The sequence below is a fragment of the Numenius arquata genome, chromosome 1 (assembly GCF_964106895.1).
Source record: "Numenius arquata chromosome 1, bNumArq3.hap1.1, whole genome shotgun sequence".
Lineage (NCBI taxonomy): Eukaryota > Metazoa > Chordata > Aves > Charadriiformes > Scolopacidae > Numenius > Numenius arquata.
This window is the reverse complement of record NC_133576.1, coordinates 65946849-66235206: the sequence shown is the minus strand read 5'-3', so window position 1 is coordinate 66235206 and position 288358 is coordinate 65946849. Positions and strand designations below refer to the sequence as shown.

The 288358-nt window shown below is 40.9% G+C and overlaps 9 protein-coding genes across 10 annotated transcripts; 4 read left to right on the top strand and 5 right to left on the bottom strand.

The window, feature by feature from the left end:
- Positions 1 to 5087: 5087 nt before the first annotated feature.
- Positions 5088 to 25244, bottom strand: CRLF2 (cytokine receptor like factor 2). Its single transcript, XM_074156925.1, is given in 9 exon segments — positions 5088 to 5360; positions 6554 to 6638; positions 7692 to 7806; positions 10559 to 10721; positions 11457 to 11596; positions 13198 to 13370; positions 14096 to 14207; positions 20701 to 20796; positions 25184 to 25244. Coding segments are annotated over 9 exon segments (1218 nt in total).
- A 28881-nt stretch (positions 25245 to 54125) lies between these two features.
- Positions 54126 to 74995, bottom strand: LOC141471643 (interleukin-5 receptor subunit alpha-like). The gene is made up of 10 exons (XM_074158260.1): positions 74893 to 74995; positions 73992 to 74146; positions 73710 to 73857; positions 73027 to 73135; positions 72754 to 72941; positions 68309 to 68445; positions 64114 to 64258; positions 60280 to 60367; positions 57396 to 57486; positions 54126 to 54248 (listed from the first exon to the last, which is right to left on the bottom strand). Exons 1-10 carry the CDS (start codon positions 74993 to 74995, stop codon positions 54126 to 54128), a joined length of 1287 nt encoding a protein of 428 aa, XP_074014361.1.
- Positions 74996 to 96126: 21131 nt separating this feature from the next.
- LOC141469867 (granulocyte-macrophage colony-stimulating factor receptor subunit alpha-like) lies at positions 96127 to 110986 on the top strand. The gene is made up of 9 exons (XM_074155650.1): positions 96127 to 96273; positions 101263 to 101392; positions 101485 to 101660; positions 102332 to 102471; positions 105290 to 105328; positions 106247 to 106385; positions 106946 to 107033; positions 107600 to 107681; positions 108921 to 110986. The coding sequence occupies exons 2-9, from the start codon at positions 101265 to 101267 to the stop codon at positions 108987 to 108989; spliced, it is 861 nt and encodes a 286-aa protein (XP_074011751.1). The 5' UTR covers positions 96127 to 96273; positions 101263 to 101264; the 3' UTR covers positions 108990 to 110986.
- Positions 110987 to 117286: 6300 nt separating this feature from the next.
- LOC141465815 (granulocyte-macrophage colony-stimulating factor receptor subunit alpha-like) lies at positions 117287 to 130337 on the top strand. The gene is made up of 7 exons (XM_074149469.1): positions 117287 to 117371; positions 123464 to 123593; positions 123686 to 123861; positions 125216 to 125355; positions 127582 to 127652; positions 129006 to 129087; positions 130263 to 130337. Exons 1-7 carry the CDS (start codon positions 117287 to 117289, stop codon positions 130335 to 130337), a joined length of 759 nt encoding a protein of 252 aa, XP_074005570.1.
- A 13709-nt stretch (positions 130338 to 144046) lies between these two features.
- On the top strand, positions 144047 to 159008 carry LOC141472360 (granulocyte-macrophage colony-stimulating factor receptor subunit alpha-like). The gene is made up of 11 exons (XM_074159369.1): positions 144047 to 144134; positions 144305 to 144441; positions 145454 to 145571; positions 147250 to 147379; positions 147472 to 147641; positions 148786 to 148922; positions 151192 to 151230; positions 152185 to 152314; positions 152940 to 153033; positions 154735 to 154816; positions 158145 to 159008. The coding sequence occupies exons 1-11, from the start codon at positions 144047 to 144049 to the stop codon at positions 158211 to 158213; spliced, it is 1194 nt and encodes a 397-aa protein (XP_074015470.1). The 3' UTR covers positions 158214 to 159008.
- Positions 159009 to 159246: 238 nt separating this feature from the next.
- SLC25A6 (solute carrier family 25 member 6) lies at positions 159247 to 164842 on the bottom strand. The gene is made up of 4 exons (XM_074159382.1): positions 164683 to 164842; positions 163068 to 163554; positions 162112 to 162252; positions 159247 to 161613 (listed from the first exon to the last, which is right to left on the bottom strand). Exons 1-4 carry the CDS (start codon positions 164791 to 164793, stop codon positions 161456 to 161458), a joined length of 897 nt encoding a protein of 298 aa, XP_074015483.1. The 5' UTR covers positions 164794 to 164842; the 3' UTR covers positions 159247 to 161455.
- Positions 164843 to 169042: 4200 nt separating this feature from the next.
- Positions 169043 to 195797, bottom strand: ASMTL (acetylserotonin O-methyltransferase like). Of its 2 annotated transcripts, none has more exons than XM_074146260.1 (13): positions 195469 to 195797; positions 193794 to 193925; positions 192147 to 192194; positions 191502 to 191566; positions 189444 to 189505; positions 187244 to 187352; positions 184313 to 184739; positions 181918 to 182080; positions 179064 to 179248; positions 177237 to 177366; positions 175953 to 176096; positions 175335 to 175457; positions 169043 to 169735 (listed from the first exon to the last, which is right to left on the bottom strand). In XM_074146260.1, exons 1-13 carry the CDS (start codon positions 195559 to 195561, stop codon positions 169521 to 169523), a joined length of 1896 nt encoding a protein of 631 aa, XP_074002361.1. In that variant the 5' UTR covers positions 195562 to 195797; the 3' UTR covers positions 169043 to 169520. The 2 variants fall into 2 exon arrangements, with proteins under 2 accessions (XP_074002361.1, XP_074002353.1); XM_074146252.1 differs by lacking the exon at positions 169043 to 169735 and adding an exon at positions 173709 to 174325 and having other exon boundaries at positions 195469 to 195609.
- Positions 195798 to 210559: 14762 nt separating this feature from the next.
- On the bottom strand, positions 210560 to 212742 carry P2RY8 (P2Y receptor family member 8). The gene has a single exon (XM_074156796.1). The coding sequence runs from the start codon at positions 212740 to 212742 to the stop codon at positions 211669 to 211671; it is 1074 nt and encodes a 357-aa protein (XP_074012897.1). The 3' UTR covers positions 210560 to 211668.
- Positions 212743 to 278706: 65964 nt separating this feature from the next.
- AKAP17A (A-kinase anchoring protein 17A) lies at positions 278707 to 287460 on the top strand. The gene is made up of 5 exons (XM_074149557.1): positions 278707 to 278873; positions 279203 to 280475; positions 282580 to 282728; positions 283836 to 284076; positions 285545 to 287460. The coding sequence occupies exons 2-5, from the start codon at positions 279714 to 279716 to the stop codon at positions 286475 to 286477; spliced, it is 2085 nt and encodes a 694-aa protein (XP_074005658.1). The 5' UTR covers positions 278707 to 278873; positions 279203 to 279713; the 3' UTR covers positions 286478 to 287460.
- Positions 287461 to 288358: the final 898 nt, after the last annotated feature.

The following is a 288358-nucleotide window of genomic DNA, read 5'->3' as shown; positions in this document are numbered from 1 at the left end:
GTAACATTTTCAGTCTGCCTACATATATACGAAGACATTTTTTTAAATATGTTGCATATTGTTTCTTTCTCACTCTTATCCTCTAAGGCTTGGAAACCAATAGCTCCAGTCACAGAGCAAGTAGATGTGAATCCTATCACTAATCCCAAGCATTTTGATCTGAGGAAGAAATGGTGTTATTTCCCTAGGAAAGAAGCACAGGCTCCTTAGTCTCTCCACCCTGTGATAAAGCATCCCTTGTGGGGCTGTGGGGCATGGAGGAAAGCTGGGCACTGCCTCTGCCTGCTCCACATCCAGGTGAGGAGGAGAGAGGAACCCCAAACAGCTGCAGCTTCTCGTGTTGCAAGTTGTGGGCTCCTCTCCAAGCTTGCCGTGTGGCAAGGTGGATGTACGCAGGGACCAGATATTGCTCAGAGTAAACATGCAGCTGCTATTTTCCTTCTACAAAACTTTGTGCCAGCAGTTGCCAGGAAGAAACTGAGCAGGAGCAAGCCCTGCAGGTGACACTAATCCAGCTCACAAATCATAAGGGTTATGAGAAATCTCCAGGAAAGGATGAGTTATTATTACATTTCTTCTCTTACTGCATACCGCTCTTTCGGCCACTGGATTAGTTGGTGATAGATGACTACTTAGATACTCAGTGACAAGAGGTCAATTAGGGCCATGTTTTCTTTTCCCACAAAAAATGCTGACGATTCGCCCCTGGTTTGACAAGTTTAGACCCGCGTGGCTTTTAAAAAAAAATATGATTGTATCTAGTCCAGTCTTTCAAGCATTCAGTGAGTGTGCCCCTCCATTTTCATCTTTGCAGTTCACATTGTTTTCAGGAAAGGGCAAAGCAAAATAAACTATGTTTGCATGGCTGAGTTCAGGGACTGTAAAAATCTAAGCCACACAGAAAAAAAGCAAGGACAATTTTGAAAGTTTTTATGAATACACTGTAAGAAGATTCTAGGTTCATTGCAAAAGAAACACCATTTTCTGCTCAAAATTATGCGTTTGACAATAGTGCAAAACATTTCCAAATAAATTGAAAAACACTAATGTAATTAAAAAAAAAAAAACAAAAAACAAAAAACAAAAAAACCAAGCAACAACAACAAAAAAAAAGAAAGCAGAAGTTGCAAGACTGGCTTCAATAAGTCCTGTTACTTGTTTAAAAACAACCTTGTGATTTCCTCCTATTTTTCCTCTTACTGAAAATCAGACATCAAAAGCAAAGCAAACAGCATAGATGTTGAATCTATCAATGTAAATTGGCTCAGCTGGTATAGCTAGCACACAAATTGCACGAGGAATAAATATACGGTCTGTTTGTTCTGCTGTTGAGAAAATACCGTTCAATTAGTCTGGACTACCATATGATACACAGTTTCTCCCTTTCTGTGGGATATAATTAGGAACAAGATGTAGCATCTGAGGGACTCAGGCCTTTGAAGAACATGACAAATTTTGAATAAATAAGACGGAAGATGTGAAAGTTACCCTGTATCCTTCTTCTCACTGTGGGGAGTTGAACAGGCCCTTTCCTGTCTGGCCATTTAATTTGCTCATTTGTAGCTAGGCTTGCATGAATCACTGCAACCCTGCTCTGAGAGACAGGTTGCGCAGCTGTGTGACCATCTGGGAAACGAGAGGAGAGGAGAGGAGAGGAGAGGAGAGGAGAGGAGAGGAGAGGAGAGGAGAGGAGAGGAGAGGAGAGGAGAGGAGAGGAGAGGAGAGGAGAGGAGAGGAGAGGAGAGGAGAGGAGAGGAGAGAGAAGAAAAAGAGATGACAAAATGACGGAAAATGGCAGATGAGTGATTAGAGAAGCCTCACATTACTCTCTTTCCAACTTGACTCTGTGACAGTAGTTGAAAGCAGCAAGCCAGCCTGTTATTCTTTTCAGTAAACCGTGTGGAGCAATGGCTCTTGGATTTTGCTACAAAGCTGCCCAGCACTCTCATGCAAAACGAGCATTAGGCCAACAGGGAAAGACAGGTGAGAAAGCTTGATTTTAGTAATGTAAAGAAAACCCCTTTTTTTGAACAGCAAGGTAATATGCATCATTTTGCTACAGTCTTAGAAGGTCAAGAGTTTTGTTGGAGGCAGCTGCCTCTCCTGAATGGCTTGGGACCAAAGTGATGCCCTTGCAAGTCTATAACCTACATAAGCTAAAGATATTATCTCAGTCAATATGTCATAAAGGAGAAACCAATCCTGATACAAAGATCTGGTGACTGATTATACAGCATAACTGAAAGGAAACTGTGTTCTCAAACTTATCTGGCTTGCTTATACTATTCTCCGAAGTACCAGATCCATCCAAACCCTCTTAGATTTGGTGTAGAAAGCATACAATCATATTTTCATAAAGACATTTTGTTCCACCCTTCAGACACATTTAATCTGGGTCCAGCTTCTCTGATCGTCTCATTGAGTTTTCACTGAGCAGCAGTTCAGCTCGAAGCTCTGTGTGCCCAGGAGCACTGGCTCCCAAATCTTCATGCCAGGAGCTGGGGCAGAGGGTGCCACGGGCACCCGGCATCCTTCCTGGGGAAGCGGTGCCCGCTGTGGCTGAGGGCTATGAGTGTCTACACCTCATCAGAGACAGGCTATGGCAGGTGCCAGGAGAGCAGAGCTCAGGGACATGCTCGGGTTCCCCCAGTACCCTCAACACCCACAAGCAATCAGTGTTGCTAATTTGATATATGTCTTGCTGTGCCGTGTTTGATATTTGGGGGAGGACCTTTCCTGTTGCTTAAATCCTGTTCTTCATCATTCTGTAGACATTTTTCCAGAGTTCTCCAGGAATTGAAGGGGTTTTTTTTTTTTTGGAAATATGCTTTGGTTTGCATGTCAATAATTCCCTATGTTTTGTTTTCTTCATAAGGGGATGTTTTTAAAATAAATATTTGAGATATTTAGGTGGTTTATTTGTTTTACTTCTAGTTTGTTATAAACAATGTGAATATGGTTGTATACATACACAAAAAGAACCTTCATGTCTATAAAATATAATACAAGATATTGTACTTTGCACTAAGAACTTAAATGACTATAACATTTCAGTTCAGGAACGCTGCTTAAATAGTACACTTTAACATGACTTTCTTCTTCCCCCCACCTCCCAGTAGCATTTCATGAAAATATAGGAAAAGATTTGAATCAGACAGAAAAGTATTTGCTCAACAGAAGGTGGTTTAATTAAGGTATCTGTCTAGCTCTGTAGACAACCATATAAATGAGTGGTTCAAACATGAAGTAACTAAGCAATACATTCTGAGATTTAGTTCCCACTTTATTGTTTGAATCATTACTGGAACAACTTATGTGTTGTAAGCCACTGTAACTTCTCTGGTTCTCATGTAATAATGGCAATTTATATCAGCTGAGACGATCTGAGATAGATTCTGCTCATCAAATTACACGTAGCTTGCATTAGTTTAAAATCCACTACACTACGGTGCTATTGAAACTTCCATGGTGATTTTTATAAAAAAATTCCAGAAATATGGGGTGTACAAAAGGCCCCCAAAAACTTGCACACATCTGTTTTAGATAGAAAAAGGCAGAAATGTCTTCAAGATTATGGGAAATCTTTTCTTAGCATGTTAATCTTGTTAAAGAACAATCAAATACGATGTAAGGTCAAGAAAAACTTGGAAAATGCGGCTGAACTTCCAGTTAAGTTTCCCAGTTATTGGCCAGAAAATTTCTGGATTTTTCCTTATACAGCAAACTGGGTCACTTAGAAACAGATTTTGAGACCTAATGATTCATATTACTGTTTACTGTTCCCAATGGGATCTGGAATTGAATTTTTTTAAACACTGAATTAAAAATATTTTACTAATCACTCCAATTTTTTGATACGTGCCATTTCCAAATTACACTATAAATTAGTCAATGAAAGTACAGAATGACAAAGCTTAGTCAACTGATTAAGTCATTTAATGACTGACTGACATCCAGGTAAATAACTGAAGCTAATTCAACATATAATCACAGTATACCTACAAGACTTTACCCATATTATAGATGTTTTTAGCACTTAAACTTTTTTTACAAAATTTGCTTTCAAATAGCAAATAACCTAAGTGATACAGGGAAACTCACAGAATAGTCAAGATTTTATTTCTGAGATCTAATTGCATAGTATATTGCATATTAAATTTAAAATAAAACATATTTTAGAAGATTATATGTTTAGAAAACATTAGAACATAATTTGAGAACAAGAGGCTGGTCTATGCAACATGAATAAGAAGTCCTAATTTGCTGATTGCACTAAAACCAGTTTAAAATAAATGCAACTGAGTTAAACAAAATACTGTTCAAAATGGACCCCAGCTTTCTAGAAGAAGTTGCTTAGTCATACAAAGACTATAAGATACTGAGGACCTGACCTCAGAGGAGGCCCATGAAGCCCTGCTCTTCTGGAGGAAGCTGCCTACACAGCATTACCTGCAGGATAAAAAGTGACTCAATGCTGTACATCCTCACTCTTCTGTTCTTAGACATGGGGTTTATTCTTTCTTTTATAAAGCCTTTGATGTGTGCCATGCAGTACAAAGTTTCACACTGGGAGAAGCAACTTACAAAAGCAAATCTTCGACTCTTTTAAAGAGGGATTGCAAAACAGTATCCTATCACTGTGAAAATGAGGAGTATATGGCCTGGTCTTTGTGAGACAAAGATCATAAGCAGAAAAATCCCTTTATTTTCTCTCTTCATTTGGGAAGAATAGCAGTGTAGTTTTCACCCCTCTACATACTCCATAAGGGCAAGGACTGAGTCTCAGCTCTGTGAACATGTATTTCATGGAGAAGCTCTTATTCTCTCCTGTCCATAGCAGGAAAAGGAGGCTCAGTTTAGTCTTAGAGATAAACCCCAATCAGAGCAACAAATCCTAACTCTATTAATTATCAGGTGGTTATTTCAAACACTGAGTCTGCCCAAGTCATCTGTGCTGGGAAAGAACAGATCTGAAATCAGTTAACACAGCCTAGTGTCTTCCTTGATGTGAGTCTACTCATGACAAACTTTTCTATTCAGCCACTCCTCTAAACTCATCAGGATTTTTTTATGTAATTATGCAGATTTTATAACATCACATACATGTCATCATTCATTAAAATCTGGAAGCCAGCAAAAGAAGCTATAGTGTTGGATGTTGGCATCAAGCAGGCAATCTGAGCTGCTTTGGGGTCATTATTTTCCGCTGCTCTTGAAAAACTGAAGATCTTTTCTTGAGGCCCCTGTTTGTCACTATTCTTCTCATCTTCTTGCTGGCTTTCTGCCTCAATGATGCACTCTGGCTCTTCATATTCTAGTTTGGTTTGTACCACTGCATGATCAGTTTTGTCTATCCATTCCTAGGAAAATGAAAATGTTGATATTGGCAGGGACTGAGACGTCAATCAAAACAAACCTGGCTGTAGAGACACTGATTTTCCTTTAGTAATGGCATCTTTCCAGGATAAGCCACAACAAAGATGAAATGGAAGCAATATAGACAAGCAGGACATAAGATAGCAGGATGGAAGAAAGGCAGGATGGCAGGAAAGCAGACAGGATTCCACAAATGCATACAAACTCCTACTGATTATCGAGACCACATTATATACATCTTTGTATTTAATCAGGGCCTTTAGAAAACCTTGGATGTATAAAATAGCCGGTGTTCCCTCTTTGACAGATTCATGCATTCTTTAACCGAAGCACTGACTTGATCTAAATTGAGACTGATTTTACATGGAGATTTATAAAATGTAGCATTTCTGTATTAAAGCTTCAGTATTCATTTGCATTTATATCTTTCTTCTTCAGTGTAAAGCTATTTTGTATATAGATAGATTTCAGATTGTCACTGAAACATTATTACTACTCTTTGATATTTTCATTGGATTTGAAAATGTAAATATATGACCTGTCTCCACTCAGAGGAAACTTAGTAGTAATTAAGATAAAGCCAGCCTAACTAATACAGAAAAATACACCTCATGTGTGATGTCATGAACTCAAGAAGCAGTAAGAAAACAAAAGCAAAAACTGTGGTCTATCCATTTCACAGCCATTTCATGTCTAAAAGTTTAGCGACCATATACCTCTGTGGCTAAGACAAGGTGCTTTCTACTGTGACTGATGCCTCCAAAGGCATGAGTGCTATCACTGGCTCAGCACTAAGTCTCACAGCACTTCACAAACATCAAGGGTAAGGTCAGGTTGAAGCAAGCTCCCTGAACTATCGTGTACAGTAATGGATGCAAACAACACAATGGCATCTTACTGGATATTGTGCAGCTGGACACCCTTAAGTTCTTCTCCAGCATTTTCTCTTTCTATAGCAAGTGTCTTTTCACAGTGCCAAAGCAGCACTAGACTGATTGTATGAGCTCTGGTATTTGCCCTGTGGATCCTCCTGGTGGTGTTGCACGAGGGTAAGAGCTTTTCTCTTGGGTCAGAGAGCGCTTGTGGTAATGTCTGTGTAGAGCAAGTATCAGTAGCTACTCTCAAATTATTCTCAACACTTTAGAGTTTGCAGCCTTGGTAGGAAGGGAACGTTTACCTGAAAGTTTCCATTATGATCATTGAAGAGATCAGCAAATATGTATTTTGGATCTGGTACAGGAGGCATGACTGACTTCTGAAGCCTGCAGAGAGGAAAGAAAAATACAAATGGATGTTTTGTTATAGTGTACTCATTCATACAAAAATCTACTTCAGCACAGTTCTGTAGCCATGAATATATTTTACATGTCAGTACTCTAGGCTTGATTACTTTTAAATGTGTTCTAAAGGCAAAAAGCAGCTATAACAATATGATAACGCTACCAGGATAAGAGTGATTTTTCTGCTGGATTTTCAACCAATCCTATCCAAGCAAAATCTATACAAACTTCCAGCTAGTCAGCAAATGCCATTCTGCTCCATACAGTAGTCAGAGCTTTACATTCCCTGGCCACATTCCCCTAGACAGGGAAGATGGTGCAGCAGCCAGCTCTATTGGCTGACTTAGTAAACACAAACGTAAACTTGAAACTTAGCAGTATAGGATAAAAATTGCAGTTTATGCTCTAAAAACATTATCAGAGTCCCATATACTTTCAGCTCTAAAAATACTGCATTTTTTGGCTTTTTTTTTTTTTCCACGAAAAGCCCCAAATTTGGGGCCTTTGCAGGTTTCAGTTGGTATTTGATGGTTTGTGTTTGGTTTTTTGGTGTTTTTTTTTTAAATTGTGGATTCTAAACATGAACAGAGTCATTCAACTGCAAATCCAAATATTGATATAGTGTTATTTCACTTGTTATTTCAAGCTTACTTCAGCCTACTGCAAACAGAAATTGAGTCTAATCAAAGTTGCACAAAAGATTATCAGTTCAGAAGAAATATCCAAAATAATTGATTTCGCAGGATTTAACTAGTTTTCTGAAAAGAATAAGAAGAAATTAAGTGGAAGAGACAGAATTTTACCCTGAAACTTTGTCTTTTACCAGAATTTTTCTGGTTTTGAAAATGAAAGGCTTTGGTGTTTGTAAAGCCAGGATGCATTATTACACAAACAGTAATTAAGCTACTGACTTCTACATCTTCATGATGACTTCACCCATGAGATAAGAATTATGAGTGCTAAGAGACTTCTTCCTGAATGATGGCTCTATTTTCATGACGATTATTTAGTAATAACCAATAAAACTATATTTACCTCTGCCATTTACACAGAAGAATCGAGAGGATAAGCATCATTAGAAGTACTGCCAGCAAACAACTTAAAACTATTACTGTGTTTGAGTGAGATTTTGTATCATCATCACATGAATCTAGGAATAACCACAAAAAAGTATGTGAAAAAAATATTTTTTGCTTTAACAGTAAATATTCTTAATCACATTAGAACGCTGACTTTTCTTTAAAAAACAAAAAACAAAAAACAAAACAAACAAACAAAAAAAAAACAAAAAACCAAAAAAACACCAAAACTTTTTAAGAACTTTTATTTCTCTAAATTGACCTGGTACAGGACAAAGGAGCAGGCTTACAGGCAAAGAGTAGAGGTGTCATGAATGAATCGAATATTTCTTCTCATCTTCATTGTCATTGCATTGACAGTGATACAGCAACTTTGTGCTAAGATCTATATTGCATATACCTACCTACAAACACCAAAGCTGCACGTGCAACTTTACAAGTAGCCTAAATATCTTATTTCCCAAGATGGAGCAAACAAACAAACAAACAACATCTCCCCCATCTCAGCAAACAAAAAGCCAGCAAACCACAAGTGCTGATACCCAGAAAGTAACTAGTGGCAGGATATCATCTAACACGCAGGTATATAAAACGAATGCATTTGTGCATTTTTCCACATTCTCAGCGTTCTTCCTGAAGCTTTTGTAATGCCACCTGAAAACTCTTCCTACTACTATTGGGCTTCTGGTTTCCACATAAGTACTATAAAAACTTGTTATGGTTTGAGAGAACCCATAACAATCTATTGTCGTTAGACAATTATTCTATCACCCGATGACCCCTCCCCACCTGGAAAGTGGAATCAGGGAACACAAAGAAACACAAGGGTTGAAATATAAATAGATTTAATAGACTAAGGCTAAATAATTAGCAATATTTAACTAATTATTATATATTATTATTATAAAAATTATAATATATATAATTATTAATTAACTAATAATAATTAACTAAAGAACCAGTATTAATCCCGATACTGATATAAGATATACAGGAATTATACTCAGCTAGTCATATCAGCAGGAAGCTGTGCAGTCCCAGCAGTGGACAGCAAGTGTGGGACACTGCCAGTGCAATGGCTTCAGGAGGAAGGGAAGGCCTCAGGGGTCTGGCACCGGGGCACAGACTTGTCTGGACCGCCGCCATCAAGGGAGAGAGCGAGCTATGCAGCAAACTTCTAATTTATATTGAATGTGACATTCATGGTATGAAATAATCCTGTTGGCCAGCTTGGGTCAAATGCCCAGGCCTTGCTCCTCCTTGTCCCTGCACCTGGCAAGGCTCAAAAACACTGAGACCTTGAATCCCACAGAGCCTAGCTGGCTTTAAAGTCAATATTTTCATGAATTCAGACGCTAGAGTCTTCTAAAAGTGCAATTTTCCCCAGCATTAGAAGAAAAGTTAGTCCTGTGTCTCTCAGCCCAGGACAAAACTAAATGATTTTTCACACAGGAGCAAATGTCCAGCCTGTTCCACCTGCCTGCTTTGTTCAGCTTGCCAGAAAGCCACAAGAAAAGTTGTGATCCCCAAGTAAGATATTCAGAATTTATGAAATTTCTTGAGCACAGCTTTGTTCATGGCTTCCTCTGATGTTAGATATGGGGTCAATAACAACTCATTGAAGTCCTGAAGTGAAGTGCTTGCCACAGTGAAGGGGCTGTACCAATGTCACTTCTGATCCAGGGGCACCCAGGGCAACTGAACCAGTAATCTGTCTCCTCTGTGCTTTCCTTCCTTGCAGTTACCTGCTGGAAGCCTCTGGTCAAATGGTCCAGACAGGGCTGTTATCTGCTCACCTCTCAGTGGTGCACAGGGAGACATTGTCCTCTGTGTTTTCTTTAGAGCATTTGTCAGTCACACCTGAGGATATGCTTGCAGGTTCACAATTTGCATGCTGGAAGAGGCTTCTCTGGAGGTCAGCACTGTGGCTACTACTAGTGCACAGGCTACAAATAGCTATGTTCCAGGGTTTCATCCCAGCTTTTTGTATATCGATTTTTTTTCAGGTGAGCTAATAGCTCATTGCATTTTAGAGAACTCGGATCTGGGTACACTGGACACCTGGGTGTCTCGTAGTTCTGATAAAGACTAGTGAGTGGCATTGTGTGCTTAGTTGATATGATACGAATGTGTTGGGATGGTGTACAGTCTTTTCTTTACTACAGCAAATCTGTTTGGTTTTAGTTTTGTTTTTTTTTAATTTTGATAACCCGTAGAAATATTGTTTCCATCAAAGATCTAGTCAAAGTCAATCGCACTCAGTTAAATGTGTCTGCCTGGTGGGAAAACAGTGCTGATACTGACTTTGTTTCCATTTCATCTCTTTTCCCCCACCCTCCCTGTTTTGATCAATCCAGCACATATAAGCATCAGACTGCTGTAACCTCTAGTCCTGTAGTTCAGCTGGATGTATTTTCAAAATAAACTACCTTCAAAAATGGGGTATCAAAGACTTTCTTAAGGCTCAAGGTTGATGTCCATCTATCATATATGTCACCCTCCTACCCCTCTACCCTCACCCCCACCACTACACACACACACACATCACACAGCTGTCATTGGTGGATCCTAGAGATATTGTAACACAAATAATAAGGACACTCTTAACTTTGCTGATTATGGGATAAATTGATAGTGTTATGTGTCATCAGGAACAAAGTGAACAGGAGTTAAACGTGGACAATTATACATCCACGTGAACTTTCTTTGATAACAGAAGGTGGAACACAACACCACAACATTAATTTGCTGCATGTTCCCAGCCTCTTTTGCAGTCACCCCTTCCCCGTTTGCACTTAGACAATACACGAATGTTGTTGTTACCTAATAATTTGCCATTCCTCCAAAATGTTTCTGCTTCCCAGTCACTGCTGTAATTAACTACATTGCAGTAGGGTACTAGCCTCTTCAGTCTGACCCGAAAAGAATAGCATTTCCTTGGATCAAAGCCTTGGTCTCCAACACTGCAACACTTAGAAGTTCTGGACTGAGAAAGAGGTATATCATTGTTAATTCTGGTGTTCAAGACAGTGCTTCAGAATGCCATACTCTGTCATGGTCACAATTAGGATTAAGGGATAAGCCAACCTAAAAACTCAGAACTGAATTGTAACTTCTCTGAATTTCAAGAAGTTTCAATTCTGTTTCTTGACTGGCTCTTCACTATTCATAGCTATTCCTCATTGATATTGAGTGAAGGTCACAACAATAATTACAAAATACACCATGTTACAGTTGTATATTTACAATATGAAAAGACACCTCGAGCCACAAAATAATTATTACAAGTTATATTTGAGACTCGAAAGGTTTAAATCAATGAAATAATATTCAGAAATACTTAACAGCTAAGTTTAGAATAAATAAAAATCCCATGTCATCTTTTTTCTTTCATTCTATTTCACCTTTTTTCTTCTTTTTTCTCTCTCAACTACTCTGCTTTCTGCTTTTGTTTTCCAAAACTCCTCTGTTCTGAATATATGACCTTTCCATTAGATTTTCCTCAGCTCTTTGCATGGCAACTAGATATAACTCAAAAAGTAAATGGTTTCTGGCATGACAGGGATCCACAGTCCTAAAAATCTGTTTTCTGCTACCAGATGAATATGAAGTTATAGGAAGGGAGAACAATTTGAATTTGAAAACAACCCTATTTTACATTATATGGAAATGTTACTTCCAGCTCCTTCCAATGTTGATAAAAAATGGCATGTCAACTCACTTGCCAGTCTTTGTCAAACTTGCTTTTGTATTGAAGCTCAAGAATCAAGCACTTCACAGCTCTCTCTGGTTTATTACAGCTTACAGTAACAGTGTCTGCTTTCCAGAAGAAGGTCACATTTACTGGTCGATTTGGCTTTACTAAGAAGAAAAGCAACAAATTATGCTATAGTCTCTTAAAAAGGAGTACTTTGCAGTTAAAATTGTTGTTATTTCTTCCTTATCTCAATGTTTCTCAGAGTAATAAGTGAAGAAAGTGGCCTTGCTTCTTGAAGGACACACTTCTGTAGCTGACCTCCCTGTTAAACATCAAAATTGAGCTTGACACCATGACACTGCTCACCATTCGAAGTGCTACATTCAAAAGTAGATACTATTTCATGTCAGAAAACTATTGCAAGTAATTAAGGAAGGGCTCTACTCTCCCCACACTCCCCACAATGGAAAGAGGCTTCTTCATTGGAAAGGGACTGACAAATTCAGTCCCATAAAACCTACAAGATACAGTTGTGCAGCTGCTGGAGGCTATGTGGGATATGATGGGGTATCTGAAAAAGGCACTGGGTGCCTACCCATGCACAACTGAATCTACCCCTCATTGCTTTCAGATAGTCTGAAGAGCACACCATGGTTTGATCTATGTAGCTGGTTAGTCTTCAGTGGGAGATAAAAGGCTGAGAAGAGTGTTCCCTGCTTTCTCAATCTTTCTAGTTGTCTTATCATGAAATGTATGGCTTGTATTATGAAAATTCCACTTTCCTAACTTAAAGATTTAAATCTGATCCTTGATACTTATGCTTTGTTACCTAACTCTTTTGAAATTCATTTTACTATCTGTGAGTGTTTAATAGCCAAAATGCAAGGATCAGACTGCAGATTTCCATAATTTACCAGATATTGGTAAAACTATGAGATACAAAAGTGTTCTCAAAGTTTGATACCTTGACAGGTTGTTGTTTAATCCCCTTTGCTAAAACATTATTAATAAATGCTAATAATGTATTTGGAATATATATATATATTCAGAAAATTCCACGTTTTATGATTTCTGTGTGATTTTTATGAGAAAAAAATCCTTCAACTTTAAATGCTGAAACTATGTGCAATTCCAGAAGATTTTAATAAACTAATCTCACACTAGATGTGAAATATGTATTTGGGGGCAAAAGGGATTTAATAAAACAGGAATATTGTCACTTTACTAGTAGGAGGATGTCTCTTTCACACTATCAGACTGTACCAGAGCCACTCAACTAATTTCTATTGACATCCAATGATGGTTTTATGACAGCCTCTTGGATAAGCAGTTTGCTGCCTCACATCCCATGGAAGATTGCAAAAAATAGAAGGTTAAAAATACAAGAAAGATCACACAGCCAACACTAAGATGAGAAATTACCAACTTTTATTTGTTTTCCTGATGTGGATACTGAGCAGGCCTGCACTAGACTAAGCACGTCCACATACTTTAGCATTTTCATTCTGATTTTGAAACTGTGTTTTGAGACAAATCTGGCTGCCCCATGTAATCTCACTTAGCTGCAGCTGCACACAGGCCAGGGCAACAACTGATGACAGCAAGGGATGAAAATCAACATGAAATAACTATAGTTTGGTTCTGGCACACATACTAATAACATTTTATAGACCAATATAACTGATTTCTTCTCAAAGTAAAGAACAACTAAAGAATCAGTGAACTCTCTAGGCCTATCAAAGTAGCTGTGATTTTATGTACTTACTATAAAAATCAGATTTTAGTGTTTTAGAAAAAAGCTCTTCACTTCCATTGCTGTTCCTGATAGAGACGGCAAGGGTGGGTCCTTCTGTCTTAAAGAGACATCCAGAATTATAATCATGATCCAATAAATAGGTGGGACATGGCTTCCAAACTTTGCTCTTGCCTTCATCAAATCTATAAATGAAATAATAGTGGTGAATGGAACACTCTTACCTGTTAACACAAGTTCATTCCTTTCTTTCTTTTTTTTTTTTTCTTTTTCTTTTTCAATTGATCTTACCATATGTATGGAATTTCTTGAAGTGGCACATTTCATAGTGGTGTGAGGGAATTTATTACCCAAACCTCATCGACTTTCCAGCCCTGGGTTTTTGACACAGTCTGAAATTATCAAGTTTCCTTCATGGTGCTGGTGTTTTCTAATAAGAGAATGACTTGCTTAAACAGATGTTTTCATGAACCTCTTTCCAAGATTGTACTGCTAAAAGTTCTTTTACGTATACCAGTCAGAGAGAAAAGGGAAGATCAAGTGCTATGACTGTCCTTAACCAAAACATTAAATATCTGTTAGTCATTAATGACATCAGTTAATAAGGAAAATATACACTCATGTGAAAAAAGGTCTTTCAATGGTGTAATTAACATTAAGCTTTGGCACAACGACAGAAAAGGGACAAATCTTTCATATAATGTTTGTTGTGACTGACTGTTCAGCAGGTTTTCTGATTTGCACAGTTCTGTAGCAGCTTGTGAATATAAACAGGTTTCATGCTAGATGATTAACAAATGTTAAAAGCATTTTCAGGTACAGTTCACAGAAGACTCAAATAGACTTAGATATTTCAGCCTCCCAAAGTAAATCCTTTAAGAAGAGAAGAATAGGCATTGTCAATACTTACGTATAAGAAAACGACACATTCTTGCCGGGAAATAGTTCTGTTGCTGTCCATGTGACCTGCATCTTCTCATTATTGAAATTGATTATTGTGGTGTTGATGGCATCTCTCCCACCTGCCCAGGACATTGACAGAGAATATAATTTCAGCAGTAAGTATGAAAAACATCCCTTGACATTGGTAGGCAATCAGTATTTCAAAGATATGTATGCAATAGACTCAGGTGATCATAAAATAAGAAGACGTAAGAATATCTAAAATGCAAGGAAACAGAGTAAAATAACTTAGAGAGGTTGAAATTGGAATGTCAAAATAGCAAAAAGAAAGCATGCACAGCAACACCAGAGAGCACGGCACTGTCCCTGGACCAAAAGACACAGACTGGTTGTGTATGCAGTGCATAGGGCTTATACCATGAGGCCAGCTCTCCCCCATAATACCTGCTAAGGTTTTCCTGCTTATGAAAACTATTTGGGAAGTAATGCCACATGGACCCTGTGTGTAAACTGTCAAAAGTTTACTGTAAGAAACAAGGGACTGACACCACAGGTTAAGATCAGGCCAAGACCCATAGGAACTCAGAGTAGATGGGCACAATTAGGTGTACTGCATATTTGATCTATGCAGTTCTGGTCAATTCCACCTCACAGACAAGAAATATAATTTAATGTCCTCTGACTGCATGCAGATTTTATTTCCCCTTCTGACCTCCTCCTTGTTATAACTCTTACTAGGGACAAAGGTATTTTAATTCTCCGTCCGTCATGATTCCACAACCAGACATTGAAGATAAAGCTGACATTGAAAGATGCAAAATTTAAGAAAGCAGAAGGATTAAAAATCCATTCTATATCAAGGAGAAGGACAAATTATTTATTTTTCGTTCTGTAAGATGTGAAATTATATTTACTTGAATGAACAAAGAGGAAGAAAATGTATCTTGAATATCAGCAAGAAACCACTTGAGGATAAAATTTGCAGATTGCTGTTTCCAGACATGAAGTCTCTACCACTAAAAACTTCTGCTGGAATATTCCTGTCTAGCAGGACAATAGAGGATTTTAGCTTTGATTGCCCTCTACATTTTATGGAACTCTGGACTTCTGAAGGGGTTTAGAATGGAAAAATTTTAAAAAATTTCTTATGAGCTTTTTATCACAAACAGAAATCCTGAATGTTCATGGGAATCAGACCTAACTATTCTCATGGTTGCTATCTTTTGCTCCATAATCAACGCTAAGAACGTGAGAAAGGCATGTGGGTTGAAGTAGCTTTTTTGCCTATTTTCATGCCTGTATCTCAGCTTGTAGGCGTTTCATTACTTCTGTAATTAGAGATAATCAAAACACTTTTGCATAGATGTAATTGTGTTGTAGCATGTTGTTTTGTCAAAATAATTCAAGAGACACTGGGTAGATGTAGCTGCAGGTCCCTCTTATGTGATTCATGGGGCTCTGGTAAAAAAGATTCTGCTCTTACTCCAGAGAAGGACTTGAAACTAACTCCTCCATCTCCTAACTGACGCCTACAGGCTTGTTCTGTATTCTTTTCCAAAACTGAAAATCTCATGTGTTTTTCTGAAGAATAGAGAAGTCAGTACTATTACACAGTGAAGTAAAATCATAACTTCAAAACCTCAAAAGCTATCATAAAAAGAAATTTATCCAGGCAGTTCTACCTCTGTTACAGGAGACTACCTAGCCCTTGTTTCCTAACTCCTGAAGCCCTTTGTAAGATCCCTCAGCAGGTCTAAGAGGTGATCTTGTCTTTAACTAAAGCCACTAAGAAACATGATGGCAAAGTGCCTAACAGTGGATCCTTGGTCTGCAATTGCACTAAAACATTTTAATTTTTATGGACTAAATTCTCACATGGTTGTGCTGTGCAGTCTATTATGCTTAGTGTAACGGAAATCCATATGACTATTTGGACTTTGATTTTCTATAAAGATAGTTAAATGTATATTTAATGCATATTTGAGTGCATAATTACATGTTCTACATCTTTAAAAAAAATTAAATTTATAAAAAAGAATATAAATGCTAGTGAATGGAGAATACTGTACTGTCCTGATGTCATTTTTATGGGTATAGAATGAATCCTTTCAATTCCCTTTAGAAGCAACAAAATATGTATTTTCCACTTTTTGATAATTAGACTGATTGCAGATATTTTTGCTTTGAGAAAGAACTGCTAATGTCCATGCTTCAATTACGAAAATAAAAACAGGAAGAGTACTTGCTGTCTTAATCACATATTTTCAAGGATAATAAATTTCAAAATTAAGTTACAATGCTGTTTCTGTGTGGACAATAGTTTGGCACAATGACAGTTGGCAAAATGCCATTTGTAGGACATTCTTTTTGAATTGATTTTTAAGTCAAACATGAAGGAAATTCCTCAGTTTATTCTCAGAAGGTGGCTTAGCATCTCTGCAGAGAGCTGTGCATGCGCATCTTCCAGAGCTTGACAAAAAGATTTCAAAGAGGATACGTGTTAAGCAGAGAGGCAAACAGTCTCGACAGCAGGACATAACAAGAGTGGGTATCCTATCCTGAGAGTTCTATATTGGGTGTAGACAACTAATCCAGGCTGTGCCAAGACCTTTACCAGAGGAAGAGTGCCAGCTCAAAACACTCAATTGAACTTGGGCACCTGGGCAGTCCCATTGAAAAACATAGCAGTGATTTTTCCATTATTTGGAGGGTGAACTCAACACCCAGCATTTATCCCATTGCTCTCCAGCTGTGAGGTTGCAGCAGTTGGCCCAGGATGTGAAAGATCTGTTTGCATTGACTTCTAGTATTAAACAAATGGTGCAGGTTGGGTTTACCTATAAGACTGGACTCAGATTGCTCAGTACCATAGAGCTGGGCAGCATAAATAACTTTTTTCTTTTTTAAAAAACTATTTTTATAGGGAAATTGGTGGAATTAACACAGATAGCACTGGTTGATAAATTGTGAGAGAGAGCACAAATTTACCCATACAAATTTCTTGTATGCAACTGAAAAAAACTGTCATGCCAGTATTTTGATTGAATTTGTCTTTCACATAGATGATGCGTGCTTGGGAAGCTCCTCGAATCTGTGACTCTGTATCTCACAACCCTGGCATTGCCAGCAGAGAAATAAAAGACCAAGATAGTAAATATTTTGGTAAAGTAAGAACCCATCCTTCCCTCTCTGTAGAGAACAATTCTTGAAATCCTTTTTCAGGCTGCCATGTTTTTCCTTAATTCCAATGTGCAAGAAGGACACCAGCATCAAGACCCTGAATCCCATAAAGTTCCTTTAATGGGGTGTTTGATCTTTTCAAGCTTGCAGTGGTTTAGTCAAGATGTGGTTGGCTCTAGAGATGGATAATAAAGAAATCAGACAGACCACATGGGATTAACGCACAATAAGGAGCAGGCACTAAGTAAAACCGGAGAGTATGATCTGACTGGCCTGTTTGGAAGGCAACAGAAACCACCAATTCGTTCTGATCCTTGGACGACACTCATTACTCTCGATTTTTCAGTTATACTGTGATAGCTCTATGCTACTAATTAGAGGCTGCAATTCTGAGTTGCACACTACCTCTTAGGTTTGGCAATGCATTTTTTTTTTTGGATGACGGAGAAGAGTATCAGTTTGGCTCCAATTCTGCAGTGATTTATGGGTGGACTTAACTTTGCACACTCTGAGTAGTCCACTTGACTTCAGCAGGATTACTCAGAGAGCATTAACTTAACAACACATATAAATCTTTCTAGGATCAGATCCTTTTTCTGCAGAAAACCTACATATTATAAATTGGAACTCTGTGATTTTAACATTTAAATATAAACTCTAGCAACTGCAGTTATTTATGTACTAAAATGGAAGGTAATACATTATTAAATGCTTAAAAAATAAATAGGACCATTTAATAGAAATGGAATAGAAATTGTAATAAACTATCTGGTGATATATACATATTCTTTCCTGTGCTCTACTTTTTAAGAACTTCATAAGAAATCAGTCTTAACATAATTAACTAGCCATGTAGGACAGAAAAGCCTTTACCAATCTTTTATATTAACGACTGTACTTCGAGAGCTCTGGTCAGGGCAATTTTCTATTGTGCTTTCTAATTTAATGAGTTTTGTAGCCTTTTTGAATGTGGTATGTGTTGCATTTTATGTACGTGTTCAGTAAACATTTGCACGCATCTTTTCAAATTATAGCATATATATATTGTGAAATTCACACTTTAACATGAAAAGATGCACAGCCTAAGTGAGGTTTTATAAATTTGGTTCCTCTGAAGATCTGTACAGGTTATCTGAAATATGGTACTTCCTTCTGATGATCTTTCTTTTGCCTTTAACTGAAAAGATGTTTCATTTCCTTTTTTTTTAAGTACCTGTACTTCTGGAGGCAGAATCATTCCTATCTTTTGTTAATAGAAAGAGATTGAGAGAAAGAGAGAAAGAGAATAAAGGGGACCATTTCTCTCCCTTTCTTTATGATGGAACTTTTATGAATCCTCCTGTAACACCACGGATCTTTCTCAGCTAATGTGCCAGCTTTTCCACAGTAATTGTAATTATTTAAAGCATTCTTCTCTTCATGATCCTAGAGGCACGCAACAGAGCAAAGTAATAATTTTTTTTTTATTCTTTATATTATGATAATGAGTAGATGGAAAGGTCAAAAATATTATGAAGAGGTAGTCCCTGGGCTAAGAGGGGCAGCAACTTCCTGTCTGAGGATGGTCTGCTGGTCTAGCTAGGTACGCAGTATGTTGCAGTGCGGTAGGACACATACCAGTGCTCTGGAGCATGAGCTTCAGAGAGAATTATCCAAGTCTACAGGGGCTCCACACAAGACTTTAGCCTCACAGGCACTGCTGGGCACCTAGCTCTTCTCAGGTCAGAGAAGAGTGGAAAGTACCGCTAAGCTGTGTGGAGAAATTACTTTTACAGGGGGAAAAAAAAGAAATTTCCTTGAGCAATAAATTATGCAGGCACAACCATGAGCAAGAATATGAGCAAGTACATTCCACCTCCAAGCTACTTTTCAAAGTTTGTCACTGAGAAGAAATACTATTGAAGGGGAACATTGTAAAAAGGTTGAAGGTCATGGAACAGATTAAAAAAAAAAAAAGAAAAAGGAGAGGCAGAATGTCAATCTGCAAAGATAACAGAATGGAACATGCATGTACTGGAACAGTTGCAACCTCATTGAAGCATAACAAAGAAGAAAAACCACTTTTGATTTCCTTACACTGGTGAAACCTGATAAGTAACCACATGTTGAACTTCCACATATTGCAGCACAATGTATAGAAACCACTGGAGAGCAAGACCCAGATCTGAGCCTACACTCTTTAGATACCCTTAATAATACTTACCTATGAGAATAGTTTCATTTCATTAATAGGAACACATGTAGGCGAAAGTGCAGATCCGTGAGCACAAGACTACTGAATTGAATGCACAGAACAGAGACTGGAAACAAAATTTTTTTTCATGAAAAGGAATGGGACAACAAGAGAGAGTTTTTTTATAAACATTTTGAGGCAAAGCACGATCCTTATAGCATAATTCTAATAACCCACCAAACTGTGGTTTTTTTCAGATCACCAACCATTGCTAGGCATCACCACACTGTGCATCAAAGAAACACCACAAATGTAATTTTCCACTTCAGTTCTACAAAGTCATCCCATCAGCACAGCACAGCTATAGGTGTTGCCATTTCAGGAGAGGTAAGAGTCATGTTCTGTAACAGGAGGGCTAGTGACTCTCAGAAACAATTAGCACTGGACAATCAGCTGGTGCTGTATTGCCTGAAAACAGTACTTGCCGTACACACAACAGAACAGAGAGATGATTTATAGGTTGATAAGATGAGGGTGTAACTTTATAGCATTTCTTTCCCCTTATAAAATTAATGACAAAGAACTTGTGATAAATTAGCAAGAGTGAAAATTACATTAGTGCTCTATGTGTTTGGCTTTGTGTTTCATTTCTGTAAGAATCCATTTATCTTTGGCAAGCTATAAGTAATGTCAGTACACACAAACTCATGAAATAGAGATGTTCTTATATTTAGGTAGCCAAATAACCAGTCTTTAATGTCTTTATTAATTTTGCTCTTTAATAGTATTTTTTACCTTGATGCTTTCTCAGGCACAAGATATTGCTGGATATTTTCATTTTGTTCGTTCTTCTGGAGTACTAAGTGCTGAAGCCTTACCTGGAATCTGTTTTATCCATCTTTGTTCAATGTGAAGGCCTGTCTTTTTCAGATGCAACATACTCTGGTAGAACCTATGCCTTAGTAAGTAGCCCTGCTTAAAGAATTGAGCATTTCTCTTTTTGACAGTAGACACAAGCTTACCAAGTTCTACCTTGATTTTTAAATAGAAAACTGTCGTAGAAATCTCTTCTTATCTCCATCATAATTTTTTTTTTAAAAAATCCACTTTCATCTCTGCTGGATATCAATTTCTGTTTGTTTGATTCTTTTCACCAAAAAAAGTGTTGAATATTGTAACACATGAGGTAAAGTATGCACAGAAATATTACTAGTTAATGTGTCAATTTCTTAAATAAATATCTGCGGATTTGAACTTACCAGGAGATTGTGACTGAGAAGCCACCAGATTGCCCAGTATGAAGATCATTAAACATGCTTGAAAGATGAGTCTCATGGTTGGAATGATACAACAGGCTGTGAAGAGATGAGTAATCATAATCTCTGGACTTTACCGTTTGATCACTTTATACCAGAGGCTGGAGGGAACTGGAGGAAATGACTACAGGAAATAAAAAATTGACATATCTCTAGCTATAAACAAATCAGAAGTGCAGGATTCCAGAATGCACACCTTCTGCATACTATGTTAAAAAAAATAAATAAATAATTTCTCAGAATAGGAGTATCTCTCTTGTCTGCACTTTTCTTTATCTTTTCAAATCTGTATCAGAGGTGCCCACAGCACTGATCCAAACAAGGCCAGGTAGCTGTGCATAGTTGTGACCACATCATATCACGGATGAAGACACCAATCCCAAGGTGCCCAATGACCTGAGGGTAGGAGAGGTGCAAACAGTCCGTCCTCCCACTCACAAAGCAGGAGCTGTTGTTGATAGGAGATGTTTATACTGCCACTCCACATGCCTGCTGCACCTCAGCATTTTATATAGAAAGTGTTTTGCCTGACATTAAACATATTTTAGAAATAGTAGAGATTAAAATCTTGTAATGATCAAAATTATGATGTCTAAAGAAACCTATTATCAATAGATTTATATTATATATAATTATATATATTATAATTATTATATATATTATAATAATAATATAATAAATCTATAATAAATATATAATAATAAATATCTATATAAATATATATAATAATATATATTTTATATATATATTATTATAAACTGGGCTTTGGCTGTTTCCATGCAGTAGTGCAACAAACCGGAGCAGTGAAGCAGTGGGATGAAGCAGTTGGTGCTGAGGATCTAACAGCCAAACAGTGTGCATGGGGACAGAAGGAAGTCTTCACTATACTAGCAACAGTTCAGCCCCATGGGCTGAATGCCTGCTAGCAGTCAGAGTCTGCTAAATGCCCTCCTGAAGCCCAGCTTCTGGGCTAGGGTCACCCAAGAGGATCCCAGTGCTCCACTGTGTGACCAAAAACATGATGATGATTGTGAGATTCACTTCACAAGCATGGTCCTCATCTGAACTGAAAAGTCAGTGTGGCCCCAGCCTGTCGCCCCTCTCCAGCAAGAGCTCAGGAAGACAGCCCAGACCTCTCTTCCCTGGGCTCGCTGGCTGCTCCCTTGATGTCCTAGTAAAGGTTTACTGTTTACTTTTCTAGGGACATGTGAAACAGGCAAGTACACCAACTTACTTCGAATCCACTCTCTCCCCTTATTAAGCATCACACAAGATAAACTACTCCATGAAATCAACAGGTAAAAATATAAACAGTAGACCTCAATTCCTATCTGTGTTTCCTAGATAGTCTCAAGCTTTTTCTCTGCTTGCATCAGAAAAAGCATAGGAACCTTCTTCTCATGCAGGGGCATACTTGGGCAGATGAACAACTCAGTCATGCTGCATGCAAAGTAGCCTGGTCACACATACCATATGGTTTTCTGGAGACCCTGTCCCCTAGATGCCTTGTTGCTTCAAGTTTCTCAAGTAGGGAGAGTGGAAGCTTGTTTGTTCTATGTGGTACTAGATATGGAACTGGATTGTGGCTAGGAATACATCCAGAAGTTCTGCCGTGATTTCTGTTTAAGCTTGTTTTCATTCCTCTCAGAGCCTTCCCTAATGTGTTCACTGTCCTTTTTAACCCAACAGTACTGTTGGTCAGATGAGACCCTTACTAGCTTTATCACATCGTCAAAGTCTCCAGCCAGGTGATGTGGTACCAGTTTTGATCTTGTTTTCTTGGGTTGGCTGTTTTCACTGGCTTATCCATTGCATGTCCCAGGAAGACCTGTTCAAATCCTAGTGACTCTTGGAAACCCCAGCATGAAAGCCTGAAACACGTACAGTACTCTGATAACTGTCTAGCCCTTCTTTGATCAAGTTCCTTCAGGGAGGCATTAATTCCTGAAATTAAAATAACAAGCAGCACAGAACTGAAATACTAAACTAGGTCGTAGGTGATAGCTAATGGAAAGCTGAAATCGCTCACGGTTTCCACAGTCTGCATTGCAGAAGCCAGTGTGACAAACAAATGAAGGCAGAGCCAAAATTCTCTTGTTGTCCAGGACAGGGCAACTCCCACATGTCCCCATTTGAGTTAAAAACACATTTCGCTTCCAGAACATATGTCTTGTCTTCACTAGAGTGTGATGGAGATGAATTTGTCCCTGTCTGCTTATTATACAGGTAAAACACACTGGAGACTGCAGACCTCCTAAGACAGTTCATTCTTTGGAGGAAAGAGGTGTGGGGAGAAAACATGCAAAGAAAAGGTATCTAAAATACCTTCTGGCTTATAATTATTCTGATTTTGAGACACTACATCAAAACCAAGATATAATTCTCAAGTGACTGCAGTGCATTTTCATTGACTGTTTCCTCCTACCAGATATTTTGGTACCTCAAGTAATTGTCCCTCCCACCAGCCCCTACTTCCTTTTAGAATACTGAGGGCCTCTTGAAGCCAAACAAAATTACTCCTTTTACTACTTCTGAAACTAAACCTAGAGCTGAGGCCCCAGGGTAATATAAAACAACAATGACTGGGACAAACAAACTGCTTGCACAAACCTGATGCACTGTCTAGCTACTTTTGCTGCTGCTGAGAGAAGTGTATCAGATTTGACATCTGAGGGACGTAGGGCCTAGGAACCTCCCACCTCCCCCCATGCAAGCACACACTAGCCCAACCACTTGGCTTAGGTTCTGCCTGCTGGAAGCCAACTCTGATTACCTGATTTGATTTTTTCAAATATGCAAGATCACAGTCCATGAACTGAAAAGCAACTTGTGAGCCACGGGGTCTGTTCTCCCCCAGGTCTTTTCCTGCCTCCCTGCAGGAGTGTAATTGATTAACTTGCCCACATCCTCTGGGTCATTTGTCCCATGAGGACAAGGACAGAGCGTTGCCACAGTGTGCCCCCTCTTCCAGGCTAACACACAGTGCAGTGTTGGCATGTTTGGCCTGAGAAAACAAGATCCATCGTAGTATTGCAAATTCACGCAGAAACAAGGAAAGCAAAGAGTGAGGGTGAATGGAAAACTAGCAGTCAGGGCTTGTGATTTTGACTGCCAGTAGAGACAACTGTTAACAGGAGACCCAGAGAATGAGGATGCTGCAAGTGAAGCAAATAAATCAAAAGAAGCACTTTTGACTTCATTTTGCACTTTGGATCAAACCACACAAACAGCCCTTGGCCCTCTGCCACCTCCTCCACCCATGACAGCAGCCCTCAGAGGTGGCTTCACTTACCAGCTGCAACCTTCAGTAGCCTTACTGACTTTCATCAGCTTCCTTCCTCTCTTTTTATTCCCCTTCTTATTTCATCAGTGGTGTAAAACAAAGTCTTTGATCACCACACAGTTCAGCAAAGCAATTTGTCTTAGTTTATTTCTTCCTTCATCTAGAACCTAAACAAACAACAGCCTGTGTGTAACTTCCATTTAATGTTATTCACTTACTCATGGCCTTGGTAACAGACTCCACAAAAAGTCCCCAAAATAGCAGAGATTATCTCTTTTTTTCAGTGATGATCCCTTGTAATTTTTAGCATTAACAAGTAGTGATTTCAGTGTGCTTTGAGTGGGTGGGATAAAGGGAACAACGACCCATTTATAGAAAATAGTGAGTCCCATCACTCCATGACAAATCACCTTAGTCAACTTGAGTCAGTACAGCCCGTTGTTCTGACAGGAGAACCTGATTCCCTTTTGTAATATGCTGCAAAGTGCATGTGTAAAGACTTCCACTGTACTTTTTGGACTTCTGCCCATGGAGAAAGCTTAGAGGATTAATCCTCAAGGGTCTCTGGCATTTGCAAAATTTGTGCAATCATGCCAAAATTCGTGCAATCATGCCATGACACCTGTTGGTCTTTCCTCATATCACCATGGCTTGGCCTGTCCCAGCCTTCTTTATGAATGGCAGAAAAGCAATGGAGGGAAAAAAACAAGCAAAGATGGAAGAAGGTCTCCATGGATGAGCAAGAAGCTCCTATCTGAACTCAGACATGAAAGGATGTGTACAAGAGGTGAAGAGGTGGAAACAGGAGCAGATGACCTAGGAGCATAAAACTGTTCTTTGGTCTAACCACCTGCTCTTTTCTAACCAGGGTTAGAAAAGTCTAGGCCAACCTGGAGTTGAGTTTGTTAAGGGATGTGAAGGGCAACAAGAAGGGATCCTCAATTACATAAACAGTAAAAGACTAAGGAAAACATGGGAAAACATAGTTAGACTATGAAAAACATGTAGAATGAAGCAGGGGACTTAGTGATAAATGACACAGAAAATGCTGAGGTACTCAATACCTTCTTTGCTTCAGTCTTTACTAGGAAGACCAGCCTTCAGAAATCCCAGGCCCCTGAGACCAGAAAGCAAAGAGCTTACCCTTAGCAGACAAGGACTAGGTTAGTGAGCACTTTAACAAAGCAGACATATGTAAATCCATTTGGCTTCACAGGATGCATCCATGAGTGCTGACAGAGCTGGCAGATGGGAGAAATTCTTGAGAAGTGGAAGAAAACAAGCATCGCTCCTATCTTCAAAAAGGGAAAGAAAGAGGATTGGGAAACTACAGGCTGATCAGCCTCATCTCAATCCCTGGGAAAGTAATGGAGCAACTAATCCTGGAAACCATTTCCAAATACACAAAATCGTGCTCAGCCAACTTGATAGCATTCTAAAACAAGGCGACTGTCTTGGTAGATGGGGGGAAAGCCGTGGATACTGTTTACTTTGACTGTAGTAAGGCCTTTGACATTGTCTCCCACAATGTCCTCATAGACAAGTTTACAAAGTACAGGTTAGATAAGAGTTGAGTTGTATTGAAAACCAGCTGAACTATCAGGCCCAGAATGTTGTGATTCACGGCACAAAGTCCAGTTCGAGGCCAGCAACTGGTGGTGTACCCCAGGGGTTGATACTACGGCCAATGCAGATTAATATCTTCATTACTGACCTGGATGCTGGGACAAAGTGCACCCTTGGCCAATTCGCAGATGATAGAAAAGCTGTGAGAAGTGGCTGTTACACCACATGATTGTGCAGTTTTTCAGAGGGACCTCAACAGGCTGGAGGGCTGGGCAGAGAGGAACCTCATGAAACTCATGAAGAGGAAATGCAAAGTCCTGTAACATGGGAGATATAATGCTGGGCTCCAGTACATGCTGAAGGCTGGAAGGCAGCTCTGCAGAAAAGGACATTGGTGTCCCAATGTATAACAAGACGAACATGAGTCTGCAACTCACTGTAGCAGCAAAGTAGGTCAACAGCCTCCTGGGCTGCATTAGGCAAAGTACTGCCAGCAAGTTGAGGGATGTGAGTCTTCCTCTCCACTCAGACCTGGTGAGACCCTTCTGGAGGGCTGGGTCCAGTGCTGGGCTCCTCAGTACAAGAAAGATGTAGAGTCGGTCCAGTGAAAGGCCATAAAGATAATTAGGAGACCAGAGCACCTTTTATGGAGGAGAGGCTGACAGGCTGGGCAGGGCTCAGGAGGATCTTATCCATGTGTATAAATAGTTGAAGGGAGTAAAGACGATGGAGCCAGACTTTTCTCAGTGATGCCTATTGACAGGACAAGAGGCAATGGGCAGGAATTAAAGAAATGAAATTCAATCTGAACACAGGAAAGCACTTTTTACTCTTGAGGGTGTCTGAGCACTGGCACAGGTTGCCCAGGCAGGCTGCAGAGTCTCCATCCATGGAGATATTCAAAACCCAAGCATACACTGTCCTGGGCAACTGGCTCTGTTTGACCCTGCTTGAACAGGGGGATTGGACTAAATGGTTTTGACAGCTACCTTCCAACCTCAACTGTTCTGTGGTGTTGTGGAAACACAGGAAATGTCATACCACTTTTCATTTACACATCTGAAGTATTGGAGTACTGGTACCTCCTTATCTCCCATTTTCCAAGAATGTGGTAAAGTTAGAAAAGAGAGAGAAGAACTGCAAAGTCAACCAGAAACAGGGAGCAATATTTGTAGGAAGGAAAAATGGAGAGAATGGTGCTTTGCAACTTGGAGAAAAGAAGAGTGGAGAATTGATAAAGGTCTAGAAGTTCATGAATAATGAGATGGAAACTAAGGAATGACTGTCTGCCTTACCTCATAACATGGGAATTCCTGACTTAATAAATGAGGTTACGAGGGAGTCATCAAGATTAGAACAAACATCAAATGACACTATTTCTGATAATATATTCTCAAATAGTGGAGTGTGCTCCATAGTGAGCAAGTTGCAGCTTGGCAGCCGATACTAAATTTTTGGTAGGTCTAAGAATGCTGATGCAGCCAACACCAGCAAGCATGAAATAAGAGACAATAAACAGTGGGTGAAAGAGAAAAGAGAGAGAAATATCACTTGTTTGTTCACAAGAAATGGAATCTGACATGAACAGAAGAGGCATGCTCTGGAACCTGAGATTTTAATCACTATGGGTAAGAAAGGGGAACAAATTGCATAAAATTGGACTTATTAGTATATTTTAATATCAGATTTGTATTAAAAGATCTGACTTCTTAGTGCACAAAAAACCAGTCAGTTTTATCGCATAAATCCTGGACTGCCAACGTGGGAATATTCAGTGTCTAAAGCTCAACAAACATTCACATATTTCTTTCTCTGGATGGATCTGCAACAGTTACATCCAAGCAATGTGTATAGAGAGTCAAATTAAAATCTGACTCTTTTAAATTGGCAAGCTGATTTGTCTGTTGCAGGAACTTGCTCTGAAGTAGGAAAGTAGGGGTTGTTCTAGATGAAGCAACGATTATCTTGTGTTTGTGCAAGAAAATTACCTTTCTAGCTTTAAAATGCAAGTAAGCTTAATTACAGATCCCATACATGATTGCACTACAGACTTTTATCACTAAAGAGGGCTGAAAGTTTCCTGCTGTTTTGCACTTGTTTGCATGTTATCATTACAATCTGCCCATCAATACTTATTTTCTGAACTTACTGGAAACTCTGAGCTTTCATTCATTCTCAGGCATTGCCTGTTAGCTAGTAGTAGTCACAATAAGGAAGCATTCAAAACTGAGCTCACCAAAAATACTGCAGAGAGCACTGTGTACAAGCCTGATCTGCAGTCATTTGTACCAGTGCCGTTCTCATTCAGCACTGTTGCATACCTGCCTGGTATTCAGCTGCCACCAGCAACAATACCTGTGTAACATTCAACCAGACTCCATATGTACTGCACCAGTAGGTAAAGCTGTCTCACACAAAGATATTTCAGAAGGTCATTATTAGAGCTGCAAGGTGAAGTATCCCAAAGTCAGAATAAAGAGTGATGTATAAGCTAAACTCTTTATTCAAGTCCTTTTGTCTGCACACTGCATACAACTTAACCACAGAGAGATGAGTCCAGACAGCAGAAAGAAGCTGCTTTTTGAATGGATCACACCTGGATCATGAAGGAGTCTTTTATGTGTAGGACCCTGCTTGATGTGCTAAAGAATATGGAAGGTATATGCTGAATGAATCCGGGTCCTACAAAAATAAAGAGGGTAACCTGATAAGAATAGTCACATGCTGTGGAGGACATTTGTCTACACACTAGAAGTTCTTAACTTTGATAAGGTCTGTTAACAGCTCCCATTTCAAGTCTTGCCTAAAAGAATAAGCATGCTTGGCCATTGCAAAAAAAGAAATGTATCAGATGAAAAATTTCAATGTCAGCAATTAAAAACTTAGTCGTTATAGAAGGGAAGGAAGGGAAGGGAAGGGAAGGGAAGGGAAGGGAAGGGAAGGGAAGGGAAGGGAAGGGAAGGGAAGGGAAGGGAAGGGAAGGGAAGGGAAGGGAAGGGAAGGGAAGGGAAGGGAAGGGAAGGGAAGGGAAGGGAAGGGAAGGGAAGGGAAGGGAAGGGAAGGGAAGGGAAGGGAAGGGAAGGGAAGGGAAGGGAAGGGAAGGGAAGGGAAGGGGAGATTTCAGTTGGAAGGGACCTACAGTGATCATCTAGCCCAGCTGCCTGACCACTTCAGGGCTGACCAGAAGGTAAAGCATATTGTTAAGGTCATTGTCCAAACCGCTTTTAAACATTGACAGATTTAGTGCATCAATCACCTCTCTAGGAAGCCTGTTCCAGTGTTTGACCACCCTCTCTGTAAAGAATGTTTCACAATGTCAAGTGTGAACCTCCAAAGAAAAAAAATTAAAAGAAAAAATAAATTATTTGGCTGAAGCTAACCACCTTCTAAAAAAAATCATACACAAGCAAGCACCCAACATAACATAAAAAATAGAAATGAACAGTTCAAGTTATAAAATACTGAAACATTACAAGCAAAATAAAACACTTTTAATGGGTAATATACAACAATTTGCCTATTAGAAGGCATTACCTATGTCATTTAGAAAAAGTCTTTTCATTATTCCAGTCAATAATGCATGTTTAATTTTTCACCGTACTGTTTTGTTACATTTCATCCTTGTCATGTGTATCCTTAAAAACACTTGTAATAAGCACTACAGTTTTTTTCACAGTATTATGCTTTTATTTTCTGTGGAAGAGAATAATAGAATTATAAATTCAAGAATGCAATTGAACCCATTTCTCTTTTTGGGACATCCTCAATTTTTGGAGTATTTTTCATCAAATGGACACCTGACAGTCAGTTACAGTTCTATTCTCTTTCTCTTTTCCTATCTACTTATGTTAACATCATGTGTGGTATCCTTTAACTACAAGTCAAAATATTGCCTTAGTCCAACATCTAAACTGAACTGATGGCAAAGTAAATTTTACCATATGATCTATAAAACAATCTATAGAAGATAGTAGAATAATTATGTAGAGGTGTATTTGTGATGAACGTTTGACTGCATAATCCTTAAGATTATGTAAAATTAAGATCCTTAAGATTTTAATAATATATATTAATAATAATAATTAATAAGATAATGCAAATACGTAATAACAGCATTACAGTCCTGTAATGCTAGGAAAGATTTCAGGCGAAAAATAATTTCTGAGGCTTTCAGTTACTCTTCTTTGAAGAAGATTGCTTCTTCCATCTCCCATAATTGAATAGTTTGAACTATTTTGAAAATTCCAATCCTCTGACACATTCTTTTCCAAAATACCCAGAACAGCTTCCCTTGCTCTTTCCTGGTAAAAGGCAGAGCTCCTCTCATCCTGGAACAATCTTGCATTGCAGTCAAGAGGCTTTATTTCTGTTTCCTAACAGGGTAAAGGAGCTGAGAGGAATGCAACCTGAACTGGTGGTCAACACATATATATGGCACAAAGGTCCAACTTATTAAAAAATGGATAACCAATAATAGGTAGAAAATTATGATGCATGGGAGAGGAGAAGAAACCTAAATAATATGCTGCAATGTGGAAGAAAAAATGTTTTACTAAAGTAAGTATATTATTCTCTCTCTGCACCTTCCCCACATTTAAAAACAAAATGAAACACAGCACCAACCCCCCCCCCCAAAAAAAAAAACGGAGGAGAAAATAAGCATCCTCAAACTAGCCAACAGTATTTCCACTGCTAAAAATAAGGAGCAAGTAACGGAGCTAATACAAAACCAGTAATCTTTCCTTCTCCCACTGAACAGCTGTCTCACTTCTCCCCAAGTCCTCACTTGCTGCATGCAGTAGTCAGGAAACTGTGCCAGGAATACATCAGGGCATTATTTAATCTTTCAGAGTTTGAACTATTTTGGAATACATTTAACAACACTTGCAGGGCAAAGTGGTGAAACACCTCTTAGAAAGTATAGGATGAACAGAGAAGACCTGGGGGGATCAAACAACAATTTCAAGATTGGTTCATAGCCTGTTCTGTGGGTTACTGACTGGGGATACACTACTGAGATCCTGCCCTGCCTTTCAAATCATGAGAGAAATAGCATTTTTTCTGAAAATAAACTTTGATGTCCCACACATGAAGAAACTGTGCATTGACTGTATTGCAGAGGTTCATAACTATCGCTGTCACAGTTTCAGCTTCTGGAGCCCATAATGGCATTTGGTTCTCGTTTAGCCAACTTGTGTGAAAATTAACTTTAATGGAAGGTAAGATGTTAGCAAGGATAAGGGAGGAAAAGAATAAGATTTTGTGTTGATTTGCTTATGTGTTCGTAGAGAATAGATAATCGTCCCCAATGGTGATAGGGTGATGTGTGAGGAATGAGCCTGCTAGGAAAGTGGGCAAGTGGATTTTTCCTCCAATATGCAGATGGTCACTAGGGCATGGAGAAGATAGGCACCAGATGAGCATAGGATAGGTGCTGATTTCATGTTGGGTGTTCTCATAAGGCACTGCAGGCCCCTGTGCATACTAGTGAGACCTAAATGGGTGGGAAACTCCATGAAAAGCACTCTGGAATTTCCAGCTGGCTTCCCTCCCCCTCCTCCCTCCACTGCTGCAGACATTGATGGGGAGGAGATAAGGACAAAGGTTAAGAGCTCTTCCGGAGAAGCATCTGCACATGCAGTTGTATAGGAGATACTGAAACTAAGATAACAATATTAAGAATGATTTTTTTCCATACTACTTTTAACTTCTTATGAATGCAGTAGTTTTCAGGCGTTATGACAAAATGCAGTTGTTGCATTTTTCTGTTGCCAAGTACCAAATTTGACGCTCTGAGTCAAATTAGATTCATGAAATAGATCTGTTTTGTTTTGCTGTTTGCAGTTGCCTGTGTTTTTCATTAGAAAAAGTCAAGTGATATATGTTTCCTGATGCGTCTTCTATGGCTGCAGTAGTGCAAGCTCCAGCAATAGCAAAAGCAGTGCTTATAACCTTCCAGCTAGCAGCTCATTTCAAGAAATTGGGCTCCAGTTACAACATGCACTGACTTTCCTTGAAAAAAAACAAACCCCACCAGATTTCAGCTATTGCTGATATGAAATGTTATTGGTGTTTCAGGAGTTTGCCAGTGGAGGGTGTGTTGAAACAGGCTAAATGCTTTCCACACTTATTGTCTGTGCTCAACTGTTAACAGCAAACTTTTGTGGTATCTATAACTAAACCTATTTTTTAAAAAAATAGTCAACTGATCAGTGGGAAATAATGATAGACTGAGTAGTCAGTAATCTCAGGATGTACTGAGATGACTGCAGATTTTTATCTTTGGAAAGCATTTTAATCCTTGTCTCAGGTATTTCTTTTGCAAGATGCAAGTACCACAATCATTTCATTCATCAGGCAGTTTATTGTATTGGGTTTTATCCTTTTTTAGATAAGATTAACTCTTCAGAATAATAGAGTGTCCAAAAATTACAACATACTATTTCATTCTTCTGAAACTACTGAGCAAGGACTTCTACGAACATAGGATTTTATATTCAGAAGTGGAACTGATCTCTGTTGGTACTTTCTTTTGGAGAATTTTTGTTTGTTTTCTCAAATCACTACATTTCTTTTTCCACATAGAGTTTGACTGAGAATCAGCATTTTTCACCTTAACATGCCTAAATTCAATCACAGAAAGATCTGCAAAGCTGGTACTTGGAATTGAGCCCTGCGGACTTGTGATGCACTGAGCAGTTCATTCTAGTTTTCATAACAGATTAAATGTCTCATGAACCAACTGAACTCACTAGTCCTGAAAACTCCCACATTCCACCACTGTTGTTGAGACTGTCCTAAAAATATTCCAGACTGCAATTATTGTTTGAATATATTTTAGTGCTCTCAAGTTTAAATCTTGCACAAAATCTGATAGCATCAGAGATATGTGGAACAATTTTCCCTTGGCCTTGAAGTCAGGTACTGAGTTAATTTAAATTGACATTAAAATCAACAAGAATTTAGGTCAGTTACAGGGCAGTGCAGGAATTGGAATACGAGAGCAGAGGACCATGAAGGGGAAGCAGAATCTGTAGGGAACAGAATCTCCTTATATTGATGTTGCTACCCAGAGAAAAATGCACCTTGGTCACAGTGGTGAATTTGCACCCCACACCGATTCAAGGAAATACGAACAGATCTTTTCATGCAAATAGCACCTGCGCTGCACTAGTAGAATTTGCTGCAGATAGCAACAGTCCTCAGTTTTCCAGGACTTGGAACACTACTGACTTTTGCTAGAGTATGAGCTTTGAGAAGAGGAATTGAATCATACTTAAATTTTGGAGGACTCTGAGGAAAACTATAGATTAGCTATAAAAGTTAATGTGTTTATCAGGAAAGAGTTCACTCTGAAGATTGTTATCTGCAACGAGCAGCAAACAGGGAACAGAGAGCCCTGATCTCACAGGCTAGGAAGGCACCTACAGCACGTCACTTGAAAAGAGACATAAAGAAAACTTTCAAGTTTTGTGCTTGCTCTAGGAAGATCATATTGTTTATTTTCTTCACTTCTTATAATTCTTTTACAAGCATCAGCTACTTTGAATGTATCCTCCAGAACAGACATAATTCCACTTTAACTTGCCTTTAACGAAGGGTAATTTTGATCTGACTAACAGAAAGCAGTTTTCATGCAAGCCTGCTGTGATTCTTAAAACGAGCACATGAGGCACTTTAGCAAGTGCCCAGCTCTGAAGCGTTGCTTGAGGCTATCCAAGGAGGAGCAGAGGCTCCTCTATAGGAGCAAGCTGTCGTCAGAGGTGCCACTGCAGGGATCAAGAGAAATGGTGTCTTCCAATGATGAGCAATAGCCAGGCAAACCTCCAGCATTTGGCAAGCTAAATGGAAGCAGGTTTGGATTCTGAAGTGTCTCAAAGGAGTTTTAATAAATAGAGCGCTCCTGAAAATTTGGTTTACAAGCCAGCCAGGTTGGATCTAAACTAACTGAAATATCAAGAGTAAGATTTGTTAATTTTCACAAAAGAAACATGTACATTGAACACTTTTTATAACTTACTCCAAGAAATTTTGTCCCCCGTATGTTAAAAATGAGATGTTCTAAGGCATCCCAAACTGCACACACATCTTTCCACATTGTGTCAGGGACAAGGCAGTTTTTTGATTATGAACACTCAAAATAAAGTTTTTTGTGTCTTGCAGTCAGCACAAGATGAAGGACAAGCCAATGGTATCATCTGGCTTTAGCCTGTGTTCCTGCCCAGCCTGTTTCTTGAGGTTTTAGATTTGCTCTTCCACAGGTATTTGTCTCTCTGCAGTAATAAGCGTGAGCAAAGAAGCGTGCCAGATGTCCTAAATGCATGAAAATAAGGGTAGGGTGTGAGAATTAAAGCTTTCTTCTGTTTTTTCCACCTGATGTTATTGACATGGTACATCAGAAAAGAAACTTCCAGAGTGTCAGCAGCAGCCAGAGGGCATGGCTGGCCATTTCTTCCTTCACAGTGAAACCACTCCATGTTTTGCCACCTTCCACATCAGCAGCTTCTTTTGGTTATAGGTCAGCATTGTGACCTATAACCTTCATTTGACTCCTGCAAAAGGAGACGGAGCACGCACATGATCAGCAGCCCTAAAACCAACTGTACCACTTTTAATACTAGAATAATATATTCTGGACTCTGAGTCAGATTGTGCTGTCAGAGTACCTGGGTGCCCAAGTGAGAATCAACTGGGATAAAAAATAAATATTCTTTAAATATATAAGGCATATTAAATGAACTGTCATTTGCACTTGAGATCAAAGAGTAGAAACTAGAGTTTCCCAGACACTAAAGTGGCAGTTTTGTTCAGAAAAATAAAGGATGCAGTTAGTAAAACCAGATAAAATTCAATAAAAATAATTCAAATGTGCTCCATAATAGAAGTTAGAGAAGCAAGAAGAACATGCCTTTATATTTCAAAGTTTTCTCTGCTCCTCCTTTTAAGTCTTACCTTTCTACACTATTCACATTTGTAAAGTAAGTCTGTAATGCTATTGATATTATTCTTTCCATCTTTTCTGTCTGCAGAGTTGATACATTTTCTTGGTTTCTTCCTATTTAGTTGCAGTCCCAGATCACAGTGCTCCAGTATTCACTTTGGAACTTAATGAACACACAAGAAAATCAAGCTTAAGGCTTTAATTAATGGTCTTCAAGAGACCATTTAATGGGATGGAATGCAGGAATTTAAAGCTATAAAGGTGTCTAGACTGGGACAACAACTGTTCAGTATGAACATGCAGCTGCATCTGACTCCTCCAGCCATGCATAACCCTGAAGATCATATAATTAAGATGTGAATCCTATGTTAGTAAATATATATTCTACTGTAAATTGGCTTTTCTTTTTGAGGTGATAGGAGAGTTCATACTGATGTTTTTAGCCAGCTTCCTAAAACCTATGACTAGAACTTGCTGTCATAATAAACTGTAAGACACCATACTTCATACTTTCAGCATTGTAGTTCATCCTGACCTCCTACGTATGGCAATAGAAAGCTCCATTTTTGAGGGCAACCACCTGTTTGGTGTGGAACAGCTTCAGCACAGAGCAGAATGGAAGTCAGCGGCTGACAGAGCAAATCACTCTCTATAAACGTATCGCTGTTGGAAATAAAACATGCCAAAGTGGTGGCAGCTGCCACATCGCGCTCTGCAGCTTTGTAACAAGCAAGGGGGAAAGAAGGTGCATTATATGTTACTCTAATTGCAAGGATCTTTAATTCTATCCTGGTGTTTTTACGCTCTTGAGCATGTGTGTGTGCGCACGTGCACACACATGCACACTTCTGTATGTATAGGTTTTATATAGATAGATACGTAACTATATGCATATTCATATTCTATAACAAATTATTGCTATACATACATATGAACATATATGCACTCAGTGTTTTACGCTGGGATGAATCAGACATGTCATTCATATTTCTGGATCTAATGAAGTCATATTTTAAAAGTGATTTCACACCCCTCAAAATATTGCTTAATCAATGCCCTCTACTGTCCTAGGAGACATGTAAGAACTCGCAGAGCAGGTGAAGTTTCTGTCTACGCAGGGGTGCCATCAGATGATTGACTCCATAAATTAAGCATCACAGATTGAGACTAAATTGAAATACATTTTTTCTTAGGTTTAACCAGGTGGTTAGCGCTAGCTGCAAGTGTTCTGACTTACTGACTGTGCCAGTAAGTCCTCTCAGGGAGGTCCCAGGGAGGCACCTCAGGACCCCGTCCAGTGTGGGGCCAGGAGCAGCTCTGGGGTGGCAAGAGCTCCAGCTCCGCACTGATGCTTCGACCAGCGTCTTCCACAGGAGGACACAGCCATTTGAATACACATCTTCGAGTGTGAGAACAGGCACAAACTATGTGGGAGTAAAGTCCTGAACAGACTTTTTCTGAAAAAAATAGCATCTACTTAATACTCTGCTGTCACTAGTTAAGATGTTGGACTAATGAGTAGCAGCTTCATGGATCTCAAGCAAGGATGCTCCAGGGAATACAGGGAAATAAAATGGCTTTGAATGCCTGAGTAACTGAAAAGTTGAAAACTGACTAAATTTAAAAACTGATCATTTAAGTTCATGCAGAGCTGAGAAGTGTGATACAGCCAGGTGTAGGCATTGAAAAAGCTGAATCAGCTCCAGCTCTCCCATCCTAGAAACACCAGCAAGGTTACAGTTACCTGCGTTTCACCTTGTTAAAATACTCTAATGCTCTGCTTTCTCCCTGTATTACATTCCACCGTGAAAAATGGAGCATAGTTTCCTTTAACTCCAATCAATTAATTCCATCAATAAGGGATTTAGTCTTTTTTTTTTGTAATTTGTTAATTTAATACATTTTTTAAATTAGCAAGCAAATTTCATACAAAAAACATTATTAAACTTATATCTATTCAAATTATTAAAGTATTTAAATCATCAACTGTAAAGCTTTCAGAAGTGAAAATTACAATTTCTCCAAAGTTCCAATTTCATTAAATGAATAATTAAATTATAATTGCAATAACATATTCAATTGTTTTTTTAGTCAAAAAATAGCAATAAGAATGTCAAGAGTTGGAAAGGCCAAATACCTAGTCATGTATAATATCAACTATGTTTAGAGAAAATTTTTCAGAAGGTAGCCATACCTGGATGGAAATGCTTCAGCTTTTGCTTATTGAAAATGTTAGTCCCCTTTGAACATACATGGAAGAACGCAAGCACCATTTAGGTGACGCGGGCAGGCACAGGAGCTCTATCCCTCTCATGGAACTAGTTGTTCACAATCTTCTACAGAGCTGATTACAGGACAGTGAGCTAAGCAAAGTAAAAATAAATAATTAAACACAAGTAAATGTGAAAAACGAAGAAGCGCACTGTGGAAGTAAAATATTTTTAAAGAGAGGAAAAGATTATTGATTGAGAAACTTATGTTGTGTCTCTGTTTTGCGTTTGGGTTTCAAATGTCTTCCAAAATGCACTCATGATTTCATGCATAATCAGTGTGACATGAAATTACAGTGACTGCTGATGCAAATGAGGTAATTGTGCATGCCAATTATGTGTTACATGCCTGTTGCATTGTTTGAATAAGCAATTACTGAATTTATAGAGACAAGCATGTTAACTAGGAATGCATATTAGGCACATAATTACCACCACTTAATTCAGAAAATCAGGCAAAGCAGAATTTAGCTGGGGGAATGGTTATGAATCTTGGCATTTTTCCTAGGCATAAAATTCTAGTTTCATTATATGAATTTCTTGCATTTATACCAGCTTATGCCCCAAAGTGATTTAGAAAATTAAATAAGCTCAGTAAAATCAGGCACGTGCCTAGCTAAGCATATAAATGGTCATTCTGATTACTTTGGCACTCCTCAAGTTTTCTGTGCAAATCTCGAGGAAGCAGAGTTATCTGTGGAGACCTCTTAATTTTCTACTGAACTTTTGTTGCTCCACTGTCAGATTAAGCAGTCCCACGTGCTGTAGGGCAGGGGAGGGAGTAAAGAGCCAACACACTGAAACCAAAATTTTAGCCAGAGCGATGGCTGATGCTTTCTACCTTTGGATGCTTGGTGGCCTTAGACTAACAGGTTGCATTTTCATGCCCAGTCTGAGGTGTGCTGTCAGCTGGTGCCACGACACTACCCACTCAGTGGTGGTAGCTACTGGATCATCCAGAGTCTCTCGGAGTGCTTTGACCAATGGCTGGTCTGGATGGACTCATCAGTGATTACTAATTCTCAAAATGGCATGCCTATATAAAACCTCAATTCTGTTATTGCATTTGCTGCAAATGAAGCCATAATATGCATTTGTCAACTTGAAAAAAAAACAAAGCTTGTATTTAATTGCTCCTGGTAGTGGCTGTGTCTGTAGTCCCAATGTGAATTAGGTATCGACAATTCTTCAACAGAGATGTCAACATACAGAGAAGACTCAGATCAACATATTTTATATACATTTATATATTATTTATGAATAGATCATACTTTATAAGACAGTTATTTTATAATTGTTTCAAATGATAAACTAGATATCTTATAGACATTTATAACCATTCCAAGTGGTAAAATCAATAATTCAGTACTCTTTAAAGAATTCTCAAATGAAGATCACAGAACTGGTAAAATATCTTTTCCAGACTCAATCTCACAAATTTGTTTTTTCCCACTGAGGATGTATCATTCCTTTCAATTGAACTGCTTGCATGTGTAAGGCTATGAGGGTGTGTAAGTCATGAGGGTAAGTCATGTATTTAGAAAATTGCCTGGAGGTCCTGATTATAGCTGAATTATTTGGGCTATTAGAAGTTTACAATTTTAATGTTTGTAAAACCAAGAGAATGTATTAGCAAAAACTAACTTCCTAGAATAACCAACAAGGTGTAAGGATTTGGGATCCGTCCTTTAGCCCCCACGGAAAACTCAGCAGAGAGGGCCTGAAGTATGTCACCTAAGCTGTCCTCTTTTCTGCCCCAGGTGTTGACAGCAGTTGCTCTAGAGTTTCAGCACTTGAGTTTCATGTTATGTAATTATATTTGGAATGCTGGTGGGCTCCCAAAGTTGTGGAAACAATCTAGTTCTCTCTTTAAAAACAAAACAAAGCAAAGCAAAACAAAACAAAACCCTCAAAACACTCCGCCTTCCGCTCTTCTTTCCCTTCCTCTCCCCTCCTCTATCCCCAAAGGAAAACACACTGGGTCTGATTAACTCAAATCCTAATTTCATCTCTATGCAAAGTCAAGGAAACAAGGAGTCACGCAGGCTTACCATGATTTCAGAAAAGAGTAGTTATCTATTTTGAGTTTCTTTATCGGTCAACCTGTTTTATTCATTCAAGTTCATATTTGACATCAGTTCCCTCTCTTTATGACAGGATTTAAGACTTTAACACTTCCTTCTGTGATACATCTCTTTTCACTACAGCTTTCTAATAAGCGTACTTACATTAAACCCATAGCAATTGCTTGCAGGCTCTGTGCAGCCTTGGGATTGCTGTGTCCTCTTCAGACTTGTAAAAGGTTTGTGTGCTTAAAAGCTTCTCTGTGTTTTTTCCAGATCCATGACTTGCCTTCATAAAAGACAATGTCTTTCCTGACAGACCTTCTGTCATTGCATATTCCTGTATAGATCTAACGATACATTTTTAATGTTGAAAGATTCTATTAAAAATGGTGATATGACAGAAATATTTTTTTCCATAGGTAACTACCATTTTTTCTTATTTTTCTTGTAGAAAAATGACAAATGAAATCTAAAAATGTGGGTTTTTTTCTTTTTTTGACAACATTTTGCATTGGTGTGTTTTTCACAAAGACAGTATTGTTTTAAATGTGAAAGATCAGATTTCAGGTAAATCTTCTGAACACGTGTAAATTGTCACTCTGGTAAGTCAATATACCGTTTTTGGTTTTGTCATTTGGCAACTTTTCCAGACTGGGTTTTGGATAGAGAGGTTCCAGCATCTACATTTACCCAGAAGTGCTGCCTTCATAAAAATATGCAAGGATTATATGTAAACATCTGCCTTTTTCTTGATTAAGATCTCTGGTTAGTGTTGTCTATTTGTTGTCATATATTTTAATTTGTTTTAAATTGTTAAAAAGTACTATTTCAAGTTATAGGGAAAGTAGCAAAAATGGAAATGCTTAGTGAAACTTTTTTCAGTGTCTTGAGGTTTCACTAACCTCAGGCTTCTCTTTTACACACTACTGGTTGATGCAGAATTATGTTGATTCATGTCAGTCTTGTGGTGTTTTACAACTTCTTTCATCTGTTCTCAAGTGAACCCATGTAAAAGTTTATGAACATAAAATTGCAAAGGAAAGTTAACTTCACTCATTCAGTCTTTCTTTTGGTTTGAGTTTTGAACAAAAAAATCCCTAACCAACTGTAATCTGAACTATTTGTTTGCTTCCATCGATGACAGCAAAATTCAACTTTATCAGAAGAAAAATGTGATGAAAATTCAACGCCAGAATTTTTTTCTTATACACATTTTTTCTTTCCATTGTCATAAAAAGTGGTAGCAATCCTACTTTTTTTTTTTTTAAGTTTAAAGAATTCAATATGGTTTTATGCCATGTGTTTTATACCTATTGTTTTAATTATTTCTCTTTTTTAAATATACTTCATTTAATAAGATTTCATTTCTTGGTTTTCTTTCTCATGTTGATTAGAAGGGAATTTCTAGTGTAATGGAAACTCCTCACATCTACCTGTAATGCCTTAATAAGAAGTCCCAACACATGTTCATCTATCTGAAATTTTGGGATGTCCCTGAGAGTGATGCTGTCTCAATACTCAACAGACATTGCTGGACGCTTTGTGAGAGCCTGTTATCCTGCCTGCCATTAGCTTAGTCCAGTATACCAGAATGGGATATAATGGTCTGGGGAAAGCTTAAGCTCTTTGCAACTGTGGAAGTCTTTGTAGTGGCAAAGAAAGCAGGGAGACAAATGATACTCCCTTGCACTGACCAAATGGCTGCCCATCATACAATGAGCTAAAGATGTTTATGCTCCCTCAGGCCCAAATTTACCTGTATTTCTGGAAAATTGTATCAGAATCTCAAATTTCAGAAGGTAGTTGTTCTGTTACTGTTATTTGTGCCCCAAGTAGTACTTGCTACTGCTTTAAAGCAGGTCTTGAGGGGAGAACTGCTTATGTGTGGAGGGGAGACTTAAAAGACTTATTTATATCCTCTGTAGATGATGTTCCTATACTACAGGGGACAACGAGGCAGTTCTAGACTCTGGAGATCTAGTAATCCTCTGCCCTCAGGAAAGAGGATTTTGCATCAGGGAATGTGCCTCACGTTGTTCCTTTTTTGCTATCTGAGCTATTAATAAAAAAAAAAATTTCGCATGCCTTTTAACAACTAATTACACTGATTTCCTGTATCTAGAAGGGCAATCATATAAAAATACTCTAAAAGAGGACTGTATGGTCAAAGCAGTGTGATATCTTAGGTCAACTGTGTCTAGGTAGAGGTTAGATCTGTGTCTATATTTTTACAAATATATGTTATTTTGGGGCTGGGGAAGGGGAATCTTCAGTAAGGTCATCTTCTTGCTTTGTTACCATGTGATTCAGCTGCAGCTATTACTGACTGCTGAGAGGACTCTTCAGTATAAGACTAATTGGAAGTGAGGTATGCACAAGATAATATTCTTAAATAGGTAAAACTGCTTAAAGATAGAAGGGGAAAACCAGCCTCTAGAGACATCACCAGCAGCTTTGATTTTCTCTTGACAGTCCCCATTTTGTTTTCTCTGTGAGTTGTTTTAAAAAGGAAGCAGGGGCCCTTCTCAGAATTGCAGTAAATGTAATTGAATTTCAAATGTTGTTTTCAAACAAACAAACCATAGAAAAGTTGAGGATGGGGAAATATAAGCAAAGTTTTCTGAAATGCTGTTGTACAGGCAAACACGTGTTTTGAGTTAAGTTAAGCTCATTTCTGGTAACAGTATTAACTTTGTGATGGCCATGGCCAGCAGGCATATGGGGAATGGAGGGTGGCAGTTTTTATCAAATTAGATCTAAAAGGGGAAGAATGTGTATTTAGGTTCTTTTTTTTCTTAGCGTTTTTTAGAAGGTAATCTGGAAAGGGCAAGTAGAAGCTGGGAGGGCTCATAGATCATACTGTTTTGGGGCTGGAAAGGAGGAGTCTGCTTTTGTTAAAGAACATCTTTTCAAGACGATATTTTCTCTTTATTTCAGTTTGAAATATGGTAATTATGGAAAATCATACTAAAATTCGTATCTGCTTTCCCTGAAAATTTTCTCCTTTGACTCAGTGTTCGTGTATGACAGAACCCCAGTGCATATGAAAGTAAGCAGAGTAGTTTTTATGCTACGTTGACATTTCATAGCTAGATAGTTATATTCCATGGTTTTTTTTTTTTCTGAACTCCATTCAGCTACAGAGAATTTCAACAATCCAGGGATAACTGCAGTGAAATAATGTTTGAACCAAGCCCTTTCCCAGTCTCAGTTACATCCTTACAATAGAAGGTGTTTCAGTGATACGGAGTAGTCATAAAAACTAGTCTTGGAGAGATGAAGTAAAAATGGCTTCCTGGGACCATACACTCAGAAAAGGCTGGTATGCCACACCTCTATCAAATTGCATTACTGATGAAAAGCACTTCTAAAGGGAACAAATTCTATCTTTAAGTGATTTGGAAGCAATAAATACAAGCTTCCCACCTCCACTGCTCCTCCTTTGGGCTGCCTCTCTCCCACATAAACCCATATATGTTGTTTTAACTGAATAGCTTTCAGAACAGAAGCTTCCTCGGTTCACTTCTGTGACAAGAGGACTAAACTGGAACACCTTCACTCATAGCTAAGGAAAGGTCAGCCTGAATGCTCAGTGCCTTGTATCACATGCATTGATTCACCACTCTTCTGCATGAGTGTAAAACAACGCTTACAAACAATTAGCAGAATGCCTCAGTTCTATCTTGCTTTGCTGCCTTTCAGTGCAAGCCTGTGAAGTGCAAGTTTTCAGTTTTTCACCCCCGTTATCAGTCATCAACCATGAAACTATGAAAGATGAGATTTTCCTCACTCTTTCACTGAGGGAAGTAGCCCATCTTATGCTGTAAGGGGAGTTGCGGGCTGGCAGCGGTGCCAGCGGAGCCAGAGCAGGCTGCAGCCCGTCTCTCACCATGGGAAGCAAATTAAGTGTCAATCATGCTCACACTCTGTTCCAGTTCTGTGTTGAAATGCAAAATTAAATTGAGAATGAATAAATTCAGATTGATAGTGTTGACAAACTGCACAAACGGCAAAAGTGACTAGTAATTTCTGCTGAAGTCAATGTCACATTAAGCAAGAGAAACAAAGTTTAGTGACACATAACACACAGTAGTTTCAGGGAAAAACAAACAGATCAAGATAGTCCTTTTTTCTTTTTTCTCTTATCTCCAATTTCATTATCTCCTTTATCAAGCAGCAAAGCAGAGATAGCAGAACACACTGAGCAAGTTTTGTTTTGAGCAAAATGGATTCTCTCTGCTCCACATGAGTGCTCAGGCAGCTTCTTTGGACAAACATTTTTCTTTCCAAGGAGGGAGGAAGAAGATGGAGGAGGGAGTCAAAACATGAAACATACCCACCATTTGTAGATGAGACACTTCTGCATGTCACGTATCCTCATGCAGAGATGGGAGCTGCCATAGCCAGTGCTGTGCCTGCACCCACAACCCAGCAGTAATAGCCTTGCCAGTATGGCCATTAAAAAGGGCCCCCAGAAGGTCATGTTCCCCTGCACAAAATCAGGGGTGGCTGTTCTTTAAGACATTGTTACTGTGCCAGAATATATTCTAATCTTGTTCACCATGTTTAGGAACTTTCTATAGCCTTTTAGTGAACAGATTCCACGAAGAAGATATGGGCCACATCGACTCATACCCTATCAAAGGTGATGAGCTTATCTACACTTCAAAGACTACATATTTTCTTCCTCTTGACAAGAGGTGCACAAGAAAGAAAAGGCAGGAGTTCGGCTCTAGACCTCCTCCGTATTCCCTCCCAGGGAGGGCATGGCTTCATCTCCCAAAAGCCCACTTCTCCCCAGGCAGACAAGGCAGCACCTCATCCTCTCTGTATCCAGTCTGGAGGACTCCATGCCAAAGATGAGGTCACAGGGCAGGTGAAGGGGGGACCTGGCAATGTCAACCCAACCACTCCTCCAGCTGGCATGCCATGAGAGGTCAAGGGAAGGACGCAAGAAGGGGGCAAGCGTAGCGTGCAGCCTTCCCCCGTCTGGCTGTCTGTAACTCAGGGGCTTCCCGAGTCACAGCAGTGTGCTTAATAGTTCTTGATGAATCAAAGATTGCTGTATGAGGTTTTTTTAATCACAGTTTGACCCGATGTTGACCATCAACATCCACATCTTGGCAAAGATTTTTACAGCATAACAATGCATGTTGTTGGAAGAGGTGTATCTGATTTTTTTAATTTATAGCCAGTTTTTTAGTTTATAGCCTGTATAACCATCCTTCCTCTTAACTACCTCTCTTCCAGACTGAAAGAACCTATTCCCTTCTCAGGTGCAAGCTATTTCACACCTTTTACCATTGTTGTCTTTCACTTTATAGATTTATTGTATTCTTTTTAGGTTGGACAGCCAGACCCGCATACAGTTTTTGAGCCACTGATACAGCCTGAATTTTTACATCATTATAGTATTTTCTGGTTTGTTGTTTATTACCTTCTTAGTAATTCCAAACATTTTTGAAACAAATAGATAGAAAACACACCCACATGCTGCATAGGAAAAACCTAGATAGACCATCAGTTTGTCTTGACAGGATGTTTGTGTTATGATCCAACAGACCAAATTGCTGCTTTATATCAAGTATCATCTAGCTTCGGCAAAAAAATTAAACACAACAGAAACAAAACAAAACCCCAGAAGACAAACCCCAGCCAGTCAACCAAAACTAGTATCTTTTAATCTTGTCTCCGGTGTGATTTTTGTAATATTAAAATAGCGTTTGTTTCAGGAGCTTCAACTTTGTTATTAAATAGTTCCTGCTTGCACAATTGTATGGGCTTTTTAAGCCATGGAAAATATATCTTCACCCTGATGTGATACTCAGGTGGTGTCTACCTCTCCTTCCTTCTATGGATGACTCTGGACTCTGAAATCAGTCTCTACCTTGCTGTGCTGAACAGCCAGGCTTTGTGCAAGAATCGTACGCACTTCCCAGTGTTTCAATGGAATAAAGAAATTGCATGTACTCAGTGAGAACTTTGTTATTAATTTATTTGGGAGCAATGTTGGTGTATCCTCATAAAATTTACGTGATAGCTTGATTTGCATTCACCAGAAGTGCAAAAATTATATTTTCATGACAGAGAGCACTAAACACATCTTTAGGATGTATGCAACCACAGCAGTGAGTTGTATGCTTTTAAAATCAGATATTTAATAAAAATATGTTATTTCCAAACAGCTCAGTGCTTATGCCACTTGGATTCTTTGACATATAATTGTAAAACAATTAATTTTTTTCAGAGAGCTCTTTCACTCAGCTTCACTTAAGAAAACATCTTCTTTTACAGAGGAAAAAATTTCAGCATTTTGAGTATGTGAATTCTTTTATTCCTTATTGATTACAAAAATAAAATTTAGCCTTCAATGTTATATTAAGTATGAAACACACCAATCACTTCATTTGCTGAATGCAAAATGAATGCATGGTATATTAGTATTTTGCTAATTTCACTTTTCATAGTAGTAGTGTATCTTCAAGAACTTTGAGCCTGATTTATTAGGTAAAGGAGGTTGGACTGATCATGCTGTGTGTGTATACGGACCTATGTCTCTCAGTCACCTCTTCTTTTTTCCTTTGAATCCAGCTAACCAGCTTCATCCAGAGTTTGACTGAAGGTAAAAGACTGATAAATATTCAGTGTTCACAAACATTAAAGAAGTAGTCATCAAGGGAAAGGGTAGAGTCTGTGTCAGGCCAATTCATTCAACCTTCATAGCCGTGAAAGCATTCCCATAGGCAAAGGATGTAGAGTTCTTTTATTACAGTGCTCATTTGTTTTACTTCAGCAGTAAAACACCAAATTCAGCCTCATATAGAGAGTTTGGAACAAAAGACCCACATGATAATTTAGAAGGATATAATTTTTTGCATATGGCTGTATCTCACAGATCAAATCAGCTTAGCATCACATGCTTCATGTTCTGAGCTCCAATTCCAAGTGAGGCAAAGACAGTACTTGTGACACCAGGTCAATCTTAGGCTTCAAGAAGATAACAAGCCCAAAATTCATCCCACTTTTCTGAACTGACTTTAAATGGAGCCATAAACGGCTATTTCAAGCAATCAGAGGGACTATTTTGGTGAGAGTTATCAGTCTTGCTTCTGCTCAAAAGAAGAATTATGAAAATGACAGAACTTTCAAATTAGCAGGTGTATATGGTCAAGACAGGGCACCTTCTGATGACAGGTCTGAGGACACAGGGCACCTGAGAGCCATTATCTCATTCAGCACTACACTACTTTCCCCCATCTTTTCATTTTCTACCTTTTAACTATGTTTTCTATTTGTGCTTCTACGTCTTTGATTTAGCTAATGTTTTTCCCTTATTTCCTTTCAACTAACTTTATGTGCTGAACTACAACTCTTGCAGTAAGAGGGAGAGTATGAGGGAGCTCTTGCAAACCTAGGGGGAAAAGCAGAAGGAAACGGACATCCTCAGGGGGAATGAACCATCCTTTGGAGGTGTCTGTCTTCTTCCATTGGCTACAGAAGGGTTCTGGTTTTCTAACTGAAGCACCTCACTTAAGTGGGATGAATCTGCGTATAGGTGTTTGCATATTGCTGCTCACAAGGCAGCCTTTGTCTTGGTAGAAGGCTTGCCATACAAATATGTCTAGTTTTTTATTGATTTGAGGGGCTGTCATGGCCATCATGATGATGTGCAGGTGCAAAACTACCCTGAAGTAAAGGGAACAAGGAAAGATAGCCAAGTGATCACAGCAGGAAGACAGGTACATAGATGAGGAACTAATTCACTGCTGTTTCTTCCCATCACCAGGAAAAAAAGTACTAAAACCCTGATGTGAGATCAAACAAACTAAAGAATATAAAAAAGACCCAAATGCAGTGATCATCTAGACATCAAAGGGACTGGTTCTCCAGTCCCCTCGCCTTCTGCAGTGACCTATGCTCAGGCAGGATGAGTGGAGAGTGGGTGGAAATGCAACTGCTCTCACAGGGTAGCCCTGCACATGGCTTTATTCCACCTCACAAAGTACAGAGCAGTGAATAATCCAGCTCTGTTCTTTCAGCCTTATGCCGTTACCTGCATTCTCTGGCAACATGTCCTCAGCGGTCCTTCATCTGGTGGACTGACATGTGAAGCGAGCTGCACTAACCCAACCTTTGGTATCCCAGGATCAGATAGTCGAGAGCAGCATAAGCCTAGCGTCCTAGGATCTCACAGGCTTGATGAAAAAAGATTGTATATTGTGGGGTTAGCATGTCATAAAAAACATTTCTCCTCAGAATCTCATGGCAGAGATGCAGAAATTTTAAATATATATGTAAAAGAGTACAGATCAGAATTGTAGAATACATTTCTTCATACACTCTGGAGTAAGTTTCCATCTGAGCTACACAGTGGCATTGTCTTAAAAGCATTGAGTGTTTAAAATCATACACATGTATGGTTTCTGGAAAGAAAGATAGTCTGAACTTGTTTCAAGAATAGGTAACAGATTTTTTGAGGAGTATTGAGACTTCTGAATCAAAATGTAGCTGAAGAGAATAATAAAACACTCTGTAACTACACAGCCAAATTTCAGACACTGGTTAGATGACCCAGAGAATGTTTGTGCCCTGACATCTAGTGGAGCTGTGAGCATTTGAGCCAGGTCCATGATGCAATCGAAAGGGAAAGCTGGGTGCCCAAGTCACACATTGGAGAGGCAGCAGGATGCCACCCTACATATCCATGCTGGGAGCTCAGTCAGGACATATTAGTTTGGGTCTCAAGGCAGTATGCCTGCGGTTAAGCAGCAGTGCTTAAACAAACAGTTCCTCTTGTATATCATTTTTCTACAGACAGCTCAGGTATATCTGCAGCTCTTGTGGTACCAGATCACTAAAAAACAGTGCCACAAAACTGAAGATCAGCAGTGCCTCTTTGCTGGAGAACTGGCAAAAGGAGCAAACTAAGCTCTGTTGTCAACACAAGCATTTTGCTTAAATGGCCCTCAGTTGTCACAACAGTTTGGCTGCAGGCAAAAGTTTCTGTATGCCAATGATGCTCTGTGGGGAGCAACCTCCGAGGGTCAGAAAAACAAGAGGAGTCCATAACTTCATGAAATGCAGTAGCATGACCCCTTGCCCAAGTGTCCTAACTTAGCTAGGAGGAAATGCAGAAAAGAAGAGCGCTGCTTGAACTCCTGTTTTTCAACCTAGCTGATGGGTGCCCTTTCTTTAGAAACATAAGTTTTTTACAAATGCTCTGAAAGCTGGAGTAGCATGCATGGTTCACCAGAGGAATTTACCAGTCACCAGTACCATTAGACAAGAAATTAAGAAGGATTTTACAGAGACAGTGTGAATACTCACTGCAGTGTGTGCTTTACAAAAGAGTTGTCTCCCCACTCCCTGGCTCTGGGATCTCTGTGGCTGCTGAGCAGGCCTGTGAAATAATTGCTGCAACTGGCGCTGGCATTACTGCAGCTGTTATTTAACGTGTACATCATTGTACATTCTCCCTTTAAAAGTTTTTGTTGCCAAAGGCAAATGTACTATGGCTTGAGAGTTTGCTTTTGTGAGGTGAATGACTGACACCTAGTGTTTAAAATCTATTCACGTGGAAAAAGGGATACATTTGCTGAGAAGAGCTTCCGGTTGTTTCAAAGTACCACCCCATCAGCAATGCTCCAAGTAGAGGGCTAAGGTGTCCTAGAACAGTAGCATTATCACAGTATTGGGTTACTAAATCAATAATCACCATGGCCTGATAATCACCATGTTTTCACTAACTTAGTGAAAGCCTGAAGTGTGCTGCCTCTACCCCAAACCTCCCTGTGCCACTACAACTAACCCATACCTCTACAGCTGGGAGGGAAGTGACTATCCAGTGGGGTGGCCCTGGCATCCCTGTGCTCCCACAAAACCTGGCAGTGCCCCAGTTTCTACTGCTGGGAAAGTGGTTTCCTCACCACTTTTAGAAGTCCATGTGCCAAGGAATATGGCAGGAGATGAACAACATAAATTCCCCAAACATGTTATCTTAAAGCTTCATAATTTCAAATGAAATAACTAGCAGACTAACAACTGCTCACCAGCCACAGCCTTTTCCTTTAACATACACTGTCTTCAATCTAAAGGAATCCAAATTATATGCTACATATGGGACAGGTATTCTGTTATTTTATTCTTTATTGGTTTTCATGAAGGAATAAATTGACAGAGATGTAAGGATGCAAATAATTTACAGTTTTTATATAACCCTGAATACCTCATATTTCACAGACTCTTCAGTCAAGTAGAGCAGGTTTACAATGCATCAAAGCTGACTACATTCACAATATAATGAATATATGTTACTGTAAAATCTCCTTAGCCTGCTGAAAGTGGGCACAATTTTGCTTGTGTGTCCATCTCTTTCTATTGTTGCCAGATGTTCAAACAGTCCATGGTATATGCATCACTATTTCTTTTTATTAAATGTCCGAAAGGGATCAGGGATAAAGCTTTCCCATCCTGTGTGTTTCAAATAAAACATTTTGTTCTATAATCCCCCCCCTGTGATTCAAGATGCTACTGAAATTATGTAAGTGGATAAAGACCCTCTCCATACTATCACTGGAAGTCCAGGCTAATAAAGTTTCCCCACCTTAACACAGTGAAGATGAACTGGGTGACTTTATGAAGCCACCCAGTTCTGAGGTTTTCTGGGTTTAGATGTTGGCTGAGCAGCACGCTTTTCTTATCTCCTGAAGACAGAGGTCTTACACTTGGTTTCAACATTAGCAGTGAACTAGTCTCTTACTTGGGAAACACATGATGCCTCAGCAGTTCCTCCAACTGCTCTAAAAATATGGCTGTAGTTGATCAGTTGAAAGGCTGACCTAGACCAGTGGTCCATTTTCTCTCTAATAGTGCCAATAGCAGGTGACCAGGGGAGAAAGTAAAAAGAGGGCAGATGTATTCTCCCTGTGTCTTGCAATTTATGGGTGGGGGACCACATGAGACAGAAGACCTGACTTTGTATCTAGCAAGTCTTCGATAGATATTTTTTCATGCTTTAGTTCAGTTTGTTTCTGAACCCATGTACACTTTCAACAAGCAAGCAGCTCTATAGTTTAAAAACTGGAAAAAGGCTTCCCTGCATAGTAGCCTTTTGCACACAATGAAGGATGAAATACCTGTTAGCTATTGTGTTCTAGAATATTTACATAATCATTGCATTTCTCATTTTCTCCATTGGTCAAAAAAACAAGTGACAGTCAGAAGGCAAAACAAGCTTTAAAGTACAATTATTTTTCATCTGTATGAATGCAAAGTGGCAGCTTCCTGGATCCAAACTAATTTTGTGAGGTAATGAAAACATAATATTGCTCTATGGTCTGGAACACTAATTCTTTCATTCTTTCTTTTTTAAGGTCTTGCTTTGCCTAGATATTATGCATGCATTTTTTTTATGCTTACATGTTTTGGATTTACTGCAGATAGATAAGTGTGACTGTGTTTTTTTAGAGGCTGTTACAAACTTAGAGGATGATAACAGGAAAGCTGAGTAAAACCATAGTAGTTTTGACTCAAAGGTGTCGACTGCTTTGCTGGGTCTATATCACTTCAAATGTTTTCCTGAACTAAATACCAAGATCATATTCTCTAACTATTTGTCCAATGGTTAAGGGTAATGGTTAAGAATAAAATTGTGAACTCAGAGTTCGGCCTAAATACTGTGTCCCAAGATTTTCTGCCCTTGATCTTGATCAAGGCTGTTTCTGATCAAAACTGCTGTTGCTGACTTAATAATGTTGGTCTGAAACATGATGAGGTATGAACTGTGACTTCTTTAACTGTGTTGGAAAAATTCCCAAAAGCAAAGGCTATGCCTTCCAAGCCATTCTTTGGCTGAAGTATCTCCTTTCACCTGGGTAGGGAGAGCCGGAATAACTAGGTCAAGAAAAGCATGTTTTGCCAATGTAGGCATCTGAGCTCCGTCTGATCATTTAGGGTCTGACAAGAAAGAGATGGGCATCTCCAGAGGGGATAGTCATCCTGTCTTGGACACCTGTTCTAGATTGAAATGACACGTTTTCTGGAGGTCTTATCTCAGTATATATCCCAGGGCCCTGGCCAGCTCTGTTTGATTAGACACCGAACTTTGAGAAGGCCAAGATGGAAGATCCACAGAGATGGATCCTGTGCCTAATGAAGGTCAGGTCTTCATGGTAGAGAGGAAGGTGGACTTCTTTAATTATCATAGTGCAGTTAAAGCAGCAGACCTGCCTTGAATTAAAGCAGTTTGAAAACGTCAGGAATGTTTCTCATTAAAAGCAGGTTGGTTGTACAGTAGGTGGCAGCAATGGACAACCTGACCGGCTTTTGTGCAGAGTCCCAAGTCTGAGGGTTGCTCTGCTGATACCCTTCATCCTCTTGCAATTATCCTCCTTTAAAAGCAAAGGGAAGGGGCTGTTGTGCCTTCAAAAGCTACAGTAAGGCACACCTGATATCTACATAGCCACTGATGTTCAGAAAGTTCAGAAAGTCAAAATCACAGACGTTGGATAATACTCCTAGCCCTGTGTCCCTGTGTGCTATACGTACTTGGAATTGAAAGCATAAAAATAGCTAAGTCATGATATACCACAGGGCTTTATGATCCAGACAAAGGGGTTTGGGCTCCAGAGCCCTCTGCATACGTGTAAGTGGAGAGGAAGAGCAATCTCTCTATGTGCAATGTGCTGCCTAGTGTCTCATCAGGTTGTGCCACTTGAATACCAGAAGGTGAAATCTTGTTCACAGGAGCTTCATTCACAGGCAAGGCAAAGGCAAGCACTTCATTTACAGGAGCAAGCCAGATAAGCTTAGTAAGATTTTGTATATAGTTAAATGTTTATTGCCATACTGAGGGTTGCACAGTTTTGCTTTCAGATATTTATATTTCATCATGCATATATTGCACATTAATCCCCTATTGCAGTACAAATCTAGGATAGGTTTAGAATAATATTCTTATTTTAAGGAAAAATTATACTATTTTGCAAACAAATTGGACAAGTTTTTCTCATAAAGGTCCAGATACTGATTTTTTTTTATTTAAAAATGTGCACTTTAGGATTAATTTTCCATACAATTGATACTATAATATTTCTTTTTATATTGTGTGTCTCTGGAGTTTGCCATGTGCATATGGGCAAATTGTGTTTATTGACAGAAACTGAGGCCTCTTGTAAGAAAAGCAATTTTGATGTAAAAGAATTCTTCTATTTTCAGGTGAAATAGTAAGATTACTTTTATCTATAGGTTCTCTGTCTTATTTTAAATCCTGGCACTGGTTGTCAGCTTCGAGTGATGCAAGCCAAAACTATATGAAATATATGTATATCAAATATGTTTTAAGGAACAATACAATATTCACTGTGGCCTGACTTCTCTATAAGAAGTCTGGATTCCAGATGTGTTTGGCAAATGTATGGTACTTCCCTACTCAACTTAGCTTACATATGTTCTGATTCTTTCATTATATCAGTTCTATATCCTCACCAAGAAAGGAATATGTAAGTTCATGACACTTGTTTTCTAAATACCTCCTCTAATGATTTTTAACTGAAACAGTAATTCTTCCCCTCCTTCCCGAGAAAACATGCCTGGACCATGGCTGATGGGAGAAACTGCCTTGTCTACACACAAAGACAGTAACTGACCATTCAGGAGAAAAATGAGTATGTTGATTGCGGGTTTTCCCATCTGCACTCAAGACAGAGAAGGAGACCTTACAGGAGTTGTCATTACTGAAACTTGATTCAGCACCTGACATCTTCCCCCTGAGGATTTGCATAGGCATCAGGCTGACATGCATGGCGGGGGGGAAGAGCACTGATGTTCAAAAGTAAGGTCGTCCTTACCTTCTGTAAAAAATTCAACGCAACAGGAAAGGTAACACTACCTAGTAAAGTTGATTGCTTTTTCCTGAGGTCATGAACTTGATCCTATGGCAAACGAAGTCAATGGTAGTCCTTTTATTCTTCAGGCTTTTCCAGCTTGGGCTCTTGAGATGTTACCAGCCATTCTTAGCATTAAAGGGAAAGAGTGCAGTCTTCACCACTGTGGTGAGGGAGAGATTTTACCGAAAAAAAGCATATTCAGGTGAATCAAAACTCAGCATAGAAGTGTATCTTATAAAATGAATGTTTCAAAAAAGCACAAACAGAAGTTTTATATTGTCCCCTACAATAATACAAAATATGTTATTTCAAGTGTAATCAAATACTTACTGCAATAAATATTATTTTGAACATGAAAAAATTTTACCAGAAATGAAAGCAAGAATTTTTTAGGTAGTTTCCAAGCCTTCCATAAAATTAGGTCCGTCATTTAGTCTACAGAGTCTACAGAACAGTCTAAAAAAAGTCTACAGAAATATCTTCCTTGCAAAATCAAGGCCCTATAATCTTTCTTCTGTAGTCAAATAAATGCTATCTCAACTAAGAGTTAAGATAGTCTGCTCTGGTTGTGTACCTCAAAATGAACTGTTATGACTCACCATCTCATGGAAATGGAAAGAAAATTTTCTTCAAAAGGACAGGAAAAAATAAATAGTAATAGTTCGTCAGTTCTGAACTTTAACTTCTCTGAGTTACACTTATTTAAACAATCACAATACAGCCAAAACCTTTGTTTTCTTTAACTTGTCTAAAGTTTTCTCCTTTTACTAACTTCAAAGGAATAAGTCCATTGCATGAAAAGACCTTACATCTTCACACCTCACTCTTCCTTAAGGTTGCTGTCTGCTTACACAATGCAGTGCCTCAGAAAATGATATATTTTTATAGCTTTAGAGAAATCCTGTGATCTTCTGCTGCCATTTCCAGAAACATTCATTGCTTCCACCATTCCTCATAACCAGTCAGACGTTGAATAGCTACTATGAGATTTGTATGAACAGCCAGTCTTCAAAGACATTAATTATCAGACAGTACTTGGAAGCTATTGCACCATTACAAAACACTAACTCTAATTCCATTTAACCTGAGCGGACCTAAATATTAGATCATATTGTCTGAGGTGCTGTAATTTTACTCAGCTGAAGATCAGTAGTTGTGAGTGGCAAACTGCAAGGTACTGCTTTGCCTTTGTGATCCAAAGCTCATTTTAAGAGTTGCACAATGTCAGAGTTCAAAATACTTCAAATTATTGGGCTCAGACAAACTCCAGTATCAACTGTTCTTAGATCTGCCTGAATGTTGTCCACCTCATAGAAAGGTAGCTCTTGCGTGTAGATTAAAAAAAGTGCATCCTCCCTACAGGTCTTCAAATCCAGATTCCTTCAAATATTTCTGTTGTTGAATGTTCTTGTTTCCATTCTCTTCTGGTATTCCCATAGTAACCTCTGAGTGCATCTCCACTTGCATTGACATTTGTTTCTGTTGAATAAAAGTAACATTATGTACAACATTTGCATTCAATGGTATTGCAAATTCTGGATATTGTTACAAACATTACTTATTTGGTGAATCTGAAATTAGTACAAATTATTTACTTTGTCATGGTAAATGGAATACAGAGGTCATATGAGTTACTCTCTCAAATGAAAAGTTGTTCACAGGCAAATTTTCTTATTTGTTCTGAACCTTAATTTTGTTGCTTGTCACCCTCCAGGCTGATATAACTACGTACCTAAGGTTTATGTCAAAGACACAGTCTAGCTTTCAGGGGTTACATTTATTTGTGGGATAAACCAGATTATCCCAGCACCTAGTCTTCTTAACTCTTACAGTGTGTCTGAAGCCAATGTCTTTGCTTTTTTAGGTGTCAGCAATAATTGACATACTGATATGTTCCATATGTTTTATTCAATTTATCTTTCCTAGAAGTGCCGTTGACATTCATCTCAGCCACCTGTTGTAATCATTGAGATGCTAATTACACAGCTATGCTAAGGTCTTCTGTCAAAGGTATATTCAGTGTTTGTAACAGGTTAGGGAGAGATATGTCTTCTTTCTCTGTTAGTGATATTAAATATATTTTTTGTGGTGATCATTGCTGTGATTTTTTTTTAAATTTATATATTGAATACAAAGACCTCGTAAACAGCAAGGTATGCAGTTGTAGGTTGGAGGGAGATGCAGAATATAAGTTGATAGTGATGATTTTATCTTTACTTTCTGTCAGTCTATATGTGGTGGCCATAAGGAGTATTATTAGTTAATTTGCACACCACTGATGGTGAAAAGAACACCAAAGGATTTTTGCCCAGAAAAGGCAGTAAATATGGCACCTTTTGGGTCTAATTTGGTCAAATAATTTTGGCCAGAAGTGTCATAGAAATGACTTTGAATCTTGAGAATAAGAGACTTGGCTTCAATCCAGTTCTGGAGCTGTTGAGCTTTTCTTTTCTGGAAGGATAACTGTAAAGAAGAGGAGCACAGACTGCTCTTGGGACCCTGCCTAAGGCTTGTGGAATAAATTCCAGGTGCAAGTTCAAAACACTTCAATCTTCCTTTTTATAATATAATTATACAGCATATGCATGTCAGTTTTTCCATAAATTTGCCTTTGAGAAGATAAAACAAAAAACCCCAGCCCACTCCTCTTGCCTCACAATTCAAGTTGTGATTCATGAATTGAGGTGGTCCATGCTTTCTGTCAGAGTTTGCAATCATGTAGCTATATTCATACAAAACCCCAAATACAATATGGGAAGGCATATATTTTATCCCTGGGAGAGAAGATGGCATAACAGCTCACATTGGCAATTGTTACATTGCTGAACGCATGCCTAGAAGAGATTTGATGTTGCAGTGTAAGTACAGTAATAAAGTAGGACAGAGGAAAATTAATAGAAATGCTGCAGAGGCTCTGAACAAACGTTTTGAGTACATAGGATGGAGAAAATCCTCATTACAGTTTTCTATTTCAATGATGTTTCCACCCCCAAAAAAATGGAGTTTGAGTACACCTCCACCTTATAGAATCATAGAATCCTCTGGGCTGGAAGGGACCTTCAAAGGTCATCTAGTCCGACCTCCCCGCGGTCAGTGGGGACACCCCCAACTAGACCAGGTTGCCCAGGGCCTCGTCGAGCTTCACCTTGAATATCTCAAGGGAAGGGGCCTCAACCACCTCCCTTGGCAACCTATTCCAGTGTTCCACCACACTCATGGTAAAGAACTTATTCCTAATGTCTAATCTGAATCTGTTTTTTTCCAGTTTAAAGCCATTACCCCTTGTTCTGTCATTGCCGGCCTTTGCAAACAGACTGTCTCCAGCCTTCCTGTAGGCCCCCTTCAGGTACTGGAAGGCTGCTATGAGGTCTCCCCGGAGCCTCCTCTTCTCCAGGCTGAACAACCCCAGCTCCCTCAGTCTGTCCTCGTAGCAGAGGTGCTCCAACCCCCTGATCATTTTCGTGGCCCTCCTCTGGACCCACTCCATCAGGTCCATGTCCTTCTTATATTGAGGGCTCCAGACCTGCACACAGTACTCCAGGTGAGGTCTCACCAGAGCAGTGTAAAGTGGCAGAATCACCTCTCTGGATCTGCTGGCAACACATCTCTTGATGCAGCCCAGGATGCGATTGGCCTTCTAGGCTGCAAGTGCGCACTGCCTGCTAACGTCCAGCTTCTCGTCCATCAGCACCCCCAAGTCCCTTTCCTCAGGGCTGCTTTCTAACCTTTCCTCAGAGCTGCTTTCTAATGTGTTTTCTAATGTGTTCTCATAATGTGTTCCAGAAGAACCAGCACAGAGGCAATCTTACCAATCTTACCATGACTCCTGGAGCACATCTTCACCAGAATTGTAGGGATCTAGAGCGCTGCCTGACTAGAGCATTTTTTCCTCTAACTCACACAATGACAAACAGCAATAAGAAGCATTGAATGTACCAGTCAATGTGCTCCATTAATGATAGCTACACAAACACTGCAAATATTTATGTTCTGTTTTGCTCAATTGAATAAAGACTTGCAATTTGCCATGAGATAAGCTAGCATCTGAATTTACAGCACATCATCTCTTCCAAAGTAAACACCTCTGTACAGGGTATCCTGCTGCATCCTCCAGCAGGTGCACAACTGGGGTAGTTTATGTTTGTGCATTGTGGATCTTCCTCTTATTTGGCATAAGAATGGAGAATTATTTTATTATATTATTTAAGAATGGAGAATTATCATTAAAGACATTTACAACAACATAACCTATGACTTGCAGATCTCCACAAAAACTTTCCTTTTGGTGACTTGCCCACATATATACATATAAAATCCCATAACTGACTATTCTGCAGGGAGTCAGGGTGATCGCTCCTTAAAACCCATTGAGTGTGGATACGCTGAAACACTTTTTGAGATAATACTACCCTGAGGATTTTCTCCATCCTGTCTACTGAGATCATTGTCTTGCAATCTCCACAAGCTTTCTCTTCTCTTTTGGCTTCAATACAAATACTCTCCATACTTTTTTCCCAGTTTGTCTTAAAACTGACCTGCTGCTCCAAATATAATATGTACCATTCCGATCACAAGTAGTATCTTACGTGTCAACGTAGAGAAAGAAAAAAGACAGACACACTCTACCTGGTGGCGAGTCTCATCTGCAGCTAACCAAGTTTTGATATTATCTGACGGATGTGGAACAGGCATGGTTATAACTTCCAGGCATCTATACCTACAAGAGAGTAATACAGACACGCAACTCTTAAATGTCTACAGGAACAGATCATTCAATAATGCTTTGTAATGCATATGCTAATTAGAATCATAGAATCATCTAGGTTGGAAAAGACCCTTGGGATCACCGAGTCCAACCATCTACGCTACTCTACAAAGTTCTTCCCTACACCATATCCCACAACACCACATCTAAGCGACTCTTAAACTCATCCAAGGATGGTGACTCAACCACCTCCCTGGGCAGCCTGTTCCAGTGTCTGACCACTCTTTCTGTGAAGAATTTTTTCCTAATGTCCAGTCTAAACCTACCCTATTGCAGCTTGAAGCCATTCCCTCTTGTTCTATCACTATTTGCTTGTGAGAAGAGACCAGCACCAACCTCTCTCAAGTAGTTATAGAGAGTGGTGAGGTCACCCCTTAGTCTCCTCTTCCTCAAACTAAACAGTCCCAGCTCCCTCAATCGTTCTTCGTACAATTTATTCTCCAGGCCCTTCACCAGCTTTGTTGCCCTCCTCTGTACCCGCTCCAGCACCTCGATATCTCTCTTGTATTGAGGTGCCCAAAACTGGACACAATACTCCAGGTGTGGCCTCACCAGCGCTGAGTACAGGGGGACAATCACCTCCCTACTTCTGCTGGTCACACTATTTCTAATACAAGCCAGGATGCCATTGGCTTTCTTGGCCACCTGGGCACACTGCCGGCTCATATTCAGCCACTTGTCAATTAGAACCCCCAAGTCCTTTTCCGCCAGGCAACTTTCCAGCCACACTTCCCCAAGCCTGTACCGATGCATGGGGTTGTTGTGGCCCAAGTGCAGGACCTGGCACTTGGTCTTGTTGAAGCTCATACTATTAATGTTGGCCCATCAATCCAACCTGTCTAAGTCTCTCTGTAAAGCCTCCCTGTCCTCATGCAGATCAAGACTCACGCTTAACTTGGTGTCATCTGCGAACTTACAGATGATACACTCTATGTCATTATCAAGATCGTCAATGAAGATGTTAAACAGAAATGGTCCCAACACTGAGCCCCGGGGAACACCACTTGTGACCGGCCGCCAGCTGGATTTAACTCCATTGAGCACCACTCTTTGGGACCGTCCAGCCAGCCAGTGCTTGATCCAGAAGATCGTATGCTCGCCCAGGCCATGTGCAGCTAGTTTTTCCACTAGAATTCTATGGGGAACAGTGTTGAATGCTTTTTGAAAGTCCAGATAGATAATATCCACAGCCTTTCCCTCATCCAATAATTGGGTCATCTTGTCATAGAAGGAGATCAGGTTCGTCTGGCAGGACCTGCCTTTCATAAACCCATGCTGACTAGGCCTGATCCCCTGGTTGCCCATTATATGGTTTGTGATGGCACTCAAGATGACCTGCTCCATGACCTTCCCTGGTATCGAGGTCAGGCTGACACATCTACAGTTTCCTGAATCTTCCTTTTTGCCTTTCTTGTAGATGGGTGTTACATTTGCCACCCTCCAGTCCATTGGGACCTCCCCAGTTAGCCATGACTTCATATAAATAATGGAAAGTGGTTTGGCAAACACATCTGCCAACTCTTTCAGCACTCTTGGGTGTAGCCCATCCGGTCCCATGGACTTGTGTGCATCCAAACGGCGTAGCAGATCACTGATCTCTTCCTCTTTAATTGTGATGCCCTCATTCTGCTTCCCCTCCCTGTCTCCTAGCTTATGAGGATGGGTGTCCAGGGAACAGCTAGTTCCACTGCTAAAGACTGAGGCAAAGTAGGTGTTGAGCACCTCAGCCTTTTCCTTGTCCTTGGTGACTATGTTTCCCTCTGCATTAGACAGGCATCTACCATTTCTAAAGCCATTCTACCCTTTTTTGTTTCACTGCAGACATTTTTCTCAGCATTTTTCCCAGCTCTTCTTCAGCCTGACTGGTTTTTAGTGGGCAGAACTGAATTGCTCTCTTGAGGCCAGTCACTTCTCATTCTTTGACCAGAATATTGTTTTATGTTTAGATGCAGATGGTTTTCAACTACACGCTTTGTTTGCCTTGAGTCTTTGTTTACTGAAAGAAGATAGAGCACATGATAACTTCTTTAATCTTAATCGAGAATCATATTTAGTCATTAATTAAATAATTCTATCCTGAACAATTTTTTTTTTTTCAGTTCAAGAAAGCCCTCTCAGGCATGTTGATAGGAAAACTATGTAGCCAGGCAGAAAAATAGTGACATGAATGCAGTTGGCTGCATTAAATATTGGTGGGTGTAGAACCACTACTACTTGCTGTACTAATAGTACAGCAAAAGAAATTCCTTCCGTTAGGTTGACTTTAGCTTTTATTTACTTCTTGTAAACTGTCCAGCTTAGAGTAAAAGACTGCTCTTGGTAATACCCACAGATTATGAAAAAAAATAGGTCAATGTGTCAAATGCAATTCATTCTTGGCACGATTAACATCGGTGGCCCTGAATGCAGAACCTACAAAAGCATGGGGCAAAGTCACACTGAGGGTGGAGATGCAGCAGTCAAAGGTGAAAAAAATGTCATTTATAGTGGCAGAGAAACAGCTGAGAATAGGGTGTGACACTGGAGCTCCAGAGACTGTGATAGGAGCTGTGAGATGGCACTCTTTTGTTAGAGCAATAGTTGGAAATGCACAATGAACTGCTTCTTGTAAACATAACTTGTCTGAGAAGATCTGTCTTTGACTTTAATCCATCGTGTTGTTTGCTTACTCTCACCTCCACCTCTCTTCTTCCCTGACCTCTGTTCCACCAGAAATTTATGCTACCTTCCAGAAATGTACATTACCTTCTACAAACATATATCATCAAACCTCCAAGCAGAACCAGGAAGCAAAACAGCGTGAGGCTTAGCAGCATGACATCCACAGTTTTTTCTTAAAAAGAAAAGGGAAAGGCAGTGTTAATAATGTGGGAAAAGGTACTTCATAAATGGATGAATTAGATATTAACTCATAAATATTGCACTATTCCTGAACTGCTACAGATTTAAAGAAACATTTCCTGGAGCTTTTTTAGGGGAAACAGGGGCTTCTGATTTCAGCACTGTTCCTTCCTCTTCCTTTTAGCCCTCAGCCTTGCTGGTGCCTCAATCCAGCACTTTCCCTGGCTCCAGTACACTCCATCCCCTCCTTTCCCTGGATTTCTGCCTTCACATGCTGGGCATGGCCTGTCCTGCCACTGGATACTTCCATCCGGCTTTGATTCCTCTGGATATCAACCCCTCTGTCCATCTGCTATTGACACATCTCTGCTGCCCCAGCTGCTTCTGGATTCTTGCTGTTGCCACCTCCCATCTCTATGTACCATGAACACCCTGCCACTGCCTCCTCACCCCTTCACAGCTGTAACTGTTTTAAGGCAAAATGAAAATAAAAGCTTTTTGTCAAACAAAATATTCTTTTTGACTCAGGAAGAGACATTTGGTTTTCATTATATTTACCTTTTTTATCTCTGTTAGGCATAGTCCTAAAGAAATGCCAGCAAACATTCTGAAATATGTATTTATAGTGTATATAGTATTTGTACTGTTCTATACCTTGCATTCCTTCCTCCAAAATACCCTAAATACCAAAATAGTCTTTGACTGACTCAAAAATGTATTTTTTGGCATTTTTTTTTGGTTGTTTAATGCCTAGCTTTAGAACCACAACTAGTTTGGAGAGCTTTGAACTAAGTACTTTGAAGAAAAACAGGAACAGCTCTTAAAATATTAATAGTCCGAGGCCAGTTAAACAATAGTTTTAGGACTAATCTAGATCAAATTCAAAAAAATAAAAGAATTGAACAGGCGTTCATAGTTTGAACCTATCTGCAGTTTAAACCAAGGATATTATGAATTTCCACAAATTTGATGTGAAATCAAGAAAAAACTTACAAACCTCTGAGTAGAACTGTGCATAAGAATATCTACTTGAAGAAGAACTGAGAATTGAGAAGAACTAATGTTCTACTAAAATAAGAAGCTATTCTTTATTCACTTTAGGATGAAAAGGGAGTTTTTCCCATCCTGTCTTTTGAGATGAGGGCTCAGAAAACATATTCTGAACAATACCTGGACTATGCAGTAGAAATTCTTCTGTTTGAGGTAATTGTTCTGCATCATTCCACTAACCCCATATCACGTACACACCCGAGAGAAGAGGAAGCAGTGGTCTTTACATCAGCCAAACCACAAAGAGGTTTGCTTCTCTTGCTTTCTTACCTCATGCATTTTGGAAAGGAGGAAGAAAAAGAAGCACATATATTCTTTTAGGTAGACCATTTTACAGTGGGTTTTTTTTCACATGCAAATGCTCAAACTTAGCCACAGATAACACCACTTTGAAACGAAAACAAGTGGCTAGGTTTGCAAAAATGCAGAACACCTCTGATTTACTACTAACTTCAAAGCGATCTGTGAATGCTCAGCAGCTGTAAAAATTAGACCAATTATTTCAGGTTTCTATATATGAAAAAAGCTGATCAAACATTTCTTTTTCAGCAGAAAGTTTCTATACTAAATAGCTCAGTTCAGTTTAAATTGTGGTTATTTTTCAAGGCCATATGCTAATTCCAATGGAAAATGAATGTGTTTCCCACGAGAAAATTAACAAATTCTTTTCATGTCAAAGGAACATTTCAGAACAAATATTTTAGTTATGTTTTGAATTATGTTATTTCATTTTGATGTTTCAGCTTTTTAAAATGGAGGCTGAAATGCCTCTTTAAAATGCATTCTTAAAGAAATGTAGCACATTTCCTAGATGAAGCATTGGAATGTCATGTAGAAGCAAACAAAAAGCAGGTCATTGCATGCTCCTTCAAGGCTTTCAGCAGAATATGTGACGCATTCCAAAATAAAAAAAAAAAAGAATGGATGTTTTTCCTTTCAAGTTACTCCACAGAAAGATTCATTTTTTTCAGTTCACTGTGTCTATAAAATTAGGTACATGACTTTCATCAAGTTGCAATGAGTGATATTACTAATAACAGGGTTTTTTTAATCTAGGCAATATTAGAACACTGTCCACTTATGTATGTTCCCAAAGTAAAACGGGCAGAAAACTTTCTTCAGGCATCAAAAGAGCTGTTTAAAGAGGTTTATCTGAACATATGAGCCCTCAATGTAATATACTCATAGATTCTTTTTATAAAAGACCACAAATCCTCTCCAAGTACAGGCAGTAAGAAGGGAAATTGCCACATCACATGAACTCGTGCATATGTGCAGCGTGCTCCAGGGGAAAATCAACGTGCTGCACTGAACGCATGCAGATATTATAGCTTGTATGCAATGGCGGTCCTGTCTACCATAAACTTTTCTGAAGCATAGGAAACATGCTGTGATTGTTCAGCCTCAACAACAGCTGCAGCGGAAGCTGGGAAAGCAGTGGTGTTGAAAACCGTTGACCGAAGAGTTGCAGCTGCTGAGAGGAAGGATGGTAGGCTGGAACTAGGATGGGTGACTGTTCAACTCCATTTCCTTCTTCTGGTGAGGGGCTGGAAGGGACTGATTAAATCTACATTCCCCCACCAGGGAAAGGCCTTCTAATTTTCCCTCCCTCCACGGCTACACATCAGCTGTGTCTGACCTGACACGAGGGAGACCCCTCTGCTGGCCATGCTACAGTCCTAGGCTCTCTCTGTTTTCAGTGAGAAGAAAGAAGCATCTCCAAAGGGCAATTCAAGTCTCTGATGGCCTGAAACGTGTTCTCTCCTTCACCACAGTGAGTGTGTGGAGCAACTAGGTTTCTCTCGCCAAGCATTTAATGAGTGAGATGTTTTTGAAATGAAATGAATGAGTCTGGGCCCAGAAAGGTGGCAGCCGAGAGATACCAACAGACCAGTGGGATGTGGTGAGGCATCTGACAAAGTAGGCAGGCAATATCCTATAAACCCTATAACTGAATTTACACTCAATCCATTGCAAATATAATTTCTGGCCTTGTATTTCCTGTGTCTTCAGAAAAATATGTACTTGAATCTCAGTAGATCGAAAAGACACATACCAAAATACAGTCTTTTGCATTAAATAAAGATATTTACCTTTTTTTGTTTTATTACCAATAGTATTGCACTTGTTTTTGCATGTCAATGTAGAGACAAGTCTATGCACCAGTTTCTCTCCATAAATATAGCATCATTCCATTATACTATTAAATGGATGCACTCCTAAATGTGCCAGAGCACATATATTTAAATGAGAGCTAAACCATTTCCTACCTCTGTCAGATAGGAAATTATTCCCTTGTTGTAGTAAAAGAAATGTTAGACTTAGTCCTTAAGGACTATGTGACGATGAATTTGTAGAGATGCTTGGGCTGTCCACTGCAGGGCAGGCAGGAGAGTGTTGTGAGCTTTTCAGCTGCTGACCATTACTATTTTCTAAAGGCTGTCAAGAGTCAGATGTAATTTACCTACTGCCTTAGTACCAAGGAAGTACAACTCTAGACCAAGGACTGTCTTTCCCTACAGCACCTAGAACTGTGTGAGCCTGGTGTGTCCATGGACCTCTAGGTACTATTACGGTGGGATAATACAGTAAGGATATAAAACAGGTGCAATAATGAAGTAGATACGTTGAATGGTAATAACATATCTTATGATAACAGTTATGAATAGTAAATACATGATAACTTACCATTGTGAATAAACACTGGTTCACTCCATTCACTCCAAATCTTGTTTCTTATGCATACCTCTTTCTTTACCCTCACTTGTACTGCACATTTTTTTGCTGGTTTATGAAATGGAGACTCATATTTCTCTGCAGTGACATCTACAATCTATCAAGATAGGTTTAGGGGGTTATTTTAGGTGATTTCACATTGCAGTTCAAACACCTATAAATCCAGGGATGTCAAATACTATTATTTACATCTAACCTAGTAGGAAGAGATTTTCAGAACAAGCGTTTTTGTCCAGACACAATCTTTTACCTGGTATGTGTTAAAACTCAGGACTGAAAAGGAAGGAGAGCCTAGGACTGATAAGATGGAAGGAGGTATCCACTATAGTAGGACAGTAAGATTTTGAAAACACTGATTCTGCTTTCATTTCTTATCACATCAAGAGTAGGATGAGTACAGTAACTATGGAACTTCAAGTTTCAAGGTTGTGGTATGGGTAGTGCACTATACTTGCTTGGCTGGTAAAATAAAATCCTGCATTTTTCAGCTGACTGGTTGTGAGGGATGTCCACTATTTTAGTGACTATCTCAAAACGTGTTTAATTGTGCCTGTAAAAGAAAGTATGTCACTTCAAAAGATGAAGCCAACACAAGGAGTGTCAGAGTTTAAATCATTCATCCCTTTTGAAAACTGAAGCAAAGTAGAAAGCAGGAGAGGAAACTCCTGCTTCTAAAAATTAAAATAGTGTTACGATGTTGAAAAGACGTATAAAGTATGCATCTTGGACACAGCGGGGCCCAGAATCTTTGCATCTTTGGTGAATCTATAGTATATAGATTAGTACTATAAAGCCAACTTTAAGAAAAGGTGACCTCCTGCTCTTCTCATACTGACTGGTGCAGTGTGGGTTTGACCCTGTGTACCATGACATTTTTTTCTGTTTCTTCACACCATTTAAGACCTTTCCAGACCCGGTGGCAAAAATAGGTCAAAAAGTTCACATGCTAAGTTTTTCAAAACTAAGTAAAAAAGTGGGAATGCTCTTGGGCTTTCAAAAGCATGCTGAAGTGACTATGAGGGTTAAGTGCTAACCAAATGCTGTGCCTGAAAATTTCTTCCTAAGGAGCAAATAAAAGGCTTATGTCATCATAGAAAATTTCCAAAGCTCAGGACTGAAAGATTTTTTGTAAAATTACGTACTTGCAATTACTGCAGGAACTTGCAGTCACATCTACCCACAGCATTCATGGAAGTTGTTTATCTAATCCACTGTTGGTAACTCTATACAGAGCCATCCTCAAACGGCCTCAGAAACCTGTTCCCATGCTTGGCTTTCCTTGGAATTAGGACACTTTTCCTAACTTTTAGCCTATGTTTTCCTTGCTTCAAATGAAGCCAGTCACTTTTTATCCTACTCACAAGTTGTCATGGGTAAGTATGATCCTTATGCTCTTTTATTTACCAGAAGATTAACACAAGTTACACTCCTTTACTCTAGACCACGACCCTCAGTCTTCGATTCTTAGAGCACGTTTTCACAGTTTATGTTCATTTTAATAATTCACATTTATGTTCTCTAAACTTTTTTTCAGCATATTTATATTTTGTGGTGGTACCCAATGCACAGTTTGAAACTTCAGGCAAAATTCAATAACTAGAAGGGCAAATTGGTCACAATCCACATCTTACATGTGACATGTCTGTCATATATACTTGAATAATATTTGACCTTTGTGTAATAACATGGAAAGATTGACTCAGTTTGTGGTTCAGCGTAATCCACAGACCTTTTTTGTTCTGTATTGCTGCCTACACATGAATTCCTTATTTTGTGTTTGCACATTTAACCTGTACTTCTCAGTCATAGGATTTTCCTTATTACTGAATTTTGGCTTGTTGATTTCAGACTTACCCAACATTTCTAATTCTCGTCTTGTTTCCCACAGTACATGCCAGCCCTTCCTAGGTTCCTGTCACCTACACACTCAACTCCCTATTTTCAAGCTTTATCAATCTGCATCACAGTGTTGTTTGTGCTCATAAGTATTCAGCAAGTCATCTCTTCAGGTATTCAGAAGAAATAAATATAGACTCATATATTTTAATCATTATACTCTTACCTGTTCTTTAACAAACATCTACAAACCTACTCAGAGACACCCTAATACCTCAACTCATTAAGTCTCTGTGAAAGTAATTAAGACCTTGTTTTGACCAGGAAACAGAACCTCGAGCTTGCTCCATTCTTCTCCCTCCTGTGTCTCCTGTAATACTGCTGCAGTTTTCTTCCTTAATTTTGCACAGATCCCCTCCTCTTTTTTGATCCTTGGCTAGGTAACCACAGTTTTAGTCATTACTAACTGAAAATGATTCTCCTCAAATCTACCTTAAAGTCCCCTCATTTATCTCATGCCCTCATATGTCTTTTTTTTGGTTGCTATTGCAGCTGCCTCTCTCCTGTATTCCCAAACCATCCTATCTGTGGAAAAAAAGGAGCCATGATTTTCCACTGCTGTGTTTATTCACTTCCATGCCCAAATGACTTTGTTTTGCTTTGCTTTCCTCTCCTATGTTTATATCCTGCAGATATGTACAAAGTAGAGAAGCAATTGTATAAGTCAAGGAAAATGAAAGAGGTTTATTCTATTTAAGTAAGGATGCTGAGATATTTCACGTATTTGACATTTCCTTCCAAGAGAATGGAAGGTGTTAGGAAGCTGGAAACCAGGCTTGTGATGGCCACACGGAGACTGTGGATTGCAGGATCTCCCTGCTCACCTTGGGCACATCCTAGCCCTGCAGTGGGAAGGGACCCCTTACCCAGCTCTTCACGCTGCCTCCGCCCTTGTTCTGAGTCTTGAAACAGGAAAGAAAACTGTGTGCATGGGCAGGAAGGGATCAGACACATGGTCCAGCATGTGTCTGAACAGGATACCAAGGATCCAGCACGAACCTCCCTTGCTCCCTCTGCTTGCAGCCTTTGGTGATTAGGAGTTTTGTGAATGGACAGAGACAAGCCTCAAGATGTCTCTGGCAGGGGTTTTGAAGTACTAGACTTGGGGATGGTTAAGGGGATGATAACTATTGGCAGAAGTGGGCTAGAAGGAGGCTACCCATTTTTCTTCTGGAAAAACCCAAAGAGAACTGGGAAGCTTTAGCATGTCCACGTACAGACCTGACCTCCTTTTCCACATGCTGCAATGAGGGAATGCGGGAAGAGCCAGCCCTATTCTGGAAACTACCTATCAGTGTTAGTGCTGCACCTGAATCAATAAACTCTGCTGTAATTTATGAAGATAACATTATGTGATCAATAACGTGTCTACCTCACTGCACTTTTCTGCTGTGTCTAACAAAGTGTGCATGCATATCAATTTAGTCATGCACTCTCTCAGTCTTAAATTGTCTCTTAAATGTTTGCAGTCAGCTTAGATAAGACTTTTATTGTTAGAGTACTGTGTGCTGACTGAGATGTCTGTTAGCTAAGTTTTGAGTTCTTTAAGAAACACACAACATCAAAGGCAGCTTGAATGAAAACACCAAAGATTCAGAAAATTCACATTCCAATACACATTTGAATTTCATACCTATCGTATTCTGAATTAAGTTTTCTGCACGAAAACTTCCAAGCACTTATTTCCAGGTAATTTAAAAATGCCACCTAGTAATACCAAGTGGCATTTAGTCACCATAAACTATAACACTGTTCTATTTCTTACTGGTAAGACTAAGAGAAGCTTCTGATACATCATGGAAGATTTTAAAATATATAATATATATATAATATATAATGTGTGCAAACAACAGAGGTGATTCTTTAATGATGTATATAGAAATAACAATAATGCAATTTTTTTCTTAAAAACATTGTCAAAATAGCTGCTAAATTTTTCTTCTTATCAATACTCCTTTTTCTATAACAAAAAAGTCATTAATCATGTGATGCTAATGTACAATTCAAATTCAAGATGAAAAGAAAAAACAACAACCAGTCCACCTGAATGCAAGCATGACTGAAAAACTGCATTAAATGTGTTGATTTTCCATTTTTGACCAGAAAGACAAGAAAAGTTGGATTCTTCATGAAAGACTTTGAGATTTCTTTAAAGTTTGTTTGAGTTTTAATTCTGTTACATTCAAGGGATGCCTAGTTTTTATGAAAGTTATGTTATGCAGACTGAATGTATTACCAGAAGCCTGGTTACCTTACGATCTGTTATTTTCACTTGATAAAAAAAGCACTTGCTCCTTGCAGAACCAATAGTAGGCGGGGGTTTCCAGTGAATTTTAATACTTCTGTTTTCAAGGGAAACAGAGACGTTGATCGGCGGGTTCAGTTTCTCTGAAAAAAGAGCACAGAGAGAGCTTCTGTACCTCTTGCTCTTTCTCATATTTATGCTGATGCAAAGCAAACAGTGCGTTAGTCCCTAAAATACACTGCTGACTAGTTTTGGAGACTGTCACACCCAAAGAAGGCATTCAGTGAGTGACACGTTTTCTTTAAAAGTGCTGCTCACTAACTGGCATCCATTTCTCTCTCAAAATAAAGCAAGCAAGGTCTTTTTTTTGTGTATCTTTTCAGGGAAGGTAGCAAGGGTGGGTAGGAGGAGCAAGCCCTTTGAGTTCACCCTTCAGAGTCTGGGTGGGTGTTGAAGAGACCTTCAAGCTGCTACAGGCTCCCTGCCATGTCAGGTTATTTCCACTGTGTCTCGTGAGATACCTCAAGTCTGCCCATGAGCCTGGTAGTGTAACTTGGAAGGAAATGGAACTTCATTTAAGTTGAACCCTTCACTGAAGGGTTACTGACAGAGTACTAATTCCTGGAAGGTCTTACACAATATATGAGGTTTTCTACACACCCATTAGAAATCTTTCTGTCTCTTTTGTAAATGAGCCAGTAAACACTTGCTACAGGGGAAGCAAGATGTGCCTAAGAGATGTAAACAAACAAACAAACAAAAAATTTTCCTCCCACCACAGTGCTTCAGTTGCAAAGTGCAAGGCGTGTGATGTTTTTTTTTCAGGGAGGGATGGGGTACAGGGTTGGAAGCAAGAGACATTTAAGTTCCCAGGATTTTAACATTTTGTTTAGATAAGCAAGTCTACAGCTGCTTTCTAGCATGATGACTGTTAGGGCACTGGTCCTAGGTGTGTCTTGGAGTACTCAAGCAGCCTAAGCCCTCTCTAGCTGCTGTTGCATTGTTATGAAGGGAGGGGCTGCAGCTGGAGTTTTCCGAAAAAGCCCTCCCAGCAGAGGAAGAAGTGCACGGCAAGTCTCTGTGGACAGGGACAGTGAGGTCTGGGGCTGATATGGCTGCAATATGGTGTTGGAGAAAACACAGAAAGAGAGACAGAGAGGGTGAGTGACAACGTTACTGGTCCATGAACCTGTTCTGCTTGCTCTAACATCTGTGGCTGCATGATTGTGTGTCTCTCCACAGGTGTGTATGTCACACTGGGGTTTCCTTTCTGGCTTTTCTTATTCCTTTCCTTCCTTGTGAAGTCCCTTTGAGTAACAATCCCATAAATTTAGCAAAAATATTTCTCCCAGCGCTCTCTTGGGCTTGTAAAATTGTCTGCCTGTCCCCAAAGCTGTTGGAAGTGACCAACACCTACCTTTGAGGGTGGAGGCAGACCATGAGCCATGAAAGGGGAGGAGAGCAAGCATTTGCTTATTTTTGTTTAGTGTCTGTAATAGGAAAGATGTATTTTTCACCTCTGAAATACTACTCAGAGCATTTCACCCTTCTTTGAGTACACCAAGAGTAGAAAATTTTTTTTCACCCTTTTGTTACCTGTCATTCGCAAATTTCTTCACACACACCCCCCGCAGCCAGCCAGGGCTGCCTGCAGCACAGGGCACATATGGGTCCTGTTTTGTCAGACTGTACATCAGGTTACTGGAGGGAAGCTTGGATTGCAGGGGCTGGTAACTCACAGCAAGACAGTGGACCTCCAGGACTGTGAAAGGGCTAGGCTGGCTAAAGCTCAGCTGGAGGCTTTCTTTATAAGAGGGGAAGCACAGATATGAATAAGCCTTTTTGATGCCTCTTAACCAGAAAGGTACAACCCCCTTCTCAGGAGGGAGAAGGCAACCCTAGTAATGTTGGAGCCTTGTAAGAGTAATTCCACTACTTATAATGTGAACAATGTTCTTTGTTGGTGACATGGACAGTGGGACAGAGTGCACCCACAACAAGTTTGCCGATGACACCAGGCTGTGTGGTGTGGTTGACACACTGGAGGGAAGGGATGCCATCCAGAGGGACCTGGACAGGCTTGAGAGGTGGTCCCGTTTGAACCTCATGAAGTTCAACCAAGCCAAGTGCAGGGTCCTGCACCTGGGACGTGGCAATCCCAGGCACAAATACAGGTTGGGCGGAGAATGGCTGGAGAGCAACCCTGAGGAGAAGGATTTGGGGGTATTGGTGAATAAGAAGCTGGACATGAGCCAGCAACATGCACTGGCAGCCCAGAAAGCCAACCGCATCCTGGGTTGTATCAAAAGAAGCGCGGCCAGCAGGTCAAGGGAGGTGATTCTACCTGTCTACTCTGCTCTGGTGAGACACCCCCTGGAGTACTGAGTACAGCTCTTGGACCCCCAATATAAAAAGGACATGGAGCTGTTGGAGTGAGTCCAGAAGAGGGCCATGAAGATGATCAGAGGTCTGGAGCACCTCTTACCAGGCTGAGAGAGTTGGGGTTGTTCAGCATGGAGAAGAAAGGCTCCGGGGAAACCTTATTGTGGCCTTTCAGTACTTAAAGGGGGCCTACAGGAAAGATGGGGAGGGACTCTTTATGAGGGAGTGTAGTGATAGGATGAGGGGTAACGGTTTTAAATTGAAAGAGGGGAGATTTAGATTTGATATTAGAAAGAAATTCTTTCCTGTGAGGGTGGTGAGACACTGGAACAGGTTGTCCAGAGAAGCTGTGGATGCCCCATCCCTGGAAGTGTTCAAGACCAGGCTGGATGGAGCTTTGAGCAACCTGGTCTAGTGGGAGGTGTCCCTGCCCATGGCAGGGGGGTTGGAACTTGATGGTCTTTAAGGTCCCTTCCAACTCTAACCATTCTATGATTCTATGAATATTCCCTGCAAGCTCACTTAGATTTTACTGGGCCCTAGCAAGGCTTGGCAATAGATTTTAGAGGCAAGGCGTGCTAACAGGGTTTGTGTTTGGTGCTGAGACAGGAGGGGAAGCTGTTGGCTGAACCAGCTGTGACTGGCATGCACCCTTCTAAATACTAAAGATGGCTAAGGCGAGAAGGGAAGAAGAGCAGTGAGGAAATGCTGGCAGTCTGGCCTCTGCAAAGAGAAGGCAGTGGCTGCTGGGAGTAGGAAGAAGGAGATCGAGTGGATGGAGGGAGAAGCAGGAAAGGGGAAGGGACATCCTGTTTCCTTGAACTTATCCTCCCACTCGTTGCTTCCCATCCCAGACCTTTGCTCCTCGGGAAGGCCTTGGGTGGGAAGGTTGCCCCAGGAGTAGCAGAGGTGTGGGAGAAGACATGAAACTGCCAAGGTGAGGCTGAGTGAACACTCAGGAAGTTGTCAGGCAAATTAGAGTAGTTCAGGCATCACCTCTGAACATTACGTGAAATCTTTTGCTGCTGTGTGAAACATTTCATCCTAAGACTGGATGTATTATGGCAGCTCTCTGTCCTGGAGTGTGCAGGTGGGATTACACCCAGGCAGCCAGCCTGGAAGTGAGCATCCTCCCAGTCAGCTATGAAAACACCTAATACAGTCTTCCTGCAGATTAGTTCCACAACCACCCCCCTTTTATTTTTTTTTTGTCTTTTCAGGAAAATCTGATTTTCTTGAAAATGTTTTATTTTGCTAAAACAGAATGTCTTGCTTATAACTGGCTCTGACTGCAGTGTAAATCTTTGGGCAAAGCCAATAATTCCAATAACAGAACAGAATAAATGAGATCTAACTCAGAATAAATATTGATAGTTTTGAATTACTGTTTTTTGCTATTCCTTGATTTATGACTGATTCCCATGTTACAGGTCCGGAATATGATCAATATGTCGATAATTTAAAAGGTATTTGAATCTGCAATCTGTACTAGAACTCAGGTGAATTTCTTACCCATGAGATTAATTAACTTTCCAGAGAAGTAAGGAAAAGTAATTTTATATGACCATTCAAAACTGGTGATAATTAAAAGTAACCGTCAAAGTACTTTTAACTGAAAAAATGGTATCATAAATAAACAGAAATGTTAGTAAAGTTTGAGAACATTCATATTCTAAATTCAGTTATGAATAAGATGTGTCTATTTATGTTCATTTTTAAATCACATTTTCTTCAGCACTATAAAAGAAAAAGGAAAGAACAGGAAAGAGAAAAACTGGAGAAAAGAAGAGTATAATGCTTTTCAAATTGCATTTTCTCACACTATCTTATCAATTTTTTGTAATACCAGTTATAGATAAACAATGATATTACATCAGAGAAAAAAATAAAAACCTTTGAGCAATAATCCATTTTGTTTAATCTTTGTGAAAAATTCTCGGAGACATGAATGCATAAAAATTTAGAATTAATATTCTGACTGTTTCACACTTCCCTCTTTCCTTTCTTTGCTTTCCGGACCAATGAAATAATAACCAATAAATGAACAGGTAATAATAGACAATACTTACCTATTGTCTGAGGTGTAAATGCTTTGTAATAAGACAGCCCTCCTGAATTATGTCTCAGATCTCTTACAGTTATGTTTAAATTGATTTTTCTTGATGGTTGGAAATATATTTCTTTCATATGGCATCCAATATTTTTCTTCCTTGCATTTTTTATATATTGCTGGCATTCAAAATCTTTTCCTACATGTCTGTGAGAAGGAAATAGGAGCCTTGTAAATCAAGGACTTACATACAAAAGTATGGTTTCATACTTATTTTGCACAAGACCATTACCTGTATGAAAAAAAGATCTGGATATCTTCAGGAGCTTCTGCTTTAATATGCCAGGTGCAATTGAAAAAAGAAATATTATATATGATGCATGAAAGATTCTGAATATATACTGCAACACAGAAAGGGGGAAAAAGAGTGAATAATATTTATTTTCATGGATTTTTTGATAACAACATGATGGCCTTTACAAATCCATTCTGTGTGCTTATTTCTAGAAGTGTGAATAAGTGGTAGGTGAGAACAAGTGTATCTTTTGGCTTTTTGGACAATGGCTACTGAGAGGCACATCTGCCACTACCACCAAAAGCCTTACTAACCCCCTTAAAGGACAAAATGTCCAGAACAGTAGTTGGAAAGCTCTACTCTTTTAAGATTTCCTGAAACCAGGTGATACAGAAGGCAATCTTCAAGAGACATTAGTTGCTAGGGAAAATGGAGAGAGTAATTGGGTGGTTCTGACATCTTGCTTAGCACAGCTGGAGTTTTCTGAATCTAAACATGTCTAATAAAGGAAATAATTCTGCAATATTCCAAGGTGTTATGTGTCATCTTCTTAACAATTCTGTGCCAAAAAAAAAGTATCATATGATAAAAATGAGCTTTCAGAAGTCTTATGTCTTTAAGTAAGACAGAACATTATCATGAACGCTTGGATATCTTAACAACATGTAAAAATAGCTAACCTGGAGGTGCCTTGTAAGTAAATTCTGTCCAGCCACTCTCCTTAATTACATCTTCTGTTTCTTTTGCAAAAAGTTGTGTTTTAACTTTAGCATTAAAACCAGAATGTAACTCAAGAGGTATTACCTTTTTCTTCTCGTGCAGTCTTTCCTAAGAGAAGAAAGAAGGAATTGCACGATGGTAGATGGTACTAAGTATTGAAAGGGAAATTATGCAAATTCATCTGCTGAATGACGTAATACCTGATTTCACTTTAAACTATGTGTTACCATTGAATAACTTACTTTCCTTTCATGAGTGGTATTGAAGAATTTATAACTCAAAATATACTTCACAGTGTACTTCTCAGTTTCTTCTTTTGTCAGGTTATTGTTCCAGGACAAGATAAGTCTTGACTCATGCTTGGTAATCCACAGAACATTATGTGGCCCAAGATTATCTGCAATTACAGTGAAATTACATAGAGGAAGAGAAGGCCCACCACTGTGTATACAACAGACTTGGCTCTCAGTAAGGCTTGCATACCTAGGAGCAGGTGGTTGCTGAGCTCTGTTGGATATGACTGAATTTAGCAGTGAGATTCATGTTCACCTATCTGCAGCTCTCAAAATGCTGGGATATTCACTTTTATTTGTCTTGGACGCCTCTGCTAGCACAGGTCCCTATTTCTGTCTATGAGCTGTAGAAAGTACCTTGACAATAAGTTCAGGTTAGATAGCAGGGGGCTGGAGCACCTCTCCTGTGGGTACAGGCTGTAAGAGTTGGGGCTGTTCTGCCTGGAGAAGAGAGACCTTATTGAGGCCTTTCAGTACTTAAAGGGGGCTTGTAAGAAAGATGAGGACAGACTTTTTAGCAGGCCTGTTGTAATAAGACAAGGGGTAATGGCTTTAAACTAAAAGAGGGAAGATTTAGACCAGAAATAAGGAAGATTTTTTTTTATGCTGTCGGTGGTGAAACACTGGCACAGGTTGCCCAGAGAGGTCATAGATGCCCCATCCCTGGAAACATTCAAGGTCAGGTTGGACGGGGCTCTGAGCAACCTGATCTAGTTGAAGATGTCCCGGCTCATTGCAGGGGAGTTGGACTAGATGACCTTTAAAGGTCACTTACAACCCAAACTATTCTATGATTCTATGATCTGGGATGGCTAGCATAGGATGAACTGTTAAGAAATATTTTACTTACCCACTGCATCTGGTTGTCCACTTGCCAGGCTTGTGGAAAATAGTGTCTTATGCTGGAAAAAACTTACTATCAGCATGACAGGAGCAACTGTAATACGTGCCATAGCAAATGCTTTGGGCCACAGATCTGCAGAACTTGAGACTCTTTAGTTCCAAGTTCAGTTGAAAAAGGACTTAGAACATGATGTTTTCATTTTGCATCTGTGAAATAATACAAAACATCCACTTAACCACTTAAGTGTTGTCTGAAGTATAAGAAATAAATACGAAATGACATATGTTTAATGGGCCTTGTTGATCAGTGCCTTCTATTCCCAGGATGTTTGTATCTAAGCACACTCTTTAACTGGGTGCCCGGGCCAAAGAGAACAGATATGCCATGCTGCCAGCTGGTTTTGAATGGCAGTGCTGCTTAGATTGCAAGGCAAGACCACAGATATGACACTACTGATCCTCAAACCTAGACAACAGAAATGACGCTACAGACACTGAAAGCAGACTGTTTGGGTTGGAGCCACCTGACTTAACTTTGACTAGATACAAAACCAGCAGCCGTAACTGTTATGAGTTATCCGGCCTCTAGTGGCAGTACAGCAACAGTCACTTCTAGGTGTGATTCATGTTACCTGGTTTAGATATCTGCTTTAGGAGGGTACAAACTGTAACTATGTGAGGAGAGCTGAATCTTGCCATTTGCAGAAGTGACTATCAGCAAGTGCATATCAGGTGTTTGCTAAGATTCTGTGCTGGTCAAAGTTGGTTTTAGAAAGATGTGATTGCTGTTTGATGGCTGAGTATTCATTCAATGATTGCTTTAATGTAAAACAACCTCTGAAACCTTACCAGTTCTTCACAGAATTAATACATCTCTGTGTTTGAGGTCTTTCACTCACAAACTAACTGATTTATCTTGACTCTGATTGTTTTCCATACTAAAATTCTCATACATGCTCTATGTTCTCCATGGATCAGCAAAAGGACCCCTAGAGCCATATCAAGATATTCACAATACATTGACTGACAAGAGGCATTTGTCATTTAAAGGAAAATGTGTGAATGTTCAGCATATCCAAAAGTCTGCAATGAGGTTACCTGGAAAAAAACATATACACGTACACTTTCATTTATAATGCTATTTTTGGTATAATGCAGTGAACAAGAGCTCATTTAATGAATGTTGTCATTGTTTATGAAGTACTATGAAAAATCATAACAAGATGCTTTCAGGCAGGGATTCCTCCACCTGGTTCATTCTGGTACTGATCTCAGCTGTAGCAGCAGCAGCAGCTGTAGTATGTGTGCCACATCACAGTGACTAAATTCTGCTTAGTGTGCCCAGGAAAAGAGTCACTTCTAGTTGCCTGGAGAGGGAAGGAGTGAGCTGTTCTCACTCTTGCTTCTCGTTAATGGTGCTCCTGGAATGGTAGGGTGTGTGGCAAAAGTCAGCGAAAACATTAAATGAAAACAAGGATTTTTCAAGGGTTTATAATTCAACATGCAGTGGCTGTAAAGGGCTCGTACATTCTCATGAGATGGAACAATCAAAAATATTACTAGGAACATGGATATACTTTATTTAAATTTGGAGAAAGGGAAGAAAATGAGGATGGAAAACACTAAGTATGTTAAAATATTTGTGGCTGTTAGTAACGCGACTACTTTTGTGGAAAACGCAAGTCAAAAGGGGACCTGAAACAAGAAAAGGAACGAAATAAATCTTAAAGTAGCAACAACTTTTGGTGCTAGAAATGAAAATAGAAATTATCTATGAGGTAATACAGATGCATTCAGTCAGAGAAAGGAAACATAGAGGCAGAGAAGCAAGAATTTTAAAGTAAGTCTGAATAAACATAGGAAAAAAACAACTGGCTTGAGTCAAAAAAGACATTTCAGGAGAGATCGCTGTTTCCTGGAGGTGACGTCTTCCTAGGAGTACCTTTCATACAGCACTGAAAGACACTTCACCACTCAGTGTGCGATGAAGTCCTGCACCCTGCTGCCACAGGTACTGCCATGACAGACAGTGTCAGCAGGTTGAGAATAGGACTAGACAAATTAGTAGAAAGCAGATCTATGAAAAGTTATTTAAAAATCTTAGAGATGGATGTACCCTCTAACAACCCTAATTCAGCAGCTGTAGATGCTGGGGGAATACTTGGAGAATGGGATGCAGGGGGTGGCCAAAGTTGTGGATGATATCTAAGTAGCACCTCCTATTGCCGCTGCTGCAGACAGAACAGCAGATGGACCCCTGGGCTGACCCCATAGGGTATATCTTCTGTCTATATGCAATGAATTGGTCCACAGAAAACAGCAAATTGAAAGCATGGCAACATGAGGACGCCCAAGGTGAACAGGAGGGAATGAAAAGCCATCCATACATAAAAGGCTTTTGATCCACGACTTGTCAGAGAATGCTTATTTCCATTTATGCCAGCATACGTGAGCAGAAAGACAGGAGATTTCTTCTCAAACATGTGTAGACAGGACTGAGTGTTTCTAATCCTATGCTACAAAGAGCTTTATGTTATCATATGGTGCTGAAGTTCACTCTATGAAGCCCAAACTGAAATTCACTGCCTGACAAACTCCTTTAAAAAAGGGTCTCTAGTCCTTTTGTTTCCGGAGAAATGCACACTAACCAAATATACTTACAGACAGGCCAGTTAATCTAATGGGATAGAAATTATCTCAATAATCTAAATAAAATAAATTGCTTTCCAAACAGTGCATGGACAAAAAATACTTTTTTTTTGTAGGAAAATATTCTTAATATTTAACAACAGTACTACACTTACATTTTACTTTTTTTTGGTCTTTTGTTTATCCTCTTGCTTTCATTGCTGAGCTTCAACTACAGCCAATGCCGCTTGTTTGCTGCCCAGCAATGTCTGGTTTAATGGGTTGCTGGAGTACGAGAAAGGGGAGGTAACATAAGGGGAGCTGCCAGCCCATACACCACGGCAGCTGCAGAGATTGTAAGGGTCTTCTGCAAAACCCACCTGGTGAATTTGAGAAGTAGACAGTCAGGGCAAGAAAATGAAAGCAACGAAACCAATCTTCACAAAACTTAGAATAGTTACTTAGAGTGTGGGGAAAATGAACCATTTAATTTCAAAAATTCAAGAGACCTGGGAGTTTCCTGAAGTGTAGATCTGTTCACTATCCATGTGTCTGAATAAAGGCATTTTTCAAAAGTTTGTGGGACTGATTATTATATCTTCCTAAATACAAAAGTTAACGTTTTAAGAAACAGCATTTTTAAAATATTTCCTTTGAAAAAAAAAATTGTCCAAAAAGACAATTTAAAGTGCTCTTGAAAAATATGTTTTGCCTCATTTAAAGAGTAAATTCAGACATTAAGCAATGAAACTTTTCAGATGTGGCTCTAATGTACAGTCTTAACAAAGGGAAATCGCTACCTAAAACTTACACTTCATTTAAGACTGTTGATTCATATTTTTCAAAGCTCCCATATTTGATAGTAGACAATGTTGAAATTGATAAAGGAATAATGAAATAAACAATATAGGTCAAAGACATTTTAAAGGGTTGGGTATCTGGAGAGTCAAAACAACAGTGCTATTTACATTCTTTTTTCAAAACTTACCTTCTAAATGCGTGTTAAATCCTGGATACCTATGCATATTTGGGTTGAGAAGCAGGAGAGGTCAGCACTGGAGAATGTCTTGGTTTAAAACTATAATAAGAAATTGATTCAAGAGACTTCCGTTTTCGCAAGTCACCCCCACAGAAAAACCAGTTTCCATTGCCACTTCCCACTATGGGATGAAAGCACACCTCTGAGTAGGCAAATACTAACTGGAGCCTTACCCAAGTTCTTTGAAATACCTTGAAAGAGGTGCACCTCTGAATTACTAACTCAGTGGTCACAGCTGTTACTATTTTTCCTCTTTGCACATGAAAGAGAATGATTTCAAAACTTTTTATGTACTGTAATGAGCTTGTATCTTTTAAGGAAAAGTGAGATTATAGAAGAAATTAAATCACATAGTGCAAGTGGTGGCTATGAAATTAAAACCTCAGAAGATGATACTCTACTTGCTATTTTTTCTGGTTTTTCAGTGGCTAATAAGCATCTTTCACTGCACACCAATTTAAAAAAAAACAAACAAACACAAACTAGACAGATAACCAAAAATCCCAGCACTAATGGAGGAAAAAGAACAAATAAATCTTGCATGTTGAACAAGGTATTACTGTCTGCTTTACTCTCCATATCTGAAGTTTTGCCCAGCCTAGCCTCTAAAATTGTCCTACTTTTGCCTGTTTACTTTGTAAATGGGTTAAGTTTGCAGTTATCACATATACAATTGCAAGCCATACTGGCATGTTATGAGTGGCGTTCTGGTGGGTTTGACTGCCTTGATAATAAGTGGGTTTGAAATCAATTTACCACTTTATCCATACAAGCTGATATTTTGCATTCCAGCTTTCCACCTTAAGATGAATTTAGAGGGGGAATAATGGATAAAATTGTTAATTTTTTTTTTTCTGGGAATGTGGTTTGGAACAGATATGCCTCTTCATTCATGCTAAAAAGTATATTTACTGAGAATCTGAACCCAGTTTTTGGTGCAAAAATAAACCTAAGGTGTTAAGAATGCACCATTTACTGCCTTCAAAAAATTCCAAATTTGGTCAAGCTATTATCCTCTTAAAAGTCTCATTTCACAAGCACTGCTACAAAGGGCTAAAGAGATCAAGGAATATATTTTCTTTCCTTTACTAACTGGTGCTCTCCCCTCCAAAGCACAGAAACTGGCTCTTGTGCTTTGCTTGTCTCCATCTTTAGCTACTGGGCATACAGCAGAGAAACAGTGACAAAGGAAGGATCCCACATATCCCACTCACTTTGTTGGCTTGGTAGGTGAAGTGGTAGAGACCTAAAGATCTTTGCTTTCATCCCAGGCAGAGGTTGTTACAGTTAAGTATAGAAATATTTTTATTCTTTCAGTATGTATGTTAAAAATATATGTTAAAAACCCCAGCCAAACAAAACAACCAAACAAAAAACCCAGCCAGATATATCATACACAAGCCCAATGGAATGTTTCAGCTTCTTACTACCGAAGCCTCAAATACTGCTGCTTTGTGTCTTGTCCATGTGCCTCCTTCCTTTAATAACATATATTTTTTGCTGTGATTACTTTGACTGCTTTATACTCAGATTTCCCTTATACATAGCTTCTATAAGTAAAACTTGGGTTTAGATTAGAAAATAATGTATTTAGATCCATGTGTTATTTTATTTTTAGCACTAGATAATGGAATTATACAATGTAAGACCAAACCCACAACCTTTACCTCTGTTTTGAAGTTTATCAGACATGATCTTAAGGTGGGTGTGTACAAAAAACCCCATACTTTTCTAACTATGGACTAGATGAAGGGAGGCAAATGATTCTTGAGAACTTTGACTATATTTAGAAGTACATTGTATTTAAGTGAGAAGAGTGTGACTTAGAATCTCAAATTCAATGGTAATCGTAGCAAACCTGACCATAGGCCCAGTACTTAATTTTTTAAGATGTAGAAAACTTATTTTCCCATAGTTTCTCCTGCTTATTAGCAAAATATGTAAATCTTATCTGGTTTAAGTGTGGTTTGTACATTAAATTGATGGTAGCACATTAGTAATTGCATCATGTTTCTTCCAGTTCTCTTATATCAATAAAATACTACCATTGCTGAATTCAGATAAAAGCCATTCATTATCTAGTGGCATGTTTTCTGGAGTTTTCCCTTAATTTAAAATAATTAAAGATGAAAAGGAAGAAAGCTACACCTCAGGGATTATTTTTTTCTTATAAATTTCCACACATTGTTAATTTATTCAGAAAAGCAAGAATGGTAGGAATTTAAAACCTTTTTCCATCCTTAGCAGACTCTCACACTGAACTGAATAATAGTTCCAGTTCATCAAAGTGCTGCATTGGAACAGCATATGGATTTGGGCTGATTAAAATGGCATGTCATATAATTAAGAATATCCATGAAGCCAATGCACTGTGCAGTACTTCACCCAGGGTTTAGTTGCCTGTAAAAAGAAATGACTGCTAACCATCCATAAAGCCAGTGCTCTAAGCAAACCTCAGGACTTAGCAGCCGTTTCTTTCGTAGTCATCTGAACCCCAAGTTGAGCTAGTTCCAGTAAAGTCCCATGTGTGTGACTAAAGGACATGGGTTTTTCCTTCTAACATTCCCTCGAAGCCTAATTTGTTGTGTTAGCACCACTAGTGTTTGTAATCATGTGATGGGGACATTTGGGGTGCTCTTTAGTTTTACCTTTGTTTACATCAAGAGAGCAAGAGGGGAAATCTTATCTTTGGCTTTGCACTGATGTGAAAACGAAGTTTCAGATATTTGGTCTATTGAAAATGAAATGTTTCGCTGCAAAGTGATAGTGAGGGAGTCTTGAAGGGTATCAGTAAGGTAAAAGGAGTGTCCTGAAAGTGATACGTGCTTGTTAGCAGAAGGGGTTTTTGACATCATAGTTTTCTACTGCAATGACTAATTTACCACCATTTGGGTCTCTTAATCCTGTTTTGAAGCTGATCTCATGTTTCTGTTTCACACAATGGGGATGGCAGCTGTCCATGTGGCCTTCTACTCTGCATCTGCAGTCTCAAAATGTAATATTTTTTTTTGTGGATTATGTTTGTAACACTTTTCAAACTAGATAGATGCCTATGTACATATACCAATACAAGGCTTGCCAGAGAAAGTAATTTCTTGGAGAAGATGCCCCTTTACTTCCAAAAATTTTCAGCTACAGCAAATAGCCATCTCTTCACAATGAAAGTAAACTTCAGATACAATCTCTCTGTTCTGGTTTCTCTGCTTTTCTACATCTGCAGAGGTTAATGTCAATTACAGTCAAATCCAACATGCAGAGATTTATGAGACAGCAATATGCAGGTTTGGGGTATGCTGCAGGGTACACTGACTTTGCATCAGGAGTGGGAATGAGCCCGGTAAAGCAGTGCAGTATCATATAGACACGCTTGTTCTCAGGTAATCAGGAGGAATCCATGAAAGGTTTGAATTAAAAAGGTAGTGGTGATAATATTGTGATTACAAATCCATTACACTAAATCAGACCCATTATACACCTACTGTAGGATATGCACTACTTTTAATGGGGGAGAGAAAGGAGAGGAAAAGATGGGAAAAAACAAAGCTCTAATCATTTCCGAGTGCACAACTGAGGCATGGAGAGATTGTACCACTTTTCCAAATCACACCAGAAATAGATGAAATAGCTAGGAATTTTTACTAATCTGAAATTTCCATTTTAAACTTTGTCAATACGTAGAAAAATTCAGAACACTGATCCGGAGCTGGTATCTCATTATGCATACAAATTCCTCTGGGGTAGTGGGGAGATCAGTGATAAATCACAACAATTGTGGTGACAAGCAGCCTAAGAGAGTAAGGCTTGAAAAAACTACTTATCTTTTACCTTGAAAACAGTAGATATGCATCCTGAATATTTCTAGGAAGAAAGCCTGCTGTGTTATAAAAGATAAGCTGTATTTCATAACCATTATCCTTCTTTCAAGGGAACTGGTAAAACATAGCCTAACATGGGGAAAATTCCTAAACACTTAAGAGCATATATATTGGCATCTGATTGCTATTTCATGCAAATATTCCATCATACATTCAAGACTGACAACAGAATACTTAACATATATATTTTATCACCTACAAACTTGTGGAATCAAATAAGAGACTAACATTGTATGTTGACATGTTAGCTTTTATGTTTAGTTCTTAGAGTCAGTTTGAATCATCTGATGGCTGTTGTGCCTCAACCAGCAACTCTGCATGGTCACAGGTGTGCGATGTGCCTGTTTCTGTGTTGGAACTACTGAGATCCGTGTATAGTATTGGATACCTCAAGGAGGAGCAGAGACCTCAATGCCTTTAATTCTGTTTATCACTCTGCATTCCCAATTAACAGGATGAAACTGAGCTACTAATCCACCCCATTAGTCTAGAGTATCTTCGTGCTAGACCTGTTCTCCATTCCTGCAGGACTATAGCATCTACTGGGAGTACACAGTGTATGGACAGAGAACGAATGAGGGAACAGACCCTGCTGGGAGAAGGCAGGTGGGGAAGGTGTTAAGATATGTGCTCATTTTCTTTTCTCAGTCCACGCTCTGCGGATTGAATTAATCCTAGTTTAGGACTAGGATTCAGAGACCTGCAAACAAGGAGTTAGTTGTCCAAGTTTCCATCACAGCTAATGGAGATCTAGTTAAAGTAATGAGTGAACTACAGAGAGAGAGAAGGGGGTTGGTGAGGGGAAGACTCATCTCCCCTTCAGGTAGACCCATACCTGATAAATCAAACTGTAAGATGTATTGATTAGGTCTCTGCTCATTACAACTGAATTTCAGACACCTAAAATTGTTACAGATGCAATACCTGCTCCCCCGATTCGATAAAACCTTTAAAAATTGGTGGATAGGAAAAAGCAATGGACTGAATAAAACCCGTTTTTTTTCTTTCCATATCTTTAATGGAGCACTGTTGATTTCTCTCCATGCTCCTTCTATACAATTCATTTAAGAAGGTCTTTCAGAATGGTTCATTCTAAGCAGAAAACATTTCAGGTGCTCAAGAACAATCCTTATCCTTATAACATCTTTAAACTTCAAGTCTTACTTTTCAGTCTTCCACCATTTAAGAACTAGGACTGGCTCCGACATTGATTCACAAATCATTATTAAAAGACTGTTTCTTATCTAGATTACTGAAGATTTTATAAAGTGCTGCCTTCTGCATCCTCCATCTGATTCTTTCAACTCATAGAGCAGTATCGATAAGGAGTCTTTTAGGGCTACCATAGAGCACTCTTTCCCAAGCCGAGAAAGACGACATATATGTGCAGATGATGTGCTCAGTGAAGACAAGCGTATTTGTGTCCTTTACACAATTAAATCTGGAGGGGAAAAATGTCTATCCGCCTGCTACAGCCATCATTTTTGGAAGAACTTGCTCGCCCTTGTGACACTCCTCCCCTACCAAACTCTTGTTGCTTAAGATCACAATAGTGAAGAGCAGCATTTACCACTCAGTTGAAAGAAAATTGACTCATTGCCAAACAGCCCGATGATATAAAATTCACTAGAGACAGGCAGAGGGAAAATGTCTATTCATCTGTGAAGCGCAAGTAAATAAACAACTTGTGAAACAGCTTTTGCTAATCTCAGTTCCAAAACTTGTCAACCTCTTTACAATTGAATTGTGTAACAAAATCATTGTCATTGGTCACTTCACCTAGAGAGATTTTTAAAAATTCATTCTGTATTAGAGAAAGATATGTTTCTAGGCACTCTGCTCAGCATTCTGAAATACTGGACAACATTGATAATTGTGCTTGTTCAGACTTCTATCTCCTTATTACTAATTTGGAGCTTATCAACAAAAATTCTTCCATTGTGTTCTTGTGGTCTCTCAGTCTCCTATCAGTGAGAATACACTGAACAAAAAAATCACACTGAAAGACATTGAGCTGCATCTGTTTGTCATGACACTTCTGAAACATTGCCCTAGCTCAGCTTGGAGCAACCATTACACACGCTCTTTGAAACAACTCTATTCTCACCCAAAAGACTTGACTTATCTACAGGCACTGTTAGTTGTCATTGGTAAAAAAAATAATCAGGAAATATTTTGATAAAATCTTAAAATGTTAGACATTTTTACAAATGTGTTTTATTCTAAATTTTAGGAATTTTTGTAAGAAAAGCCTTCTGAAATTCACAACTTTGCCTGAAAATACTTTGAGAGTTCAGAAGTTTTTTGTAGTTTCCCAGTGAACAGTGCTTGATTTTTGTGACAAAATAACACATTTTTCGCTTGAGGATTACTGAATAGAAAATGAAGGAGGTGGAGGAGAAACTGATGTTAAAATCCATCAGTCAGAGGAGGGCTGATGTAGCACAGCCTTGACTTCCTTGACAAATGAGGAGGTAAAGGTTTCTGCCTCTGGGAAGAATTTGAGAGAAGGGAATGAACCTTATCTGAAGTTTAAAAAAGGAATGAAGTTAGGACCTACCTTTGAGAGAGATTCACAGCTGTTGCAGTCCATCCATGATTCACATCTTCAGTCCCACAAGAAGGGCACATGCTTTTATGATGGACAAGATGAGAGGACACAGCCCTCTACGGTGTTATTTCCAACTGCAAAGCTTAGGTAATTCCCCATTTAGCACACTGGAGACTCCCAACAAGACATGCTTCTCATTCTGAGGCAATTTCTCAAAGCTGTAGCTTCCACTATGGGTTAAGCTTGCCAAACATTTCCAAATCCTCTCCTCTGCTCAGTCCAATGTTACTTGCCCTTTTCCCACTGATCAGCTTGCTTACTTCCTTCCCTGTGTGCAACCAGATCAGCTAACTAGTAAATCAGTCAGATCCCTGTTCAGTCCTAGGTGCCACTTCCTTTTCCAACCCTTACTAGTACACTTGATCACACAAGCAGTACCAGCTCTCTTGACGAAAGAGGACTCAAAGTTTGCACAGCTGAGTTGGGGTCCTCATCACTCTGTTAAACTGCTCTGTGCATTAGGCTGAGTCATGTTCATTTAAGCCACTTCCATTTTGTTTTATCCAACAAGTGTATGTGGCTAAATGTTTTTCTTCCTTTTTAGTAGTTGTTCCCGAGGTTAACAAAGATTTATTTCTAAAGAATCATCGTAAGTGTTCCAATAGCTAGAAAAACCTAAAGGGAAGATAAAGTAAAAACTGTGGAAACATGACAGAGCTAGCTAATTTGCAGTAGGTAACCTCACCACTGAAACTACCAGTACCAGTATCGGCGGAGGACCTATTTGTGGCACTGTGCAAAGATCTATCTCTACCTCAGGAGGGTAAGAGTCATCTGCCATTACTTAGGTATCTGGCAAAGTTTGGGCTCATAACCTTGGGTTCTTCTCACAGAGAATAAGGATTAATGAACTTGTCACAGAATCAGAATCACTGCATCTGGACTGCATCCAGGCGGGTCTTGAAAATCTCCAGAGAAGGGGACTCCACGACCTCCCTGGGCAGCCTGTTCCAGTGCTCTGTCACCCTCACCATAAAGAAGTTCTTCCTCATATTTGAATGGAACTTCCCATGTTCCAGCTTGTGCCTGTTGCCCCTCACCTGTTACTGGGAACCACTGAAAAGAGTCCAGCTCCATCCTCCCTCAAAACACCCTTTAGATACTTATAAGCATTAGTAAGGTCTCCCCTCAGCCTTCTCTTCTCCAGGCTAAAGAGTCCCAGCTCTCTCAGCCTTTCCTCATAAGGGAGATGCTCCAATCCCTTAATCGTTAAGGGAGGTAAAGGAATGTAAAGTGGAGTGAGGTGGAGCCTGGGCAGGGGAGAGGGGAGGCAGGTGTTGTTTTAATGTTTGTCTTCTTGTTTCTCACTGCCCATACCTGTTTTAATTGGCAATAAATGAAAGTTAATTTTCCCCAAGTCAAGTCTGTTTTGACCATGGTAGTAACTGATAAGCAATCTCCCTGTCCTTATCTCAACCCATGACCTCTCATTCCTGGATTTTTTCCTATTTTCTCCTCCTGTCACACTAAGGAGGGTGAATGATCAAACAACTGGATGGGAGTTTGCTGGTTAGCCAAAGGTAACCCACCACAGTATTGCAGCAAAATATGACTTTTAACTGATTTAGACCACATAGTGCTACAGAAGCAGATGATGTTTGCAGCTGGCATACATTTACCTTATCTCACTGAGAGTTACCAATACCTGCAGGAGAAATTCCTGAAGAGGTGCTTTTCTTCCAAACCTAGCCCTTCTGCTGATCATCTCCTGTTAGATCAGAATTATGGCCACGTGGCTGGGTTTTTGACATGTCCTCTTTGAACAGAAAGATTAGCCAAACCAAGAAAAATCTGTGATCAACAAGCCTGGACGGATGGCTGGACTCAAAGTGTTGCGGTCAACAGCTCAATGTCCAAGTGGAAGCCAGTGATGAGTGGTTTTTTTCAGGGGTTGGTACTAGGACCAGTACAGTTTAATGTCTTTGTTGCAGACATGGACAGTGAGATAGAGTGCACCCACAACAAGTTTGCTGATGACACCAGGCTGTGTGGCGAGGTCGACCCTCTGGAGGGAAGGGATGCTGTCCAGAGGGACCTGGACAGGCTTGAGAGATGGTCCCGTGCAAACCGCATGAATTTCAACCAAGCCAAGTGCAGGGTCCTACACCTGGGATGTGGCAATCCCAGGCACAAATACAGGTTGGGTAGAGAATGGCTGGAGAGCAGCCCTGAGGAGAAGGATTTGGGAGTGCTCATGGATGAGAAGCTCAACAGGAGCTGGCAGTGCGCACTGGCAGCCCAGAAAGCCACCCACATTCTGGGCTGCATCAAAAGAAACGTGGCCAGCAGGTTGAGGGAGGTGATTCCACACCTCTACTCTGCACTCGTGAGACCCCACCTGGAGTACTGAGTACAGCTCTGGAGTCCTCAGCACAGGAAGGACATGGACCTGTTGGAACGGGTCCAGCGGAGGGCCACAAAAATGATCAGAGGGCTGGAGCACCTTTCCTATGAAGACAGGCTGAGGGAGTGGGGATTGTTCAGCCTGGAGAAGAGAAGGCTCCGGGGAGACCTTATAAAGGCCTTCCAGTACCTGAAGGGGGCCTACAGGAGAGACGGGGAGGGGTTTATCAGAGAATGTAGTGATAGGACAAGGGGTAACGTTTTTAAATTGAAAGAGGGGAGATTTAGATATGATATTAGAAAGAAATTCTTTCCTGTGAGGGTGGTGAGACACTGGAACAGGTTGTCCAGAGAAGCTGTGGATGCCCCATCCCTGGAAGTGTTCAAGACCAGGCTGGATGGGGCTTTGAGCAACCTGGTCTAGTGGGAGGTGTCCCTGCCCATGGCAGGGGTCGTTGGAAGTTGATGATCTCTAAGCTCCCTTCCAACTCTAACCATTCTATGATTCTATGATACTCAACCTAGTCTAGACTGGAAACGACTGAAGAACCTGAGCACAATTCTCTGTGAGTCAGAACATAACAGTGCATGGGAAAGAAATGAATGTCCTTACATTGCTGCTTTACAACCACAGTTTCAGACCAATGCATATCACCTTTCCGGGAATAATCAGAAGACTGTTATTGCAATTTAAAAGGCAACGGAATTCTGAAATAAAGAAATGTCTTTTCAGTGGAGATATTTATATCTGCACAAATCAGGTTCAGTTATCATTATTGTCAATGAAAATAAATACACGCTGACAAAACAACATTCCCCTCAGCCCAGTCATTTTCATCCAGAAAGTATCCATTTCTCTTCACAGAGTCTGAAGTGAGCACAGAGTCATGTAACCAAAGTACAGATGACTACAATATGCAGTTTTAATCTACAGTTCAGAAATTAATCCCATCCTTGAAGTCCTGTTTAACATTTACTGTATGGAGCCATAATGTATAAAATTACTGTAAACAAAAGCATAATTTAGTCTGGTCAGTCAACCAGCCTGCAAATTCAGTATTGATCTGCTCCTTCTCAGTATATAAAGAGAATATATTGTTAACAGAACTTATGTTTTGGTAAAAAGGTTTAAGGGCTTTAAATCTTGCAAAAACAAACGAGGGAAAAAAAAGAAAACAGGAGAGAAGGGGAAGGGGAGGGGAAAGGGAAGGGGAAGGGGGGAGGGAAAGGGGAAGGGGAAGGGGGGAGGGAAAGGGGAAGGGGAAGGGGGGAGGGAAAGGGGAAGGGGGGAGGGAAAGGGGAAGGGGGGAGGGAAAGGGGAAGGGGGGAGGGGAAGGGGGGAGGGGAAGGGGGGAGGGGAAGGGGGGAGGGGAAGGGGGGAGGGGAAGGGGGGAGGGGAAGGGGAAGGGGGGAGGGGAAGGGGAAGGGGAAGGGGAAGGGGAAGGGGAAGGGGAAGGGGAAGGGGAAGGGGAGGGGGAAGGGGAAGGGGAGGGGGAAGGGGAAGGGGAGGGGGAAGGGGAAGGGGAGGGGGAAGGGGAAGGGGAAGGGGAAGGGGAAGGGGAAGGGGAAGGGGAAGGGGAGGGGGAAGGGGAGGGGGAAGGGGAGGGGGAAGGGGAGGGGGAGGGGGAGGGGGGAAGGGAGGGGGAGAGGGAGGGGGAGAGGGAGAGGGAGAGGGAGAGGGAGAGGGAGAAGGGAAGGGAAGGGAAGGGAAGGGAAGGGAAGGGAAGGGAAGGGGAGGGGAGGGAAGGGGAGGGGAGGGGAGGGGAGGGGAGGGGAGGGGAGGGGAGGGGAGGGGAGGGGAGGGGTGGGGTGGGGTGGGGTGGGGTGCTGGCAAAAATTCTCTCTCCATCTTTCTTATAAGCCCCTTTTATGTACTGAAAGGTCACAATAAGGTCTCCTCTGACCCTGCTCTTCTCCAGACTGAACAACCCCAACTCTCTCAGACTTTCTTGAGAGGACAGGTGTCCAGCTCTCTGATAATTCTTGTGGCCCCCATGTAGACCTCCACACTCTAACAGGTCCATGTCTTTCCTGTGCTGGGCACCCCAGAGCTGGATGCAGAAGTCTAGTTCTAGTCTCACCAGAGCAGAGTAGAGGGAGAGAATCACCTCCCTCAACCTGCTGGCCATGCTGCTTTTGATGCAACCCAGGATGCGATTGACTTTCTGTGCTGTAAGCATACATTGCTAGCTCATGTCCCATTTTTCGCCCCCCATTATCCTTAAGTTCCTCTCTGCAGGGCTGCTTTCAATCCATTCATCTCCTAGTCTGTGCTGATCCTGGGAATTGCCCTGACACAGATGCAAGACCTAGTACTTGGCCTTGATAAACTTCATGGGGTTCAAGTGGGCCCACTGCTCAAGCCTGGCAAAGTCCCTCTAGATGGCATCCCTTTCCTCTAGTGAATCAACTGCCCCACTCCGCTTGGTGCCATCTGCAAACTTGTTGAGTGTGCATTCAATCCCACTATCTATGCCGTTGATGAAGATATCAAATAATATTGGTCCCAGTACAGACCCTTGAGGGACACCACTCATTACTGGTTCCAATTGGACAGCGGGCCATTGACTTCTGTAAGTCTTTGGATGCACTCATCCAGGCAATTCCATAGCCATGTAACAGTCTGTCAAACTGATATCTCTCCTATCTAGAGGCAGGAATGTTGTGGGGGATCGTATCAAAGGCCTTACAAAAGGGATTTACATAGGGATGATCTGAAACTCTGAGTTTGGAATGTGTGGGCAGAAATGCCCGGCACATATAAATGCATGTCTTAGAGTTTAATGCATGGAGTGGCCAAATGATGCTATTTACAGAAAAATTTGCACCTTTTCTTTCTGAAATTAGGATATGCTTTGTCAGTATTTGGGGGGGGGGGGGGGGGAAGAATTAAAGCAGAGCAAACAGACACAAATTTAGACACAGTGTGTCTAAATAAGGGATGACTGAGTCCAATCAAGAAGGGAAATTAAGCCCTCTGAAAACTGCATGTGGCCTTCATCTTGTATGCAGGCAGCATCTTGCTGCTTTCCAGGCTGAGTAATTAGTCTTTGTTTCTGTTACTTGGGAAGATTCTCAAAGTGGCCACATGATGGTAGCCTAGGATCAGAGAGAAGCAAGCTAAATCATGAAAGTAAAGGAAATAGGATGAAAAGTTGCTTCTTGTAAACTGAAATCAAGACAAATGTCAAGAGCAGTCACTGCCACACAGTGAGCAGCTTCCAAGCAGTGTAATATCCACGGTAGGGCTATACAATGTACCTACTGGATAGCCCTATACAGATATATGGTAAGTGTCTGGAGTGCTGCACTGTTATGGACAAATTTATATCTAGCAAACTTCTTTTTACATTTCTTTTACCATATGAGGTCAGTATATCATCAGATGCAGTTGCCTGCAATTTTCTCTTTTCTTCTAAAGTGCAAAACAGAAAGAGTAAAACGCTTTGTTGCTGTTTAGCCCCAGCTGGCAACTAAGCTGCTCTCTCACTTGTCAGTGCGATGGGGGAGACAATTGGAAGAGTAAAAGTGAGAAAACTTGTGCGTTCAGATAAAGACAGTTTAATAAGTAAAGCAAAACATGAAATTCATTCACTGCTTCCCATCAGCTGGCAGGTGTTCAGCTGTCTCAAGAAAAGTAGGGCTCCATCATGCATAACAGTCACTTGGGAAGACAAAACACCATAACTCCTAATTTCATCCCCTTCCTTCTTCTTCCTCCAGCTTTATATACTGAGAGTGACATCATATAGCATGGAATAACCCTTTGGTCAGTTGGGGTCAGGTGTCCCAGCTGTGTCTCCTCCCAACTTTTTGTGTACTCCCAGCCCACTTTCTGGCGGGGAAGTGAGAAGAGCAGAAAAGGCCTTGACTGCTCTGCAACAATCAAAACCATTAGTGTATTAACAACATCACTCTCACCTCAAATCCAAAACACAACACTACACCAGCTGCCAGCAAGAAAGTCAATTCCATCCCAGCCAAAACCAGGAAAAGTTTAGACAAATCTCCTTGCTACAGCCTCAGAGTGTCTTATTCATTAGAAAAACAAATAGCTTTGACCATATGCCACAAATAAAGGAAAAAGAGGGGTTGGGAAAAAATCAGCCCATTCTGTAGTTTTAGGAGACCTGGTGGTATTTGCAGATCTGAAAAAAATTTAGCCAATAGATTGTTAGCCCTGTATCTCAGAAGGCCATAAACTCTGCTTGTGAAATTTGAAGCATAGCTTGGTCGTGAAACAAAGATGAAGACAATGGTTGTGTTCCACAGAAAATGTCACTGGCCTTGAAGCCAGCTTGGGGCTCAGGCAATTCTACTACATGGACATGTGTAAAAAAAAATAATTAAAAAAAAAAAGCAAAAACTAGTTCTAAGCCATATCCAAATTGCTAATATCATTTGCTTTCTGCTTCAGCTACCTTCCACCTTTTAAGGTGAGAAATTTAAAACAGATTAAGCCAGAGAAATGAAAATAAAAATAAATTAAATTCTTTTTTGATTATCAACTTCTTCTTGATTATAACAGTGATGTTCTTTCTTAGCATTAGCCATGAAGAAGATTAAATGCAAATCTTTGAATTCTTATGTTTTAAATTAAAGGTTACAAAGGTAGTCATATAAAATTTGTACAATTAGTCTGGTTTTAAGAAGAATCCAGATTGACCCAAGAAGTCTGTGGTAAAACATGCTGGTCTAGTAAACGGTGCTTTTAGACTACTCTGGCATGCAACTCCCCTCCCTTTAATTAAGCAAACCAAATCATCCTTAAGACTGCACAGCAGCTAAGTGGAACTTCATCTTCAAGTTGACTGGTTTGGTGAAAACAACCATGTCTAGGTCAAATACTGATTATGAGACTCTGAATGACAAGACTGGGATGCCTATGTAGTATCCCAAGTCCTCTGCAGAGGTGATCTTGGGCATTTTGTGAATTTTTATTAAGTCATGCTTTCCATATAGTTAGTTAAATTGCCTGTACTGAAATTGATAGTATATTGTTTACCCTGTATAAATATTGAAGGCTTTAACTTTTCCAATATGTATGAAAAATTTTTATAATTAAGAAAATTCACTTAACAATAAATTAAGAATTTTATAGAATCATTGAATAATAGAATAGTTTGGGTTGGAAGGGACCTTAAAAGGTCATCTAGTCCATCCTCTCCTCCAATGAGCAGGGACATCTTCAACTAGATCAGGTTGCTCAGAGCCCCATCCAACCTGACCTGGAATGTTTCTGGGGATGGGGCATTTACTACCTCCCTGGGCAACCTGTTCAGTGTTTCACCACCCTCATTGTAAAATATTGTAAAACAGCCCAGTTTCCTGTGTCCTCATTTACTGTAACAGTTACATCATGATCCAGCTTCTTCAGTGCTGGGACTCAGGGTACCAAGAATAATTCTGTTCTGAGAATCTTCAGGGTACAGTTTCAAGAATTACAGAAGCTGAGTAGACACAATAGTCTCAGCACTATTTTTATTCTCTAGCAGGACTCTTTCAATTCCTCTACAGATAAGCAATCAGAGCAACTAAGTTTTTCTTCTCTCCCTATTCCTGTTTTATGAAAACAATAATTGTACTGAATAAATGCGTTATCCCATAATTCACAAGGTCTCTCAACCTCCCAGATATTTCCAAAATACAATTTGACAAAATAAACTTTTGGCTTAATTGTGGACTTCTCCTATTTACCTGCTGTTTGTGGGCATGCTTGATGCAAGTATTCTTTTAAGAACTATAAACAACCACATAATAAAGCTTTTCTCAGATCAGTGACACTATCATTCCACATGCTCTGGCATGTGTGCACTTCAGCCCCTCCCTTGCTTCAGCAACGTGTTCTCCTGCTGAAGGGTCTTCGATAAGAAGCAGCATCAGTCAGGTTTCACAGAGTTTGGAAGACTAAGCAAATTCAATGGGCAGTGGAAGCGCACATTTTAAAACCTTTTCTCTACTTAAGAGCTTGCCAAGGATAGATTTCTCCCATTTCATTTGGAAATTACTTGCAAGCCTAAGTAGAGCTTGAAAACTAGTTCTTCACTGAAGTAAACAAATAGCACAGCACCCACAGAAAGTTCTCTGAGAGGCAGACAGGCACAACCAATTCTGCATGCTGAGCTCCAGGTGTAAATCACAGGTGAGTGTGTCCTAAGCCTTTCCTCAGTTTGTGGGAGAAACATGAGTAATATGAAACATACCTGTAGTAGCTGCATCCATCAAGAAAGAGTGTTGTTCTGTGGGCCCTTGCAGAGGTTTTGGGAGAAGCCATTCTGGGTACTCACTTGCCAAAGCATACCCTTCCCACACACATGCTCAGGATGTTCTGCTCAGGGTGCAGAAATGCTGATACAAAAGAGAAAGGTAATAAAATTGGTGCTTTGCCTTTCAGCAGTAGACTACCACTTCTTGCTTGGGTTTGTTTCTTTATCTCATCAGCAAACAGAGCCCATCATGCTGGACTGTCATGAGAGCACTTGTCTTTCAAAATGTTACAGTTCATCTGGTGCCAATTTGGCATCCTACCATGAGTGCTACAGAGGCAGAGTTCATTTGACTTAATTTTCTCTAGTCATAACAAGGTCTGAACCAAATACAAGGAAAATTCTTCCGCTGTCACTGCTGACAAAGAACACATGCCTAGTTTTATTCTGCATGATCCCACTGCTCTGTTTTCATGAGTGGTTTCCTCTGAAGGTTCATGTGTTCAATGATAGATTACCTAGAGATGCCTACGGTTCTGTATCATATTTTTCCTCCTGGTTGATATGTAGAGAATGTATATCAAGTGTCCAATTGTCTAGGAGTTTGTATGTACCACTGATGGGATTTAGAGTCTTTTCTGCTCTGGCTTTTCCAAATCCTTTAATTTCTTTAACTTCCTCTTTTTTTTTTTTTTTTTCCCCCTAGGCAAACTGCCCTTAACAGGTTCAAAGACACAGTGGCAATGTCCTTTATCAGTAAGTTCATTAAAAGTGAGTGTAGAATTAACTGACACTTTAGAAAGCAGCAATCCTGCCAATAGACTAAAGAACATAACCAAAAAAATCCAAGAAATCACTGCACCATAATAGTTGTTTTATTGGATAATTCATCCCTTTAACAATGTTAAATGTTCTGAGAAATTCTCATTAAACTAGAAAATAATAGTAACAGGGTTTCAGACTGTGTCCACTACACAACAACTAGTATTGCCTGCCGTACTGAAAAGCTTGACGTCAGTGTGATTACACACTTACATCCTTTTCACAGAAGACTGTTTCATTCTGTGCAACTTATGGATGCATATGAGAATCAGCTGTTTAGCTTCCAACCTACATAGCTCTACTGTCATCTAGCTGGGCAGGTTGTACATACCTTATAGAAAATGACATTTCGGGTTCACTGATACAGATCTGTTCCAAAGCCATAATTCACTCCAGTTGTACAGAAGTGTCTGCAACAGAAAGTGAGAAAGAGAACAAAAGGCCTTACTTCTGCAGCTCCTGAAATGAAATGTCTTAACAGGGAACATGTAGACTCCTGTTTACTCTATGAATAAAATTGAGGAATTGAGACCTGAAGAAGAGGAAACATCTTCTCAAGAAACCTCCTGATTCCTCCTCTGCCCAGAAGAGCAACAAAAACAGAGGCTGATGGGAATGAAGCTATACAAGAAACAGGCAAACAGAAGTAGGACCAATCTGATCTGATTTACCGCTCCTCAGGTGAGATACAACAAATACATATAGTAAGACTGGCATACTCAGTGAATATTATAACTACTCAGATTTAAATGCTGTTGTTCACTTTAATCACTTCATTTTCCTGTTCAAATGATTTAAAGGTGAAAAAGGCAGAGGGATCTGTAATTAGGCTGTACTATGGATAGATGAAAAGGCAGGTACTATGTTTCTCAGTTTTCAGAAAGTTGCTTTGCTGGAAAAACATGTTTCAGGACCCAGGCACACTCTTCAGTGTCAAAAGCAGTCAAGATGACAAAAAAGGCTTGGGTTTACTCATTTGGGAATCTGCTAGCATGGGTAGCTGTGGATGTCCATGCCTGGGCAGTGCACAACCTGTGTTGCACTGTGTTAGCACCACACAGTGTGTGCTCACATTGTTGAATGCAGTTGGAAAGGGGACGTTCAGACTCTGCAGCCAGAGGGCAAGGGGGACTGCACACCTTCCTGGGACCAGAGCATGAGCACAAACAAGTGACAGAGTACTGATTTGGTATACTCAGAGCATTTGCACTTGTGAAGAAAATTTTCCTAATCTATGCGCCCAATTCATCCAGCCCAGAAAAATGTGTACACGTCAAGTGGAAAAGTTGTGGAAGCTGGTGACATCAGTTTGTTACCCATCTACAGGAAATGAGGCTGGCTAGTGCACAGCTGGGAATGGCTGTTACGAAGTCCAGAGCACCAGACTTATTCTTCTGTGCAGGGCGGTAACCCTAAGCAATAAGCAGGAAATAGTGTGGCTTGAAACAATGCTACTTGACCTCTACAGGAGCCAGAAGGTAGACTCATACATTCACCTACCTTTGAGGTTGTGCCCTGTACAAACACCTATATGAAAAATATGTGACAAAAAAGAGTGAAACTTACGTGAATGAACTGATAAAGAGGGTGTCCTTCTATTCCGACCTATTCGTCTCCCTGTACAAAAACAATGGCTGTAACCATGCTTTCCCCCATGACATTACAGAACTACAGGATAAGGGAAATGAGTAAGACGTAGGCGGGATTTTTTCACCCTGTTACACGAGCGGTTTAGAAGAACTTAATAATGAAATCACATTGTCAAAGCACACCAAAATATGCCACTGACACAAATTCACAGCTTCCATCCTTTTTGTGCCCAATTACTGTAACAGCCACAGGGGAACGGATTTTCAGGAAGGAGGTAGGTTTATTTTTGTCTTTGTCTGTTGTTTATTTTTACTCCAAAGAAGTTACCGCATTTTGTTATTTGTGCTAGTTTTAATGTTGCTAAAATAACTGTGAGGGGTGGATAGACATAACCTGCAAATCCATGCTTTTGTCTGATGAATGCCTTAGCCAAAATTTTCATGGTGTATTTTTTCTACAGTCTGAAATTTTCTACAGTTTGAAATTAAGTTTCAGCATGCTCTGAGAGTGGCTTGTGCTGTAGCACAGAGTCTAGCAGTAGCCAATTTCCATAGAAAGTTTATAAACTCCAGCGCAGAAATGAAACAACTTCACAAAGAAATACTTTATGTTTCCTTAAGATTTTGATCAATAATCTGCACAGGAACTATTTGAGGTGTAAAAGACAGTTTGGACCACCTCTGGGAAAAATGCTACTCTTTTTCTAAAGAAAAATGTTCTAGATGTTCTGTTTTTCTAAAGAAATGTGTGATACTAGCACAGGTATAAGAAAGAGGAGGAAAAGGCATTTTCAAAAATAAATTTGCAGTTTCAGTGAGAATAGTATAGTGACAGCATTTCTATTTAGTATTTACATGTGGATTCCAGATGATGTAAGAGGGGAAAGGAATGAATCCTCCTGGATTCACCTGACCAAGATGGATAACTTAGTCTTAGAGGGATCCCTCTGGGCAGGTCACCCTGGGCTATCTTTCAGTGACTGTCAGGAAATAAACACAGTGAAGTCTGCATTCATCTTGTCCTAGACTAGGGTGAATAAACTATGTCCTAAGTATCTGTTTCTTTCCAGCCACTATTAAGGCAGTGTAAAATTATTGGTTCCCCTGTGAGCATACCTGTACAGCACTTGGGTATGTTTAGGTAATACAAACTCCACCCCACAATTGACAGCATCTTCAGAGTTAGTTAAAAAGGTTAAAGCAACTTAATTTTCTGTTATTCATTTCCAATTGCAAGTATGTTATTTACAATCCTTTGTAAATTATCTGATCCATTGTGTCTAAAAGTCAAGAGCAGTTTATGCATTTTCTATTCAAGAAATACTGAATAAAAGTAAAAATTCTCTTGGGCTCAAGGCCCAGAGGTGAGATTCTGTCTTTCCTTGTTAGTAATCCTGATTACCACAAAGGACTGCAGAGCTGAATTTTCTTTTCTCTGATGTTTTTCTGCAACTACTACTCCTACATAGTTTCTGACAAGAGATGGAGGTAATCTAAGTTGACTCAAGAAAAGTAAATAAATAATAACAGAATGCACTGTGTGTGTTTAAAACAGTGGGTTGTTATGTAGGTGTGTGCAATCACAATCATCACATCTGTCTCAGTCAAGTACGTTACCTCTTTCATAAAAAGATATAAAGAATTTCAAGAAAGATTTCAAATATAGCTAAAAGTATTAAAATATGAGAAAATAAGTTATTCATGTATGAAACAAAGGGTGCTTGTGAGGATATCAGTATACTTGCACAGGTATTTTATTATCACTATTTAAGAACACAAGTGGCAGTTCAGAAGAAAGAGTGTACTACAGAGAAATTACACTGTTCTCTGCATCAGAGTTCACAGACAAGGATCAAGAGAGTATGTTCCTACCTATTTTTAAGGAAATAATGATAAAAAAAGTGACAAATATTGGGTTATTAAAAGAGGAGTTGTTAAGCAAGAAGCCACTAGAAAAATTTACCTAGTCCTCAAGTATAAAATGAAAAGAGAAAAATTTCAGTGTCTCATAGAAATAATGGAAGAAAATGGGAGAAATGTCTCACGAAGACTTGGCTCGATTCCAGGTGTTGTGAAAAGAAAAAATAAAACTGTAACACTGACACTCTGGGTGAATACAGTAGGCTCAAAAATAAGCCTTAAACGAAGGGTAGTCATGCTTATCCACTCTGCTAGATTTTCTTTGGCATATCCCCAGAAAGGTGAATAAAGAAAAAATTAAAAATAAACCCTCTCAAAACCTGGGAAAAAAGTCCTCTCAGCAAAGGAAATAGAGTGACCCACACACGTCTGAGTGATCTTCCCAGCATGTGCTTGATATTGGTATGAACGTAACACTGTGCAACTGATCATGGCTGTTTTGTAGGCAATGTTCTGGCTGTAGGAGTTAAGCTAATTAAAGAATATGTGAGTATATCTCTATACGCTTCTCTTGGATATAAAAAACTGTGTCCGTTGCTGAAGAGGCCAAGGATATGGTTTCATTTGCTTTTTACTTGACCACAATGTCAATTTTTGAATCCCTGTTTCCTATGTCACCAGCCAACTCAGTGCAAGATCACAAGTGGTGATCTGATTTGAAATTAGAATAACCCTTTTTTTCTCTTGATTTGCAGCATTGCCAAAGTCTTTATGAAGCCCATCCCCCTAAGACCTTTGCACAGCACCTGTGATCATTCTTCAGATTTCTGCATTTACCTCATAATTTCTTGATGGAAAGAAATCTTTACTTCTTTTGTAAATAAGCAAGTGAAGAATAGATTTGATTGACTGTCAGTTATAAAGTAAATCTGTGGCAGACCAGAGAACTGAGCAAAGCTCTCCATCACCTCAGTACAGTACCATAATCACTGGACTCTTAGGAGGAGTGTTATATATATATATTTATATATGTATTTATAAACTTACACATAAGTTGGATATAAGCAACTCTATGCTGAGAACTTAGAGGACTCTAGCGACTAGATAGGGGCCAATATTATTGTTGCTAACCTACACTGTCATCTCAGATGAGCTTGTTCCACTCTTTGTGGTAAATGATGTTAAGCCAGATGAAAAAATGAGAAGAAACAAAAGCTTCTGGAGTGGGAGGAGCATTTTTTGTTTTAGTGATGACCTCTTCTTCAGAGCTACTCACTATGAGGTCCCACAATGAATGGTACTAGCACAGGCAGGGAGGCAGGATGGAATCAGGAAGGAGACATAGAGGATGGGGAAGGACAGGGAATCTTAGACCAACGCTGCTGTTGAAAGAAATGCTTCTGAACCAAGCTCTTGAAACAGTTTCAATCTTCCTCTTGGAAGAGAGGAAGTTTTACAGAAATCCAGGAGTACTCTGACAACTTTGTTGTCTCTTGAACAATTCCTTTTTTTTTTCCAAACGTGTGAGAGTCAGAAGGTTGGTACTCTTGGGACTCCTTTGCAAGGTCCTGTCCCTGACAGTGTTTCTCCTAGCTCATGCTGACTCCCAGTGTGATGAGTGTGAATTGAACGCTTCCACCAAGGCATTCTGAGGGATGGGTTTTAATTCATCCAGCTCTATTTGTAGCCAGACTACACACTGCCATATTAAGTCAGGTCCCCTAGATAACAGCTTTTCCCTCTGGAAACTGTGATCCTAGCCACCTTTATTATGTGCCTACACTTGTAGTACACCCAAATAGAAGAAACTTCATTTGGAAAAGTAGTCCCAAAAGACTCCATACAGCCCAGTGCCTGCCTGGAACAAGCCACGAACAAATACTAGGTACAAAAGTGTGTTTGGACTCCTTTTCCAAAGAATTGCTTTTTCTCACATTACAGCTGAAGAGAGGAAAGGAGCCCGAAGGAAAATAGACCTTTTGAATTCTCCTATTGCTTATCCTATTGGCAAGGGATGTAGTAAAGGTCAAAAAGTAAATGGATTCAGAATGGATGATGGAAATCAATGGGGGATCAGGCTTTCTTGGACTTCTATGCACAGTGATCTATGAGGTAGCCTTCAACTTTGCAAGTCCATAGGGCACTTCTTGCTGGTAGATAAGAGAGCATATAGGCAAAGGCCTGCTTGATGCTTTCTCTCTCCTTTTACTTCTCTCCCTAAGCATCCACTGATGTCAGAAGTCTTGGTCTGCTGAATAACAGCATTTCTTTGGAAATCAGTGCTGTCACCTACATGATCAGATGCTTGTGGGAACACAAGGAAAAAGAGGTTTCCAGCTTTGACTACAGTCAAGCCTGGACAGGAGACAGTCGCTTGGTGTCATAATATGGTGGCTTCTGTGTCTTCTTTGGGAACCTGTGTTAGACAGGGAGCTTTAAGGCTATCTGAGGAGGAGGTACATGTAAAGGTGGTAGGCATGGTGGGCTTAAGCTCACTGCCTTGGAAAGCTGTGACCCAGTCCTTCAATTCGTGATGATAGTAGTTAAGACGAGGTACTGCATGATTATTATTTCCTGTTGGAGATCTCACCTTTTGATAGGGAAGAAACACACAAGGAATGAATTCCTCATGTGGATACACAACCTGAACACCTAGTCTTTTAACTTAAGCAAGTGATCAGCTTCTGTTTCAGTTTTGTCTTGTTTTGCACTAATGACATGAATATTCAGGCCAGGCCTGCTTCTATCAAGTTCAGTGCAAACAAAATTCCCCCATCCTTGAATCTAACATGCCAGAACAGATTAGCAACCATTTTCAATTCAAGATGGAAAAATATGTCATTCTGTCTTCAAAACTGTAACACTTCTGCAGGGACTAGCTTCAGAAAGCAGTCTCCAAGTTACATTGTAATCACCCAGTTGTTACACAGAAGAAAGTGGCGGTCAGCTTATTTCAAATCCTTAGTCCTTTTTAAACCAACCAAGGGTCAGAGTACTTAAGACAAACACAAGACAGCTTGCCTTGCTTATGGTTGTAGAATTTATATTCCGCTGTAGACTGGACCTTAGATAAACAGGGGATCTAAACAAAGGACACAACAGGGACTGTCTTTGTTACTAGCTTCCACTACATCCCTGTGGCTCAGTCAATTAAAGAGCTGATTAAATCCTAGTCACATCTTCAGCATCTGTAATAATGGTAGATAATCCTTATGGCTCAACACAAATATAACCATTGCTGTCTTAAAGTAAGCATATAACTGCAAGACCCAAAGAATATGCAGTTGGATTTACTAATCAGGTGGCTAAAAATTATTAAATGATCTTGCAGAGATCTACGTTGTTTGAGCAGCTGTACAGTCTTTCCACAAAGTGGACATGGGATATTATTGCTGTGATTGCAGGTATGAATGGGACAGCCATTGAAAATTTTGTCTGTGTCATTTTTAATGTTTCCTTCATGAACTGCACTTGGCATGTGGGCTGGACTGCTTCAGGAGATACCCAATACTTTCTGTACTGGAAGACCTCAAAGTAAGTAGGTCTGATGGAGTCTAGGGAATTTTGAATTCTAGTCTGATATGTGGTATTGTCAATATTTAACTAATGAAATATGTCATGTAAAGGAAAGAAGACTTCACAGGATGCCAGAATTACATCAAAGATAATTATGGAAGGCACACAGGATGCAGATTCCAAAATGTGACAATAGAAAATAAGAGAGCTTATTTCCTGGTAAATGGGTCTAGAAGTGGACAAAACATTCAGTCATATCAGAAGACGATTATTCTGTACAGAATTGGTAAGGATTTTTTTTCCAATTTTATTTCCAGTTTTATACTAAGGGAATGAAGAACTCTCATCCCTGGAGAAAAGTATACATTTTTAATATATCGCTCCTCAGAACAGATTTTTTTTTTTTTTCCCCCTTTTCCCCAGCCTTGATGGCTGAAAAGTCAAAAGTACAAGAATGAAAAAAACCAAATGAATTCAGAGACAATCTGAAATCATAGGTCAGAGAACTGTGAACATTTCAGTCAAATATTTGTTCTCTGAAAGAAAGGTGTCATCTTTTGGGATTAACTAGCTAAGGATGCCTGAGCAGGACTATCTAGATGTTGGTCTTATATCATTATCTCAAAATTCTGTTCAATCACATAATACAAAGGAACTAATTAACACTGTGAGCAAAAACTTTCATTTTTTAGGTGCTGCTAATGAAAAAATACTTCTGTTTAATATTAACACTATAAAAAAACCAAATCTGCACCGATTACATGCTGAATTCAGTAAAATCTAACAAATGGTTTGTGTTTTTTACTTTTTACCTACCTGCTTCTGAATTTAATAACTCTGGCAAAACTGCATTACATCCTTTTAAACCAGTTGCTTGAACATCTACTTATATTTTGAAAATGCAGAGCAAAGAGTGCTGATTATTAATCAATAGTATTTCTGATTATATTATTGTAGAAAAACTTACCCCTCCATTAAATGTCACTGTGAACTGCAGAGAAGTTTCTCATGGTTGTGAAATCCAGTGGCAACCACCTCACACAAGTCATGTGAAAAGACGTGCTTGTTTCAAATATGAAATTGTCATAGAAAACAAGGTAAGAGTAATTATGAGTCTTAATATTTCATATGCTTGTAATTCCACACATACTACCATACAACTAATACCCTGCTCACTTTCTCTACTTAACTAATCTCTCCTTTTTGATATACAGTGCCCCTCTTGTGCATGAGCTGAGGACTGCTGTCACTTACAAATAGGGGCAGCAAGTTGAGGGAATGCTTTCAGTCCACTGTACACTGGTTTTTAAAGAAACTGGGCAAGGATGTCATGGTTTGGGCCAGGTTGGCCAAAGACAAGATTACAGATGCTTTCCCCTACCTCTCACTCCAAGGAGAGTCAGAAGAGAGATAAAGAGAGTTATGAGTTTAAAAAAAAATAAACTGATGAAATATTAACAATAAAAAAGAAATTCATTAATTAGATACAATATATATAAATACATACAAAACTGTATTAAGCTCCCAGGGAGATGTCACCAGCAGGCACTGAGAAAGTTCCAGACTGGACTCAGTGATGAACGGGAGCTGGATTCTGGAATACTCTGATCAGGATCAGAGGTAAAGAAACTGATAGGGTCTTCCTCAGGCATCAGTTATCAAAGAAAGAGAGCCACTGAAGAAGAGCCAACCTGACTCTTTTCATCCCTCAGCTTTTATAGTGAGCATGGCAGATGGGATGGAACACCCTATTGGTCAGTTTGGATCACCTGACATGTCCACTCCTCCCCACAGGTGCAACTCCTCCACAGGGCAAACAACCAGGTCAGCTGGTAGCCACAGCAACAAATATAAGCAAGAGCCTCTCTCAATGAACAGAAAGTTGGTTCTGCTGTACCCCACACCAGGACAAAGGGATTCCCCACACCGAGAGCGAATAGTTATTCTAGCACAGGTAGAGGGATAGACCATGTTATCTGACAACTTTATTATGAAGAGTTATAGTTCATTAAATAGAACTCATAAATGGAGCATATTAAATGAGCTCTAAATATATTACAAAACCCCAAAGCTACTGTTAAATTGGATACAACCAATTTTATGCGTTCCTGTAAGGCTGTATGGATCCCAGTGTAGTCTTTCAGTCCTACTGCTAGTTTTGGATGAAGTTAGGTCAGGACCTTCTGTTCTGGCATTTTTCCACTCTGCAGTCTCTTATCCCATCTGCTACCTTTTATCATGTCTTTCACAAACTTTGTATTTGTGTTCCTACTTCTTGTAGTCATCATTACTGCTCAGTCAGATTTATGGTATTACTAAACTAGGTTCAAAGAGGTAACACATGCTGACACATGCACAGAAGTAACAAAGGCACACATGTAAGTTAAGATGCGCTCCAAGAGCGCTTCGGAATCTCCAGCTAGACCCTTGTACATTCCATCCTCCCATTTGTGTATCCAGCCTTGCCTCCTTCTCCTATTGCATCTATTTACTCACACCAGTGTGGTGTTGCTGAAGGAGTTTAGGAGTTTATGTTTATCTAATGTAGATCTGCAGCATACGCAATTAGGATGGTTGCACCACAGCTGTCAAAATCAGAAGTAAGGGGGAGTAATACAGCAGCTGTTCACTGGGGGGTTTTATTAAGTTCTGTGTCCTTTCTTGTAAACTTAAAGCGGAAAGCCCCATCCACATCTTTGAATAAAAAGAAATATTCTGTCAAGTTGTTGGAACAGAATATCCAGGTTTTCAAGGTCTTAACTGTATATAGTTGCGTTGGATCTGGCTGAGATGGAGTTAATTCTTCCCATAGCAGCCATCATAGTGCTGTGCTTTGTATTGGTAGCTAGAAAGGTGTTGATAACACACCAATGTTGTGGTTACTGCTGGGCAGTGCTCACACAGCATCAAGGCTGTCTCTCCAGCATTCCCACCTCACGAGTAGGCTAGGGGTGGGCAAGATCTTGGGAGGGGTCATAGCCAGGACAGCTGACCCAAACTAACCAAAGGGATGTTACATACCATATGATGCCTATTCAGCAATAAAAGCTAAGAGAAAAGAGAAGGGGGGAGAGGAGAAGGGGCATTCATTACTTACAAAATTTGTCTTCTGGAGCAACTGCTATGCATCCAGAAACCCTGCTTCCCAAGAAGTGGCTGGACATCACCTGCTGATGGGAAGTAGATAATAAATCTTTTGTTTTCCTTTGCTTCCGCGTGACCTTTGGTTTTGCTTTATGAAACTGTCTTTGTCTCGACCCACACAGGTTTTTTCTTCCCCCTGCCCCATCCTGCTGAGGAGGAGAGAGATAGAGCAACTTGGTGGGCACCTGGCATCCAGCCAAGGTCAACCCTCCACAATGGTTATTATTATACATTTCAGTAAATGCATGTATTTTGAAGACTTGGATGAATATGGAAAGTAGTATTATATCCATCAAAAACAAAGTTTGAAATATTTTTGGAAATATTTGTGAGTTTGTTGTTTCAACAGTAAAAAAATGTAAAAAATGGTGTAATAATATAGCTAAATTAAAGGTTTAAGAATGTAAAAGCTACACAGACAAAAGTTTTAATGGAAAAAAAAATCCCAGTTTACTAGTATTTTTTTAGATATTTGTTGTAAAGATAAAACATACAATTTTAATTGGTGGGCAACCTAAGCCTTTTTTTTTTTTAGTACTTTGATACTCAGTTCTGCAATAAAATTTAAATGGAACAGTATTTCAGAGCATCAGTGGTGAGGAAAAACCGTTCAGTGGAAAAATGGCTTAACATCACCGTCTTTAAAAGAAGGCATTTAAAATATTGTCTACTCTTTTTTCCCTTAAAATCAAACGTTCATCAGGCAGGAGTCTTTATTATATAGTAACAAAAAGAACAACCATAAAAATTAAAATTTTCTCTTGTTGCTAGGTTGATCCTGAGAAAAACATCAGAACCACATCTCAAACAGTAAGTCATTAATACCATATTAATCGAACATTTATGCTGGGTTGAAATTTCATCTATATCAGGGCATCCTCCAACCAAATTGTTTTGGTTTCACACTACCAGTTTCAGTACATTACACATGTTCTTCATTGGCAAGTTTCCTGAACTCAAAGTTTTAAACTGTTAATTATAAAACACGGTACAAAAAACATCGGCACATGTGGAACTTTATATTACTTCTATGCAAGTCACAAAATTTCCATTTTACAGTCCAAATTCATATATATGTGGAAATATGGGTCGTATTTTCACATTACACTTAGACACACAAAATGTAGAGATTTTTTTCTTTATTAATGGTATCTGGGAGGGGTTGAGATGGAGGAGGCAAGAAAACATCACCAGAAAGAGTAAGCTAGTATAAAGGAGGAAGAAAAAAAAGTAATAAAGTTTTCAAGAAGGCTCAATATTCTTCTGAGAAGGATTTCAATATATGTCAAATTTTTCCCTTCTATATAATCTGGCTGTTGAACTCTACCTCAGTTTTGAAAACATTCACAGTAAGAGAATGCCAGATCTTTAAAGAATTGCTTTCTAGTAAAATAAATAATTTACACACTGAAAATAAACTATTGATTTTTTAATCTTTTTTCCCAAAGTCCCATTGTTTAGCAGAGGCTAAGGAGCCAGGGAAGCATACCGCAAATTTCATCTTCACATCACCAATAACAAAAATGTTCAAACAAAAGGAATTAGGTTGGAACAAGCTAATTTATTAAGGGATAATTTTCTATTTGTTATTTCACTCTAGTATATTCACAGAACTATGCATAAAATTTTCTTTTGTAATTGTTTGCATGATTAAATGAACCTGACGCGTTCCTAACATCTGTACATCTAGTGAATAAAAAGTTCTCAGTCTAGCTGTTGTGTATTTAGGAAAGAAGCATCACAGGAAACTCCTACATATTTGGGAGCTTCAGTGCAGAAAAAAGGTACAGCGTCAAAATCAGAGCAACTGACAATGGCTGTTTAGTGAGTGCAAGCTGGGGAGAGTGGAGCACACCTGTAGAGTTTGGTAAGAATGCAGATCACTTCCTTGACCAAGTTTTCCCTCAGTTATTACTTGTCTGCCTCATTTGTTACTTCATACTTACAGATGGAAACACATTTATATTTGTACATTAATTTGCTAGGATGAAATTTGCTAGCATATCTCTTAATAAGAGGGAGGTATCCAAGCATTCTGGTGTGACAGTGGGTGCTTCTTGCAAGGAGACAATGAATAAGCAGACCTTTTTGAGGACTGTTGCCAGCCCTTTTCCTTCTTCCATTTCTACTTCTGGCTTTATAAACTTCTCTTTTCCCCTGTTACTCTCTGCCACCTTGGATTTTGAAGTACTCTGTAGGCCTCAGTTCCTCACAAAATGCTTAGTAAGGTCTTGAGTTACTGCAGACAGTCCCTATACTGTCAGCCATCCCATTCCTTCAGGTTACAAGCCAATGAGGTGCCCAGCTAAAGAAGCATAACTTCATACCGTTGCTTGACATTTTCATGCAAAGCAGACTGCACAGAGGTGTCCAATCATTCCTGTTTTGTGATGCTGATCAACACTTTGATGATTGCTTGTCTTTCAGGAAAAGAACAAGTTACATCTACTTCATCATCTATGTTATTTCTGATATCAATGCTGGCAGCAAGTCTCGTGCTTTTTCTCTGCACAGTGTAAGGCTTATTTCTTGTGCAAATTTTTTATTCTGTAGTTGACATAACACCTCTTTCCCCAACAGAAAATTTCTGGCCTCCTTTAAAGGAAAGGAGGGAGGGGGAAAATCGACACTGATCTATAGCAGGAATCACGAGCTGCTTGGTGTTGCTCAAGTGGACTCTATATTTCTGATTTCCAACCTTCTTACCCACTTGATCAACCATAATGCAACACTTTCCAATAGTGAGAGGTGGCCTTACATCTGTGCCGCTTTCCTGCCATGAAACCCTGCAATGTGGATGGGTGGTACATGAAATTGTTTCCTTGTTTTGAGGATGTTTCCCTTTCAGATACTTAAAACAGCAACTTCTTATTATTCTTTAATATGTCATAAAATAAATTATTATCATCCAAATTCTGAACAATTAAATGATACCATTGTATTCAGCCTATGTAATTTTTAGTTACTTTTTCACTTTGTCTGAAAGGGATAAAATAATACCTCAGGAGCATTATTGTATAGTACATCTTCATATGTTTGCATGCAAAGTCTTGTCTTCACCAGCTCTTTTTGTCATTGTAGAAGCATTTATTTGAAAAAAGTATCTGCTACAGTACTGCAGCCAAGAGACCCATTCCATGAGATCTCTCCAATGGATTTTGAGGTATGTTTTCTTTCCATTTGCCTGAAATTTGTTGTAAATAAGGGTCCATTGCAGTCTCAAAGGTATGACCTAAGTATCAGAAAGATGCACAAAACCAAGGATAAACTATCTTTCTTGTTCTTGGCATATTGAAAGACAAGGTCCACATGCAATAAGTCTTTTGGTTTTCCTTTTCCATTCTGAAACACTAGTCATCTGTCTACCAGGAGCACTGGAGAAAATATACAATTTCACCCTGCTCTCCCTATAGGTCATACGCTATCACTAGAATAGTGGTAAGCCTAAGCTTCTTTAAAAAAACAAAGACTTTTTTAAAGACTTTTAAAAAAGAAAAACTGCTTTACTTTGAGGGTAACAGAGCACTGGAACAGGCTGCCCAGAGAGACTGGAACAGGCTGCCCAGAGAGTCTCCCTCTCTGGAGATATTCAAAAACTGCCTGGATGTGTTCCTGTCCTGCCTGCTCTAGGTGACCGTACTTTGGCAGGGGGGTTGGACTGGATAATCTCCAAATCAACCACTTCCATCCCTACCATTGTGTGATTCTGTGATTCTCAGCCCAATAACAATGCAGAATCAGACTCTTGGTCAGCTATGGGGAGAGAAGGAGAAAAGACGTCCACTGCTGGCCAAAAATAGTTGTGCCATAGTAGATGTTGAGACTTACTGCTGTATTTGGCAACGATGCTGAAGGAGGAAAAGTTTCTAGGGTACAGTAAGAAAGAGTATAGAAGAGAGCTGAGAGGTTCTAGCTTATACAGAGAGCTGGAGAGACTCATGAGAAGAAGAAGAGGGAACAGACAGACAGACATTGCAAGTAACAGAGGGGAACTGTCCATCTAAAGAGAATGTTGCAAAGTTCATTGCAATTTGCTGAAAGTCTTTAAGTTGGCTACAGCCAGGTCTGGAAGCAAGAATGTGTCTGCAAGGACATACTGGATCACTGGTGAGCCTTTATAAAACCTTTCACTTTCTGTTCCTTCATCATGTTAACTTTCCTATGTTTAGAAATTAGTTGTCTGGCTTTTGAGTTTGAAAAGTCTTTTGTTCCTCTTTGGAGAGCTCGTCATGGAGGGAACGCTTAGACCTGTCTACTTCAGTCCTCTCATTGACAGAGTCCCACTACAGCTTCTATATAATAAACAACAACTCTCTGAATAACAGGGGATTCATAAATTGTAAACTCGTGGATAATCTCGTGCATGAAAAACTGATGAAATGTTTTATTCTTCCTTTAATAGACAGAATATAAAACTCAATTAATGAAGCATGAAACTGAAGAAATAACAATTATTGAAGAAATGACATAATGGCATGCAACAGAATTGAGCAACTTGAATTTTTTCAAACATATTATCTTGTTGGCAGTAATTTACAGGTTTTTCTTATTCTCTCCCTCTTGCAAGCAGAGAAAATAGTGTTGCCTATAGAGACGATTCCCTAAGAGCCTATCTTAAAAAGCCTCTTTATATTTGATTGCATTTTCCATAAATAATTTGAATTCTTTGGGCTACTTTTGTTTCTTCTTACGATGAGTATTCTTGCAATGTTTCAGCAAAAATATTGTAGTAGTGCTTTGGAATTTATTATACTGCTCTTCAACATCATGCTAAAGAATAAAATAAAAACAATGGAACTTAGGGGTTTTATACAGGACTTCTAGTGGTCCAATGCCATGGAAAAGGCACAGCTATATTGAGATTGTGATCAGGAATAAAAATTTGTCATCTGTATGAAAAGCCACTGAAAACTGGCCAAGATTAAACCTCTTAAAATTGTTATTTACTCATACAAAATCAATATTGTTAAAGTGTTCAGGAGACATTTTCTCATGAGCTTATTTGTTGCCTTCAAACTGTGTTGCTACATCCTTCAGCACAGCATGCCCTAGATGTTGCTCACAGCCATTTACAAACCCAAAAATTTCCTCCCAGTTTTCATCACTTCATATCTGTGGTAGATGAAAAAATAGCTTAAAACGTGACTGCTAACAGGTAGCACATAACTATGTGTATGTGTGGGGGGTGGGAAATGCTGGAAATTTAAGTTTTTAATTCTCCAACAGAAGCCTGTCACTTGCTAGCTGCAATTAGTACAAGCTGGTTGTGTGGTTTTATAACACCTGGACAAAACAGATGTGGCACATCATGAATCCTCCAATTGGTAAGGAGATATAAGACAAAACCATCAACCTCGGGGCTAATCACACATTGTGCTTCTGTGGATAGATTATTTAGTATGGGAAAACCAGGAGTTAGAGGCTATTTATAGCCATGAAGTCTCTGGTGCCATGCCTGTGTCCCACCTCTTATCCAGCTCCATGCCCCTACACCTCAATGCCATATCCTTGTGTCTCCGCTTCTAAAGATCTCTGTCATCCAGGCCTACACTGCACCAGTGCATTAGAGTTGTAAAACCTTGGTGGTACCATACAAAGATAAACAAAAGTAAAACAAATTAGCCACAAACACCTGTAAGAGACAGCCTGTAAACTCCCTGAAGAGCGAGAGAAGACCCTCCAAGCCTTCAATGGAATGCCTCAAACACTCATAAATAATGCAGGCCTGACATCCAAAGAACTGATGAGTCTCACAGGCCCTGGAAAAGCAGTGGGAGGACTGTCTTTTGGAGACGAGATAGTTCTGCTGCTCGCGTGGTGAGCTTGCTAATTCTGTGTTCTCAAGGCCATTGTGTCCAATAAGTGATCTTTGCTTCATTATCCGTGGAATGCATATGAAAGCGCACACTCCTGCAGATGCTAATGAAGATTATAGAGATCATGCTAAACATATATGACCATGGCACTCGTCTCTCCACCCAAATCATGCTACACGTCACCTGAGAGAAGGGAGAAACCTGAGACAAGGCTTTTCTTGGCAAGGTGGGCGAACCATGCTAATTCAGCAAACATAAAAGGAGAAAATAAGTGCCCCTAGAGGGAACAAAGAAGATTGTGTCTGGGAAGTTTTTTCCAAGAAAGAAGATGATTATGCCTGTGAAGATTCACTGAAAAAGATGCTGGAACCAGGACCAGTGATATCTTTATCTCTGTCTTTTTTTTTTTCTGTCTTTTCCTTTCTCCATCCCTCAGTTTTTCTTCTCTCTTAGAGTTGTTAAGTAACGGTTGAAACTGTTAAGTAATGACCTTAAATACCGCTTGCCATAAGTTGTTGTATACCTGTTGTTAAGTAACAAAATGCATACCTCATCACTTGTCATAGTTTGTGGTATACCTAACAAATTATCTTGGACTTGTTAAGACCTATACTAATCATTTTGGGAAACTAATAAATGTTTGTATATGGACCTTGAGATTTATCTCACCTTCGTTCACACTGTTGGGGATTTACAAATCTGAAGTCACTTACCCCCGCTCTTTCCTGAGAGTGGGACGTGACAACACCTGGTCAAACAAAATTACAAACAGGTCAAGAAAAGTTCAAGCAGAGAAAACTTGACAAACTTCAGCCCTGAGGCCTTGCAAACTCTTTACAAAGCTTACAGCCTGTTACCAGCAATGGCAATACCATATTACCAGGGTACATAATTTAGTTACAACAATTAAATTCACTAATGCTGCTGTTACACATGATCTGGCTTTTCCTCACCTCAGCATTGCTTGGAGAGTGTCTCTACAGAATCCCTACTAGGCAATTCTGTTTCTGACTGGCTTTTCCAAAGCTTTACCTTAGGCTGCTAAAATTACTTTTTCTGAAATTTTTATCTTTGTTTTTGCATTTCTGCCAGAAAAATAACATAGGACAGACTCTACCACAAGGAAACCAGAGGTTTGTTGCTAAAAACTAGGAAGTTCTTGCTGAAGGACCAAAGAGAAGGCCTTGTCTACCATTTATATTTTTGTGATCTACACAAAAGCTCTCAGATACTGGTATAGCAAAATGCCCAGACAGTTCTTGTGAGCACTCCTATGGTCGTTGGAGCAATAAATTATTCTTCTAGGCTTTGGGGACTTTAAATCCTGTTCTTGCAGTGGCTCTAGTGCTTGTAGAGCCAAAAGTTGGAAAATAGTCCTAGTGTATCTGCCCAGCTTTCTCTTCTCTTTCGCCTCCTCTTTCTCCTTTTTTCTTCTCATTTCTCTTCCAGCTTCTGGCAAGGCCATTCAAAACTAGTTATCTGGCCTCTAAAAGATAACATACTATGGTAGCACCAGCTTTGCTTTGGATTCTTGTTTTTTAATTTGTTTGCATTTTTTTAAGGCCTCAGGGCAGATTTCCCCTAAATATAGACAAACAAAGAAATCCCCTGTGTAGGAGAGTTTCTTTGTCTGTGCTAACATCACTGTCCTTGTGGGCTGTTTGGATTGTTCTGCTACAGTATATTTCAGTTTAAAAACAAAAAATACCTAAACCCTGAAACCTCAAAACCCAGACTTCCTCATTTTGTTATGGAGGTGCATAATCTGAGGCAGCACCAAAGACCACACTGCTCCTCTGCTGCCTGCTCCACAGGCTCAGGACATCTTCAGAGTGGGAGCACAGGGCTTTGCACAGGGTGTAGTTGGGAGTTCAACTGGAGAAAGAGAACCCAACACTGGACAGATGTGTTTATCTTTGTCTACCCATTGCAAGATGCATAATTGGGATGACTCAAAGGTTGGGAGTTGATGGCACTTCCCAGTACCAGATTCAGGCACAGAAAAAAACCACAGTTGCCCAGTGCAGTCTGCATTCCACTGCATCAACATTTAACAGTGTGATAAAAGGGTGTCTCAGTTACAGACACTGCCCAGAAATCCAGCCACAGCCATCAGTGGGCACAACCTTGTGTTCCAACCGCTTCTGCCAAGAAATCTCCATAGGAGTGTACAGCTATACCCCCCTCACAGCAACAGCTGCCCTTAAACACCACCCCTAAAGTGGTGCAGGATCAGGAAATGCAACTTTGGTGCAATTGATCCTAGTACTCCTCCTCCCCAGCCCAATCTCAGGGCTGTATGGATCACCTCAACTCCCTCCCTTCTCTGCTCCTGCAGTGTGAGGTGCCAGAGGGGTGAGAAATTCTCCTGGTTTGGATGTGTCTGCTGATGGAGTGGGTGGGAGGCTGCTTAGCGCTCTGGGAACTGACCTGTTGGAGGACAGAGACCAATGGGGGTGAAAGGCTGGGAAGTGAAACACTTCCAGTAAGTGTTAAAAAAATACCTACATGGGTAAGTGTGGAACTCCTTTAATCTGCAAGTGCAGTAAAACTTCTGACAATAGACTACCTTTTCCTCTGAATGACTATCACGGGCCCAGACCTGAAGTCTAAACTTCTAGTTGCTTAGTCTGTTGACACCTTTAATGTGATAGGGATAGTGACAGTGATTCTTATCAAAAAGAGCTTCTTCTATGACTAAATCTACTTTTTGGTAGAATATCCACCTATTCTTATTTGTTCCACGTTCCCACTGTTTGCTTCATAACTATGCTTCAGGAGAACTGTGTTACATTTTTAATCTCTCCTGGCATACGAAGAAAGTGAACTCCCATGAATTAGTCCTTATAAAGTCACCATTGCCTTAGACCTTTCTCTCTGAAACCACAAAAGACCAGGCCAGGCTCTGTTGGTGCTCTTGTGATTACTGTTTCTGCAGATGACTGGAGCTTTTATAAGTTCTGGATACTCAAGGTGAGTTGGTCATCTCCTCAATCAATACTGAGTTACTGACAGACACAATCAAATGCAGGAACACAACCATAGGGAGTCACTTAATACATTGCTTTTCAGGTCAGGACTTGTTTTGTGCTTCTAGTACTGCATGTGGGCAGAAGTTGAGCTGGTTCAATTTTTATTTTTGTATAAAATACTTTTGCAGTCAAAAAGTTGTTAATATGATGAGTAGACTTGCTGTGCTACACCTGTTGCCTTTGTACTGTGTGAGTTACAGAGAAGAAAGCAGATCAGATATCCGCTTTGGCATGTTGGCTGGTCTCAGTGACAGCTCGGTATCATTCATGTTTACAAGCAACAGAAGAAAATGAATCTGGCAAATGATAGCACACTTACAGCTCATAAATCTCACACTCTATCAGGAATCTAGGAAGCAGAAATACTCATGAGCCTAGGTGTTTCTGGCTGTCTAGAAAGCAAGCCCTCTTTGTACCCAAAGGCAGTCAGCACAGCACTATCTTTGAATTTCTCTTTTGGAAATAGCTGTATCTTAGTTATGTGTGAATATGTGTTCAGAAGACGTGTGTCCAGCAGGTCAAGGGAGGTGATTCTACCCCTCTACTCCTCCCTGGTGAGACCCCACCTGGAGTACTGCCTCCAGCTTTGGAGCCCTCGGTACAGGAAGGACATGGACCTGTTGGAACAGGTGCAGTAGAGGGCCACAAAGATGCTCAGAGGGCTGGAGCACCTCTCCTATGAGGACAGGCTGAGAGAGTGGGGGTTGTTCAGCCTGGAGAAGAGAAGGCTCCGGGGAGATATTATAGCAGCCTTCCAGTACCTAAAGGGGGCCTACAGGAGAGATGGGGAGGGACTCCTTATCAGGGAGTGGAGCGATAGGATGAGGGGAAACCATTTTAATCTGAAAGAGATTTTGACTAGACGTAAGGAAGAAATTCTTTCCTGTGAGGGTGGTGAGACACTGGAACGGGTTGCCCAGGGAAGTTGTGGATGTCCCACCCCTGGAAGTGTTCAAGGCCAGGCTGGATGGGGCTTTGAGCAACCTGGTCTAGTGGGAGGTGTCCCTGCCCATGGCAGGGGGGTTGGAACTTGATGATCTTTAAGGTCCCTTCCAACCCAGACCATTCTATGACTCTATGAATGGCTGATATGTTAACTACTGCTGATATGGTTATTTCACTCCATATGTCAATAAATAAGCTGTAGGGTAGGAATGACGTTGGGATTTTGAGAAAGGTGAATCCTGCAGCATTCTGGAAGGGTCCCAGGCAGCAGATTGCTTTTTCCAAATATAGTCGGCAAGAAATGAGATTGGTAGAGAAGCACACGGACAATTGTCTCTCCTATAAGTTTTTATCTCCAGCAGAACAGTTCTGCCTGTTTTTAAGAGGAAAATGTTGACATATCTTGCTGTTTGAAAGTGCCGTATTTTCTAGTGATGTTTCAATTCCAATACGTGAAGAAATTAAATTCTTGACATGGATTATGAATAACCATACTAAGTAAATTACATTTGTCTTCTGTGAAGCAAAGCCTTTCAGGGTATAAAGGAGCTTTTGATGTTTTATACTGTTTATAATAACCGCCTCCTTTAGCAAATGCACAACTGTGACCTGAGAAGGGAAAAAATGCTCAGCAGCAAGCCCTGAAGTGGCTTTTTGTAGTTGGATACTTACTACTTGTAATTTTTGTCTGTTTTCACAGTGTCTTGTTGTATGTTTTTTTTGACACTTGGAGAAATGGACTGAGAGCAAACACAGGTCACAACTTTTGATAGTGATATATTTTATTTGAAGACTTCATATCCAAGATTTGAAATCCTGTTTTTCCACAGGCTTAAGGAACTTTTAAAATTTGCATTGTCATCTCCCTGAGTGTCCCCATAGACCACCCCTGCCCAGCCCCCTAGGGCTCCCCCCTCTCTGCCCACAGCCCATGACCCCAAGTCCACCCCCTGGGGATGTCAGCCCCTGCCCCAGTGACACCACAACAGGGCCAGTCTCCAGCTCCTCACAGCCCTGCCCTGCCCAGCCACGGCCCCCTGAGCTGGGCCCACCTGTTGGCCCATGTCCTGTCTTTGGCCCATCCCCAAGGAGGTGCCTGATGCCCAGGCCTGGGGCTGCGCTTGTGCCCCCGGCTGCCCTGTACCTGGCTGGGGGATGGGACGGGCTGGAGGGGTCTGCCCTCACCCACTGTGGGGAGCCCCCAATGATCCCAGCCCCTAGACATGGTTTGTATTAATAGGTGCTTTATACTACTCAGTATTATTTAGACCTAGAGAGAAATATCTGTAAAAGAAAAGAGTTTTATGCACTTGCTGGATTCAAGGCCAGGCTGGATGGGGTTTTGAGCAACTAGGTCTACTGGAAGGCGTCTCTGGCCATGGCAGGGGGCTTAGAACTAGATGATCTTTAAGGTCCCTTCCAACTCAAACCATTAGCTGGGGTTGTTCAGTCTGGGGAAGAGGAGACTGAGGGGAGACCTTATCGCTCTCTACAACTACCTGAAAGGAGGCTGTAGAGAGGCGGGGGTCGGTCTCTTCTCCCAAGTTACAGATGATAGGACAAGGGGCAATGGCTTCAAGTTACGCCAGGGGAGGTTCAGGTTAGATATTAGGAAATATTTCTTTACTGAAAGGGTTGTCAGACATTGGAATGGGCTGCCCAGGAAAGTGGTTGAGGCACCATCCCTGGAGGTATTCAAGAGAGGAGTTGACATGGTGCTTGGGAATATGGATTAGTGTTGGGTGGTGTTTTGTGTGTGTTTTTTTGTTTGGTTTTTTTTGTTGGGTTTGGTGGTTAGTGGTGGTTTTTTTGTTGGTTTTTTTTTTGTTTGTTTGTTTGTTTGTTTGTTTAATCGGTTGGACTAGATGATCTTAAAAGGTCCCTTCCAACCTAGGTGATTCTGTGATTCTGTGATTCTGTGATTCTATGATTCTCAAGCACTAGTGGATTCTGTACAACAGAAAAGAAAGTTTAACCAGCTAACTGCTTGTTCATGTTATATGAAATCATGAGTTGTGCAATTTCATTAATTTGGTAAGAACCAGGAGGGAAGTGATGAACATCGTGTCTTGCAACACTTCTGATGACACAACAGTTCCCCAAAACACAAACAGCAAGGGAGACAGCCCTATTTATAGCTATACCGCCATACGAGTCTTCCCATCTTCTCTGAGCCTGAAGACAGATAGAAAGATAAACAAGATAAAGACATTTTGAAGTAGAAGGTAGGTCCATCTTTGTCTTTCTGATTATTTTGTTTGCTGAGGTATTCATTGAGACTCTAGGAAGTCCAGGACTAGAGGGATGATGTCCCACGCAAAATCTAAAAGGCTGTCAGAGGAATACATGAGCTAAGTTTAATGGAGTTTTTTGCAAATAAAGTACCTACTCCCTGCTAAGAAAGGTCCTAGCCACAATTCTGATTTTCTTACTGTGTTTGGTACTGAATTTGTAGAAGTTAGACACTGCTCCTAGATTTACTTTTAAGCATATACTCAAAACAATCTTTGAAATTACATGAACTAATGCCCTCACCAAACTCACCATATTCACTGTCGGGTAACTCAAGCTGATTGATATTGCTGTGACCCATTTTGTTATTTTCTGTTTGCAGCTGTTTACCCACCTGCTTGACGTCTATGCATCCTAACCTTTGTATATAGCAGATAGATAAATAATCTTTAGACCTGATACCAGTCATCAAATATATGTATGTAAAGTTTATACAGGGCTCTCGAGATCACCAGCCTTACAAATCATCACACAGATTATTTTGTTACAGAAAAGGACAACTTCTTTAACTTAGTTACTGTTTATTTGAACATTTCCCTGACTGCTTGAGAAGTCTTTCTAATCTTTCCACACACCAGAACTGAGAAGGTCAGACAGTGTAGAAGCAGGCATGTGAGCAGGTTGACACTGACATCTTTCACTTTGAGCAAGTTTCACTGTTCTCTGTTTCCAAGGAAGAAGACATGGTTGCTCCTCTTGCACACATCTTCATGACCCAGTGGATGCTGCTGATCACCCAGTTGTGTGTTGGCTGGCATTGCACAGACTGTGAGTAGAACACTTCCATGAAGCAATCCTCCGAGGTTGTGTAATGCGCTTCTCATTATGGGTAGCTGTGCATAAGTTGCTTCTGTCTTAGATGTGCTAGGTAATAACCTCTGCACCTGAAAATCTGGGAATCAGTCCTGCACCTTACTGATCCCGTCATGTGACACTTGCAGCAGAGATGCCAGACTCACCTATTAGAAATTTGATGCTGAATCAGTGGAAAATGGAACTGAGTTGGATGAACAGCATGAATTTCACTGAGGACAGGTGTTCAGTGACTGCGGGAGATTTTACTGAGACTATAATGGTAAATTTGCTATGTAAAGTTTTAACAGAGATAAATCATTACACTTTCTTCTTTTTCTTTCATATCATTAAGTAACTGAAAAAAGTACCCTTGGTAGGAACAAGATAGTCTCTGTTTTAGCAGTTTGTTGAGACCTGTCTTAGTACTGAGGCATATCTGTCCTCTCTGACCACTCTTGTGAAATTCTTGCCTTCAGAGGAATCTTTTGGAATCAGGGCCTTGATGGAACTGAAATGTAAGATTGTCTCTTTTCCTTTCAGAGGCTTTCAGAGGAACTTCTGTGAGAGGCATCTCACTGCTACGCAGATGAGAATTTTTAAATACAGAGGATAGACTAAATTGGATACATGGGTCCTTACTGACTTATCTAAAAACAAGACATAAGCATGCAGGGACATTGGGAGATGCAGTGATGTGCTTGCTCAGGGCTGATTGGTGTGACACAGAAACCTGTGAAGATACAATATTTCTGTAGTGGCTCCTGAGGGCCAAGCAGGTTCATACAATCATAGAACAGTTTGAGTTGGAAGGGAACTTGTAAAGATCATCTAGTCCAACCCCATGCCATGGGCAGGGACATCTTTCACTAGATCACATTGCTCAAAGACCCATCCAACCTGAACTTGAACATTTCCAATGAAGGGGCATCCACAACTTCTCTGAAGGACCTGTTCCAGTGTCCCACCACCCTCATCATAAAAAAATTTCTTCCTTAAATCTAAACCTACCCTCTTTCATTTTAAAACCATTGCCCCTTGTTCTGTCACTACAGGTCCTGGCAAAAAGTCTCTCTCCAACTTTCTTATAAGCCCCTTTTATGTATTGAAAGGCCACAATAAGGTCTCCTCTGACTGCTGCTCTCCAGGCTCTCCCCAACTCTCTTAGACTTTCTTCAGAGGACAGATGTTCCAGCCCTCTGATCATTCTTCTGGCCTTCCTCTGGACCTGCTTTAAAAGGTCCATGTTTTTCCTGTGCAGGGGACCCCAGAGCTGGATCCAGTATTCCAGGAAAAGTCTCACTAGAGCAGAGTAGAGGGGCAGAATCACCTCCTTCAACCTGCTGGCCACACCTTTTGATGCAGCCCAGGATACGGTTGGCTTTCTGGGCTGTGAGAGTACATTGTCAACTCATGTCCAATTTTTCACCCACCAGCATCCCTAGGTTCTTCTCTGCAGAGCTGATCTCAAACCCTTCATCCCCTAGTCTGTTTTGATATTGGGGATTGCCCCCACCCAGTTGCAGGACCTTGTACCTGGCCTTGTTGAGCTTGGGTCCACTCCTCAAGTCTGTCAAGGTCCCTCTGGATGGCATCCCTTTGCTCTAGTGAACCAACTCCACCACTCAGCTTAGTGTCATCTGCAAACTGTATCAAAGGTCTTACAGAAATCCAGGTAGATGAAATCTGTTGCTCTTCCCTTATTGACAGTTACTCCATTGCAGAGGAGTATTAGATTGCTCAGGCACGATTTGCCCTTGGTGATGCCATGTTGGCTGTCTCTAATCACCTTCCTGTCTTCTATATGCTCCAACATAATTTCCAGGTGATCTGTCACATGATTTTACCAGGCATGGAGGTGAGGCTGACTGGTTGGTAGTTGCGGATTCTCCTTATGATCCTTACTAAAAATGGGTGTGATATTCACTTTTCTGCAGTAACTGGGGACTTCACGTGACTACCATGTCAATTTCCTCAGTACCCTAGGACACATTTCATTGGGTCCCATGGCCTTATGCATGCTCAGGTTCTTCAGGTGGTCTCAAACCTGATCCTCTCTTATGATGGGAGGGAGATGACATGCCTTGAGATTTGGGAACTTGAGAGATTTGGAAAGAGTGATTGCCAGTGAACACTGAGGTAAAAAATTTGTTGAGTGCCTCAGCCTTCTCCACGTCAGTTGTCACTGTCTTATTTATCAGGGGTGATACACTTTCTTTAATCTTCCTTTTCTGACCAACATACCCGTAGAAGCCCTTATAGTTATTTTTCACATTCCTTGCCAAGTTCAGCTCCAGATCAGATCCAAACTTCAGCTCCAATTCAGGTCCAAACTTTTGATAGCAGACAGAAAATCTAGAACTCAGATCTTGTGTAAATAAACTACTTGAGAAGTGTCGTGGCTTTATCAAAAGGCAGCTTCTGCTTCTGATTTAGTCTGTTTTCAGTGCTTATGCAGACAAGACATTAAGCTAAGCATTTCCTGTTTTGCAACTACTGTGTTTGTTAAGCAAAATAGTTTTCTCTTTCACTGGCCTCTACAAGCTGCACAGGTACTTCAAAGCAAGTCATGAAGTTGTCCTCTTGGGATTATTCTTTTCCCCGTACATGTATCACTCCTGCCTTAGCTAAATTCTCTTCCTTTAGAGCCCAAAGCTGTCTCCATCCATTTGGCCAATATTTCTTGTGCACCTGATTGGTTAGGTAATCTCCAAAATAACATTTCAGGAACAGGGACTGTAACAGGAAGGTATTGGTTTTGGCAGTCTATTTTGCATGAATAGAGAAGGAACACTTTACACGACACTACTGTGTCAAGCAAGATGTATACCACATCTACGGTAAACATTAATGTTTCTATAGGCAGTTTCTAGAAAATTCTGACATTTGGCATCTCCTCTGATACTCCATGCAGTTATATCACCTGTATCAGTAACCACAGATTTGAGTAGATTCATGCCACCCTCATTTCAACTATCTAAGCGTGGAAATTATAGTCTTCTAAGCTCTGTCAGAAACTGTTAGAGGTGCAGTCTCTGCCTGAAGGCAGTGTATCCCATGCATCTTATATGCCACTGTCTGTGTCTTCCTTCACCACTGCATAGACAAGGCACCTATATGACTTGCCCAAATTAGGTGCTAGTTTTCAGAAAGCTAATGTTAATGGAAATGAACCTCAAAGAAGCTCCTTGCCCAGGCAGTTGTTTATGGGGTATCTCCCTTTGTCTTTCAATGGAGTGTAAAGCACGTTACAGCCATCTGTTGATTCTTATGAAAATACATATAATGTACTTTGAAGTGGTTCAACTGATTTGGTGGACTATTGTGGACTATAGGTAAAGGGGGAGGAGGAACTGCTGTTCCTAACACTGCCATGAGCTTTTCTGGAGGGAAGTACTGAACTCTTCACCTTGCATTGGTAAAGGTTCATTACCCAAAACTTCTGGGAAGAGAGTTCTCAAGCCTGGGAAGACATCAGTACCTACTTCATTATTGTAGTGGTTCCACTGTTACAAATCAGGCACAAGCTTAAGCCCTTTCTGCAGGGAGTAGCACTGTGTAAACCAATAGATGAAAAGCTAAAAAGTAAACCTTCTGCGTGACATTTTTCAGGCAGAGAATATGAAGTGCATGTTTGGAAATATATCACCTCTTCTGCACAATGGGGCAAGATTTTCTGTTACAGCAGCGAACATGAATGGCACATATACTCAAGCATATGCAGATATATACCTAAAAATAATGCACTAGGCCTTGGGAAAGGGTTTGCCTAATTCCAATGGACTGGGGGTAAAAGAAAAACTGAAACCCTTCATTACTTAATTCATATGTTTCCTGTAAGATGAACGGGTTCTTGGGTTCTTGTTCACAGCCTTATGAAAATGTTTCTGTGAAAATAAGTTTCCTATAACTAGCTCAGCAATCTTTTAGTCCACAGTTGACACCTTCTTGGTGCTGTCTTTTTACTTGCTAATTCTCTTTTAATTGTTTGTGCTAATATTTATTGAATGCTTTTGAAAACCTTTAAAATGTTATTAAAAATCCAAGTGGAACAGGTTTGTGGCTGTAATTTGAAGTTCTTTTTGAGAAATCTGTGGAATCTTGAGTTTTGTCACAGTGTAACTCATGGTGTAATGCCTGACACTTTACACTGTCCCATCCACAATAATGAAAGGTCGGGCAGAATTTACTCCTCTTTGTATGAGAGGGGTAATATATATGAGACTGCTAAGAGAATGAGGTAAAATATCTGTTCATTTAAGCAACATGGAATCGGCATATACGAAATGGCACTACTTCCTGCCTCATCAAGCTCAAAGTATTTGCTGATTCACAGAATCACATGGGGTTGGAAGGGACCTCTGGAGATCATCTAGTCCAACTCCCCCTGCCAGAGCAGGTCCACCTAGAGCAGGTTGCAGGTTGTGAACTTGTCCAGGCGGGTTTTGAATGTCTCCAGAGAAGGAGATTCCACCACCTCCCTGGGCAGCCTATTCCAGTGCTCTGCCACCCTCAAAGCAAAGAAGTTCCTCCTCATGTTTAGGTGGAACTTCTTATATTCAAGATTGTGCCCATTTCCTCTTGTCCTGTCCCTGGACACCACTGGAAAAAGACTGGCCCCCTCCTGTTGACACCCACCCTTTAAGTATTTACAAGCATTGATCAGATCCCCCCTCAGTCTTCTCTTCTCTAGACTAAAAAGACCCAAGTCCCTCAGCCTTTCCTCATAAGAGAGATGTTCTAGGCCCCTAATCATCTTTGTAGCCCTTTGTTATACCCTCTCCAGCAGTTGCCTGTCCTTCTTGAACTGGGGAGCCCAGAACTGGACACAGTACAGTTCCTTATGAAAGGATGGATAACTAGTCCTTCCTTTTGAAAGGTATGTTTAGACTCCCAATTTGGTTTTGTTGGGGGACGGTGTTAGAGATTAAATTGGTATGTTTGTGACCAGGAAAAGATTCCTCATGCTAATCCCAGGTGGAAGAAAGTATCACTGCAGAGCAGAAGCACCTCAGAAGTTTGCATCCACACCTCTTTGAGGTCTTTAAAAACTTCACAGGTCTGCACTTGAGTGTCTCTCCCTCTCTGGAGTCCACAGGGAAGCTTCTCATGTTCTTCGTGCATGTGCCAGGGTGCTGAAGAACACCCTTCAAATAGAAATCCTACAGGAGGGTACTGAAGGAGGACAGACAAATGTTTCAGTTTGTGACATTGTAGCACCAGCGTCTCCTTTTGAATAGGAATAATTTGAAGCATAGAGGTATCCACTTTAGGTATCAGCCTGTTCTAGCACAGTGTAGGCTTCCCTGAGACTTAATCAATCGGAGGCAACTATGATCGTATCTGTGGAGGATTTATCCATGACAAATTCTTCATTGAATCTCTCGGTGCAAATGTGTTTCAGTGTTACTACCTAAAATGAAGCAAGTCATTCCTAACCCAAGCAATAACCAACAGGAGTTGCAGGTATCTAACATATCTAAGCATGTGCCATGGTCCTCCAGCTTCAAACAGTCACACAATTTTTCCTCATCTAGTGGGAGGTGTCCCTGCCCATGGCAGGGAGGCTGGAACTAGATCATCTTTAAGGTCCCTTCCAACCCAAAGTGTTCTCTGATTCAGGGTGCTCCAGAAAAGGAAGAGACCAAGTCTCTGTCACCCACAGCAGGGCAGAAAGCTCTAGCTAGGAGGTTAGTTGACCAGAGTTAGTTGACCACTTTACTTTTCAAAGCGCAGCTTTTGAAACACTGTATGTAAGCAATTCAGGAGTGGATTCCGGAGCGTTCATTTTAAAAGGAGAAAGACTTCTCTCTGTAGCACCAAGGATGGTGTTAAAAGGCAACGTGCCTTCCTTTCCCTGTGTGAATGCTCCACTCACTCCCAGGTTTCACCGTTCAGAGGCGGGCAAATTAGAGTGAGAGTCCAGCTGTCTCTCAGTTGTCATGCCTAACGCAAGCAACAACCAGCAGGAGTTGCAGGTATCTAACATATCTAAGCCTGTGCCATGGTCCTCCAGCTTGGAGCTGTCACATGATTTTTCCTCATTGCGGGTATTCCTGTGCTTTCAGGCGTGAATGGGTCGGCCATTGAAAATTTCTCCTGTGTGATTTATAATGTTTCCCTCATGAACTGCACTTGGCAGGCAGGCAGGGAAGCTCCGGGAGATACCCAATACTTTCTCTACTGGCAGTACTCGAGGTAAGTAGGTCTGCTTGAGTCTCAGGAAGCCTGCATTCTCATTTGACACATCACACTGCCCATGTTTAATGAAAATACTTTGCTATATACAGATATGATGATGCAATGGAATGTGAGCTTTACATTAAAGACAAAAATGGCAGAAACATAGGATGTAGATTTAAAAATGTGACGACAGTGACTAAAAATGCTTACTTCCTGGTGAATGGGTCTAGCAAAGGCTCCCGGATCCAGTTCTATGATGAGCACATTCAACTATATAGAATTGGTAAGTAAATAATTTCTTTCTTCTGTGTTTTCACTATTACATGGGGGTAGTAGAGCATTTTTCCCTTGGAAGGAATCAGGTACTCTGCCGCCCCTAGAATCAAAAGTAAGAGATTATGGTGTCTTCAAGAAAACCTATTCCCCAAGCAAAAGAACAATGAGGGAAATTAAGCAAGAAACTCCACAGCTGCAGTCTACCTCAGATTCTTTATCAACCTACCCTTACTGGTTTTAGGTCTTTCTCCAACAGGGTCCACAGGACTTAAAAGATTTTACTTCCTCCTGCTGTCTTTTCAATGATGACCAAAGAGTTTTCAACAGAGGAGACTTCTCAGAAGTTTATCTGAGCACTGATTTCTCCTTCCCATTGGGAAAGGCATACACCAACACCATACCCTTGATTAGAGAATATTAATATGTGTACACAATACTCCAGGTTTTCAGATGTCCTTTCACATGTAGTGCTCTAATTTGGAAGCATCCTGTGCAATTAATTTTACTGTGCCAAAGCCTTGTTGGCAAAGTTTTTGCTATTGTCTCCAAAAAATGGACAAACAAGGATTCATTCTATAAGGTGAAGGAATTAAGCTGTAATATCACTCATGGGAGATGAAACAAGACTGTTCTTTGACCAATGAGTCCATCACAAATAGGCCAGGCCTGTCTCTAAATATCGATATGAAGTAGCAATCTAGCTGAAACGAAGGTTTCCTCTGTCAGCGTTTTATCACCATTTCTGTCATGAGTGGCTGTCTTTTGCTGTTACAATAATCAAGTCCTTGGTGATGATCAAAATATAAAGGCCCTCATATTTTTGCTCATATCTGTGAATTTAGGGGAGATATGTGAAGAGGTTGGCTAGATTCTCAAAACTGAAGTGTCATTCTTAAATTTGTATGGCTAGTTTTTTGGAAGGGGGGAATAAACTGCATAGTTCACAACACCAAGCATGCAACAACTTCATGTTACAGAAGCATCCTGTGAGGAGGCTTGAAGAAAGAAATGACCTTTGTATTTCTTACATTAGGTTTAGCATCAGTTTGTTCTTCAGCAGTAAAAAACATCCTTGGAAAAAGAAAACAGGACTCTACCTTACTCATCTAAAAAAGGAAATGGAGAGGTTTTCTATCTTTGTATGCTCCTAAGTCATGTTCCCTGGCTTAGCCCCTGTTTTTTCTGATCCTGGGGACAGGATTTAAAGAACTTTGGTCTTTCAATTATTTCTAACAGAGTTCCTAAGAAAAACAAAGTATTTTTCTTCGTAGAGGTGTTACTTGCAATTGCACTCTTTATTACCAAAGCAAAAAGAGACCAAGTGATTTTGATTATTTGAATTCTTGGTTATATCATTTCAGAAAAGCTCATGCCTCCATCAAATATCACTGTCAGCTGTGATGAAATTAAAAATGATTGCATAATTCAATGGCAACGACCCCAAATAAGTCATTCTAACAAAGACAAATGTTTTAAATATGAAATCATCATAAAGTATAAGGTAAGGGGAATTTCTTCACCTATATTTAACATTAATACATATGTTTGCATTTACCAGTAGACATGGACAGAAAGAAAGTCAATTCCGCTTGTATGGTGTAGCCTTCCACATACATAGCACCGTATTCCTTTGTGGCACCCCATTATGCCATACCACCCGATTTTTTTATGTGTTTCTCTGTGTGAGATATTGCTAGAGATAGATACACTGGTTGACTGACTGTGTGGAGAAGCAGCATGGTTAATTGAGACTTGAACATATCACAGCTTTGGCTGTGACAAAACTCAGAAAAGGCGTTTCTCTCACTAAGACCTGTTGGAGCTGTCCTGGATTGTAGTCCTTTCCAGTGATGACTGCATCTCTGAGAAGGGGCACAGATCAGCTGTAAATACTGGACAGAGAAATGTGCATCCACTTAACAAGTATGAGTACGAGGGAAGAAAAAAAAAAGTGTTAGAGAAAGAAGGAAGGCCGTGTGAATAAGCTCAGGTTGCTGAGGGAATCATTTAAGATGCTGAAAGACAAATTCAGACCTTGACTTTACAAGTCCTTTTGCAGTAACAGGAAATGAGTGAGTTTGCTGTGTTCCGCTCCAAGAGCACACCCAAACTACTGTAACTGAAGAAATTGCGTCAAATGACCACAGGGTGGCAGATAGTGACTACAAAGGAAAAATCTACCTATACAACAACCAGATTTGGCCACTTAGTGGATGATTGAAAGTCGTCCCTAGATTTCTGTTATTTGGCTTTTCTTAATCTGGATTGGGCTTGCTATTTCATAGACGACTTTTCTTGCAAGTCCAACTAACTGCTACAAAACTGCGTTACTTCTCCAAATACCTTGGCCTTTGCAGCAAAGAAAGCTTATAGAAAACGCTGTGTGACATTGGAATAAAAGTGCGTTGCTGGCGCAATACATACTTCTTAAAGTCTTTTAATATGTCTAATATTCAGTTTATAAAGAATATTCAATTAACATGGTCTGAATTGTCTATAATTTTTTAAATTATTATTAGCAGTTTTCAGGTTACTAATTATGTCACTGTCCAGCATTTACTGTATTGCATGGGGTAATAGTTCAATGGCCAGACAATCTGGCAGTCCTTCTGCATCATCCTGGATCCTGGCCCCTGGCAAGCAACAGACCTCCATCTCGTCAGATCGGTAGATTAGTGCAACCATCCCCTGCAGAAGGGAGTCTCTTTTAACGATCATACACATTTTCTCCTTCATTTTTTTAAACACAGTGCCTTTTAATACATCTCATCTTCCAAAATTTGCAAAAGACCAGCTGTCCTTCTGGAACTCCACTTTCTGAAGTCTTCCATGACCTCATTGTTTTTGTTTCTGATATTTTATTTTAGGATAAGCACAAAAAAGTAAGGAGGCTACACTGTTGCGCTTTCTCCTAGATTGATCCCAGTGCTTAAACTAGTTTGTTTACAGATTCTAGAGGCTGTCCTGTACATCAGCATGCCTTCCAAACTCATGTTCAGGTGCCACATGAGAATGCATGCAGTTATTTGATAAAACAAGTTTCGATTAATTTAATTTTGTTTTAAAATGGAGTAATACAGAATTCAAAATAATTTAAAAAATACATGACTGACAGGCTAACGGAGATTATATAGTCTGCAGTTATTAATTGTATGTGGTCACTACACCAGGACAACATGGAAGTTACTATGGCTATTCAGAAGAAATGAGTGAATTTCATTCTGTCAAATATGTAGTTGGAGGGTAACCTAAAATATCTGTGAATCCATGTCAATCCTGAACACTTTCCTCTGAGGGAAAAGGGGATAATATTTACACGGTATTTGCAATTAAATATAGTGACATTTATTGTAAAATATAAACACTAGATGTAAACTAAAAAAGTTTATTTCGCAGATATATTTTTTTCTTTTTTTTTTTTTCCTGGTGTGTGTAAGAAGAAAGTTACAGTTTTCATTCAGGTCTGATTTTCTGTTGTTTCAATTTAATCACCAATCTGACATAAAATTTATTTCTCAGCTTTTTTGGTAGGAAAACAAATACTTTTCCATGGAAGAATCAGTTACTATATAAATTTAACATTGTAGATGATTTATATAGTACAAACTAAATCTTATAAGAATTACTAGTTCGTATAAACAAACTGTCAAGTAGATAAGAGAGTAATGCAGAATAAACACAAAACAAGTAATCATAAAAATAAAAATGTTTTTTTCTCAATTTACAGGATAACCCTGAGGGAAAAACCAAATATAATTCTATACAAGTAAGTTTGCTTGTTCTATTAATCAGCAATACGTTAGTTTCATAGTCATTTGTGAAAAGTAAATAGTATGCAAATGCCTCTAAATCAGTATGTGTTCAATGTTCTATGCCTTATGGGATCCTTATTTATAAATTTCACGAATGTGTCAAACTGCTAAATCATCATGGCATGTGTCTTTTATTAAACATTCAAGGGCAGAACTTTATTATTACTCTGTAAGTATTTTGAAAAGCCTTCAATTTTACATTATATTGTCTGTGTTCCCCCTCAAATATTTGGATCAGAATTTGAAGTTACACATCAGTGACAGCAGAGAAAGGAGACACAGAGAAAACACCTCCTAGGAATTTAATTTTCTTTATGACAAACAAAGACCACAGAAGGCCTTTGTGATCCTTTGGGATGGAGGCTGTCCTCCAGGTATGCTGCACCTCATTCTAAGCAGTGCAGCTTGCACATCCCATTTCTATCCTGAAAGTATCCAAGAGTAAGCATGTTTTAGTAAATTGTAGTAACGCTAAGTATTGCAGTCTTTTACTTGTTTTACAGGTTTGGCTGGAAAGTTATGCTTTTCTTGAAAAGTCATAATACAAAGACTGAGGAAGGTGAGGTGCATGCAGACAGTTTATTCCTCAAATCCCTCAATTCTAGCAGTATTGAAATGAGACAATTCAAGGTGTTTTTCTACCATCTCTCAATGGGCCAAGGGAAATTATCAATAGATCAGACTATATTGTAAGAAATTACAGGATATAATTTAAAGGACAAAAAGCTTCTAAACATAAATAGTTTACTAAGTGACAGGTTATTATTTAAAGGACATACACAGATATGTACATATTATATACATAATAAACATGCATATTTTCATTTTTCACTTTGTAACAGCAGTCTACTTTAAAAAGCAATGCTCTTCTACCCCTGTAAAAGTTTTGCTGGTAAATGGCACTTGTATATTATCAACACCTAGACATGCAACAAAGAAAAACAACTCAGTTTTGAAACAGAAAGAAAAAGGATTTTCTGTTGTATCATGCACTTTGTAAGAAAATGTACAATAATTCAGAGAAGATACTGTTCTTCAAAATTGTTAAAATTTTTACGCCTACTTTTCACTGGTTGTAGTGACTTAAAGAGAAACACTAATTTGTTTTCCTTTCAAAGAAGAAAATAAATACTAGTGAATCTTTAACCAAAAATGAAACTATTACCATCCCAATTTTTAGTGTTTTCCTGATATGTGTTCATTCTGTGCTGAGATCATGTATATTTTCATTTCTCATCTGTCCTGGAAGAAGAAGATAAAAGCTGCTTCAAGGGTGCAATGGTTTTGACACGACAGTTACTTAATTTTACTTTTCTATTCCATTCCTTTTGATCTCCAGGACTGGCTGTTGGAAAGCAGCATTTCCAGAAATCCCAGAGCCGAAAAATGCATTTCGTAGACTACCTGATACAAATCCAGAGGTATGTTCTCTTTCTATTTTATATTAAATGTGTGAAATATGTGTGTGTGAACATACAAGACTCTACTGCAGGTATTTTTTAAATGAGATGGAACTTAGCACAGAGAATAACTCTTCTCTTTGCCATATTTTGAGGAATTACAAGAGAAAATCAGCAGGCAAGTTTGTTGAGGGAAGTAAATGCAATGCTCTTCCAGATACAGGGGATTTCTCCCATTCCAGTCTCACAGGTGCAGGGGCTGATGCCCCAGGTCCAAGCAGCAGCAAGGGTTTTCCCAACATGAAGCACACACAGACACTAATGCAGCCAGCCACAAAAACTAGCACAGGTGCCTTTATCAGCACCATGTCAACACCATCAGCAGTCACATAAATAGGGTTGCAGACATCCCAGTCCTCCTGCTCATCTCCAGTTGAGCAGGGCTGAAGTTTGTCAGTGAGACGTGCATACACCCTCACTCTCTTCATCCACAACAACCACAAATTCACGAGCTCCTCACATCTGATCTCTGTGTCTGGACCCTGAGTCCCCCCAGCAGGTCACCAGCTCTCACCTTGGGTCTCTCCAGGTGCAGGTCTCTCCTACTCACCCACTAGTTCAGCCTCAATGAAGTTTGCTAGCAAGTTAGACATACAGGATAGAAAGCAAGGTGACACAGAAAACAGTCCAAAATAGGATTTTGTAAGGTAACAGGACAGACTGTGGTGGTCACACTCAGCGTTTCACCAGACCAGCATACTAACCAGCAGCTCACTTGAGCCCTTTTCCTGTCCAGCAGTTCATCATGTTATGTGCAGAAGTTTCTCGTGGTGTGCTCAGCTAGCTAAACTTCAGGCCAATGTGTACCAATCTACTTGCACACCTTAACAAAGATAGTGCTTTTGTATTAATTCATTTGAGATGAGATGATATGCAGCAATCTGGTGCACTGGAGAAAAGCACACATTCTCCCTGTCCACTTCCAGGAAAGTCAAAAATCATGTCTCAGCATTACAAAGTTGCTGAAGTTTCACTGTTATGTCCAGCTAAGGAAAGCTTATCAGCTAAGAAACCAAGACGTTAAATATTTCTATAAAATGTGCAACAGAAGTTGAAGTACTCTCAGAATTGTGTGTAAGTAGAGGCTAAGCTAACTTTATGTATAAAACTAATGGAAGTTTTTATTTTCTTTTCAGCTGATGGGGAGCAAAATTCAGTCACTGACATCTGAAAATGAAGAGACAATATTAGTTGTTGACACAGTGAAATAACCAAGAAAAACTGAGGAATTTGAAAGCACATTTCTTAGCTCAGGAAACTGTACATTCTTGTGGAAAGTCTGGAATAAAATATAGTTTTTCTTAACTTTCTTCCTTTTATTGGCAAAAGAAATAGTAGTGCAGCCAAGAGAGAATGATACCTCACGTAATTTTTTTAAATGTCATTGTATTTGCTTTTAATTTTGGCTAATTTTAACTTTTTAGGTAACTTGTATTTATGGGATACTTTCCATTTTGTGAATATGATTGAAATATTTCAGTCAAGAAATTATAATGTTACAAAGCAAAAGTTACGTTTTTAATTTAAGGAAATATAGTGCGTTTGTATCATAAAAAAAAAAGAATAAGAATTAATTTAATGAGACAAAAATTTTTAAAAAAAATTTCTTGTGCCTGAATGCCCTTGTTCTACTGTCAAGAATGGGCCTATTCATACTTGAAGTTTCCTCGGGTCTCTTAAAGTACACATGGGCAACTAGAAAATTGAGAACGAGATTGAAAGCAGGCCGACACCTTGAGTGGTGGCCTGTAATCAACAGGAATATCAAAGGACATAAGTATGTCTAAAACCCTAACTAATCCTAGAGCTTAAGTGTGTTACTTACAAGTTAAGAGATCAGCCGCCATTAACTTGACCTCAGCCCAGAATTTACTCCTGCAGGTATCTAGCTCTTTATGTTCTTAATGCTTGTTTGCCATTTTACTACTTTTACTCATTACTCTTTAACATCTTAGTATTTTAAAATTTTCAGTACGTGACTCAGTTGATCTCTGTGTCCCTTTGTTCAGAGGCCTTTCTACTTAGCTGGACAATAATTTTTCAGAGCCATAGGGTTAGGACAAGGTACTGGGAAAACAGCCCAGGCTCTTCTGGAATGCAGTGTCTGCTTATGAGCAATGCTCCTCAAGGATCAGTGCTGAGACTCATAGTGTTTAGTACTAACAGTAACTTGGACAATGGGATGAAATGCAGCCTTAGCAAGATTGGGGATGACAGCAAACTGGGGCCTGATATACCGGAGGGTAATATACTGATATATTACTGACATACTGGATATACTGGAGCGTAAGCCTGCTATTCAGAGGGCTCTTGACAGGTTGAAGAAATGGGTTAATAGGAACCTCCTAAAGCAAATGCGAAGATGAATATCTGGGAAAAACTAACTGCATGTATCCTAGAGAATGACTGACTGACAGGTCTGCAGAAAAGGCTCTGAGGTCCTGGTGGTGCTTCCTTATAGTAATTAAAAATATCCACACTCAGGCTATACTGGGAGGAGTGAACCCAGCAGGTCAAGGACAGTGATTATTCCATCTACTCAGCACTCATTTGTCTGCACGTGCAGTTCTGTGTCCAGATTTCAGCCTCCTAGTACAAGAAAGACATTGACAAACTGGGTAAATTCAGCAGTGGGGCACCAAGAAGATATGGGGGTCTGAAGGAACTGGGATTTTTCAGCCTGAAGAACAGAAGGTAAGGGGATCTACCGCTGTCTTCCACTGCATGTAAAGAAAACAGAAGAGGCTTGTCTGGGAGTTGCACGGTGTGAGGATGAGAGGGAGCAGTCACAAGATGCAGCAAGAGAAAGTCCAATTTGATATAAGGAAAAAGTATGATTTACAGGTGAGAGTGGTTGGATGGTCTCTGGAACGGGTGCTTAGAGAGGCTGTGAAATCTCCATCCTTGGATATATTCAAAATACAACTGGACAAGCAGATGGATCTGACATTGAAGTTGGCTCTGCTTTAAGTGGGAGGTTGGACTCAATGACCTTCAGAGGTACATTCCAATCTAAACATTTCTCTAAATATTTCTTTAAATGGCTCTTGTCAAAGCAGGTAAGCTTTTCTAAGTCCCTGTTGTGAAATAATGGTACCCACTTGTACACTTAAGGTAACAGGGAGAACTGGAGTCATATATGTACTGGCACAGTTATCTAGAGAACTGTGTAACAGATGCCTCTTCCACCTGGAAATAGGGCTTGGCTCAGAAGGACCTTGCTTCTTTTCAGTGCTGAGCTGACAGTTTGAGCCAGCACTTCTTTTTCATTTCCTGATGCATTCTACACCTAATATATAGCCTTAGGTTTAGGGCTTGGGGAAGCATAGGAAAGTCCAGCATTGGAAAAGATGAGGTGCTCAGGTAACTCATGTGTTTAGGTGGTCCCTCTGAAGTAGGAAAAGGAATAATGTCCTTTAGAGCCTGTTCTTCATTTTCTGTTTCAGTGACTGGGAGAGCCCTTTGTCTCTCATGAATCCCAAAAGGAGTACTAGTCTTTGCAGTCAGAAAGCACAATAAATTGTGATTCTTATTCAAAAGAGAAAGAACCGAGGTGCAGTAGCAAAAGGGAAGTAAGTGTTTAGGTCTTCTTATTGTGAAGGAATGTAACTCATCTTGATAATATGCTCATTTTTATACAGATGTAGGAAAGTGTTTCTGACCTGATCCAACGATGCTGCAGTCCAAGTAATTTCAGAATTATGTAGACCATTATCAGAAGGGAAAGAGACTAGACTGGTGAGAACTTTTGTCCTTTTTAGGGTTTGGACTTCTCCAATGGCAGTTACAGTTCCCAGTATAAGGTGAGATACAGCTGGAGAAAGCAGCCTGAGGAGGTCTAGATTCTTCTGAACGTTGGAGGGTTCTCAGATTTATGAAGAAGTATCATATCTGCACAGAACAACAACTACATGTATTCTCTGGAAAATGCTATACCTAATGCTGAGACTTTAAGACAAGCACAGACTTACACTTCTGTTTGAGAAAGATCAGACACTTGTGCACACAGCAATGGTTCGTCTCGGAGGATTGGTGCATTAGATTTGGACCTACTGTTTTTTTTCTCTTCCATTTTCTATGGGTAGTGTATACCCAACCTCTGTTCTTACAGGCTCACTCCTGGAAAACATAAGCTTTTTTTCAGAAAAATATTTCTATTTCTGTTGCTGGTCACGGGTGTCTGATGTGGCCTTATCCTGCCATAAATTCATTTGTGTTGATGGAGCACTTTTGAAAGGATTAGCAACAGCCTTTTCAGATAAGTGATAAACATAGGGGAACCATTTCTAAAAAGATGTGAATAGCGATATCTGCTGGGATATTTTTCGTTATGTAGACTCTGTTAGGCCATTGCCCAGAAGCTTGGGAGACCTAAGGTTTACTTTGTCACGTATCAAATTTGATAGTGTTCTGCAGTAGAAGCCCTGCTTTAGTGTTGCTGTGTAGAGTAAAATCCCTACTGCCTGTTTTCTCTGCTTAGAGCACTAGTATCTAAATGTGGCAGGCTTGAGAAGTTTGGCTACTAAATATTAGATTTAGCTGATGGTGGCAGCCAGTGTCTCTAATGGGGCCTTAGAAAACTGTTATCATTTCAGCCCTTAATGTTCTTCTCCCTTCCTAATAATACTGGCCCAGGTTCTGCTTGCACTTTTACTAAATCAGAAGTGGATACTCTTTCCGGTGCTAAGTTGCTGGGTTTCTTTACACTCTTGCTTTGCCGGATCCCTACACTGAGCAGCTCATGCAATTTATCAGCATAAGTGGTTTCAGAAGAAATTCTATCCTGCTGGTGGTGTCTTCACTGTTGCAGAGGACAGGTGGAGTTTTGTCATGCTCAGATGATGCAACCTTCCAAGTCAAGCATTTTTAGACCAGACAGAAAAATATTTGGAAATTTATCGTATAGCAACAGCAATATAAAGGGGCATAAAGGTATCAGAGTAAAGTGTCCAGCCAGCCAATTCAGCACTTCAGCATGTTAGGATTATTAATATTTTTTTCATCATATGTGCAAATTTATATTTTTCTACATTGTACATGAAATTGGCATTTCATCTGCCAATTTATCATTCAGGAACTTACTATTATTAGGTTATTGAACTTCCTCACAGTCATCTTTGGTTTCTATTATGCCAAACTACTTGTAACTATTTATCCATGTGAGAATCCTCCTCTTATCTCAAGGCAGCTTAGACTTTTCTCCTGGTTTAACAATGTGATACTGATTTTTTTCAGTGCCCTTTGACTGGCACTTCACTTTGAGCATGATCTTGAACAAAAGTCCCAGCGTGATGACATCCTTGAGGGCATCTGTAGCACCAAATACTCACTGTTACTTTCTGCTGTCACCTTACCTCCTTTAAAAATCTTTTAATATACCTTAATCATCTATTTGCTCAATGGTTTCTGATAAGATTCACTTTTTCGGGAAATGATTTATTATTACATTTCTTTTATTCCTTTTACAGATTGTTCCATAAAAAATGCTTACATGACTTAACGTTGCTCTTGTATTTGTCTTGTCAGAATTCACACGCTTTCCTGTATTCTGTCTGTGGACAGGGCTCCAACTCGTTGACAAATATCTTCCTATTTTGTACAGGCTGCCTCATCCTTTTACTATGCTAAACCAGGACCAAGGAGGTTTTTCTTTTAAAGAGGCAAAAAACCCTACTATCTGATGTGTTCATATTATGAATGGGACCCAAAGAATACATTTCAATGTTTGATTTTACTGTGTGGGAACATACCAGAGGGGGCATAGCCATGTCTTTATCACATACAGCCATAGTGGCACCACATGTGAAGGCTTTGTAGAATCAAAGAATATTATGTAACATTTCTACAGAATAACAGTATTATCGGTACTTGGCAAAAATCTAATTTCTGCATCCCTTAGACAACTTAAGCCCTTGTAAGAGCTAAGTAGTCAGTAGAGAGCATGAGGTCGGCACAGAAGACAAGAGGCAAATACCCTCACCTCATGGGGTGTCTCCTGACACCCTTGACAGAGATCAGGAGCACAGCAACAAACTATATTTTACTGGTATAATTTGATTTCTGAACTCCTTTGGGAACAAAGCGTATTCCAGCAAGGAAGTCAGAATTTGAGCAGGTAATAGCAGAGCACAGGCAAAACTTCCACGTTTGGTTAATATTTAATTCCATACAAGGCTCAGCCTTAATCTGGAGTTATACCAAAAGAGTCTTATCACCTGACTCCCCAGTTTGCATGGTCGGTCAGTGAACCATCCCCTTGTTCCTATCTGAAGATGTAATGCTGGAAGATCACCATGGCTTCTAAGGTGGTCTTAAGGCTCAAAAAGAAAATGCTTAGCAATTTCCCCCTTTAACGGAATGAGCCTTTGAGCACACTTTCATTCACAAGGAAAGGAAGTTTATCCTCTGAGTTGCTCCACTAATTGTGATAACTCATATATCTTGCTGCTGCTTTTGGTCTCCAAGATTCAGATTTTGGACATCTCCCAATGTTTTCCTTAATTGGGTGAGGAATCACTGAAACATCATGCTTTAGTGTAAAATTGCTTTTCAATTTGAGACTCAAAGGCTTGGATTTCTATACTAGAAATCTGAACATAGCTATTAGGCTAGTTTTATAATGATACTGGACATTTGATTATTAGACTAAATACTCCCAGGACTACTTTCTTACACTGAGGCCAACTGGCATGTTAGAGCCCAGATACATTTTATTAAACCCCTAAAGAAGATGGACACGTGCAAACTGCCTTTAGAAATTAGCCCCGACCTGAGCTAACCTCTGGACTATGTCCAGGAGTTGTTCAGGACATTCCTTGCAAATTCTGGCCAAATCAGTGCTGGGAACAGTTGTTCCTGGACATGTTCCAGCGCTGGGGAGCCTTCCAGTTACCGGTGCAGCCAGGGGCAATCTACCACACTGACCAACTTCTACTGTAGCTGTGTGCAAACAGCTCTTGGCACACCTACTGCCTTTGACAAAGTTAATGTTTGCCTTTTGGTCAAAGACTCGCCTGGGAGGCTTTTTGCAGCAGATCAGAACACAAAGGCCAATTTCTTAATGAGGGTAAGTTCATGCTGGACACACATGCAAACCATCTCTGTATTTCTTTTAGTACACAGCAGTGGCCAGAGATGAAATGCTCACAATCACCTCCTAAAAGAGTGGTGGGGTTGTATTAGACTACACTGGTTTATACAACCTTTCACGATATCTTTCCTCTTGGGCAAAACTGCCAGAGTGAAGCATAATTTGGGTCTAATCCACCAAAACATACCCATGAGCTATTAACCATTCATTTTCTCCCTGTAGGGAAGGGAATAGGAATATATAATAAAGACAATATCAAGACACTCAACAGATGTTAAATAGATGCTAGACAAACTCCTTATTTGTTTCCTGTTTTCTCCTGGGAAGACATAACATACTTCAACTTGTTCAGGAAAGGTATTGCACTCATGTTCAAAAAAAGGCCAAAAGTTCAACCTAGGGAACTATCAGCCTGGGAAACTCATGGTGTGAGTCCTCATGGAGAACATTTATGGACACATTAAGAAGAAGGTCACTGGGAACAGTAAGTATGATTTTACCAAGGGTGTATTCAAGTGAAAAGTCGGATAACACAGGAGTTTATCCTGGGACCTATCCAGTTTAACGTCTTTATCAGTGGCCTGGAGGAGGCGATGGAGTGCATTGTCCTCACATTTGCAGATGACACCAAATTGAGGTGACTAGCTGATTTGCTCAAGATGAGGGCTGCCATCTGCTGGTCCTGTCTGGAAACAGACAGGCTGAAGGAATAGTCCAAAAGGAACCTTGAAATCATCTACTACTCACTTGAATTTACATTTTCCAGAAGGGGAAAAGGTAAAAAAATATAACGTTATTTTGAAATAGCTTTTTCAAAAACAGCTTTTTGAAAAATCTTCCTGTGCATTTCCTAGAACTCTGTGATTTACAGCAGCCCTTCTTAGTCTGTTACAAAAGAGCTTCATACAACTTTTGGCAACTTCTTGAAGGATATGAACACAATTGTTCCATCTACTTCTTTCTTATGAAAGGTTGGTAACATTTCTGAAGTTTTTATTAGCCTGGAGTTTTTCTTGGAGCTCCTCCTAATGCTGCAAATATTAATGCTGAGATGTTATTATTAACAGATTTTTCAGACGATGTAGAGTGAATTTTCTGTCTTTTATTTATGACAAGCTATTCATGAATTCACTAGCAACATCTACATCAACAGTGTAGAACGCCACCTGCAAGACATCCCAGCAGACCACCCTACACCTGTGGACCAAGAGCTCTCATGCTGGAAGGGGCTGTCTTGGGAGAACTGGAGAGGTCTCTGACCACCCCTGACTATTCTTGGGGGAGTCAAACTTCAAGGTTTTAAAATGAAAAATATTATTAACATGCTCTTCTGGTGGTAATCACTGGGTAAAGGTGGGCGAGGCTGAGCAGTGTTGACTGAAAAGCAAAAACATTTAAAATTTTAATTGTCTGTGAAGCAATTTGCTATTGTTGGATCTGAGCACATACACAAGAAAAAAAAGTATTTTCATTCAAGGAAAGCAAGTTAAAAATAGTTGTTCCTCTAACAGACTAACTACTAAGGATCCTGTCTCACTGCTAAGAAGTCTGGGGAATTCTTCAACTTCCTGCTATTGTGCCTGTGTTGGGACTGGAAGGTAAGGCATAATTCAAATCACTCTTGCTCCAAGTGTTTGAGAACTGCAAGAAATAAAAACAAACTATTACATGAAGATTACATATCTGCATGCCAGATATCATGTAAAACAAACTGGGAAGTGGCTAACAGCATGACCCAGAGCCACATCTAAAGTTGGTGGAAGTTAAAATAAACATTGTGGCTTAGAGTCTCATGTGCATATGACTGCAAAGTCTTTTGTGAACTTGATTTTATTGAATTCAGCAAATGTTTTGGATATTCTTTTTTAATTTGAAAATTCAGATGATTTTGCACCTAACCCATGATATTGTAGCCTAAGATGAATGAAACAAAACAAATCCAAAATTGGGCAGTGAGAAAGTTCAGAAATTTGCATCTGGTATTTTCCTTGCCACTTTGCCCACAAATACTCAAGACAGAATTTTCTTGGCTGTTTACAAATGCATGTTAAGGATTGATCTTCCTCAAAGGAGAACCTGGGCTGGTGCAGAGGTCATAAATGATGTATACAGCCAGTCAGGTCCTGACAGAATTACATGGCCATGTTGTAAGTGCTTTAAACATGGATTGATCACACAACACTGCTGTTAGTTGCAGAACATTTTATTTATGAAAATATGTTTATTTGTAGGAGAGGTATTTCTATGAGCATAGTCATGTACTATGACTACTGAGAATTTATGTATTTTTGTATAATGAGTTTATATATTGTGGCTATTATGTTTGGTTCATCCACTATAACAGGAAGGAAGAGGTAGTTGCATGACCAGTTTGTGTGAAATCATTTGCATCTGCAAATTAAGAAATTTAAGGAAGTTTGAAAGCAGTAAGGCGAATGATAAGCTGAGTCACTTTCTGACTTGCAGCAATTGTTACTTAAAACTGGCATGTGATGAAAAAAGGTAACCGGCAGAGCAAAACACTTACTGATGCCTGCATGACCACAACTACAGGATCAAGTGTCCTTGCTGCTGCGATCCAAAATCAAACAAGATAAAGGAGGAGGGTTTTTTCAACAGGAGGTATGTCTCTCTATGTTGTGTACTGTTTTTTCTTGTGCCACAGAAGATTTTGTGCAGAACACAAATGTTTGTCAAGGATTAAGTTAGGTATAGTTATACTAGTGCACATACAAAATATGGATAAACATCCTGTTTAGGAAAGTCTGAGCAAAATTTTGGTGATGCTTTAGCCTATTTGATTAAAAATACAAATCTGTGTAAATATAAAATTTCTAAATCTTTCTGCAAGATTCAAGGAAGACTGTGAATTGACTATAATGCCTGTTGTGCTATTTGACATTTCTTATCTGACATTTATTTTGCAATAACTGAAAGAAATGTTATTTTCTGTACCCTTTCTATAAATTAATCTGAAATAGAAATATGCGGATTTCTATTTCTTGCAAAAAAGTAAATCACAGAATCTTGGGATGGTTGAGGCTGGAAGGCATATCTGGAAATCATCCTGTCCCATCCTTACTCAGAGCAACATCAGCTACAGCAGGTTGCTCCAGGTTTTCTCCAGTAAGGTTTGAGCATCGCCAACATTGGAGACTGCACCACCTCTTTGGAAAATCGATTCCAGTGGTTGACTACCCTCACAGTAAAAAGTGTCGTCTTGTGTTTAAATTGAATTTCCATTATTTCAAGTTTTGCACATTACCTTCTCTACAAAGCTGCTTTCCAGCAGTGTGTGCTGGTGCTGGAGTAGTTCCTCCCCACATGCAGGACTCCACACTTCCATTTGCTGAGTTTCATGAGATTCTTGTCAGCCCACTTATCCAGCCTGCTGAGGTCCCTCTGAAGCAAAATAGTTGTATATCAACTACTTCTCCCAGTTTTGTATCATCTACAGGAATCAAAAAAACTGATCTGAAGACTGAACTGGTTCTGTGAAAGTTGCATTTAGGCAACTTGAGAGGAATATTTTAGCAATTTGAGAGGAATATTTCATTACCTGGTATGAATTGTAAGGTTTTTATTCCTATTTCTATGCCTCCTGGTATGCTTAGCAAGTGTATGGTACTCTTCATAGTCCGCAATGTATAAACATCAGTTTGTCTGCAATGTATCAGCATCAGTTTATACTCACATCACCCTATGAGTAAAATTCAAATTTTCATTTCTGGAAGTGTGTCACGGGCAGGAATAACTTTCCCAGAGCCACTCAAGAAAACAAAGTCCCTGGCAAAGCTGGCAATTAGAACCAAGGAACCTTGGTCTCAGGTGATGTTTTCTTGTAGCATCCTGCACTCACAGCCTAAGAGTGAATACAGCAGACTGTACAGACTAGGATAGTAAGAATTGAAAGTTCTTAAGCTAGTATTTAATGGATTCTTTCTGTAAAATCTACTGTAGGCATAACCACAGCTTTTAAATATGACTGTATTTTCCTTCTGACACATTGATACTGAGATCATTCTAGAGCAGATTGAGTTTGACCACACCTTGCTACAAGAGACCAAATGGACTCATGTTTGCTAGCACCCAATTTGCCAGGGATACAATCGCTACTGCTGAATAAGACACATCATACATCTGGTAACATTGGGTAATCAGTTTAGCAATGTTTTCCATGGTAAGATTTTGCTATTGAAAAAATTAAACACACAGGCTATGCACATACCTCTAAAAAAAGGAAAGCTCCAAGGACAAGTATCACTGGCTGGCTCATATTCACAAAGTTGAGGTGGACAGATTAGGCTTATAGCAAAACTGTCTTGAAGAGAGCTAGGGAGTGAGTTAAGAATTGAGGATTGTGGAAACCAGGTGCTTGAGTTCTCTCTGGGGCCCTGCCCTACATAGCAGGGTAGACACGCTGAGAGGTGAAGCCACTTGTGTGACTGGCCAGAAGAGAAAAAGGAAAGAAGCAAAACTGAAACAAGCATACAGTTAAGGATAGGGGCTTTGTGCCTAACAGATTCTATATTATCTCTTAAATTAAGGAAATATGAGGAAATACCACTTACAGAAGAATATGTATGTTTCTTCTGGTCTGATCTTCCAAATAACACTCCCAACTAGTTTGACATAAGCGTGTGTTCCTTCTGACACCCTCAGTACTGAAGTCTGTTCAGAGCAGAGGGAGTTTTACCACACCTGTCTCCAAAAGAGCAGTGTGGGAGAGGGTGGAGGTTCTGGAGGCACAAAGCTCCTACAGATGTGGTGCTGGAGCCGTTTGCTTGGCCACTGGGCAGAATGAAGCATAGGTCAGGCAAATGGCTTAGGGCTCACCACAGCTCCTATGTCTCTTATCCTGCCTGTGGGCCAGAGAAAAGCCAGGGGACCTGGCTATGTGTAGGCACCTTCTGCTGGGGCAATAAAGAGAACATAGGCACAACCCAATGCTAATCCTTTCTTGTGTAATTTGTTTTAAAAGTCAGTCAATCGTGAAACACAAATCATTTGAGAAGCAAACCCCCTTAGTGTTGTGGTCATTGGAAACGGTCATTTCTTAGCAGGAAAGTGAACACTTACAGACCCTGCTATTCCCACTGCAAGTCCAATGACACGTCCAGAGCCTAAGGGCAATGATGCCAAGCAAGCACTCCTTGAAGCAGGCAGGGCTGCAGATGACTCCTTCGGCAGTGCTCCAGACAAGCATTTCCATGAGAAAACGTGGAGAGTGCTTGCAGCATGGGGCTGCTGTCACGTGTAGGAAACCTGAGGGAGATTTTGAAAGCAGAAGAGTCATGAGAATAGACAAGGAGATGACAAGAAGAATAATAAAGCAAAGACTATAAAGGAATGGTGAGCAGACAGTTGCCAGATAATAAGAAAATAAATGTCTAAAAAGGAACGTAGGATGAGGAAAGGAAGGAGAAATGGTTAAGGTTGACTGAACAGATAGCACAAAATAGAGAAAAATATGGTTATATGAAAAAGGGAAAACTATAAGGACAAGAAGACCCGAGGTTCTTATGTGCATCACTGGAGACATCACTGAGAACATCGGAAAGTTAAAATAACCATTGAGACCAATATCTCACATAACATTTCACGGTCAGTCCTCCATACTGTTTGTACTTATGATTCTTCAGTATCACTTCACAGCAGCTGTGGCCACATCCTTACTGTAGAATGATGATTTACACACACAGAAAAAAAAGAGACTGATATTGCAACAGATTGCTTCAGCAGGGGAGTTGGACTAGATGATCTATATGGTCCCTTCCAACTCTAAAAAAAATTCAGTGAAATTCAGTGAAATTCAGATAAGCATGAAGCTACAGTGAAGTTGCAACCCTGACATGATGTCTCGTCCTGGCTTGATTCCTGGACACCATGATGGGTGGGTCAACTCAAGCCAATTTCCATGAAATGTGAGGTGCCCCCTGGAAATATTCAACACACTAGTTTGCTTGGAGTGTCTGGCTGGGTTTTTGCTTTCACCACAAATGGAGTCAGTCTGGAATCTGCACTCTGAAATGACCATAAAAATTACTATAGAAGGACAAACAAGTAACAAAACGTTACCATGTTTCTATTTTTCCTGAGTTTTTAAGAATTCACCTCACAGTCTTAGAATTAACCTTAGAAATACCTGGAATCAAGAAAATTGCTAGTAGGAAGTTACACTACTAGGAAATACTAAAGGAAACAAACAAAACAACAACAACAACAATCCAAAAAAAAAAACCAACCAGAAAACACCACCACTCCCCCACCCCCCCACATTAGCCTGTGTTACTTCATGTAGAAAAAAACCAAACAAACAAAAAAACCAAACCAAAACAAAAAAAACCCAAACAAACAGAAAAACAAACGCTGGGAATACAGAAGTCTCTTCTGAAGAGTTTTAACTTCCTCTGAGAAAAGGAAAGTGGTACCTAACATACAGATATGCTTGACAAGAGCTGATGCCAGTGTTGGACTAGCTCTGCTCCAACCTCCACACCACATGAATGAATGTGGAATCACCCTTTGCAGGTACTCACGCTTCCTTGGTAACTTAAATTTCCTACAGTGATCTGTAACATCCGACTCATCGGTTTCTGACACTGCAAGAAGTAAAACTTTGAAGTAGACTGTTCTGGGGTGATGGATGCAAACCTCTAACAGCAGAGGGAGTCAGTCTAGTTTGAAAAGCAGAGAGTCATTTGTGATACAAACAGGAAAAAAAGTATTGTGGTAGTTTGATCCTGTCTGGTCACCAGTTGCCCACCAAGCCACTCTATCACTCCCCCTCTTCTTCATTCTCTACTTCCCATCAGCAGGTGATAGCCAGCCACTCCCTGGGAAGGAGGGCCTCAGTATGCAACAGCAGTTGCTTTGGAAGACAAATGCCTTAATAATGTCTCCTCCCACCCCCTCCCCTTTTCTCCCAGCTTTTATTGCTGATCACAGCATCATAAGCTGTGGAATATCCCTGTGATGAGCCTGCGTCAGCTGTCCCAGCTGGGTCCCCTTCCAGCCTCTTGCCCACCCCTAGTCTACTGGCCTTTAAGCAATGGATGGGGTGGGGTGGGAGAAACAGCCTTGATGCTGTGTCACTGCTTAGCAACAGCCAAAACATTGGTGTGTTATCAACACCGTTCTAGCTACAGCTACAAAGCACAGCACTACATGAGCTGCTCTGGTGACAGTTAATTCCATCCCAGATGGACCCTAAGACATGCTGGCAGGAGCAGGTACAGGCTCTGAACATGCCTGGTGGTGATGCTGGTTTTAATAGAGTACTTAACAGAGAAGTGAGTCAACCACACCCTGTCACAACCAAAAGCCAAACCATCCACTTTCAAAAAGGTGCCTTCAACAAATGATTCAAAGCCAGTCTAAATGTTTACTTTGCAGCAGAAACTGGAGCACTGAACAGGAAAACCTGCAATAATGCTTACAAGATCAGAAAGCAAGAAAACATGGCTTTCTGGTGGTATGGTTGGGATAGATATGTGGGACAACAGTAATCCTAAGTCTGCATTGAATATGGTGAGTGTATGTATCATAACGAGAGTCTGTGGCCTCTCTGTCTCAAACAGCTCTGTTGTAATGGACAATAGTGAGCCTACTCAGTTCTTTGAAAGAAGAGGTGCCTGCCAGATGTCCTGAAATACACCCTATGTTTGGCTATTTTCTAGGGGTGAATTAGACAGTATCTTTGACTCCTCCCACGAAAAAAGAACTGAAGCTTTGCAGAAACCAAAGTACACTTTGGCATTACTTTTCTTATTTTTTCCTTTTCTTTCTTCCCCCCTGAAGGTTTCATCATCCCTTTGCAGAGAAGAAAAGATGTTTAATACTCTTGGACTCATTTGTATGATTTGGTGGTATATGATGCTATTTCATCCCTTGCATGCTGACATCCAGTGTATGGGGTGTAAGTATGTTTTTGTAGATATAATTTGAGAAACAGGGTTTAATACTTCCTTTATCAGAGATATTTGCAATTAATCTGCAGTTGTCATCTTAAGCCTGACAGATGCTATCCTCTGCATTCAACAAAAACAATAGCATATCCTTATGGAACTTATTCTGTAACACTTTCAGCAGAGGCACAAGAATCATCTATTACAAACGTGAAAATGAACTGGAGAAAAATGGAACTGTCCTGGGAGAGCAGCAAGAATTTCTCTACATACAAATGTACCGTCATGGACAAGAATACGGAAAATGCAAAAAAAGAGGTAAACTTGCTTTGCGTTGAGATAAGCAACTGTACCTTTTTTATTTACCTTTTATCAGTCTCACTTACTTTGAAAAAATTAACCAGTTGCAGGTAAAATCTGATTAGTCATTGTTTGCAGTCTACAGCTCGATCTGTCAAGGGCTGTGCAAAATTGTCACCAATGCCAGGGTGCATTTGCAGCAGGAGGAGCATCCCGTGCATACCACAGAACTGAAGTTCTGGCACGAAAGTGGAAAGGAGGTGATAGCTTGAACTGTAGCTACATTGAATCACGAATAGGGCTGTAGCTCCTGAAAAAAGGGGCTGTGAGACTAAGTGAGACTCCTAGAGAAATTAGGTAGAGACAAAGCAAGAGACCCTTCAAATAAAAAGGGAATTTCCCAAACACTGCCATGGATTTTCATTATCTTCACTTGCTTCCCAGTAAATTGGATCATGCTTGTACCATAGGTTATGTTATAAGCCCACATTATCCAAAAAGAAAAGTAGAAAGCTTGACAGAAAGAGAGATAGTGATGGCTTATTTAGCCTAGCAAAGCAGATGCCTTAATTAGAAGCACATATTACAAAAACACATCATATCTTTATTGAAGATTACAAGTATAATGCCATAGACACCTTTCTAAACCCTGAGGAGGTCAGACAAAGACTTTTATTTTGCTGAATCCTTTGATTAAATTAAATTGTGGTTTCCTCATTTATTAATCATCTTCTTTTATGCCACTGGGGTATTATTAGCTTTCTTTAATAGTTGCACACTATTGTTGTACCATCCAACTCCTGAGCTGCAAAGCTTTTTGCGAAGTTATGCTTTTGATCGCTCAGCTCCATTCTACATCACCCTTAAGTGGTATAGGAGAGAGTTAGCTCTTGACCCTAAACCACAGACATATACACACAAGATTTTGGCCCTACTAATTGAGTTTCCGAGTTGCATTTCCATAGCCAACATCTTCTAACACAAGCAGAGGAAAAACAGAGAAATAAACCATCAATTTGTTCTTTTTCAGGTGAATAGTTCACTATGCAGGTTTGCAGCGGAACATTACATTCTGCATGAAGGGCTACTCTTTATCATTGAAGTGCCAAACACAAATATCTCAAAAACCTGCACCTTCATCCCTGAAGGTAATGTCTATGGTCTGGGTGAGGTTTTCTCCATTTGTAGTCTTTTAAAGGTAAATATTGCCTTAGAAAACAATTCCTTACATAGTAGGTAACTGCTTCATTTTCCATTAAAAAATATTTTTTGCAGATCTGCTAAAATTATTGCTCTGTAATGAATGTTTCCACAATTCTGCAAGACACGTATTACTACAGATGTATCAGTAATTGCATTATTCTCTTTCATACTGGGGCTCCAAAATGCCGCTAAATTTAAGGTTGGATTCAAATAACTGTTCTGGCTGTTACAAATTAAGATGTGGGTAACTGTTTTTTATTAAATCCTTTCCTGCCAGGCTGTCGGTGAGTTTGTCAGGAGCCAGACCACAGAGCTAGCTAAAGGCACAGTCTTTATGAAACCCATAAAAGGGGAGGAGGAGAGGAAAGGAGATACTGATGATAAGCAGCTAGGGGTAAACCGAGTGTAGCAATCTCCTAATCTGGCCCTGGTGTGCCTGTGCATGTGCAAACACACACACCACACACAAAGATATTCTGGGCCTGCCCCACGTGGGAGTTAATCAAAGTGGGGTTTAGGCAGATCCTAGGTTCATAATCCCAGACCAGAAGTTTTTAGGGCCCGTTTTCCCCTGCTTTCTGAACTCAGAGTTCTCCACTAAAATTGCCCAGCCACCAGTGCTCCTGCAGCTGTGCAGAACTGGGGCATTTCAGACTTGACAGAGGTTGATGAGATTAGTTAGCAGTTTGCTTGTATCTGAGCAGAGAAGGTACTCCCCACTCATCTCTTCCTGGGGACTTGACAGAGGAAACACTGTCACAGTGAACCTCAAAACAGAAGCCAGGACATGCTGCCTCTTAGAACTGCTTCTTCCTTTTGTTATTGCTCTCCAGCCGGCCCTAGCCTCCAAGCATGCAGGTTCCCCAGGGGGTTGCCCCTGCTTCCACAAGGGTGCCCTCAATAATGGGCTGGAGGCAGTAGCGCAGGAAGCCTCTACACTTTTGCGGAAGCTGGGGCACACCGCAGAAAAAAAGCAGAAAAATGTCTGATGGAGAAGAGAGAAGGAGGCTGAGTGTGCCTGCACAGCCCAGCCACAAGGGAGTTTCTTAAGAAGTGAGGTTCTCGCTTCAAGGTTTGAGTAACCTGGTCTAGTGGGAGGTGTCCCTGCCCATGGCAGGGAGGCTGGAACTAGATCATCTTTAAGGTCCCTTCCAACCCAAAGTGTTCTCTGATTCAGGGTGCTCCAGAAAAGGAAGAGACCAAGTCTCTGTCACCCACAGCAGGGCAGAAAGCTCTAGCTAGGAGGTTAGTTGACCAGAGTTAGTTGACCACTTTACTTTTCAAAGCGCAGCTTTTGAAACACTGTATGTAAGCAATTCAGGAGTGGATTCCGGAGCGTTCATTTTAAAAGGAGAAAGACTTCTCTCTGTAGCACCAAGGATGGTGTTAAAAGGCAACGTGCCTTCCTTTCCCTGTGTGAATGCTCCACTCACTCCCAGGTTTCACCGTTCAGAGGCGGGCAAATTAGAGTGAGAGTCCAGCTGTCTCTCAGTTGTCATGCCTAACGCAAGCAACAACCAGCAGGAGTTGCAGGTATCTAACATATCTAAGCCTGTGCCAGGGTCCTCCAGCTTGGAGCTGTCACATGATTTTTCCTCATTGTGGGTATTCCTGTGCTTTCAGGCGTGAATGGGTCGGCCATTGAAAATTTCTCCTGTGTGATTTATAATGTTTCCCTCATGAACTGCACTTGGCAGGCAGGCAGGGAAGCTCCGGGAGATACCCAATACTTTCTCTACTGGCAGTACTCGAGGTAAGTAGGTCTGCTTGAGTCTCGGGAAGCCTGCATTCTCATTTGACACATCACACTGCCCATGTTTAATGAAAATACTTTGCTATATACAGATATGATGATGCAATGGAATGTAAGCTTTACATTAAAGACAAAAATGGCAGAAACATAGGATGTAGATTTGAAAATGTGACAACTGAAAATGCTTACTTCCTGGTGAATGGGTCCAGCAAAGATTCCCGGATCCAGTTCTATGATGAGCACATTCAACTATATAGAATTGGTAAGTAAATGAACATTTTTATTTTATTACTGTTTTATAAAATAAGGAAGTGGGTAATTTTTCTCTGAAGAGAAAGATCAAAGTCTGTAGGCATCACAGGAATCTGCAGTGCAGGACAGACTTTGCTCCTGATTGACAGAATATAGTTCCAAACATTCACTGAAACTAGCAAAGGCAGAAGCAGCCAGAAATAACAGCTTGAAGAAGTGGGGCGAACATATCCATGGAATCCAAGTGATGAAAAGCAATGGTTAGACTTTCAAGGCCACTTTTCTGATGGGCTCATTTCTCCATCCCATAATTCCATGCCTGAGAGTCACAAAAGCTACATGTCCTAAAACCAAAGGGAGAGTTCAACTTCCAAATTAAGACTGCATTATTTATGCGTTACCTATGTGAGAGCTAGGTGTTTAAGCTCCGATAGAGATCAGGGACAGGATTCAGTTGCCTAAAAATTTGCATTATTAGTGCCATTTGAGACAACCCCAGACACCTGAAGCATCCACAAGGCTTGCAGATGTGGCCCAGGACCTGTGAGAGACCAGGGGGTCCTCCTGGGTGTCCTATGTGGTCTGCAGTGCACAGTGTGAGACTGACTCCTGCCTGCAGCCGAGGCAGGCTGTAAAGCCCAGAGCCATTCAGCCGAGCCTGCCTGCTCTGTGGTACGCCAAACAGCTCTGCAGACATTACGGGCACTACTGATGAAGTCTCCACTGACTATAGTGGTTAGACACTTAGGTCACGCCTAGTCAACTGTATTGTAGGCACTCAAATTCAGATGACTTAATCTTCTACCTGAATACTACCACACGCGCAGAAACATCCATCTTTTTTTCCTATGGGGACTTGCACTATCAGTGTGAAATTTAGACATAGAAGAAAATGGCACTCTGCTGATTGTACTACTGAATTACACAAAATACTTTGCATGACCTTCAGTTACTTCAGGTCTCCAACAACTGAAGTGATATATTCATAGGTTTTGCTACTGTATTTTACTCCTGTTTACCAGGTAACATTTGTTAACATCAGTAGCACACAGTTGTACATCAATTGCCTGAACTTCACATGTATTTTGCTATGAACACATGAGTTGTAGCTGATTACTGACCATGCCTACATTAATTATTTAATTTCTTTCCAGAAATACTCACTCCTCCATTAAATGTCACTGTCAAATGTACTACAGATTCAAGCTGCATAATTACATGGCAACAACCCCTTACAAGTCATAAGAAAAAAGGAAAGTGTTTTGAGTATGAAATTAGGATACAAAATAAGGTAAAAACAGCTTCTTGGTTTGTATTTGGTATCATACCTATGTACATACTTATCTATAACATGCAAACTTCTGTTTCCTTATTTATTAACTTCTCTGTCATAAACTATAGTGTCCTCCTGCTCCAGTTCTGCTGGTCTTGCATCCCACTGCTCGTGACCTTATTTTAAACTAATCAGAGTTGCAAAGCAGAAAAACAGAAGAGATCAGGGAAATGTTATGAGGGGTCTCTGTCCAAAGACTGGGAGAGCACCTGAGATGCTTTCCTGCATGAGCGTATCTCCCAGGAGATGACTGGGTGATGGCAGCCTACGATCTGCAATGAGGGTGCTGCTTTGGTGGCAGCCTCCAGCCTCTCATGCTCACCCTGCTTCCCTGGGCACCTTAGTTCCCCCACCCTGACAGCATTTTGCAGATGCTGGAAAGCTCACAGCTCACAACCCCTCAAGTTCAAGACATGGGACTGTTTTGTCTCCCCTCCCCCCCAACCTCTCCTCCATCACCTCTGCTGCCATCTGTCGACCTTTGGCAGTCTTCCCTCAGATGCTGCCCTTCTTCCCATGGAGCCTGGTTGAGCCAACCTGACCCCGCCTGCCTACACAATATCCACCAAACCCTCTGTTTTGAATAGTGCAGAAATAGAAACCACTCATCTTAAAAAATTAGATACCAGCAACTCAGGAGGAAGTTCACACAGGCCCAGGGTAGACATCTGCAATGGATGTGTTTGCTTTTCAGTGAGTTACCCTCTACTCTCTCTGCAGTCAGATGTGGCGTTACCCATCTCCTTCCAAGGTAGACGATAGACAAATCATGTTTTTAAAGTCCTTCTTTCTTTCCATTGGCTATAAGAGAGGAACCTAAGAACCTTTTCCCAGCCACAGCTCAGAAGCTTACCGCAGCAGCAGTTAGTTCCCCAGGACCATTACAGGAAAGCTCAGCTAAGGGCTAAACATAAATGCACAACTCCAGTAAAGCAATACGTCATTAACACTCATCAATTCATTCAAAACAAGGCCTGCAGGTTGCTTGCTGTTTGGATTGTCTGGATTTTGTATCTTGCGTGCAATAATGGTATCTACCTTGGTAGCTGTTTCAAGGAGCAATTGCAGTACACACAGCTTTCCAGCCAGCTGGTATAATTTGACAATAAGGTCTTGTGTGAAACACTTAGAAATTTTTACACAGAGATATAGGTTAGAACATATGACTAAAGCAATATTATCAAAACGGTTCTTTTAAAGAAATACATGTTACCTCTTCTTTCCTGTGCTGCAGTCACAAAGGGTGGGGTTCAGTAGATTCCTACTTTTGGGTGTGAAATTCATCTCACAAACTGAAACACCTTAATGTAGGTGTCTGAAAAGGAACACAGATATTCCATAACAGTCAATGCACATCTCGGGCTCCATGCAGCTGAGCAGTAGCTGCCTCATACCCCTAAAGGTGCTATAGGTACTGGAGGTACCAGAGGTACCTACGTGGAGACAGCAGATAAAACTCACACCTTTCATGAGGGACTGTCAGAGGTAAGGCAGGATACCCCAGAGCAGCTAAAATGGCACCATACACCTAAAGTTTAAGCAACTCATTTGCACCCTCCCCGTTCACAGCACAGACTGATGACTTCCACCATGTCCTAAGTTGAAAGAGCTCAGCTGACAACGAGTAACAGGGAAATACTATTCTATTTCATAACACAACGTAGACAGTGGATGTATTTTCTGAAATGAGACATTCCTTCCAATAACTTCTTTCTGATTTTTCCATAATGCTAGCTATCCTTCTGACATTACATGTGATAGATGTTTCCAGAACCTCAGCTTGTCAATGTTTTTTGGGATCCTTGCTAAAATCACTGCTATTGATTTTGTTCAATCATTTTTGAACATATCCATTTTCAGGTTCTTTAATCCAGGTCAATGCTTGATTCTAGTTAATTAAATTTTGATTGTATGGGATGTATAAGTAGCTCTTCACAGTATTTTGGGGAAAGCCCCTGAGTATGGATCACTCGGATGTCTAAAATGCACTGTGTAAATATGACCGTGGAGGAAAATACAGCTTCTCACAACCACTGATAAATAATTCATGTTTCCTTCCTTCTCTAAAATGAAATGGAGGAAGCCACAACTCTGGGACATATCCAATTGATTTTTCAGTTTAAAATTACTTATTATCTGTATAAGCAAGAACATGAGAACAAAAGAGGGAGAAATATTTGATTATTTGACAAGAAAATAAAAATGAGGATTGGTCTTTGGTTTGCAGGATGAGCCCAAAGAAGGGAAAAAAGATCCTCCTGTAACAGTAAGTATTCTTGTCCTATACAACTTTGTGCTTTTGCCCACTTAAGCATATAAATACCATTATATAAAATATAGTTACTCCTAGAACTGTAGTTTTTTGTATCAATATAGCAACAAGAATTCATGAAAATATGTTCCTGTGGTATCTTTATGTGTAAACTTAATACATCTCTTTTGGATGGTGTAGCTTACACAAGACAGAATTTACCATGCATTTCACAAAATTTTATACTTTCCATTGATCAGAAAAATAGATTTTGCCTAAGAAAAATATTACATTTTGCATAATAAAAATAGGAAACATTCTCTTTCTCATATCTGTTGGTAGAAAAGTACAACTGTAGTTCAGGACAGCTAGACAGAGGGAACGCCGGGATCTTCAAAACCTGTGGAAGTTAATTTGGCTTCCAATACACACTGTCAGTCTTCCCCTGACATGAGTGGTCTTCTCGGCCCTGGAAGCATCTTAGGCGTGGCAGATTCCAGACTTTGTATAAAGTATCATGAGGCCAGATTATACATATCTGTTACCGGATTGTCTCAGAAACATTAAGTCTGTTTAGCAAAGACAGACACCATCCACGAAATATGATTAAACCCCGTAAGTGGTGCAAGGTGAATTTACAGGATACTTCTCCAGTTTCAGCTTTCTGTCCTGTTTTTTTTAGGATCCATAAAGAGGGAAAGGGAAAAAGTGTCCTTAAAGCATAATAAAATAAATTAAAGACCAAATAAACTTCAAAATCTAACTTTAAACTTCAAAAACCAGAAAGATCTGGTGGCAGGATAAACTAATTTATCACCGGTTTAAATTTGGGGAGAACTTCTAACTAGTACATACCTAAAAGTCATACAAAAGAGTTTTTTATAGAAAGAAACTGTATCAGGAAATTAAAACCCAAATTTTATTAATATTTGCCTATAGGATGAAAAGTGTTGATTGTTTTGATTTTAGGTAAGGAACAACACATACAGATTCCAAAATTACAATGAGAAAAAAAAGTACATTCTGAAAATCAGAGCACGTGGAAAGAACTGTCTTGTAAGCTTAAACTGGGGGGAATGGAGTGAACCCATCGAGTTTGGTAAGACTGTGAAATATTATTTTAATTTTATTTTTTTTAGTTTTATCATATTTTCCTCCCTTTCTCCCTCACGCTCAGAGACAGGAATAAAATCTTAATTCTTATCCGATGACAAGAAAGGAACTGGGTGATGTGGAGGAGATGCTTAAGTACTATGACAACAGAGAACGATACCTGCCTTTGACTAGTTGGGAGTGGGGAGGCAGCAGTTTCTCAGATGCCAGGGCTACAGGAACGGGCTGAGACAGTCTTGTCTTCAGTCTGGAGTGCCTTTCAGTTTTTTAAGCTTCTGCCATGAATATCATCCTCTTCCTTCTGCATCTTCCTTTTCACCCTTTCATCAACACTCTTTTTGCAGTTCCACAACTTTTGCTCTGTTTTTGATTCTTGACACTGTTTCTCCTTCTCCTTTTCTGGACTTTTTTTTTCAATTCGCTACATTTTGAATGTTCAAAATGGTTTAAAATTTGTCAAGCATGCCTGAACTTTTTGACAAGATTCTGTGAGAAGTAAAGTTCAAGTCCTTTGGATTATTTGAAAAATGGGGTGAAATTTGCATTCATTACTAATAGTCACAAAGGTAGCTTTTTGACATGCTAAGATTTCTCTCTCTTCAATGTTTCAGGTCAAGGGAAAGATTATTTTATTTTTGTGATTTTATTTCTGGTAGCATTTGGAACAGTCTCAGTGATGTTGATCCCTTACTGTCTTTTCAAAAGGTAAATCAACCTTATTGATATAGAAACTTTTGATATAGTATTATTTCTATGAAACACATTCCTCCTATCTTCGAACTTCTTACCTACAAACTTAAATAATCTGATTATCAATATCATGAAGTATGATTATCAGTATTGCTGTGGATACCACTTCAGCATGCAAAATCACTACAAGTGAAAAAGGGGAAAAGGATGTTAAAGTTAGGAAGTGATTGATTCCACCTGTTCCTGAAAAAAAAAATAAATTTAAAAATCTCTGTTCTTACTTTACCATCCACATTGCTTTGAAGTCATTGGCTTCATACACTACCAGACAAGAGGAAATGAGGAAAAATGAACATGTAATTATTTTGATAAAACTTCTAACTTAGTGGTGGAAGAAAGTTATCGCAGAATCACAGAATGGTAGGGGTTGGAAGGGACCTTTGGAGATTATCTAGTCCAACCCCCCTACCAAAGCACGTTCACCTAGAGCAGGAAAACATCCGGGCAGGTTTTGGAGATCTCCAGAGAAGGAGACTCCACAACCTCTCCGGGCAGCCTGTTCTCTGTTCCTGCTCTGGCACCCTTAAAGTAAAGAAATTTTTCCTCATGTTGAGATGGAATTTCCTGTGTTCCAGTTTGTGCCCGTTGCCTCTTGTCCTGTCGCTGGGCACCACTGAAAAGAGTCTGACCCCATCCTTTTGACACCCACCCTGTAGATACTGCTAAGCACTGATGAGATCCCCTCTCAGTCTTCTCTTCTCCAGGCTAACAGACCCAGGCCTCAGCCTCTCCTCACAAGAGAGATGCTCCATTCCCTTGATCATCTTTGTAACCATCCACTGGACTCCCTCCGGTAGTTCCTTGTTTTTCTTGAACTGGAGAGCTCCAGAACTGAACACAGCACTCCAGATGAGGCCTCACCGGAGCAGAGTAGAGGGAGAGACAGGCTCCCTTGACCTGCTGGCCACGCTCTTTTTAATGCACCCCAGGATACCATAGGCCTTCTTGGCCACAAGAGCACATTGCTGCCTCATGGTCAACTTGTTGTCCACCAGGACTCCCAGGTCCCTCTCTGCAGAGCTGCTTTCCAGCAGGTCAACCCCTAACCTGTACAGGTGTATGGAGTTATTCCTCCCTAGGTGCAGGACCTGACACTTGCCCTTGTTGAACTTCATTAGGTTCCTCTCCACCCAAATCTTTAGCCTGTCCAGGTCTCACTGTATGGTCTTCTGGTCTGTGAACACTGCTCCTAGTTTTGTGTCATCAGCAAACTTGCTGACGACAACACTCTGCCCGCTCATCTGGGTCATCGATGAATATGTTGAGCAAGGCTGGACCCAGTACTGACCCCCAGGGAACACCGCTAGTTACAGGCCTCCATCTAGACTCTGTACCATTGATTACAACCCTCTGAGCTCTGCCATTCAGCCAGTTCTCAATCCACCTGCCATGTGATTTATCGAAAAACATTGTTTAATAATGTATTTACTGTGATTCTCATCACAAAATAAATTTTAGTTACCGAAGTGATAAGTGTAATTACAGTTATCCACCAGTCTACAATGAAAATATTTTCCTTCTCACTTAGTGATTTGTAGAGCAATAGCTTTTCAATCTTGAAAGTAAAAAATGTCCTTAAGGTATAACACAAAATGTTTGTGTAAGTTACCTTATCAGTATTTTTAATTTCTTCACAATCCTGTTTTCTATCCAAAGGTATTGCAGTTTCAAAAGCATATTTTCTCCCATTCCACAACCAAAGGACAAATTTAATGCATCAAATGATGAAGATATGCAGGTATGCTTTCTTTTCAATTCAAATTTGATATCTATAAACCATGACAGGCAAAAGACTAGAATAATTGGCATATAAAGATGAGCATTAAATTTGGTCCATTAAAAACTAATTTGCTCCCATGCAAAGTATGCTGTTTTGAAACAAGAAATGCTCTATGCCAGTGCTGAGACTAGTGATTTTCCTGTACATATTTACAGTCATATTTTAAGACGCAGCTTACCAGTTTTACTGAGACCACTATTTTCTGTGTGTACCAGTTTTGCTAGGTTGCTGTTCATACTTTGAAAATAGCTTAAGTGAGAAAGGATTTTCCATCACCATTTTCAAATATCGATGATCATAATACAATGTGAATATATATTTTATAAGTCTGACTACACCCATATTGAAAAAAAAACAAACACCAAAACAGAAACAAATGTGTTGCACTGAATCATGGAAAACAGGGCTGGAAAATCTCAAGAGGTTAACTAGCCTTCCTCTTTGCTTCAGTATAGGATTAGTTATAACAATTTTGATGTTTTGTGCAAACTGCGTTCAACCAATATTCTATAGCATCCCTGTGCAGTTTATTTTAATGATTAATTATCCTTACTTTTAGGAAGCTTTTTTAATAGCCTGTTTAATAGCCTGTACTTAAAATCCATTACATCTTATCCTTATTCCTTTCCTGTTTACAGCATCTCACATACTTGCCCACTGTCAACAGCACCTAACTCTTCCAGCCTTTCTTCATATCTCATGACAACCAGTCTCCAAGCCATTCTTGTTTCTCTTCCAGTTCATCCATTTGCACGGCACCTGCATAGTGAGGCAATGCTTTGTGTCAGCTGGCTAAAGCAAAGATGCACTTTAAGTCAATAAATCAGGCTACTGGTTTATTGTCTAAAATGTTTCAGCGGGCAACACCAACTACCCTTTTTAATGAGGCTTTCGAAAGTCCTTAGAAAATTTTCCTTCAATCCTTTACAAAGAATCCTGAAAACTATTACTACTAAAACTTTCCAGCTTTGGTAACTATATATAAGCACATTGTCCTCACTTATTTGGCTTTGGTCCTACCATCTTTGGCTTTAACAGAAGGTAGGTAGTGATGTAACTTAAAATCATAGAATGGCTAGAGCTGGAAGGGACCTTAAAGATCATTGAGTTCCAACCCCCCTGCCATGGGCAGGGACACCTCCCACTAGAGCAGGTTGCTCAAAGCCCCATCCAACCTGGCCTTGAGTGCTTCCAGGGATGGGGCATCCACAACTTCCGTGGGAAACCAGTTTCACTGTCTCACCACCCTCAGAGTAAAGAATTTCTTCCTGATATCTAATGTAAATCTCTCCTCTTTCAGTTTAAAACTATTACCCCTCATCCTATCTCTATGCTCCCTGATAAAGAGTCCCCCTCCATCTCTCTCATAGTCCCCTTTTAAGCACTGAAAGGCCACAATACGGTCTCCCTGGAGCCTTCTCTTCTCCAGGCTGAACAAACCCCACTCTCTCAGCCTGGTAGGAGAGGTGCTCCAGCCCTCTGATCACCTTCATGGTCCTCCTCTGGACTCTCTCCAACAGGTCCATGTCCTTCTCCTCATACACATTAAGTCATAAATACCTGCTATCTCACTTCACATCAGGCTGCCAAAGCTAAGGCTGCAGAGCCGCAGTCCATTGTCTATTGCATTATTAAATAGTAATTGCTAGTAAAATAGCAAGCAGTCCTTCAAAAATTGCAGACCCTCCGGATTGCTTGCTTTTACTAAACTTGAGGGGCTTCCAAATTCCTGTGCACACGCTGCCAGAATTACTCTCCACAGTCACTCCACTACCACGCAGAAGCCTTTGTGGATGTGGTTTTGTAAATGGTGGCACGGGGCCCTCCACACAGGAAGCAACTTACCAGCAGTCATTGTCAGAGCTCAAGTGAAGCCCTCAGCTCCGGTTGCCTCACACCTGCCAACAGGCACCATGAAGGTAATTCCTAAGTCTCTGATGTGTTGAAACAGTTTCTAGACTCTTGTTTGCCTATTTTAATCTAGTCTTAAAGCCTACTTTTATTTTACCTCCACCCTTGGGTATCTAACACTGATGGAATGCTGTAATTCTTCAAAGTGGGAAATAAAGCAGAACAAATAGGAGAGCTCTCCTTCTCCATTGATAGCAGGACTATCTCTTCCTGGCATTTAGTGCTAATATATTTATGAGCTATTTTGAACCTGTAATGTCCTTTAATCACACCTTTTTAAAGCTTACATTTCCTTATTTGGTCCCTCTTTACTCTATGACCTTTCACATTTTCTCATTATTTGTCCTGTTTCAGAACAGAACTTTTCCTTAGATCACTGAAAAGCCTCATGATTTACAACCCTAACCTTTCTGCACTGAGTTTGCACGTGTATTCTTATCGTTCATGGTAAAGAACTGCCAGTTTTCCTATTTGCTGTGGGTAAGATCCTACCAAGCAATTCATCCAGTTCATCAGACACCTTGCATCCCTCTACCCCATTTTATTTTACTCATCTTCCTTCACTTTTTGGTCATTCTCACCCCAAATGGTTTCCTCACCCTCACTCAGAATTACGTTTTTAATACTTTGTTTTCCTCTTTTCCTGAATTAACTACACTCCTAGGACTCGCAAGACACGCTCTGCACGCAGATATATCGCTTTCTTCAGAGAATGACTGAGCACCATGACCATGAAGCCCTGCAGTGTTTACAAAGCCCACAGATTTCCTAGACAAAATTCCCCACCAAGACATCCTGGTTTAATGTTCTGTCACATACCCTTTATATGACAGCAAGCTTACTTTTTTTTTCCTTGCCCTTCTTTTTCCTTTACTTCCCCCCCCGCTTCTTACTGCTTTTTTTTTAAAACTAAATTTATCTCAGTATTTTTAGTCCCCAAACCCTGTATCAGTACTATGAGCTGACCCAGCAACTTCCAGTCTTGTAGAGCTCCAGGTTAAGCAACATAAAACCATATGATAGCAACCAAAATGTTTTTTTCTGTAAGTCTAGTTAATTCCTACATATAGAAAACTCAGTCAATATTCAGTGAATAAATTTCTTCTATCATCTCAGCTAAGGTTGTTTAGCATTTAAATCAACTTTTATTTCTTTTTCCTTCAGCTGACAAATAGCTAGCAGTGATCGCACACGCTAAAGTCAAACAATCCTTACCTGTCCCTAAAACTGTCTTCTCCTGCTTTGCAAGCATTTCTTGTGTATTAAAATAGCAAGAAAGGTGTGTTTGGTACTGGTATCTAAGATTTAGAAATGTTCTCTGATCAACAGTGATTCTGTAGCTTACTGCATCTTACAGAAATTTCTTTCTCTTCAGACAGAATATGTAAATCTACCAAAAAAGAGTTGGACTGAGGAAATAACTATCGTTGAAGAGATGACTTAACTTTCCCAAAATAAAACACGCTTGGATTCCCCAACATGAAAGAAAATCACAGATCATCTTGACAACTAAGGAGTACTTCAAAGCACAGACTTGAACTGAATACCATCACCTACAAAACTATTTGTCCCATAAAAAACCACCTAAAATGGAGCAGGCAAAAAAAGTGCAGAAAACCCAGTAAAATCTGTTCCTTTTCCCTTTGTTCAAAGCCATAAAAAAATGCCTGGGAGCTAAGCTCTTCTGCAAACACCTGCCATGAAGAGATGCTTAAACCTTGCCGAGATTTTCTTTGCAATGTGAGACAAGGACTCTCATCCACAACACAGAAGAAACTTGTCATTATTTCCTGTTTTCATTGGCACGATGCTTCTTTCCTCTGAATATAGTGATTTCCTATACGCCGCGCCAAGCGTATAGGATAGGACCGCGCCAAGAACGCCACAGCAGTTAATTTTCCCACCTTATCATTTTATATACCTAAAGTATTTCCTGAAGCAGAAACTAGCTATTTGAAGTGTGTTTAAAACTGCCCTCCAACCGCACAACCAGTAATACCAAACGGTCACTGTACATCCAGTAAACTTCATGCAAAACAGAAAATGGGAAATAAAATGACACTTGCCAAAAGTAACTATTGATGCTGGGCTGCCAGCCAGCCATTTCACAAGCCCAGTACGTCCAACGCCAACGTGAACATCTGCAATATTAATATGGACTTAACTCACATCGGTATTATTTAACTCTTCAAAAAATCCAGTGTAACAGTTGTGAGAATTGAAATAAAATCTGTAGAAAGATAATAAATCTTTTATTAACTGTTTAAATGTAAAATTTTCTCACACCAATGCATTTTATTTATTCCCTTCGAAGTGTGCAAGCCCTATTTCCAATGCCTTTTAAATATAATATAGGCTTTAGATGCCAATATTTTCTTACACAAATTCCAGATCTTAACCTGCTAAAAATATTTTTCAAAATAAATGCATTTCAAGAAGCTACTGTTTCAATAAGGCAGAAAACAAATGCTTTTTTTAAAAGTCTCATTTATTGTTTGCCTCTTGTGTTCCCACACTGCATAATCATACATTGAAAATTGCTGCTGCATGACTTAAGGGAAGCCACATACTAAAAAAAAGTAATGAACACCAAGTAGCACATGCTGAACGCACAGCATAGGTAAATTGCAGTTCCACTTAAAAAAACCCCCACCTACACCTCCATTGATGTATTTTCCTATTTCTTCTGGTTAAAACCTGGTTCTGGAGGGGAAGGTGGGGTAAAAAATGTCCTCCCCCTTTCAGGGGCTGCTCAAGTAATTGTCATGTTTGGTTCTTCCTCACAAATCTAGAGCCACGATAACCTCACTGTGAGTGTATGATGTGAGGTATTCCGTCATTATCTCTACCTTTCAAGCCACTGATATAGAAAATAAACCTAAGCAGTGTATTTATATAGACAAAAACTCTTCCCCTGCCTCACAAAATCACTACAACTGAAACAGCAGGTTGATTGGCAAGGTCAACATCAGATGATGTGCCTGCAGCAGAAAGCTACCATCACCAACAGGATAAAACCACTTGCAGTAGGTACATAAAATTTGCTATGAGCCTGTGCACAAAATAGCTGTCATCTACTTACATTCATGTACAGATGTGGAAAGCTTCTGCAACAGTGAAGGGAAAAGGTAAATCATGTTTGAGAGGAAGGTAATAATCAGCCAAAGCCAAGGAGTTCATTTAAATACTTCATCTTGAACAGCAACCTCAGAAGGCACACAAAAGAACTTGGCAGCTCAGTCAGCCTTCAGTGACTCAAACAGTTACACACTGTTTCTTTCTCAAGATACGGGGAGAGTTCTTAAAAACACAATTGGAAGATAAACGTCTTGGTTTCCTTTACTGGTCCCCCTACCATGTCTTTGCAGATTACAAAGTACAAAAGTAAGATTAAATACATACGAAGAGCGGCACATAGGTATTACATTATCTCCAAGAGCAGTATGAGAAATTATTCAATCCGATTTTGGTCTTCCAACAATCCCAGAACTAGGTATCAATCAGTTAATACTGAAGGCTGACCTACCTTGATCTGTATTTTACAGCTACACAGAAGCACACATATTCCCTCCCACACATCCCATCAACTTCACCTCTTAGAATGAACCTCGTTTCAGATGAAATTCACCTTGCTGACCACTGCTACACATCAGGCCAAACAGTATCTCGAGTGGCACAATCAGCACTTCCAAACAGCAGCAACAGTACAATACATAGGTTATGCAGAAGTTGAAGGCATTTACTCGGTTCCTGGGTTTTTGCATGAATGCCACGTTGCTTTCTATATTGATTTAAAAAAAAATAAAATTCATTTTAAGCTCTTTTATCAAGGGCAAGAGTTTTACTTTTTGACTGCCCTTGGGACTTTGGATTCTCCTAGCACTACAACAGAAAACCCCTCCATTTTAAATCATAGGAAAGGTTGCAAATCAATTTCTAAGAATCATGCAAAAAGCCACTTGCAGCAGCCCATCATACACTACCAGGCACAAAGAATGGGAATGGTTTCTACTAGTATAACCCATGCTTCCCCCCTGCAAAGTTCTCACATTCAATTATTTCTTAAATAATAAAATGAAGCTTTTTCTGTTACAGAGTGCAGTGTAAGTGTATCAGAGGAACCATTATCTGAAACAAGTTTTCAAACAAGAGGCTTTCCCAAAGCTTTTATGTAATAATTTCAACACAGACAGAGTAAGTATGTTTATTGTTTTACAGCAGAATGCCCCAATTTAAGAACAAAATTGCTAGATGTTCAGCTGTGCAAAATGGTACATAGTGCTTCAGTACAAGTGGAAAAGAACATGATTTGTTAGCAAGTACTTTCAAATACAATTTTATGGTCCTAGAAGATAGGACTTGAAACTGGGGACTGATCCACAGGCAAATAATTTTTTCTGCCTAAATTGGACCCAGCCACTTTGGACCCAGAACCAACGCTGCTCATTCCTCATTGCTGGGAAAAAAAAAAAAAAATGATCACCACACTGAATTGCCAGATTCAGTGTCTTCGTGAATGTTACTGAGAGATGGATCAGTCCTCTATGTCAGTTTCTAGCCCCATCTACAAATATCATCTGGCTCTGATAAATAAGACTCACAGGAATTTCTTGAAGGTCAATGGTCCATAATGGTAGTTATTCTACATGATCTGCTCAACTTGATTTCCAATTCTAGTTAGGCTGTTTAAATGACTTTCTTGAATTCATCGTACAACACAAGCACAAAAGCGCCCCCCATTCCTCTGAGAACATTAGACCATGCACCCTTGAAGAAGGCCTTTCCTCCCTCATCCCTTGCAATCTTCCGCCAGCAGTCAATTGTTCCAGAGTACATGATATCAGCTGCAGAAAAAGAGCAAAGAGTCATTTTTAACTCCTATAATTGTACTCAAGATGCTTTTAACAACTGCCTAACTTCAATTCTCTAGCTACTTTGTGATGTCCCAAGCCACATTTTAAGACTGTAACAAAATACTAGCTCAGGCAATAGAAAAGCTTCTATCTGCTTGTCTAGTTATTAAAAGCTAAGTCACAAAATAAAAATGTTACATGTTCTTTCTGGCAATTGTACTGTCCCCTAATTGCCTTCATTTATTCTGTCATTGCAGACAGGCAGTCCATTTGCTCACTTCATATTGTATAAAGAAAAGTCCTCAACATAACTCCTGACAAACACCACAAGTTATGACCCTACTGCATTTCCTCATATCATTTAAATGTAATAGAACTTAAATCAGATTTATGGAACAAGGAACTGTAAGTGCTGAGGGATGACTATTAGGAAAATGGCACTCCATCTTGTTAATGCTATTTAAAGAATTGTACAAATTAACAGCCCACCTCCTTTGCGTCCTGACTGCATCATCATTCTACGCCGCACTGTATCGAAAGGATAGGAGACCACACCAGCCACTGCAGTCACCGTCTGGGCAATCATCCAACTGATAACAATGTGAGTATTTCTGGGATCTGGGAGCATGCCTGCAACAACAACAACAAAAAAAAGCAATTAGCTTTTTATCTTGTACATCCTCCTCCAGTTCACTCAATGCGTGACAGCTGCTTTACTAGATGAAGTATTATGAAACATTGGAAAGCCATACTTTGAAGTTGCTCCAAGACACTTGATAAAATTTAAACACACTGCAGTAGTATGACAAATAAGTCAAGGAAATTCACAGGATTTTCTTCTCAGTAATCAAAACAGGTAACATTGAGGCACCACGATTCATTTCGGATTGGCATGAGAAGAGATCTAACTACTGCCTACTCATTTTAGAAATAGTGTCACTAAAATAAGTCTTTGTCCCTGTGAATTATATTAAACTATAAACTAGTGTCAACGACCTCTATGCCCAGATGTCATGCTTAACAGACAAATGCTTTGTAAAAGCACTGCTCAATCCTGTTCTGCTGAACACACTTGAATTAGTTTAACATATCTACAGTGATGCACTGAACAAAAAAGAACTTGCAATTGTGTATGGTTACCAACATGCTTTGCTGGCATTAAGAAAAGCTCCTTTAAGGACAAGTCCAGAACCAGGAGTATTAAGAAAAGCTCCTTTAAGGACAAGTCCAGAACCAGGAGTATTTGAAGGCTGCCGCCAATACATGCCTGAGTTTTGCCTTGAACACTGCAGTGTCACTGCTGTTGGCACCAATATCATTGTCAACCTCCACGCTCACATAAGCTATAGTTACTACAGACAGACACCGAGCAGCATCCAAGAACACACATACAGAGACAATAAAATTCTGAAAATCAGTTTATCAGATCCTCGCTGAAATTTTACCTTTTGCTGTATCATAGATCCCAAAGTAGGCAGCTCTATAGATGATGATGCCTTGGACAGAGACATTGAACCCTTGATACAAGCCACGCAGACCATCAGACTTGGTAATTTTGACTAGACAGTCCCCTAGACCAGAGAATTCTCTGTCTGCACCAGCTTTGCCGACATCAGCAGCCAAACGGGTTCTTGCAAAATCCAAGGGGTAGACAAAGCAGAGGGAAGTGGCTCCAGCTGCACCACCAGAAGCCAGGTTACCAGCAAAATACCTCCAGAATTGAGTGTGCTTGTCTACACCTCCCAAGAACACCTGCTTATACTTATCCTTGAAGGCAAAGTTGAGAGCTTGAGTTGGGAAGTATCTGATGACATTTGCCAAGTTTCCTCGCCAGAAAGACAGCACTCCTTGTTCCTTTGGAATACGCACTACACAATCGATGATACCCTTGTACTGCTTATCAGCGGCAATTTGTTTACTCGCATGTTGTACCTGCAAATAAAAAAATATGTATTTTGACTGTATGCCTTGGCGGGCCTGCAGTACAGCTGGGCTGAAGTCTGCTTCTACTAGAAAACAGAGAGCTGTTAGGCCTGAATGCCTGACGGCAGTTGTGCACAGAGATTAAGCCCCTGTGAGCCATGATAAACCAGCTGTGACAGCAAACTTCCAAGCAAAAGCTCTCAGGTCAGTCTGAATTCTCAAGACTAAGAAGAACTGTCATTTATTTGCATTTTGGTGGAGACCCAAGAGCTCGAGGATTGACTGAATTCTCAAGAATTAAAGCTATAACTTTAATTTATTTATACACAAACGCAAAAGAAGTGGGTGTATGTTAAGCTGGCCTTGTGCAATTCTAAGAACCAGAAAAAGCCATAACGTTGCTTCCCGGTTTCTTCAGAGCTTGGGACTTGCCAAAATCCGAAGGGCCCCCGTAAGGAACCAGGGCGAGCACAAGTACCTGCAGGCTGGGTCTCTCGACAGCCGAGAACCCTCACCGACAGCGGCGCGGAGGCCCGCAGGCCGCGGGGCCGCCTGACCCGGCCGCATCAGGGCGAGAGGACTTCCAACTGGAGATGACGGTGGTAGGGAGGGGCGAAGCGGCCACCAGCCCTAGGCCCGCTGTCCCCTCCGCCCCGGCCAAGGTCACTCGAGTCACCTTGGGGCGCCCCCCACGCCCCGCCCCGCCCCACGGAGGGGGGAGGAGGGGGGTCACGGCAGGCCGCCGCGCGCCCGGCGGCGGTGCCCGGCCGGGCCCCGCCCCGCCGCCGGCCCAATGGGTCGCCGCGGCCGCGCCGTCACGTGAAGGTCACCAAGATGGCGGCGCCCGGAGCGGGGCGGCAGGAAGTGACACCGGGAGCCGCCTTCCCGCATAGCGGAACCGGCTTCCCCGCCGCCGCCCACGTGACCTCCCCCCCTTCCCCCACCGGGCCAGCGCCTCGCGCGCGCCCTTTGTTCTGTGGGGGCAGCGCCCGCCCGCACTCCTTCTTTCCTTCCCTCTTTCCCGCCCCAGCCCGGGCCGGGCCTCGGCGGGCGCCGGCGGCGGTGCGGAGGGGGGGTGGAAGAAGAGGGAAGGTGACGGGCTGCCCGCTCCCCGCTGGTCACCGCCGCGCCGCTGACCTGTAGTAAAAGCTTGACCCGCTCGATGGGCGCCACCGCCGTCTTGCTGATGGCCGCAGCAACGCCGCCCGCCAGAAAGTCCTTGAGGAAGGAGATGGCCTGGTCCGCCATGTTGAGCCGCTGCTGCTGTGGGAAGAGACTCCGCTGCCGCTCAGGCCGAAAGGGCGGGACCCGCGCCGCGCAGCGGCTAAATGGCGGGCGCCGTCAGCCACGCCCCGCGGCGCCCCATTGGCCGCACCGCCCCCGGGGGCGGGGCATCGCCTCAGGGATGGTCCCGTTCCCCGCGCCCGCACCCTCCCCTCACCGCCCCTGCGGCGCCAGTGGCGCAGCGACGCGTCGCCCAGGGCGGCCAGGGCCGGCCGGTAACCTGCGCCCGCCCGCCGGCACCGGCTGCCTCGGTGAAGGGCGAGAGGCCTCGCCTCCACCTCAGCCCGGCCTCTGCGAAGGCGCTGGGTGAGGAACGGCCATCTGCATGCTGTGCTGCGGCCCGGACGGCCGTTGCTCACACAATAACGGTTGCTTGCGTGCCGTTGTCGATACCGCCCGCAGGAACATGTACAGCTCAACGTTCCACAGCAGAAATGGTGTGCCCCCACACAGCTGGACACGAAGCAGAAGTGCGAGGCGGGCAGTGAAGCACCAGATTTGGGGTACGGGTTTGTAAGCCTGGCCAGTCGAGAGTGGGAAAAGCAGTTTATGGCCGTTCACAAGTGATGTTCCCCATTGGGGCCAGTTCTGTTTAACATCTTTATCAATGATCTGGATGAGGGGATCAGTAAGTTTGCAGAAAACACCGAGTTGGGTGACAGTCTTGATCTTCTTGAAGGCTCTACAGAAGGATCTGGACAGGCTGGATCAATGGGCCAAGGCCTTAATGCTATGAGGTTCAGCAAGGCCAAGTACCGGGTCCTGCACTCGAGTCACAACAACCCGAATGCAGTGATACAGGCTTGGGGAAGAGTGCCTGGAGAGCTGCCTGGTGGAAAAGGACCTGGGGATGTTGGTCGCCAGCCAGCTGAATATAAGCCAGCAGTGTGCCCAGGTAGCCAAGAAGGCCAACAGCATCCTTGCTTATATCAGAAACAGTGTGGCCAGCAAGTCTAGGGAAGTGATTGTCCCACTGTACTCCGTGCTGATGAGGCTGCGCCTGGAATACTGTGTTCAGTTTTGGACCCCTCACTACAAGAAAGTCATTGAGGTGTTGGAGCATGTCTGAAGAAGGGCAACAAAGCTGATGAAGGGTCTAGAGAAAAAGTCTTAAGAGGAGCAGCTGAGGGAACTGGGGTTGATTAGCCTGGAGAAAAGGACACTGAGGGGGGACCTTATCGCTCTCTTCAACTACCTGAAAGGAGGCTGTAGAGAGGTGCGGGTTGGTCTCTTCTCCCAAGTAACAAGTGACAGGACAAGAGGAAATGGCCTCAAGTTGCACCAGGGGAGATTCAGATTGAATATTAGGAAAAATTTCTCGACTGAAAGGGTTGTCAAGCATTGGAACAGGCTGCCCAGGGAAGTGGTTGAGTCACCATCCCTGGAGGTATTTAAATGACGTGTAGATGTGGCACTGAGGGAGATGCTTTAGTGGTGGACTTGGTAGTGTTACTAACGGTTGGACTCAATGACCCTAAAGGTCTTTTCCAACCTAAACAATTCTATGATTCTAACCAAGGAAACTGGGATGCGTGTTTGGTGGCGACTGTTGGAAGCCAGTGTAGGATGGAGGCACTGCTTTCTGCATGGGGCCCTGGGTGGCAGCAGCAGCCATTAGGTGAAGTGGAGCGGATTTGGGGCACTGGGTGCCAGCAGGTTTTGCTCCGTGCTCGCCAACCTCAGGGTAACACTGAAGGCATCTCCTTGTTTCCATGTTCTGTTCCCACCTGCTCCCCCTCACCATGGCAGTGCCAAGTGTCACATACCCGGGCTTTTCCATCAGTCACTGAACTCATCTCAGACAATGAAATGCTAAAGAACGTTATCGTGGTTTCCTAGAGGGACAATGGGAAAGTGTGGTCCCAGCTTCTTGTTTGAGCACTCAAAGTTAGATGCTGTGAGGTTGCCCGAGCAGGTAATCAGGGCAGGGCCTCTGCCCTTGCAGACAGGCCTGGTCTCCACCAGTAAATTCTGCCAATTTTATTGTATGCTGAAAGTGAAATTTTACACCTAATGGCCAAATTTCCGTTTGAAATTATACCTATTCTTTCTAAAAGGAAGTCTTGAAATTGTTCTAGCTGGAGGGCATTAGTTCACGCGCACCTTTTGTTATTGCTTTCACTTTTAATGGATGTTTCCTACAAAAATAAATAAAGCCAAACATTTTTTTTAAATAGTTGACTGGCAAACCACAAAGTTGCAGTAGCTGAGCTGTCCGAAACCACTGCTAACACATGTATATACTTTGCAGGATTTCAAAATGAGAGCGTCTGTCTCAGAGAGGATGTTATGAGAACAGGATGTGTCAGGCATAGCCTGTGTCTGCTGTAGTATGACGGACTATGTACTATACGTCACTATACCTTTTTTTTTTTGCACATCAAAAGATACAAAGTAAATTGTGTGCTATTTTATGTTCTAAATCATAATACAGATATAGTGAAGTTGGATGGTCACATCCAGAGGGTAATGGTCAATGGCTCAATGTTCAGATGAAGACTGGTGACAAGTGATGTCCCCAAGAGTCCATACTGGGAGCAGAATTATTTAATATCTTCATCAATGACGCAGTAGGATCAAGTGCTCCCTCAGCAAATTTGCAGACAACACCAAGCTGAGTGATGTGGTTGATACGCCTGAGGCACAGGATGCCATTTAGAGGAACCTGGACAAGCTCAACAAATGGGCCCATGTGAACTTCATGAGGTTCAACCAGGCCAAATGCAGGGTCCTGCACCTGGGTCGGGGAACCCCTGGTATCAATACAGGCTGAGAGATTAAGGGATTGAGAGCAGCCCTGCCAAGAAGGACTTGGGGGTATCGGTGGATGAAAAGCTGGACATTAGCCAACAATGTGCACTTGCAGCCCAGAAGGCCAACCATATCCTGGGCTGCATCAAAAGAAGCGTGGCCAGCAGGTCGAGGGAGGTGATCCTATCCCTCTACTCTGCTCTGGTGAGACCCCACCTGGAGTACTGCCTCCAGCTCTGGAGCCCTCAACACAGGAAAGACATAGACCTGTGGGATCTGAGTCCAGAGGAGGGCCATGAAGACAACCAGAGGGGCTGGAGCACCTCTCCTATGAAGACAGGCTGAAAGAGTCGGGGTTGTTCTGCCTGGAGAAGAGAAGGCTCCGGGGAGACCTTACTGCGGCCTTTCAGTACTTAAAGGGGGCTTGTAAGAAAGAAGGAGAGAGACGTTTTAGCAGGGCCTGTTGCCATAGGACAAGGGCTAATGGCTTTAAACTAAAAGAGGATAGATTTAGATTAGATACAAAGAAGAATTTTTAAAAAAAAAACTGGGTGGTGAAACACTGGAACAGGTTTCCCAGAGAGGTGGTAGATGCCCCATCCCTGGAAACATTCAAGGTGAGGTTGGACGGGGCTCTGAGCAACCTGATCTAGTTGAAGGTGTCCCAGCTCATTGCAGGGGTGTTAGACTAGATGACCTTTAAAGTTCCCTTCCAACCCAAACTGTTGTATGATTCTATGAAGTGACTCCTGTGCCCACACAGGGTTATGTACATACAGTGTGACAGGACTGTATTTTGGAAAGGCTGTAATGCGTATTCTCAGGCAGGAACACACAGCTTAGTATGGTAGTTTTCTTTTGAAAAAAGCTCATTACTGAAGTAAATGATCTCACAGCACAAACAATGTGGGCAAGGCTGGGATTCTTTTCCCCCATAACCTTTTCTATCAATTAAAAAAGAACTTTATACTCCGGGACTGTGAATTGTTGTCAATTTGAAAAAAGGAAGGTAAAAATGTAAAATGTATGTAACTTTTGTGACAGGAAACTGTTTAGTCAATAGTTGTCCTGTCCTGTTCACCTTCAGATCTTGGATGCATCTGACTGGAGGAAATCCTTTTCTCTTTAGCACCATGGCTTTTCTTTCTGTTTCTGCACTTTTTTTTTTTCTTTTCTGTTCTTTATCTAATCTCATAGTCTGCTATTCACTTTCGTAAGAGCTCTCAAATTAAGCAGGGCTAAAAAGGAGGAGAAGGATGTTCTTGAACCAAATGTGGTGCCCCCACATTTCCTCTCCAATTATAACCACAGATGAAATTTGCGCTTTTATACAATTGCCTTTTTCCAGAAGCCTCAGAGAAGGCAGAGGACTCTGTCTTGACTCAGGGTCCTTAGAAGCTGCTGCTCCAGTTCTTCTGTTTCCAATCTTGACTACACCAGTGCAGTAGCGGTTTCCAGACTTCATTAGACAACGTTTCTTTATTTACAGTAGAGAGTGTAACATAAAATGATATTAAAATGGATGGTGATGGAGTATTGAAATGATACCTGCTTTAACCTCCTGAAAAAGGGGGAAAGCAATGTGTGCTGGTCTGAAATCTGGAGTATTCTAACGGCAGCAAGTATGAAGAAGCTGTGATTTGTCAGCAAGGTGAATACTGCTGTCAGGCTGCTGACACCATTTGTGGTTGGAGACTTGTTTCTGAGGGTAGTGCTGTGCAGCCACAGTTCACTGCCATCTCAAATGATGCCAGAATCTTCTGGCACCATTTTACTCAAGTTCAAAATAAATGCAATCCATTGCTCCCCCTTTTAAAAGTAACTTCAGAAAGCTGACACTTGTTTATGGTATTGATGGGAAACTGAGAATGTATTTGCATAATTACAAAACATCAAACATGTTTAGAGACATCCAGATTTTACTACTAAACCCATTTTTTCTAGGTCTTAATGCAGAGAACGACATCTAGCAAATTTCCTGTCAATTTGATTTTGACATTTGTGAATCCATGTTGTTCCAGTAAGTGTCGATATTCAGAGCCACTTCTCTCCTTTCCCTCTGTCTGCACAAGCATGTTCAAAGACTGCAGCAGAGCTGTGTTCCTGATCTTCTTCTCATCATCCAACACCATTTCAGCCAGCAAAATCCCACAGCCTAATTTAAAAACAAATACATGCAACAGTACTAATCCATTATTAGGCAAGAGAATTTCTGCTGCCATATATAAGGGTGCAAACTACAAGACATGGGTGATTTAATTTATCATTTATGGATTTGCTCTGCTATTAAATGACTAATCCACTCTTAAATGTATAACCTACTCCTCTCACAAAACCCAGGATATTCCCTTCCATGCTATGGAGGGATCAAACACTCCCAAGTCAAGTCACGTCTCCGTTTTCAGGGGAAGAAGGGATCACTTCTGTAGACCTGGCATGAGGTTTATGCAAAACAGTAAGACAGGAAGAGCAGTTCTTTGGGATATATTGCTGCTTCGCACTTAATACCAAAATGGTGCCAAACAGACAAAACGGTGGATGCGAGCATTATAGAAGCAGAGAATGAGACTCAATGTTGTACACTATTTCCGTAGGAACTGAGGCCTTTGTGGTAGCACTGACCTAGGCATGCGAGCAGAACTTAACTGACCCCGTTTACACACGGCCTCCTTCTCCATCTTCAGACCCGTGAGGGGAAAGGGAAGACAAGCGTGGGCTGCTGACAAAACCAGCACTATTTTACTCATTGTCTTTTGGCCTTGCATCTTATGTGGAGGCTTCTCTTGGCACAATGGGGGCGGGAGGCCACTAGCTCAGATCAAAATAGCAGCATTTTACAGTGATTTGAGTACTAAGTGCTGCATAACATTCATATCTTTCTGACTCTTAAGCCAATCTCCTGAGTTGTTCCTCATACACCTCAGCCAATTAACAATTGATAAAAAGTAAATTAAATGTAACATTGCAGTTTTTTAAACAGGAGACTGAGATCTACGGATAAAATTGCTGGCTCGGCGTGTATCAGGAGTTCTGGAAGTCCTTCTGACAGCTTATTAATAAATTCTGTTTCTTCCCCATATCATCAGCTACCTTACTAAATGCAAGACCAGGCCACTTGCCCTGTGAGGAACCAATGACAAAAGTCTGCTTCACAGAAGAAAAGGATTAGCCAAGCAGATCTGAGGTGTGCCTCAACCTACACTATCTCTCCAGTGGGATTCTTCTGCCCTAATTCAGTCATCCACAGATAAGATAGCTGTATTTCAGCTGGCCCTCTTAAATACACTCTATCCACTATTAAATGTATAATCACTGTTATTAGGAAAACCAGAAAATTTCCTTTCACAGATGGGTGAGACAAACCATCCTCTGAAAATGCCTGTTTTTCTACTGATTGGAGAGCTCAAGGTGACTAGATAATTTGAACGCCCAATATTTAGGAATCAAAAGTTAGGGTGATGAAGCCCATTTGTTAGGATTCAGGGTTTTCTATTCCCACTCCCCTCACCCTTTCCCGTGTGATTCTCCTTTGCCTTCAACAGAGGGACCTGGGAATCGCTGTTCCTGGTTACCCAGCAGACGTTGCTAGTTAGAGTAATGCAGAACTATGATTTCTAAGTCACTATTATATTACAGCTTTAGAAGACAAAGTGTTCAAATTTCGTACATTCTGAAAAGAGGACACAAATAGAACCGTCATTATAATTTCCCACGGAAAATTATTTGGGACATCTAGATACCATCAGGGCGATCTGGAAAAATATATCCAGAAAGCACAACCAATGTGGGAAGAACACCTTCAAAAATTAGACACAGTAAATTAAGCTAGTACAGGGAAAAAGAAAAAAAATAAATCTCAGCAGTTAATGAAGATTTACTAATGTAATTGAAATTTCTTCATGAGAGGGACTGAAACAGAACTAACTTTCAACCCTTTCAGAAAGCATACTTTGATGAATAAATTTTGGGCATGGTTTTATAGGAGATAAAACCTAATGGTCCTAATGGTCATAACAGTCTTTTCTGAATTAGAAAGTAATTTAATCCAAATTACCACTGTTTAGCAAGGACATAATTTCCAGCCAAAACATAAGGGGGGACGGGACAGGGAAGTGAAGTGCTAGCCCTCCAAAACTTTTTTTTAAAAACAAACCTCACAATTCTCCACCTCAAAAAAATTGTTTTCCGTGCATCACACTTCCTCTGAACTGTTGTTAAGGCAAGTGTGGTTAAAAGACAGCATCCTCAAGAAGGCATAGCTGAATGTCACTTCCCAAGAAGCACAAAACCTGCAGGCTTTTATTGGCAGAAGTTAATTTGGAACTTTTAAAACGTAGCCTCCTCACTCTTTATGTCTTGATTAGTGAACAGGCCCAAATTTTCCTCAGTTATGCCTATTGCTTAGGAAGTCTCTTCAGTGTAACACCATGAAATACACCCCTTTTACCAGTCAGCAAAAGATACCAGCTTTCTCCAGAGCAACTGAAAAACTTAATTTGAACATTAATGAAAGACGACGACTTTATAATTTCTCAAGTGACTGGGCTATGTCAAATAATTATAGAACAGCTTAAGCTGAAACGGACCACAGGAGATCTCTAGTCCAACCTCCCGCTCTAAGCAGGGCAGCTCTACAGTCAGCTCAGCTTGTTCAGGGCATTGTTCTGAGATCTTGAGACCTCCAAGGACAGTGATTCCACAACCTCTCTGGCCAACCTGCTCCAATGCTTAATTATCCAGAGAGTGCAAAGCAATACCACAATACCACAGACGCCATGCCCAAGGGACTAATGCTTAGCGTGTACAGAGTATTGTGCTTTAATCACATTGAGGTTGTGCGGTAGCCAAGCAACTTCTATTCAAATTTTACAGTCAGATACATAGTACTTGGAGGCACAGTTTTAAAGTTTGTGACTGTTACAGATGTGCCAGCTTTAGGACTGAAACTTTCTGGCTCAAACATCTTACAGCAACTTAAAGAACAGCCTTATGGACTTCACGAATAACTCTGAGATGAGAAACATCCGATTGCTAGAATGAATCTCTCTCGAAATACAAACCTGCTAAGCATAATGGCAAGCTTCATGTCAATATGGAAAATAAAGTTATTTTAAATTTTATTTAATTGTTGAATACTTCGCCTTATCTCTTTCAATGTGTAGATGAGATCAGTCAAATTTCCATTCACAAAAACCTTCTGCTAAAAATATAAACCCCAAGATGGTAAAAGTCTGACGTTCCCTGATTTTGTACAGTTGAAATGCTCTGTAGTAAGCACGTTTCTCACGATGAATTGAATCAATGTGGCACTTTTGCTTTACTCAGTGCTCAAAGAGCAAAGTAACTTCTGATTAAGTAACATAAGACAGAGTCTACCAGGCAAATGCAACTCTTGACCTCACTTATCAACTCTCTTTAATTTGCTGAGGTTGGTGATTCAGCATAGGCACAGCCTCTTTTGCACTGCCTTATTTGGATTATTGCTGCAGAAGTGTGACAGGCAAGAAACTCACAACTGACAGAGAAGAAAGCCAGTTTGAAAGTGCAGCTTTAATCTCCAGGAAGGCTTCCACTACAAAGTACACTTTAAATAGAAAAAATAAGTATCAATGAAGTATCAGGGAAAAATAAACATTAGGAGAGGTAACATCAGTCACAAATTACTTGAAGAGATGGGATACAGTATGTACTTCTCCAACAAAAGAATGGAACATGAAGAAACTTCTACTTTTACTTTTCAATAAAAGAATTTATACTTAAGTCCTAAAACTCATCTCAAGTAATGGGACAGAAAGCTTGTATGGTCATTTAATCATACTCAGAAAAACCTGGAACTGATAGGAATAGCTCTCAGCTGCAGCCTGTGTGGGTACATACTGCAGCTGGAGGTGAGAGTCTGCTGAAGTTTCTCTGTGACATTATAGCTGCTGTAGGAACATGTTTGAGCTTCGTCCTATTTTCACTTTTTCCTGTGAAAAAAGTGCTTAAAAAAGGGTATCCTTGAGATGTTTGAGTAAAGCTGCACAGAAAAGTGAAAAGGAGCACTAACATCCCCAAATTCATACAGGTGGTGCAGTATTCATTTTTATTTTTTCATTTCTGATAAAAATGAGCAGTAACCACTAGATACACCGCAGGGAGAGAATTCTCTTTAATTTTAATGTCCTAGAAAAATAAGGTATTAATGTGGTTCATAAAAGCTTGTAGTTTTAACTTTCCTAGTTTTAACATGCCGTAGACTTGACAGCTATGTCAGGTCTAAGCTTAATGCAGTCTGCAAACTAGCCAAAAGAACTGGACATAAAGGTATTTAATACATAGGAGTTTCAGCCTCCCCCAGACACTTTTTAGATGGATAGAACTCAGTCCTGCAGAAGCTGCAGTCCAACTTTTATACAAGGCCTTTAACAACTATGCTTCAGGTAAAGGGTCAAAATGATCCTAAACTGACAATATGCCCTGGTTGGTGATGGGTATATTGCACAAGTGTTGTAAAAACTCAGCATCCCAGTTTGCTTCTGGGCACATTATGGTGACAGATTCTCCTTGAAGCCCAAAACAGCATCTAACAAGTTTCCTGTGATCTTAATTTGTACATTTGCAAATCCGTATTTCTCCAGTAGCTGTTTATATTCTGAGCCACTTCTCTGCTTGCCTTCAGTCATACTGAGGGACTGTAGTAGAGCTCTAGGAGGGTGCGTCTTCCGTTCATCAAGCACAATTTCTGCCACTAGGAAGGCACTTCCTGCATTTGCAAAACAACCAAAAGTGGTTCAGTAAAGTATTTCTAGCTTCAAGTTTTTAGTGTTGCGTTCAGGTAGTTAGGGAGGTGCCTCAGGCTAGTGTTTTAATGGTCTTCAGTCGAAATTGGAGATGGAAATTTACCTTCAGTAATCTCTTCCTGGAAGCAACCATTAATCGTTAAAAGGAAGGGGGAGTTTAGAGCACTGTCTCTACTTCAGTGAAGTTCAGATCACTTCCTGACTATGCTCTTAAACTCAGTCTTGTTTTCATTTGAACCAAGCAACTCTTGTAAGCATCTGTCATACCCCAACCTTCACATAAGAAGATTAAGACAGTCACCCACAATTGTCTTTCATAATTTATAAACAGTATTATGCTTTATGGCCTAGGCATAATTTTGGATGTTCTCCTATGAAACAGGCTCCATAGCAACAGTTAATCCTGTTGGATTAAGAAATCAGTTGATTTTAGCAGTCAGGCTTTTCTCCTTTTTGTGTTTCCCTTTATCTTTTATACTGTCCAAATGTAGGAAAAAAACAGAAGAGGCTACATATTTCTCAAGAAATCTGTGCATAAAGTAGTGCTGAACTCCAGTTTATCATATTCTGGGCACTACTGGGATAGCAAAACAAACTGCTGCTTCTTGATTAACCTGAATGAACTTTAGTTAGACTACCTGTATGTAGAGAAATAAGCACACGCTTAGGTATTTGCTAATACGGGGCTTAGTAAGAAAGACTGGGCATGGCAGAGATGGAGGAGATGACGTCGTCGGTATGTGAAGTCTGCAACTATAGTAAGGGCTTGTTTTATATAGTTTTATTAGCAGCTTTGTTTCCTTTTTTTCTTAGTAGGTGTTACCATAATGCAAGCATAGACGTTCAAGCAAAGGCTACTAGCATCAGACAGAAAAAATATGCTTTTTTTTTAAAATATGAACTTCTTATGATTATGCATTATATTTATGCATTAACATGCACCTTTAAACCCACAAGATGAAAAAAACTTACCTGGTTTGCAAACAGCTGATATCTTGCTTAACAGCACATGTACCTTTTCATCAGGCCAGTCATGAAGAACACGTGAAAGGATATAAAGATCTGCTTCTGGAAGATTATCCTTGAAGAAGTCACCTGTTGGAAAGCAGAGTTAGTACATTCCTACAGAAACCACACAGAACATTCCTACAAAATGAAATGAAAATATTGTGGAGGAACTAGGAGCTTCAGCAGAAAGAAACAAGAATGAACAGGTACAGGGATGCACTGATTTGCAGGTAAGGAAAGTGTGGTTAAAGAGCAGATGACAGGTAAGAGTTCTGTAACATATAAAGCCTAGATATGAAAAGCCTGAGAAAAGGACATGCAGCCTCTACACCCATGTGGCACCCAAAAATGACTAATTCATACTAATTTATCCACATTCTCCAACAATAGCCAGTTTGTTTTTATCTCCACAGGCTTAAGATGTACAGCATCCCCATTTAGCGTGGGTGAGCCTACATTGCCTTGTACTAAGATGCACGTCTGGGGTCAGAGCAGCATAACACAGCATTTTCTGCAGCAAAAGAGCCCGCTCTGTGCTCCAGGATAAAAGAAATAAGACAAAAGATCATATGTTATATTTACCTGATAAAAATGTCACTGGAGCTGTGTGTTGTCCTGGAGGCTGAAAGTAAGAGGTGTTTGCAATGACTTCTGGAAGGTCAAATACTGTGACCTTGAGATTTGAGTATATTTGTACTAATTCATGCGCCAGAGCTCCCGTGCAACCTGTTGAAAATTTTTTTAAAAAGTCAAATCAAGTCTTCTCTCCCAGCATTTGCAGACATTTTTAAAGGCAAGACTGTATATAACATTAAGATAGAGATCTCAACTCAGAATTAGAAGTAGACAGTCAGTTCCACAATTAACATGGGTAATAGCATTTCCTGGTGGATTGAGCAATGCTTTAAAGCTTGGGGAATGTAGGCATTACTCCTTACTGCCACAGAATTGCTAATATGACCTTTGATACAAGTACTTCAGGTTTTTTGAGGGGCATAAGAACATTAAGGACAAGGACTTGTAATTTGTGGATGAAGAGCACTAGAACCATTTACCATTTACAAAGCACTGATATCTGAAATTTGACAAACACTCTCCAGCATGGTGAAGGATAGAGATGGTAAAGTCTTGCAATCTCTGCACAAATGGCAAGGGTTGCACCAGTACTGTGTAAATTCCTCAGAATTTACTGAGGATGCTGCCCACCTCCTCAGGCACTAAGTAAAGTGTTCTTCCTTCAATGGATCTTTCCCTAAGTAATAACACTCCCTCTGTGCAACTCCGAGCACAGGGTAAAAAAGGACACTAACAAGAAGAGGTTCTTCAGGTTTATCATTGGACTTCACCATTTTGGTGTTCATCTTACATAGTAATAATTAAAACAACACACAAAACACTTAAATCCATTCTAGAAGAATCCAAACTTTTTGTTCTAGCAGTGCAGTGTTTCAAGTTTGACAGCCCAATACAGAAGGATTCAGAAATAAATCCTTCATTACTCTTGAAAATCCTGAACATGCCAAAGGACAGCAACAGCACAGTTGAAAATGGAGCTCTCAGCCCAATATTCTGTCAGCTGAGCCACAAACCACTTGCTTCTGTGATGAGCTATGTGTCAGTATGTCACTGATTGTGATACTCACTCACTTAAAACTACTCAAATACCATTTAAGTAACACTGCTGTCAGTTAACTGCACCCAGTCCTTTTATTCTGACATTACAATACCAGAAAAACACCAGTAGACAAAATTACTTCAGTTCTAGTAAAAAAAAAAAAAACCCACAAAATTTTTAAGTAATAAAATACGGTACTGAAATCAAGCTTTTTCTTTTAATAGGTATACCAGTTCAATTACAGGCAATACCTCCTAAATCACAAGCAGACTTAAACTGTGAAAGATCAAATGCTGTAGCCACATCTCTTGCTGTCAGGTGGGCAATGCTGTGCATGGCAGCCATGAAACGTTGCTTCACCTCCTGGCTCTGATAATAGTCCTAAGAAGGGGAAAAAGCACAGTAATTGAAGCTTTTTTTCATAACTTAACTAAAACTATGTACAACCAAGGTAGTAGGTATACACCATTAACATTAGCATTCTAAAATTAAAAGATCAGTTAAAAGTGCCATTGACTAATTGCTCATCCAAATCCTTTTCTGTTTCACTATAGTGATAAGTAGGTTTTTGCATCCTCTAGAAAATTCTGATCACACAGACATCTTTTGCATCTGCACTGCATCTTTTGCAGTGAGTCTCAAAGCACATACACATGACTGGTTTGAACCCAGTCTTGGTGACGTTCCAAGGGCTGTTCAATTCTACACTTCTGCCCGCTGAAGCTGGGGCAGCATAGCAGGAAGAAGGGATAATCTGAAAAGTGTTTTTTAAAGAAATACTGTGCCTTTGATATACATTTACTAACATATTTGCTCCACAGCAAAACGTCTCCAGATTTTAAACTGTCTGAAAGGGCAGATTGACTTTTTTCTTTCAGTCTCCTAAAGTGTACCTCCTTCTTCTTGATATACTCACAAATTACTTTCATTTAATTCTGACAGGAATTTCTGATGGGAAAATAACGAGATGATTGGACCATAACTTAAACTAGAAACATTAAAGCTCATACTGGGTTTTATGATTAGATGAGAGGCAAGCACTCAGTACCACAACCCTCATGCCTTTACCTTTAAAATGATACATAAGCATGAATCCCTTTATGTCACACTTTCATACAGATTTCATCAGTTATGTCTAGCCTTACAGCTACCATGAAGTGGAAGTATCTCCAGGTGGTGGTATGCACAATGCCATGGGCAGCCCATATATTCTGCTTGGACATACTATCCTGTACAGGTATGAAGTTCAGGCCTGAACTGGTAGTCTCTTGCCACAAGCATCACCCAAGCAAACTCAAGTTGGTAATCCAGATGTTTAACAAACGATGAGATCCAGGTCACCCACGTTAAAACACTTAATATGCACACAAATTTAAGCATCTACTGCAGCAGCTATCCTAACAAAAAAGTATCCAAACTCCCTTTAAAATAGCTTTTGACAGATTCTTAAAGGAGTTTCTGTCCACCAGTAATCTAGGTACATTAGGCTAACAGGACCTTCTTAAGTCTCCAAAACCTCTTATTTCCTTCCATCAACTGTATAAAAGGAATTGTCTACATCCCTCAAGGAGACCGGCTCTACCAGCATCTACAAGTTAAGTACAAATTAAGAACTGCAGGATGTAGTCTGATGTACACTTCAAGCCAGTACTACTGTCAGAGATGAAGTCCTGACATATTCTCCTGCTCACTCTATTACCCCTCTCCTTAAGCAGACAAAAATATTTATGCCCCCTCAACCTGCTTCACCAGGTGCATAATTGATGAGTTAGGCTACTCTAACATAAATGCAAATTAAACATGCCCAGAGGTTGTTCTGAGAGCGTGTTAGCTGGATGGCCAACACTGTAGCGAGAGAATTTTTTGTCAGTACTCATATTTCCCAGTACATTCTGTGATTGCTCCAGCACTTTCCAGTCTAAAGTTGAAGGGAACAGAAGTCTGAGACTAGCGAGTTGCACTGTGTTTCTACAATTTCTGAGACTGAACAGCTTTCTTAGACAGCTCAGTCTCCATTTGACCCTAGATCAGTTCTGGACTCCACAGTGAGTTTTGATGCTAATAAGACTTTACATTACCTTAAATAAATCCTCCTCTTTCTTTCCAAAGGCTCGATGGTTCTGCCTGCTGCCTTCTTTGACAGCAGACTCCAAGTTTGTGAAGAGAGGCCAAAGGTGGTCATTAGAGTGGATAATGTAGCCATGAAGTGAGTATTCACCATCTGAGGTCAGGTAGGTATTTGCTGAATCCGTATTACTGTAACCTTGTGGGAAGAAAACAATTGTAACCAGCTTTGTTTCAGTACTTTCCAACTGTCACTTAAAACCTGAAGGCATGTTTTCCTGTGTAGCCCTTAAATAGCTAGCAAATCCTGATCTTGGAATCGTATTATTTTTTGTGCAAAGATTTCTATGAAATCATTCTAAAGGTCTTCTCATTCTTAAAGGAGCAGGTATTTTGTTTATAAAAAAAAATGTAGATGTTGGAGGATACAGATAGGCACTGATTTTTTGTTATTTGTTTTTAAACCAGAGTACCTTAGTTATACACCTAATATTCAAGGGAGAGTATTACATGTTCTTCGTTCTTCACTGCATTTTAGTTTAGATTATGGCTTCTCCTTCCCTTAAACTCAAGCTTTCTTCAGTATGTTTTGTCTTTAGGTCTTTCTCCTTGGTCTTGTCCTCTAACAGAGCTGAAAGCCTCCTTTGTTTCCTTTTCTTGGCACTTGAGCATTTCGGGTCTTACTGTGTAAATCATAGAATGGCCCGGGCCGGAAGGGACCTCCAAAGGTCATCTAGTCCGACCTCCCCGCAGTCAGCAGGGACACCCCCTACTAGACCAGGTTGCCCAGGGCCTCGTCGAGCTTCACCTTGAATATCTCAAGGGAAGGGGCCTCAACCACCTCCCTGGGCAACCTGTTCCAATGTTCCACCGCCCTCATGGTAAAGAACTTATTCCTAATATCCAATCCAAATCTGCTCTTCTCCAGCTTAAAGCCACTGCCCCTCATCCTGTCACTGCAGGTCTTTGTAAACAGACCCTCCCCAGCCTTCCTGTAGGCCCCCCTCAGGTACTGGAAGGCCGCTATGAGGTCTCCCTGAAGCCTCCTCTTCTCCAGGCTGAACAACCCCAGCTCCCTCAGCCTGTCCTCATAGCAGAGGTGCTCCAGCCCCCTGATCATTTTGGTGGCCCTCCTCTGGACCCGCTCCATCAGGTCCATGTCCTTTCTATATTGAGGGCTCCAGACCTGCACACAGTGCTCCAGGTGAGGTCTCACCAGAGCAGTGTAAAGTGGCAGAATCACCTCTCTGGATCTGCTGGCAACACTTCTTTTGATGCAGCCCAGGACGTGATTGGCCTTCTGGGCTGCAAGTGCACACTGTCTGCTCATGTCCAGCTTCTCGTCCATCAGCACCCCCAAGTCCCTTTCCTCAGGGCTGCTTTCTAATACCTCATCCCCCAGCCTGTATTTATGCTGAGGACTGTTTCGGCCCAGGTGCAGAATCCTGCACTTGCTCTTGTTGAACCTCATGAGGTTCACCTGGGCCCACCTCTCCAGCCTGTCCAGGTCCCTCTGGATGACATCCCATCTCTCCGGTGTATTGACAACACCATCGACAACAACCAACAAATGATGCTTATAACTTATATGGAAACTTATAACTACATAGTGCAGACTGAAAACGTTCATCCCAATACTGACTCCCTCATCTACATACAACTTCAAGCACTGTTCCAGTTAGGGGCACTAAAACTTAAGCTGTTGTCCATGAAGAAGGACACATTTCAGAGCTCTCCTCCTTAAAACCTGCGACTCTCTGCTGAAGATTGTGACTCTGCTGCAGCAGGGAATGGAATATGGTCCTTATTTTAGATAGAATCATAGAAACATTTGGGTTGGAAAAGACCTTTAAGGTCATTGAGTCCAACCATTAACCTAACACTACCCAGTCCACCACTAAACCATGTCCCTCAGCACCACATCTACACGTCGTTTAAATACCTCCGGGGATGGTGACTCAACCACTTCCCTGGGCAGCCTGTTCCGATGCCTGACAACCCTTTCAATTAAGAAATTTTTCCTAATATCCATTCTAAACCTCCCCTGGCATAACTTGTGGCTATTTCCTCTTGTCCTATTGGTTGTTACTTGGGAAAAGAGACTGGTCTTCACCTTGCTACAACCTCCTTTCAGGTAGTTCTAGAGAGCAATAAGGTCTCCCCTCAGCCTCCTTTTCTCCAGGCTCAACAACCCCAGCTCCCTCAGCCTCTCCTCATTAAGACTTCTTCTCCAGACCACTGCCCTTCTCTGGTCCCGCTCCAGCACCTCAATGTCTTTCTCGTAGTGAGGGGCCCAAAACTGAACAACAGTACTCAAGGTGCAGCCTCACCAGCACCAAGTACAGGAGGACAATCACTTCCCCAGTCCTGCTGGCCACACTGTTTCTGGTACAAGCCAGGATGCTGTTGCCTTCTTGGCCACCTGGGCACACTGCTGGCTCATGTTCAGCCGACAGCTGACCTACACCCCGAGGCCCTTTTCTGCCGGGCGGCTCTCCAGCCACTCTGCCCCAAGCCTGTAGCGCTGCATGGGGTTGTTGTGACTCAAGTACAAATGATACATCTGAGCTATTACACTTCTCCCTGGGACTGCCCGTGTAACTTTTTCTTAGAAATTTAGTCAGTACCATGTCCAGAGAGCAAAAGCAATCTATGGATTCCTCAAGGAATACCTGAATGTGTTTATTAGGTAAAGCCAAAATAAAACAATGCCAGCTACTAATATTGAAAGCAAAGAAGCAACAATCTATTCCCCTTTCCTCAAATCCAAGTTATCCACAAGATCAAGTCAGACCCTGTGACCTTCAAAGCATCTCTTCCAGTCCAGCATGCCTTTCAAGCAGCTGGGAACAAGGAGAAATTAGTCACCTTGTGGTGTTTTCTCCAGTAATCCAAGAGCAGCACATGCATCAAGTAGTCTTTCTGTTCCACACACAGAGGTTCCAACCTCATTTGCAATATCCACAGCCTTCAATGGACCTTTAGCTTTCAGATGATCAAACATCTTGAGCTTAGAGGCTACAAACAGAGCCTACGTGTAGGAAAAAAAAATTATTAGCTTGCTGTACTTAAAAGACTGCAATCAAGAAACCTAAGAATTATACGTTTTGCCTAGAATTATTCTACACAACTACTGCTCTTTAACAAGCGCAATACAGTTTAACAAAACTCCTAAGAAATTGCTACTTGCACAACCTTTGGACTGATACCACCTGGAAACTGTAAGAACAGGAAAGAGAAGGTGAGAAGACGGGGTCAACAGCTTGACTGATCCAAATCACTTCTTCTAGCATTTTGTAATTCCCAGTTTGGGGTGGGGAGGGAAGGGGAAATATCAAAGAAAATACTCTGAGTATGGATCAGAGTATGCAAATTAAGAACATACTAAGTTTGAGAAAGTATGATTTAACTAACCCTTATCCCTTCCTGTTCTGTAACAGCAGCCGTTCAGGGTTAAATAGGCAGCAACATCTTTGCTTGCAGGAGATTTCACTCTGCTTTATGAAATCCTTGAAACAACACTCAAGGTTTAAAATGAAGTAGTTTCACAAAAGCTCTCAAGTTCTAAATGCTTCTCTGCTTTTATCCCTATTCTGCAAGTAGAGAGATTTTAAGTTTTGTCAGATCACAGGAAGTGTTCATTGCAGCTGTTAATTAATTTTACAAAGAGCCAAGCCCTGAGAAAAAAAAATTCCCACTAGTTCAACGTGAAACTCAGCACTTCATACTATGACTTTACACTGGTTTAGTAGGAAAGTCAAGCTTCTGCACCTGTTTACAACCTCCACTGTTTTTCACAGCACAAAACCGAATTCGGCATCACACTACTGTAAATAGTGTACATAATATGCAACAAAATGCTGATGATTCTCTTTATTTTTTTTTACTTAAATTGAAGAACTGCTAAGCATCATCTCACCCACTCAAGTACATCAAAACTCGCTCCCTATGGATACACAAGGAAGTTCACAAACACAGCAGCCTCAATGCTTGCTTTATGCCAAATCTCTCCATACTGCTTTGCATGCCTGCAAGCAGCACGCCCACACATCTACAGTGACCACACTACGGTCTTCTTTCAGATTCAAGTAAAACTTTTTGCTGTTTCAGCAAAACCATTGTCCATTGTCTTGCGTGTTTCCCCTCTCAAATCTGTTCTATCTTTAGCTCCAGGTTCGTCATTTCACTGCCACTTCAGCAGTTTTTTCACCTCTTCCTAAAACATGAATGACTTCATGGAGATCAGTGATCTATTAGAATTACTGGTGTTCATTTCTCCTTCATCTTCTTCTCTACACTGGAGTTTCGAGTAAAAAATGTGGCAGCCCTTAAAATGTCCAGTTACTCATTTCTTATCACACTTGGCTGCTACACAGAGCATGTGACCTGTTCATAAGCTGTTATGTCTCCATCAGACATTGCATGGACATTATCAGCTAAACATACCTGGAACATGAAACAGGGTATTAAAAAAATAATCTCCTTAATAGGGAATAAAAAAAATTAAGATCTTCCACAGAATTCTCACGCTAAGCATTAAAAGTTAGAAAGGAAATGTAATATATACAATTCTTGTCACAGTTTTAAGTCACGTAAGTTAACCATATTAAATGCTTTCTTTACAGAGTATATAATGCTAACTTCCTGCTTTATTGTGCTCAGTAAAGAAAAATATTAAAAAAAATTAGTAATTAGTGAGAAATTTCTTAAAAGCATTTTGAAGTTTCCCTACAAAATTCCACTTTACTTCTGCAGTAATTGTTCCACTTCTAAAGTTACTGTTATTCTTAAGTTTCCCAATTACACCAGAGTCTGAACCATTGATGTAGCCAGTGGAAATCATGATCTTGCATAAACTGCATTTAATTGGACAAGATGACAAAAGGGACATATGGGAGGCAAGAGGGTACTCTTTCTAGACATACTGGAAGCACAATTGCGCTGTTCATACCTGAGGTCAATCACGCAATGACAAAAAATTTCTGAGGACTTTTTTTCCTCGCAAGAGACAAAAATTTTTATCAAATGGGTAACTAAAATTTCATAGAACAGCTAAAAGCAAATACCAAAAAACCCCAGTGGTTTCGCTGTACCAGAAGTTTCAGCTATCTTAGATTCTCTGGTACTTCAGAGGTCCTTTTATTCTAATTATTGATACATTCTTACTTCATCTTAACTATTTCACATTACCTGCTATATATTGAAGTTCAATGAAACAATCATATCAGTTAACAGTTATGAGTAGTTTTATTTTTTCCCTTACCTTTGAAGCTCTAAAACCATCCATTAGGTCTAGAATTTTAGATGGAACTTTTGCTGCACTTTTCAACACTCCATTCTGATTTTCCAAAGGTACCATAAAACCAGTTCTGACACTAGAACTGTTTTCAGATTTGTAAATAGCTCCTGAGGAACACATCCCACTGGTGTCCAACTTACTAGCACCTTTGTGCTCTGTGAAATTTGAAGATTCACTTTCTCCATCACTTAGGTTCTCAAAAGTGTCCACGGAAGGGATAGAGTCATACTTTTTATGTTGTACATTATGTTTAGGGGGCGGATAGTACAATTCTGCTAGCTTTTTGCAGAAGTGATTCAGAGGAAATCCCACCACATTCAAGAAGTCTCCGTGGACATACTCAACTAACATTCCACCAAGGGCCTGGATTCCATATCCACCGGCCTTGTCCCTGGGAGACAGAAAGCAAAACCAACATATTAAGAGTAAAGGTAGCATAGAACACAAACAATTCACCAGTACAGCTGGTCTACCACAGCTTATCTGCCTGTATGCATTTCCATTCCACACAGTGTATTTGCATAATTACACCTAAAGACAAATTAAATTTCCAAGGTTACTTTCTGTGAAAATACATTCCTATGCCAAATTACTAGTATTACCATGACATTTTACTATTCACATTTAAGGAACAAGATAGTTAAAAGTATGATTACTACATGATAACACCAAATCTGAAAGTCCAAGTCAGCAAGGTTTGAAACCAAAGGTCAGTCAGTCTCAGATCTATTAACTTTAGATAGTATGGAATTACACAAACTACTTGTGAAAGAAGGTTATTACACAAAGAAGAATGTAGATTTTTCATCTTGGATTTGATCAGAACCAGCCCTTTAGAACTTTTTTCTGGATTCCCTTTCCAGTAGTCTCCTATGAAAAACAGAGGAATCAGTATCCCAGCAAATGGGATCTTTGAATTGCTATACACGAGGGAATGGAGCTTTTCCTTTAATATTGCATTTTAACAGGAATAAAACAAAGTGAAAGGCCATCTTTCTGCAGCCAAAATTTTTTGAGGGGTTTTTATAGCCTCATCACAGTCTAGCTTGAGATAGCGCTTTTCTCTCCTCCCTTATTCATGCTTTATGTCAGCTATATACTTTTAGAGTTAGTCCCTGTGTCACCAGAGACTGACTTGCTATAAAAAGAACTCAATCCAATTCTCAACAGCATAAAAGAGTCTACTTTCTTTTAACTTTTCATATGGTCATTAAGTCCTTTATGATTTCACAAAATTAAGTAGCCATTAAAAAAGAAAACAAACAAATGGTCACTTAACTACTTAACTGCAATAGTGTTTAAAAAAACCTGTATGCACATAAGCATGTAATCAGTATCGGTGTCCATGGAGGAGGGGACAGAAAAAAAAAAAAAAAAAAAAGAAACCACAAAAAAACCCCACCCAACCAAAAGACCCCTGTGAGAAACTTCTCCTTACTGTTTTGCAAAACTTATATGACGCTACATTTAGTAGTTCCTTCCCAAGGCCAGAGCAAATGCTTCCTATTCTCTTGATTATATGAACGAGGATTGATTGTCTTCTGCTCCAGGAACTAGTGAAATATATTCTCTGAACCTTTGGTCCCTGAGAAACCCTTGCTGTCACACACCTTGTTTGGCAGAATGAACAGAATTACTCAGTGCTGCTCATGAGCCATTTTGCTGCAGCACAGCACTGCTAAGTGTATTTTATTCCAGAGGAAATAATGAGAGTATTCCAAAGTATTACTCAACCTGACATTCCTCCTAAAAATCCATGGTCATTTCTCTTTCGAACTGCAACTTTCTGATCAGCTGCATACTAAAGATCACCTACCAAAAACCTAACTAGGAATTCCTGTTACAAACTATACCCTTGCTAAAAGATTCTTCTCTGCGTAATCCAATTTAGCTTCAGTCTCTTTTTAAGATGGGAAATTTACATCTTCAGAAAGTATGCCTTATTTACACATAAGCACTTAAATAAGTCCAAAGTCTACACTGGTTCCTCTTTCCCCAGTAAAACATGACTATTGTTTTATAGCACAAATGTGTGTAGAAAACACCATGACTGATATTCTTACACAGTCAGAATGGAAGTCAGAGCCAAGAGTTCACCTCAGATCACCAGATATGCAGTCCGTAGGGCTAACTATGGCCTGATTTGCCTTCACTAAGCTTTGGCAAATATGAAGGAAAGGCAAATTCCATGAAGTCACAAACAATCCAATCCTGTGTTGTCTCCAGTAAGTCCTTTCTTTCCTTTTTTTTTTTTTTTTAAACAATCTAATCAACTTCATCTTAGGAGTAGTTAGGCATTCTGTTCTCATCCTATTTGTTCTGTTGAATTGATGTTGTCTTTAAGTAACTAGTATATTGCAAGGGTGGAGGAAACACATGAGCTAAGAGACAATTATGGCATAAGAACACATATAAGCTGGCCACAAGAATAAGTGAAAATTGAGTTGGTGTTTCTTGCATCAGAGCAGTGTGATTTTGATAAACTAAAACAAAGTTCTAGCTTCTTTCAGTAAAGTTCTGCAATACCCTGATTATCCAGTACTCACTCTATTCACCTGTTTTATAATGAGAACAATCCACTGTCTCAGGTATCCAAGCTCCCTGAAGGCCTCTGTTAACAGAGAGGTAATTCTATATTGCATGAGTACTTGTTCTCATCAAGAGTATTTCAAGAGCCTTCAATTTTCAAATTTGTTAGGGTACTAAAAAGATAGTTCACTTTCCCTGGAGGAATGGTAGTTCTAGGCAAGAACCGAATACACACCTTGCATCACCCACAGTCATTTATCGCAAAATTTCATAAAACACAGGACAAAATGTTTTATGTTGGTGGCTAATAAGATACCCTAAGGCCTATTCTCAAATACCATGTGATAGCTTCAGGGTCTTACTTACATTGGCTCCCCACTATGAATGTACTCCCATAAGAGCTCTTCAGACAGGTCTGAAAATTTTACTTTAGTCTCTTCATAGAAATCAGTGATTTCCGTCTCTAGCTGATTATCTACAGAGAGGAAGAGGTCTTATTAGAAACAAAACCTGTAGTTTAGAGCACATAACATCTCAGTTTTATTTCAGTTCACATTCATTTGACAGTTTTTGCTTGGAAAAAATATAAAGACACTACACATGTATGAAATGACTACTAATGCTGTTCAGGGATGGTGGATTCATAACTTCCCCAAAAAAGTAAAAGCTTGCATTTTCAACCTCTCCGGTCCTGTTTTGGGGCCAACAGGTTGCTCTCCCTGTGTGGGATGCACTCTTACATTAACAATGCTCATGCAGAGCTATTTATGGCCTGCTAACATACAAATCCGCACCAAGAACAAAGAAGGCTACGAACATCCATCTAACTTTATGACTGTTGTCAAAAAACTCTTAATGCCACCTCATAGTTAAAAACATCACTGTTACAAATGCTTGAATGTGAACGTGCAACTAGATCTGTACTGCAGACTCAGGCATCCAGCAGTCCCATCAGTAACCATCAGTGTCATTTTCGTATCAGCTCTCAAGAAATAACAAGATTATTTCAGTCTTCGGTATCTAGAAGTAGTTGAGAGAAGGTCAGAGGTGCAATAAAGCACCGCACACCTGGGTGCAGACCCTGTTGCATGTGGTACACTGTCAATCCGGTATCATTGTGGATGGAGGCTTTTCCAAAACACGTTCAAAAGGAAACAGCCTTGCACAAATTAGTGCAGATTATTAGTTCTTTCTACTCTTTCCTATAAAAATCAAGGTCAGCATCTCCTATTACTGCTGGTCTGACAGCCATGAAAATTCTTCATAAGTAAGAAGGATCCCAGTACAGACTAAGGGAAGAATACTAACCAACTGTTAATGGTGTTAGTGTTGAAAAAACATTTAATGACTCAGCTGAAATAAAAAAAGTTGTTGCATATGAAGACAGATTACTACATCTTTCAGTATTGATAAAAAAACCCATCAGCTCAAGATGAAAATCCCATCTGTAACAGATATTTGGTACTTAGCAATGGCACTGTAATTATGAACTAAAACTAAAAATGTATTCTAGAAAACTCTTTCATTGATTGCATCACTTGGGGATATGCAGACTTATGGTATTTTTAGTCATCTGAACATGATGTGGCTTAAATTTTTAAACTGCAGATGAGACATGCTATCATAGCATCAGTACTGCAGTTGTGTGCACTTTTACTTTCTTCCTAGAGTAAGCAATGAAAGGCATTATTATTCTTGCTTGACTCCTCACAGGAACCCCTTGATAGCACGTTTTATTTTTTTTGCAGCAGCTGTCTTTCTACTGTACTAACATATTATAAGGGTACTGGATGACTGACTTTATTTCTATTAAAAGAGTAATCATTCCAGTAAATATTAGAAGTTGTAAGTAATTTGTCTGCAGAAAGACTATGTCCAGTGAAATTTCAGAGAGATTTTTCTTGCAAAAGTTCCACTAAAAGAATATTGGCATAATCGTCTGAGGAAGTCCCTCAAACAAAACACTCCTTAAATTATATTAATGGTACAGTTCTCATAAAAACCACTTGCTTACTATATAAATTATCTGATAAAGGACATAGAGCTCCCTACAGTATATTAACAATTTGAGGCATTAAGCCATTACTTTACTCATCCCCTAAAAATGGGCTCTAAAGCCTCCCTTATTTACTGAAAAACTAAGTAACTACTGATACAGCAACCACTTGTATTCATCAGCTTGTATAACTAAAACACAGGAATAAAGTTAATATGGATCAGATTCTGCTCAGTCCCACAGTTTGTACTGCCTTACTTGAATTTCATTTAGAATATTCCCACAATTTACACTGGTCTTTTAATTAGTCCCATAGCTTTCAGAGACAGTATTTCTAAAGTCTATTGTATTTTGTCATCCTCCTTCCTGTGTGAAAACTGAATACAGTAAGAAGGCTGGCTTTTGTGGGGAGTTTTTAATTTATATATTGATAAGTTAATTCTCATCTTGAGTAGGAAGCCAATTCAGACTGTATATGAAAAATTACCATCCTGTTTCTTCACTCATACAAGTCTTTATGAGAATAATTTTTAATGAAAATACTGAGTTTCAATAAAATGGCACATGTACCTTTACTGCGGCAATGTATAATAGCCACTCCCGTAAACACACTGTGCTCTTTGCCGCTCAACCTGTCAGGGAAAAAAGTATGCATTAAGCAACAGTTTTATGCAATCTGTCATGTGCAAAAATGTTCTACGAGATTCTTTTACTAAACCCTGGGAAACAGACCATTATATTAATACATCACTTGATGGCTCTGACATGTATCCTAAATAAATCAATTTTATTTTATTTTTTCATTTCAATATCGGTGAATATTGGCAAAACAAAAACATACTATCAAGAGATTCAGTAATTTACAGTGTCCAACACCTGACTTGTACGAATGTCCACAATTTGGAAAAGTAGTCCATGGTACCAGCTTATTTACTGTACGCAGGGAGAAGTGACTATTTCAAATGCATAAGAAAAAAGCATAAAGATTGCTATTACAGACATCTTCACTGAAAGCTGGCAATAAATAGCAACGTGATGCAACTTAGACTAAACAAGTGACAGGCAACTAGAGCTTATGTACTCATTTCATGCAGAGTGGTCCCCAGGCAGTCACAGATGCAGAGTGTTGAGGAGGAGAGCCTATGAGCACTCCTACCCCAGACCCATGTGCTCACTCTTGTAGTGGCTCCAGAGCGCCACACTGTGGCAAATTAATTTTTAGAGCTTTATTAATCTAATGTCTAAGCAAATGGAAGTATAATAAATAGCATGAGAACTTGAATCCTTGAAGAGACTAATTAAGGAATAGTCTCCTAGAGATTAGCCAGGATATAATATGATGTGATCAGAAGCATCTTGCACTCTTACTATCCCCCACAAGATTGCACATAATTAATTGTAAAATGAATCAGTGAGTGAAAATTTTAAATATTTGCATATATCCAAGGTATCAGATCATCTTGTCTGCATTTTCTCCTGTTCATATAGAACAAAATTAAGGAGCTATAAAAACCTAAATTTTAAGTGCATTTCATATCCCTGATTAGGTGACTTACCCACTGAACTTAAAAAACAACAACAACCCAAACCCAAGACATTTGCATGTGTTAGAAGTAGACTAAGCTCTGCAAAAATAACCCCACAAACAAACAGTTTTTGAACTAACCAAACTTGGCATGATTTCAAGCAAAAACAGTTGTGAGAAATCTCTTGCCAGACAGACTCCTTTGGGAATCTCTCCTACTAACATATGCTGCTGACACTTTTTTTTTTTAAAACTATTTTTAAGTTACTAAAACGCCACAAAGAATCAAAAATTTAGCCTACATCATGGATGAAAAAAAATAATATCTAAAATAGACTTACAGAACAAACCTCCATAAACTACCAAGCCACCTGTATTCTCTTCGCAGTTAGAATGCAGACTGGTGAAACAAGCAGTGCACCTTTTCTGTATTCCCCCCCATAAAACAGAAGCGTGACTAGTGGATTCACCACATCTCATCCTTCAGAAAGGAGGTGACTAAAGGTATTTAGCTGGTATTTCTTAAAAAAATTGTGTGCTACAAAATAACATTAACCTTGTAGGGAAAAGCATCTGTCAGGAAAACAGAAGCCTCAAAAAACCTCTATGGAGAACACTGATCGAAGCAGATTTTTCTTCTTCAGTTAAACCACAGCATTTAAAGCAATTATCCATGAACACACATCACCATGTACTTTATTGTACATGCAATATTTTTCCATTAACCATTAAGCCCCAAACCACTTCTATGATGTTTCTGTCCTCTTTCCCATCATTACTTCTTTCCATCTCCCCTTCTTGTACCAGCTGAAGCATATATACAGTATTGTGATAAGTGACTCTAAAAACTAATCCAATTGAAAACAAAATGGTTCATCGTGTCCTTAATCAGCTTCCTAAGGTGAAGGGGCAAGAGCAAGCAGCTGTGGGTTAACACAAAAACTGGTCTAACTCCTTCAGTAGCAAAAGAGGCTTACACTATTTAAAAAGGACTGAAAAATTTGTGTCCACTGAGCTCTTCATATAGATCAAGGTATCTGTATAGCTCTTATTTTTAAAAGAACTTAAGACACACATTTGGAATCTTACTTAAAATTACAGACCTTGACAGCATCCTATACGCATCTTGCTTATCAACTGGTTTCTCCAGGATCTGCTCATCCACAGTCTAAAACAGAAAGACAGAGTGAGTGTGCTGCTTTTTCTGACTTTTCAGAAACTGAGGTCAGAAATGACATTCAAACCATCATTTCAGCCAGAGCTTCAAACACAAGTCAACCGAGCAGAGCAAGAAGCACTTTGGTAAAACAGGTAATTTAGTGTCAAGCACAGAATGAGCGCAACACCCAGCGCTCCAGTGGCTGCAGCTCTCAAACAAAAGGGTAATTGAAGTTCTTCTGTCCTTAACCGTTCACTGTCTCTGTGGAGATGACATGCATAAGTGATGCCCGCTACAAGGCCCAACATTGAACAGTTCACATGATCTGCACTTCTTGACAGTCAACAGATGCCTGAGAACAGAATTTCCATTACATACTAGAGGATCCAAGGCAATACTTAAGCAAGCAAGGCGTTTAGCACTCAAGATACCAAAAATTGCCTTGTTGGGAAAAAAACCCTAAAACCCACACCCATATTGCAGGTATAACTTCTCAGTGAAGACAACTTTCAAACTTTAAACCTAAAGACACAAGTATTTTGTACACCTGTCAAATTAAAGCAATGCTAAACCACAGAAGACTTCTTACCACAATCGTGTCTGCTCCTATGACAACATCAGGTGTTCTCAGGTGTTTCTGCAGAGGCATAAAGAAAGAAGGTATTTGTCAAAAGAGGTAGAAAGAACAAAACCTTTTAAAACTTAAGGTAGAAAACATAAGTTTGCTGGTTTACCAGTAGGGTTCTACACTGACCTGAAAACAAGACACTGTTTCTCCTTTCGCACTGTTTGCAGAATAGTTATCATTTATATCACCATAAAAGTGAGGAAAACAGGAAGCTTGAGCAAACCATTCGCAGGTCACAATTTTGACCAAATATGTTACTGATGAATAAACGCATCCAGGAAAGAACTATCTGCCTTGTCAAAAGTCAGCCTTTTTTGGCACTAAACTGCAATCTGTCCCAATAACTGAGTTTTGATTTACTTGCATGTTAGGAGGCACATAGTTATTATTTAACACAGGAAGACAGGAAACTTGTCTGTAACTGTGATCATTATATTAAAACGTTTGTAGGGAGGTGATTCTTCTATAGAAAGGCTGTTGATTTGCTTTAAATAGTAGAACTAATTCCAGACATCACTAAGAAAATTCCCATATGAAGGAGCATTTTGAAATCCACTGAACTAGCATTATCTCCCACATAGTGTTTTGCAATGAAAGCCCAGTGTAAGTCAGTTACTGAGGTTGAGTTTAAAATCCACTCTCCTAATGCCGTACCATTCTCTGAAAAGAAGTTGACGGATAACGATTTACACTGGAGATCACGCAATATTTGCTTTGAAGAATGGTGACATCTGGCAACACTGTTGGGTTAAAGTGTTCGACATTCCTTTTCTGCCATCTGTATAGATTTAACAAACATACTCCTCTCGTTCAGAGCTGCATTATTAAGAAATTGTTATGGTACATTTTGCGGGATCTAATCAGCTGGACTTCAAAATAGGTTCCGATAGAGAGCAGCCTTATGTGCTCACACACAGTGATCACAGCCAAGGGCAGAAGTCAGATATGCCACTAATGATGTAAGTTGTATCACTGGGTTTTGGTAACACTTAGGGTACAAAATGGATGCCTTGAATACAGCACCTGAAATCACATCAGCTTCTCCCTTCTTAAAATGAAATTGCCTCTTTCTTTGTCCAGAATGCTTTAAAACTGCATTTGTTTTCTTTATCTGCTTTCCTCCAGTACTTCTATACTCACAAATTCTGAGTATTCTCTTGTCACAACTGTTCAATTGCACCACTGTTCAATAAAAGCTACAGCAAAGCACTGGATTCACATCAGTGTGTTTTTCCATAGCATCTGCCTCCCCAGTCAACAAGTGGAATGAACAGGTACGATCCCGAGTCAGGGTAAGATCCAGCCACACAGCTGGCTGCTGGAAGGAGCTACCAAGTACACATCCCAAGCAAGAGTAGGTGCGCTGCTGACAAGAGATGCAGGCCACTTCTGTTTGTGGAAAGCCCAAACTGAGGCATGAGGCCTTCTTTGGATTAGGTGAGTTAAAAGAGAGGAAGCTCTCTTTCACAAATGACAGAAAACTTCCATTTCCCTGTAGTGGGTAAAATGCACTCAGAGACCACCTAAGAAGTACATGCAAATTAAGTCACAGTAACACGCACCACTTAAAGACAAAAATCTCATTGCCAAAAACACCTGGTAACTTACTACATGCATTCTGTTTGCTACTTCAAGAGCTTTCTGTTTTGCTGTTTCCACAGCATACTCATAAGGGGCTGCAAAAGCCGACTTTTCAAGTGTCTCCTTAAACCAGGATGGAACCACCTCAAACCGCAGGCCCTGTAACAAAGGAAACTAATGCAGTCAATCTTGTCTTGTTATTAAAGGTTGCTCCCAAGACATATTAAGCAAGTGACAAATTTGATTTTTGCACTTTCTACTTTAACATCCCTCCCCTCCAAACACACGGAGAGAAAAAAAAATGCTTCTGTTACAGTGTTTGGTATATACATATCATTTGCAAGCAGTTCAAAACAAAAAACCCAAACAGAAAAAACTTTTAAACTGGTGTGCTTACTTGATTTTACCCTTATTATTTATTAGAACATAACGGCATTAGTAACTTCACCATTCTTCTATAATAATCTAATAGTATAAAACTTACACACTTCATAAACAGGCCACTCTACCACTGGGGGTTTTTATTGAATCCATCCATAGCACTTTACTTGTGCACCAGTAGTACACATTTTTACAGGAGCTTTACCATCCACACTTTATGTGTCATTATACTTATGATAAACAGAAACCAAGAACAGCCAGTTTCTGTATAGTTTTGTCAAAAAACCCTGTTCTTCTTACTTCTTGCCTTCAGGTTATATATTTACTACAGCAGACACATTATGTTCCTAATTGAGTGCATGCTTGAACCTTGGTGCTTCTCCACATCTCCATCTTTTACAGAGAATATCCCTTTTCCCATTTAAGTTCAGCTTCTCCCACGGAGAATAATAACACTAAGCAAACTAAATTAGATGCATTGTAGTACTCGAGCATCATTCAAAAGCCACCTGCAGCCTGCCCAGTGAGGTGGCCACGTTCCTCCACAAGGGCTGGATGCTCTGAATGATGGGTTAGGGTTTCCCTCGTGCTCCACAAGGGCTTTATAGAAAGAAGAAGAGACATCTACCTTATAATCCCACCAAGTTCTCATATGTTTCAGAAGACTAAATCAAATTTTTGGAAGTTTCAGTACTGAGTATCTAAAGTTAGGGCAACATAAATACATTTTTAATTATTTCAGTCCACTGCAAGACTTTCCAATCTTTTCACTTATATGCCAGAAGTAATCGCGCAGGCATTTTTCAGTCTGAGCAAGTCTTTTATTTGCGCGATTACCCCACCTCCCTGGCCGCAGAATACTTTAATCCACTCTCATACTGATTTGATCCTACGCAGAACTGACAACACGCGTACTTGCTTAGAGAGAAAAACTGACCAAGAAAAATTGGGATTGGTTAAAAAAAAAAATAAATAATTATATTCATCCGTAAGCCGGCGTGCAGCTTGGCAGCTCCGCCACCCCGAGGCCGGCAGGCCCCTGCCCCGGCGGGCGGGCAGGGCAGCCCGGCGGCTGCTCCGCCGCCGCCGCCATCGACCCCGACGTTCACGCACCCAGCTGCGGGGGGAGGCCGGGCTCGGGCTTGAGGCCGCCCTGTACCACCAGCCCCTGGGAGCTGGCGGGCGACGGTCCCGCAGGCCCGGGACGGCCGCTGCCCACGCACGGCGCAGCGCTTAGAGGGGCGGAGAGGCGACGCCACCGGCCTGCTCCCCCGCCCCGGGGGGAGGCCAAGGGCCCGCCCGCCATCGCTCCCTCACTCACCACGTTGGTGAGGATCTCCTGCCGGCGCGGCGAGGCGCTGGCCAGCACCACCCTCTTGCTGACCAGCTTCCCCAGCACCGGGTTCAACACCATGGCGGCGGCCGCCGCACCTCAGCCTCCCGCTCCGCGTAGATCGGGCCCGGGAGGGGGAGTAGGCGGGGTGGCGGTGCCGGCCTTATACAGCGGCGGGGCGGAGCCGGGCCGGGCCCGTCCCAGCGAGCCGCTGGTCCCCGGGGAGGGGGTTGGGGCGACTGCGGCCCCGAGGGAGTGGGTCTGGGCCGGTAATGGCGGCGGTGTGTGAGGGAGGCGTGCGCCATTAGCTGTGCACCGCCTGAGGGCGGGCTGAGATGGCGGGGGGTGGCCGCCTCAGGCAGGTGTGGCGTCGCAGGAGGCGCATTTAAGCACAGATACACCCCCAGACACCCACTCCTTTTAAGCAAGTAGAGTTTAACACAGAAGCTTGGATTTATTCGCCGTAACTTGTATGGCGCGGTGCTGTGTGCTTTCTCAGGTGGTTAGCAGGAAAGTGAAATACGTACTCTAGCGTTAAAAAGATACATCCAATGAGGTTGCCCAGAGAAGATGAGGATGCCCCATCCCTTAAAGATCATCGAGTTCCAACCCCCCTGCCCTGGGCAGGGACACCTCCCACTAGACCAGGTTGCTCAAAGCTCCATCCAGCCTGGCCTTAAACACTTCCAGGGATGGGGCATCCACAACTTCCCCGGGCAACCTGTTCCAGTGTCTCACCACCCTCACAGTAAAGAATTTCTTCCTAATATCTAACCTAAATCTCCCCTCTTCCAGTTTAAAACCACTACCCCTCATCCTATCACTCCACTCCCTGATAAGGCGTCCCTCCCCATCTCTCCTGTAGGCTCCCTTCAGGTACTGGAAGGCTGCTGTAAGGTCTCCCTGGAGCCTTCTCTTCTCCAGGATGAACAACCCCAACTGTCTCAGCCTGTCCTCATAGGAGAGGTGCTCCAGCCCTCTGATCAGCTTCGTGGCTATCTTCAACATGACTTCAATACTAACCAAAGAAAAGGAAATTGCAATTGTATGGGTGGTCCTAGAATTTGGGACATACTTCTTATCCAGAGTCATCTTTCTATACTGTGCCTTGCTTTGTGTGGGATGTAAGCAAGCTTGATAAACTAAATTCAGACACTCCAGAGGAGTAAGATGATAATGCAAAATTTTCCAGCTCAAACCAATAGGCCTGATTTTCTTCTTTTTCTCATTTAATTCAGTCTTCCAGTATGGTTTCATTGGCATAGAAACAAAGCAATGAAGTTGAGACTCCAACCCAATGTGTATAAGTTTAAAGAACAGACTTGACAAGAAAGAACGCCTTCTGTTCCTGACAGCTTCTTTTGCTAGACAGTAGTAGAACAAAGATCTGTCTCCAGTCATCTGTAGAGCCTGTAGGGATTCGTGCAACATAACTCATGTTTCTAATGTGTGGCCTCCCATTAACTCCCAAGTAAGACAAGCCTGACCTTGGCTGAATTCTGCTTTTATACTCTTCCTCTGATGTGCACAACAGGCTTTTTGAAGGTAAAATAAATAAATAAAAGACATAGGTGGAATTTCTACCGAGTCTTTTCCATGAAAGTTCAGACAATGTCCAAAAATGGTGATCACATAAAGAATTTTTTATGTGAAGAAAGTGAGATGTAGCTTTTTGATTGTTATTTTTTTAAGGAGTAGTAATTACTAAATTTGTTATTCTAATAAACTTACATGACAAAGAAACAAAGAATGATTTAGTTTATTTAAAAGGCGAAACCATGAAGCTGTTGAAATACACAATTTCACTTACCTTTATGTAATTTTTTGCTGGTCTAACTGTGGATTCAGAGAACCCTGTGTGAGCAAGCTAACCAAAATCATATAAGCTACCACAGCTGGGAGAGGCTTGACAGGTAATCATTATTAACTGCTGCATAGCAGCCTTGCAAAAGTCAGGCAGGACAAGTGTGAGGCTGCAGCGAGATGACCGAGGTGAAGATCAATGACACCAGCAGTTATCAGGAAAGTTTCTGTCTTGGCTGACTATGCTAGTCAAAGATTAGCTTGTCCAAGGTTGGTTATGAAACTGTTGACTTTTTCAAATATCCGAGGTATTTTGAACAAAAGCGAAATAGCAGTTAGAGTTCTGAACTGCAGAGGCCTTTCCTCAATATTTTTGTTCTGGACTTCTCTGCTTTTCTGCCTACACATTTATGCTCTGGCCATCACAGTAATACCTTCTAGCATGTAAAGAATACTGTGATAATCAAATTCTTGTGCATACTTTTATGTATATAGCCATGAGTGTAAGTACTCAACCTGGATGTTTTATTTGGCTGAGTCATCTGTGCAAGCACAAGATCAACTTGATTGGGAAGCAATGCATTTTCATTGCGAAGAAGTTAGTGAATCCCAAGAACGTTGCTATGAAAGGAATGAGCATTTCACTTTGGCTTTTCTAGGATAACTCCATTAATTCTGAGAGCTCAGACTTGTGTTTTTCAAGGAGCCTCTTTCTGCCATTGAAATCCTCGCCATAGGCCAATGTGTCTGCACAGTTCATGAAGTAATTAATCTCGTTTCCATTACTATAGGTAAAAGAAAAATAACATTGGTGGTTTATAGATGGATTCTATTTCACCACCTAATCGTCAGGAACTCTCCTCTGTTTAGAAACATCATTGTATCATTTAACATTACCTATGCTATGTTTTATTTTTGTCTTTTTCTGTACAACTGGTATTTAACTAGCAGTCTTCTGAGCAAAGAGTAACTTGCTTCCTGTAGCACTCTGTCTCCTTGATCTTTTAAGATTGCTTTACATGTTCAACTAGATTGGTGGGTTATGAAGGGGGTATTCTAGGATTTTAAATGAAATTCAGATCCTTGCAAAGTGTGTAAAACAGAAGTACATGTTGGCTCTCAAATTATTTGGTCCTTGCTTCTTGCAGAGTACTGCTGAAGTTTTACTGGAAAATCGTAAGACTTTCAAGAGCCATTTTTCCAGACTCGGGAGTGCTTTCAGGGCGGGTACCCTACATTTCTTTCACTGGTCTCATTGTTTAGCTCTGTGTTCTCATATTCAATTTTTAAGAATCCCTATTAATTCAGTTCTCTTCAGCTCAGGTCTAAATGCTCCTTCCTCCTCTTCTATCCAGCTTGGAAGGCCTGCAATAGCCTAGTGTGTCTACATGATCACTCCCCATAATTTCCTTTCTATTTGAAGTAGAGTGATGTTGCAAGCATATAGAGGTATTCTGGGGAAACCACAGGAAGTCATATTAAATAAGATTTTAAGTTAAATATATGGGCTATATATTACATAATGTCCTGGTAAATGTTTATACATATACTTAATTTGAAGGTGTTTATCCCACATAGCTATCAAATGACATTATACCTTGCCTGTGACGAAACTTCACAACTGCTGAGGGAGTGCAGTATGTCTAGTACCAGAGGAATACCAGCCTGTCTCTCAGGCAGCTCCATGCCCATATCATGCCCATTCAACAAGTGTAAGTGTCAGGTCCTGAACCTAGAGATGAATAACCCCATACACTGGTACAGGTTAGGGGTTAACCTGCTGGAAAGCAGCTCTGCAGAGAGGGACCTGGGAGTTGTGGTGGACAGCAAGTCGACTGTGAGCCAGCAATATGCCCTTTTAGCCAAGAAGACAAATGGTCCCCTGGGGTGCATCAGGAAGAGTATGGCCAGCAGCTTGAGGGAGGTCATCCTCCCCTTTAGTCTGTCCTGGTGAGGCCACCTCTGGAGTGCTGTGTTCAGTTCTGGACTCCCCAGGTCAAGAAAGACAAGGAACTACTGGAGAGAGTCCAGTGGAGGGCTACAAAGATGATCAAGGGAATGGAGCATTTCTCTTATGAAGAAAGTCTGAGAGGCTTGGGTCTGTTTAGCCTGGAGAAGAAAAAACTGGGAGGGGATCTCATCAGCGCTTATAAATGGTGGGTATCAAAAGGATGGAGCCAGCCTCTTTTCAGTGGTGCCCAGTGACAGGACAAGGGGCAACACGCACAAAGTGGAACACAGGACATTCCATCTCAACATGAGGAAAAACTTCTTTACTTTAAGGGTGCCAGAGCACTGGAACAGGCTGCCCACAGAGGTTGTGAAGTCTCCTTCTCTGGAGATATTCAAAATCCACCTCGATGTGTTCCTGTCCAGCCTGCTCTAGGTGAACCTGCTTTGGTGGGGGGGTTGGACTAGATGATCTCCAAAGGTCCCTTCCAACCCCTACCATTCTGTGATTCTGTGATTCACAAAGCATCTTTTAGCAACACAGAAATCATTATCCAAACCATGGTGAAGCATCTTTGGCCAGCATATTTAAGTAGTGTAAGGAGTGTTGCATCCAGTTCTGGGCTCCCCAATTCAAGAGGGATAGGGAACTACTGGAAAGAGTCCAGCGAAGGGCAACAAAGATGATTAAGGGATTGGAGCATCTCCCTTTTGAAGAAAGGCTAAGAGAGCTGGGACTCTTTAGTCTGGAGAAGAGAAGGCTGAGGGGAGACCTTATTAATGCCTATAAGTATCTCAAGGGTGGGTTGAAGGAGGAGGGAGCCAGACTCTTTTCAGTGGTTCCCAGTGACAGGACGAGGGGCAACGGGCACAAGCTGGAACATAGGAGGTTCCACTCGAATATGAGAAAGAATTTCTTCACGGTGAGGGTGACAGAGACCTGGAACAGGCTGCCCAGGGACGTTGTGGAGTCCCCTTCTTTGGAGATTTTCAAGACCCGCCTGGATGCAGTCCTGAGTAGCATTCTCTAAGCAATCCTGCTTCAGCAGGGGAGTTGGACTAGATGGTCTATACGGTCCCTTCCAACTCTAAAAAAAATTCAGTGAAATTCAGTGAAATTTTCTTCCAAGAGTAGTTAAAGAAAGGATGTCAGGGATTCAGACTAGCTGCTTTGGTTTTGGCCTCTGCCACAGAGAAGGTATTGCAAGCTGGAGAAAACTAGAGCCTTAGAAAAAGTATCTCTGTGAACACAACTAAAACCAAGTGAGAGAAGCACAGAATGACAGATTTTATCACTGTGTTGTCCAACAGGACGAGCTGCCAGGTCCATGGCAGTAACACAGGGCAGAAGAAAGAAAAGAACTCTTCCTTCCTGCTAGTTTCCCTCTGATATCAAATGTGTGCTGTAGCCACTGTAGTCCCTTCTGGGTTTAAACGGTGCGCTGCAGGAACATCCCAATATTCATGATGCAGAAGTAGCATCACGGTTACATGTGCTTCCAGCGCTGTCTTTCCCAGCTGTTGCCACAGCTCAGTGTCTGCCGCTGAAAGCAACTCCTGATCTGCAGCTTGCTTTCCCTGTGCTGTTAGCTTGAGGCCAACAATCAGCCTCAGAGGAGAAGACCATGCTGTGCCTAATAGCCCTGTAATTGCTGGGACAGGAGGGTAAGTGTTTGCTGACAACATACCTAGTTATCTGTGTCTTTGATGAGCAGCAGATTATATCGAATCCCTCTCTTAAAGTCACCATTCTGGCTTGTGCTGCAGGGGTATTTCCATCTCCAATGCCAGCATTGCCCCAGTCTCACTCCTGCTGACACTTACATAATCTCTAGAGAAAAAGATGTAGCTTATCAGACTATAAATAGACCAATGTTTCTTAATTGTTTGTATTTGGAAAACACATGCACAAGTTCATAAAATATTTTCAGAAAATGTGTGTGTACGTAATGAACATATTATATACACAACATAGCCATGCTATATATGTGTGTGTATTTATATAAAACACATGTACACATGGATAATGTAAGATACAAATACATATTTGCCTAAGTGTGAAAAATAAATCTTCCTTCTCCTTGTACAGTAAAATGATTACTGCAAAGAAAATGGTATATAGTTAGGGAAAATGAAGATAAGATCCAGAAAAGAGAAGGATTATTGACTCAGCTGGACTCCCAGCTCTTCCAGAAAATTACTTACGAGGCTCCAAGGTCAAGAACATTTGTGGAGCTTGTAGGAATATGCTCATTATTTAAATTTCCACAAGAGGGCAGTACATCCCATAATTTTTCTATGCATTTGCTCGTATATTTTAATTTACAAGTAGCTGCAGAGGGCTGCAACTTGTAAGGACTAAAGACCACTAGAGTCCTAGTTTTAAGTATAAGGATTACTTAATATAATTGGGTATGCCTGCATGTGTGAAAATAGAGGGATAACCAGAGCTAATGTTGTTGTGAAAAGGTCTAGCAGTAGCTTGAAAGAGACACAGAGATTGGAGATATAAAAAGACATTATAAACACATTAATAGGTGCTAAGATATGTTTGTAACAGAACTTAAGGCCCCTCCAGCAAATTTGCATGGTTGTAAGAACAGGAATAATTCCACCTTGTGACCCAAATTGAAAACTAAACTAAAAACTTAGAGTAAATATTGTCAGATTAAAGGCTTTATTTTTGTATTCTATCTTCTCAATCTGATCGGATTTATCAATTGAAAAAAAGTTACTTGCTGTATTTTATCTTATTTTTGTACTCCTTTAAAGGATTAGTTTTAGCAGCATTATATGGGAACACTTGCCTTGTTAAAAAAGCTCAAATATATTGACATTTTGGGTAAAAGTGTACAGAGTGGTTTGCGTTATTCATCAGAATGGGGTGAGATGCCGATGCATTCCACATATACTATGGAAAGCAAGGTGAAACAGGGAAAGGAAAAATGTCAGCCTGTGGACAGTAATGAAGAACTGAGGAACCAGAACCATCAGTGTTGCAGTGCTGAAACTTTTTGAAGGAGAAAAGGCCATTGAGTCTCCATAGAGGGTTTCTAATTGAGAGGGTGGTACAGTCTCTTTGTAGAGGTAAATGATGGGAAGAAGATTCCAGTCATTTAATTTATATATTTGCCTTTATTTTCTGAAGCCATATGGGTTTGGTGAGATGAGAAAGACTTGCAGCCTATTCCTGAGGTCCCCAGGAATATTATTTCCTAGGTCATTACTCAACATGGCTTTCTATCAGGTGAACAAGCTGCTGTTACAATCATGAAGATGGCAGAATCCGAAAACAGCTATCAAGAAGAAGGTGGTAAGAGTCCTGGAATATCAACATTGCTTTTGTGGTGTGGGTCCATGGTAACATGGAAGTCTACCAGCATCTGGATGTCTGAATGCAACCGACAGCCAAAGCAGCTATTGTATGTTTCTGAAACGGAGGAGACAATCATGAATGCTGCCAAGCAGTAAGATCCTTAGCACAACACTTAATATCTACTTTTGATCAGATAAGTTGCACCTTTTGTGCTTGGCAAACCCACATTTCCAGAGATCTGAGCCTCTCTGTGAGATGTTTGCTCAGTATCTAGGTAGTGGTTTAGTTGTCTGTTAATCACATTATTTTCCTTACAGCAGAGATCTGGAGATTTGCTGCTGCTTCCAGCTTTCACACGGAAAGGGCTCCATGTTTCTAAAACAAAACTGCCTGTTTATGAAGAAAACTATTTACAGACATTTTCTGACTGTAGTTGGCCTCTGTCAGAGACTGACTTTCTGGATCTTTTTCCAAACTCTCACTGTATTCCCCCCCACACTCCTCCCACCCTGGCTGCCACAGAGGTTACCTCTTCAGTCACTCTCCCATCTCCATTTTGAATCTGTTTATACCTCCCTTAAGTCTGTTGTCCTTTCTCCTTTGATGAGGCTGCTCAGATACATGGCAGAGAAGCCAAGCCTTTGAGTTTTCTCAGATTTAAGGCACTCAACAAAACACTTCCCCATTTTTCTTGCACCTCGTTGTATCCAACAACAGCAGTTAAGAGTACGTAAGATATTGGAGAAAGCTTAAAGGGGCAGTTAGCCTTGGCAGCTCCCACCGGGACAACATGGACACTTTATTTCCTGCATCTGAGTAATTCTGTCACGCCAGAGCCAGGGCATGTGGGCAGTGGGGCAGAAACTGAGGAAAGAGGACCATCAGTGTCCCAGTGCTGAACATTTCTGCAGAAGGAAAAGAAAAAGACTGATTGCAGGCCATCATCAGGAGCCAAGATAGTCAAGCAGGGGGTTGAGGTATTTATTTATGCTAAAGACTAGGAAGGTATTCTGTCTAGCAGATCTGAACTTCTTGTTTCATAATTAAAGAAGCCTGAGAGTCTCCTCGTTTGATAAGATATTCCAGCTGTTTAGACTTTAAGGAAAAATACTAGAAGTCTTAAGACTTTCAACCAAACCACAAAAGACCAGGAGTTCAGCAGGAGTCCAGACTTCAGACAGGCAGGTCTTTTTTTGTCAAATAAAAAAGCAAGCTTTAAAAAAGATATTTCAACTAAGCATTATACTCTATTATGCGCTCCATAATTACACTTTATAAGTCTGACAAGAGAACACTTACTTGCAAAAAAATTAATCCAGAATGAATGTAATCCAAATATATCAACATTAATAGTAGGATTGAAATTTTGCTCTCAGTAACTCCTTTTAAGACTATGAACTGCAGCATAAATGAAGAAAGACAGTACAAGATTTATTCCAATAGAGAGTTCCTCTTTTTTTTTCAGGATGGAATTAATTATGAAGTACAATAACCAAAGCTTATATCCTAATCATTCCTGTGAGAGTCATTTTATATTACAAATTTCATTTTGGGCACTTAAAAGAACTGCGGCTTTAGATAAATCCGAAAAATTTGCCAATAAAACTGATTCTCCTAATGGACTTTTCCAGGACAAGATACAGTCAAAATATCTTAAATCAGCTTCTCTGAAGGAACCTGTCAGGTCCTTGGAAAAGACTAGTGTTAAATGCTCTTTCAGCAAAGGGACACAAGAGGTCTAGCCGGTGTGTTTGTGACAATTCAGGGCAAGGAATCATACTCTTGACCAGTGCAGCTGCAGCTCTTAAGAGTAGATTGGGCTGCTACGTGAGAAGTTGAAAGAGAGCCAGCAACTGCAAATGGCCCTGCCCCAAGGGGACAATGAAGTCTGCTGCTAGTCAGCTCTAGCAGCAGCAGCCTTCAAGAGAGTCAGGTGGTGGAAAAATGAGAACAAAGGTGAGAAGAGATGTTAGAAATGGAATTAATAATTATATGCTTTGAAACAGAATGGGTTAGCTGTTACCAGCAGCCAGAGGGCTTTGCTGAAGAGCAATACACAAGTTCCTTTTTACCTGAACATGAGGGACTGCTCGACCAGGGGGGGTTGGACAAGGTGACCTTCAGGGGCTCTTCCAACCTCAATCATCCTGTGATTCTGTGACTTGTCAACAGGGCTAAGTGACAGAGGGCCAAGCTTGTGCCCCGGGGGGAGCCTTGGGTACCCTCAGCTCCCTCCCTGGCTCTGGGACAGCCGCTTCCAAGACAGAAATGCGCAATGCTCCCCACTGAATCCCCCCTGGCATCACCCCAGCAGGCAGGGTGGCAGAGGCCAGGCTCCAAGGCAGCTCTGGCAGGCCTTACATGGGAGCATGAGACTGATTAGAGTGGGGCCAAAGGCCTATCCAGCTAACAGTGTCCTTCCTCAAGGACTGACATTTCAAGAAAAGGAAGAACAGGGCAATCGCATAATGTCACTTTCCCTTAATACTGCTCCAACCTCTGACCATTTTAACCTGAGGGGGTTTCCTGAGTTTGTTGTTTGCCTATTTAGTAACCTACAGTGGATTCCCCAATTATACTATAAGTCATGAGAAGATATACTAATTTTCCCTGGTTTTGAGCTTGGATCTCATTAGCTTATGTATTGGGTTTGCCTGGCAAGGTTTTGGTAGCAGGGGGGCTACAGAGGTGGCTTCTATGAGAAGCTCTAGAAGCTTCTTCCATGTCTGATAGAGCTGATGTCAGCTGGCTCCAAGACTGACCCACCGCTGGCCAAGGCTGAGCCCATCAGCAACAGTGGTGGCGCCTCTGGGATAACATATTTAAGGAGGGGAAAAAGCCTGCACAACACCATCAGCAGTCAGAAGAGAGAAGTGAGAATATGTGAGAGAAACAACTCTGCAGATGCCAAGGTCAGTGAGGAAGGAGGGGGAGAAGGTGCTCCAGGTGCCAGAGCAGAGATTCCCCTGCAGCTCATGGTGAAGACTATGGTGAGGCAGGCTGTCCCGCTGCAACCCATGGATGTTAACAGTGGAGCAGATGCCCACCTGCAGCCCATGGAGGACTGCGTCAGAGCAGGTGGATGCCCAAAGCAGGCTGTGACCCTGTGGGAAGCCCACACTGGAGCGGGCTCCTGGCAGGACCTGTGGACCTGTGGAGAGAGGACCCCATGGTGGAGCAGGGAAAGAGTATGAGGAGTTTTAAGATTTAGTTTTTATTTCTCATTATCTTACTCTGTTTTGATTGGGAACAAATTAAACTAATTTCTCCAAAGTAAGCCTATTTTTACCTGTGACGGCAATTGGTGAATGATCTCTGTCTATTCTTATCTCGACCCATGAGCTTTTCATTATATTTTTCTCTCCCCTGTCCGGCTGAGGAGGGGAGTTATAGAGCAGCTATGGTGGGGCACCTGGTGTTCAGCCAGGGTCAGCCCACCATAGCTTAATGTTATTCCCCAGTTCTTGCTTGGGCAAATACAGTGAAACTCATCCCTATCAGCTTCTGAACTCCAGTGAGGATTTTGTAGACCTCTTTCCTACCTACCTTACATTGTCTCTTTTCTGAGCTGAAGAGTCCTAAACTATTTAACTCATAAGGTTTTAAATTCATACCTTAGATCATCCCACATGCGCATCTCTTGACCTTTTCCACTTCTTGTAGATCCTGTCTGTGATGAAGAGACCAGAAGTGCACAAAGTAAACAAGGTGTGGGTGAACCATGGATTTCTACAATGCCAAGCTGATGCATGGAATTATGTATTATGATTCATTGTGGTCACCAGTGAGCAACATTGTTGTGTACACAAAGCTATGACTGGATTTCCCCGTGGGCATTACTTCACACTTGCCAACACTGAATTTTGCCCTCAAACATTTGTGCTATCATGCACACCTTTGGGCATGTAAGCATCTCCTTGGAGAAACACCACTCAATGTAGACCTGATGTTATTTTAAACACTTTGAACTGGAAAAAATGTCAAAAAATGATTGAGTGACTTTAGGATGAGCTCTGGCCCTCTCATGTTTCAGCATAGATGTAGCCAAACAGATTGTGAACTCAAAATGGAGCACAGTCATTCTAGGGAGCGTTTATCAAGGTGCCACCAGACCTGACTGTCTCTGCCTAGCCCTCCAGGGCTCCCCCCACCCTGCCCAGGGCCCAGGACCCCAGGTCCACCCCCCAGGGCCGTGAGCCCTTGCCCCAGTGATGTCCCAGCAGGGCCGGTCTCCAGCTTCTCACAGCCCTGTCCTGCCCTGCCATGGAACCCCTGAGCTGGGCCCACCTGTGGACCCACGTCCAGCTTTGGCCCATCCCCGTCTCCAGGGAGGTGCCTGATGTCCAGGGCTGGGACTGCCCCAGTGCCCCCGGCTGCCCTGTGCCTGGCTGGGGGTTGGAGGGGCCCTGGCTGCCAGGTGCCTTCAGAAATGCATTAAAATTTAAAAATATATGTATTTGGTACACCTATTGGGCAAGAAGAAGGATCCCAAATTAGCCAACATCTCATTCAGGTATTGCTACTTTTAAAATTTGTGTGATGGCGTATGCCAGAGCCAGTTTCTGAGATACACATACAAAAAGAAAAAATATGAACAGGTATGCAAAAAAAAAAAAAAAAATCAGTCTTCAAAATGCTTGGAAAAAACAAGAGAATTAAAACGATACAGGAATCTAAAAAAGGCTCAGTAGCAATGGGAAACAGATTAATTTTATTTCATAAGTTGGTTTTCCTGCCCTCTTGTAAGCTTGAAAGTTTCTCACACATTGCAGATGCAAACAAAGGAAAGAATCTTAAATCATGTCTTTTTTTATAGTGGGTTTTTTATTGTTATATATACAAAAAATCCAAGCACATCCATAGATTAAATTGCTGAACAATAGTTAAAACAAAAAAACACAAAATAATAATCCCAGAATGAAACAGAAGTCTATACATTCACGTCTTCTCAGTAAAATTAAATTAGCCACAGAGGCAATCAAGTAAGCATGTCAACCAGGACCCATATTCCCTAAACCAGAGGCAATATAGACGTGCTTCTTGATAATGTCTCAAATGGCAATCTAGATATATATGTGTATATATTTTTTACATATATGTATGTATGCCAACTTACACCCACTGACCAAGGAGGGTAGAAGTCTTGCTACCTTGTGGTGCCCCAGAAGGACGTGTTTCCAGTGTCAAAGAACAGTATGTTGGGTCACTTTAATGATTTCTCTTCTTCCTCTCTAAAAAAAGGCCTCCAAAACTTCACAGTATATGTTGTTGGACTCAAAAGATTTCAGTCACGGGGTTCTTTTCCGTATTCCTTTCTCAAGGAACAATCCCGCTGGGATTCCCAAATGGGAATTTTGCCTAATCTGAGCTAACTAGAGATTACTTAATAAAATGTCATGAAGAGGTACCTGAAGGACGCATCCTTCCTATTCCTTTTTAGACAATGTCAGAAGAGGAATGAAGGGCTATGAAAAGCTACATGAGGCTGCAGAGAAGAACATTTTCAGTCAGTTGTGAGCATCTTTTCCCTCTTGCAAAAAAAAGCAATTCAGTATTTTTCAAAATATAGCAGTTGATGTCCAAAGTGCAAAATTTCTGCCTTTTTGGCTCCATTTGGTGTCAGTTACAGTTCAGTCACATTGCAGTGCTTGAGGATCAGGTTTGAGATAAAACAAAGTGAAAATCTGCATTAGAGCTAGGAGATGTAATGGTCTGCATTGTAAAAACACCGGGATGTTTAAAAAAAAAAAAAAAAGGAAAAAAAAAGGGAAAAAAAAGGAGAGCGATTTCAGCATAACATCCAAAAAAGTTTCTGCCATAGCAAAATGCTGAAAACAGTTTTGGTGGTGAGAAAGACAGAATTCTGTGAAAGTGAATAGTGAAGGGACTTGAAGAGCAAGGTGAAACCATGCACTGCTAAATTAATATACATATTTTCAAAACATAAGTTAACTAACTGAATTTCTGCCTGACAGATGTGGGAAGGCTTAGGAAGAGCCATCCTTCTTTCTTCGGAGATCCTGGTGCAAGCAGGCATTTTGGAGCATATGCTAGACCCGACACAGGAGCTCAGAGCCTCAGAGTCACACAGGAACATAGATTCATAGATTGGTCCAGGCCGGAAGTGACCTCCAAAGGTCATCTAGTCCAACCTCCCCACAGTCAGCAGGGACACCCCCAACTAGACCAGGTTGCCCAGGGCCTCGTCGAGCTTCACCTTGAATATCTCAAGGGAAGGGGCCTCAACCACCTCCCTGGGCAACCTGTTCCAGTGTTCCACCACCCTCATGGTAAAGAACTTTTTCCTAATATCCAATCTAAATCTCCCCTTCTTCAACTTAAAACCATTGCCCCTCGTCCTGTCACTGCAGGCCTTTGTAAACAGACCCTCCCCAGCCTTCCTGTAGGCCCCCCTCAGGTACTGGAAGGCTGCTATGAGGTCTCCGCGGAGCCTCCTTTTTCTCCAAGCTCAACAACCCCAGCTCCCTCAGCCTGTCCTCATAGCAGAGGTGCTCCAGCCCCCTGATCATTTTGGTGGCCCTCCTCTGGACTCGCTCCATCAGGTCCATGTTCTTTCTATATTGAGGGCTCCAGACCTGCACACAGTGCTCCAGGTGAGGTCTCACCAGAGCAGTGTAAAGTGGCAGAATCAACTCTCTGGATCTGCTGGCAACACTTCTTTTGATGCAGCCCAGGACGTGATTGGCCTTCTGGGCTGCGAGAGCACATTGCCTGCTCATGTCCAGCTTCTCGTCCACCAGCACCCCCAAGTCCCTTTCCTCAGGGCTGCTTTCTAATACCTCATCCCCCAGTCTGTATTTATACTGAGGATTGTTTCTTCCCAGGTGCAGAATCCTGCACTTGCTTTTGTTGAACCTCATGAGGTTCACCTGGGCCCAACTCTCCAGCCTGTCCAGGTCCCTCTGAATGACATCCCATCCCTCTGGTGTATCGACAACACCACACAGCTTGGTGTCATCTGCAAACTTGCTGATGGTGCTCTCAATCCCTCTGTCTATGTCTTTGATAAAAATGTTAAACAGTACTGGTCCCAGGACGGACCCTTGAGGGACACCACTTGTCACTGCAAGTCTGTCACATATTCAGTAGGCTCCTCTCTTTCAGAACATGTGAGGTGATTTCAAGTAGCAAGCCCACCTCACGGCACGTACGCACCCAGCACACAGGCTGGTAGTGCAGGGTAGCTTCCAGGCAATTTGACGGGAAGGTTTGGACGGTTTACGTATCACTAAGGTTGGCCTTGTGGGCAGAAAATGTGCAGCTCAATTAAAACTAACACTGTGAAATGCCACAAAACACCTCAGATGGCTTTTGAAAGGTTTTACGAGGTTCACTCACGTTTGTCCTGCTCCAATAACTGACAACGCTTTAGCAGAAGATAGGACGTACAAATGCCACAGTTGATTTTGTGGTTATCCAGCCTCTATCAGGAAGAAATTTGTGGTGATTAGTGGTGGAAAAGAAGGCAGATTTTAAGGGCCTTGGGTGTTGTCTTTTATTTAGGCACAGGAGCTCAGAAATCAGGATAGCGTGGTGTCGGAACCAGCTATCCATGATGTTGAAGACAGCCTCCTACTCAGCGTAGGATGGAGTCACAGCGCAGCAAAAGGATACCATATAGCTTTGTCTTGCTTGTGAGGGGAAACTTGTCTGGCTCTGTCGGGTATTTTTTGGCTCCTCACCATCAATGAGGGCCAAAAGTAGGTAAAAAGCTGTCAATATTACAGGAAAAACTTTGCTTTTGTCTGTTCCCACCACATATTCTGTAGCAGTTGTCTTTCCAAGCACACAGCCAGTTGTTGAGATGTGAGAAGAATTAAAACATGATACATTATATGCAAACGTGCTGGAGAAGGATACTACAGAGAGGAGTCCCAAACACAGGACTGCACAATCAAGCTATTTCCAGTAACCTACTTCCAGGGCATTTGGTACATCTCCCACCATCAAGCCTTGCTTTCATTTTTTTCTTCTTTTTTTTTTCATTTGCCCACTTGAAAGAAGTGTGTTTCTGACATCTGGCCATAGGGACAGGTTTTCATCTGTTTTTTCCTGGCATAAAATCACTCTAGTCTGTGGCTGAATTCTCATATATTCATCTGAAAATCTGGTTAATAATCTACACCATTGCCATAAGGAAGATAAACCCACTGTCCGTGCACTATTAAAGCTAAATTCCCTGCTGAGGTGGATAGTGCTTCTGCGTATAACCTACAGTCAATTGGTGAAAATGACTTGCTGATACCAATCACATACGAGCAGCAGCATTATGACTGTAGAAGGTTGATGTGAGAAAATGAGTTTTCTTAAATCAACTGGTCTCCACTGTCCTGATAAATTAATATCTTCAAGAAATGAAAATATAATCCACTCAGCAGCTGAAGTAGTCTCAAACATTGTAAGTTCTAGCTTCCCTTTTATTGTACGAGATATTTTGCTATATAAAATTGAAATAAATAATATGAGTCAACCTAACCTTTTCAAAGGTTAGTGTGGTTTTGTTCTGATAAACAGTTGGGTGAGTGTTGTGGTGAATTCACAGTGGCTATGCATTATGCATTAATGGTAAAATGACAAGCTATACTTACTGATTCTTTTATAGAAATACAAGAGAGAAAGAAATACATTTTTAAAAAAAATTAAAAAAATGAACAAACAAAAATAAGAACAAAAATGCAGCACATATTGCTTAGAAAAATAACTCCCCTACCCCAAGTCCGACTTCAGTGTATGCTCTAATTCATATACAGTAATATTTCACATTCACTGAGAATCACAAACTTTTGGTCGAACAACTGAGATCATACAACCTGAAAGTAATTTTTGTTCAAAACTTATCCCTTGGTTTCATACAGTAGGACTAATTCCAGGCCAACCCCTGATTATCAATGCTGGGTTTGCTTCAGTGCCTCCTTGAATAAACTCCATTCCTTTAACGCTTCCATTTCTTACCAGAAGATACTGAAGTAGGATGCGCAATGTATGACTTGAGTTCTCTCACTGGAGCATGGTATTTTGAAGGTAGCCACTCAAAAAGAAATGTTTTCTGTGTCTACTCATGGATCTCAAAGGTGCCCTTCTTCTGGGGATGTTTAAGGCTAAAAAACACTTTCCTGCCTTTGCAAATAGACCTTTACTCCCTCTAACCCATCCATAGGTCCACTTGACATCGACCTGGCTGACATGGTCCTGCCAGAGAATAAACTTTCCCTCCTGGTTTCCAAACTGTCACTGAGCAGTACCTTCGGGCGAAACACTTGCATGAATTTCTGGTAAAATTCTTTGGATGCAAAATAATAAATGAAGGGATCTAGGCAGTTGTTGAGGCAACTGAGGCACAAGGAGAGCTTGTAGGCAGGGTACAAACTGCTGTCATAAAACAGGCGGATGATCATATGCGCAAGTAGGATAAAGTTATTTGGAGCGAAGCAAGTGATGAATACCAGAAGGACTATCAGCGCCAGGTATATGGATCTTGTCTTCTGCCTGTTACCATATCTGCTTGATGTCTGAATAAGCTTCCGAATGGTGCCAATATAGCATCCAACTGTTACGACAAAAGGGATCAGGAAGAGCACGAAAAACAGTGTGAGGAGAAAGGCTACCCAGGCTGCGAAGCTGGGCAGCATATCCCATTTGAGGACATCAAAACAGGTTACAATTCCCAATTCTTTCACTTCATAAGTCAAATCTGTGCTTTCTAGTGGGTAGAAGGCTAGGAGCAAGAAAATCCACATACCTAGGCATGCAGCCAGGGCATATCTTTTTCTTCTCCACTTGATCAACTTCATGGGATATACCACACCCATGTACCGCTCGATGCTGATACAGGTCATGGTCAGAATGGAAGAATACATATTGGAGTAGAACATCACGGTCACGAGGCTGCAAAGAGTCTTGCCAAAGGTCCAGTGATTGCTTTGGATGTGATAAGAAATCTGGAAGGGAAAGCAGCAGGCCAGCATGAGATCTGTGATGCTCAGGTTGATCATGAAGATAACGGAAGGCGTTTTGGGTTTGATGTGCCAGCAGAGTACCCAAAGAGAGAACAAGTTGCCAGGGATACTGATCATAGCCACCAGTGAATACACAACTGGGAGGGTGATGGAGATAGCTTTATTCTGGAGCATTGCCAGCGTTTCAGCGTCCAGGTGGGATCCGTTTTTAACCATTATTCACAAGGGGGTTGTTGATCCCTATATACCAGCTGGATCATGAACACTTGGCTTAAACACCTAGAGGACAAAGTCAAGAGAGAAAAGAAATATGTCAAAACAGAAATTAGGAACGTACTTCTTCTATTAATCAAACTAAGAAAAAGACCTATGTAGTTTGACAGATTATCTCTGAATGAATGGAATCCATTAAAATTACCTCCTGAAAACTCTTTCCTCCCTCCAAATGATGGCTTTCTGATACTTTTTGCCATCTATATGTTACCGCTCCTCTTTTGTTTTTGTAACATAAAGAAAATCACATATCACAAATAGAAATTAAATTGACAGCTGCATGAGAACACTATACCATAGGATCTTCATGAGCTAAACACATCCTATCTATTCTAGATGTCATGACCTTGCTTCTTGTAATGCACAATATTTTCTGACTATTTTTTTTCCCCTCAACTAAACAGTGATCCATTCCAAGTAAGGGCTGGATATTTTTTTTTTTTCAGTTGGGAAAAGGAGAACATGTAATCTATTGTTCTTGGTATATTCATGATATAAAAAGAATATAAGGAAAACACCATGTATAATCAAGAACCAGGGACAGATTGCAGTTGCTTGTACCGGTTTACAGGCTGAAGGGACCAGCCAAAAGAAGTAACAAACCCTCTTCTGACAAAAAGAAAAGCTGTTGAGTTTCAATTTCTGCAAGATGTAAATTGTTAAAAAATGTTCTGTTTGCAGCTGTCTTACTGGCATCACCTGTAATTCTGCAAAATTAGTTTCAGTGTTGCAGTCTGCAAAGCAAAACCATGCTTTCACTGTCTGGCCTGTGTAGATCTTTCTTAGCAAACGCAATACCTTATGGTTTAGCTTATTTATTAGCTGATTAATTTTATGTAGTGCAGCAGCATTTAGCAGCTGCAAGCAAGAACTCATGCCTTAGTGTGCTACAGGCACGCGTGTTTACTTTCATTAAGCTGCAAGTACAAGGGTGCAGACTCGCAAAAGAACAGGGTCAAAAAAGTGAAGAAATGGCAATGAATGACTGGAAAGACAGAGAACAGAGCAACAGTAAGTTCTGTGAAGAGTGGCAACAGGGGCCTGAAAAGGCTGCTGGGCCAAGCCATCCGGTAACACTGGGCACATCTGTGCTGTCTAATAAGAAGGGGGCAAAGAGCTGGTTCAGGCACACACTCCCGCTTGTGGACTCTGATCACCTGCACTGTTTAATCCAAGCATCTCTTTGCAAGACACACCTGTGGTAGGTGGTTAGATTAAAAAAAGCGTAGGTACCAGTCAGTTGCTGTCACTTAACCTCAGATGTAGTTAAATAAGACCTTTAATTGTGTGGCCATAGCCCATGAGCAGTGTAACAGTTCAGTTCTTAGACACGTCAGCTCTCGGTGCTAGCTAACTCTAGCTGGAAATAGCCATTCTGATAAAAACAGTGATTTCTGACATTACTGAATAACTTGCTAGACCTTTCACAAAATAACTGTTGATGGTTCCTGAGACCTGGCAAAGGTGAAGTCTGTGCTGAAGGCTGTAGTGCAGTAGAGATACTCAACCCTCAAAATAAACTGAGTGCAAATGCAGAAAAAGCACAACTACAGCAGCAAGAAGCTCAGTGAGGGCTTATTTTTGTTGTTTCTTGATCTGATCAATTTGACATAGTGCTTCAAATGTCAGCTAAAAATATTCAGAAGTAGTGAGAGTCAGTATCAAACAAGTGATGTTAACTAATGTTGCCAGTCTTTCAGGAGCTTCTAGCTGAGCTGTTGGAAGCCCAGAAAAAGGCAGAAGAAAATAGGAGTTGCAAAGAAGTCGGAGATGTGTTCCTAATGTATCACGCACACGACACAGAGCAAACATGTTCCAAGCAATGAGCACATCACATGATCACAACTGCAAAAATCCCATTGAGCCAAATCCATTGTGGATGAAATTCTGTTCTTGTCAGTGGAGCTATATCAAGAACGAAACTAACTCTACAGTTTTCAGAGGAACTTGAAAAAGCACTCACTGACACAACGCTCTCAGAAAAAAACCTCAATGCTATCTATTTCAACTCTTCTATCTATGTCTTACTGTAGTAAATACCTATTCATGAACTGTTGCCTCAAAAATCCAAGTGGCACCCCTTTGTGCTTAACAACTCTAAGCTTCCTAAAACAAATAGAAAATTTTTATCTGTATTGCAGTATTTACAGTATTTATCTAATAAAAAGCCTTTGCAAGTGAAAGATATTTGCTCTCACAGGCTAAGGGACCTCACCCCTAGATACTATTCCTATAGAAATTGTATGTATTTGGGAGGTAGGAGTATAAGTGAAAATTTCCATTAAATCTGTCACACTGGTCATAAAGCTATTGAATAACTCTTACATTTGGTTTTGTGTTAGGGCTAATCACTAATCACTAGGGCTAATTCTAAACTTGCTTTTTCTGAGAGCACATCCCGATAATAAGGTGATAAAAAAATGCACACATAGATGCTGCAGTATGCAAAACAGTGTCAGGATTCATGGCCTGACTATGGGCAAATTTTATGCACTTGTGGAACACTACCTTCAGTAAAACACAAGTGCCTCCCAAATTTAGGCACCTCTTGAATAGGGGTTGAAAGGCACCAGATTTTGTGGTTGGGTGCCTACAAGAGCTCTCCAAAAAGGGTAGGTCCCCTTGGCATGGTTTTCAAAAAGGAAGGTGTCCATCACAAGGAGCAAAAGAATAACAATGCAATGGTCCCCTAGCATCTTCTGCAGGGGAGGAGGGGCTATGCAAAGCACACAAGACTGTTGCAAGTCATTCTCAAGGGCAAATATCCTCTTGGGGAAATTTGGAACACAGAAAATCTTCCCTGCAATTTTGCCTTTTGTTTTGCCAAATCCTTCTGGGGCTCTAATCCTGAATTCCTTGTTCAGGAAAACCTGGGCCAGCAGAAATTCCTGCTCTGAGTCACCCTTACTTGTGATGCATTGCTTTTTAGATGCCCAGGTTAAGCTGCTGGAGCTACAGTGTAGAACTTCAACGTACTTTACCTCTCGCATTACTGCATCTACTTGGGTTTAGTTAATACTATATTTATATTTTCATCTTGTTCAGGGTAACTTTATGTCCTTCCCTCACTGCAACCACAGTCTCTTGTGGTTTAACTTGAAAATGTCATAAACCAAGTGAGAAAGTAGTCTTTATGAGGATTAGAATTAGATTCCCCTTACATTTTATGAGTTGCTTCCTTTCAATTTCAGGTTTCCAACCCAATTCAAATCAGTAGAGCTTGCATGGATTCTCTGCAAGAGAAACTTTACTGCAGGATAATTTTAAAACATCAACCCTCAGGTAAAGTTTCATATGCATAATCTGTAAAAATATAGTTCTGTTACATAAATATCCCAGTTAGAAAGACATGGTTTTGCTTTTATTTTGGGGTCGGCTATATTTAAACTACAACAGACAGATGCACACACAGGTAGACAGAAACAAAAACTCAATAAGGATTCTTTAAGTGAGAAGATCCAGCCTTATTGTCATTTACATTGGTCCTCAAGCATCTGACACAGAAAGAGAAAAGTTAAGCTTTTCTGCTTGCCTCATTTCTGAAATGTTTAGTGGGTGGATGTATTTTAGTTTTATATTAGGTACTAACAGCACCTACAGCCTCTGGACTAACCCTCACTAAATCCAGGTAGGATTTTTTTGCTTCTCTTCGTACTCACTGGCTCATGGCACTCTGCATACAAAGCTCACTTGGAAATTCAGTAATGCCAGGTTTTCATCTGAGCTGTAACCATAAGCAAAGGCGACAGCTGTTTAGTGCCTTTTTGACAGGAATGGTATTTCCTTTCCCTTCAATTGACAAAAGATGACAGATAAAACATTAAAGGGTATACTGAAAATCAAACAGTAAAAAATCAGAAGAGGACTGTGTTGTTTCTTGGCCATGGAAGAGTAACAACAGAGATGTATCTACTTTCTTTTTAGGGGATTACTAAATAAAAAACTGATGTGTTTCCTCTCTTGTATCTATTGTCTTCCTGTTATTGGTGTCAAGTACACCTGTGAAAAAGACTGCAAAGCCTGTGAGCCAAATGAAGACCAGAATGACCATTTTATAAAAAGTTTTGTGATTCGACATGGAAAAATAAATCTCAAAACATATCATGCAGCAGAAAGCCTTCCAAAACATATTCTGTTTCATAGTTTTCGGTTCACTACATGTCAAAGCACTATTGTGTAAAAAAAATAATGTCTTATTTCATAAATTCTTTGATATTGTTACACTTTTGTAAAGACACTCTTCCAGCTCAAGAATGTAGGATGGCATATTCCAGATTACAGGAAAACTAAACTGAATTCCTATTTCAACTCAATTGCAAACAGATCCAGAATGAAGCAAAATGAAAGCACAAGTTTTATTGTAAGCACTTAGAGAAGTCATACTAACAGTTCTTAATCAATGTAAATGTGGCTGAAGAATGTATTTTTTTTCTCAAAAGACTACATTTTTTGAAAATAATTTTTAAATTATTTTTTACTTCCTCAATTTAATACTGTTGCAAAGCAGTAGCAAGAGCCAAAGGGTTAGGATAGTTTATGTTTACGTAAACGTAGCTGAAATTGCTGAAAACTTAAGGATCCTCAGCGGACAGTGTTCCTGCTGGAGACTGTCTGAATTGCTAGTGAGGTGAAAGAATGTTAGACAAGCACAGAAAACAGACAATTAATTTCTATCGTAGGCTGAGTATGAGGCAAAGAAGTAAGGCAAGGAGCCAGGAGCCAGTTATCTTCAGTTGAGGGAAAAGTGACAGAAACACTTTGATATTTAGATAGACTAAGGGGTTTTAGCAGAGGAACAAGAAAAAAAAAGATGTGTTTGTAACACATCTCAGTTATTTTTGCTAAAACATCGTTGGTGTGATTCAGAGAAGCACTTCTGCAAATGTTCAGGTTCACCAAACCGAGGAATGTAAATGAGTACCTCTCTGATTGCCTGTTCCTTAAACTGATCACAGGCTTTACCGAAAGAGGCTGCAGGTTTTGTCTGGATGGTTCTTTCTCACCCTTGCAATAAGCTTTCATGCAAATTTTAGCTTGCAGGGTTACATCTCTACATCTCTAAAAGCCAAGGGTTTGGTTCACTTAGTCAAGATCTGAACATAAGTCTTCTAAGAAACTTCTTTGTATTGGGCCTTCCCTGTTGTTTTTGCTGATTCCTTTTTTTTTTTTTTTCTCTGTTGATTTGTTCTGAGTATCATTATTGCAAGGTCAGAAACTGTTGCTGAGCCTGTACTTATGTTATCACAAAGGCATTATTTCACACTAGGCTTTAGCTCATCTTCTTTTAAGAATAAATACATTTGGGAAATGAGACTTCTACCCCCTGTGCACTTGTGTGTACAAGTGTTTCTGAGCAAAAAAAACCAACTCTGAAAACATCTAAGTAGCTGCAATATTCCTGACCTTCTATACCATTAAGCTTTAGAGAAATAAAACTGTTCTTTATGTCTTATTTTTCACCAGAGATTATTCCGATAAAGGACATGAGAAAACCATACGTATGCCTTCACTGCAAAAGGTTTCGTACATTTTACAATGAAAGGGGTATATTATAATCAGTATATTAATCAAAAACTCTTGCGGAGACAAACTTCAGTCTTTATCTCAGTACACCTAGTCAAAGTAAACCCTATGGTGGTTATAGCTCTGACCTCAAATAGTTAGGGCAAGGTAAAACAAGAGTGTCTTCTCTCCACAAGGTTTTCACATTGAGAGGTTAAAAAAACACACTATTTTTTCAGTTAGAAAATGTAGAAGCATTACCAGCTTTAGTGTGGTGGAGGGCTGCATGTCTGTTGAGCTTGTTAGCTATATCAATCTAGACAAAAGCAGCTTTATTCAAAAGTGAAGAAAAAGAATCCTATCATTTCTGCCTATTAGAGAGTGCTTCTCTTCACCAGCCTGAGAGAGCGCAAGTGGGAGGCTTCATCCAGATTCAAGCAAAGAAGTCTTACTAAGTGTGAAATTTACATATACAGGTGAGAGACAAAGAAACATCAGAAAGAAATGTACCGACTCTTCAGAACTAGCTAAGTAATAAAATTAACTGTACATAGCTACCTTTACATTTCCTGTGTCTGTCCTGGACTATGCAGTTTTGCTTATAGTTGACCTTTAGTTCACTTGAACCCTCACCTTCTCTAGCCACAAATTAGCAAAGTCAGGATTCTGTGCTGGTGTTAGCAATGTTCATCCTAATTTAGATAAGGTTTGCATAAACACAGCCGCTATCATCTGCGTCAATAACTCCGTTCAGAGTGAAACTAGTCAATGTGGTCTTTAAAAAGTTCATTTCTGCAGTACTCAGGTTTATGGAAATAGTAAGGCCGTGGGCCAGTATTGACAAAAACCTCCCTGCATCTGAATCATGATTCTATGAATTTATGTGTTAGTTACACCACAAAATGAAGCAGTTTGCACTCTTCTTTATTGGTGTGCAAGGCAGTCAGCTTTTAAAAATTCTATGAGCAAAACCTTGGGTCAATTGAAACCCCACTTGTGTAACTCCACTGGTAGATTTTCTAGGCTGTTTTAAATTTCGGTCAGAGTCAGCATCCTCAACTGGATTTAAAGAGGTTCCAGTTTATGGGCTAATAGCTAGGCTATTATATATATGTTGGTCTTTCCTACATACACAGACTTCATAAACTGAATTTTTTCAAGTCTGATATTTTTCACAGGATTAGCAAAGCTAAGGCAACCCCTTTTAATAATTCAACATAACAGCTCTGGAATTCATTCTTACACTCCTCCGCAGTCACTGCCCACATACACGCTCTCATTTCCCAACAGCAGAAGGTAACTTGCCTCTTGGTAAAATAACATTGTCTTGCATGTATCATGGAGGAAGAACGTGCATGCAAGCAGTTACTGAAATATTGCTGATGCCTGGTGGGGAACCTTGACTTTATTAGACCACGGATGGTGCTTGGCCATGGACAACCAGATTGCAAAGCTCCTTTTAACCATTCTGGCAGACATTCTGGGTAGTGTTGAGTTATCTTGTGCCAGAGAGCCCTCCTGCAGGTAGCTTGCCCTTGAGTTATGGAAAGATGGTGAAGATTTATGCTTTTATAGAACTTTGACCATAGAAAGTGCCGGATCAAGTCTAAATTTAAATAGCACATGAACCAGTTTCCTTTAAATCTTTCAAATATTGTCTATGTTCAGGATTGACAGCCAATGAGTTTCGGTCTGCAGTTATTTCCTACTACAAGTAATTACCTCACATAGCTGTTGTGAAAGTCAGAGGAAAAAGTGTAGTCAATCATTTCCCTTCTGACCTAAAATGCCAGGAAAAGAAGTATCAGTTTGTTGGCACAAAATGTTTGTGGTAGACAATATGACAGATTCCCAGCAGAGTATCCCTCAGTCTTCAGAAAACACGATGGGCTTATATTGAATCTGTATGGTCTGATTGGCATTTTTGAACTAAGGTATATATATTCTATTTGAAATCTGTACTTTTGATCTTATCATCTTTCTTTTCTGTGAAACTCGTTTTGAATGTTTCCTCTCCTGTTCAGTCCAGAAAGGAATTGAAGTAGAGCTGCTTGTGTGGTTTTTAAGATTATCTTTAGAGATTAAAAAAAAAAAAAGGGCAAAAAAGCTCACACATTGCTTTTTCTTACATTTGCACTAAGGATATGACACTCTGTAGCTATTGATTGATTTAACATATGATGGAGTCCATAAAAAGGACAATATTTTCAGGTCTATCTGAAAGGATAATTTGACATGGTATTTGGGAAATGTTTTGAGCAAAGAATGTAGGGTAATTTTAACATTCACGTAATGTGCTGGGGCCAGAAATTGGAAACAGTATTGTTAGGGGTGAATCAGAGAACTTGGATGTGCATTTAGGCTGTCTTCAGATAGGCCCTCTTCCATGACTTCCACTAGTTGGTCTCAGTATGTACAAAACCTCTTACTACTGCCTAGATAAATAGATACATCCCCAAAAAGCTCATGCTGGATCCATAACAACTGGTGACTTGTAAATACAGGCTGAATTATTATTCCTCTTGTTAAATAAGATCTGTATGAATATGCAACTCTTTTTCCAGAGCAGTAACATTAAGTAGCAGGATTTGGGTACAGCTGGCACCTTTCTTTCCTGGTCTTTGCTACAGCCATGGATTTAGCATCCATAGAAATCTAAGTGCCTATTTTAGGGTGAGTTGGAAAGTGTGGATGCCACTGACTGTACTGGGTGGATCTCCAGCAAGTGTAACAGGCTCATATATAGGCTCTTCCATTGTAAATGCAGGTGTTTGAAGCTGAATCCAACCCATTTTAAACATCCCGTTGATTCAGATCCTGGTTTCCTGGGGGCTCGTAATTGCCTGGATTCTTTCAAAGTCTCAACTAGTCCACTAAAACATAATTGTCCCCTTTCACACTTACACCCCTCAGCTGCCACTTTAAAATGACCAGGCCAGCTTCCATGTGAAAATGAATTGGCATAGAATAGGACCAAATGCATGATTTGACCTGTACCTATCTCCTTCCACCTGTGTGTCAAAACCTACAGCCAGTTTTATGTGATCGTAAAACTGTGTAGCAAAAATGCCACACCTGGGACTCAGAATAAAAAATACCTTGTCTTCTGTTGGCCCTGCTGCTGTACTTGCTCAGCACATCTCCTTTAGCCTTTATTGACAGCCCACCTACAGGACTGACTGCTCTGCTTTCTCCTCAGGTGCCTTCTGCAATGTACTGGCGATGAACTCCTAGCAGACTGGGCGTTGTCATGGTTCACACATCAGCTAGAAGTGACTCGCACATCAGCACTAGTTAAAAAAGTCTTGGCCAAAAAATATATGAGGCCAGGGGCTCCGAAGGAGCTAAATTGACATGCACTTGGCAGCTTTCTTACATATCAGATGCTCTGCTTCTGACAGGGCAAGAAGAGCTATATGTACAGAAAGAATGAGCCTTGCTTCCTGTCAAACCACACCTCTTACTGGAAGGCTTTGACACAAAAAAGTAGGCTGCTGGAAGCTCTTTTGTGTGGCTGGAACTGATATTGTGTCCACTCATTCCCCTGGATTCCCTGTCAACACCCACTGAAAATAGGTGACCACATGTATTTCAGCAGGAGAAGAGTGCCCGGGCTGATGAAGGCCGGTAGGTAGCAGTGTATGCAACCCAAGGCAGGGGAAAGGTGTCAGCTCTTGGGTTATCTCCTCGTTCCCTAGCACTTTGGACAATGATTTCCAGCCCTGCCTGAAGGGACGAGCGGTTGGGGCTCACCTCGGGTGATCTGCATGAGAAATCTTGCACTGTCACAACTCTTCCCTTTGCACAGTTTCTCTTACTGTTTATTGTCGCGGCTCTGAGTGCAAACCCCGAATCTCATCTGTACTACTGAGCTATGTATCACTGTATTTTTTCCTGAGTGATGTTAAGTTGCCCACCTCTTAAAAGTGGTTGTGATTCTCTGCTGGAGAACGTGTCCTCATTTTTTCAATGTTGCCATCAGCAGTCAATGGTATTCGAGCTACAATCATGGGGTACCCTGACCGATTCTGCCTTTTAATTATAAGCCAGATCAGGATCAGGGCATGTTTCACCGGGACAGCCATGTATCACCTGCATCTGTCTTAAGAGGAGCAACACGCAGTACCACTATGGAGCTCAGGGTTCTTTTATCTTGGGACCAGTCCTGCGGGTCTGGTGTTCGAGCAACTCCCAGTGAAGTGTGAGGCAGCTGTGTGTGCTGTGTGCATGGCACCTCAGAGCTCTTTGCTTGGGAGGGAGAAGCCCCAGCTCACCCTGTCTGAGCTCATGCAAACTCACTTCGTTCACACGCTGGAAGAACTGAAAGTTGGCTTCTCTGCAAAAGCTCACGGCATTGATAACTGCAGCTGTGCTGCTTGTAGCCGGCACAGCGCACAGGACAAATTCACGTGTGCCTGCACAGTGCTGGGCAGATGTACCCAAAGGCACAGTGCACAGGTAACAGGAACCTCAGAAACAGCTAACTACAGGAGCAGATATACTGTATGACCTAGTTTTAAAAGCAGTGTTACATATGCACACAAAGGAAACAGAGAGTGCCAACATAATTACTATTTTTTCCCTGACTTAACCACTTAACACTTTTTTCCTGAGTTCTCTTCAGTTTGGCAATTTGGCACCAGTTAGAGGTATGACTGGTAACATATAAGAAGTGGAGATTATAAAATGGGAAAAAAAAAAAAAAAGATTTCTAACAAAAGGTTCTTATTCAGTTTCTTTGTGACTACTTGAGCTATCACACTAATACAAAGAGATACAACAGGAATAGCACCCTGAAACCACATCTGCTATTGTTTCATTCCTCTGAAAGTCCTCGAGTGCAGGTGAGAGAGTAGGCCAAAGTTCAGCTCTTCAGCTGAACCAAATGGCAAGTGCCTCCTATTCTGGCTTTGGTCTTCCTCTCAAGGCCTCATTGCACCTCGGCAATTTAGATGCATAAATAGGACAAAAATTGCATTCTATCCTTGTCTAACGTACTCTTTCTGCATTGAGAAGTATGTAAGTGCTTTAATTGTAGTGAAGATATATTATTATGTGAACGTGTTCTGCAGCTGGTTTTGTTGGGGGAGCTAGTCTCTGCTCTTATCACCAAAAAATACATTGCAACAGCTTGTTACTGGCTTTACTTGAGTTCCTCTTTATTGCTAGCAAAATGCCCTGAGATATCTGGACCACTGCTGCTCTGCATTACTGGAATCTTGCCAGCTTGAGAAAAAATAATGAAAGTGATGATGCCGTGTTTTAAAGAGTGTTATTTATTGACCTGTGCACTCAAAATTGGTGTCTTAAGTATAATTTTTAAGACCTTGGCATTTATCTCCAACTTAATAGAGCTAATTCTAGGTGTTCCATTTGTAAAAAGTCTGTATTTCACAATCTCTTCTACTACATATATCTGTCGTCTGCTATTTTTAAACGTGTGGGCAAGCAAAAATATTCTTGCAATGTAAGCGAAGGTGGGAATCCATATCTCATCAGCCACTCTATGTGTTTGATCTCACTCATAAAAACAAAGGAGGTTGCTCACCCCTCTGGATAAAGTTTTGTAAAACAGCTCCAGATTACCACATGAGAAAGTGTATTCATTGCTATACCATAGGACATACTATGGTACAGCCAATATACTGACACCTTATGCCCTACTTTGTCTCTGCCATGAGTTGCCTACTTGCCCACACACTTAAGGTAAATAAACATAGTAAATAAACATAGTGAAATTTTAAGTGGTGACCACATGAAAGCAGCACAGGCTTGTATGAGGCGACAGCATCCTTAGCGTGATTGTGATGCAGGCAGCACCTCAGGACAGGGTACACCAGCAAAGTAAAGGAGAGGTGGGAAGCCATCCTGAGGACACATAAGCATTCTTATTTATGCAACATGTAAAACTATTATTATGTATGAGATATTAGTATGATAATATACTAATGTAATATTATATATTAAACATCATTTTTATAATATATGTGTGCTACAAATATTTTTCACTGGTACCACAAACTGAAATGCCTATGAAACGCATAACCAACACCGCAAGTGCTAGAATTTCTCTCTTTTTTTCATGGGATGATGCTTTAGCCTGTGTTACTGATTCGTCATATATATGGGTGTGCACATAAATATATATGTGCACTATATTATATATCTTATATTGTATGATCATATATAATAATATACGATATTATTTTCTTGTTTCATAGTATAGCTACAATTGATAACATTCTTCTGTTTAAAACTTTTTTGTGTGACTACAAGGGAAATTTCAGCTATTTGGACATTACTGTTAGTAGGATAAACCTCTACATGAAAGGAAAGCAATCCTACAGTAAAGGAGCTCCAAGTTCTAATGTAAAAAGTAAAGGCAACATTTAAAGTTTAAGTTTCACTTGGTCCAAAACATTATAGAGAAAAACGTGGGCTCCAGAGCTCAGCCAGTCTTAAAGAGAATTTCCTTATAAGGTGACACCTAAAACTCAACCACCGGGAAAAGTACACTAAGTCTGTGAAATGCAGTGACAAGGAAAAATACACAAAACTGCATTCGTTTTTTAAAATTTGCTTAGCTTGACCCCTAGACTGGAGAACTTAGAACTTTAGTGTTTTCTCATAAAACAAATCCACAAATTTAAATGCAAGCTTTAGCCGATTCCAAACGTCACTATATACATAAGGTCTAGTGTGACTCAGTCTTCAGTGAGGTGACACACACTGTGACAGCCAATTAATTGCCCTTAATTAATCATCTCCTGGCTGTGGATCAAACTACTGAGGTTTAGCTGAGATCTAGCTGGGGCTGGGATCTAACCTCAAGAGAAATACATGGCTTTGTCAGAACACAAAGGGTGCCCCTGGGTTGGCATGAGCTCTCAAAATGAGTCTAGAGGCCAGAGAGGAACTCGACTGTGGTATGAAGAAGAAAACACAATATTCTTACCCTCTGGCATTTGAAAATGACAAAACAAACACTCTTCACACAAATAGTTTAAAAGGAAAAGGAAATTGAACTCCCACTGTTCCCCTAAAACCTACTAACACAGAAAAAGAGAATGCAGTAATCTGGCAGAAAAGAAATACGCTGAAGAAACTGTAAAGGAGCAGTCCCACCACAGATGAGCAGTCACTGCCTTACTGAGGAGAAGGGACATTTAGTGATAGAGGAACGGCAAGCTGGAGAAAGAGTTCCTGCAGATGGGAAGTCCTTCAGTGGCACAGATTAAAATATCACCTGATTAAAAAGAGAGAAATCGTAGCCCTTGGGGAGCTGATTATGGGCTTTATAGATATTTCAGTTTGTGTGAAAACTGCCCATTGGAGATGAGGACTGTGAAACTCATGGGATACATAAAGACAAACTGTAAGGTAGTTTTGAAGACTGGTACAATTATGTTCCGATAAGATACTAATAACAATAAAGCAGTAGGAGACACTTCTTTGGAGGCAAAATTTGCATTGTTAGGAGCTCTAGAGACCTCTAAGTGAGGTGCTCTGAAATATTACTACATTTCTGCAGTTTCAGTGCGTAACTTGAAAATAGGTGCATTGGAAAATGGTATAAAAGTAGTAAGAATAAAGGAAAAGTTTGGTGCAGATAGCGCCTATTCAGTAAAATATGGTTTGACCTAAACCAAAACAGAAAGAGGGCAAGGCTTCTGTTACTAAAATGTAAGGCTGCAGTTTTTAAACTAATGACTAGAGAAAGCCAGCGAGCACAGAAAAGCATATTGTTCAGGATGACACATACTTAGGGGTGGGAATGCTATTAAATCCTCTGTATTCTTAGAAAAAGGGACAGGAAAAGGTATTAATAAATCCAGGAAGGAACCGGACAAACAGTTTCTACATGTGAAGTGTATGAAGCAGATCACGTAAAACAGCCAGCCAGAAAAAAAAAAAACAACCAACAGACATTTGTGTCTCTACATATATGTGAAAAGTGTGAAAATGCTGAGGCTGATTGCCCTGGGTTTCAGCTGGGAATCCAACCTAATTTTGGCATCTGAGAAGTCTGATGAAAGAAAGTAAGTGTTGGAAATGGTACGGCCAGGGTGCACACTGATATAGCCCTGCCGAAATAGGCCGTGTCACTGAAGGATTGGCACTATTGTATTACAGGAAGCTTTGTGTCACATCCAGTAAACAATTCAGCTGCATCAACAAATGAGACGGAATTTCCATGGGCCGAAGGCTGTAACTGCAGGACTGTATCATCAATCACATAACGAGGATAGAAAATGTGGCAGCGATGTGCTTGGGATAGAAAAACTGTGAGAGCAAACAGTATGGAAATAACAAAACCCTTCAAGTACCCCTAAACAAACTGGGCAAATGTGCTGAGGTGTGATGCGTGTGGTCAGGCACCACAAGTGTGATTCCTCGTGGAAACTGCCCGTTCAAGATCCACAGGGCAGCTCCTCGCAAGATTAGGAGAAGCAGCTCTTGACTCAGGTGTCTGACATCCTGAACCTCCGCAGCGGCAGGAGCACCGACCTGGGGTCTTCTGCTCCCCATCAGGACACCCAAGAGCTTAAGCTTGTAGCCTACCACAAATAAATTTCTACAACTTCAGCTGCTTAATTAAAAAAATAATATTCTATGTCTGTGTGTGAAGTTTGACCCTACCTGTGTTTAGTGAGTATGTCTAAGGAGACAGAGCTTCTCCTTTGCTTTTTTTTTCTGGATCCTTAAAGTGATCCTTAAAGCTGGAAGATACACACCAGGTTGTCCCAGCTGTTGCTTTGGGCCGTTGGCACAAGCAGCACCAGATAACGGCACAGCACAGCAGAGAGGGGAGCCTGCTGGTGAGCCTGGCCCTTTGCTACACGGGTACAAAATTAGGTCTTGGAGAAATACCAAAGGAAACTTTAATATCACTGAAGAATCCCTTTTCTTCTTGAAAACACCTTCTCCTGATCCCAGAAGAGCAGCTGCTCTGACCGAAGGTCCAAGTGTTGCCTGGTACTAATAAACCACATGCACTTGGGCAGTTCTCTGCTGTGGAAGTCGGCTGGCCAGGGACAGCCTCTGCCCACGCCGTCAGGCTTCTTCAGCAGGGCAATGGCATGCAGCCTGACTACTCACAATGGTCCTGGCTGCTGAACCATGCTTGGGATCCGGTCGGGAGAAGTCAGCTAGCACAAACCAAATCTGCACCAGGGAGCCTTCTTGTGAGCTAGTGGTGCAGAGAAGCATGCTATTAGCATTGATGTAAATTAAAAATACACCTTGTTGGCCCCACAGAAATGCATCATACGTGCAAATATCTGATGAGAAACCAGCAAGCTTGAAACCTGGGCTCTCGTGAGGGCTTCCCTACTGAAAGGTTTTGGTTCCCTTTTTCACTCTCTTGTAGTGCCATAGATCTCGAAGGAGAATTGCCACTGAGCGCTCCTTCACTGGCAGGCACCTGATGCTTTGGCAGAGGTTGGAATGTGGTCGCACCCCCCACAGCAGCCACCCTCTCTTCTGAAACCTCAAGGATGCCCTCAGCTTCCTGGGAGAAGAGATGGGACATTGCTTTTGAAAACACAACCCACCCCTCTGCCCGCTGTGAAGGAAGATCAGCACCAACTACGTTCTCGCTTCTCTTTTTAAGAATAGCAGAGGTCATTTAATGATTGCTACTACTTTGTTCCCAGCTCTGTTTCAGGACCCATGGCTCGTGCTTGCTCATGGGAAGTTCAGGGGCTCAGGGCCATTTCAGGGTTTTTCCACAGAACTGCCAAGCCTATGCTTTTCCCAGTGCTCAGCCCAGTGGTGCCCAATGGAGTCACCAATTGTGACTCAGCCCATCGGTGCCCAATGGAGTCACCAATGCTCGTGGTAGTCACTTAGCATTACAGCCCAGGGGGGCATTAAAAATGTGGTTTGGCAAGCAAATGATGGAAGAAGCCAGTATTTCGAAACTCATTCAGGGAACTGAAGGAAACAGGCCCAAGTCCTTTTTATTTTAACATCTCAGCAAGTCTTCTATAAAAACATAAAAGCAATGTAAATTCCAGGAGATCAGCTTTAGTATCCTTTCTTTTTCTGTGTGTGCTTCTCTGTCTCGCTTTGCTGCATTGTCATACACATATACAGAGAGGGAGAGAGGAAGAAAAGCAGAGTTTGAAATACATCTATTTTCTTGAGGGTTGGGGGTTTGGTAAAGTTTCTGCATTAAATTTTCATAAAAAATCCTGGAAAGGCAAAATAAATTCTCACAATCCCTTCTAGATCCAGCCAGCCAGCCATGCAGGTGAGCAAAGGCATAGTGCTCTAACATCTCAGATAGCAAAGATAAGCATGCACTGATAAAAGACATTTCATCACATGATGTGGGGAAAGTTTTGTACAAATTAGGACTAGCTACTCAGTGCAGGTTCCTCTTTCAATTCTCTGAAACTCTTTAAAAAAAATTTACACACACACAAAACAAATTTCAAAAGCGGTTTCCTCAGTTCAAACCTCCCACCACTCCCACACCATCTCTATAGATGTTACCTCTAAGAGGTACTATAAACTATACATAAAAGTTGTGCTTGCATGCACAGACTGATAGTTTTTAGAGCATTCTGTTACATCATGTTATAAACTACCCTACACAAAAACCAAGGCTTGTTATTTTGTTTTGTTTACTTGTTTATTTAATGTAAAAGAAATCTCTTTTTTTTTTTACCAAGACGAGCAGAAAGAGAAGAGACCTAGCAATTCAGCTAAAACCTATTCTTTCTTTTTAAAGGTTATACAATCACAACAGGAAATATTTTGAAATAGTCACACTAATCACAAGACAGACTGCTTTTTAGGCTGAACATGTGTTTATATTAGTCTCCTATTTTTAGGTCACGTCACATGCCAACTCCTTGCCATTGCCATTTGTAGTTTAATTGTAGATGTAATAATAACTTTTGCAGCCTTCAAGAATAATTCATTCTTGCTTTGCTCTTACCTACTGTACTCAAATTTGTAATCTGACAGAAGCAAAGAGTCAGAACTAGCTAGTTTACATTCAATTAAATTTCTGCCTTTTGTTTGCTTTGTAGTTATTGCCTCTTTTTTCTTGTTTCTTTAAGCACCTGCAGCAAAACAGTATTTGGAAAAGATGTTAATTTTGGTCTAAGTCCTCAAAAGGAATTAGGCATCCAGTATTTTTGAGGAATCAGTTCTCAGCGGTAGCATTCCTGACATGTTTCCATGCTCCTTTCTGCAAAAACAAAAGCAAAAGCAAGCTTGTCTCTTTCTGTCAAAACTGTCAATGAAAAAGCAGCAATGATACTTAGACCAGGAGATCAGTATGCAGTGACCTCTCTGCAATGGCATGATAGCCAAAACACTCTGACTTTCTAGATTAGAGTAAGGATCCACCTTATTGAATGTGCCTGTGTAAAAGGATGGCTCTGGCACCCCAAGAGCACTTCCAAAGTACTGGGATGAAGTGGACTGAGGGCAACACCCACAACGAGCTTCCTCATTATCACTCCTGCAGAAAGCCATGTCAATAAGGAGATGAAAATGCTGTCGACTTCTCTGTATTGTTTTGTGAAGAAGCCTCCTTGCAATAACAAGAGAGAGATGATTAAGAAGCAGGACTTTTCCGAGAGCTGACAAGACTGTAGATGTGTCCTTGAGGACGATAATCAGATTGTCTTCAATTCCAGTGCTCTCTCTTTCACTTGCTCAATGCTTTTTAAAAAGTCATTTTCCTACTCTGGTTTAATTTTCTTTTTCTTTTTTTTTTTTTAATAATTCTAATATATTTGCACTGCTCAGCTACTTCGCTGATGATGGGTTAAGAAATATTACTGTCTTGCTTTGTAAATGCTCCAAGTGTTAAAAGGAGAACAAGCAGCTTTTGAAATTGCCGGCATAGCACCTGCTTTTATTGAATTGAAGAAGCAATCTGTAAAAAACATACTTGGATGCTTACTCTAAGATGAAAACTGTTGCTGTAATACATTACCCGTTTACTTAGAAGATTTTCCATTCTTTTCTAGAATGCTTCCAGAAGCTAGATATGTTCTGTATCCAATTTTACAGAAAGTGTCAATCCAATTAATTAGCATTAATTTACTGGAATCACTGGACTTGCTCTCAAGGTTCATTAACTATGTTTTTCTGAGACAAAGCATCAGGATCTCTTATGCTATAATCTCTGCAAACCTTTCAATGACTTCTTAAAACAATGAAGGAAGCTTGATAAAATAATTCAAAAATTATGACACAAAGCTCTTGAATCAGTGAGTTTTGTGCCTTCTTTTTGAATGTCCAGTTCAAGACATATTCAAGGGACTGCATTTGTCAAAACTGTGTTCAGATATTTTTCTTTCTAAATTGAGCACTTCCTTGTACCTTAAACTGGGATACCCAAATAACAAGACTTCTCAAATCCATTATCAAAACAGAAGATACTTTACAGACAGTGGGGTTTTTTTCTGCCCAAATTACAATAATGCAATAGTATCCTAAAGGGAAAAATCTCCACAAACTGCAAGGTACAATAGGATTTTCTGGTTCTCAAATGTCTAAATAGGTCATATTACAAACTGGATATCTGATATCTTGTTCTTGTCACTAGCCAAGCTCAAGAAAGTCACAGTTCAGCTGAAAACCAGTTAAAAGAGTTTCTTTAGAAACTGGGTGTAAAAGCAGAGTGTGGTTAGTTTTGCTCAATCACAAAAAAAAAGACAGAGACACAGGAAAGCAACCAGTACCTAGAGGCAGCTAATACAGAATGCAAGTCCACCCGCTCTCCACACCTCCTCTACTCTGGGCTGTAGAAACACAAGTAGACAGAGGCGCCTGCCTGCCCAGGAGTCTACATAGCCCCAGATGACATGTCCCGTACCTCATTGGCTCACAATTAGGAATTTTAGAATGTGATCCAGAAAACCAGGACACCAAGCAGCAAGCACGCTAGACAACAGGAAACACCTTGGTCCCTGAGAAAGCTGCAGCTTTCGACACTTTGCTGAGGGTTTCAGGGAGACCTCTAGCTACAACCATGTATTATGACTGAAATTTCTCCTGGAGTGAGGTGCTTGCATCAGTCTTAGCTCACAAAAAATTGAAGGATCCAAACCAGCAACAGCAGTACTGTTCACATTCTCCACAAATATCACTCAATGGGGATGTGGGAGATATGAATTTATTTCTCTCTTCGGAGTCATGAGATTTGAATCTACACTTCCCACTAAGCAATAAGTTTTTCTATTAGTCGCTTCATATACAACATATAAATTACATCGAAAAAGGATCTGCAGTTTGGATGTCTTCTATCAAGTACTGAACACTACACTTTTTTTCTCACCCATGGACTTTGTATCCCAGTTGCACCATGCAAACTCTTGGCTCACGGAGTTACAACGTGGGGCAGGTTGGCCTCGGAGCAGAGACCAACCCAATGCTTTTTTAACAGAATTAGGCTCACAGAACATGCATGGAGTAGTTTACCCATACGTCCTCACCCCAGCATGAGACCTCAGCTATCTCTTGTGACATCCTGTCATTGCTGGTATGACTGAATCATGTCAGTGGGTATATGGATGCATCACTGTGAAGGACAGGGTTTGGGGAAAGTGGCAGATGATTGGGTCACTTTTAGTGTTGTGTGGTGTCAGACAGCAAGCAATCTTGATACTTCTGATGCAATGTGTGATGTAGGCTTCTCAAAATAAAACAGTGTTAGAAAGATGAATGAGAAGACCATAAGATTCTCAGTGGTAAAAGCCTGACAAAGCCCCACTCCTACCAAACTGTTGTCCCCTCTTTAAGCCTGTCTTGCTTTTCTGATGAGAAGCTACCTGAAGGTTTGCTTGGCCTTCACACTCCCAGTTGGTTGGGAAGATGAATAGATCAAATGAAGAAGAAAAGCACGAGTGTCTAAGAGATTGTATATTAAAGAGTTAAGAGGAAGGGAGGAGAAATAAGGAAGTAGCGGTTGAAACAATCTGCTTTTAAGCATACAAAAAGTTAAAAAAGACTTGATAACATTTTAAGCAGAGTGTATAAACAACACAGAAGAACCCCAAACTAGGTGTTTTTTCCTGGGGGGTGGGGACGTTCAGAACTGGTGGAAACTGTAATGGGAACTTCAGAAATGGAAGTCTGCACTTTTAGCCAAAGAACAAGCACAGGTTTCTCACCCACCCAGATTAAAACATGAAATGAAGAGACTGTTTCTAATAATAAGAGAGGTTAGTTTCCAAACCCTTCCATACCTAGAGTAGTACCATGTTTTTCTACCCAGTTATTTCATTTGAGATCTATTAGATCAAAAGTACATAAAACAGAGTAAAAGCAGTAAAGTACTTTTCCTTGGGGTTTACCACTAAGGACAGCTGGACTGTCAGTGTCAAAAAGACAAATACAAACTGATTTGCAAAGAACATTTGCATACTCTATAATTCTGATCTAAGAATGCTATGCTGGCTTTTTGAAAATTATACTATATTTGGCTGTCTCTCCACTGGGGAAACACTCTTGTCATTTTTCATCATTGAGAGTAGTAATTCAGTACAATCTTTGTAGCCCTCACATAGAAAAAAAAGCTCTAATGCTAAAGTCACTGTCTTGCATATGTGCGTTTGAAAAAGCGCTGCCATTTGCAACTGTCTGTACATAGGGCATTGCCAAAATCTACAGCACTGTGTTTCACCAGTGTGAGTGATCGTGGGAAAGGACTTAGTTTAGTGATGGTTTAGGATTAATTTATTTCATAAGAGAAATAAATATATATAAAATTAATGTAAAATAAATAATTAGATAAAATTGAAATTATTTCATCTTGACCTTCAAAGCTATTTAGTAGTTTAATTGCTGCAAGCTTAACTTTCTATTTCTATATAATCCCTTTTAACACTTGTACATGAAGTAATAATACAGCACGTAACAATCGGTAAGATTTTTATTTACCAGCATCACTGCAAGTTGTCTATCTTCACTGCCTTTGATGGCAACACATCAAGAGAATTAAGCTTTGGCTCAGATCTCGAAAAAGGAAATAAGCACCCACAAGATAGTCTCTACAGCGCATTTCTCCTCCTCCGGAGGAGAGCACTGAGGCATTAATGTTGACATAGAAAGCACAGACTAAATCTATTTCAGGGGAGACTTTGATGTTTGTCTTCTTCACAGAAGAAAATAAAAGGGCACAGCAGCACGGGACTGCAGAAATGGAAGGTGAAGGCCAGGTCTCTTTGGACAACTGTGGGGATAATGTGCCTGAGATGCCAGGCCAGACAATGCTCTCTATGAGCCAGTCAATAAATACTGTTCACAGAAACAGCGTAGGCTGCTTGGACTTAATTGTGAAAGACTCTGGTTTTCAGTGTACCTTCTTACCTGACAAATGAGGTTTGTGGATGGGCATGTGGCCTCATCTGTAGGGGAAGGATGTAATGTGGGAGAATCCAGGAGGGGATGTGGGACTCCTGGGTCACTGTAAGCCAGAGCAGGCATCAAATACTTCCACTTGTTCACTTTATCATTAATTTAGAAGTAAGAATGTAAACAAAACTCAAAAAACTACTGAGCCCAGCTGCTGTTCAAAAAGGATCTTTGGTTTATATTCACAGGTCTGTATTTGCCCTCTCTCCTTCAATAAATGTGCATGTGTTGGTTAATTCTTGCCAAATTTGATAAAGGGTGTAGGTCCCAAGATTACCTAAGTTTCTGTGCATTGCATAAAAATATTTGGCCAATTGGATGGAAGCCTGGGTTTCAGACATTTATAATTCCACGTAATGTTTTATAGTTCCTTTCCCTGATTTCTGCAACTGCTTATGGTTTTCTGTGCATCATGGCCATAACAACACAGGTGAAGGTTGTAGACAAGGGTAATGACAATAATGACAATCTTCATTATATAGTAATCCACCACGTATCACAGAATTTTAGGAAGAAAATATGTTAGTGTTTTCTACTGCCCACAGAGTCACTGGAGAGCTTGTTGGTGTTATCTCCCAATCATCTATGTTGGGGATTGGAGTTTAATGATCCTACTAGTGAAAAGCTGGAAGCCAACAGGCTGAAGAGAGCCAGCTGCCAAGAAACTTCACAAGTCAGCTGGCTGGAAAATGGACAAGTTTGAGCCTGCCCGTTTCCCTTTGATCTTTGTTGGAACCAATGCCCTCCCAGCAATTTTCCAAAGGCAAAATACCCCATCAGAAAGCTTTAGACTCTTTTTTCGTCATTGCTCAATGAGTGATACTATGCCCCATGTACACTGCACTATTCAAACTCTTGTCCTCAATACCAAATAAATAATTTATTTGTGGGCATTTTTGTGGCATCCAGTGTTGTAGCATCAAAGTGCTTCAAAAAGATTCACCAATTTTTTTCTTTGCAACCTTCCTCTAGTATGAAGATTATTTAACCCCATATTACAAACAGGAAAGTGAGGAATGGAGGCCCTGAGTTGCCTAGGACCAGATTTCTACGAGCTTTTGGCATTACATAAAATGTTAGTTTCAAAGCCACGTTTCTATTGACTGGATCTGGATCTGTGAGCGCTCAATACTTCTGAAAGTTAGACCCAGGTGTCTTTTAATAAGCATTTGAAAATGAGGAACTCAGAGTTGGTGTCTCTTTCTGAAAGCTTAACCCCTTGAAGGCAGATCTGAAACAGGATTTCAGGCTCTGTAAGATGAGCATCACATAGGTGAAAGGATTAAAGCACTGATGAAGACTTAGGTGTCTTAGAATGGGATCTGAAAGATTCAGCAAAATGACGAGGTGTGAGGTCAGCGCTCTTCACATGCTATGTACATAGGTCATCCGGAGGAGACTATGGATGAGTCTTGGAAACATGAAAAATTGGAAAAAAATAATAGTGAGTCTCACAGAACGTCCTCTCTCACACAGGAAAACTACTGGGATACCTGAGCCTTGAACCTCTCTGTGAAATTTCCTTATATGAAGATTCCCTCTTGCCTTTTCTTTCTGGGAACTGAATATGATTTGCTACAATCTTTTTAGATGGCTGATAGAAGAGAAACACTTCCTTTCCCTGTCTAAATGACAGAGTAGCGGCTAAGGTCAGGAAATAGATGCCTCAAGTTGCCTTCCAAGTCTGACCATGGAACTTATCTGAGCAGGAGATTGTTTTAACCACAAAGCTGGTGGGTATTGCCCATATTTCACATCAAAGATGCCCAATAAAAAATTATAGATATGACAGCTCAGGGAAAGAGGAAAACACCATGCAGAAAGGCAAGAGATTCTCTAGCCTAGTGACAGGGGCAGTCATCTGTAAGGGAGTGGAGATGGCCTGGTCTCTACTCTTTAGATTGGCCTTTGGGGCTATCCAGTGACTACTTAATGCAAAAGAGTGTCCTTGAAGATGAGACCTGGGATCAGGTATTTTGCCTTCTAGATATATGATATTTCAGGCATCTGCTCCTTTTTTTGACCAATGACCACTGCTTGCTCTTCCAGCTTCAACTTGACAGGTGCAACTGAGCCCGGACTGTGATATCTGACATACTAGCTAGCAAGGAAGGAAGTGGATAAGTCTTTTAAATACTTTCCAAAGAGAGTGTTGAACATGCATGCTCTTTCTCCTAGGAGAGTGGTCTAGAGGAGGAGTTTTACACTATTTCCTCCTCCTTCACTGTGTTTGAAAAGAAAGCACTTGTATTTCTAAAGAAGAAACCCAGTCTTACTGAAGTGCTTTAGGCATGCTCCTTACTGGCACTAGGCCAGCTCTCTCAGTCCTGTCAAAATCCAGTTGCTCTATAATTGCAACTAGGATAACTGCTCTATACTTGTCCTTAAGTACTACTATCGTAAATACTGCTATCGTGTTATGAGAAGCAACTACTAGGGTGTAATTCCTTAGTAGTCAGAGGCTGTATGAGAATTGTTCCCACTTGGAGCTGAGGTTTTGAAGTTCCACCCCACGTCCATTTCAGGCATTTCTCATGTATCTATTTCTTATGGAAAAGCCCTTTTCTAGCATCACACAAGACTTTCAGGTGGAATCGATGACAGAATCTCATTTCCCAGGACATCACTCAGTCACCAAAATCACAAGGCTCCTTTGCCTTTTCCCACAGTCCTACTTCTCAGTTAGCATGTGTCCTTCAGCAGAAAGTAGATCAGGGCTGATCAGGGAGACAGGCAACAGCCTCCCTCTGAATGGTTTGTTGATTGATTTTTTTATGCTGAAGTATTCTTTAATATTTACTCTTAGATGACTGAGGGCTATACCATAGTCCAAATGCACAAGGGAGCTCTTACTACATAAAGGATATGTCAATATTAGTAAATTAAATGCTGTCAGAACCTGGTCTCAGGCCATGAAAATCAATTCCTTGGGCTGTTACAATTCTGGCACAGTTTTGATTCCCTCCCTCAAGTACCTCTGAGCCCCACGCAACCATCTTGTGCAGTTTAAGAGCTATCATATACCAAAGACCATTTCAAAAAGTGTTTCAGAGGCTAAGAACAGTTGTTGGTACAGATATGTCGGATAAGCTAAAGACCAGAGCATGACAGGTCCCAGCAAACAGATGCAGTGTAAAATTATCTGGGTAGAACCGTATTTTCTGTCTAGACCGCTAGAGGGTGCAGGCAAACATACTTTCCCCTGAAGGCTATTTTTAGGTTATTGAGACCTGGATATTTCAGGTTTTTTCTTCAGAGTCTTTGAGGAAAAGAGCTGAAAGGATCACGCCTTGCTGTCCTCTACAACCCATTTACGTCATCTGTAGCATGTAACCCAAAATCTATTTTCCCTCCCTTAACCACTGTCCAGACACCGCCCTCTGACCTCATCTACCTCAATTTCATACTGCCATTTTTCCTCTTCTCTTTTGTTTTTCTCTCCTTCACCATTTCTGTTCCTGCTTATCCATGGTTTCCTGCCCTACCTCCCGCCACCCCCTGTGCTCCAGGAGGATTTCCCTTTGATCCCTGCACTGCCTGACTGTCACAAGATGAAGTAATAAAAGTATGGAAGGTTTATTATCCCAGCCTTCAGCTGCTGAACCATTGTAGCGCAAAATTAGGATCTACTCAGCATACCCAGGATCCTGAGGGAACAGGATTTCGATCGGGCATGATTTAGAGAGTCTCAAAGACCGCTCATATTCTTGAGAACTTGTGGGGGAAAAAAAAAAAAAAAAAAGAAAGAAAAAGTCTTTACAAGATGATTCCTTTCTTTGTGCTTACTCACCTACTCAAAGCAGAGGCTTGTGTTCCTGAATATTCCCTTATTGCCTCAGCAATTGCCTCATACAGCTAAACTCTGCGTGTAACATCCTGCCAGCGAAAATGTAAAACTTTTCATCTTAAATGTTGATCAGACTTACAGGCAGCTCCCTAAGGAATTTGTCTCGCTGTGGTCACCACTGATGTTTCCGTGCTGTAGCAGATCAGATTTCCTCTATGAGTAAGAGCTGCAGAAAGGACCAAAGAAAAACCTTTTAAGGATCAGTTGTTATTAAAAAAACCCAAAAATTAAAAGAAGCACATCTAAAGATAAGGCCAAACACTGACAGCTACTGATAACACTGCCTTTTATAACTTTAAAACACAGTTTACTAGCTGTAATACGTACCTATGTAGGTTTACTAAAAATGCATAATATCCACATCTGAAGATGAAGAGAACGTAAAAGAACACATGCTATTTGTTGACTTGATATTTTCCCTTCTTATTTTTGCAGATCTGAATCAGGTGCAGTGTATTTGTTAATAAGTAAGGCTAGATGCTTCATCATGACTGTACCAGTGCATAGTTTCTTTTGTTATTTCAAGACTTAATCAGTAGCTGGGAGAGCGAGGATGTGAGGGTAAAATTATTTTCAATTCTTCAGCTACTGAGCCTGAATTCCTCATGCAATAGGTGAAAATGTGACAAAAACATTCAGCTCTTGATGAACAAGCTTACAGATGCCTTGCCCCAGCCTGAACAACTCTTGGGCCCTCACCAGTCTGTGCGCAAAAAGGCAGAATCTCTTGGTTACGATATCAATGAGAGCTAAGATCCAGCATTTAAAAAAATTGAGCTCTCACATGAAGCTTGTACAGATCCCTCTCTCTCTTCCTCTGCCTGACTATTTAGCTTTAATTAAATACTAAACACTGAAAAATAAGACTACCAGTGGAAAATTTCAGCAAGGGCGGAAGGCTTCTGATCAAAAATGTGTGAAAAGAGATCACATCAAACTGACATTACCAGATTCAAAGGATGCAGAAAATTAACCCTGTGGGATATTTCTCATTGATTAGCACCTAAATTTAGACAAAAATTGGATTATATTACTCATTTTAAATCTATTTTAAAATAACAACCCTAACTCTCAGGCTAAGAGTCCCTCTCAGGTTTCCTGCATATAAATAGTAAGCCCAGGAGGAACACCAACTTGACCTTCGCATTCAAGAGCTGGCAGTAAGAGAAAACAAGCCCAAACAACAGTCCCAAAGACATTTATTTAAAAAAATGAGCTCATTTCATCCAAGAACTTTTGAGGCAGTAGGCAAGGGCCAAATGCTCCCATCTCTGTAATTTTTCAGAGGAGAGCTCCATTTTCAAGCTCATTTTGCACACTGTGAAAAACATTAGAAAAGTCTCATTAAATATGCCTGACACAAAAAACATCTTTCTGTCCATTTGAAGGCTTTGCAAATGTTAGGTGTCAGTTGTGAAGCCCCGTGGACTTCTGCTTCAAAACAGCTTTGTATCTGGAAACTATGCAAATACGGAGTAAAGTTGTTAGGCAGCAATACATGTGCAAAACACCACCACATCTTTTAAACACATCAAGAAATAGTCTTGCTGTCTCTTCATTTCTGAGCAAGACCAAGGGAAGCCACCACAGGATAACTTCTTGAGGCCAGATTGTGGGCTGCTGGGTTTCTCCCCTCTGGCCACTCGACCAGAACACAGCAGTTACTGGGGGAGACCACATTTACCATACAAGGAATGGTTTTTCTAGGGTTTGTTTCTTTTCCATCCTATTATGCTGCTACATATAACGTACGCCTCCCTCTGACAGAGAGCTGAGGAGCACACCCTTTTCCCACACCAAACAAAGATACTCATGCCGAAAGAGCACACCGAGGGCAAACATTTTAAATCACCTCAGCTGGCCATTTCTGCAATTACAGTCATCAGTGAGAGCAAAATTGTATGCATAGGCAGATACGTCTGAGTTGAACCCAAACTCACCCTGAAAGACAGAAGGTGAATACACATTTTCAATAAATGTACCTGCAGGGACACCAAAAACCAAAGGCAGAAGCAGCAGGTGAGCTGCTGGTTGGAGACAGTGGTGGCCTGGGCTCAGTTTGCTCTTCCCACTCGAAGCTGCTGGCTACTTTCTCTTGATCTGTGCCCATGCAGAAACGGGAAAATGTGACTGCAGGGTGGGTAGGCACACCTCAGCTCCAGCAAGCTGTAGCACAGGATGCAAGTATTTAGCAGCTAAGGCCATACAGAGCTATAAGGAACAGCAAATTGCTGAGCATCGGTACTCCAACTGAGAAAACTAAGGCTGATGCAAATGCTTCTACCCATGCCATCTTCCAATCACTTAGATCAATTTGTGGTTTTGGCTGCTTCATAAAATGCAGAGACGATAAACTTGCTGTTACAGAAACTTGAAACAATTCCCAGGGAAGCTATTTAAAGATTGTCGGCTTGATTCAGAGTGCGCGTTTTTGAGCTAAAGGAGACCCTTTGAGAAAGCCCTTTGAGTTCCGTGGTCATCTGAAAGGGTATAGGCTTTTCTCTGGCTGCAGATTTGTTGCTGCTTCTTCATATTTAGGCAAAACCACAGTTTCTTATATGCTCCACTAACCACAGTGGAGGATTTTGGTTTGGCCCCCTTTTTTTTTTTTTAATACACGGTAAATCATAATAGTAGCAGTCATTATCTTTGGTTTGTTAGCTGCTGTGGAGCTCTGCTGTTTACCCCAACTGTTCAAAAAGGATCAAAATGCACATCTAGGCATGTACTGTCAAACCAGTTTAGGTTTTAATGTTGGCTGAGAGTGATCTCCCAAGGAAAGAGTGCTTGCAGAAAGTGTAGTGACATGGTTTAGTGATGTTTTTTTTTAATCAGAGTTAGGTTGATGGTTGGACTAGATGATCTTAAAGGTCCCTTCCAACCTAGACAGTTCTATGATTCTATGATTCCTTAACAGAATGGTGACTCCCTAGCAGAATGGTGACATGCTCACTGGCTGTGTCTGAACTATCTACAGCTGTTTGCAAGGGAAGACCTGGGATTCTTGACCAGATCACCTGCACTGGGGAAGTGCGAAAACCAGGGTGTAAGTCTGGCGAAAACTTGGATTCATCCGCCTTCCCCATCTGTAGGTGACAGTGACAAAACTTCTGTGGCTCACAATCTTTTAAGGGTGAAACTCATTACAGCAGTCCAAGTGCTGCCGTAGTAACAATCTCATAAGCAAGGTGGAGGTGATTTAGGAATAAAATTTAAACATTGATGGGATTTACATGTCTTAATCAAACAGATGCTTTTGAAAACCCTAGCTAGATTCTCCCAACCACTATGTATAAAATTCAGAAAGTGTTTATACCAAACACTGAGCACATTCAAGGAGCCAATGTCCAAACATTAAAACTGATTACAAGCAAAGACTGAAAAAATATAAAATGCCAAAAATCCAAATCTCCAGTGTATGACTTCACTCAGGGATGCTCATGGCACATACCATTTCACTTTCTGTAGGGCAAGCTGGTGACTGCACATTATTACAATAACTGCCCTACAGATGTCTATTTTATGCTTGTTTCTGAACTATTAAAAAAACCTTCACACAAATAGTCTCTCTCCCTGTCTATTAAGAGACAACAAAGGCAGTATGCAAGAGTGCACTGTGTTACGCGACTTCCTTCTGGTGCCTGTCTGTCTGAGTTCAGTTTTTATGCATCAAAAGACCCCAATGAAATTATGTCAGTTTATGATATGGTTCCACAGTCACTTCTGTGCGTATGTTTCATTGCTGCAAACCTCAGGAACAGTCTCAGGATGACTACAATATGTGACTCTGCAATAGCTAAAGATAGATATCAGGTCCAGATTTACAAATAAAACTGGTTGAAAATTATCTGTCCCAATATGTATAAGCTCATTCTTCCTCCTTTTAAAAATACCATTGAAGACACACTATGATTTTTACTACTCTCCTTACTAAAGCAAACTATACACTGATAACCTTTTATTTTGATAGTGGCTTGTGCAGAGTGAACTCCTTAAAACCGGCGGTAAGAGTTTTCTTTCTCTTTTACTGCAGTATTTGCTGTAATAATTCTGACTTCTGACTACATGTAACATAACTTCTTCACTATCATTGCTCTGTTTTTAACCCATACCATTCTTTCTTTATTTCTACTCCTTACAGTCATCTGGCACAGACACACGTGTACTTCTTTGATTGCAATGAACTTTGTTCTCCCTTCAGATGTAAATAATAGGAGGGAGAACAAATCAGTCTTGGATGAGTCTGACTCCACTGAAAAACAATTTTGAATAAAAAATCAAGAAGTGAAAAGCTGTACTCCTTACCTGATCTGGAATGTACAGTGCACCTTGAAAGCCTCTTAAATGACAGAGACGAATTAGAAATAGTTGAAAGTTTGTAATCATCCAACCACAGGGCTCAGGAAATGACCGCGTATTTTGCAACAATTAACTCCTTCCTTACTTCTAATTGTCTCTGCTTTTTCAAGTACAGTAAAAAATCCATCTTACCCTTCCACTGCAGTTTGGTACTTAGTGCCATGCCCTACCCATGATTTCTATTTCACACTGAGAATATGCAGGTGGCCAGAGGAGATGACTCTGATCGCCTCTATGGAAGAGAGAATCTGCAGTGTCTTCTACATAACTGTGACCAAGTGCATTTTACTGTTGAGTGGAGCTTCTGTGATGAAGTGTAGAAATGACTAAGTAATGGCTTGAGTGCCTAACTCATTTTTAGAAGAGGCTTAGAGCAATATTCTCAGCACGACTTCAGTGTTGCAGTGCCCAACAGAGGAAGAAAAAAAAAAAAGTTATTTAAAGGAGCAGCATCTACTGCAGTCTGGACAGGTATCTGATGTACATATGGTGTATGATACTTTTATGCACAGGGGGTCTCTAGGTGAAAGTCAGGCATGCTGGAACATCAGGAGTTAGGTCCTCTGTGCATAAAAACCCTTCTGCCACTAAAAGCCTGTTTTCCTTTGGCTGGATGTACCCATTCAACTGAAAGGCATTTCTGACCCCAAGCACTATATAAAACCATTAGCCTGAAAGCTAGTAGAGGCAAGTTCCACACAAGAGCACAGGCAAGAGGACAGGCTGCCTTTGAGGAGAAGGCATCTCCACGCTGAACCCCAGGTGGCACCTGGGCTCTCTGCGTACAGGTACAGAGGGGATTGGCACCCCCGAGTGGATTCCCCCAAACCAAAACAGCAGGCTGAGATAGAAAACACTTCCCACAATCCCGTGGGAAAACACAGACCTGTGTTTTGCAATATTCTCCTTTTTTTTTATGGTTTAGAAAACAAGCCCTGGACATATATGCATATATATCCTTTCCACAGCTGTGAAGTCTCTTCGCCAAGGCATGTGTGTGTTTCATTTTAAAAACCTTATGGGAGAGGGAAGCGTCACTGTATTTGGGCTGTTGGTAGAGGAAGAGAGAATAGAAATGTCACCAACATGCACTTTTATAAAACAGTTTCATAGCTCAAGCACTCAGCTATGATGGTTTGGGTTTAATCTCTTTAAGAAGAGCTAAATCTGCATTTTGAACATAAAACATGTCAAAGGTCCGCAGAAGCTAGAAGAGATAGGAATTAAATCCATTGTTCTCAGCAAAGCTGAGCTGACAAACCAGGACTGGACGTGTCAGCGAGCCTGTGCTCCACAGACTTTTCCATGGGAGATGCATTGTATGAACTACATAAATGACTTAAGTAACAAGCACCAAAGCTCAGAGCTGTCCTGCTCTCAGTGGATAGTAGGTTTCAGAAATAAGTTTCTTCTTAGATTATTATTACTTACGAGACCTGGTCACTCAGACCTTGGTTTCCTCTCAGCAGAGTTGTCCCGTTTCACCAGGACCAGAAAGGGTATCCATCCCAGCCACGTGCTTAGCGGATTATCCCAGAAAGTGGGATTAGAGAGCCCAAACCTGTCCAGACCGAAGGGTCTTCCACTGCTTGGGCCAGTATTCTGGATTACTGCACCGAGAGTGGCTAGGACCTCCTTCCCCAGCTCATAGTCACCCTGCTTTGTGTGGAGAGCACTGGGCCCCTGTTGGGCAGGGTTCAGGTTCCTCTGGGCAGGCAAACATCATCACGGGATGCTTCCTCCCTCCCCCAGATGAGAGCAGATCTGATAGCTCAGCCCGCAGCCTGCAGAGCTTCTGACCCTGTGGAGAGACCTCATGTTTGGGTTGTCTGAGGCAGGGGTAGGGTTGTCTCACCTAGCTCTGGGCATTTGCACTGCGGTTGTCTACACCAGAGATAGTCAATCAAGGCACTCTTGAATATAGGCAATGGAGAGAAACAGACCTTTACAAGGTTCTTTGTCTGGGAGTTTTAACAGCCAAGTAAGAGTTTCTTTTGATATATATGTATGCTTGCATAATTCTTATGCAATCAAGATTTTTTAAAAACGAAAGTAAAATCCTTGTTCTCTTGAAGTTAAATTCTTCCATTGACTCCCCAGGGATTACTTCCATTAATAGTGCCTCCTGAGGCATGCTCCTGAGATAATGAGGAGTGTGATCTGCACTCGATGTTCATCCTTTCACAGTCTACCACAAAAATAATGGGAATACTCAAGATCCTCAGTATAAGCAGGTGCTTAGTTGCTTTTCTTTGAATCGTGGCCAAAAAATTGTGTGATTCCTCAAGCTAGAGCTACTATATTATTATATTATATTGTTCTATATGCAGAAACATCGGGGAGTTTTATATCAAGCATGATTGTAAGACAGTCTCAAGTTCTTCTTGCCTTGACTCCTCTCACTTTCACATACAAAAACTGAATCAACTGTCAGTCTTTGACAGCTGCCAGAGTCACTTCTCACCATAAGCATACAGGTAAACAGGAAGGAGTTTCAGTCTCACAACCTCAAAGCACACAAAAGCTATTGAATCAGACCTCCTAAAACCTAATGACATTTGGTTTGCTTCCTAGGTTGTTATTTTTTTAACAACAATCTTCTTTCAGTTCAAATATAGTAGGTTAGAAATAGAGCTTTTTTCCACTTTTTGATCCTTCATGCTATAAATACTTAAAATTTTACAACTTTTATTCACTCATTTTAAAAGAACCTTTCCGCTCTAAAACTGTCTAAGGAACTTTCAGAACAAAAAAAAAAATCGGCATTCACTTTTGGTAAAAAAATATGGAATTTGACACTCCTGGAGTATTATATTATGTAATGACTATAAGCAGTAATTAGTGCTGCTGTACAATATACTATGGTATATAATAACTTAATATAATGAAAAAAGTTATTTAATTTATTATTATTGTTTTTTATTACTACTACTACTATAAGGTAATCAATTTGATTGATCCTTTGGCCATGTTAAAATTTCCTCAGAAAGCCAATAGGTGCTAAGAGAGCATCACTCTGAAGAATGATTATGTCTTTCAGAATGATTATGAGCAATGCTGTGAATTTTTGTAGATCGGTTTCCTTTGGTTAAAGTTCTATCCCTTTCTAAGTCCATAGTTAGCTTCTTACTGACCTCAGTAGGGTCAGGAGTTTATCTTGCGAGTCCCCCCTGGAGCCCTCTCAAGCAGTTTATGAGTATTTGGGTTCTCGCCTCTGTTGGTAAGAATCTGCACTTTGAATATGTTTTTCTGGGGGACAGGGACATGACTTTTGTGAAAGACATTATAAACTACTCTGGCAATATTTTAGACTTTTTTTTTTTTTTTTAACTGATGTTGGAAAGCTCCTCAGTATATCTCCAGTGCAGAGATTTTCCTTTAGGGTTAATCTGCACCAACCTTTGGGGTGACCTGAATATTGCTCTGGGTCCTGGTGCCTGGAGGAAACAGATGCAGACACGGGTCTGATTTGCACAAGGCCCTGAGGGTGTCCCAGACTCAAGACATATCAGCCCTTTGCACAAAACCAGAGAAAAAGTAAATGGTCTTTGGGAGTTGCACTAAGGCTAAATGTGGTTATTTATTAACAGCAATGTTATTTCCAGAGAAGCAAACACTAGCTTTTCTGCAGCTGAGGAGGGGCTGGGGTAATGCACAATTGCATGACTGCTTTGGGTCCCCCTGATGGACTCCGCTCTGGCAATGAACAGAGGAAGGCCTAACCACTGGAGGGCATGGCACAATGTTAGCTGTGACAGGAAAACAAGCAAGAGATGCAAGCTGTCATTACAGTCTTCCTAAAGGGTTCTTCATCTCAGCTTGAGGAGCATTGGGAGGCAAAGAGACCTTGCACAGCTGGTGGTGGTGGTGGTGGAGGGATCTGTAAGCACAGTGATATGGGAGTGTGAACAAGGTCATGGAGGGTGGGCAACTTCAAGAAAGAAGTTCTGTGCTTTGGGAGTGAGACAACAGAAAGGTAAATCTGTATGGAAAGAAGGAGGAGATGAGAGAGCTGGGGAAGCAAGGGAAGGTGGCAGTAGTGAGGGAGGCTGAGAGAATGAGTCCCAGGATTGTGAAAGGAGGGCAAGGAGAAAAAACAGGAAGAAAGAAGGTCTGGTGCTGTCCATCCTGTATCATAGCAGATGGGAAGGAAAGGAGAATAGTGTTCTGGGAGACTTCTGCCTGGTCTCCAGGGCTCAGGCACTTGGTCCATTCTAGGCAGGCATGATCACCATGATATGAAATATCCCACAGCAAGGTGAGCTTTGCAGAGGGATGGAGGGAAAGCAGGCAACCAGTGAAAAGGAAGAAGAGACCACCGCCTCACAGTCAACCTGATATTTCCAACTCCCTAACACCCACCCATGTCCAGACCTCAGAACTAAGTTGTGATGTCAACAGTGACAAGGACAAACAGAATACATTACTTTGGCGGTCATTGTCCAGGTGGCAAAACTCATTTTTGCCCATGCCATTGAGATGGCCGTGCTATAATGCTATTACACATCTGATGAAACTCCAGACCCCAGCTATGACTGATTGTCCATTTCAGTGCTAATATGCTACCACATGTGGAGCTCTCCAGAAAGAAGACACTCCTCTTAACTGTCCAGGGAATAAGTGGACAATCTTGGCCAATTACTTCTAAAGTTGGATTCAGTATCTAGATGTCCTAGGCCCATGAAGGGGTGGTATGGTGAGAAAGAAAACCTGCCGAACAGTTTTTCCTTGCCCAAGGAGATGTGACCTGCTTCCTTGTCCAACAGCACAAGATTCATAGGGTCAAAACATTTTAACTGATATTTATTCATCCCCGAAACTGCGGGTTCATGTAATTCTGCCCAAGAGAAAACGAAGGGAAAAAACTCGAAGACAAAAAGATTATATTCAGTGTTTTCAAACTGACACATTTGCATTTCAGCATAGGAAATTTCCGTTATAGGAAATGAGTGCTGACTAATTTGGTGGCAATGATATGGGTCTTTGCTTTGCTTGAGACACGCCTTCCATTTCCCAGGGAACAATTTCAGTTACTGGACTGCAGTGTAGTTTGGGATCAGGATCTCTCCAACTAGATCTGCTCTATCACATCCAGAGAAATTTTCTACTTTTTACATTGAGGTGAGTGTCCTGGTTATACCTCAGAACCGAACTGTCTCAAGGCTTTGAGACTCTCAACATCTCTTCCACCTCCAAACACATTCATGCACGTCCCTTGCTTTGTTTGCAAAACAGGAGGCATTCTCCAAATGAGACTCCTGGCATGTGCTCTTCTTGCAGTCCGAGTAAAGGTTCCTGTTCTGTGTGGAGAGAGAGTGGGAACAGGTGAGTGAGACCTTATTGCAAGCAAGGGGTGAGAAAAAGTCTGGAAAAAAAGAGAGGGAGAGTGAGGACAGATGGCAGAGGGGAGCAAATACTCTACGATGTGCAAGAGGGAGGGAGAAGCAGGGGAGCTGGGAACAACCAGGCTCATCAGATGGACTGTGGCATGCATCAAAGTTCAAGACCAGATGCAAAATTTGTCTTTCCTGTTTTATGTTGTATAAAATATCGAACCATTCTCTGTGCAGAACAAATCTGCAGTCTGGTGACGCTTCCTGGGAGGGAAGTGATGCTTGGATCAAGAACCAAGAGGTGCCTCAGTTTCCTGCAGCTGAAACTATAGTCCACTTTGTGAAGCACCAGAGCTCTGCTTCAGGTCCGTGGCTGCCACCTCACAGAGCCCCTGTGAATCTAGCACTGACTTTTTAAGAAAAGAGTTCCCAAATAAAAAGATGTATTTGGGCAGAAAATAAAATTTTCATCAGCTCGAAATAAAATACACATTTCTTGATTCACTGAAAATGCTTTTTATCCCCGACCCGCAGTATGCCAGGTGTTTTAAGGTTTTGACTACCCTGTCATTGCAGTTTTGATCACTGCCTCCATTGCAGACTGCAGTGAGTTGCAGCAGTACACAAGCTCACTCTGAAAAAAACCACCTGCAGAGCGCAAAGTGGCTAGAGCTTTAGCTTGAATTGACTCAGCTTCGAGAAAACTAATAACTGCTTTTGAAATCATTTAGAATACTGCGTGTTTTCTGACTGCTGGTCTGACTAACCCCTACTAGGCAGATTTCAGTTTGATAATCCCGATACTCAGTCAAACTTTAAAAGTGACTTCCCCTTACCAGTATTTCTGTTTAAGGGTATGATCCCCACAGAAGTGTGTCTCCCTTTATTTTCTGAGGTGGTGTAAATGGGCCATTTAATAGGCAGAAAAGAAATAAAGCAGGGATCGGAATTTCTTGCTTTGTATTTAATTACTGGAGGTATTTTTCCATCAGTTATATAAAGTCCAATTCTGTTTGTCATTTGTCTTTGTTAAAGATATATTTAAATTTCAGCCTAAGGACTGGCCTCAGGACCGAGCACTGTAAGTATTATTTCAGTGGGAGAAGGGTTGGGAGGAGGCAGGATCCAGACCTTGGTCCATCAGGTTACTGCATTTTGCAGAGGGAACTTTTTCCTAAACATAGACAAGCAGAGTGATCAGAAGCTCGTGTGACTTGGTTTAGAGGAAAATGCACTCACTTGTTGCTATTCTCCAAGCACCTGCTTGAGCTGGGCCCCCAGGTTTAGACAGACACAGCAGATGCTCTCTGCTGACATGGCCACACATCCGTTTCTCTGAAGCCCTCACAAAGAGCAGGTCAGCTCAAGAGAGAAGTCTCTATGGTTCTGCAGGAGGCAGTGGTCTGGTAGTCCCTCTGCATTCTTATGGATGAAGCAACTGAGTGTTGCCCCAGAACTGAACTCTGTCTTGGTCCTCTGCCCATAGTTCTTAGGAGGTGCAAGTAAGACCACTTCAACCAAAGTTTTCCCAAAGTATACATATTTTTGGGTCTCAATTTCTGGGAGCATGCCTTGAAACACCTGGGAACTGAAGTCAGCAGGGGCAAGGCTTTGGTCAAAAACTGTGTTACTAGGGTCATATAGGTTCCAGCAAAACTTCTGCTGGTGGTCATCAAGGTTGTTTTCTTACCTTAGCCACAAGCAAGGCTTGTTTCCTGCCAGACCTCAGCCAACCCAGACACTTGAGTGACTGGTGGGTAGACTGGCAGGAAACCAATGCTTCCTGTCTGCCTGTTCCCTGATTAACCAAGATCATGGATAAATCACAGAATGGTTTGGGTTGGAAGGGATGTTTAAAGATCATCTGGTCCAACCCCAAATGAAGGATGAACAAGTGGGAAAGCCTTTCTTCAGGATGCCCAGCTTCCTAGTTCTTAGTAACCATGCTTTCTACCCCTTAGACAAAACAGGCAGGAAAATGGCCAGCTCCTGCAAAGGTCAATATATTTGTCTAACGGAAGCAAAGTATTTTTCTGTAGCTAAAAATAATAGCTTTTTAATGATTGGATTTGTTTTTGATTTTTGCTTATAAGAACTAAAATATTTTAGTTTTGTTTTGCACCTATCTGGAAAGTGGATTTTTGTTGTTTTGTTGCCCAGGTGTAGGATGTGACAAATTGGAATACGCTGAGGAGATGCTTCAGAGCAGTCACCAGCTCTAGAGCAGCGGGTGCTGAAAAAGGAAGCTATGGCTATCTCATACAGGATGGTGGGATCCCTGTAGGTTTTTGTAATTTTTTGTTGTTTATTTTTCCCTCTGTCCTTACATCACACAACTGCTGGGAAAATATATTCACCAATGCGAGAGGCTGTCAAGTCTTGACTGCCACCAAAAATCCTTCAAAGACACATTTACTTCTACCCTCAACAGTAGATGTGCAAGAAACAAGCCCGCCTACTGAACAAGAGTGGAAAATAAAAGGTGAAAGCTGGCCAGCACCAGTGATTCCACCTGCCAAGACAGGGAGACCCTCATCCAGGCCTTTAAGAGGACTCAGGATTAGGCCCACCTGGGAGGTGGGAGACCCTCTTTCTTTCTTTTTTTCTTTTTTTAACTGTAAAAAGGTTGTTTTTCAGATGTTATGTAAGACATCCTATTTGTCTCTTAACTTCTCACTGATTACAAACGGATTACAGGAAGGAAGCACTCCACCCAGTTTCTTAATTTATCATGCACCATTGCTTAAAGGTGTCATCCGTGTCTTAACAGAAATCTGTTTTTCCCCCTTCTTTTTAAGAAAAAGAACAGATAAAAAAAATAAAAAAAGAAGCAAAAAGGGCAGATGATCTTACTGCTCATTAATTATTAATTGTATGGCAGTTACAGCCAGAAAAGCTTTTGATTTTTCCAGCCGCACATTTCCTAAGAAATCCTTTCAGAAAGATGCAAAAAGATATAGTGTTATTTCTTGCAGAAAGGAAATGGCATATGAGAGAGAGAGGGAAGTTAGGTGGTGCATATTTCCAAAGGGGTCTGTATTGCAACTCAAATCAGAAACCTGGATCCTGCTCCTATGATACAAGAATCAGTCAGTACTTTTGATCAGATAAGAAGAAGCGAGGGTCAGATTTTTTTCCCAGTTGTGCCCAGGTGCGAGTAACACCATTGCGGCTCCTGGAACAATTTCACATGTACTGACATCCCCATGGACCTACACCTTTGCTCCTTACATCCTTGCTGCTTTTGCTTGCAAAGATGTCCTGGCAAAATGCTCCTGCTCAAGGCAGGGAAGGTACTTCAGGGTGACGCAGGGAAGAACCCAGTTCACACATGGCTCTTGGGAAGCTCAGGGGATGCAGGGAGGGAGTGTGAGGGGTGCAGTGAGCACCAAGGGCAGTGGGGAGTGGAAAGAAGCAAGGAAGGAAGCAGGAGGGCTTGGGAAGCCTCTACAGGAGTGCCCAGGCAGCTGGGGGAGGAGAGATGTCAGGGGCGCTTGCCATGGCAGGTGTCTTCTCAGCTGCAGCTTTCCAGAGGAGCAGCAGCCTCACATGCAAACCTGCCGTCTCTGTGTTCCAGCTGCAGCACCACTTGGGCTCCCACGGGGCACAGCCGGGGCCCACGGAGCCGCTTTTTCTGCTGGTGCTCCTGGGAAGCAGTCACAGACCCAGGGCCAAACTCTGGGCATCAGGTGAAGCTGCAAGGGAAGCGTGGAATGTGGAGAGGATCCACACCCTGGTGCCTGGCGGGAGGAGAGGTGCAAAGCACCAGGCTGGTTTTCTGCTGTGCTATACCGTGCCATATACCTCAGATACTAAGGGCTACATAACATGATGGGCTGTGCCCATAGACAGCACCGACACCGTTAGAAAAAGCACCAACACTGTTAGAAAACACACATACGATGTGTTCACACTGAATGTATCAGCAATGCAAATACTGATTGCAAAGAAGAAACCAAATTTACGTAGACAGATTAAAGCTAAACTATGGCTCTTTTCGCCATTCAGTTTTTAACTGCAGGCTCTGTGCTTACCCTTGACCCAGGCAACAATGAATTTTGCTCTCAGTCCAGATATTTCTTTGCTGCATGACTGAATGTTTATTGTATTGTCTTCAGTCATTTCCTTTAACAATGTGAACGGGAAAGAAGCTTTAGAAGAATTTTTTTTAAGCCCAAGAAATGTAGTCCAGCAGGGTGCAGGGCCCCTGCACTAAAATATACCTTGCATTTCTAATTCAGAGACATTCATATGCTGGAGTATTCTGATGCCAAGGAAGATCGGTTCCTTTCTTGCTATTCACACTGAGCTGTATTTAGTGCCAATAATTGTCTCTCAAAGAAGCTGCAATCATGTTCTGGCAGAGAGCTGCATGCACTCTTCTGTGGTTTTTGCAATCTGAGCTCTAAAAGAGCAGTATTTCAGGTCCCAAATAAAACTGCAATGTGTATCTATTCCAGATTAAATATATTTTCAGTTCTGCAGTTCTTCTCTCAGGAAGTTCTTGGCATATCTTCATTTCCATTGCACATCTCAAGAATGCATCTGCAGACCTTCAGTTGTGCCTTTTGTTGAAACTCTTTGCAACACAATAATAAACAATGGGATCAAAGCAGAGACTGCTTAATGCCAGCAAAAGCTTATATAACCCCAAACAAACTCTTCAATTTGGCTATTTAGGCTAACTGGATTACTGTTATCACTGTATCCAGCATATAGCACATCATAAAAATCTTACACAAAACGAACTTGAAAGTACTAGTGTGCTTTTTTGTTTCCCCAAATCGTGTATGAGGGGAAGTAAGAAGTTTTTGAATAATTGTGATACCATTGCTAGAGAAGGCAGAGAAAGCACAAAAAGAACTGGGAGCCAAACCAGTGTCTCTAAGGTAAGCAGTGCTTCTTAAGGAAAACATCTTTCAGGGCAACAATCACATCAAAGTCAGCTGCTGTCTGCCATCCCTGCACTGAAAAGCGCGGTGTATCTTCCTAAGTGGAAGTAAAGAGCTGAATGAGACAGGCACCAGAAGAACAGTCCTGAACATCTCAAGCGTTTGCAATGCTGAGTGAGCAGTTCCCAGGCAGCGGCAGAGGCTGCTGCCCATGGCCTGAACCGCAGCATCGCCTGTTCCCGCAGAAGGCACCAGCTGCAGGGTGACAGAGAGCGGAGCCAAAGAGCCCGGGGCTGTTTCCTGGAGACATCAGACAATGTGGGCTCTTGTGCTGCTGTTAAGGGAGAATTTCGCAGAGGGAGCCCGAGGCATCCAGCAGCTACAGGGGACCTGCCGGGTGGCTGGGTGTCGTGACAGGGCGGGCGCAGGCAGAGGGCTGGCAGGGCAGCACCCAGCATTCGCTCTTGGGCATCTCCCCTGGTTCGTTAGCTAATGCTGCCATGGTGATAGGGTGGATTTGGTGATCTCTTCTGAAATTACTCTTCTAGATAAGAATTGAAGACCTTTTTTTTATGGAAGAAGTCCAAATGGGTGAAGAATAAACCCATTTTACTTCTTTTAAAAATTTGTTTATTGTGTAAATTTAAGCAGCAAGTTCCCTTATATATCAGAAACCTTTTAACTTCTTTATTTTGGTCTTAGTAAATACTACACCTTTTCATCCATAAATAACTTTTTTTTAAAAGTTTATTTTCTGCAGTGTTTAGTATGTGTCACAGTTGTGATAGCAATTTAGGTATTTGTACATAATGCATCAGAAAATGATGTTATCTTAGGTACTTTGAATAGCTGTTCCACCAAATATCCATTTCCATTAATGTATGTTTTTACCCCCACTCAATTATTATTCCTCTCTCTTGTCCAAGTCCCATCTTCTCTTGTCACCCTGGATCCATTCCAGTTCTTGCCAAGAGGATTCCGGTTAGAAGGTACTCTGCATGTTTAGATTTCTTTTAAATGTAGTGGGATTTAAACATATGCTTTTTTTTTTTTTTTTGGATAAGGCATATTGTCCCAAAGGGGTGTAAAAACCTGGTTGTTTAACAGGAAGGGATGCACTTTGTTGGTCCTGGTTTGCATAACCAGGCACCAGTGCCACAGGCTGTGCTGCAAGGTGCCTTTTTCCCCCTCTCCCACCTGTGACCAGAGTATTTTCAGCTTTGCAGCTTGAAAAATGGAGTGGTGGCAGGGGTAAGCACAGAGCCCCATCACCAGCCTACTGGGGGGTCTTGCCAGTTAATGTCCTGGTGGGGAAGCACTTGCCAACCCAGCTGCTTGGAATACCTTTGCAGCACCTGCCTTGCTTTATGCTAGAGGTGTGCAATCAGCCCAAAGACAACTTCTGCTGTAGCCCACTCATCCACTCATTTTCAGTGAGTAGCTCAGCCTCGCTGATTCCTGTCACTCCCGTGAAGGCTGAGGGAGTCACTGCTTACTGCTTCCCACCCCACAGCCTGCCACAGCAGCAGCTGGAGGAGAGGGCTGGGAGGAATTTGGAGGCTGAAATGCACCTTCCCTCCATGAAGACAGTGAAGGTCCTGCCTCCCCACCCCCTGGCTTTCTTCCCTGTGCATTCTGTGGGGTTTCTCTTTTTTGTCCCTCCTCCCAAGAGGACCCACGTGCCACCTTCAGAAAATCTGATTTCGCACCTCCCGCAATCGTGTGTGCTGTTGCAAAGTGAGTGAGGTGTGAAGCGAATCTTGGGCCAGCGTGAGAGGAGACAGGTAAGAGTGCTTCCTGGTGACTTCTGCCATGATGCCAAGCTCCTGAAAGCAACGAACGCAGGTCTCCTCAATTACTTGACGGCACTGAAATCCTCCTGCAGGCTGTATGCTGTCACACACAAATATTACAGGCCTGATGGCAGCAGCCAAATGCCAGCTTGAACCAGCTTCGGCAAAGGAGCAGGTCACTGAGCGGGGCTCGCAGCTCCTTGACCGGAGGCAAGTGTGGGACCATTTACTACAGCTGCAGTAAAATACACCCATGCGTGAGCAAATGAATCTGAAGACATTTGGAGAAAGGCCACAGCATATTTTTGTAGCTCTAATGGAAACACTGCTAGACCTCTATGTGCACCTTTTTCTCCTACGTGACCTGGACTCCTTTGGGGAAGCTGGATTCAGTGGCAGAGAAACAAGCATGTTTGGCGGACTGAAGGTAGAAGTTCAGTCCGAAAGCATCCACAGCAGCATTTTCCTTGGTCCTCACTGACCAATTCAGCACTGAACAAACTCCTAAGAAGCAGCTAGGAGCCAAATGAGAAAAGGGAAAATTAAAAATAAATAAATAAAAAAAATTCAGGAATTTTTTGTTTCCTATGTATTCTAGACCTATGGCTTTGTGAAGAGAAAAGGCTGCTGCTAGGATCTGAGGCAAATCTCTGTGTTCAACTTCTTTTTCCCCATCTAATGTTGAAGTATCTTTAACCTTAACTTGAAGGCTAGGGTTTTGATTTTGAACTTAACAGTGGCGGCTAGATGGCAGGTACATTTTCAAGTCTCTGAGCACACATAAGCCTCCAGAAGATCAAAATATTTTGTGTTTCCCTGGTTCCCACAGCATGAACTAATTTGCACTAGATTTCCTGTCCTGCAGATTCCTCCTGATTCACCTCAGATATGGGGGATATTATTCACCTTCCTTGTCAACTCCCACACACATAGATGAGGGGTAGCCTCAGTTTTTATTAATATGCAGTGACCTGTTTATAATTTCTGATTCTAGAAACATAGCTGCAAATGTGAGTGGCTGACTCTTTAACGAGCCCATGGCTGAGAATGATAAGGGATACTTCCTGTGGGTTTCAGCTCCATCTATTGTTTTTCGTAACAATGGGGGAAAATGAAATGTGTTTTCTAAATCAGCAATTTTATGACACGGCTAGTTTGCATTCCCTAATGAGGAAGCATTAGGGAATAGCGAAACTTATAAAGGAGAAAGAATTCGAGCAAACAGGATAGAAATTAAGGCTACTACGTCAGTAATTGCAGCTCATTGAGCTACATTGAATGCATTCACATTAAATTCTTTGCTAGGCTGGTTTTCTTCATCACACATGTAGAAGCCTCGCTTGACACCACCTTCCTCCCCCATACAAAGGCATGCACTGTCATGAGCATGAAACCCTGAAACCTTGCTCCACATGCAGCAAGATCCTCCTTCCCTGCAAAAGCCCCCAGCTCCCCCTTTCCAGGTGAGCAGTGCTGTCCCTTCCCTAAGGGGACAACAACAGCAGCAACAGCTGGCACCACAAACATCCTCCTGCTCCTCTCAGAACAAGGCAGGAGCAAACAATTGCTCTCCCAGGGACGGGAAGAGGAGCAGCAGGAGGGACGGCCAATGCAGCCCCTATTCCTAGCGCCTGTGACGCTCCTCTGGTGGTGTAATTTATGCCGTGTCAACTTCAGGAAAATCAAATTTGCTGATTTCAAAGTCTTTGCTCCTCATCCCCACTCTCTCCAGCTTCTTTCCCTTCAGCAGGCTCTGGCTGGATGCAATGTGCGGCTCTGTCCTGGGAAATACTTTTTCAAACAGCTGCAGGGCACACACTGCCCCAGTGACTCAATGCAAAACTGAAGTGTGCCGCTCCCAGGGCAGCTGAGACTGTGACCGGGGGACTCTGAGATCTTCAGGGACATGTCCAGCCTCTGCTTTGGCTGTCAGATGCAACAGAAACTAGGGAGCTTTGACCACCAGCAGGGACCTGCCACGTCTTGGCCAAAGCCCGGACACAGGCTAGCACCACACTGCAGATGTGTAGGAGGAGTTGCAAGCCAAACACTTCCCTCGTCCTCCTCTTCACTGTCACTGTCACTTTGCTTGACTCAGACTTGGCCAGTTGTACAAAATGGTTGGATTAGCAATGAACAATTTCTCTTAGGCTCAGCTACAGCTTCTTGTTACCTCGTTGTTAGCTAAAATACCATTTCCTTTTCATCTTCCCCTACCCTGTCAGGGCAGATAAGCATGAGTTGAAAGCTCCAGTGCTAATCAACTGACACTGCAACAGTTTTGTGGATAAGAATCACATTAGCTATGTGAAAGCTGCCGACCCTTGTTGGCTAGATTTCTACCCTTGAAGAGAGAGGCATGGCCTGGAGACCAGTCTATACCATCTCCCAGAAATAGCTGTCCTGAAATAAAATGAAATCTCTTTCTAGAAATGCCCATCTCTCCCCAGCTGACAAGATTAACCCTGACACCTACATTTTAGACTTTTTAATTTACATGAGCTGAAGCAAATGTTAAATCATGGGTATTTTAATGAGTTAAACTCGTTACTGCCATTGCTGAGCATATATTCAGCATGTAGCTTCCCAAAACTGGCCTTGGTATACTTAGTATATGAAACTAAATTATTATACAGTGAAGCTTAGATGAAATCTGATAACAGATGAGGATAAAAGTGATTTTCTCCCCCGCCATTTCTCATAAAGAGATATAACTATTTCATTTCTGTGGGTGTACAGATTAGAACAATTGAAAACGTGAATCCAAGTTAGTACCAGTTGGTGCAACTGATGCTTTAGCAGATTAATTCTAGGGTATTGCTAGCTATGTACATAGATCTTTCAAACTAAATGTGGAAGAATTAGAGCATGGGACCAGAAAGTAACACTGTATTTTTTTTTCTTTAGCACTTTTACATGGAGGTTCTACTGCAAGTCTCTAGATCTAGAAAGCCTAAATATGAGAAATACTAAGAGATTGTTTTAAAAAATTGGATTGTTTCTTAAATACTTGCTTTATGGGCTTTCATTCACTGAGATTCATACCTTCAAACCTTTTTCTGCAGCTATGGGGGTGAAAAACTTTCTCTTAAGAGCAAAAGAAGGGGAAAAAGAAAGTTCAAATTTTATTTAAAGGAACTAATTAATGCAATTAAAAAAAGATCTGAGGTAATCTCGGGTTGAACCTAAACCAGTTCCATTTATCCACAAAAGAATTCCCTCCAGGGAAAAGACAAAAATCCAGCATCATCAACCATTTCAAATATGATCGTGTGGAAGAATCCTAGGCAGCTGCACTGACACAGGAGGAATCATGCTGCTGGTGCAAGATGTAGGTGAATCCTTCTCTGAAGGATATTGTTGCAGCTGCAGCATGGAGATATAGGCTGCTAGCTAAATGTTTCCAGATCAATAGGAAAAGCCAAAAGGAAGGCAATCATTTATTAAATGTAAAACGACATTTTAAAAAGTAGTTTGGAATGTCAAACTTGGGGAAACTACGAGATAACAGCATGAAAATCACTTTCCTTCTGCACAAACATTGTGAGAAAGTTTGCGCTTTAACTACATAACCATATTCCCCTTTTTCCCTTGCGCATCTGCCTCAGTCGGAGGGTGGCTACTGCTAGTCTACCTTGGCTTTACTTGCCTGTATGGATGTAAAGGACTACTAATGCCAATCACACATGCCATAAAGTCAAGTTTTGTTGATACTGCTTATCAAAGCAGGAACTGGGTTTATGCAGTCCCAGCCCCACAAGCCCATTTCTTTTGTATCTGCTCATTAGCATAGCCACAGTTCTGGCTCTGTGTTTATGGATAACCAGACTCAAACATTTGCGAGGAGATGAGCCTATAGTACACTTGACCTTACCTGTGCCCTGTCCTTCTGAAACCCAGAGAAGGGAGGGACACTGCAATAAAGGTTTGGGGACTAGACTATGCCTGTGCCTGACCGTGGGCTGGGATGTGGGTCCGTCTGGACTCAAGCACAATTCCAACTATAGACAAAATGCAAAAAACTGTCCAGCAATTGCCATCATGCATGTAGGGTTTGGAAGCTGTAATGATGTGTAGCTATCCACCAGGTGGTGCCATGCAAGCACAAGAGTTATCATCACTGACTTACAAGGTCCAGCAAAGACTTTGTGCTCCTCCAAACTCTCTAGAAATCCGAGTTATTCCACATATAAGCACTCTTTTTTTTTTTTTTTTTTTTTTGGTAGTAGAAATCAAGCCCAGGAGATAATTCTTCCAACTCTGTTGCTTCCCTGTTGTTTGGAGCTGTATTCTATTTTTCAGGAAACAATGTAAAGTAAATAAGAAGGAAAGAACAAGAACTAAATTATCGATATAATTCATACATTTTTTGATACTCTCTCCATTGAATTTTTCCCCTTAGTGTTGAAGAGCATGTATTCAGTCCACAGATAAAAGTTTCAGTTGATATTTCAGTGTTGAGAAGATTGTGCTTATCAGCAACGAGCAGGAAAACTGTTGTTATAAAAATGAAAAAGTTTTGGGTTTTAGTCAGCTGATATCAAGACTGAGAGCACACAGTTTGGGAGGGAAATATGTATGTCTGCTGTCCTAGAGTGGGAGGTGAGCTCTGACATCCAGTTATACTCTCTCTTTCTTCCACTTGTCCTCACAATTACTTTTACTAGCATGCCCTTTCCCTCACACGTCTTCACAATCTTCTTTAGACAGTAAGAAACTGAAAAGCAGGTTATCTTCATCCCTTGGCCTTCCTTCTCCTTCCCGAACTCCCTAAAGAGGACAGCTGACTCATCTCTACCAAGCATTTAACTTCCTTTTGTCCCTTTCCATTTGACTCATTCCTGCCAAGGTATCTACTGTGTCTGACCTCCCCTTCTGGACAGAGCTCATCCACAGGGCTGAGGAGCCACAAGCAGCAGGAAAATCTGGCATTTCTGGAGGCAGGAGTTAAATAATGCAGTATAGACAGAAGGTGAGAAGGGATTCTCCATACATCCCATTTTTGGGGGGCTTCTTTGGACTGCTTGGTGCTTTGATGCAAGTGAGAGGAAGAGAGTTGGGAAAAAAAAGCTGAGTCCTGATAGCTTCACCTAGGTAGACCCGAAGTTTTAAAAAAGCTTAAAAAGATTATATGAAAAATCTTAAAGCCCAAGAAGCAATGGCCCACAATACAGTTATCAAAGTTCAGTATTGTCCAATGAACAACTTCAAAGTGAGCCAATCCTGTTCACAAATGCTACAAGGAGTTGGTCCTCGTGCAAGGCATTGGGATAACATGAATATAGCCATTTCAAAGCAGGTTCCTAAAATGCCTAGCTGAGGGGTGACAGAGTTTCCAGATGTTGGAAACAAAACACCTGAACCTGCCTCAGAGTTCCTGGGACATCCTCCCAGGCCTGGGGCTCAGTGCAGACATCTTGGCTTCACCTCAGAGGAGATTCTTGGGTGCAGGTGCCTGAGACTTGAGGACAGAGGAGCAAGTGCCCTCATCTCAGCTAGACGAGAGTTGCCTCAGGTTGACTGGGGTCATAGCAAAAGAGACAGTGCTGAGTCAGTTTTGGATTCCCGAGGCTGAGGTGGAAGCACCTGCTGAAAAACCCTGTTGTTCATTGTCAGGGAATTGCTGCTGAGACACGGCAGGAAGAACATGTTTGATGCCATGGCTTTGACGTATGACTGAAATGGCAAGTTTCTGACCCCCAAATGAAGGGTTGTAACTGAAAGATCATTCCCACATTTCTGTACTTGTGACAGTAATAAAGCACCTGAAACACCTCTGAAGAAAGGGACTTTTTTGCTCTGACTCAGATCAAGTGCCATAAGACTTTCCATCTTAATGCCATGGCTTCATGCTGATTTTATGCTGAACTTTAATCTCATAAATACAGTACAAGGCAAAAAATAGTGTTTGTATTTCCTTTTGCTAGGTGTCCCTCACTAGTAAAGACCATGAGTGATTTTTCAGCTGTTTCACAAGCAGATTTTGAAAAATGGACTTTGCATCACCTGCATGAGAAGGCAGAAAAAAAGGAAACACTGAATTGTAAATTATTCATCGCTTTCCTTTTCCCTTCCTTGTTTTTAGCAATGGGGTCCTTGACCTCTACAGCTAGCTCACCACTTGTCTATAAATTACAGCCAGGGTCTTGATTTACTACCAAGTCAGTTCAACATCCAACAGTTCAAAACTTCAAGTTATCCTTATCTCTGATCAGCTTCACTGGCTCAGAGCCAGTTTCAAACTGTTTCAAGCAAGGACATATAACAATTTGACAAGCTCAACGTTCCATCAATTTATTTAAGGCGGGACTTATTTCCTGCCATGTACACAGAACGTAATAGTTTCCACCACACATACATATATGAGGCAATAGAAAGCTAAGTCTATTGGCTTTCATTTTATGGTGTAGCTTGGTCACATTCTCAATCCATGAATGAAATTGCACCTATACCATCAACAGAGCTCTGTTTTCTCCCCGTAGGATCTCACCAGAAACCAGACACTGTAAATTTTTATTTTGTTGTGCCCAGCTGAAGCTAAACCCATCTCCCTGTGCAGAACTGCCAAAAGCAAAAGCCATTTAAGGGCAGTCACCCAGACTATACAGACCAGTTCCACAACTCCATTAAGACTTTTATATTGAGATGGTTTTGTCAAGGCAGCTAATATTGCATAGAAGATTTAGTCCAAATCACATTCCTACACTTGACTGTGAATGGTGAGGTAGTGATAAATAAATAAAAAAAGAAAAAAGCTCCTCTGATGAGAAGCAGAAAAGCTCTACATTGTTCACATTAGGCCTTTTACCTCTCTGTAACTTCAGCTACATCACTGCCTGGAAAGACACTTCAATATCTGAAACGAGTAATATGAAGCTCATTTGCATGCTCATGTCAGTAATATCCTTAGCAATATTTTTAGTGCACTGGAGTATCAAGCAGCATGTTGAAACTTTGTACTGAAATACAAATAAGTCCCATTGTTACAAATTAACATTTCTGTTATGCTCTAATCACTACCTACAGAGAGAGATTTCAAAATTGTTTGCCTTTATCCCCTCCTGAGAGCAGTAAGTCCATACCACACTACCAAAAGTCATTATCTTTGTGGCTGTATGAAGTAAATGCAAATAAAGGTGATGTTCTCAGTGTTCAAGGCTTTTAGCTGCTCCAATCTATCCTATTCATTACATCTGTAGACTCCTCTCTTCTCTACTGTGAAAGTCTCTTTTTTTTACGTTCTGTTCCGAAAAGTTCAGCCACAGCCACAAGAGAACAATGTGCTTCCTGAAAAAGACTTGTGCAGAAGTCAACTTTTTTTGTTCTAAGGAACGAAATGGTGAGCAGCAGAGTGAGCCTCCTTCCAGACCTGATCAGAAAGAGTTCTGAGGTTTCTGGGAAGTTCAGGCTCTTCTGAGATTTGGGTTTTGTCTGAGTCAGAACAAAACTATACACAGAGAGACTTTTTTTTTTTTTTCCTTCTTCAATTTCTCACAAAACAAAGATTCCAAGAAATTATGATGTTTCCTCAGATGAAGCACACTTTGGCTGCTGCCCCTGTTCCAGGAAGTTGACGTTTCTGAAATTTTCATGTTCATTTGGTGCAGCAAACCCTCAAGAATTTTATTGAGTTACTAAGTATGCCCATTGCCTGTTGCACAGACAAATACCTTGAAGCCTCTGCTCCCACCACAGGCTCCTCAGGCCATGGCCACACTGGCCCCTGCCAGACTCTAAAGCTTTTTCACACTGCTGGCCCCGTGCTCCAGGATCCTGAGAGCCCTGGATGGGACCCAGTGACTTTGTTGATAATGCAATGTATTTCCAAGAAAGCACTTCAGGTAAAGCAACAGCATTTCTCAGTGATACCTACAGGAAAAAATCAGACTATATCTCTGCTGCTGAACCCCCATTCTCCAAGGCCCCAAGTGCAGCCCCAAGCTGTGCTGCCCATCCCCATTCCCGCTGCAGCCCAGCTGGGTAACCTGGGATCACACCGCTGGGAAAGAGTCAGGACAGAAAAAGCTGGAGTTTCACTGGGCCACTTTGCATCTCCCATTTTCTTGGGAACTGTATTTGTGACCAGATCCTCAGCCTTGGTCCTCACCTGATTTACACCACGGTCTGTGCCCAACCTTGTACCTGCTGACCATCACCTACTGCACCCTGCTGGACCTTGCACCAGCCCCATCACTGTGGCCTTGCTGGGCAGTTGCAGGGCACTGGGCTGGCCCTGGTCACCATTCCCGTCCCCATCCCTGAACCCTTGCTGGATGGACCCCGGTCAGGGAGGGCATGGCCCTGCTGGCCTCACAGCCACCCTTGGCTCCTGGGTCTCTCCTGTGGGACAGCCCACCCTCACAGCTCCTGTGACATCCTTATGGGACAGTGACAACAAAAAGGGCACTCTTCTGCTCACTTCTAAGCTACTCTATTTTGTGTACATACTTGGTTTTACAGGCTCCAGTAATTTCCTAAATGAAAGTCAGGGCATAAATCTGAGAAAAGAACCCAGAATACAGTTACTCTGTGTGTGTATTTGTGAAGATGCAAGCACCTGGTCAAAAGAGCATAACCAAACAGAAAAGGAAATGTGATAGGAGGTATTCTTTCAGTAGAGAGGTACAGGTATCAGGCTATGATGTTGAAGTCCCTGGCTATGGCGTTACATCAAACAAAGTGGAGAGGAAAAGCTTTAAGACTTCAGGTTCTGCTTTAATACTTTAATGGGACTTTTTACAGAAGATGTCCATTCCCTTACATAACATGTCATCCTTCTCAAATAAATCATACAAACTGGTAAAACCCACTGCACTTTTCCAGTGGCTCTCTGGGTTTATCCTAAGATGTCAAGTAAACAGGAAAATAGTGGAGGGAAGACAGAAACTAAACATTTTCACATTAACCATTCCACAGGGAAAAAAAAACAACAACCAAACACCAAAACCCCCACTTCTGTAATGGACTTTCTCTGTGGAAAAAAACCTTTTGCCTAATTATAATTCATTGGCTTTCTCTGAAATACTTGAAAAGCTCTGTATATTGCCAACCTGAGTATTCATAAGCTCTGAATGTGGTAAGTGAGTATTAATTCAATAACATCTTCACCACCTTTGCACAAATGTGCAGACGCCTCTTCACAGTGTCTAAAGTCACAGATGTCTGTCCAGGACAGTGAAAGCTCTCCATGGAAAAATCCATTTTCTCCCCACATTTATCAGCTGACCACGGTGCGTCAACAGAAGTCCAGGTCACCTTCCTCCATTTCCCTTCCCTCCAGCGCCCACATCTCACCCATTTTCCCTCACTCACCACGCCAGTTTCGCTTCCCCTCTCGGCAGCTCATTGGGCGCATGTGCATGTAGATGGACAAGAACAGTCCCTCTCCCTGCAGCAAATCCATGAAGCACAAGTAAAATAAACCCAGCAGCTATGTGACTTTTGGTTTTTGTTGTCACGTGGTCCCAATCCTACTCAGTTCTGCTGTTGAGGGCACCTCGCCCATGTTTCACACTGGCAGGTCTTTGGAAAGGGACGCTGAGTAAAATATTTCTTTACGAAGCCTAGGTGACTTCAGAAGGCAAAATCTGACTTGGGCCCTTAAATTACATCAGCAGCTCTGAAAACTTCAGCCTTTTCCTGAGATGGATATATGTATGTAAAGTACTTGGCATCGTAAAACACCAGTGGAAATACACGACTGAGCAAGAGTTAAATACATAGTTAGGTAAATAAATTAACTAGATCGGTAGTTATAGAACTGAAATCCTGTTTTCAGAAAAGAGTTATCACCTTAAACAGGAAAGTTTTTCACACCTTTATTTAACCATGGTCAGGCCTGAATTCCATACAGACTTTGTCAATAAAATGTGGCTTGTTATAGTACTCCGTTCAACACAGTTTTACATAATTATGCAGTTAATGTAGCAAAATAAAAGTACATCACTTATAATCCATGGGATTTGGGGGAATTTATAAATCAAATATTTATTTGAGGGGGTTTACTCTTTTGGAATTTGTCTCACTGACAAAGTAAAGGTAGACCAAAACCTGGATTTAGCCTTGTATAACTCAAAATACAATATAAGAAATAGCAAGCACAATTTCACAAACAAATAGGGCTGGATGGGGTCTTACTTGTTCACATCCTTTCCCTATGGCAGAATCAGTTCAATTTCTGATATAAGATGTTGATCTAACATCTCCTTAGAAAGAATGATAGGGAGTATAATGTCCTCATGCAACTTGTTCCAGTGACACTTTTAAATTAGATAAATGGAAAAAACTTCCAGATGCGACTTTCCTTTACTCAGTCTGGAGCCTGGGACTCCTGTTTTACCCCACCCTGAACACAGAGAATGAGCTCCTTCCTACATAAACTCTCTGAATACTCCTCTTCTCCAGGCTAGACAAACTTTAAACTACAAATCTCTTTAAACTACAAAGACTGAACAAATACTATCACAAATCAAACACCCCCGTCAGTCAAACAAACTGTGAAAAGAGTTACTTCTGCTCCTAATGACTTTATACATTCTTTAGAAATAAATTATTTTCTTACCTGATTTTTTAACACACATTGAATTTCTTCAGTCTTTTCTCACTGAATGCATTTCTGCTTTAGGATGCCAATAAAAACATGTGTTATACTGTAACACCTACTTCCCCTTTTCATTGCTTTTAATCACTGACAAAGCTATTTTAGAATATTTGCTAAAAGGATACATATTTTTTCCCTAATCCAAAAATCTATTTTTGGAAGATGAACCCATTACTCATGGAGCACTGTATGGCTGCTTCACTTACCTTACATCACAAATGCTGGAGTCACCGCCAGAGGTATTTTTCCAGAATAGACATATGGTTTTGCAGCACTGACATTCCAATGTATACCCACCTTCTCTTTAAAGCAAGGAAAGCTGCAAAGCACTTCCTAAAATATTAAGTGCAGTCCAAGTAGAAGATGAACACAAGTATCAGGGAAGCAATACGGTCCCCACAAACCACCAAACAACCACACAACAACCCACACCCCCACCCCCCCACACACTGTCATTCAACCCCCAAAAGATTAACCCCAAACCCCCCCCTAAACATCCAAAATTAGGTAACTCTGTTTTCAATAGTGCTACAACCACCATAGATCCCCCTGAAACCCCCTAAACTGTACCAAGACTCATGCTCTGTCCACCACCACACCCACCACCCCCAGCAAAGTGGCTCAAACATGACACAGAGCAGTGGTCTCCAAACTTCTTTGATCATGCACCCCTAACAGTAAAAAATTCTTGAGCACACAACCCCAGTATATGCATATTTATTTATAAATAAGTTATATACATTTACTACTGTATTAATATATTATGTACACTATAAAACCTACAAAAATAGAAATTAAAAAGGATGAGATAAAGATGAAATAAACACTATTTTTAAAACTTTTATTTTTATTTTATTTATTAATGGTACAAAAATATTTTCTTCATGCATTCCAGTGGATTGTCTTGCACGCTCCTTGGGGTGTGTGCACCCTGCTTTGCAGAAAACTGACATAGACATCACATTAAACAATTCTGACAGTGGCTACAAGATCCTTAGCAGACCTCTGTTTTCCCTGTAAAATCCATTCCTATGCTAAGGCTTCTCCCTGAAATATAGCTTCTGCATTTTTTTTCCTCTTTCATTAAACCAAAGAACTTGTCTGCGTCAGCAGTAGTGACCCATGCTAATCACATCAGGTCAGAATCACTCCTGACTGATGCAAACGTCTGAAGTTTGGAACAGGATGTCCTCTTCAAGGTCTAGCTGGGATGCTGAAAGAAATTATTACCTCAGTTATTCACTTGCTCCTGAGCAGATCGATCATTTAACATGAGCTCCTCTAAGAGATCTTCATCTGTTAAGCAGTAGAAGATAGCAGCATAGATAGGGGCACTGATATACATAGCAGCTTTCACAGTGTTAGTAAAAATGAAAAAAATTGCATACGTCCAGCTTGGCTTGGTTCATGCTAATAGGAAATACAACAACCTGAAAGCATAAGAGGTGAGGAGATTCAGAAGTGAGAAGTAAGCTGGGGCTTTCCAAGAAGTAGAAGTCAGAAAGTGTGATGATTAAAACCAGTAGTTATTCAGAGTTCTTTATATAGAATAGAAAACTGCATATTAGTTTTAGGTGCATTACTCCTAATAACTATTAGGAATACTTGGTAAAGATATTGGTAGTAATAATAATTTTCCCTAATTAATTAATTTCTAATGTAGTAAAAGAGGTGCTTTGATTGGAGATATGCCCCTCTCTTTCAATGGGCTAGTGCCTATGCTACAGTGTCCAGGCCTAGCGCTCCTCAAGACCCCCTTTGAAGTTTAGTCTCTCAGTTTAAGTTACATTTGATTTTTCCTCTATTAGCCTGTTCTCCTGCTAGGGATCCTCCTGTTAGGGATCTTCAAGGTGAAACTTCAGTTTTGAATATTAATATTTGTTTTCTTGCTTGGTCATTATCTATACAAGGTAAATTTTATACTATTGTTATCTATAAATTCTTTGTGTATTGCCTGTATTTCATTAATCTTCACCTTCTTTTTTTATCGTGTCAGCACTTTTCACCTTTTGTTGTGAGACCCTAGTTACGCTGGGGCATGCTGCTCGAACTCTTGTGGTTTTTAGATTGCAAATGAAGGTCAACAAAAAAAGCAACACACTCTATGTCCAGAAGCCTTCCTAAAAGACAACGATCTGTACAGGCAATTGTTTTTACTTTGGTGCAACATTAAAAATTGCAGTCAGTTTCCTGCGCAGGGAAGTGGTGAGAAGGAGATGGAGACAAAACCAGGTAAGTTTTGTCTTTCTGCTGTTTCTCAGATCTACTTTAAACCAGTGTGCAATTTAATTAAAGTGATTCTGAATGTGGCAGCAGTGCAGAACCCAAAGTCACATACAGAAGCATTGACCTCAATTGTTCCATATACAGTTTAGTGAGTTTTTTGTGTCAAGAGTTAGAAATGACCTTTTGCAGCATTGGCTGCAGCAGTCTAGAATGTAGCATTTTCCCCCTGCTCCTGTATAGTTAAATATGTTGTGCTGTGCATGAGGGCAGCAGAGGTGTAAACAAGTGTCAATTTTTCCTGCCTCTGCCTGTGGTATTTAATCTCCGGCAGAGGAGACAAACAGATAGGTGCAGCCGATAACATCTTAAACTGATGTAGCAACTTCTATCTGACTCTGGCTGGGGAATTAGTTACCATCTGCCCACTGCCAGTAGAAGGCATGGGGCAACAGTCCCCATTAATTGGGTCCGCTAGGTTGGAGATGGCTGACTGGTGTTTGCCTTCTGCATGGGAGAGCGCTCAAAGGAACTGCTTCACCAACAGGTAAGTGGACATGATTGTCTTTGACCATGAATTCAGCAGAGGATGCCTGGACTCGGTCTAAAACAAAATACCTGAACAAGAGATGAAGCCTACGTGAAAATAATTGAAAAACACTGTGTATGCAAATGAAAATTTCCCCAGTTACTTCTTACAAGCAGCATCACACATACTTAGACCTCAGCATCACACAGGCTGTAGAATTTCACCCACTGATTCATGCCTTGAGGCAGCAGACCTTTGAGAAAAGCATTCACAACAGATTTTGTGTACTGGGCAATTTGGGTGCTAAACCCAATTTTCTTTATCTTTTAAACTCATCAGTTTTAACAGCAGTAAACACTATCATATTTCTGGTGCCTAGAGCCTGGACGGAAAAGTAGAGCTTGCCAGAAACCAAACACCTCAGGTTCATAACAGTGTCAGTTGCTTCTGTGTTAAGAATATTTTAACTATGTTGTAAAAATGCACCCTGACAAATTTAGTTGTGGGCTTGATTCCCTTCACGCTGAGATGCAAACGAACTTGGGTTTGCCACCTCACCAGAGGCAGCCCATGAATCGTGAAGGTCCTGTGATCTTCCCACCAGAAGGATCCTAAGGAACAAGGCAACTGCTTGATCCTTGGGAGAAAGAGCTTCACTACTCGCCTCCTGCAGAAAGCTGAGATGAAGACCCAAACCTGTACCCGACTTCAGTTTTGACTAGTTTAGGCTCCTTCCAACTGCCTTTTTAGAACCTCACCTAAGGTATTTGACTCCCTCCATGCCCTGTATGCAGGTGTGCCCATATGGAGCAATGGCTTCACACTTAAAATTTAAGCATCATGATGCTTAATTCCTTTAGCCAGCATGGCTTTATACAGAAGTTTTGAAAGGCAGGGAAATTCAGTTTCAGTCTCTTGGACAAGCATTTCAACTATCAAATAGCTTTCTTCTTTGTACTGCAGAGAGTTACTATCAGCTGTCATGCACTTGGATTTGCCAAGCCTCGCGAATTTATTCTTCAAGGATGCTACTATACTCTCAAACTGATGTGCCCTACCTCTAAAAGCACTGTTTTAGTCAGAACATGCAAGAACATCAGAGAAAGACAAGCAGAGCACAAAAAAGGAGTGCTGAACTAAGCTCAGTCAGGACAACTGCAAATATTTGCCTAAAACTTTATACTTCCCTGCAAGCTTGTGATCAGCAGAACTTGCTTAAAAAGAGTCATGGTCCTTGATGAACTGGTTTCCTTGAGAACTGGTAATTCCTTGAACTGGTAATCCTTGAGATTACAAGAACAACATCCATCTTTGTAAAGAAAATTTGGGTAGCCCAACTCTGTAGGGAAAGATGATAAAGTTGTAGATAATCACCGATGTAGAATTTAAATTCTTCAGCCCCTCTTACAATACCATAATCCTCAATATACAATGAGCCATATATATGTAAAATATTAAAACACATAAATAGAAAGAAAGAAACATGAAAAAATCCAGCTGTTAGCTCCATAAGCAAAGGCTTTCTAAAAGAGGTAGCAAGCACTCAGGAATGCTAGCAAGCTTGTGAAGCCAGAGAGATATCACTGAAATCCAGTGGAGATACCAATTTGTTATACCAGCTGTATTTACCAGCAAAAGGTAAAGTGGGCAACTGAAGCTACAGACAAAAAGTTCTTAGGTTTGCAGCTTTGCCCAGACAGATTTATTTCCTATGAAGGCTTTTAAACAAAACAATCTGGCTGTTATGATGACTACCCCTATTTATAGGTCAAAGGATCTCGCAATCGTGAAATTTTCCCTTTCTAAATCATGTCCCATGACTCATAATTAGGTCCCCTTGCACTAACCTAAATAACTTTTCTCTTGTTTTGGTAGGAAGGTTGCTTTTTGTGGTTATTTCATAGCAAATAAAAAGAGAAACAACAATTAGAGTGTAGTGTATGTAGATGAAAATACACTGTTAAGTTAGATTTCATTACTCCTTTTATAATTAAAATTACTTGATAAGAATCCTTCTATTCTCTCCCCACTTGGAGAAAACTGTCACTTTATCCTTCAAACGGGACTGTCATTATGTCAGAGATTATTATAGCCCAAAGATATGAAATATAAGGCAATCTATAACAATTTCCTGCTCCTTTTGGCTGCTCTTCCTATCATGCCTATAATATTACTGCAAACAGAATAGGAAAGTGGAGGTTAAATAGAAAACTAATAAAAAAAGTTTTATTGCATTCAGTTGTTGAAGAATCACCAGTTAGAAAAAATAGCTCACCTGCAGTGATGTTGGGAGTCTTGCAGCCAGAATACTGGGAACTCCCAGGATTTTATATGAACATCTAGACATTGGCAGAATAAGTAAATCCTACACAGAGATGGTGTGTCAGATTTTCCTGCGTTGCAAGTCACGACAAACCACATTATACCTGAAGCTGGTGTCACTAGAATAGAGTTATTAGCCTTATTTCTCCTTACTTTTACATTTTCTGCCTCTTCCTGATAACACATCATTTCTTACTCAGACTAGTTTTTACAGCACTTATATCTTTCTTCATAGTTCTGTTCCATGATAAAGATAGCTAGCAATTAATGACTGATAGGCTTCCATGTAGTTCTGACTGCTGCAGGAATTGTTGCTTGGACATACAATGACTGATTTCTCCTGCTCTGTCATACAAATCTTGTAGAAATACATCTATCTGTCACAGGGATCAGAATTTTTTTAAAAATGTTAGATACCTTTTTTTTTATTTTTCTGTAAGCTGCAAAATGAAAATACATGCCTTTGCCTAGCATCTCTCAAGTTGATAAAGATAGGCAAGTATTTTGCCCAAAGTCACGTGAGAATCAGTTGCAAAACAAGGAACAGAATCAAAGCAGTTGCTCTAGAAAAAGAAATGATCGATTTAAGAAAACCCAGACTATAGTTTCTGTGTTCTTTGGACTTGTTACAGAAAGCTGAAAGTGAAACTGAAGAGATTTGAATCAGCAACGGTACTGCAGAAGAAATTGAAAAGAAGAGCCTTTAAAAGATCTCAACAAAGAGACAGCTCACGCTATGGGTACCAAGGACTACTGTACTCACATGCAAGACCTCCTACAATATGCTTTTTAAGCACATCAGTGATAGCTTTTACACTAGATTTGGAATATGAGTGGGTTTTTCCGTAGTATTTCTTTATGGGCCACAGAAAGAAGAAAAGCACTTTGAAAACATATAAAGGAAATGGAAGATAAGCTTTTCTTTTTGCAGAAAATTATGTTGCCTGATGTTGCAAAAGGAATACTAGTGCTGTTGAAAAGCAAATAAAAAAAATTTAAACCCCACCTCAAAAACAGATGATAGCTACTAACTATATTCTAGTCATTGGGATTTAGTAGCATGGATAAGAACTATTTTATGTACAGAGGTTTGGTAGTGTAGTACCTAAAGTTTGCAGAATCATTTGCCATTTTCTGTAAATGTCCTTCCATGATATATGATGCATGCTGCCAGTGTCTTACTTTGAAATCTTCAAAAACCATCACAAACTTACTCAGAATGAAGAGTCTGCAGTTCCTTCCTTTTGAAGTTGAGGTGGCCAACGTTAACTCAGGCCCCACAGGCAGGCACAGCCCTCACTGCCCTGTAGCACTTGAGTGGGGCCAGGCTGGGGCCAGGTTCCTTCAATGGTTGAGTGATCATCAGACAAAACAAAGTGACAAACCAAATCTGAGATAAATCCAGGAAGTAATAAATCCAACGGGATCCTGGGCTGCATAGGGAAGAGTGTGGCCAGTAGGTTGAGGGAGGTCTTTCTCCCCCTCTACTCTGCACTGGTGAGGCCACAACTGGAATATTGTGTCCAGTTCTGGGCTCCCCAGTTCAAGAGAGACAGGGAACTACTCGAGAGAGTCCAACGTAGGGCAACTAAGATGATTAAGGGATTGGAGCATCTCCCTTATGAGGAAAGGCTCAAAGAGCTGGGGCTCTTTAGCCTGAAGAGAAGGCTGAGGGGAGACTTTACCTATGTTTACAAGTACCTAAAAGGTGGGTTGAAGGATGATGGAGCTGGACTCTTTTCAGTGGTTTCCAGCAATAGGACGAAGGGCAACGGGCACAAGCTGGAACACCGGAAGTTCCATTTAAATAAGAGGAGAAACTTCTTTACAGTGAGGGTGACAGAGCACTGGAACAGGCTGCCCAGGGAGGTCATGGAGTCTCCTACTCCGGAGATTTTCAAGACCTGCCTTGATGTCTAGTCAATCCTGCTTCAGCAGGGGAGTTGGACTAGATGATCTCTAGAGGTCCCTTCCAACTCTGACAATTCCGTGATTCCGTGAAGTACGTTCTCCATCTGTCCATTCATCTCTGGGTATTGCAAAGTGCTTTTGCACTGGGAGGAGGCCCCTGACCTCCTTCTAAAATGTGGCTGTGAACTGCTCTGTAAGATGTTGTTTCAGAGGCCACAACATCAGATAAAAATGTTGTAGGAAGAATCAGACAGTTTAGAGCAACTTCTTGCGGGGATGGGAGGTGAAGTTACCCACCTTGGTGAAACAGGATGACTCCCTGCAAGAGGTGCAGATCTGCTATGGAATCCATCGACACACAAGCTACCAAGGACAGTTGGGACTGGGGAGGGGCTGCAAGAAACACTGTGGTGTTTGAGGGGGCTGTTTGATACAAGCACTGGAGTCACAGTCCCAGATGAACTTGGCCACACCTGTCCATAATATGGGCCACCAGCAGGCCTGGCTAATTAGGTGCTGTGTCTTCTAGCAGCTTCCATGTCCAGCTGCAGGTTGACCACAGTATCAATGCTTGCAGTGGTCCCATGGGGACATTCTTCCAGGCTGATGGAAGCCGTGTCAGCACGATGCTATGCAATGTGCAGGTTATGCAGCAGCCTGGTGAACTTCTACAGTGAGCTCCTCTTCTGCTGTGAATGCAGTCAAGCATCCCAGAAAAGAGAGACAGGTTGCATATAAGAGGTGTGCCTCTAATGTCATGTATTCTTTCCAAGGTAGATAATCCGTCACACCCACACACTTCACTGACACACAGCATTCAGATTAAAAAAAAATAAAATTGAGTACAGCTAATGAAAGGAAATTGAACGATTTGTGGAGCCGTTTTTTACCATGGGAAATAAATCAATATATTCCAGGTTCATTCCTCTCTTGCTACCCTCTCCAGGGATTAATTTTGCTTTGAGGGGAGAGGCTATTTAGAGTCTGAAAACAAAATTGCAATGGCTCTTTAATAGTTATGCAATCTCTTCATCCGAGAGAGTCTTTTTCACCTCCAAATACCATTCATAAGCTGTTTGCATGTTTTATAGTCTGAAAGTCCCTGCATATTAGGTCACACCTTCTCCTCAGGAGTGCATAAAGCAGAGTGTGGCCAGTTGGTGTTGGTGGACAGCTGGCTGAACATGAGCCAGCAGTGTGCCCAGGTGGCCAAGAAGGCTAACAGCATCCTGGCCTGTATCAGGAAGAGTGTGGTGAGTAGGACTAGGGACGTGATCGTCCCCCTGTACTCGGCACTGGTGAGGCCCCACCTCGAGTACTGTGTCCAGTTTTGGGTCCCTTACCACAAAAAAGACATCGAGGTGCTGGAGCGGGTCCAGAGAAGAGCAACAAGGCTGGTGAGGGGTCTGGAGCACAAGTCTTATGAGGAGAGGCTGAGGGAACAAGGGTTATTCAGCCTGGAGAAAAGGAGGCTGATGGGAGACCTTATTGCTCTCTACAACTACCTGAAAGGAGGCTGTAGAGAGGTGAGGGTCAGTCTCTTCTCCCAAGTCACGGGCGACAGGACTAGAGGAAACGGCCTCAAGTTGTGCCAGGGGAGGTTCAGGCTGGATATTAGGAAAAATTTTTTCACTGAAAGGGTTATCAGACATTGAAATGGGCTGCCCAGGGAGGTGGTTGAGGCACCATCCCTGGAAGAGTTCAAAAGACAGGGTGACGTGGTGCTGGGAGACATGGTTTAGTGATGGTGTTGCATTTTGTTGTTTTGTGGGTGTTTATTTTTGTCAGTTAGGTTGATGGTTGGACAAGATGATCTTGAAGGTCCCTTCCAACCTAGAAGATTCTGTGATTCTGTGATTGCACAGTGAATAATTTTGGTTTTCCTTGGTGTAAGAGAGAACAAAGAGATGTCCCCTGTTCAGTGACAACAGAAAACAGAAATCACATTGAAAGTAACCACAGGGTGCCACATACTCTGTTTCTAAAAATATATGTACTAGGAGTATTTCTGGACACTATATAGTAGAAAAGATTTAAATAAGCATGGGAGATAGATAATTCTCCAACAGATACATCTAAGTTTTGAACTAAAAAAAGGTTTTGTTCTTCTTTGGTGTGTCTTGGAGAGGAAGGAAGATGGAAGGAAAGGAAATGGAATTATACTGAGTTGTTTTATTTTATGTAAACACCCACACAACATCTTGCATGCATTACCGCAAATGACCGTTAAGGTCAAGAAAATGGTGCGTTTCAGGAAGAGCAGAAAAAGTACACATATAAGACCTTGCACAGTTGGAAGAATTATATCCTCTTCCAAGAAAGGAAGAATGGTCTGCATGCTGGCATGAACATAAAACCGAGTATCTGCTGTTTGTAGCCTATTTTAATCTTGTATATGAATAGATCTATTATACATATGTAAATAACAAGAGCTCCCTCTAGTGACTTATGTGGGATTCAGTGTTATAACTGCTGAAGGTACAGACGAGAAAGTTTATAGGCAGAAGTGATATCTTCTATTAGACTATCTGTTGAGGTCAGAAAAAGGTATAAACTTTTAGATACGCTAGATGGTTTTTAAGGTCGATAGTGCAATGTATTTGTCAGAGTTGGGGACAGACAATGTCTTACAGTAAAAACCAGATTTACATACAGTCTTGCACCTGAATACTGTCCCTTACTGATGTTTACTTTGCCTGTTCATCTGTCCTCTTCCTGGTAAGTGTGATACCAGGACGATTGATTGATGATTGTGATAGAGGCTTGATTACATCTTTTAAAAGTTACGCACATTATCACTACTTCTTCTTGCCCATATGTTTTACAATATTATTAAATACTTGCTTGTAACAGTTCTTTCGAGTATATCAGAACAACAGTTTACGAAAGCCACCATGGTTATGGCTGATGCCACACCATGGGTAACCTCAATTCTGGCATTTTGTAACTTTTCAGAGTATTGATTTAATCTTTTAGTTTAAAAATACAGAGTTTTTATTTCTGGCACAGTCTCGGGGGATGGGGCTATCATTATGCACAGGATTCAAAATCTTTGCCATACACAGCATCTCACTGTGCTGCTACTGAAACTCTCTGGAAGGTAACTAGATCTGCTTTATGCACTCCTGAGGAGAAGGTGTGACGTAATATGCAGGGACTCTCAGACTATAAAACATGAACTATTTCAAACTGTTGTGTGGTAGCAGCAGCTCCTGATTTATACTAGTACTTAAGTATAAATATATACTTTTATAGTATATACTTTGTACTATAAAAGTATATATATATACACTAGTACTTAACTAAACCATAAAAGAAACAGAGTAGGGCCAGCAGTTACCAGCATCTGTGGTGTGAAGCAGCACCTCTGCACAACCGCTATGGTCTTGCTGCAGCTGCTGGACTGATGGTGACATCCTGCGCTGTTTTTATTGATGCTTCAAAGTCATTATGTCCACTCAGTGATTAGCACCGGCCTGCCACTGAAGCTTACTGCAGTCCCGGTTTCTCAATTGGTGGGAGTTTACCCAAGGTGGGACCTGGTGCCTGTTTTAAAATGCTGGAGCGGAGGCAGGAAGGTGCTGCAGTGGGTGAGTCACTGGATGAGGGCAGGAGGTTGGCAGCAGCAGCAGGAACAGCTTGTGGGCTAGGGATGAACAACAGAAAGTTGAGAGAGGTAGGCAGGGGCATGCAACTACAGTCCGTGTTGAAACTGGGGTTGTCTGAGAATGTGGGAGCACATATCTGCAGGGTGGTGGCACAGGGAATGGAGGCAGGCCTTCTCCTGTGTGTATGTGGCAATTTCTGCATCCTTCACTTGCAGCAAACCCAAGTATGAGGAACCTGCTGATGGGAAAGCTACAGTGAGAAACTCCGATGTGTTATCTGCAAAGCAGTATAATACCCTTTAAGAACTGTACTTGAAGATCTGCTGGCCTAGCAAATACTTTTCCTGATTTTTACAGTGGGCAAAGCAGACATAAAAAGCAAACAAGCACAAAATGGACAACTACCTCCTGTGCCCACTACTGCAACTTAGCTCCCTTTTTTTTCACTGATATAAACTGAGGACCAGTGCAGGATGACAGCACATTCAAGAGATGCGTTTTGGCATGCCTTAAACATTTATTGGTGAGCAATTATGTAAAGACACATCAATACTTTCCACATTCTCCTTTCTTTTCCCCATGCACTGGGGGAGAAGAAAGGAAAATCTTTTCTCCTTCAGATGCCAGTTGATTAAACAATTTCTGGATACTCTTAAAGACTCGGACCTCTGAATTCAGATGTCTGCATGCAGACAGCTATATGTAAACTAGACACGGGATTCTGCTTCCTGGCATAGGGGGTTAGAGTCTATCAAGATGCTCTAGAGTACTGGAGATAGCAGGGAAGGTGCAGCAGGCTCAAACCAGGATTTGAGAAGACTCACACCCTCCCAAAACAGTAGCCAAAAACCAAGCAGGACCCAGACCCCACAGCCCCTAAGATGACACTGAAGGCTCAGTTCAGTTGTCAAGCTCACGAGATGGGATGCTGTAGGGTATCCAGCATAACCTGCAGCTTGCTGTCCCTCAACGGGGTTTGAGTCTGGCACACACCAACCAATTACGACATACAAGGTCAAGATCCCATGTTTGAAACTTTATTTATTTCTGCGCAGAAGAGTGCTAGGCAATCATTTGCAAAGCTAGCACACTCACACAAGGCACAGCTGACTTTTATACATTTGGCTTATCAAGAAAAAAAATTCATTGATTCATTAGGTATTGTTCAAGACATTACGTAATTACAAACTACAGCACATGTGCTAATTCATTCCAGGTCATTATACAAAGGCAATCCAACATTAGCATATGTCCTGGTTTGAGGTAAAACAGAACCAATCTTCTGTTCAGTAATTTTACTTTTCAGCTAAGCCTCTTCTAACTAGCTAACTCTATGAAATTAGTGGCATATTCTTCAGACAGTGTCTGCTACCAGAGTGATAAGGCCTGATGTTTATAGTTGATGCCAAGGGATGGTATGCAGAGAGGCTCTTGCTTATACTTGTTGCTATAACAACCAAGGTCAGCTAACTTTGCTATGTCCCATGATGGAGAGGTGGAAGCAGAAGAAGGTAAAGGGGCCGCACTTGCGGGGAGCAGGGGACAGGACAGGTGACCCAAAACTGACCAACGGGTCATTCCATCCCATCTGCATCATGATCCGTATAAAAGCTAAGGGATCAAAGGGGTCAGCCTCTTTCTTCAGTGGCCAGCATCCAAGGAGGACTCTGAGTGTCTGTCTGCCTTTGATCCTGGTATGTGTGTTCCGGAATCTCGATCTGGAATCCAGTTCCCAAACACTGAGTCCAGTCTGGGACTTTCCCAGTGCCTGCCAGTGTCATGATCGTCATCCTGGGAGCTCAATATGGGTTTTGTATATCTCATTCAGTTTCTTTTTCAACCCATAAGTTCTCTCTTCCTCTCAGTATATCTCCTGTCCTCTAAAGCAAGGTGCTCTTCCTTCTCTGAAGGGAGAGAAGTCAAAGTGAGCATCTGTCATTCGTTCAGTGGCTGGTCCAGTCCAAACCACGACGGTATATAACATCTCTTCCCAGGAGTGTGATTTTTACCACGCTAATAAGGCTCAGCTTACTTTAGGTTGCCGGAGACAGGTAAAGTTGGCACTTGCTCCCCTCCAATCTATCTTCTATTCTTATGATTAATTGTTCTGTTTACTTCCTAATTTTGTAGTTAAACGCTCTGCCTACCTTCTAATCTTGTAGTTAAATACTGTCTGTTTTCTATTACAGTTAATTGTTCTGTGACCCCACATCCATCCATCCTCCCATGTACTCATCCATCCATGGACACACTCATTCATCCATCCATGGACTTACCCACCCATGTGACCACAAGCTGAGAGTGTAGTCAGGTGTCCTGTAGTTCATGTGCCGTATTTTCCAGAGCCATGTAGGTAGCTGGGATATCTTATGGCATCTTGCACAGCACTAGTCACTCATGTTTAGGCAAATAAATTATGCCTTGTTGATTTGTGCCATTCTTTCACAAATACAGAGTTTGGGTTTGTTTCCAAAAAAAAGCACAAAATGTTGGAAATGTGTAGTAAGCACCAAGTTGGAGGCTATCTTCCTGGGTAGCTGGTGACCACAGAAGCTCTGTTCCCCAGGCGTTGGGGTGGCTTTTGGCAGGGTGAGACCTTACTGCTCTCTACAACTACCTGAAAAGAGGTTGTAGAGAGGTGGAGGTCGAATCTCTTCTCCCAAGCAACAGGCGATAGGACAAGAGGAAATGTCCTCAAGTTGCACCAGGGGAGGTTTAGGAGGGACTTGGGTCTTTTTGGTCTGGAGAAGACTGGAGGGGGGGGGAGGATCTGATCAACACCTATAAATACTTAAAAGGTGGGTGTCAAGAAGGGGCCAGTGTTTTTTCAGTGGTGTCCTGTGACAAGAGGAGATGGGAACAAACTTGAACATAAGAAGTTCCAGCTAAACACGAGGAGGAACTTCTTTACTTTGAGGGTGCCAGAACACTGGAATAGGCTGCCCAGATAGGTGGTGGAGTCTCTGTCTCTGGAGACATTCAAAACCTGCTTGGACACTTTCCTGTGCAACCTGCTCTAGGTGGACCTGCTTTGACAGGGGGGGTTGGACTAGATGATCTCCAGAGGTCCCTTCCAACCTCTATCATTCTGTGATATTAGGAAAAATTTCTTCACCAAAAGGGTTGTCGGGCATTGGAAGAGGCTGCCCAGGGAAGTGGAGGAATCATCATCCCTGGAGGTATTTAAAAGACCTGTAAATGTAGTGCTGAGGGACATGGCTTAGTGGTGGACTTGGCAGAGCTAGGTGAATGGTTGGACTCAATGATTGCAAAGGTCTCTTCCAACCAAAACGATGCTATGATCCCGTCCCCACGTGCCCCAGACCGTTAGAAGCAAACGGTGAAAATCTCCCTATAGAGAAACAGGCCTGTTCACACACGCTGGTTGTACACACTGACCGCCCGGTACAGCATGAAGACACTGAGGGCCAGCAAGTACCTCTTGCTGGACTCACCCACCTCCGCCGAGCCGGCCTCCTCCATTTCCGCGCCGAGCCCCCGCCCCTCTTCCCGCCCCGCCGCCAGGCGGCGCCCTCCCGTCGCTGCCATAGAGCGAGCGAGCGCCCGCCCCGCCCCGTGCCGGCCCGTGAGACTTCCGCCACGCGGAAGCGGAAGCGGCCCCAGCGGCGCGCGGAGCGGCAGGGGCCTGGGCTGGTGGCTGTTACCTGTGGGGCTGAGCCGCCCTGCCGGCTGCGGGTGAGGCGGCCGCCGGGAGGATCCCTTCGCCGGGAGGAGGAGGAGGAGAAGAAAAAGAAGAAGGAGGAGGATAGGGTAGGGGAGGAGAGGAGGCCAGCGGGGCGCCGCTGGGCTCCGGCGGCCGGAAAACGCGTAGGAGAGCCGGCGGGGGAGGGTGCGGGTAACACGGCCCGGCCCGGCCCGGCCCGGCCCGCTGTGGGCCTTCTCCGCTGGCATCTTCCCGAGGTCTCTCCCCGCCGCCCAGGCTCCTCCCGGTGGGGTCAGCTGCCGGCCTTCCCGCGGAGGGGTCGTGGTCGCTGGCTCCGGTGGGGCTGAGGGCGCTCCTCCGCCTCCTACTGCTGAGGAGGGAGGGCGGCGGGGCTTCTGGCTTTTAAATAACACGGGACGGTTTTCTCTCGTTGCAGACGCCTTCCAAGTCTTTCCGCTGGAGGACGTGGGGTCCGCCTCGGCACTAGCTTGCTGGGGTTCACTGCTTGTTAAGTAGACTTCAAAGCGGTGTGACATCGCTCCGCCGGTCCCTTCCTTCCGTAAAAAAGGGTAGCTGCTTTCTGAGCCATCACATACCAACTTCATGTATTCCTAAGATTATCGTCAGCTTCTTGTTTGGTGGTTTTTTTTTTTTTTTCCTTTTTTTTGTTTGTTTTTTTTGTTTTTGTTTTTTTTTTCTGAGGCCTTATTGAGTTTTAATTACTTATAGGCTCTGGTGGTTGTAAAGTAATTTAAGATGTTTATACTGCTTGCTTTTAACTGTCTAATTGACTCTTGTATTAAGAGACATTGTTTTAACTTGGGAATGGTTAAATGGCCAAAGAATTCAATTATTTACGGATAAGGGCTGTTTTACTTGACTACTGTTGGCCTGCAACTTAAACTTGCATCTTTTATTTTTTTTTTATCCTATGCTTTTTCTGTGTTATGGCTGCTGCTACAATAGTTCATGATACATCAGAAGCTGTAGAGCTCTGTGCTCCCTGTGGGTTATATCTTAAACCCATTACAAAAATGACCATCAGTGTGGCACTTCCTCAGCTGAAACAACCGGGAAAATCCATTTCGAACTGGGAAGTGATGGAAAGATTGAAAGGGATGGTGCAAACTCATCAGTTTTCCACTCTGCGGATTTCTAAAAGTACGATGGATTTCATCCGGTTTGAAGGAGAAGTTGAAAACAAAAGTTTGGTTAAATCTTTTCTGGCATGCCTTGATGGCAAAACAATAAAGCTGAGTGGCTTCTCTGACATTTTAAAAGTCCGTGCTGCGGAATATAAGATTGACTTTCCTACCAGACATGACTGGGACTCGTTTTTCCGTGATGCGAAAGATATGAATGAAACTTTGCCAGGGGAAAGGCCGGACACTATTCACTTAGAGGGCTTACCTTGTAAGTGGTTTGCAGCAAAGGACTCTGGCTCAGAAAAGCCAAGTGAAGAAGTCCTTACGAAAGTTTTCCAGAAATTTGGAGAAATACGTAATGTGGACATACCCATGCTGGACCCTTACAGAGAAGAAATGACTGGCAGAAATTTTCACACTTTCAGTTTTGGAGGCCATTTAAATTTTGAAGCTTATGTTCAATATCGGGAGTATGCAGGTTTCATTAAGGCCATGAACGCCCTGAGAGGGATGAAGCTGATGTATAAAGGCGATGATGGCAAAGCAGTGGCTTGCAATATAAAGGTGAGAACCTGGGCTTTTCTTGTGGGAACCCATGTGAAAGATCAAATACAGCTAAATGTTATTTCCCTGGTGCTTAAAACCTACATCTATGTACTGTAGTGATGACAGCAGGTGACATTAACAGCACTAAGGTAGTTTTATTGAACAGCCATAACAGAATTTTTAAAGGAAAATGATGGAAGAAGAATATGGTCCTAGACTATGCAAACAAAGTGGGTGGGCTTTTTTTTTTTTTTTTAACAAGACAGCTCTAGAAAAGAAAACTGCTTGATGGAAGGACCAAGTATATGAACATAATCTGATAAATGTTTTTTTAGAAAGTAATATGTACTTATAGATCTTGTCATTTCATTTAAAATTCTAATTTTGAACAAGTTCAGACTTGACCAGAAGGCTAACTTTAAAGTGCATTGTTCTGTCTTGTGTTCACTACAAAGAGAAATTTTGGGGGAGAATTTCACAGCTTCTGTATTTGGTCCCAGCATTGATAATGAGGTCTGCCACACAAGTGTCAGAACTGTGGAGTTTAATGGCATGTGGCCTGTATGGCCTGGGAAATATACAGTTAATCATTAGTATGCTATACATACAGAAAGGCCCGCAAAAATGTAAATGACAATGTTAATCTGTAGCACAGTTTCCTGTGAATGCAGTGTTCTTAATTCATAATCTTTACATACTGGGTTTTCCAGATCTTTTTTTCTGTAACCTCATTGTCTTAGAAAATGTAACTGTGACAGGAGAGAACAAGACAGTCTGTTCAGATGTATCTCTGAAAGCATGACCTTAAGGAAACTTGCTCTGATATGTTTGGAGACGCTGTGCACTTATGTATTGGTGGAGTGCAATGTTTGCAGATGTATTTCAATATGCTCAATAGTTATTCATCAAATCAGAAACTGTATTTCAGGAAAAAAGCTTTGAGTATTTCTTTGTGTAATGTGGGAACATGCAAATACTTATTCAAGTTTTAGTTTGGTTGGTGTAAGTAAAATAGTCTTTTGTTATCTAAGTTTGTCAGTTGGAGCATAGAAACTGCTTGTACCTTGACCCTCGAGGTTTTCAAGGGGATGTGAAATTCAAACTGTCACTTACATGCAGGGGATCAGGGTTCCCAAATTTAGTTTGGCTGTGCAAGAGGGAGCATGCTTTCCTGGCAGCTGCCCTGGGGATTGATAGGAAAGAGAGATGGCTGTGTTTGTGACTGAGCTGTCAGGATGGATCCCTTTCATACAAGGTCACAGCACCTTCTCTGTTTCTACCTGCCTGTCCTTTTAGCCTGCTAGTGAAACACCATTTTTCATAGACCCTGCGTGAATTAACTGTAGAGTATGTGCTGCTTGTTCTCTGCCCCGTGGTTCATGATGATGGGCCTGTGGGAATGTATTATGGACCCCCTGCCTGCCTGCACAGGCATCTAGAGGGGGAGATAAGACACCAACGGTGTGATCTCTACTGGTATCCTTATCCAGCATGCAGCTGGTCATGGCTAAGGTGAGCCCGTATGTCTTGGAAACTGAGTGTTTTCCCAGGTCTCATTGCTCAGGTGTGTCTGACTTCCTTTTCTCTTATGTTCCCAGTCTCAAACTTGGAGCTTCAGCCCAGCGTACCTCAGTTTGGGAATCTTGGTCTTAGAATTGGTGAGGAAGTACTTGCAGAGTTTCTTCTGAACTGAAGGATCACAGTGTTAGGCAGAAAGGGAGGCCTTTATTAAGGCCCATTTCTGCCTGATGCTGTACAATCCCTAATAGCATAGAGGAGTTTGAAAGACTTCTGTTTGTTCCTGTTCTGACAGGTTGAAAACATTGGATAGCCAGGGCCTAAACCATGCTAGGGTTTACTTTTGGATGTCAGACACACAAAAGTGTAAACTGGTACCTGATTGTGCTAGTGCACAGGCATTTAGTTTCCAATTATCTGGTTATAGTACTTTGGTGCTTGCTCTGAGTACATAGAAAAGTTCCATTTGTTTTGCAAAAGGCTTTATATTTCTGATCCTACTTGCACTGTGGTAGGTTAAAATTGTTTGGGATTTTGTAGGTTGTTGGGAGATTATTTTTTTTTTTTGTCAGCTTAAAACTGTTTTCAATTGTATCCTGTAAAGGTTTCTTTTGACTCAACAAAACACCTTAGTGATGCATCAATTAAGAAGCGTCAGCTTGAAAGGCAAAAGCTTCAAGAGCTTGAAAAACAAAGAGAAGAACAAAAACGTAAAGAGAAAGAAGCTGAGGAAAAACAAAAAGAAGAAGAAAGGTATTTATCACTTATTTTTCAGTTATATTTTTAACAATCGGGCATAAGAAAACTGTAGTTATTCCTTCGTACCAGCATCCGATAGTTAGAAAATAACTCAACACAAAGCTTCCTTTTAAAGTTTGACTCCTGTAGCAAAATTGAAACACTCAAAATACTGTGGCCCTTTTGAGAAAGTACTATTCAGGGATTGAGATTTGAAGAAGAGTGGCTTACACCTATTTTGTTGTTGTTGAACTGTAATTCCAAGAGCTGGGAACTTACACGATGTGTAGTCACTCTGATGGAAAAATATGCATTGTAAATGGAGAATAGAAAATTACGCCCTAGTTATACTAGTAAGTCACTCTGATATTATAAAGTTCATTTGTTGTTGACATCACTATTTTTCCAGGAAAGGGATGGGATACAAGTATATCTTAACAGTTACATTTTAAGAAAATGTATACAGGTGCAAGTGTTGTAAGACAGCTATTCACGGATGGAGCAAATTGTTCAGAGGTTGTGTGATGTCCAGTTGCCTTGATGTGTATAAAGTCTTATTGCTTAATGTTTAGATATTAAATAGTTTCTGAAACTATAAGGTTATTTAGATTATCACTGATGTTCAATTCGGATGTTCAATTCAAAACATTAAATCTGCAAAATACTCATTTTCCTATTCCTAAAAATAATGCAATTAGACACCTGATCTTAGAAACCCTCGACCTTCTACCTAAGCCACCAGTTTGTGCTAATGACTGAAATAAAAGCTGTCAACCCCTGCACCATTAATTGGCTTGGTAGTTTTCTTCTTGATTGATTGCCTAGCTGCCTGATGCATTGTTATAGTCTCTGGTTGAATTGGTTTAGAAAAAATAAATTTTTGTTGCAGCCATGTTTTGTGTTTGGATTCCAATTTGTTTTCAAATATTGACAGGCTAATGATTGTTTGCTCTCACAACTTATGGTTAACATGTTCACTGTTTTCTACTTCTATTTTACAGTAATCAACAAGACTTACTTAGAAACAAATTTACTTAAAGTACAAAATAGACTCCTACTCTATGTAAAACTATAAAATTGTACCTGCCCTAGATAGTTTAAAAATATTAATCTCTTTTTTAGGAAGCAGAGAGAGCTTGAAGAATATGAGAGAGAGAGAAAAAGAGAAGAAAAGTTGCGCAAGAGAGAACAGAAACAGAAAGATCGTGAAGTTCGAAGAAACAAAAAGCAACTTGAAAAGCTTCAAGCTGAAGAACAGAAAAAACTGCAAGAGAAGATAAAGTTAGAAGAAAGAAAGCTCCTCTTAGCTCAGAGAAATCTTCAGTCCATTAGACTAATTGCAGAACTGCTAAGCAGGGCAAAGGTAACTTCAATATTTATTTCAGTAGCTAATGAAGAACCCAGCAGAACAAAGCCTTTTACTGACTTGAGAGGATGTGGGGAGTGCTGTTCATTAAACAACAGATTTAATACCTCTCCAGATGCTATTCGTTAGACCAAAAATTTAAAAAAGTGCAATGAAATAGTATTTCTCCCTTGGTAAAATACACACATATAGGTAAATGGAAGAGTGAACTCAAACCTGCAGTCCTGAATAGTGTTTTTTACCTGTAAACTAATTGGTAGGCTTGCTCTTAAGTCCAGTAAAAGAATGTGTAAGCATGATAAAGTGAACTAAAAACAGAGGATAAGATGCAAGACTCCTTATTTCTAATTCCAGCTTTGATGCTGTTTCCCTTCTGGCTTTCAACAATTCTGTTAACTAGTCTTTGCAGTTTCAGAGAATAAGCTTTTATTATTTGATGTTTGAAAGGTTACGGAATGATTTCTTTGTAGGAAAAGTACTGTCAACTTAAGGTTTCAAATGTTAGATCTTGTCTCTCTAACAATATTGTTATTTTTCACTGAAACAGGATGTCATTTGCTTAACACTTGGATAAAGTCATGTTAGGGTGTAATGTAAGTATTTTCTGTAGAAATTAAAAACTGTGTGGCAAAGCACAGTTGTTGGGTTTTTTTTCCCTAATGCCACTGTACCTCAGGAGTGTTTTTGAAGTCATACAGTACTATGTGGTGAGTTACATGCGAGGAGAAGGGAGAAATACTTCTTGCGGGCTTTGTAACTTTTCAGCTGTGAAACAGCAAGGTTGTCTGATAAAACAGAGCAGTGTGTTTCACTCACTCCCAGAATTTTGAGGTCTACACTGAGCTGTTTGTCTGAGTCAGAATTGAAAAAAACAACAGAACAACTTGAACCTTCTTTTTCAGTTTCATGAGTTTGCAAAGTGGTTGACAAAATGAGAATCAGTTTCTACCTCGTATGTGTGTTTCATTATTTTCTGTTTTTTATGAACTCATTGTAAAGTCATCTATGAACCACAGATTGCAATCATCTAACAGAAATTAATGTTTTAATTTTGAGTGAATCCTTGAAGTGTTGACCCAGATAAATGTACTTTAATAGTTCAAATTTCACATGTTGTTCTGTCTTGTGTGTTACTCTTGTCGTATTAAGGAGCCATGAAGACTAAGCTTTGGTTTTGCCTTGTGAAACAACTAGGAGAAATTACATTCAGAAGAGTTTGTGGATTAAGACTAATGTTTCACCTTAAACAGTTGTGTGTTAGTGGTTTTTTTTGTTGGGATAGTTCTGATTTTTATTCCCTTCAAGAGGGAAGCAACTATCTTATTTTGGGATGGTTAAGTTCTGTTTGTTAGATTTCAGTTTCTTGCCATATTGCTGCTTTTGTGTTATGTTATAACTTGGAAGTATGAGCAGGTTTATAAAGATTTTCTTGTTTGCTCTTACCTTCCCTTTGGCTATCTTTCAGACAGTGAAGCTTTTGGAGCAAGAACATAATGAAGAAAAGATTCGTCTTCAGCAGCTGGAGGAGAGACGGAGGCTCCAGGAGGCTGAGCTCAAACGTGTGGAAGAGGAAAAAGAGAGAGCACTGGGGTTGCAGAGGAAAGAGAAAGAACTGAGGGTGAAACTACTGAACAATCTTCTGAGCAAGAAAATGGATGCAGTTAATCAAAACAAAGAAGAAACGGAATCATCTCAGTCTGACGTACTGAAAACCCCTAGTGGTGTTCCACACACTGTGTCATCCAGCTGCATCACTTCTACCTCAGGACAGGCTGTTACAGGCAAACTGGCTCCCGACTCTCAAATGGAAGTACCATCCCCCGAGAATGTAAACACTCAGTGCAAGTACTTGAATGGCAATGTTCATGACAAAGTTCATGTCAAAGAAGGTCAGAAACTTCATATCACAAACTCTGAGAGTTGTTCTGAGAAAAGAAGTTCAGGGGTACTTTCATGTGTTCCCACCAATAACCAGCAGCAGAAGAACCTTTCTAGCTATGACCAGAATACCTGCAGGAAGGACTCGCGCTATGAGCAGCGCAAACGTAGCACAGAGCCACGGAGAAGAAAAAGCCGTTCCTGTAGCAGTGTAAACACTGATGAAAGTAAGGATAAACGAGAGAGGAGCAGGCACAGAAGAGATGTGAGTTATCTGGATGAAAAGCGTAGGAAAGAAAGGAGGTATTATAGACACTCTAGCAGAAGTTACAGTCCTCGACGAAGCCATAGTCCTCGTCGAAGAAGTGTAAGCCCCAGACGTTCGCGTTACAGAAGAACTCGCAGTAACGAACGTAAACGAGACAGAAGAGAAAGAAGTCATAGTCGCAGAAGCAGCAGCAGGAGGCAAAGGCACCGGAAGAGATCACTAAGTAAGCACAGGAGTACTTGGAGTGGGTAGCGGAGGCTTTGGCTCCTGGAAAGGCTGTGGTTGGACAAAAGGGCCAGAAAGTTGTAAACGAGACCTCGTTGGTGTGACTGCTATAGAAAACACGTTTGTTTCAACCAATGCTTGACTTGCCTCTAGTCCCTGAAATCAAGAAAACAGATGCCTGATTTTTTGACGATCCTTTGTGCGTTGTTGTCTATTTCCAGGTTTCTACTGTAATGTAGGTATAATCACCTGTGCTTGCGCTTGAGTTCCTACAGTGCTAAAAGCCAACCTGTTTTCCTGATGTTAAGTTTTCTAGATCTTAATTTTAGTTTATTTAGTTTTTATCTCTGTATCACCCAGTTTGGTTTGAGAAGTACATGGGAATGTCTGGAACTCCAAATGTGACAAGCTATGACGTACAGATTTGCTTTTAAATGCTTTCTGGTTCATTCAATGAAATCACCTTTCACAAAGTAGTTATTGCTGATTGAGATGGATAGTGGGACTTTCATATAGTTCTTAAAACTGGCTATAAAGATATGCAGGTTATCTTTTAAACTGCTGTGATTCCTTCATATGTCTGTATGGTGCCAAGCTTTGTGGCCCAAATTATTCTGGCGTGTAATGCCATTTGCATAATAATACTTTCCGTGTAAGAGAGGTGCACTGATGTGGGAAGTAAGAAGCAGTGGTAAAATGGTTGAAAAATTGTTCTGTTATTTTGTTGACGTTTGGCTTTGTAATTACTTCAGGTGGCATAAAACCAGTTGAAGTATTTTTTCAGGTACATACAGAGGTAGCCATTGTCTTTTGAAAAAGGGGCCTTCTTGCTAAATTATTTTTACTTGTGGTGTTGGAAAGTAAGGCTGCAGTGTCTCTTAAATCCATTTAAGAATACTTTTGCTTCTAAAATGCAGCTCAGGAATATTAAAAGCTATAACATTACAGTGAAAGAGTTTATTTTGCCTTTTTATGGTAAAATTAAAAAGAAAACTGTTTCCAGTGAACTGAAGTTGCTGTGTTCATATGTCAGTGTATTAAAATTTGTGGAAGTGTTGTATGAGAACCCATTTGTTGGAAAAAAAAAATCACTCAACACATTTGAGTAATGATCCTTAGCTACTCTTCATGATGGTCCTGTTGTGTACAGCTGTGTCAACTGTTAATTCAGCAGGGGGTGTGCTCTTTATCCACAGCCTTCAGATGCCATTTTCCTCACACTGATGCATCAAATCGAAGTCCGGCCCTTTCCTGGAGTGCCTGAGAAGCACATTGGTGCTGCAGCGCACCTGCATCCCTGGATGGCTGAGTTTGTCTGTGTTGCTTTCAGTGAATCCATGCAGGGTTTGTTTCGAACTAGACCATGATGCTGAAGTCTTTGTAGTTACCAGCTGTGGAAAGAAAAGGTAGACATTCTTTTCCCTTCCTGGCAATTCAGGTTTTTAAAATTTCCAATTAATTATGTTACTTCTCAAGTTTTGGTGACTTCTCTTACGAGTTTCACTGGGGGCTGAGACCTAGACTGATTTATCTGATCACCTCAACACTACTAGTCTCTTGAATTCTGAGCAGGGGCTTTCTATGGAGAGTTCATTTTTCTACTATCTTTGTTAAAATCTTAAAAGCCTGTCTACCTGAAGATAAGTTCATCTTTGGTACTGATTTTGCTAAAATCTAATAATTTGTAAATGCATGCAATTCTGCTTAGCCTGCTCTTAAATACTGACACACTGTCCATGGTAACACCACTTTTTAAAAAAAGAAGTGTTTTATATCTGCAGTGATGTGAGAAATTTAACTAATGTCTGTCAGTACTAATGTCTTTGAGCTCAGGGTTAGAGTCTTACTAGTATTTCTACTGCCGATTTCCACTGGGATTGATATGCTAGGTGGAAGTCTTGATGATAC

Bases quoted from the DNA above. Each gene is read 5' to 3' on its own strand.
- LOC141465815 (XM_074149469.1), top strand. From the start codon at position 117,287: ATGGTTGCTCCTCTTGCACACATCTTCATGACCCAGTGGATGCTGCTG. The intron at 117,372-123,463 runs GTGAGTAGAACA...CTGTGCTTTCAG, and splicing joins TGGCTGGCATTGCACAGACT to GCGTGAATGGGTCGGCCATT. The intron at 125,356-127,581 runs GTAAGGGGAATT...CTCAATTTACAG, and splicing joins AAATCATCATAAAGTATAAG to GATAACCCTGAGGGAAAAAC.
- ASMTL (XM_074146252.1), bottom strand. From the start codon at position 195,561: ATGGTGTTGAACCCGGTGCTGGGGAAGCTGGTCAGCAAGAGGGTGGTG. The intron at 192,195-193,793 runs GTAAGTTACCAG...ATGCCTCTGCAG, and splicing joins TAGCAAACAGAATGCATGTA to AAACACCTGAGAACACCTGA. The intron at 176,097-177,236 runs GTATTGCCTGTA...AATTTTCAACAG, and splicing joins GTCTGCTTGTGATTTAGGAG to GTTGCACGGGAGCTCTGGCG.
- AKAP17A (XM_074149557.1), top strand. From the start codon at position 279,714: ATGGCTGCTGCTACAATAGTTCATGATACATCAGAAGCTGTAGAGCTC. The intron at 280,476-282,579 runs GTGAGAACCTGG...TATCCTGTAAAG, and splicing joins CAGTGGCTTGCAATATAAAG to GTTTCTTTTGACTCAACAAA. The intron at 284,077-285,544 runs GTAACTTCAATA...GCTATCTTTCAG, and splicing joins AACTGCTAAGCAGGGCAAAG to ACAGTGAAGCTTTTGGAGCA.
- P2RY8 (XM_074156796.1), bottom strand. From the start codon at position 212,742: ATGGTTAAAAACGGATCCCACCTGGACGCTGAAACGCTGGCAATGCTC.
- LOC141469867 (XM_074155650.1), top strand. From the start codon at position 101,265: ATGAATGGGACAGCCATTGAAAATTTTGTCTGTGTCATTTTTAATGTT. The intron at 101,393-101,484 runs GTAAGTAGGTCT...TGTCATGTAAAG, and splicing joins CTGTACTGGAAGACCTCAAA to GAAAGAAGACTTCACAGGAT. The intron at 101,661-102,331 runs GTAAGGATTTTT...ATATTATTGTAG, and splicing joins GATTATTCTGTACAGAATTG to AAAAACTTACCCCTCCATTA.
- SLC25A6 (XM_074159382.1), bottom strand. From the start codon at position 164,793: ATGGCGGACCAGGCCATCTCCTTCCTCAAGGACTTTCTGGCGGGCGGC. The intron at 162,253-163,067 runs GTAAAATTTCAG...TTGTTGTTGCAG, and splicing joins GATCTATGATACAGCAAAAG to GCATGCTCCCAGATCCCAGA. The intron at 161,614-162,111 runs GTGGGCTGTTAA...CTTTTTCTGCAG, and splicing joins GCAGTCAGGACGCAAAGGAG to CTGATATCATGTACTCTGGA.
- LOC141472360 (XM_074159369.1), top strand. From the start codon at position 144,047: ATGTTTAATACTCTTGGACTCATTTGTATGATTTGGTGGTATATGATG. The intron at 144,135-144,304 runs GTAAGTATGTTT...TAACACTTTCAG, and splicing joins TGACATCCAGTGTATGGGGT to CAGAGGCACAAGAATCATCT. The intron at 154,817-158,144 runs GTATGCTTTCTT...CTTTCTCTTCAG, and splicing joins CAAATGATGAAGATATGCAG to ACAGAATATGTAAATCTACC.
- LOC141471643 (XM_074158260.1), bottom strand. From the start codon at position 74,995: ATGGCACGTATTACAGTTGCTCCTGTCATGCTGATAGTAAGTTTTTTC. The intron at 72,942-73,026 runs GTAATGGTCTTG...TCCTTCTCACAG, and splicing joins CAGATCTTTTTTTCATACAG to ACATGTAGGAAAAGATTTTG. The intron at 68,446-72,753 runs GTAAGTATTGTC...CTCTTTTTTCAG, and splicing joins ATTTACACCTCAGACAATAG to AGAAACTGAACCCGCCGATC.